The 258,555-nt window shown below is 40.6% G+C and overlaps 3 protein-coding genes, 2 long non-coding RNA genes and 1 other non-coding gene across 7 annotated transcripts; 4 read left to right on the plus strand and 2 right to left on the minus strand.

Annotated features, from left to right (window-relative positions):
• The first annotated feature begins 2,457 nt into the window (after positions 1-2,457).
• Positions 2,458-122,327, plus strand: RAD54B (RAD54 homolog B). The gene is given in 16 exon segments (XM_021089101.2): positions 2,458-2,545; positions 19,531-19,646; positions 19,649-19,680; positions 39,557-39,725; positions 80,844-81,038; positions 83,927-84,202; positions 86,935-87,097; positions 89,060-89,285; positions 89,554-89,761; positions 95,498-95,637; positions 97,712-98,002; positions 102,288-102,463; positions 111,810-112,071; positions 113,845-113,911; positions 114,570-114,767; positions 121,893-122,327. Coding segments are annotated over 15 exon segments (2,721 nt in total). The 5' UTR covers positions 2,458-2,545; positions 19,531-19,546; the 3' UTR covers positions 122,111-122,327.
• Positions 28,135-39,273, minus strand: LOC146403788 (uncharacterized). Its single transcript, XR_014844987.1, has 2 exons — positions 38,378-39,273; positions 28,135-30,574 (listed from the first exon to the last, which is right to left on the minus strand). It is a non-coding gene; the product is annotated as an uncharacterized LOC146403788 (long non-coding RNA).
• Positions 58,596-69,173, plus strand: FSBP (fibrinogen silencer binding protein). Its single transcript, XM_003355021.5, has 2 exons — positions 58,596-59,039; positions 63,707-69,173. Exons 1-2 carry the CDS (start codon positions 58,666-58,668, stop codon positions 64,230-64,232), a joined length of 900 nt encoding a protein of 299 aa, XP_003355069.1. The 5' UTR covers positions 58,596-58,665; the 3' UTR covers positions 64,233-69,173.
• Positions 122,328-194,395: 72,068 nt separating the features above from the next.
• Positions 194,396-194,502, minus strand: LOC146403789 (U6 spliceosomal RNA). Its single transcript, XR_014845026.1, has one exon. It is a non-coding gene; the product is annotated as a U6 spliceosomal RNA (small nuclear RNA).
• A 17,060-nt stretch (positions 194,503-211,562) lies between these two features.
• On the plus strand, positions 211,563-224,879 carry GEM (GTP binding protein overexpressed in skeletal muscle). Of its 2 annotated transcripts, none has more exons than XM_001926976.8 (5): positions 211,563-211,666; positions 213,098-213,437; positions 220,401-220,477; positions 221,259-221,463; positions 223,525-224,879. In XM_001926976.8, the coding sequence occupies exons 2-5, from the start codon at positions 213,107-213,109 to the stop codon at positions 223,800-223,802; spliced, it is 891 nt and encodes a 296-aa protein (XP_001927011.3). In that variant the 5' UTR covers positions 211,563-211,666; positions 213,098-213,106; the 3' UTR covers positions 223,803-224,879. The 2 variants fall into 2 exon arrangements, with proteins under 2 accessions (XP_001927011.3, XP_005663022.1); XM_005662965.4 differs by lacking the exon at positions 211,563-211,666 and adding an exon at positions 212,671-212,858.
• On the plus strand, positions 214,421-215,804 carry LOC106510023 (uncharacterized). The gene is made up of 2 exons (XR_001308124.3): positions 214,421-214,558; positions 214,921-215,804. It is a non-coding gene; the product is annotated as an uncharacterized LOC106510023 (long non-coding RNA).
• Positions 224,880-258,555: the final 33,676 nt, after the last annotated feature.

Below are 258,555 nucleotides of genomic sequence, written 5' to 3' on the forward strand. Positions count from 1 at the left end.
CATATGCCTTGGGTGCAGCTCTGAAAAGAAACACACACACACACAAAATAGGTTCCAGGGGCCTACAAATCTATTTTTAAAAAGCTTTCCAGGAGTTACCACTGTGGAATAGTCAGTTAAGAATCCAACTGCAGCAGCTTGGGTCCTTGTGGGGGTTCAATCCCCCACCCAGCACAGTGGGTTAAAGGATCCCATGTTGCTGCAGCTGTGATGCAGCTGGTGGCTCAGCTCAGATTCAATTCCTAGCCCACGAACTTCCATATGCCATGAGTGCGGCATATGGAAGAAATAAAATAAATAAAATAAAATATAGTAAAGCAAAATAAAATAAAATAAAATACAAAGCTTCTCAGGAGATTCTCTTGATCAGCCAGGTTTGGATTCCATTAAATCCTAGATGAAAAGTAATGTCCTGAGCTAAGACAGTGAAATGGAAATGGAGGGATCAAACAGAGAAGATATTTCTCAGACACTGTAGTCCTCTAGAATTATATTAGGCCATGATGGCATAAAATTATACAAAGCAGTTACTGATTTGAAAATACTTTCTGCTGTGGTGCAACAGATTCCGTGGCATCTTGGGAGTGCTAGGACATAGGTTCCCTCGCTGGTCCAGTACAGTGGCAGCTTAGGCACATCCAGCATAGCTGCAGCTTAGTTGAAATTTCATCTTGGATCTGATCCTTGGCCTGGAAGCTCTGTATGCTGTGGGGCGGCCAAAAAGAAAAAAAAGAACATATAGTGGGAAAGGGCAGGTGCTTGAGCAGAATGAGGGAAAAGCACGTCACTAAAGCAGAGTTGAAGCAGCACAAGACACCTGAGGTTTTGCGATGGTAAGCAGTAACACATGCCCCAAATGATTACTAAAGATGAAGTTTAAAAGATGCCTAGATTTGCAGTTTGAAAAATTTTATAACTTTTGTGATGGCAATTTCATTGGCGTGTGAACTTGGGAGAAGATAAGCAGAATCCCTAATGCTATTTGTAGCATGACTGAGAAGTGAGAAAATATATAGATTCAATTTGTGGGGAACTTGAGAGGAGATTGCTAAAAGCTATGTGGGCCAATGCCATCCTCTTGCCAACAGTTTTACAAATTGCCTTTGGTTTTGTGGTCCTAGACTGTATCTGCATAATCTAGTTGTGCATTTTGTGTGAACACATTTTTTTATTTTGTTTTTGGGGTTATTTTTGGCCACACCTGGGGCATGCAGAAGTTCCCAGACCAAGAATGATTCCCAGCCATAGCTGTAACCAGAGCCACAGCAGTGACAAGACTGGATTCTTAACCTGTTGAACCATGAGGGAACTCTGCTAACACACATTTAACTACAGACTCTTTGGAAATTCCATTTCTGATCATTGTTTTCTAAGTTCTTAAATCTGCTTCTTTCTTAGCTTCTTTCATATCTAAATATCTAAGATGTTCTTAATTATGCTGCATTGTCTCATGCTGCGTAAGTATCCTCCAAGTGTAATTTTTTTTTTTTGTCTTTTTTTAAGGGCCACACACCTGGCATCTGGAGGTTCCCAGGCTAGGGGTCAAATAGGAGCTGTAGCTGCAGTCCTATGCCACAGCAACGCGGGATCCAAGCCACGTCTGCGACCTACACCACAGCTCACGGCAACTCCAGATCCTTAACCCACTGAGTGAGGCCGGGGATTGCACCTACGTCCTCGTGGATACAAGTCGCCTTTGCTAAGCACTGAGTCATGATGGGAACTCCTGGACTATTTTTAAAACGTGTTTGCTTATTTTGGCTAGGTACCTTAAAGAAATATATTAACAGTTCTGGAGATTTAATGCATAGCATAGTGATTATAGTCAACAAAATTATGATATATAAACTGTATTAAATACTTCAAAGTTGCTAAGAGACTAGATCTTAAATGTTCGCACCACACACACAATAATAACTATATGACGTGGCAGAGGTGTTAGCTAAAGCTGTAGTGGTCATCACAAGGTAATACATGTATCATACACTTAAATTTACATAATGTTACATGTCAATTGTATCTCAATAATAAAAGTGAACATAAGCAGGCTATTAAAAATGTATTAACAAAGTTGCTGAAATCATCTCATCCCTAAAATGAGATATAGGGTAAAAATCTATTATATTTGTATACTATTTTTCAAAGCAAATATTGCCATACAGACCATCAAACTGCATGAACATATTCGTATAGATATTCTCAGATTTAAGAAGTATATCTCTCTGCTCTAGGGTGTGGTCTGCACCCTCAGCATCTACATCACGCCTGACAGTAGGCACCAAATAAATATTTTCCGAATCCAGCCGTAAACCTGAAGCACCCTTGGAGAAACACAAAGGCACTTGCGCGGTGCTGCGATGAGGTCGTCCAATCAGAGTTGAGCTGGATGAGACGCTGCGGCCGGAAAGTAGTGCGCACGCGCAGTGGGCTCGTTTGCAATTGGCTGCGCTGAGGCGGGAGCTTTGAGATCCTCTGGCGTTGAGGGGATCGCTGTGAACTCCGGTTTCTCCTACCTGGCAGCGCCGCTTCCTCTGGACCCTCGCTGGTGCGTTCCCGGAGGGGAAGGCTTGTGGGGGACAAAGAGAGGAAAGGCGGCGTAGTAGCCTTAGACGGAGGAGGGAAGGCGGCGGAGTGGTTGAGGCCGCCTCCTGCGGGTTTGGGAGCGCGGTCTCAAGTATGAGAGAAGCACTCGCTGCGGGCCCGGCGGTGGCTGGTGGTGGAGGGCGGGCGGTGGGGGTGCGTTCGTGGTGGGGAGGCCTCCGGGAGAGGCGACTCTGAGTAGAGGTGCCTCCGCCTCTGCTCGGCGGTCCTCCAGCCCTGTTCCTGTGGCGCTTGGGTTTCTATCCCCCAGGATTAATCCTGCGTTAATTAACTCGTGAAAGATTTTTGTAGGCCTGTGTAGCGGGGCCCCAAAGTCGAAGGAGCGGCTTAAGCCACGAAGTGAAAAAACTACTACCTAGTGTAGTTGGAAGGCGAAAAGCGGAAACAGCAGGGGAGATCTGCTGCAGGCTCTTGGCTGTTTTATTTACATCTTTCCTAGAGGTTTGATGGTTGCACCCCATCCCTCCCTTCAGAGTCAAACCGAATCCGTAGATTCTGGTCATAATCCTCTTTGACGAACTTCATCCTCCACTAGCCCCCTCACAGCACCTTCATTATCTCCACCCTCCTAGGGCCTTATGTATTAATTGTTATAGATAGTAATATTACAGAGAACATTGAGTGCTTACTCTGTGTTGAACTTGGTTCTTAGTACTTTAAGTATTTCATTTAATCCTTCCAATGGTCTTGGGTAATTATTACACCCCCTGTTAGAGATGAGGAAAGGGAGACACAAAGAGGTTATGTAAACTCTGCAAGATCACTTGTTAGCAAGTGTCAGTCCAGATTTATATTCAGGCATTTGCCTCCAAAACTGTGTTCTTAATTATTACACAGTACACTGTATTAAATTGCCAAGTAATGTAGGCCTTCTGATGTGTTGTCAGCCTCAGTTTGCCATTTTATTTGGGAAGAGAGAAGCAGGTGGGTGTTATGTAGCAAAAGTGAGAGCATTCACAGCAGGGCTGCCAAGTGGGCTTTATTTTTAGGGCCTGGGAGAAGGGCTAATTTAAGAATAAGGATCCACATATTTAGGGGGAAATATATTAATTTTTGTAGTTTACTTTGAAATGCCTCAACAAGTTGGATGGCTTGATGGTTATATGTAAATGGCAGAGCTAGAAATCAAGCCAAGGTAGGCTGGCTCCAGAGTCGATTTTTTTTTTTTTTTTGCTATTTCTTGGGCCGCTCCCGCGGCATATGGAGGTTCCCAGGCTAGGGGTTGAATCGGAGCTGTAGCCACCGGCCTACGCCAGAGCCACAGCAACCCGGGATCCGAGCCGCGTCTGCAACCTACACCACAGCTCACGGCAAGGCCGGATCGTTAACCCACTGAGCAAGGGCAGGGATCGAACCCGCAAGCTCATGGTTCCTAGTCGGATTCGTTAACCACTGCCGAATTCGTTAACCACTGCGCCACGACAGGAACTCCCGATTTTTTTTCTTAACCACCACTCTGTCTGCTTCTCACATGCTTGCATACTCAAATTCATTATTATTTTCTTTAGTTTACAGGATAGATAGAAAGGTTGGGAAATTAGACATCACGTGTTAGGTGTAGAAAAGCTTAGGAGTTCTTTTGTGGTGCAGCAGTTAAGGATCCAATATTGTCACTGCTGCAGCACCCCTGCCCCCCAAAAAAGATAGCCTTCTGGCCGGAGAGGGAGTGGATGGACTGGGAATTTGGGGTTAGTAGATGCAAATTATTACTTTTTTTTTTTTTTTTTTTTTTTTTTTGGCCCTGCCTGCAACTTATGAAAGTTCCTGGGCCAGGGATCCAACTCTTACCGAAGTAACCACCCAAGCTGCTACAGTGACAACACCAGATCCTCAATCTGCTGAGCCACAAGAGAACTCCCAAACTTTTATATTTGGAATGGGTAAACAATAAGGTTCTACTATATAGCATAGGGAACTATATCCAATCTCCTGGGATAGACCATGACGGAAAATAAGAATAAAAATAAATTTAATAGAGAATGTATATATATGTATGATTGAGTCACTTTGCTGTACAGCAGAAATTGGCACAACATTGTAAATCAATTACACTTTAATTAAAAAAGAAAAAAAAAGGAAAAGTTTAAGGGTTTAAGGTGGTGATTCTTAGAATTTAGTATTGGGTTGCTGCTGTGGCTCGGTTTTGATCCCTGACCTGGGAACTTCCACATGCTTTGGGTGTGGCCAAAAAGAAAAAAAAGAATTTAGTGTTGAAAGAAGTTTTAGCATCTAGTCTGTTCTTTTTATTTTGCAAGTGAAAAAGTTGATATCTAGAGAGTTTAATAGCTTGCCCAAAGTTTCTGTGACTATTTATTTTTCTAGTGTTCCTCTTAGAAAGGTATCCCTTAGAATTTTCGCAGTACTGCAGAGTGGTCTGACTAAATGCAGTGAATGGAACCTATTCATTTCATGAGATTTATTTTTATTAATGATATCTAGAATTTGTTACATTAAGTAGGCTTATCATTATTGTGTTATTTCAGTTGAGCTGTAGTTATCTAAAAGTCTTGAGTTTTTCATCTAAATGTCCCATTGTTCTATTTCATTTGATTAACTGGGTCTAAATTCAGGGCCTAACATTTGCCTGTTTTTAAATCATCTTGTAGCAGTTATCTTTTGTCAGTTTCAAGTTTATGTTAATTGCATATCTAGAAACATATACTATTCTGCTGAATAAAAAGGAAGTGAGTTTTTAAAATAATTCAATGAATTATGTTATATTATATTATATTATTATGGCCATAATCACAACCTTATTTTAGAGCATTTCCATCCCAAACCCCCATTCCACCCTTCTCTCCCCTTCATATGTCCCCTTTGGTAACCACAAGTTTTTCGAAGTCTGTCAGTCTGTTTCTTTCTTTCTTTCTTTTTTTTTTTTTTTCTTTTTTTTCCAGGGCTGCACCTGCTGCTTTGCGGAAGTTCCTAGGAAGTTCCCAGAGATTGAATCGGAGCTGTAGCTGCCAGCCTACACCACATCCACAGCAATGCCAGATCTGAGCCTCGTCTGCGACCTGCACCACAGCTCATGGCAATGCTGGATCCTTAACCCACTGAGCAAGGCTGGGGATCAAACCTGCATCCTCATGGATGTTAGTTAGATTCGTTTTCACTGAGCCACGACAGGAACTCCAGTATGATAATTTCTAAGTCCATCCATGCTGCTGCAAATGCCATTATTTCGTTCTTTTTTTATGGCTGAGTAATATTCCATTATATATATGTACTACATCTTCTTTATCCATTTCTCTGTCCATGGACATTTAGGTTACTTTCATGTTTCGGCTATTGTATGTGGTGCTGCAATGAACATTGGGGTACATTTATCTTTTTTGAGTCATGGTTTTCTCCAGATGTCCAGGAGTGGGATTGCTGAATCATTTAGTAATTCTATTTTTAGTTTTCTGAGGAACCTCCATATTGTTTTCCATAGTGGTTGCATCAGTTTAAATTCCTACCAACAGTGTAAGAAGGTGCCCTTTTCTTTGAACCCTGTCCAGCATTTATTTTTTGTATCCTTTTTGATGATGGCCATTCTGGCTGGTGTAAGTTAGTATACCTCATAGTGGTTTTGATTTGCATTTCTCTAATCATGAGTGATGTTGAACATCTTTTCATGTGTTTTTGGCCATCTGTATGTTCCTTTGGAGAAATGTGTATTTAGATCAGCCCATTTTTTGATGGGGTTATTTGGACTTTTTTTATATTGAGCTGCAGGAGGTGTTTGTATATTTTGGAGATTATCCCTTGTCAATCACGTCATTTGCAAATATTTTCTCCCATTCTGTGGGTTGCTTATGGTTTTCTTTGCTCTGCAAAAACTTTTAAGTTTAATTAGGTCTCATGTCTCATTTGTTTATTTTTATTTTATTGTCATCACTCTAGGGGGTGGATCTGAGATATCGCTGTGGTTTTTGTCAGAGGGTGTTCAGCCTATGCTTTCCTCTGAGAGTTTTGTAATATCTGGTCTTACGTTTAGATCTTTAATCCATTTTGAGTTTATTTTTGTATGCGGTATTAGAATGTTCTAATTCCATTCTTTTACCTGTAGCTGCCAAAAAGGAAGTGAGGTTAAAGAGGTTATTTTGGCATGACTTGTTTGGAAAGAATCTGCATTGACAATTGCTATTGGTAAATACTACTTCTAAAGTAACATATAATCATGAGCCATCTGTTTAACAATTTGATGTAAGATTATGCTAATAGAGATCTATTTTGCACTTTATTGATCTTAAACAAGTAGACTGCCAAATAATTCTCTAGCAAAAATGGATTTACTCAGGATCAGCAAAGAATTGCAATTCAGGGTCTCCAACAATGGTGAGCCACATGCATATCCTGCACAAGGAGAGAAGACCTCTTTTGTAGAGAGAGGAAAAGAAAATTAAAAGGGCTGTGGTAAATGAAGAGTCTGCAGGGAGAATCCAGAGTTTGAAGTATCATGGCTTTTATTGGCTGAGTTCTTGCCGGGGAAGAGGAGCTCTGTTATCTCATAAGGCATGAGAGCTCCCTCTTCTGGCCTCCTGACTCTACGATAATTAAATTTCTATTGATTAATTTTTATATTTTCCCCTTTTGCTTAAGATATTTTTCTGAAAGCATCACTTATCAAGAGTCAGTCAGGTTTTTTGGTTTCAGTGGCTCAGTGTCCAGATGGACCTTTCCTGAGTATCCCTTGTTGGAGAGGAAAATGCACAGGTTGGAAAACTATTGGGGTCACATGGGAGTAACAAGAGTAGGAGGAAGAACTCTCAGACACTTTTAATTTAAAGTCCGTATGTTATCAAAATCCTAGACATTGAAGATCACCTGTAGTGTTACATCATCATGAAAGGGACAGCAGATAAACTTCCAACAGGCCTGGTCTGGTTATCTTTGGAAAGCTGTCTCATCAGATGTCATCTGCTTCAGTTCTTGGAAATCTTTACTTTTGGGTCACCAGATGATGTGTAGGTCCAGTCAGTGTTTGGTGCTTTCTTTCGATGCATCACTTGAATCCAGAAGTTGACCCCTCGGGGTTGGGTTGCATACACGTTGGTTAGTAGTACCTGCTAGGGGATTTGACTTCGAGGTTGGAGAGAGTTGTTCTGGAGGTGTCTTTTCCAATAGATGAAATCTCCAGGTTGCGAGGTATGATGCTTAAAGTTTTCATCTTAGAGTGCACTGTGAAAAAATTGCTTTACCAAAACATAGTTATTTTTATAGAAGCAATTTGGCATTTGCAATATTGGACTGTCTATCCTATTATATTGTATTATATTGTGGGTTAAAAGAGCTAAGTGCATTGTGACTATCTCAAAGGGTGAGAATTTATGAGTTTCAAAAAGGGTGGATCTGAAGATTTAGAAGGACCAGTGGCAGTGCTTTTGGCCAAGGTATTTGAAGGGCCTCTGCAAATTTTGTCAGTTGAGGTTTAATAATGCCATTAGTATTTTTGATTAAACCAGAGCATTGGTGTTAAGCACACTGAAAGTGCTGTAAAACTGGCCCAAAAAATCAGACTAATTGAAGTGCCTGACCAGGAAAATTGGTTCCATAAACTTTTTTTTTTTTTTTACTTTTTTGGCCACCCTGCGGCATGTGTAGTTTCCAGGCCAGGGATCAGAGCTGAGCCACAGTTGTGAGCTATACCACACTGAGGCAACACTACATCCTTAACCCACTGCGCCACCCTAGGGATTGAACCTTCGTCCTGGCACTGCAAATATGCCACCAATACCGTTGTGCCACAGTGGGAACTCCATCGAACATTTTGAAGTTTGAGAGGAGTTCTCCAGGTTGGGACAGTCTTTTCCAAAGGGACTTTAGCCACAGAAGAGTTGATATCTTCCAGTAGTTTTTATATGGAGTCCTTAGGGTTTTCTATATATAGTATCCTGTCATCTGCATAGAGTTGATTAGTTCTAGTAGTTTTTGTATAGAGTCCTTAGGGTTTTCTATATATAGTATCCTGTCATCTATATCTCTTCTCTTCCAATTTGGATACATTTTATTTATTTTGTTTGTCTGATTGCTGTGGCTAGAACTTCCAGTACTATGTTGAATAAAAGTGGTGAGAGTAGGCATCCTTTTCTTGTTCCACATTTTAGTGGGAAAGCTTTCAGCTTTTCTCTGTTGAGTATTATATTGGTTGTGGCTTTGTCATAAGTGGCTTTTATTATGTTAAGGTATGTTCCCTCTACACCCACTTTAGTAAGGGTTTTTATCATGAATGGATGTTGGATTTTGTCACATGTGTTTTCTGCATCTACTGAGATGATCACGTGGCTTTTGATTTTCTATTGTTAATGTGGTATATGACATTTTGATTGGTGTATTTATGTTGAAGCATCCTTGTGAACTTGGGATGAATTCCACTTGGTCGTCATGTATGATCTTTTTTATGTGTTGTTGGGTTCATTTGGCTAAAATTTTGTTCAGAGTTTTTGCATCTGTATTCATGAAAGATATTGGCCTATAGTTATCTTCTATGATATTGGCCTATAGTATCTTTGGTTTTGGTATTAGGGTGATGTTGGGTTCATATAATGTCTTTGGGAATGCCCCTTCTTCAGTCTTTTGGAAAAGTGTAAGAATGATGGTTATTCTTTGTATGTTTGGTAGAATTTGTCTGTGAAGCCATCTGGTCCTGGACTTTTGATTGTAGGGATTGTTTTTTGTTTTTTATTTCGTCTTTTTAGGGCCACACCTGTGGCATATGGAGTTTCACGGTATATGGAGTTTCCCAGCCTAGGGGTCAAATCAGCTACAGCTGCTGGCCTGTACCACAGCCACAGCAAGGTGGGGTCTGAGCTGAGTCTGAGACGTACACCACAGCTCATGACAATGCTGGATCCTTAACCCATTGAGCGAGGCCAGGGATTGAACTCTCGTTCTCATGGATATTAGATGAGTTCATTAACCACTGAGCCATGATGGGAATTCTGGGAGTGTTTTTATTACATATTCAATTTCATTTCTAGTGATTGGTCTGTTTAAATGATCTATTTCTTCTTGATTCAGTTTTGGTGGGCTGTATGTCTCTAGAAAGTTGTCCATTTCTTCTAGGTTTTCAAATTTGTTGGCATATAATTTTTTTTTCTTTTTAAAATCAGGCATTTATAAACAAGAAAGCATACATTAATTATATAAAAATAGTTTTTGAACAGTAGAGTAAGTCATATTATCATTAGGCATATAATTTTTCATAGTATTCTCTTATGTTTTTTTTGTATTTCTGAAGTATCCATTGAGATTTCTCCTTTTTCATTTCTTAATTTGTTTATTTATGATCTCTCTCTCTCCTTGGTGAGTCTGGCCAGAGGTTTGTCAATTTTGTTCATGCTTTCAAAGAATGAGTTCTTGGTTTTATTGTTTTTTTCCTATTTTTTTTTAAAGTATCTGTTTTATTGATTTCCTCTCTGATCTTTATGATTTCCTTCTGTTGACTTTAGCTTTTGTTTCTTCTTTTTCTAATTCTTTTAGGTGGGAGGTTAGGTTGTTTATTTGAAATTTTTCTTCTTTTTTGAAGATCTGTATTGCTATGAACTTTCCTCTAAGAACTGCTTTTGTGGCATCCCATAGATTTTGTATGGTTGTGTTTTCATTGTCCTATGTCTCAAGGTAGTTTTAGATTTCCCTTTTGAGCTCCTTGTTGATCCATTTTTTATTTTTTGGTAATGTAATGTTTGGTCTCCATGTTTTTTTCTCATTTCTTTTCCTGTGATTGATTTCTTTTTATTTTATTTTATTTATCTTTTATTTTTTTATCTTTTTTTTTTAAATCACATCAGTAGTTGTATAATGATCATAACAATCTGATTTCACAGGATTTCCATCCCACAGCCCAAGCACACACCCCCCACTCCCCAAACTGTCTCCTCTGGAGACCATAAGTTTTTCAATGTCTGTGAGTCAGAATCTGTTCTGCAAAGAAGTTCAGTCTGTCCTTTTTTTAGCTTCCACATGTCAATGAAAGCATTTGATGTTGGTGACTCACTGTATGGCTGACTTCACTTAGCATGATAGTTTCTAGGTCCATCCATATTTCTAAAAATGCCGGTATTTCATTCCCTTTAATGGCTGAGTAATATTCCATTGTGTATAGGCACCACATCTTCTTGATCCACTCCTCTGTCGATGGACATTTAGGTTGTTTCCACGGCTTAGCTGTTGCAAATAGTGTCGCAATGAACACTGGAGTACATGTGTCTTTGCGAGTCATGGTTTTCTCTGGATAGATGCCCAGGAGGGGGTTTGCTATATCAAATGGTAATTCTATTTTTAGATTTCTGAGGAATCTCCGTACGGGTTTCCACAGTGGTTTCACCAATTTACAATCCCACCAACAGTGTAATAGGGTTCCTTTTTCTCCACACCCTCTCCAGCACTTATTGTTTGTAGACTTTTTGAGGATGGCCATTCTGGCTGGTGTAAGGTGGTACCTCATCGTGGTTTTGATTTGCATTTCTCTAATCATGAGTGATGCTGAACGTCTTTTCATGTGTTTTTTAGGCCATCCGTATGTCTTCTTTGGAGAACTGTCTGTTTAGATCTTCTGCCCATTTTTTGATGGGGTTGTTTGTTTCTTTGGTATTGAGCAGTAGGAGGTGTTTATAAATTTTGGAGATTGATCCCTTGTCCGTCGATTCACTTGCAAAGATTTTCTCCCATTCTGTGGCTTGTCTTTTCGTTTTGTTTAGGGTTTCCTTTGCTGTGCAGCAAACCTTTTAAGTTTCATTAAGTTCCATTTGTTAATTTTTGTTTTTACTGTCATTACTCTAAGAGGTGGATCTGAGAAGGTGCTGCTGTCGTTTATGTCAGAGAGTGTTTGGCCTATGTTTTCCTGGAAGAGTTTTATAGTGTCTGGTCTTATATCTAGGTCTTCAATCCATTTGGAGTTTATTTTTGTGTATGGTGTTAGGGAGTGTTCTCATTTCATTCTTTTCCATGTGGCTGTCCAGTTTCCCAGCACCACTTAACTGGACAGGCTGCCTCTTCTCCAGTGTATGTTCTTGTCTCCTTTGTCATAGATTAGTTGGCTGTAGGTGCATGGGTTTAATTCTGGGCTTTCTATCCTGTTCCACTGAGCTGTATGTCTGTCTTTGTGCCAGTACCATACGGTTTTGATGATTGTTGCTTTGTAGTGTGGTCTGAAGTCCAGGAGCCTGATTCCTCCAGCTCCATTTTTCTTTTTCAGGATGTCTTTGGTTATTCCGGGTCTTTTGTGCTTCCGAACAAACTTTAAAATAGCGAGTTCTGTGAAAAATGTCCTTGGTAATTAGATAAGGATTGCATTGAATCTGTAGATTGCCTTGGGTAGTATGGTCATTTTGATAATATTGACTCTTCCAATCCAAGAGCATGGAAATTATGTCTTTCCATCTCTTTGCGTCATCTTTGATTTCTTTCATCGGGGTCTTATAGTTTTCAGAGTGCACGTCTTTTGTCTCTTTAGGTAGGTTTACTCCTAGCTGTTTTATTCTTTTGGATGCAATGGTAAACGGGATTGCTTCCCTAATTTCTCTTTCTGATCTTTCATTGTTAGTATATAGAAATGACGTCGATTTCTGTGTACTGATTTTGTATCCTGCGACTTTGCCAAATTCACGGATGAGCTCTAACAGTACTCTGGTAGAGTCTTTAGGGCTGTCTAGGTATAGTATCATGTCATCCGCAAATAGTGACAGTTTTACTTCTTCCTTTCCAATTTGGATTCCTTTTACCTCTTTTACTTCTCTGATTGCCGTGGCTAGGACTTCCAAAACTATGTTGAAGAGTAGAGGCGAGAGCAGACATCCTCGTCTGGTTCCTGATCTCAGCGGGAATTCTTTCAGCTTTTCACCACTGAGAATGATGTCTGCTGTGGGTTTTTCCTATACGGCTTTTATTATGTTGAGGTAGGTTCCCGCTATGCCCACTTTCTGAAGGTTTTTTTTTTTTTTTTAATCAGAAATGTGTGTTGGATTTTGTCAAAGGCTTTTTCTGCGTCTATTGAGAGGATCATGTGGTTTTTATTCTTCAGTTTGTTAATGTGGTGTATCACACTGATGGATTTGTGGATATTGAAGAACCCTTGCCTCCCTGGGATAAATCCCACTTGATCATGATGTACAGTCCTTTTAATGTATTGTTGGATGCAGTCTGCTAGTATTTTGTTGAGGATTTTTGCATCTATGTTCATCAGTGAAACTGGCCTGTGGTTTTCCTTTTTGTGCGGCGTCCTTGTCTGGTGTTGGTATCGGGGTGATGGTGGCCTCATAGAATGAGTTTGGGAGTATCCCTTCCACTGCAATTTTTTGAAATAGATTCAGAAGGAGAGGTGTTAGCGCTTCTCTAAATGTTTGATAGAATTCACCTGTGAAGCCATCTGGTCGCGGACTTTTGTTTGTCGGAAGTTTTTTAATCACACTTTCAATTTCAGTACTTGTGATTGGTCTGTTCATCTTCTCTCCATCATCTTGGTTTAGTTTTGGAAGATTGTACCTTCCTAAGAATTTGCCCATTTCTTCTAGGTTTTTCGTTTTATTGGCGTACAGTTGCACATAGTAGTCTCTTATGATCCTTTGTATTTCTGTGATGTCCGTTGTTACTTCTCCTTTTTTGTTTCTAACTTTATTGATTTGAGTCCTCTCTCTTTTTTGCTTGACAAGTCTGGCTAAGGGTTTATCAATTTTGTTGATCTTTTCAAAGAACCAGCTTTTCGTTTCATTGATCTTTTTTCTGTGGTTTTCTTCGTTTCTAGTTCATTGATTTCTGCTCTGATCTTTATGATTTGATTTCTTTCTTTCTACTAACTTTTGGTCTTGTCTGTTCTCTCTAGAGCTGCTTTAGATGTAAAGTTAGCTTGTTTATTTGAGCTTTTTCTTGTTTCCTGAGGTGGGCTTGTATTGCTATGAACTTTCTTCTTAGGACGGCTTTTGCTGCATCCCATAGGTTTGGGAGTGTTGTATCTTTGGTGTCATTTGCTGTTAGATATTTTTTAATTTCCTCTTTGATTTCTTCAGTGATCCATTGGTTGTTTAGTAGCATGTTGTTGAGTCTCCACGTGTTTGTGTTTTTTGCAGGTTTTTTTCTTGTTGTTGATTTCCAGTCATATAGCGTTGTGGTCGGAAAAGATGCTTGATATGATTTCAATTTTCTTAAAGTTACTGAGGTTGGATTTGTAGCCCAGGATGTGACCAGTCCTAGAGACTGATCCATGTGCATTTGAGAAGAATGTGTATTCTGTTGCTATTGGATGGGATGTCCTATAAATACCTATTAGGTCCGTCTGGTTTAATGTGTCATTCAGGGCCTGTGTTTCCTTATTGATTTTCTGTCTGGATGATCTGCCCATTGCTGTAAGTGGGGTGTTAAAGCCCCCCGCTATGATTGTGTTATTGTCGATTTGTCCTTTGAAGGTTGTTAGCAGTTGCCTTATATATTGTGGTGAACCTATGTTGGGTGTGTAGATATTTAAAATTGTTATATCTTCTTCTTGGATGGATCCTTTGATCATCAGGTAGTGACCTTCCTTGTCCCTTAAAATATTCTTCATTTTAGGGTCTATTTTGTCTGATATGAGTATTGTCGCTCCAGCTTTCTTTTGATTCCCGTTTGCATGGAATATTTTCTTCCATCCTCTCACTTTCAAGTTGAATGTGTCCCTAGAAGTGAAGTGGGTCTCCTGAAGACAGCATATCTATGGGTCTTGTTTTTGTATCCATTCAGCCAGTCTATGTCTTTTGGTTGGGGCGTTTAGTCCATTAACATTTCAGGTAATTACTGATATGTATGTTATTATTGCCATTTTATTAATTGCTTTGGATTTGTTTTTGCTGCTCTTTTGTCTTCCCTTCTCCTCTTGTTCTCTCCTCTTGAGGTTTGATGACTATTTTCAGTGTTGTATTTGAGTTGGCTTTTCTTATTTGTTTGTGTATCAATTGTAGATTTTTGGTTTGCTGTTATTTTGAAATTTTGGTGTAGAGTCTGTACACACACACACACACACACACACACATATATGGGATTGTTTTAAGTTGTTGGTCTCTTAATTGCAAGTGCATCTCCAGTGTCCTGCATTTGTACCCACCTCTTCTCACGATTTCTGATTTTGGTGGCATAATTGTGCGTGGATGACTTCGTATCTTTACTGTATCTATACCTTTACTGGTGAGCCTTGTCATTTGTGGTATTTTTGTTTCTGGTTGCGGCCTTTTCTTTTCTGCCTGGAGACGTTCTTTTAGTATTTGTTGTAAGGCTGGTTTAGTGTTGCTGCATTCTCTCAGCTTTTGCTTATCTGTGAAGCTTTTGATTTTTCCTTCAAATCTGAATGAGAGCCTCGCTGGGTAAAGTAGTCTTGCTTGGAGGTTTTTTCCTTTCATCATGTTAAGTATATCCTGCCACTCCCTTCTGGCCTGCAGAGTTTCTGCTGAAAAATCTGCCAGTGACCTTATTGGGGTTCCCTTGTATGTTATTTGTTTCTTTTCCCTAGCTGCTTTCAAGATTTTCTCTTTGTCTTTAATTTTGGTCCGTTTGATTAATAGGTGTCTCGGGGTGTTCCTCCTTGGGTTTATTTTATATGGTACTCGTTGTGCTTCCTGGATTTGAGTGAGTGGTTCCTTTCCCATGTTAGGGAACTTTTCGGCTCTTATCTCTTCAAATATTTTGTCTGTCCCCTTCTCTCTCTCTTCTCCTTCTGGCACCCCTATAATATGGATGTTGGTGCGTTTAATGTTGTCCCAGAGTTCTCTGAGACTCTCTTCATTTGTTTTCAATCTCTTTTCTCTTTTCTGTTCCGCATCCATGATTTCCACAATCTGTCCTCCACCTTGCTTACTCTTTCTTCTGCCTCCTGTATTCTGCTGTTGGCTGCTTCTAGCGAATTTTTTATTTCAGTTATTTGTATTTTGCATCTCTTCTTGCTTAAGTTTTATATCTTGCATCTCTTTGCTCAGCATTTCCTGTAAGTTATCCTTTTTTTTTTTTTTTTTTTTTGTCTTTTTGCCATTTCTTGGGCCACTCCCACGGCATAGGGAGGTTCCCAGGCTAGGGGTTGAATCGGAGCTGTAGCCACCGGCCTACGCCATAGCAACGCGGGATCCGAGCCGCGTCTGCAAACTACACCACAGCTCATGGCAACGCCGGATCGTTAACCCACTGAGCAAGGGCAGGGATCGAACCCACAACCTCATGGTTCCTAGTCGGATTCGTTAACCACTGCGCCACGACGGGAACTCCAAGTCATCCATCTTTGCCTCTAGTTTATTTCCAATGTCTTCCATTATCTTCAGCATCAACAGTCTAAAGTCTTTTTCCTGGAGGCTAAGCATCTCCTGATCACTTTTCTGGGGTTTTTTCCTTTCTCCCTTATCTGAGTTATAGTTCTCTGTCCTTTCATTTTGATAGGTTTTTGGTGTGGTGACCTTTTTATAGATAGTAGAGTTGTAGCCTCTCTTACTTCTGGTCTCCGCCCCCCTTGTGGCTGAAGCTGGTATGGGGGCTTGCTGTAGGCTTCCTGATGGGGGGACTGAGGCCTGCCCACTGGTAGGTGGAGCTGATTCTTATCCCTCTGGTAGGTGGGGCTTTGTCTCTGGATGGGATTAGAGGCGGCTGTGTGCCTTGGGGGGGGGGGGGTCTTTAGGCAGCCTGTTTACTAATGGTTGAGGCCGTGAGCCCACCTGGATGGTTGTTTGGCCTGGGCCTTCTCAGCAGCTGACTGATGGGTGGGGCCAGATTTTCCCAAAATGGCCACCTCCAGAGAAAGGCACACTGATGACTATTCCCAAGAGCTTTGCTTCCAATGCCCTTCCCCCACAACAAGCCACACTCACCCCTGGTTTCCCAGGAGATCCTCCAAGAATGGCAGTCAGGTCCGACCCAGATTCCTATGGAGATTTTGCTTTGCCCTGGGACGCGTGCACATGAAAGCCTGTGTGCGCCTTTTAAGAATGGGGTCTCCGTTTCCCCCAGTCCCATGGAGCTCCTGTGCACAAGCCCCACTGGCCTTCAATGCCAGATGCTCCGGGGGCTCTTCCTCCCAGTGCCAAATCCCCAAGCATGAGGACTCGACGTGGGGCTTAAAACTCTCACTCCTGTAGGTGCGTCTCTGTGAACCAGTTACTTTCTGGTCTGTGGGGCTTCCCACCTGGGAGGTATGGGGTTGCTTATATCTCGCAATCTACCCTCCTACCTCTTGATGTGGCCTCCTCTTTGTCTTTGGGAGTAGGATATCTTTTTGAGATTTTCCAATCCATTTGGTTGAAGATTGCTCAGCCTTTGGTTGTAATTTTGTTGTTTTTAGGAGAGAAGTTGAGCTCCGGTCCTTCTATTCCACCATCTTAATCCCCCACACCAAACATTCTTTTAAAATGTGATTTTCTGGGAGTTCCCGTCGTGGCGCAGTGGTTATCGAATCCGACTAGGAACCATGAGGTTGCGGGTTCGGTCCCTGCCCTTGCTCAGTGGGTTAACGATCCGGCGTTGCCGTGAGCTGTGGTGTAGGTTGCAGATGCGGCTCGGATCCCGCGTTGCTGTGGCTCTAGTGTAGGCCGGTGGCTACAGCTCCGATTCAACCCCTAGCCTGGGAACCTCCATATGCCGAGGAACCGGCCCATGAAATAGCAACAACAACAACAAAAGACAAAAAGACAAAAGAAAAAAAAATGTTATTTTCTTTCCCATTAATGCCTGAAGAATTATTGATTAACAAACAAATTGTTGAGTTTGATTCTGGGAAAACAGTGATGAATGGATTGTACGACTTCCTGCCTGGTCTAGGAGTTACAGCTTGAGGGAATTAATAGGCAGTTTCATTACAGTGTGAAAAGTGCTTGTGTAGTCCACACATAGGAAGATTCTCTGATGTAATCTTTGAGGGGATTTAATTTGAAATTTTCAGACCAGGAAAAAATGGGTAAAGGCATTCCCAACACTGTATAGGGGAAGGTTAGTGCATTGGCCTAGAGGAAGAGTACATGTCTTCCTTGGGACACTGCAGTACTACTCATTGTTTTAGTGGTGTGTAAAGAGAGTGTATTCTGTTGTGTGGGTGTGACATATGATATAACTTATTTATCTACTACCTTGTTCTGGACATTTACATTTCCTCTTTACCTCTACTATAAGTAATATTGGCATTATTACATTTATACATAATTCTTTGAAGGTATCTTTGATAATTCCTTAGGGTAAATTCCAAGAAGTGGAATTTCTGTGTTAAACAAGTAATTTTGGTACATCCTTGGTGATGGCCTTTTGGGTAGTGTTTTGCGAAATTGCCTTGAATAGGAGTGTTTGCTAATGTCCATTGCAGAGGCCTGATGTATGCGTGTAAGTTTGTTGTCTTTTATTTCTCTCACCTGTGTCCTTCTGGTGGAAGTAATACTGAAAGTTAAGAATCCTGGGATTTCCCATTGTGGCACAGCAGAAACAAACCTGACTAGTAACCATGAGGTTGCTAGTTTGATCCCTGGCCTCGCTCAGTGGGTTAAGGATCCGGCATTGCTCTGAGCTGTGGTGTGGGTTGCAGATGCAACTCAGATCCTGCATTGCCGTGGCTGTGGTGTTGGCTGGCAGCTGTAGCTCCAATTCAACTCCTATCCTGAGAATCTTCGTATGCCGCAGGTGCAGCCCTAGAACGCAAAAAAAAAAAAAGAAAAAAAAAAAGTTAAGAAACCTGGTTCTTCTGGTTTTCTTTTTGTCTGTACCCATGGCGTATGGAAGTTCCTGGGCCAGAGATTGAACCTGCAACACAGCAGTGACCCAATTCACAGCAGATCCTTAACCCACTGAGCCACAAGGGAATGAATGCCCAAGAAACCTGGTTCTTATTTCCTGATTTATATATTTAAAATATTCCACTGTTTTATTATTTTTAAAAATTTTTAATGTTTTTTGTCTTTTTAGGGCCATGCCCAGTGGCATGTGGAGGTTCCCAGGCTAGGGGTCACATTGGAGCTGTAGCCTTCGGCCTATGCCACAGCCACAGCAATTCCAGATCTGAACCACCTCTGTGACCTACACCACAGCTCATGGCAATGCCAGATCCTTAACCTACTGAGTGAGGCCAGGGATCGAACTTGGGTCCTCATGGCTACTAGTCAGATTCGTTTCAGCTGAGCCATGTTGGGAACTCCAATATTCCATCGTTTTAAAAGTAAATAAGATGATAATAAATTGAACTGTAAATTTCTTCTTTTAATTGCCAAGATTGTATTCACTCATTTAAAAATATTTGTTAGTGATGGTAATATATCTGGCATTGTGGTCGATGCTCCCCTCTGAGTGATGCAGAAAACAAGCATGATGCAACCCTCATGCATTTATGGATTAGTAGAATAGAAAAAAAGCAACACACTTGATATATATATGTGAATAATTATATTTCCTTTGATTTTGAAACTGTTATATAAATTGCATTAATGTCTGTATCATCATTATCTAGTCTATATTTTTATCAAAAGTGATACAATGTATGCTCAGATTTGCAGCATGTAATTTAAATCTTACATACTTTTCTAGAGCTCTTTGTCATGAAAAATAAAATGTTACTAGCTGTTGAACTTATTTTCTAAGACTTTTTTTTTTTTTTTTTTTTTTTTTTTTTTTTGGCTTTTTCGGACTGCACCCAGGGCATATGGAGGTTCCCAGACTAGAGGTTGAATTGGAGCTGCAGTGGCCAGCCTGTGCCACAGTAATGCCAGTTCAGAGTCATGTCTGTGATCTACACCACAGTTCATGGCAACACCAGATCCTTAACCCAGTGACTGAGGCCAGGGATCGAACCTACATCCTCACGGATATTAGTTGGGTTCCTTACCACTGAGCCACAACAGGAACTCCTCTAAGGCTTCTTACAGGCTTATTCTTTTAAGATTTTAAAGATGTCATGATTGTAGTGATGATATATTTGGAGGTGATTCTAATCAGACTTCTGATTAGGTGGTTTTTGTTTTGTGTGTTTTTCAGGTTGATACTGCTCAATATGAGACGATCTGCAGCACCAAGTCAGTTGCAAGGGAATCCTTTAAAAAAACCAAGATTTATACCACCAGCAAGAAGTGATCCAGGTCTGAATGAAGAGGTAAAAAGCTGAATTCAGATGTAAAATTATTTGAGGTAAAAACCAAAAAAATTGAAAAGGAAGCATAGTATGGAGAAGCATGTATTTTTTACAAAATGCCGTTTAAACAGTTAACAATACTTACTGCCTGTAGGAATTTTCAGTATCTCTGACAAAGTCTTCTAAAAACTTTAGAAATAATGAGTAAATACATATACATATTTTAAAGGAATGGCCTATAATTAACTTGGGTTAGGTCTATAAAGTGAACTTTTGGTAACAATGAAAGGTAACCTCTGCAAGGGTAGGGGTGGAGATTTTTGTAAAAAAAGAATTACTCTGATTAGTGTTCTTCTTAAAGGTATCAAATAAGTGAACTCTTTAGATAAGGCAATTTAAAGACAAAGCATATATAAATAATGATTTATATCACTGTACTGGACATTTCCTTTCATTTTTACTTATAAAAAGTAAGTGCTCAAAATAGTCATAATATGTATTCTTTATTGCTATGAGAAAGGATTGTTTTGGTCCTAGGTATATTAATGTATATCAGGGTTATAGAAAGCATATAAAATAGGCAATCTTCTCTATAATTTTCTGATTCATTTGTGTTACAGAGATTAAAGTCTACTAGTCTTTTTTCTCTTTTTTTATTGTAAAATATAGATAACATAAAATTGGCCATTTTACCATTTTTAGGCTTGCAGGTCTGTGGTTGTTAATTATAGTCTCAGTGTTGTGCAATGATCACCACTATCTATCTTCAAAACTTTTTCATTACTTTAAACAGAAACTTTGTAATCATCAGGTAATACCACTATTCCACTGTCTCTGTGAATTTGACAACTCTAGGCACCTCATATAAATAGGATCATGAATATTTGCCCTGTTGTGTCTGGCTTGTTTCATTTAGTGTACTGTCATCCATGTAGCAGGTATCAGAACTTTAGTGCTTTGTGTGGTTGAATAAATGGTATACCATTTTTTATTCATTTATTCATTTATTGATAGATACTTGGATTGTTTCCAATTTTTGGCTACTGTGAATAATACTGCTGTGAATATTGGCATGCAGATTTCTCTTTGAGGACCCATTTTCAGTCTTTTATCTATGAGTGGAATTGCTCAATCATATAGGAATTCTATGCTTAGCTTTTGAGGAACTATCAAATGGTTTTCCGTAACTACTGCACCATTTTACATTCCCACCAGTAGTGTGTTAGAGTTCCAGTTTCTCCACATCCTCAGCAATATTGGTTAATTTGTTTTTGTTGCCTTTTTTTCTTTTTAAATTATTGTCATCCTCGTTGGTGTGAAGTGGTATTTCACTGGGATTTTGATTTTCATTTTCTTAATGACTAGTGATGCTAAACACCTTTTTGTATATTTATTGGATATTTGTCCTTTACAGCTTTTGTTTTTATTTATGTTCTTTTTTGGCCACACCTATGGCATGCATAATTCCCCAGGCCAGAGATCAAACTCAAGGCACAGCAATGACAATGCCAAATTCTATTTTTAAATTTTTTTTATTTTTTTGCTTTTCTTAAGGGCTGCACCTGCAGCCTATGGAGGTTCCCAGGCTAAGGGGTCTATTGTAGCTACAGCTGCTAGCCTACACCAGAGCCACAACAGTGCAGGATCTGAGCCATGTCTGTGACCTGCACCACAGCTCATGGCAACGCTGGATCCTTAACCCACTGAGCGAGGCCAGTTATCGAACCCGAAACCTCATGGTTCCTAGTCGTTTTCGTTTCTGCTACACCACAATGGGAACTCCGACAATGCCAAATTCTAAACCACTAGGCCATCAGGGTACTCCTTAACCCACTGAGCTTTAATTGATTAAAGGCTTTTAATTAATTGTCTTTTTGTTTTGTTTTGTTTTGTTTGTCTTTTTAGGGCCACACACTCAGCATATGGAAGTTCCAGGCTAGGGCTCGAATCAGAGCTATAGCTGCAGGCCTGTGCCTTAGCCAGATACGAGCCATGTCTGCAACCTACACCACAGTTCATGGTAATGCCAGATCCTTAACCCACTGAGCGAGGCCAAGGATCAAACCCATGTCCTCATGGATACTAGTTGGGTTCTTTACCACTGAGCCACAATGGGAACTCCTGATTTTTTGTCTTTGTGTTGAAAACATCTACTAATTTTTGACTCTGTGTTTTTTGGTATGCATCTGTTTATTTTTATCCTACATTCTTTTAGAATCCTGGCCATAATGTAAAGTGAAAACAGTTTTTCACTTCAAATAAGGTGGTTTTTTTTTTTTTTTTTGGTAAAAGTAGCATTGTTTAAATACAGTTCACATACCATCTAATCTACCGACTATAATTTAGTGGTCTTTAGTATGTTCAGAGTATGCAGTGATCACCAAAATCAATTTTAGAACATTTTAATCATTCCAGAAAGAAATAGCATATGTCAGCGCATCCCAATTCCCCAGCCCTTAACAACCACTAATCTATTTTCTATTACTATAGACTTGCCTGTTATGTAAATGGAATCATACTTATAACCTTTTGTGACTTTTTTTCAATTAAGCTAGTGCTTTTAGGGTTCATTCATGTTATAGCATGTGTCAGTAATTTATTCCTTTTTATTGCTGAATGTATATTCTCTTGCTTCTGTAATAGATTGCCACAAATTTAGTGGTTTAAAACTATGCAGGTGTTTTTTCTTATAGGTCTGTAGGTCAGAAGTTTAACTCAGGTCTCACTGGTCTAAGATCAAGGTGTTAGCAGTGTTGCTTTAATTTTTGTAGGTTTTAAGAATGTTTCCTTTGCCTTTTCTAGGTTCTGTAGGCCACCTGCATTGCTTTGTTCATGGTCCTCTTCTTACATTTCAAAACAAATGTTAGCAGTTTGAGTCCTTATATTGCCATCTCCTTGGTTCTTTGAAACTGGAACTTATTTGGTTAGATTGGGCCTGTCTGGGGTAATTCAGGACAATCTCTCTGTTTCAAGGTCCTTAACCACATCTGGAGAGTTCCTTTTGCCGCATAAAATAACATATCCACAGGCATTATTCTGCTTACCACACTGAATAATATTTCATTATATTAATATACCATGTTTTATTTATGCATCTATTGGTCGATGGGTGTTTGGGTTGTTTCTATTTTTTAAATTTATGAGGTATTATGACTAATACTGATGAACACTGGTTTATAAATTATTGTGTGAACATATGTTTTCATTTTTTTTGGGTACTTTCCTAGGAGTAGAATTGCTGGATCATATGAGAATTCTATGGTTAACTTTTTTTTTTTTTTTAAAGATTTCTAAGTGTGTTTTAAAAATTTTTTTGTCTTTTTAGGGTCACACCCATAACATACGGAGATGCCCAGGCTAGGGGTCAAATCAGAGCTGTAGCCAGTGGCCTATACCGCAGTCACAGCAACTTCAGATCTGCAACCTACACCACAGCTCACAACAACGGCAGATCCTTAACCCACTGAGGGAGGCCAGGGATTGAACCTGCATCCTCATGGATACTAGTCAGATTCATTTCCACTGAGCAACAATGGGAACTCCAAAAATATTTTTTTTTTCTTATAGTTGATTTACAGTGCTCTATCTGTAACGGTTAATTTCTGCTGTACAGCAAAGCGACCCAGTTATACATATATATATATACATTTTTCCTCACATTATCCTCCATCATGTTCCATCACACGTGATTAGATATAGTTCACCGTGCTGTATAGGAGGATCTCATTGCTTATCCACTCCAAAAGTAATAGTTTGCATCTATTAAACCCAGACTCCCAGTTCATCCCACTCCCTCCCCCTCCCCCTTGACAAGAGCACAAGTCTTTTTTCTATGTCCATGAGTTTGTTTCTTTTCTGTAGATAGGTTCATTTGTGCCATATATTAGATTCCAGATATGTGATATCATTAATCCTATGGTATTTGTCTCTCTGACTCCACTTAGTATGAGAGTCTCTAGTTCCATCAATGTTGCTGCAGCTGGCATTATTTTTTTCTTTTTATGGTTGAGTTGTATTCCATTCTGTATATGTACCACATCTACTTTTTTTTTGTCTTTTTAGGGCCACACATCCCAGGCGAGGGGTTGAATCAGAGCTGTAGTCGCTGGCCTATGCCACAGCCGCAGCAACTCCAGATCTGAGCCATGTCTGTGACCTATACCACAGCTCACGGCAATGCCAGATCCTTAACCCACTGAACAAGGCCAGGGATCGAACCTGTTTCCTCATGGATACTGATCAGATTCGTTTCCTCTGAGCCACGATAAGAACTCCCTGTACCACATCTTCTTAATCCATTCATCTGTCGATGGACATTTAGGTTTCCATGTCTTGGCTATTGTGAATAGTGCTAGTATGAACATAGGGGTGCATGTGTCTTTTTCATTGAAAGTTTTGTCCAAATATATGCAAGGTGTGGGATTGCTGGATCATATGGTAGTTCTATATTTAGTTTTCCGAAGTACCTCCATACTGTTTTCCATAGTGGTTGTACCAATTTACATTCTTTCCAACAGTGTAGGAGGGTTCCCTTTTCTCCACACCCTCTCCAGCATTTATCATTTGTAGACTTATTAATGGTGGCCATTCTGACTAGTGTGAGGTAGTTTTGATTTGCGTTTCTCTAATAGTGATGTTGAGCATTTTTTCATGTGCCTGTAGGCCATTTGTATGTCTTCTTTGGAGAAATGTCTCTTTTGGTCTTCTGTCCATTTTTCATTTTTGCTTTTGAGTTGTAAGAGTTATTTGTATATTTTGGAAATTATGCCCTTGTCGTTTGCATCATTTGAAACTGTTTTCTCTCATTCCGTAGGTTGTCTATTTTTTAATGTTTTCCTTTGCTGTGCAAAAACTTGTCAGTTTGATTCGGTCCCATTGGTTTATTTTTGTTTTTATTTCTACTGCTTTGGGAGACTTACCTAAGAATATATTTGTATGGTTGATGCCTATGTTCTCTTCTAGGAGTTTTATGGTGTCTTGTCTTATGTTTAAGTCTTTAAGCCATTTTGGGAGTTCCTGTTGTGGTGCAGAGGAAACAAATCCAATTAGTATCCATGAGGATGTGAGTTTGATCCCTGGCTTTACTCAGTGGGTCTTGTAGCTGATGTTGCCCTGAGCTGTGGTGTAGGTCGCAGATGTGGCTTGGATCCCGAGTTACTGTGGCTGTGGCATATGCTGGTAACTGTGGCTCCAATTCGACCCCTAGCCTGGGAACTTCTATGTGCTCTGGGTACAGCCCTAACAAGCAAAAAAAAAAAAAAAGCCATTTGAGTTTATTTTTGTACATGGTGTGAGGGTGTGTTCTAGTTCTGTTGATTTACATGCAGCTGTCCAGTTTTGCCAGCACCACTGTCTGAAGAGACTGTAATTTTCTCATTTTATATTCTTGCCTCTTTTGTTAAAGATTGTTTGACAGTAAGTGTCTGGGTTTATTTTTGGGCTCTCTATTCTGTTCCATTGGTCTGTTTGTCTGATTTTGTACCAGTATCACACTATTTGATTACTGTAGCTTTGTAATAGTGCCTGAAGTCTGGGAGAATTTTGCCTCCTCCTTGTTTTTTTTTTTTTTTTTCCGCTTAGGACTACTTTGGCAATTCTGGGTCTTTTATGGTTCCATATAAAATTTTGGATTGTTTGTTTTGGTGTGGTTAACTTTTTAATGAACTGCCAGACGTATTGTTTCATTCCCACCATTACTGTTTGATGAATACTATGTTCCACATCCAGGTCGACAGGCATTGTTGTTGTCTTTAGATTATAACCATGCTATGGGTGAGGTAATCTCTCTCTCTCTTTTTCCCCCCTCTTTCAGCCACCTCTGTGGCATATGGAAGTTCCCAGGCTAGGGGCTGAATTGGAGCTGCAGCTGCAGGCCTATGTCATAGCCATAGCAATACGGGATTGAAGCTTCCTCTGTGACCTACACCACAGCTTGAGGCAATGGTGGATCCTTAACACACCTAGTGAGGCCAGGGATCAAACCCGAATCCTCACAGGCACTGTATTGGATTCTTATCCAGCTGAGCCACAATTGGAACTCCTCATTTGGGGTTTTGACTTCTATCTCCCTGATGGGTAATGTTGTTCAACATCTTTATATGTGCTTATTGGCCATTTTTGTATCTTTGGAGAATTGTCTTATTCATATCCTTTGTCTTTTTTTAAGTTGAATTGTTTACTTTTTTTTAAATTTTTTAAAGAGTTGTAAGTGTTCCTTTTTTTTTTTTTTTTTTTTTTTTTGGTCTCTTTAGGGTTGCACCTGCGGCATATGAAGGTTCCCAGGTGAGGGGTCAAATTGGAGCTATAGACGGTGGCCTATACCACAGTCATAGTAATGCCAGATCGGAGCCATGTCTGCGACCTACATCACAGCTCTCAGCAACGCCAGATTCTTAACCCACTGAGCAAGGCCAGGGATCAAACCTGTGTCCTTGTGGATACTAGTCAGATTCATTTCCACTGAGCAGAACAGTCTATAAGTATTCTTTATATACTCTGTACAGACATTTCTTATCACATATATGATTTGCAAATATTTCTTTTGCTTGTCTTTTCTTTTTTTTTTTTTTTATTTTTTTTATTTTCCCACTGTACAGCAAGGGGGTCAGGTTATCCTTACATGTATACATTGCAATTACAGTTTTTCCCCCACTCTTTCTTCTGTTGCAACATGAGTATCTAGACATAGTTCTCAATGCTATTCAGCAGGATCTCCTTGTAAATCTATTCTAGGTTGTGTCTGATAAGCCCAAGCTCCCGATCCCTCCCACTCCCTCCCCCTCCCATCAGGCAACCACAAGTCTCTTCTCCAAGTCCATGTTTTTCTTTTCTGAGGAGATGTTCATTTGTGCTGGATATTAGATTCCAGTTATAAGTGATATCATATGGTATTTGTCTTTGTCTTTCTGGCTCATTTCACTCAGGATGAGATTCTCTAGTTCCATCTATGTTGCTGCAAATGGCATTATGTCATTCTTTTTTATGGCTGAGTAGTATTCCATTGTGTATATATACCACCTCTTCCGAATCCAATCATCTGTTGATGGACATTTGGATTGTTTCCATGTCCTGGCTATTGTGAATAGTGCTGCAATGAAAATGCGGGTGCATGTGTCTCTTTTAAGTAGAGCTTTGTCCGGATAGATGCCCAAGAGTGGGATTGCAGGGTCATATGGAAGTTCTATGTATAGATTTCTAAGGTATCTCCAAACTGTTCTCCATAGTGGCTGTACCAGTTTCCATTCCCACCAGCAGTGCAGGAGGGTTTCCTTTTCTCCACAGCCCCTCCAGCACTTGTTATTTGTGGATTTATTAATGATGGCCATTCTGACTGGTGTGAGGTGGTATCTCATGGTAGTTTTGATTTGCATTTCTCTTATAGTCAGCGATGTTGAGCATTTTTTCATGTGTTTGTTGGCCATCTGTATATCTTCTTTGGAGAAATGTCTATTCAGGTCTTTTGCCCATTTTTCCATTGATTGATTGGTTTTTTTGCTGTTGAGTTGTATAAGTTGCTTATATATTCTAGAGATTAAGCCCTTGTCAGTTGCATCATTTGAAACTATTTTCTCCCATTCTGTAAGTTGTCTTTTTGTTTTCTTTTTGGTTTCCTTTGCTGTGCAAAAGCTTTTCAGTTTGATGAGGTCCCATGGGTTTATTTTTGCTCTAGTTTCTATTGCTTTGGGAGACTGACCTGAGAAAATATTCATGATGTTGATGTCAGAGAGTGTTTTGCCTATGTTTTCTTCTAGGAGTTTGATGGTGTCCTGTCGTATATTTAAGTCTTTCAGCCATTTGGAGTTTATTTTTGTGCATGGTGTGAGGGTGTGTTCTAGTTTCATTGCTTTGCATGCAGCTGTCCAGGTTTCCCAGCAATGCTTGCTGAATAGACTTTCTTTTTCCCATTTTATGTTCTTGCCTCCCTTGTCAAAGATTAATTGACCATAGGTGTCAGGGTTTATTTCCGGATTCTCTCTTCTGTTCCATTGGTCTGTCTGTCTGTTTTTGTACCAGTACCACACTGTTTTGATGACTGTGGCTTTGTAGTATTTCTTGAAGTCTGGGAGAGTTATGCCTCCTGCTTGGTTTTTGTTTCTCAGGATTGCTTTGGCGATTCTGGGTCTTTTGTTGTTCCATATAAATGTTTGGATTATTTGTTCTAGTTCTATGACAAATGTCATGGGTAATTTGATAGGGATTGCATTGAATCTGTAGATTGCTTTGGGTAGTATGGCCATTTTTACAATATTGATTTTCCCAATCCAGGAACATGGAATATCTTTCCATTTCTTTACATCTTCTTTGATTTCTTTGATTAAAGTTTTATAGTTCTCGGCATATACGTCCTTTACCTCCTTGGTCAGGTGTATTCCGAGGTATTTGATTTTGTGAGGTACAATTTTAAAAGGTATCGTATTTTTGTATTCCTTTTCTAATGTTTCATTGCTGGTATACAGAAATGCAACTGACTTCTGAATGTTAATCTTACATCCTGCCACTTTGCTGAATTTATTAATCAGTTCAAGTAGTTTTGGGGTTGAGTCCTTAGGGTTTTCTACGTATAGTATCATGTCATCTGCATACAGTGACAGTTTTATCTCTTCTCTTCCTATATGGATGCCTTTTATTTCTTTTGTTTGTCTAATTGCTGTGGCCAGGACTTCCAAAACTATGTTGAAGAGCAGTGGTGAGAGTGGGCATCCCTGTCTTGTTCCAGATTTGAGTGAGAAGGCTTTCAGTTTTTCCCCATTGAGGATTATATTTGCTGTGGGTTTATCATAAATGGCTTTGATTATATTCAGGAATGTTCCCTCTATACCCACTTTGGAGAGGTGTCTTTTATTTTCTTGATGATATTGGCAGCACAAAATTACACATTTTAATGAACTCCCTTTCATTTAATTTTTTCCTGGTATACTTGTGGTTTTAGTGTTATATCTAATGAAGTTATGAAAATTTACTGTATTTTCTACTAAGAATAGTATAGTTTTAGCTCTTATATTTCAGCCTGTGATTCATTTTGAGTTAGTTTTTGTGTACGGTGTGAGGTAGGAGTCTGATTTCATCCATCCTTCATATCCTTTCATGGGGATATCTAGTTGTTCCAGGAATATTTTTCAAAAAGACTGTTCTGGCCCCCACTGAATCATCTTGACACTCTTGTCCGTAGGTTTATTTTCTGATTCATTCATTTCTTCTTATAAATTAATAGCAAGAAACTAAATAATCTTTAAAAAGAAATGAAATAGACTTTTTTGAAATTATACGGCTGTTTTAAGCAGGGCAACATGCAGACCTTTGTCAACTTTATTGTTGCTTTGCTTTGTCTACTCCATTCTTAAATTCTTGTTTTAAAGTTATTTCTCATCTTAGATTGAATTAATTCATACTAAGAAAGTATTATTTTGGTGACTGAGTTTGTTTTTTTTTGTTTTTTTTACTTAACTGGTCTGATAAATACAAAATCTGGGACAAATCGAGCATCAAAATAAATATACTAATGAATAGTCCCCCGGATCAGAGGTTCCAGAACAGTTGTACCAAGGTGGCGGGAGAGAAAGCGTGGTCCCCTGTACAAGGAGGGTCTCAGGGATCAGTGACCTTTGAGAGTGTGGCCATGACTTTAACCTCAAGTTCCCGGCCAAGAAGATCTAGCCCAAAGGACCCTATACCAGGAGGTGATGCCACAGAGCTGGAAGACCTGCTTTGCTGGGGCTTGGCTTTTCACTGAGTGCTCCATGTGTGTTTCAGTGGGGGATAATTCTCAGCTCTCCTGCCTCCACTCAATCATTGAGGTCCACACTAGTGATCTTATAGCAGGCCCATGGGAAAGAGTAGGCAGAGATGGGATTAAGATGGTGGAATAGAAGGACCGGAGCTCAACTTCTCTCCTAAAAACAACAAAATTACAACCAAAGGCTGAGCAATCTTCAACCAAATGGATTGGAAAATCTCAAAAAGATATCCTACTCCCAAAGACAAAGAGGAGGCCACATCAAGAGGTAGGAGGGTAGATTGCGAGATATAAGCAACCCCATACCTCCCAGGTGGGAAGCCCCACAGACCAGAAAGTAACTGGTTCACAGAGACGCACCTACAGGAGTGAGAGTTTTAAGCCCCACGTCGAGTCCTCATGCTTGGGGATTTGGCACTGGGAGGAAGAGCCCCCGGAGCATCTGGCATTGAAGGCCAGTGGGGCTTGTGCACAGGAGCTCCATGGGACTGGGGGAAACGGAGACCCCATTCTTAAAAGGCGCACACAGGCTTTCATGTGCACGCGTCCCAGGGCAAAGCAAAATCTCCATAGGAATCTGGGTCGGACCTGACTGCCATTCTTGGAGGATCTCCTGGGAAACCAGGGGTGAGTGTGGCTTGTTGTGGGGGAAGGGCATTGGAAGCAAAGCTCTTGGGAATAGTCATCAGTGTGCCTTTCTCTGGAGGTGGCCATTTTGGGAAAATCTGGCCCCACCCATCAGTCAGCTGCTGAGAAGGCCCAGGCCAAACAACCATCCAGGTGGGCTCACGGCCTCAACCATTAGTAAACAGGCTGCCTAAAGACCCCCCCCCCCCCAAGGCACACAGCCGCCTCTAATCCCATCCAGAGACAAAGCCCCACCTACCAGAGGGATAAGAATCAGCTCCACCTACCAGTGGGCAGGCCTCAGTCCCCCCATCAGGAAGCCTACAGCAAGCCCCCATACCAGCTTCAGCCACAAGGGGGGCGGAGACCAGAAGTAAGAGAGGCTACAACTCTACTATCTATAAAAAGGTCACCACACCAAAAACCTATCAAAATGAAAGGACAGAGAACTATAACTCAGATAAGGGAGAAAGGAAAAAACCCCAGAAAAGTGATCAGGAGATGCTTAGCCTCCAGGAAAAAGACTTTAGACTGTTGATGCTGAAGATAATGGAAGACATTGGAAATAAACTAGAGGCAAAGATGGATGACTTGGAGTTCCCGTCGTGGCGCAGTGGTTAACGAATCCGACTAGGAACCATGAGGTTGTGGGTTCGATCCCTGCCCTTGCTCAGTGGGTTAACGATCCGGCGTTGCCATGAGCTGTGGTGTAGTTTGCAGACGCGGCTCGGATCCCACGTTGCTATGGCGTAGGCCGGTGGCTACAGCTCCGATTCAACCCCTAGCCTGGGAACCTCCCTATGCCGTGGGAGTGGCCCAAGAAATGGCAAAAAGACAAAAAAAAAAAAAAAAAAAAAGGATAACTTACAGGAAATGCTGAGCAAAGAGATGCAAGATATAAAACTTAAGCAAGAAGAGATGCAAAATACAAATAACTGAAATAAAAAATTCGCTAGAAGCAGCCAACAGCAGAATACAGGAGGCAGAAGAAAGAGTAAGCAAGGTGGAGGACAGATTGTGGAAATCATGGATGCGGAACAGAAAAGAGAAAAGAGATTGAAAACAAATGAAGAGAGTCTCAGAGAACTCTGGGACAACATTAAACGCACCAACATCCATATTATAGGGGTGCCAGAAGGAGAAGAGAGAGAGAAGGGGACAGACAAAATATTTGAAGAGATAAGAGCCGAAAAGTTCCCTAACATGGGAAAGGAACCACTCACTCAAATCCAGGAAGCACAACGAGTACCATATAAAATAAACCCAAGGAGGAACACCCCGAGACACCTATTAATCAAACGGACCAAAATTAAAGACAAAGAGAAAATCTTGAAAGCAGCTAGGGAAAAGAAACAAATAACATACAAGGGAACCCCAATAAGGTCACTGGCAGATTTTTCAGCAGAAACTCTGCAGGCCAGAAGGGAGTGGCAGGATATACTTAACATGATGAAAGGAAAAAACCTCCAAGCAAGACTACTTTACCCAGCGAGGCTCTCATTCAGATTTGAAGGAAAAATCAAAAGCTTCACAGATAAGCAAAAGCTGAGAGAATGCAGCAACACTAAACCAGCCTTACAACAAATACTAAAAGAACGTCTCCAGGCAGAAAAGAAAAGGCCGCAACCAGAAACAAAAATACCACAAATGACAAGGCTCACCAGTAAAGGTATAGATACAGTAAAGATACGAAGTCATCCACGCACAATTATGCCACCAAAATCAGAAATCGTGAGAAGAGGTGGGTACAAATGCAGGACACTGGAGATGCACTTGCAATTAAGAGACCAACAACTTAAAACAATCCCATATATGTGTGTGTGTGTGTGTGTGTGTGTGTACAGACTCTACACCAAAATTTCAAAATAACAGCAAACCAAAAATCTACAATTGATACACAAACAAATAAGAAAAGCCAACTCAAATACAACACTGAAAATAGTCATCAAACCTCAAGAGGAGAGAACAAGAGGAGAAGGGAAGACAAAAGAGCAGCAAAAACAAATCCAAAGCAATTAATAAAATGGCAATAATAACATACATATCAGTAATTACCTGAAATGTTAATGGACTAAACGCCCCAACCAAAAGACATAGACTGGCTGAATGGATACAAAAACAAGACCCATAGATATGCTGTCTTCAGGAGACCCACTTCACTTCTAGGGACACATTCAACTTGAAAGTGAGAGGATGGAAGAAAATATTCCATGCAAACGGGAATCAAAAGAAAGCTGGAGCGACAATACTCATATCAGACAAAATAGACCCTAAAATGAAGAATATTTTAAGGGACAAGGAAGGTCACTACCTGATGATCAAAGGATCCATCCAAGAAGAAGATATAACAATTTTAAATATCTACACACCCAACATAGGTTCACCACAATATATAAGGCAACTGCTAACAACCTTCAAAGGACAAATCGACAATAACACAATCATAGCGGGGGGCTTTAACACCCCACTTACAGCAATGGGCAGATCATCCAGACAGAAAATCAATAAGGAAACACAGGCCCTGAATGACACATTAAACCAGACGGACCTAATAGGTATTTATAGGACATCCCATCCAATAGCAACAGAATACACATTCTTCTCAAATGCACATGGATCAGTCTCTAGGACTGGTCACATCCTGGGCTACAAATCCAACCTCAGTAACTTTAAGAAAATTGAAATCATATCAAGCATCTTTTCCGACCACAACGCTATATGACTGGAAATCAACAACAAGAAAAAAACCTGCAAAAAACACAAACACGTGGAGACTCAACAACATGCTACTAAACAACCAATGGATCACTGAAGAAATCAAAGAGGAAATTAAAAAATATCTAACAGCAAATGACACCAAAGATACAACACTCCCAAACCTATGGGATGCAGCAAAAGCCGTCCTAAGAAGAAAGTTCATAGCAATACAAGCCCACCTCAGGAAACAAGAAAAAGCTCAAATAAACAAGCTAACTTTACATCTAAAGCAGCTCTAGAGAGAACAGACAAGACCAAAAGTTAGTAGAAAGAAAGAAATCAAATCATAAAGATCAGAGCAGAAATCAATGAACTAGAAACGAAGAAAACCACAGAAAAAAGATCAATGAAACGAAAAGCTGGTTCTTTGAAAAGATCAACAAAATTGATAAACCCTTAGCCAGACTTGTCAAGCAAAAAAGAGAGAGGACTCAAATCAATAAAGTTAGAAACAAAAAAGGAGAAGTAACAACGGACATCACAGAAATACAAAGGATCATAAGAGACTACTATGTGCAACTGTACGCCAATAAAACGAAAAACCTAGAAGAAATGGGCAAATTCTTAGGAAGGTACAATCTTCCAAAACTAAACCAAGATGATGGAGAGAAGATGAACAGACCAATCACAAGTACTGAAATTGAAAGTGTGATTAAAAAACTTCCGACAAACAAAAGTCCGCGACCAGATGGCTTCACAGGTGAATTCTATCAAACATTTAGAGAAGCGCTAACACCTCTCCTTCTGAATCTATTTCAAAAAATTGCAGTGGAAGGGATACTCCCAAACTCATTCTATGAGGCCACCATCACCCCGATACCAACACCAGACAAGGACGCCGCACAAAAAGGAAAACCACAGGCCAGTTTCACTGATGAACATAGATGCAAAAATCCTCAACAAAATACTAGCAGACTGCATCCAACAATACATTAAAAGGACTGTACATCATGATCAAGTGGGATTTATCCCAGGGAGGCAAGGGTTCTTCAATATCCACAAATCCATCAGTGTGATACACCACATTAACAAACTGAAGAATAAAAACCACATGATCCTCTCAATAGACGCAGAAAAAGCCTTTGACAAAATCCAACACACATTTCTGATTAAAAAAAAAAAAAAAACCTTCAGAAAGTGGGCATAGCGGGAACCTACCTCAACATAATAAAAGCCGTATAGGAAAAACCCACAGCAGACATCATTCTCAGTGGTGAAAAGCTGAAAGAATTCCCGCTGAGATCAGGAACCAGACGAGGATGTCTGCTCTCGCCTCTACTCTTCAACATAGTTTTGGAAGTCCTAGCCACGGCAATCAGAGAAGTAAAAGAGGTAAAAGGAATCCAAATTGGAAAGGAAGAAGTAAAACTGTCACTATTTGCGGATGACATGATACTATACCTAGACAGCCCTAAAGACTCTACCAGAGTACTGTTAGAGCTCATCCGTGAATTTGGCAAAGTCGCAGGATACAAAATCAGTACACAGAAATCGACGTCATTTCTATATACTAACAATGAAAGATCAGAAAGAGAAATTAGGGAAGCAATCCCGTTTACCATTGCATCCAAAAGAATAAAACAGCTAGGAGTAAACCTACCTAAAGAGACAAAAGACGTGCACTCTGAAAACTATAAGATCCCGATGAAAGAAATCAAAGATGACGCAAAGAGATGGAAAGACATAATTTCCATGCTCTTGGATTGGAAGAGTCAATATTATCAAAATGACCATACTACCCAAGGCAATCTACAGATTCAATGCAATCCTTATCTAATTACCAAGGACATTTTTCACGGAACTCGCTATTTTAAAGTTTGTTCGGAAGCACAAAAGACCCGGAATAACCAAAGACATCCTGAAAAAGAAAAATGGAGCTGGAGGAATCAGGCTCCTGGACTTCAGACCACACTACAAAGCAACAATCATCAAAACCGTATGGTACTGGCACAAAGACAGACATACAGCTCAGTGGAACAGGATAGAAAGCCCAGAATTAAACCCATGCACCTACAGCCAACTAATCTATGACAAAGGAGACAAGAACATACACTGGAGAAGAGGCAGCCTGTCCAGTTAAGTGGTGCTGGGAAACTGGACAGCCACATGGAAAAGAATGAAATGAGAACACTCCCTAACACCATACACAAAAATAAACTCCAAATGGATTGAAGACCTAGATATAAGACCAGACACTATAAAACTCTTCCAGGAAAACATAGGCCAAACACTCTCTGACATAAACGACAGCAGCACCTTCTCAGATCCACCTCTTAGAGTAATGACAGTAAAAACAAAAATTAACAAATGGAACTTAATGAAACTTAAAAGGTTTGCTGCACAGCAAAGGAAACCCTAAACAAAACGAAAAGACAAGCCACAGAATGGGAGAAAATCTTTGCAAGTGAATCGACGGACAAGGGATCAATCTCCAAAATTTATAAACACCTCCTACTGCTCAATACCAAAGAAACAAACAACCCCATCAAAAAATGGGCAGAAGATCTAAACAGACAGTTCTCCAAAGAAGACATACGGATGGCCTAAAAAACACATGAAAAGACGTTCAGCATCACTCATGATTAGAGAAATGCAAATCAAAACCACGATGAGGTACCACCTTACACCAGCCAGAATGGCCATCCTCAAAAAGTCTACAAACAATAAGTGCTGGAGAGGGTGTGGAGAAAAAGGAACCCTATTACACTGTTGGTGGGATTGTAAATTGGTGAAACCACTGTGGAAACCCATACGGAGATTCCTCAGAAATCTAAAAATAGAATTACCATTTGATATAGCAAACCCCCTCCTGGGCATCTATCCAGAGAAAACCATGACTCGCAAAGACACATGTACTCCAGTGTTCATTGCGACACTATTTGCAACAGCTAAGCCGTGGAAACAACCTAAATGTCCATCGACAGAGGAGTGGATCAAGAAGATGTGGTGCCTATACACAATGGAATATTACTCAGCCATTAAAGGGAATGAAATACCGGCATTTTTAGAAACATGGATGGACCTAGAAACTATCATGCTAAGTGAAGTCAGCCATACAGTGAGTCACCAACATCAAATGCTTTCATTGACATGTGGAAGCTAAAAAAAGCACACAATGAACTTCTTTGCAGAACAGATTCTGACTCACAGACTTTGAAAAAGTTACACTTTATAAATGATACAGGGTGGCGGTGGGGGATATGCTGGGGATTTGGGATGGAAATGGTATAAAATTGGGTTGTGATAATCAGTGTACAATTATAAATGTAATAAATTCAGTGAGTAATTAAAATATGTATACTAATGAATAATAGCCTATGGAATATCATGGAAGTCAGAATCCATGCCAATATAGGTGAATATATAAATGAGGAGAAAAATAAGCTCTGTCTTAGAGAGTTTTGGTAAATGATAAAAATAGAAGTAATGATTGTGTTGCAAAGTATCACTGGCTTTCAAAACTAGCGGGTGAATGTTTGCTCGGGAAATAGGATATATATATATATATATATATTTATTTTTTTTGCTTTTTAGTTCACACGTGCGGCATATGGTTGTTTCCAGGCTAGAGGTTGAATCTGAGCTGTAGCTGCTTGCCTACACCACAGGCACAGCAAAATGGGATCCGAACTGTGTCTGCAACCTGCACCATATCGTCAACCCACTAGAGAGGCCAGGGATTGAACTTGTGTCCTCATGGATACTAGTCATGGTAACTACTACTGAGCCATGATGGAACCTCCAGGAAACAGGGTATTTGAATAGACTCAACCATCTCCTTACAATATACTTTTAAAAATTACAAATAGATGGGAGGCCCCTTGTGGTACAGTGGGTTAAAAAGATCCAGTGTTGTCACTGTGCAGTGTTTGACTGTTGTGTCACAGGTTCAGTTCCTGGCCTTAGGATCTTCCACATGCTGTGGGCATGGCCAAACAAAAATTACAAATGGAAAAATCTAACTTTGCAGGGATACCTAGCAGATACCACTTTAATCAAGTGAATTGCCTCCTTTAATGGTACAGATTGATATGTGCCTCCTGATATGATGAACTGTGATATTCCTGTCTAAAATGCATAACCTAAAACTAATCATAAGGAAACATCAGAGAGTTCAAATAGAGGGACATTCTACAAAATAATTGGACTGTATTCTTAAAAAATGTCAAAGTACAAAAGATGAATAGAGGTTAAGGAACTAGTCTAGAAACATGCTGACTAAATACATATATGCTGCGGCCAGTGCTGCAGGGCAACAGGAGATCTTGGAAGAGGTACAGCGCAGCATGATAAAACACACAGACTCTTTTACATCTAGAAGGTAGGGGATCAGGAGGCATTCTGTTCTGCAGAACAAAGGCGTCTAGGTTTTAGCCCACACGGCTTTTATTAGGGAAGGTGACATAGGTTAATGAGCAAAATCAGGTGCAGGTAATGATAAAGCTATCTCTTAGTGGTTGTGCTTTTGCACGTGTGCCAAATTTGTTTACTGCATCATTTCAACAGTTTAATGATCTCTAATACATGTATGATCTGGGATTGCATCCTGACTCAGAGAAAAAACTATAAAAAGACATTATTGGTGTAATTGACTACATTTGAATATGGGCTATAGGTTAGGTAATAGTTTTATACTATCAATGTTAAATACTTGGTTTTGATAATCCTGTGATTATGTAAGAGAGTATTTTTGCTGTTTGAAAATACACTTTGCAGTATTTAGAGGTAAAAGAGCACAGTGTTTCCAGCTTATTCTCAAATACGTAGAGACGCGCACGCACACACACACACGCATGGAGGAGTAAAGAATATATGAGACTTCCTTGTGTTATTTCTGGAATGTTTCTGCAAGTTTGAAGTTATATCAAAATAAAATGTTGCAAAAAATTTATTAGCTTCATTAGTTTATTGCCAAGATTTACTTCTAAAATCTTATCAGATAAGTGTTTGAATGTCTCTGAAATTTATTATAATGAACATTTATAGGGATGTGACAACTATGTCTGTTACTAAGTGTTGTTATTTACAAAACATTTCAAACATACTATGGTAGGCAGAAAAATGGCCCTCCAGAGATGTCCGTGTCCTAATCCCTGGTACCTGTGACTATGTTAACTCCTATGGCAGAAGGGACTTTGACTAAGTGACGAATGTTAAGGACCTTAAGATAGGGGAGTTAACCTGGCTTATCCATGTGGGCTCAAGAGAATCACAAAGGACCTTAAAAGTAGAAAAGGGAGATAGAAGAGAGAGTTAGAGAAAGCAATGCGATTATCGAAGGAGGGTCATAGTAATGAAAAAGATTGATTCTGAAGTGGCGAAATGGAGCCACAAACCAAGGAATGTGGGTGGCTTTTAGAAATTTGAGAAATCAAGAAAATGTATTCTCCTTTAGAGTCTCCAGAAAGAAATACAGCCCTGCTGATAACCTTGATTTTATTTTTATTTCTTTTTGTCTTTTCTAGGGCTGCACTCGTAGCATATGGAGGTTCCCAGGCTAGGGGTCTAAACAGACCTGTAGCCGCCAGCCTATGCCAGAGCCACAGGATCTGAGCCACGTCTTTGACCTACACCACAGCTCACGGCAACGCCGGATCCTTAACCCACTGAGCAAGGCCGGGGATCTAACCTGCAACCTCATTGTTCCTAGTCGGATTCGTTAACGACTGAGCAACAACGGAAACTCCTGATAACCTTGATTTTAGACCAGTGAGACCCAAGTCAGAGTTCTAACTTAGAGAATTATAAAACAATAAATCTACAATGTTTTAAGCTACTAATTCAGTGGTTATTTGTTACATCAGCAACAGAAAACTAATGAATATACAAAAATAGAGAAAATAGGATATGAAGAATCCCATTATTCAGCCTTAGCAATTGTCAGGTTATGACCTATCTTGCTTCACCTCTCCACTTCCCTTCCCAGTTCTTCCCCACTTATTTTGATGCAAGTCCCAGTAATATTTTTTCATTTGTAAATATTTTAGTATTTCTCTCTCAAATGTAAGGACTCTTAAAAAATAACAACACACTGATGGTATCATTATCACACCTACAAAATTAACTATATTAAAGTGTTGCTTTTTGTTTTGTTTGTTTTGGGTATGCCTTTGGCACATGGAAGTTCCTGGGCCAGGGATCAAACCTGTGCCATAGCAATGACCAGAGCTGATTTAGTGACAAGGACATATCCTTAACCTGCTATGCCACAAGAGAACTCTGAAGTGTTGCCTTTAATATTGAGAAATTTAGTGAAAAAAAAACCTAATTGACTATGAAAATGGCATATTCTGACTTGTTTAAAAACTCATTTCATACATTGCTTAAAATACAGTGTAATTATAATCATAATTTTCATTCTGTGATATCTTTCAGCCTTTATAAAATAATAAAAGTAGTTTAAAAAGCAAACAGTAGAATTCCCTGATGGCTCAGTGGGTTAAGGATCTGTTATTGTCCCCGCTGTGGTGCAGGTTAGATCCCTGGCCCAGGAACTTTGGCATGCCAAAGAAAAAAAAAAAAAAAAAAAAAATCACTTCGCTTTTGACGCAGCAGGTTAAGGGTCCGCCATTGTCATTGCAGCAGTCTTGGTTGAATTCCTGGCCAGGGAACTTCTGTATGATGCCAGTGCCACCAAAAAGCAAAGCAAAACAAAACAAACAATAAAAATTAGAATTTTAATTTATTTAAAAATATCTATTCCCTATTTAGATATGAGAAACTAGTACATCATATTTTAAATTAGGAATCTATTATATAGAAATGTGGGAAATTAGATTTAATTTCAGCATAAAATACATGTTTTGTTCTTTTAGGTTCCTGCAAATAAGAATGCATTTCTCCAGTCACAAAATGATCCCAGAATATGCAGTTTTAATCTGCCTCCTGAAGAAAGCGCTAGAGAAATTAATCGTGAGGATAATTACAGGGAAAAATATCATTTGGAAGCTTCTGCAAAGACAACATTAGATCCACATCATACAGGTAAGACTGTACTTTTTGTTTTTGGTTTTGTTTTTTTGTCTCTTTAGGGCCACATCTATGGCATATGGAAATTCCCAGGCTAGGGGTCGAATTGGAGCTGCAGCTGCTGGCCTGTGCAACGCCAGATCTGAGCCATGACTGTGACCCCCACCACAGCTCACAGCAATGCTGTATCCTTAACCCACTGAGTGAAGCTAGGGATTGAACTCAAGTCCTCATGGATACTAGTCAGATTAGTTACCGCTGAGCCACAATGGGAACTCCAAGACTATACTTTTTGTTAATCAGGTTTACACTTCACTAGTCTTACTACAATATGATTTAAATTGATATACAAGGATGAATATGTTATATTTGAAAATAGCTAATATAATACCACTAGATTGTTGACAATTCAGATTTTTTGTAGTCATAATTTATCTTTAATGATTAGATTAATCATATAATTCAGATTTTATACTTTGCAATAGGCGTATGTCTAAGATTGTTCATCGTAAACTTATTGTTCAAATAATGGTCTTTTTCTCAAGTATGAAAATAAATTGTGTTAAAGATTTGGTTTAACAAAAGTCTGAAGACATTAACTACTGATATTGGAGAAGTGAACTTGAGTAAAAATTTTTTTTTTTTTTTCTTTTTAAGCACCACATTTGCGGCATATGGAGGTTCCCAGGCTAGGGGTTGAATTGGAGCTACAGCTGCAGGCCGACACCACAGCCACAGCAATGTGGGATCCAAGCCGTGTCTGCGACCTACACCACAGCTTACGGCAACACTGGATCCTTAACCCACTGAGCAAGGCCAGGGATCTTACCCAAAATCTCATGGTTCCTAGTCGGATTCGTTTCCACTGTGCCACGACGGGAATTCCCCAGAGTAAAATTGTTAATTCATTCCAGATACCAGTGCAAATTAATAAAGATACAAACCCAAATCAACAAAGTGTTTAAACCTTCTAAAGGAAGTTTTTGCGTATGAATGGGTTTATTTCTTAATGGCGAAGAAAGGACTTTCCCAACTGGCCGGGATCCTTGGTCCATTTAGTTCTCCTCATGACTTTTCAGATCGGTAACTTGGGTCAGCACAAAGTTGGGAAAGACTTTTGGAGCTGGTATCAATTTAAAGAGATACCTAGAGACAGCTCTGGGCATAGCAGTTGAGCTTCTGCCTTGGTTCACTGATTTGCCCTTGTCACCTTTCTTTACCTCTTTCCCTTTCTCTTCTTTCCATCTTTGTGAGGTGAATATTGCATTTTCTTCTCTATTGTTAAGCTGTGGCAGATAATGATCTAACTATGCCAACTTCATTTTTATTGTGGTGGCTAATCTCTTTACCAGAGAATGATATTTAGACTTTATAATACATTTCATGTTACTGATTTGGGGCTTTATTTGTGTTCTTCTATAGTTTCTCATTCTCTTCTCTGCTGAATGTGAGAAGGGAGTTAAGAGTTAAGATAAATTGAAGAAGGAGTTAATTTACTCAACGGTTAATCCCTTAATCCCCTTCTCTGATTTAGTACATTCACTGGACTGGGGAACCTGTGCCAACCTCCTGATACCCTCTGCCTCTCATTTAGAGAGAGAGGTTAACTGGGGAAAAGAGCATTGTGAGAAATATCTTGCTTTCTGTGGTGATTGCAGTAGAAGAAGGCTGTATATAGAAAAGTAGGGAGATGAAAGACCTGTATAGCATATATTCACCATTTGACATTCTTTTAATGCTATATGTGATCCACCTTGAAGTCAGTTCCAAGTCTGTATGTACTAATTAAAATATGTGCTTGTTCCCCATTGCCTTTTTATTTTGAAAAATCTTCTACTTATAGAAAAATTGAAAGAATAATACAATTATCATAGTAAATTCAGTGGTTGTTAACATTTGATCTCATTTGTGGGTCTCCCTGTGTATGCAGTTTGTTTTTTTCTGGACCATTTGAAAATAAATTGCAGATGTTGTGTCACTTCACCTCTAAACACTTCAGCATGTGTATCTAAAAATAAATGCTTTCTCTTAAATAACCACATTATTAAACCAAATAAGATTAACTGTAATTCATAATATTTATTCATTTATTGAAATGTGAAAACATTTATTCATAATACCATCCTCTTAGCCAAATTTGTTGCATTTTCAATTTTTTAATTTGATTCTTTGTAATATTTTTCCCATTTTTTTGTTAAAATTTTTTTTTGTATTTCTTATAATTTCTTTTTCTTTTTTGGGCCACACTCGTGGCATATGGAGGTTCCCAGGCTAGGGGTCTAATTGAGCTGTAGCCACCAGCCTACGCCAGAGCCACAGCAGCACCAGATCTGAGCCTTGCCTGTGACCTACACCACAGCTCACGGCAACACCGGGTCCTTAACCCACTGAATGAGGCCAGGGATCAAACCTGCAACCTCATGGTTCCTAGTCGGATTCGTTTCTGCTGTGCCACAATGGGAACTCCTCGTTTCTTTTTCAACTGAAAGAGTCCTAATAAAGTATATTTTCACTCTGTTGCACTTCACTGGGTACTTCAAATCTTTTCTTTTCAAATCTGTTGTGGTCATGCTGGATTAGGATGGACCCTAAGTCCAATGGCTAGTATCATTATGAAGAACAGACACAGAAATACAGAGGGTAAAAGGCCTGTGACCATGGAGACAGAGATGGGAATTTTACAGCCACAAGCTTAGGATCACCAAGGATTGCTGGCAATCACCAAAAGCAAGAAAGTGCCGTGGAAGGATTCTTCCCTAGATCCTTGAGAAAGAGAAAGGCCCTGCTGCATCTTTTTTTTTTTTGGAGGGGGGGCCGAATTCAAGGCATATGGAAGCTCCCAGGCTAGGGGTCGAATCAGAGCTACAGCTGCCAGCCTACATCACAGCTACCGCAACAGAGGATCCAAGCTGCATCTGCAACTCACACCACAGACCACGGCAACTCTGGATCCTGAACCTACTGAGGGAGGCCAGGGATTGAACCTGCACTGTCATGGATCTCAATCAGGTTTGTTAACCCACTGAGCCACAATGGGAACTCCAGCCCTGCTGACCTCTTGATTATAAACTTCTGGTCCTCAGACTGTGAGGCAATAAAGTTGTTTTAAGTGTTTGTGATACTTTGTTACAGCAGCCCTTGGAAATTAATAATTAATGAATAATTAATAAAGGAAGCCTTAGACTGCCTGTACTCATGGCTATACTTACATTCTTTAGAGCAACAGAAATTCTTTCATTTTTTCTTGATTCCTTTTCATTGTGATGAAGTATGGGACCATTAATTCACCCTCAAGCTGTTCAACTGTACTCTCAATTTTATCTGTTTATCTGCCTCTTCTTTGCTAAACTGTGGCATGCAAAGGCAGGAACTTTCTCTTGTTCAGGTTTTAAATCAGATAGAAGGAATTCAAAAGTATTTTATGACTGAATGAAGGGCTCTTGAAAAATTTGTACTTAAGTCCCTTGGTTAAGCCCTTTGACTCTGAAGTGCTTCAGAGAACTGAGTCATCATTAAGAAGATACTGGTACATTACAGCTTGGAGGTATTGGTAATGTTTGAGAAAATTCAGAAAGTGTTTAGAACAAAAGTCATATTGTAATGGAAATGTGATGAGTGGAAACAGGCAAATGAAGGCAGTAGATGTAAATCAATAATGTGTATAAATCAATAAAGAAATTTGGTTTTAAGGGGGAGAGTAGTATCTTGAGGAGTAGCAGGCAACCAGAGAGGCTTTTTGGTTGTTTTTAAAAGGCAATATGTTATAGGTTGAGAGGAAAGAGCTAATGAAGAGGGGAAGGTTAAGAATATAAAAAGGGAGTGATGAGTTCCCACTGTGGTGTAAAAGGATCACCAGTGTCTCTGCAGCACCAGGACTCAGGTTTGATCCCTGGCCTGGCAGGGTGGGTTAAAGGATCTGGTGTTGCCAAAGCTGCAATTGTGGCTCACATCTGATTCCTGGTCTGGGAACTCCATGTGCCACAGGTAAGCCAAAAATAGGGGGGGAAAAAAGGGAGTGATAAAATATCTCTCTGGTGGAGAGTTGAGTGTTTTTCAAATGGGTTTTAGGTCCCTGGAGATGTACAGACATATTCTCAAGGGTTTATAAATTCTCAGAGAAACTTAGAATTTTGGGTTTTATTTTAAATGATATGAATAAAAGTATATAAGCATATGCTGGATCTTTTGGATAGTCACCATAAAATTGAGTATTATTACAGGATCTCATGATTGCAGGTGAGAACAGAGGTAGGTAGAATGGGGTATACTCCTACCACATAAAGGTTTCATATATTCATATTAGGAATGGTCAAAGTATTGAGCCTTCATATGCCATATTGGAAAAGTTTGTTGAACACTAAATACTTTTATGTACCATATCTGTTGGTACCATATTTGTATTGTGATTAGCAATTTAATTTCAGTAAAATATCACTATCATATTAAATTAATGTGATTTTTCAATTTTAGTGGTTTATAATTAATTTATAAATATTTGATTTTTTATTGTGATGTAACATACATAACATAAAGTTCACCACTTTAACCTTTTTAAAATATACAATTCAGTGATACCTAACACATTTACAGTGTTGTGCAACTATCACCACAAATCTAGAACATTTGCATCACACTGAAAGGAAACCCTGGACCATGAAGCAGTCAAACACCCCTTTCTTCATTCTATTCCCAGCCCTTGGTAACCATGTATCTGCTTTCTGTTGCTATGGATTTGCCTATTCTGGAAATTTCATAGAAATAGAATCATATAATAAATTCCTTTGTCACTTAAAAAAATGGGTAATGCATGCACATGGTCAAAAATTCAGAAGTCGTGAATAATATAGCAAAAAGTCTTTCTTTCCTGATCTCTAGCCATTTAGTTCCCTTCCCCAGAGGCAACCATTTGCCAGTTTTTATTGGCATCTCAGAGATACTCTGTACATCTGGAAACATATTTGTGTGTATTTTCCCCATAAAAGTGAATGTTCATAATCGCTGTCGTACACCTGTAACTTAAACAATATTATACATCAACTATATATCAATTTTAAAAAAGTTCACTAGCTTCATTGTTCTCGACATTGAATTTTTCCTGTAACATTGTATCTTTGAAATCTTTTCATCAGTGCATTTAGAACTACCTCATACTTTTTTTTTTTTTTTTTTTTTGCTTTTTAGGGCTACACTGCGGCATATGTAAGTTTTCAGGCTAGGGGTCTAATCAGAGCTACAGTTGTCGGCCTAGGCCACAGCCACAGCCACAGCTACAGCCACAGCAATGCCAGATCTTTGAACCCGCAACCTCATGGTTCCTAGTTGGATTTGTTTCCGCTGCACTACGACGGGAACTCCTAGAATTACCTCATACTTTAAAAAAAGTTCATAATATTCCATTGTGCAGATATGTCACATGTTCTTAACCAGTGCCTTAGATTGCTTGGCATCTTATTATAAATGAAGCTACAATGAATATCTATATATTATAAACATATGTGAGAATATAATCATAGGGTAAATACCCTGGGGTAGGGTCCCAAGGTATGTGCATTTATCATTTTGATGGATAAGGATGAATTCCCTGGAGTTCCCGTCGTGGCTTAGTGGTTAACAAATCCGACTAGGAACCATGAGGTTGCGGGTTAGATCCCTGGCCTTGCTGAGTGGGTTAAGGATCCGGCGTTGCCGTGAGCTGTGGTGTAGGTTGCAGACTTGGCTTGGATCCCGAGTTGCTGTGGCTCTGGTGTAGGCCGGTGGCTATAGCTCTGATTCGACCCCTAGCTTGGGAACCTCCATATGCTGCAGGTGCAGCCCAAGAAATGACAAAAAGACAAAAAAAAAAAAAAAAAAAAGAAAAAAAAAGAATGAATTCCCTTTGCAGAGGTTAGTACAAGTTTATATTCACACCAGCAATGTATAAACAATGTATATATCATTTATTGTGATGCTCCATCTTTATGTAAGTATATACTTATATTTTATGATATTTGATGATCTAATCATTAAAATGTTTTGTTGTGCTTTTTCTTTTTTTTCTTTATTTCTTTTTTTTTTTTTTTTGTCTTTTCTAGGGCCACACCCACAGCATATGGTGATTCCCAGGCTAGGGGTCCCATCGGAGCTGTAGCCTCCGGCCTATGTTACAGGCACAACAACTGGAGATCAGAGCCACGTCTGCAACCCATACCACAGCTCATGGCAATGCCAGATCCTTAACCCACTGAGCGAGGCCAGGGATCGAACCCTCAACCTCATGGTTCCTAGTCAGCTTCGTTAACCACTGAGCCATGATGGGAACTCCCCTGTTGTGCTTTTTAAGTTAAACTTTTTAACGTTATATTTTGAGATTATTTCACGGTAAAATTCAAGAATGTTATTTTACAGGAAAATTCAAGAATAGTACAAAGAACTTTCACACATTTTACCACATTTGTGTGTGTGTAATTTTTCTGAACCAAATGAGAATAAGTAGCTGACATGATGCTTCATTACTCTCAGTATGTATTTACTGAAGTATGCTTTATAGGACAGGCTTCTATATAGTAAAGTACAAAAGTGTATCAAAATTAGGAAATTAAACTTGATACAGTGATATCATCTGATCCACAGAGACCATTCAACTTTTTTCACTTGATCCAATGATGCCCTTTATGGCAAAAATAAATTTGAAAAAATGAATGAGTAAACATTTTTCCTGCTAGTCCAGGATTACGTATTGTATTTAGTTGTGTCCCTTTAATGTCCTTTAATCTTGAACAATTTCTTAGCCTTTGTCTTTGGTGTAGCATTTTAATATTCTTAAGAGGTATAGGCCAGTCATTTATAGTATTCCTCAGTTTGGGTTTGTCTGATGTTTCCTCATGAGTAGATTTATGTTATATATTTTTGTCAGGAATATCACAGAAGTAATTCTTAGTGTGTCATCAGAAGGGATATGATATCAATTTAGCCTGTTATTGGTGATACTAAGTTTGATTGTTTGAATAAATTGGTGTTTGCTGGGTTTTTTTATAATAAAATTATTGTTTTTGCCTTTGTACTTAATATCTATAGGGAGATACTTTGTATAGATATCTTGTATTTAATCAAACTTTCACTCAGTAGTTTTAGCTTTCATTGATTCTTTCCTAAATATGATTACTATGATTGCTGCCAGATGGTGATTTACTAATTCCACCTATATTCATTAGTTGGCATTTTGAGGTAAGCAAGAGATTTTCCTTCTCCCACTTATTTGTTAATCTTTATAGAGTCATAGTGTTTATTTTACTGATTGGTTTATAAACTGTTATTGTTATTTATTGTGATGTTCAGATTGGCTCTAGTTTGACCAATGCCATCACAAGGGCTCCTGTGTCCTTTTGGCAGCCCCCTTCAATTTTTGAGCAGCTTTCTGCTTTCTGGTATAAGATCTTCCTTGCCCTAGTTATTGAAATTAACCAAGGGTTCTGATTCCTTTCTAATGAAAAATGGTATTTAAAAACCAAGATCTGGGGACTAGATATGCTCGTCATTACTGCAGTGTTACTGCTTTTAACCCTTCCAATGATCAATGTTAGGATATATATTTACATCTGTATTTTTTTTTGTCTCCATGTTATAAACCATGATTTTATACCAATACTCTAATTCCAATTTAGTGCCGCAGGATTCAGTCTAGTCTTTACTCTTTACATACTTAACAGTACCTTCTTTGATGGTCAAAAAATTGGTTGTTCCAAATATATTTACTTGTTTATTCATTTCACTTGTATGTAACCAGTCTGTCTACCAAAAAGGGACTAAAATTAGTAGTAAATGTTGTGAAGAAAAGGAGTTTGGATTTTATAGCCTTATGAAAAATGGTTATTTGAACAAAATTTAGATTTTCCTCATGAAAATTATGATGGCATGGTAAAGCATCTTTTGTTTCTGTATGACTTTATTGGCTTTCTTAGCACCATCATAAAAATGATTATTTTTGCAAAATATTTGTGGATTTCTTAACTCTTCCCAAGGACCTAAAATCCTTTGATATTCAAATCAGTCTGTTTTTAAGCACCTATTTTGTCAGCTTTTTACAGTTGATTTTCATTGTATTGTAATGTGGTCTTCAAAGAGACTTTGGTATTATAATTAAGCTTTAAAGGATATTTAAATGGGAACTATGTTTTTTAAATTTATGATCAATTGATAGGTGAATATTTTTTTCTCTTACAGTGACTTTTTTTTTTATATAACTGTAAGGAATCAGATACTGAATGCTCAAACCCATCATCTCCTTTTTCTCCCATAGAAAAATATTAAGAATTTAAGATGCCATCCTTTGTCCTTTAAGACTCTTTTATTGAAGATTTGGGTCAGGGAATAAGTAGGTCTTATGAATTTGGGGGTATATAAAATTATTTCCCAGTCCAGATTACTTAACAATGTCAGGAGCCCAATCTGCTGAAGAGGGAGAACATGATAGTCTTTTAAAAACTCTAGTGAAGATAAGTCTCCCCCCAAATATTTGCCTTTAGCTCTCAGGAAAAAGAATGGCTTTTGAGGCAACCTGCAAACTGAGACTATTATTTCGAATTCCTGCATTGAACATAATTGAATACATTTGCTCAGCTTTATCCTGGAATCAGTCCAGTAAAAAACAATCCTGGTCATTTGAGTATTGTTTGTCCCGTATGCATCTCTTCAAGTCATCTTGAAGCATGTTTGAAACTACTTAGGTGTTATTCAGGACTCAATTTTCTAGGAGATTGAGTTATCAAATTCTCTCCTAAGTATAGAGCATTGCTTGCTTCTTTCCTAAGATGGGGCACTCATGGGAAAAGGCAACAATCAGATAATATACATATTGAGCAGTGGAGTTGTAGAGGTGTGTGTGTGTGTGTGTGTGTGTGTATTTGTGTTTGTGTATGTGTTTCTATAGGGGAGGGTGTGGTGTAAGACCTAAAATTAAGGCTCAATATTATGTGTTGCTTTGACATCTGGTTGTTAAGTTCATCCCGGGAAAAACAAGACTTCGCTCTAGGCTCTTGCCCGGCTCCTGGAGACACATGACTAAGACATGACTAAGTCTTCCCCGAAATCATGTGACCCAATCTTAAAGACTACCCTGCTACCCAGGAGAATGTCTAAACTTCTGTTCATATCCTACTAACAACTCCCCCAAACTGATTGGTCTGTTCTTTTTCACCCTATTTACATAAGAAATGGCCAATCAGCTTCTGCACAGAAACCCTCTTTCTTGGCACCCACATATAACCTCCTTCTTCAAATGGCTAACTGCTGACCTCCCCTTGTGAGTCAGCCCGGCAGTATACCCTGCTAATAAAGTCTTTTATGCCTGAATTCAGGTCTTGTCCTTTTGGCCGACCTTTCACTGGTAAAATCAGGAGGGTATTGAATGGCCTAACTGCAAGTACCCCTCCTCTGCTCTCCTCCTGAGGATAAAACCCCCTCTTTATTTAATGAATCAGGTGCAGTTTCTGCTTATCCATGAGCTGCAGATTTCAGTTCCCCACCAGTCACAGAATTATTTAAAGAATCCAGTCACGTCCTCTGGCAGGAGCCAGGGTGCACTCTGCACTCTTGGTATTACAAAGCCTGCTTTCTCACAGCCCCTGGTGGTTCACTCTGTTCCAGAAGGCAATCCCCATGTGGTCCTGGATGAGTGTGGTGTCCTCTTCCCCAGGGCTGTGGGTATATGTGACTGCTGTTGGTCGCACCTGTGTAGTGTCAGGTGTTTTGTGACATGCCATTCCTATGACACTAGAGCAGGAATCCCTTCCTCACAACTGGGTGAATAGGAGGAAATTAAAACAGAAGGGGACATATACATGTGCATTTTTTTAAGGAGTTTTAGAGTTTTGCAACCTCAGTAAATTCATTTTTTAAAAGTGAGATAGATGGATGAATAGACTTGCCATCTCTCAAGTCAAGAAAAAAAAAATCTACTGCTGAATAAACTTTGTGAGATATATTCCCTGAGCTGTTTCTGGGAAAATTTCTTTATTCCCTAGCTTGTAATTTGGTCTAACATTTCTTTATTTACTTGGATTGGGTGCCGACAGGACTGTTCCTGTTGAGCAGACCTTCAGTCTAGGAATCTGCTTTACACCTTTGGGAGCGCAGTATAGAATAAGTGAAATCATGGGGGGAGTTCAACCTCTATTTTTTAGGGAACGAACTGCCTCTTACTGGAATCCTCATTTAAAAACAAAATGTAGAGAAGTGATTTAAGCAAGTTAAAATAGACAATCAGGATAAGCACAATGGAAAGAAAGACACCCCTCCCTCCCATTTATATCAGTTAATATGCTTTTGGTTCAAGTATTTGATAAAAATACCGCTGATAAAATTTTATTGGCATGTGTAACTGGAAATTGCAGACTTTAGGATCAACTGGTCTAGTGGTTTAAAAGATGTTATCACGAGCCCAGTTTCTATCTCTTACGTCATCCACAGGATTTAGCTTCATTCTCTGAGTGGCTCCTCTCATCACATGTTAAATAATAGATCCTAGCAACCATTAGGGCCACATACCTTCTTTTTCTCATCTATCAGATGACATGTTCCTACTCATAACCACTAAATAAGGTTTCTTAACTTTAGGCTGATATTGGGCCACTTTCTTGTGACTAGAGGAATTCCTAACCTTAGACCTAGAGTACCTCAGTGAAGAAGCAGCCTTACTGACTTCTGAGAATCATCAGTGTGTTCATTTGCTGTATACTTTCCATCTCTTTCCTTGGATGTGGGAGCTATCTCACCCAAATTTCCTGGCTGCTGCACACTGGGGGAATATCCATAATGTTAACTGCAGTGAAAGAGTGATTAAGTGAAAAAAGGGATAAAATAAAGATTGTTGTCGTCTCTGCGTGCAGGTAAAAAAAGAATTCTCCAGATTTAAACCTAGGTGTAGAAAAGACAAGTTTATTGAGGCAAGAGACGTTATTAACACAGTGGGCCGACATCCTGATAATCAGGGAGAGCCAACTCTAGTATGATCTTGTCCGTTTTTTATAGGCCAAAGACAAAGGAGTGTGAGGAGTAGTCTTGCCATACACCTGTTGACCTGTTGATTGGTTGGGAAAGAATAGCATCTTCTGATACACTTACTGGTTGGTTGGGGAAGGGAGGGGGTTTTCTGATACACTTACTAGTTGGTTGGGGTATATGTTGACCCTATAGGGGTGGGGTAAGGAGTGGGCTACGTACCTTTTCTAGTGGGGGGCAGGAAGGAATTGGCCAAGTTGCTGGATGGGGGAGGTCCTTAGGAGCATTGTAACAATTACAGTGAGACAGATGGAGTGATAAGGGTCTGGCAGTTCTTACCTTGGCCGGAGACTTTTTTGAGTTTTATCTCCTTAGAGAGGTTTTGAAGTCCCACAAAGATGAGTAGCTTTAGTAACATTTTTAGTGTACAAAATTTGACTAAAGACTAGATTCCTGCCAGCCAGCTTCTGGGGCAGAGGCTCCTTTAGCTCACCATACTTTTACTTCAAAGATAAGACTTGGCCAGAGTTTCCTCATGGCTCAGTAGGTTAAGGATCTGGCATTGTCATCACTGTGGCTCTGGTTACAGCTGTGGTATATGTTCAATCCCTGGCTTAGGAACTTCTGCATGCCATGGGCTCAGTCAAAAAAAAAAAGACAACACTTGGCCAAACTGATTGCCTTCGTAGGTGGCTGGGAGCTATTTGATGAAAATGTGTGTTAAATTTAGAATAGTTTAAGTAGTTTAGAGTTTCACCCTCCTTGGCTGGAGTAAATTTTTATAAATTCACTCTGAGGTAATTGAAAATGTCTGTATTGGTTTCTATCCCCAATTCCTGAAATAGAGTTGCTAAAACTCTTGTAATTTCTTCAGTGATAAGAGCACTAGGAGCATCTTTTTATTCTAATATTTGGTCTTTGACCCCAGTTCCTGACTCAGAGCTCCTAAATCCCTTGGAATTTCCTGGGTGTTGGGAATGTCTTTTGTTCTAATGAGGTGACTCTGGATGGGCTCCTGGATGGGGGCTGGTCACCAGAAAGACTAAGCCATGATTAGAAGCTTGAAATTTATAGCCCCATACCCATTCTCCAGAGAGAGGAGAGCTGGAAATGGTGTTAAATGATGGGTCATGCCTATGTGATGAAGCCTCCACTAAAAATCCCAAAAGTATGGGGTTCGGAGAGCTTCTGGGTTGGTGAACATGTGGAGGTGTTGAGAGAATGGTGGGGCCCAGAGAGGTTATGGAGGCTCCAGGCCTTTGCCCCATACCTTGCTCACTGATGTCTCTATTGGAATGTTCATCCTTTTTTTTTTTTTTTTTTTTTGTCTTTTCTAGGGCTGTACTCATGGCACATGGAGGTTCCCAGGCAGGCTAGGGGTTGAATTGGAGCTGCAGCTGCCAGGCTACACCAGAGCCATAGCACCACCACATCCGAGCCCTGTTTACGACCTACACCACAGCTCACAGCAATGCTGGATCCTTAAGCCACTGATCTAGACCATGGATCAAACCCGAAACCTCATGGTTCCTAGTCGGATTCGTTAACCACTGAGCCATGACGGGAACTCCAGAATGTTCATCCTTTATCTATCCTTTTATGATAAACTTGAGAACAGTAAGGAAACTGTTTTCCTGAGTTCTATGAGCTGCTTTAGCAATTTTTTTTTTTTTTTTTCTTATCCTTTTTTGGCCCTCCTGCAGCAAGCATATGGAGTTCCGGGACCAGGGAGCAAATCAGATCTGAGCCATAGCTGCAGCAATGCCAGATCCTTACCCACTGTGCTGCCCGGGATTGAACCTGTGTCCCTGAACTCCAGAGATGCCGATGATCCCGTTGTGCCACAGTGGGAATTCCTCTCCTCCCACTCCTCTTTTTTTGGCCGGTCCTTGGTGTGCAGAAGTTCACAGGCCAGGAATCGAATCCACACCACAGCACCAACTTGAGCCGCTGCGCTGACAGCACTGGATCCTTAACCTGCTGAATCGCACGGGAACTCCTAGCAAATTAATTGAACATGAGGAGGAGGTCATGGGAACCTCTGATTTATAGATGATTGGTTAAAATCACAGCTGGCAACCTGGACTTGTGATTGTCATCTGAAGTGGCATGAGGGCAGACTTGTGGGACAGAGCCTGTAACTGTGGGATCTGACACTATTTCCAGGTAGAGAAAAAAAAAAATTTAGGACACCTAGTTGGTGTCAGAGAATTGCTTGGTGCAAGGAAAGCTTACACATCTGGTAGTAGAAGTGTCATTTGTGTGAGAGCAAAGGAGAAACATTGGAGGAGCACTGAGGTTTTCCTTCTTAGACGCCTTCAGTTTTTTAAGGGTTTTCAGGATCCCTGTAACCTAGCTTTTTGACTGTCTTGAGTTCTTAACATTACAGACTGTCTTCAAAGCACAGTGGTGATGTATGAAATGTAAATGCTATAACTGAGAGTGATTCTTTTAAACCCTATTTCTTCTTTTTTTTTTGCTTTGTAGGGCCAAACCCAAGGCATATGGGGGTTCCTAGGCTAGGGGTAGAATTGGAGCTGTAGCTGCTGGCCACAGACAGAGCAACGCAGGATCTGAGCCCCATCTGCGATCTATATCACAGCTCCCGGCAACACTGGATCCTTAACTCATGAACAAGGTCAGGGATCAAACCCTCATTTTCTTCGTTGCTGCTGAGCCACAGTGGAAATCGTTTAAACCCTATTTTTATGTGGCAGATTTTTTTTCAAATTTTCTGAATAGTTTATATTTTGTCTTTTTAAAAAAATATAAAAATTCTCCTTGAAATTATATATATATGTGAATTTTCAGTGTAAAGTTTAGTTTATTTGAACCAAACTCTTTAATCCACATTAAACCACTGGGCTTATTAACAAATGATAGGGAGTTCCTGTTGTGGTGCAGCAGAAACAAATTTGACCAGGAACCATGAGGTTTCGGGTTCGATCCCTAGCCTCACTCAGTGGGTTAAGGATCTAGCATTGCCATGAGCTGTGGTATAGGTCACAGATGTGGCTTGGATCCTGCATTGCTGTGGCTGTGACGTAGGCCAGTAGCTGTAGCTCTGATTCCACCCCTAGCTTGGGAACCTCCATACGCCAAGGGTGCAGCCCTAAAAAAAGCAAAAAAAAAAAAAAAAAAACCCCACAAAAAACAACTCCCCCTCCAAAAACAAATGACAGTATACTTGCTTATTCTTTTTTTTTTTTTAACCTTTTTTTTTTTTTTCTTTTTCTTTTTCTTTTTTTTTTTTTTTTTTTTCTGGCTGCACCTGCAGCACTTAGAGGTTTCTGGGCCAAGGATCAAACCCAAGCCATAGCTGTAACCAGAGCCACAGCAGTTACAATGACAAATCCTTAACCTGCTGCACCATAAGGTAACTCTAAATGACAGTATATTTGAATTGTGTTAGTGTATTTAGATTTCATACAGCTTTCATGTCTTAATAGGAACTCATTTTAAAAGTATCATTTTCACAGTAAAATTATATTTTTACAAAGATCTTTCTCAAAACTATCATCTACTCTTTGACACTACTGTAGACTGCCACATTCATTAATTTATAGTGGATATTGAGTGCTCTCAGGTCACAGAAGGAAATGAAGACAGAATTTGTTTTGGTCTTTTTAAGACCGCACCCCCAGCATATGGAAGTTCCTAGGCCTAAGGTCAAATTGGAGCTGCAGCTGTGGCCTATGCCACAGCCATGGCAACACTGGATCCAAGCTGCATATGTGACCTAAGCCACACCTTGTGGCAATGATGGGTCTTTAACTCACTGAGCAAGGCCAGGAATTGAATCTGCATCCTCCAGGAGATAATATTGAGTCCTTAACCTGCTGAGCAACAACAGGAACTCCAGTTTTCTTTTTTATGCAAGAAACTAAGCTATTTTATGGCTGGCTAAAGTTACAAGATCAGACTTTGTTATATATAATTTCAAAATATTTCTGGGGAGTTCCTTGGTGGCCTAGCAGTTAAAGGATCCGGTGTTATCAGGTGTTGTCACTGTTATGGCTTGGGCCACTGCTGTGGTGAGAGTTCCATGTCTGGTCCAGGAATTTCATGCTGTGGGCATGGCCAGAAAAAAAAAGGACACTTTAAAAATATATATATGGAGTTCCTGTCGTGGCGCAGTGGTTAACGAATCCGACTAGGAACCATGAGGTTGCGGGTTTGATCCCTGCCCTTGCTCAGTGGGTTAAGGATCCGGCGTTGCCGTGAGCTGTGGTGTAGGTTGCAGACGTGGCTCGGATCCCACGTTGCTGTGGCTCTGGCATAGGCCAGTGGCTACAGCTCCGATTTGACCCCTAGCCTGGGAACCTCCATATGCCGCAGGAGCGGCCCAAAGAAATAGCAAAAAAAAAAAAAAAGAATATATATATATATATATTTCTGGAGGCTGGCAGCTATAGTTCCGATTCAACCCCTAGGGTGGAAACTTCTATATGCCATGGGTGTGGCCTAAAAGAAAAAAAAATTCTGGATGTTTAATTCTGATTTGAGGTGACTAAATATTAATTTTTATTTGTTTAGGGAACTGCCTGTCATATTTACTATGTATTTGTTGATAGTGTCTCTGAGTATCGTCTAGTTTATTTTCTTTATTTTCATTAAATATCTTGTTCCTGTGGTTCTGCTGTAGCAGATTGCATTCGGTGTCCAGTGTAACATTTGCCATATGCTTTATTCCATTCTCTTTTTCTTTATTGTTCCAATAAGAGTAGTAACTTTGGCCTCTGCATTTGATTCTGTATAAATGGTATACTTTTTATATTACAAAATTCTTATTTTTTCAGCTAGAAAAATAACATATGATTAAGACAGAATAATTCAGTTAGTAATCAATTAAAATTGATGAAGAGTAGCCTATAATATGTGCTGTCTGAATAAAATATTCAGAGTGATCCATTTAAGTTACATCAGTGCATAGGAAAAAATAATTTAAACAGGTGATGGTGATGTGACTATGTGTAATGTCAAAGAAAAATTGTACCAGGTAAGTTAAACAGGCAAGAAGACTTAATCAAGACTATTACAATAAAGGAGAGAGATTGAAGTCAACTCCTAATACAACAGGGATTTATAGCCAACAGGCAGGGTAAGGGAGTCAGTGGGTGGAAAATTACTAAGTGGAGCTTGGTTAGGTGTTAAGGATAAGTGTATGAAGAATTTGGTTAGGGGTCAAGAGTAGGAGGATTCTACATAAGCAAACAAGTTGTGGGTAATGGAAAAATATGCTGCTTCAGTTAAAAAATGTTGTTTAATTAAAATTGAATAAAATTAAAAATTTAATCTCTCAGTCCCAGTAACCACATTTAAAATGCTCGATAGGCACATGTGACTCATGACTCCTATAATTGGTGGAGTTTTAGATCTTTTTGGAGTGCATTTTCATACATATGTACCTGAATTCTGTAGCTACATACGTATTTTCCGTACCTACAGAAATATTTGGCCTTGGGTGTTTTTTGGTAAGCGTAATGGGATTGTATGTATTTTTGTTTTACTTGTTTTTCACTTATGTATTTTGGATCTTGTCAATACATAGAAATCTGCTTTAATTTTTAAATTTTTATTTATTTTACTTAAGTATAGTTGATCTGCAATGTCTTTTTCATATTCTTTTCCATTATGGTTTATCACAGGATATTGAATATAGTTCCCTCTGCTATACAGTAGGACCTTGTTTATCCACTCTCTCTGTAATAGTTAGCATCTTCTAACCCTAAACAACCAGACCATCCCACTCCCTTCCCCCTCCCTCTTGGCAACCACAAGTCTGTTCTCTATGTCTGTGAGTCTGTTTCTGTATCATAGATAAATTCATTTGTGTCATATTTTAGATTCCACATATAAGCAATATATGGTATTTGTCTTTCTCTTTCTGACTTACTTCATTTAGTATGATAATCTCTCCATCCATCCATGATGCTGCAAATCTGCCTCTTTATTTTAATGCTGCCCACAGTAGACCATAGTGTGGATATACTCTAGTGACTTTAACTTGTCCCAACTGATGTGCAACTGCTAAGAAGGCTTTGTTGGTGTTTGGTGTGTATTTTTCAAGGTAGATTCTGAAAAGTAAAATTACTGCAATTTCAGAAGCTTTTACACATGTAAACTATTAATATATACTCTTAAATTGCCATCCCAAATGCCATTTTACACTCCTGTGAGCGGTACACAAGAGTATTTTTTGCTCTGCATCTTCATCCACTCCAGACATTTTCAGTCTTTAAGAATTTTGCTGATCTTAAGGGTGTGTACATTTCCTTGACAGTGAGATTGAACTTTTTTCATATTTCTATTAGTATTTCATTCTTAACACAATGCCCATATTTCTTCCAAAAATAAAATGTTATTTAAAGACAGGATATATTCTGTGTTCTTGTTTTCCTTTGAGTAACTGGTTAGGTTGTTGGAGCAGGTCAGTTTTCAGTTTGCATCTCTATGACAGGAATCATTTACAGTACTATTTTGTACAGTTTTACTCAACAAAAACTGCTCAAAAACAATGAAAGGCTAGGACTACTAAAGAATGAGATTACTTAGTAGGGTATGTCAGAAAACACCTAGCATTCCATAGAGCTCCCAGCAACCTTTCACTTTTTTTTTCCCTGACAGATAACACGTTTAAAGCTCTTAACCGTATTGTCTGGCTTATAGTGAGAATTCAGTAAATTTAATTCTCTTCCATTAAAAGAACGAAAAAGAAGGCAATTGAAAATTTATGGCATTTCTGTAGAACTGTAGTTCTCTGGATAGGGCTGTATCTAGATTCACTTGTTTTCCTTGGACCTTGCTCAGTACTTGGGAACATTTTTAATGGGGGTTCAGTAATTGTTTGATTGAATGGAACTGTGTTCAAGTATGTTCTAATTCATTCTCCTATCGGACAAACACGTATATCAGGAGAAAATAAGCTTATTTCTTTACATTGTTATTTATCACTTTTTCAGACAGGGATTAGAACATATACTCTAAGCACATAAATTGGTGGCCTTGCAAATGACTACAACTAGCTGTTTCCTTTCATAGTCCAAATTGCGTGAATATAGCTAAATAAAAATCCTCCTCTACAACAATAGCAAATGCGATTTTGTTGTATTCAGTCTTAAGGCATTATTATGCTGTTCTCACTGTGAATGGTGTTTTTTTATACATGGTAAAGCAGGCTAGCATATTTATGTACGTTACAGCTGGAATAATCCATTGCTTTAAAACCCTAATTTTTATCTGTTTTTTAGATTTAGTGTTCAACAAAAATTTCTTAAGTAACTGAAGAAAACAACGCGGTGGCTACTGTAGACTGTAAAATGAAGGAGAAGCTTAGCTTTACTGTGGAGTCTGAGCTGGGTGTAACCTAACTAGCTAGAGGATATGTAATTCCTGATTGACAGCAGGACCAGCATTATGCAGATTTTGTAAGAGAGAACAGCAGCTCAGAAACAGTGATTAGGGGCTCTGTTAGGAATCACTAACATTCACCACTCACATCTTTAGTTTTTCATTTTTCTGTCTACTGGATTTATAAACAAATAGCACAAAACAGTTCCTCTTTTGTTTTTATTAAAGTGATACTGCACTGCAGTTTCAGTCAATCAGCTAGGCAAACGTGTTGAAATTCGATATTCTCACTAAATTAGCTAATTTTTAGCTGTGCTCCATGCTTATCTCTAGACCTTTGTGTATTGAATCCTATCTCGAGCTGTTCTCTTTATACACAAGTGTGTTTTGCTTGTGCCTTCCTGTCTTCTTCAGTGAGAAGCTTTATGTAGGTCAGGCTTGGCTTAAGCAGATTTCCTGAACCTGCGTCAGCTTAAGCTGGAGGAATTTTAATAAACCCTCCCCTGTAGGCGTGGGCCTAAATGAGGCTAGCCTAGTTAAGCCTGATCTTTTTCTGTTTGTGAAAAGAGCTGAGCATAGCTGAAGGCTGCATGGTGGTTTCAGAAACTGCCTACTTAATTTGAAAAGAACAATGGTAGGAAAAGCTAGATCTTCCAATTTTACCTTACCTGAAAAGCTTGATTTGCTAAAGCTTGTGAAGCCATATGTTAAAATTCTGGAAGAACACACTAACAAACATTCAGTAATAGTGGAAAAGAATAGATGTTGGGATATCATAGCAGTTAACTATAATGCAATTGGAGTAGACCGCCCTCCTCGAACAGCGCAGGGCCTACGCACTCTTTACAAAAGGCTCAAAGAATATGCCAAACAGGAGCTATTGCAGCAAAAAGAGACCCAATCAGATTTTAAAAGCAATATTTCTGAGCCAACCAAGAAAGTTATGGAGATGATTCCCCAGATTTCCAGTTTTTGCCTGGTAAGAGACAGGAACCACATACAAAGGTAAGCTTTATTTTATTTTGTTGTGGAAAATTATGGCGCCTCCTATCTATTGGGTTCTGGCTTAGATGTGATAGAGGTATGCATAGTAAGCATCCCCACTAGGGGAGAGTGAATAGTGTCTTTGTTTTGCATTCTTAGAAAAGTGAGGCTATAAGGAGTTTTTCTGCTGCATTTGATTTAAGCCACTTTTTATTGTCTTCCCCTCCCCCTTCCCTTTCTCTGTAGTTTTTAAAAAGTAGAGGTTAGGAAGGAATAAATGGGATGCAGTTTTTGACATCACCTAATGAACTTTTTAAGCTTTAAAATTAAATTGTTTAATTAGCTTCTGAGAGATACCTTTTTCTTATTTCATTAAAGATTACATTTCATTGGAATTTTCAATTTTGTATGAAGTTAGCAGTTTCAGGAGAAAGGAAACCTTTGCTTTTTTAGGAATTATCACTGTCTACCCTTACTGAATATTCATTGAGCTAGAAAACCTAAAATCACCAATAAGTAAACTCGTTAATGGCATCATAGTATGTATTAAGATAGTTTAAATCATTTTTCTAACTTATATTTAAAGTTAGAAACACAAGAAAAAGAATTAATGCCTAATTAGGGATACAGATTACTTAATAAAATTAAAATTTTTCGTTGTTTTTACTTGTTAATGGTCTAGTTTCACTTTGATTTTAGGCCATACAGGAAAGGATAATCTGTCCCATACTGTTTTGCAAGGGTAGCAAACTATGAATTTTAAAATATCAATGAGAGCAAGTGGATTAGAAAGTTTTTTGGTTGAATTAGTGCTCTACTTAATTACTTGCCTGGAAATCTTCAAAAACTATTATCTTACTACTAATTCAGATTTTGACCCCTGGCAAAAAATATGAACAGCAGCTGCATGCTTCTGAATCATTTAGGATAATTTAAACAAATTGCGAACTCCTTGTTAGTTGAGGAACCTTTCAAACAAAACTTTACAGGGTACTTTCTTATTGGTGGAAGAGTCATTATATAAGCAAAATTATTAATTACCTGTGAAATCCCTTTGAAGTTAGGAAAGAAATGGGAAAAACCTTTTTGAGCCAAACATATTTGTCATTTGATAATTTACTAGGATAATATATTTGAGCCCAGCTTCTTACTGTGTACTTCCTATTTCTAGTTGATAGCACAGTAAAAAATAGCACCAGTGGGAATCCAAGACATGGATATGCAATATATTAATTCATGGGGTCACTGCTAAAACTGTTCACTGTGATGACAGATGATTAAATCATAATATGTTGAAGGTCCAAAAAAACTCCACAGTAAGACTTTTTGCTTAAGAAAAAAATTTTTTTCCCCTCTTTGAACCATAAACAACAGTGGTTTTGCATTTCAGGTATAAAGCTACCTTTTGGAGATAGGCTTGTATAATTTGAAAACTACACACAGAAACTAGTTTAATTAAGTCATGTATTTTAAAAATAGAGTAATATAGAAGATAAATAATATATAAGATACAAGTATCTGTTTACAATTTTGACCATTTGTGTGTGTGTGTTATATATACACATACATACGTATAACATATATACCTACCTACACATTCAGTCTTTAGGATACCAACATTTTTCTGATAAAATGAGTTGACTTATTTACACATTTCCTATTGTTTAGACAATCAGTTTTTTAGACTTTAAAGGTAAGAATATCAGAAATATGCCACTTAAATTCTTACTTATGTTAGTGTGTCTGTACTGCCATTTTCTATACTGGCATTTTCATTTAATGTATTTGTATATTTAATATATTAATTGACATCATCTTGAATCTGAATTATCTTGGAAGTTATACTATCAACTTAATTATTCTTCTGTATAAATGTGCCTGTTAATCTCATCAAACTCTATATACTTAATAAACTATTACTACTTATTTAATATGTTTAAGGATATACAACTATTTGTAAGGCTAGTTCTACAACTCACATTGATTTATGTCTTTATTTTTTACTTCTTGCTAACATCATATTATATTATTGCATTTTTGTAATCTATGGCTCCTCAAAGTTCATGTTCATACATTTTAGAAGTCCTTTTCTGTTTTATCATTTTTGTGACCTTCTCTAGATCATTTTTAAACTTTGTTATGTCTTATTTGTAATGTTTTAGCTAAAATGGAATGTCAGGATTTCCTGTTGTGGCTCAGTGGTTATCGAATCCAACTAGGAACCAAGAGGTTGGGGGTTCGATTCCTGGCGTCGCTCAGTGGGTTAAGGATCCGGCATTGCAGTGTGCTGTGGTGTAGGTGGAAGACGCCACTCGGATCTTGTGTTGCTCTGGGCTCTGGCGTAGGCTGGCGGCTATAGCTCCGATTCGACTCCTAGCCTGGGAACCTCCATATGCTGCAGATGTGGTCCTAAAAAGGACTAAAAGACCAAAAAAAAAAAAAAAAAAAAGGAATGACATATTCCAGATATAAGATATATTTTTAATTTACATTGAAGTATACTGTTTGTTTAACTGTGTTTCATACTCATATATACTAATTAGGAATAGCTATTATGTGAATTTTTTAAATTTAATTTTCATCTATTAAGTTTTTCCCATTCTAGGATTTAGAGATGTAAATAAAAGCAAATCCTACTAATCTGAATTACATTCATTTACTTTGTCTTTTTAGGGCCACATCCGCGGCACATGGAGTTTCCCAGGCTAGGGGTCAAATTGCTGCTGTAGCCACTGGCCTATGCCACAGCCACAGCAATGCCAGATCTGAGCAGCATCTGTGACCTACAGCACAGCTGATAGCAGTGCTGGATCCCACTGAGCGAGGCCAAGGATCAAATCTGCATCCTCATGGATGCTTGTCAGATTTGTTTCCGCTGAGCCACTACAGGAACTCCTGAATTACATTTGTATTCCATTGTTTTACTTTTGAAAATCATAAAATGACAAAAAAGGGACAAGAATGAAAATGAAGGAATTTATATAATCTACAAATAGATTTTTCATAACATACTATATATCTTATTATTTAATTTGTACCCCTTAGACATATATCTAATATTTCTGAACATTAAATATTTTGTAAGTTTATATTTTTTTGCTTATGTTCTACTTGAACTTGTCCCAGCATTTTAATCATCCATGTAGAATTCATTCTTAACTATATTATTTATAGTTTATAAAATGTTCTTTTAATAATATTAAGTATAGCATTTTTCTTAATCCAATAAACTCTTGGATTAAGAGTTTAGGCAGAAGTGTAAGTTAAAAAACAAAAAAACTAAAGCCTCAGAGTTCACTGATAGCCTAGTGGTTAAGGATCTGGTGTTGTCTGGCTTGGGTCACTTGCTGTGGTGCAAGTTTGCTTACTGGCTGGGAAACTTCTGCATGCTGTAAGCATGGCCCAAATCCCCTTAGCCTCCCTCAAGAAATTTATTCTTTTTTTTTTTTTTTTTTCTTTTTAGGGCTGCATCCCGTGGCATGTGGAGGCCCCCAGGCTAGGGGTCCAATTGGAACCATAGCCACTGGCCTACACCACAGCCACAGCAACATGGGATCCGAGCCACGTCTGCGATCTACACCACAGCTCACAGCAATGCCGGATCCTTAACCCACTGAGTGAGGCCAGTGACCCTCATCCTCATGGATGCTAGTCGGATTCGCTAACTGCTGAGCCACGGCGGGAACTCCCAAGAAATGTATTCTTAATTCACAGCTTCATGTTATACATGAAATTATTTAAAAAACTGACAGAATTTTAAGATACATTGTGTTTGTCATAACAAATACTGTTATGTCAGAGTTTAAATTATGCTAAAACTGTAGTTGCCTCTGAAAGGAATGTATATTTTATGGAAATTTCATGTAAATTTAATAAACTTTGAAAATATCATATAAAGGCCATTTAAAAACATTCCATTAAAAAATTTCATTTATTAATTATTCAACATATGATGAATACCTACTAGGTTCCTAGTACACTGTTATGCTGGGTGCTGAGGAAACAGTGGTGGCTATAAACCCTTGCCCTTGTGTGCTTCACCTGACCACTGGTTGAAAGACTTAATAATTAAGAGCGCCTGAGACATGTGGTTTAGGCTAGCTAAAGGGGAAATACTATTGCATCTGAAATGGAGAACTCCCTGATGGTTGGGTATACCCAAAGTCATAGACAATCTTGATTTTTTTTTTTTTTTTTTTGGTGACAAATACAGAAATCAGTACCTTTCAGAGATTGCCTTCCATTGTCCTCATGGATTTCATGGACCTTGGTGATTTTTAGATCAGTCAGTACAGAAGAGAAGAAGCAGGAGGTCTAGGAGTGTGGGGATAGCAAGACCTGTAATGAATTAAATGACACTTTACAGCATTTAAGGACCTCAGGCTTGTAGGGACAACTAGTATTTCTTTGAGAGTGTCAGAAATGCCTTTTCTTTGTAACATCATGTCCTTTTAAGAGCCCAGTTTTAAAGTTAAGGGTAGGAGAGAGCTATATATACATATATCTATAACCAAAATTCTAATCTTAGTAATCACTTTATTGTTTGAAGGGTTAAAATTTTTTTGTTTTATAATTTTCTTATAGCTTTAAAGCTTGATAATTAATATATATTAAATGTGAAATTATGCTCTAAAATGCTCTTGGCTTCATTTGATTTACATTTTATAATGCTTTTTTGTGTGCTGTAGTGCAAACTTGGATGAGGAAGCACAGGCTGGTACCAGTTCACTACAGGTAATGTTGGACCAACATCCAGTTGCTATTACAGTGGAGGTGAAGCAAGAAGAAGACATTAAGCCCCCTCCTCCACTGGTTTTAAATTCTCAACAGAGTGATACTTTAGAGCAAAGAGAAGAACATGAATTAGTACATGTTATGGAAAGATCTTTGTCACCATCACTTTCCTCTGTTGATATGAGAATGACATCGTCTCCATCTTCTTTCCCAAGGAGAGATGATTTTTTTCGGCATGAGAGTGCAGAACATTTTAGGTCACAATTAGGGTATGATCCTCAGATTCTGCAAATGCTGAAGGAGGAGCATCAGATAATTTTAGAAAATCAAAAAAATTTTGGATTATATGTTCAGGAGAAGAGGGATGGATTGAAAAGAAGGCAGCAGCTAGAGGAAGAGCTGCTAAGAGCAAAAATTGAAGTGGAGAAGCTGAAAGCAATTCGCTTACGGCATGATCTACCTGAATTTAATAGTCTTTAAGATTTTTTTTTCAATATTGTAATTTGATGATTTTTATTTTGGCCAAATTACTTTTGTTTGAGAATATCCTGAAGCAGAGTACCTACTCTTAAAAAATATTGTGAATCTCTGTTATAAAAAAGCTTTTTTGACATGATTTTCTAATTAATTTTCTTTTGTGATATATTAAAACGCTGGATTGACATGGTTATAAGTTTTTGTCTTCCAATTTTTTCTAAGATACTTAATTGTTGGCCTTACAAAAGATGTTTTACTGTGATCATTATATAATGTGCACAAATACATATGTGAACACGTAAATATTCCTTCAAAGTTGTGAATCCTTAACATTTTGAATTGGCACTTTCAAAGCTGTAGTTCAGGGCTTTTTAAGTCAGTCTAATTTAAGAGCAATACTAGCCTAATAGAAGCTTGTCGATATGACATTGATTTTTATGCTTTCATTCTTGGAAAGGAGTAAGTCCTAGGATTTTAGGGATGGACAGTATTTGGAGAAAACTTTTTCCCATCTCTGCTTAAAAGTAATGAAACTGAGGTCCAGGGAGAACCCAGTGAGTTACTTGGTGTAACAAAGCTCTTTATGGCAGAACAAGGACAAGCACTCAGTTTTTGTTTTTCTGTAACGTCCTCCCCCTGTTAGCCCATAGAAGTTAAAATCCACAAAAATACCTACATGTTAAAAAATTAGAAACATCTATTTCACAAAAAAAGTTTAGAGTTATGAAATCAGGGGAATTGTGTCAATTATCCCCATTCTTTTTTTTTTTTTTTTTTTTTTGGTCAGGCAAAATAAACTATTGTATTGGAGCTGTTATATATTTTGACTGTAAGATTTAATATGTCAATTCATTTTAAGTGACTTATTCTGAAAAAGATTTCTTTCATGTAAAATCACAGAAAAACTTTAATGAACAAAGTTAAAATCTTCTTTGGGATAAAAATAGCAAAAAAGTATATGTTTATGATTTATGATATCTGTAGTCTTATGTTTTTGTAAATATTGCTATTTTAGTATTTGTGGAAATAAAACCTTGATTATTAGAGCACGCATATAACTTTTATGTTAAATCTTTAATATGTATATTACTTAAGGATTTCTATTTTTGCCAGGCTTCATTGAGGAAGAGTATTTAAGCCAAGCTTTAGACAGGGTAGGTAAGATTTCAGCAGTGTAGGGGAGAAAGGATGTTTATGTCAGAGTGAGCAGCATGAAAACAGGCATGGAGATTGGGAAAAAGTGGGTCAGTGTGTATAATTAGAGTGCTAACCAGGTGATTTAAATGAGTATAGAGTTGGAGTTCTCTTTGTGGCTTAGTGGGTTAGGAACCAGACTAGTATCCGATCCCTGGCCTTTCTCAGTTGGCTAAGAATCCCAAACTGCGTCTTAGGTCCCAGATTTGGCTCAGATCTGGCGTTACTGTGGCTGTGGTGTAGGCTGGCAGCTGCAGCTTCAATTTGGCCACTAGCCTGGGACCCTCCATATGCCGTGGTTTTGGCCTCAAAAGACAAAAAAAAAAAAAGCATAGAGTTGACCAATTTAAGGCTGTGATAATCTAGAAGAGGACATGTACCTTGACTGATTAGAGTAGCTACTGTTTATCTCTAGCAGAATTTTTAGATGCAGAAATAAGCCAAAAATCTGCATTTTTATGAGAATTTTTTTTTTGTTTGCAAATAATTGAAAATGTTTAAAATAGTAAATAGACAAAACATGTGGGTGGACCTCATTCAGCCAGTGGGCTTCTGGCTTGTGGGCTTTGGTGTAGAGTAATTGTTCACCAAAAGTAGATCTTAACCAGCAGCATCAGCATCACTTGAGAATTTGTGAGAAATGTAAATTCATTCCTTTTTTTCTGGCTGCACTTTCGACATGTGGAAGTTCCCAGGTCAGGGACTGAACCTGTGCCACAGCAGCGACAACAAGCCACAGCAGTGACAATGTGGGATCCTTAACTCGTTGAGCCATGAGGGAACTCCTCCATTCCTTGTGGATCCTCAACTCAGTGGGTAGAGTCTAGCGATCTATTTTAATAAGTTCTCTAGAGATTCTGATGAAAGCTAAAAAACCACTCAAGGAGCCACTGGAATGGAGTATTTTGGAGCCTAACATGGTGCCTAAATCATACTAGATTCTCAAAAATTTTTGTTGAAGAGTGGATGAAGGCAAATTGAGGGATATCAGTTTGGAAGTTGGAAGCTGATTGGTGCCAGATTATGGATTATATTAAATGCTGTTTTTAAGAAATCAAATGTGTATATATAGTGGGAAGCCATGGAAGGCTTTTGACTAGGGGCATATGATTCAAGTTTTGATTTAATGTCATAATAGCATTATTTCAGGGTAGACATTGTAGTGAGAGGAAATTAAATTTGAAATTTAGGTTATGGCTATAGGAATAGAAAGAATAAAAGTAAAATGGACTCTTAAATGGTACTATTTTAGCTTGTTGACTGCTTAATTTCAGTGGCATTTTATATCTGCTATTAGAGTTAAATATTTTATTATAAAATGCCTTGAATGTAAAAAATGATATATCTTTTTGACAATTTCATCTCATTTAATCTGTGCTGTGACTTTTCTTTCAGTCTAATGAATCTTATAACTCTTATTTGAAGTAATATTTTTACACGTAATTCTAGTAAATCTTTACAGTAGTAAGCTTTAACTTTTTGAAATTATAGAGAGCAAATTGCCATACAGAATGTAATTCATATTATAATCTTAGTTGATACTACTCAGAATTGTTAATGAATATTCAATTTGAATGCAGCTAAATCAGTTTTCCAAGTGTGTTCTTTGGAACATTAATTTTATGAGATTGTTTCAGCAAAGAGTTATGTGTTCAAAAAATGCCACATACATGTTTTTTGGTTAGATTCTAAAAAAAGTGAGGAAGGTAAAATGTATACTGTACAAAATGGCCCTTGAAATTTTTTTGTTGCCCAGGAAATAGTGCAAACATAGTCTGCTACAGTTATATTTTTCTCCAGCAGTGTTCAAAATTATTGTTTTGTTGCTTATGTCAGGTGACAAATTTGTTAGCATTTAGGGACCAAATAAAAAGCCTTATTTTTACCTATTTTAAACACCAGAATTACACTTATTGGAGTGAGGTTACTGCAGCAGTTTTTCCAAGTCAATCTTGTTTATTTTTAATCTGCAAAAATTAAAATGCATGTGATTCTGTTCCATTTTCATTGCTCTACCTCCATGCAACTATAATTAGCACAGTTTATGAGAATTCCTGAATAAAGAAGACTTATTTGACCCTTGAACTTTTTTGGAGGCTGTTTATTGTTATCTTGCAGAGTATCTTAGGGAAATTCTGAGCTAAAGCTTTTTACTTTTCATATTGAGACTTTTTTGAGTTTTTGGCTCCTTCCCAACTTACATTAGCAGCTTTTGCTGAGGACAGGTTTCACTAAGGGGAATGTATAGGGGCAAATTCTATTAGTACCAGTGGAATACAGCTGAAACCACCAGACATCCTACATTCTATAGAGAAGTGTTTCGGGCCATGAGCTTTATTTATGAAACGTTATGCTGGGAAATAGGCTAGAGTGATTTTATTTTTAAAATGCAGACTTGGTTCTGTAGAAACACATTACATTTGAAAAATATACTAAGTCAAAAGACTTTCCTCTAATATATTAATGTTATATAGTATTAGTAATATATTAGTAATTTAGATAGTGGATTGGTTATTCTTGCCACCTTGTTGTCTTTTCTTGTTCATGTGCACTTAAATGGATACATTATGTGTCTGTTTTACAACCTATGGTTTTCTAAACCTAGGGATGTTTTATAATGGCATCCGGAAAAAGTTAATGAAGCGCTTTCATTTCTAACAAATGCCACACTTCTTAAGATATTCAAATTAAATACTTCTTTTTTTGTATAATGAGACATTAACTTGGTGTTATTTTATTTTTGAAAGATTAACTCTACCCTATTGCATATTTACTTATGTAAAAATGTTTAACATATGAATTATTTTCCATGTGCCTTCTTTGAGAGTAATGTGAAATTTTAAATAGCTATGTTTAAATAATTGAGTGTGGTAAACTGTAATTAATATATACTATAGATGATACTGGTTAAATGCTTTGTTAATACACTGTCTTTTAAATACAAGGTAATACATTGTACTGATTTGTGTGTGTGCCATAAGACAAAGAATTCAGTACTATAGAGGTTAAATTTTTGATGGGGCATTAATTGAAATCAGTTTCTTTAGGTGATTGTGCTGTAATAGATGCTAAATATACTGTGTCTAAATTTCATAATATATATATTTTTTGAAATGTTAAGATCTAATAATCTCAAAATCAATTAAATATTTGATGGTGACTTTGATTGTAAATAGTTAAAAATAATTGGATGAAATATGGTTGCAATACTTACAAATACAAAAGAAGTAAATCCTTAAAATATGCAATCTAAACTTTAATAGTCATGCTGGATCTTTGTATATGATTTTGAGAAATTGGCTTAATATTTTTATATGTCTTAAGTAGTTTATTTGAAAATAATAGCTATAATTTGAATTTGTATTATTTATTTTTTTGTTTTCACTTCTGTTCTAATGGAAAACAAAGTAAATAAAAATAAAAATACCACCCAAGTTATCCCAAACAATTTAAACTAAAATGGATGTATCATTAGATTTACACTTTTACTTTTATTTTGGCTGTGCCCACAGCATACGGAAATTCCTGGGCCAGGGATCAAACCCATGCCATAGGAGCCTCTGAGCCACTGCAGTGGCATGCTGGATCCTTAACCCGGAAAAAAATTCCTAGACTTCCACTTTGTTAGTTGCTCTCTCATCACTTAAAATTATTTGTGAATTCACTTCTGTTACAAAGATTAAGAAACCCTTTATATATGCTGAAAAAGTTGAAAGAATTTTATAGTAAATATTGTATGCTTACCACCTACGTTCTATAATTGTTTTGTTGTATTTGCTTCTTGGCATATTTATCCACCCATAAATTTCATTTTTTTAGAAGAAAACTATTATTTTAAAACAAGTTGTGGAATTAGAATACTTTATTCATAAACACTTAAGCATGAGTATTGTGAACTGGATTTCAATATTTATTTGGGTGTGGGGTTTTTTAGGTAAGAATTACAAACAGTGAAATGTGCAAATCTTAAATGTATCATTTGATGAGTTTGACAAGTGATTATATCTGTGTAGCTTAAACCCACATCAAGATTTAGAATGTTATTGTTACCCCTCAGAAAGTTCTCTCCTGCCCCTTTCTTTTTTTTTTTTGATATTTATAACTTGTATCTTCTCTATTTTTTTTTTTTTTTGTCTTTTGTTGTTGTTGTTGTTGCTATTTCTTGGGCCGCTCCTGCGGCATATGGAGGTTCCCAGGCTAGGGGTTGAATCGGAGCTATAGCCACCGGCCTACGTCAGAGCCACAGCAATGCGGGATCCGAGCCGCGTCTGCAACCTACACCACAGCTCACGGCAACGCCGGATCATTAACCCACTGAGCAAGGTCTCCTGCCCCTTTCTAACCAATCCCCTGGCACCTCAGGCAACCAGTTTTAATTTTTAAAATCCATGCATAAGTTTTGCTTGTTTTAGAACTTAATTTAATTGAAATCATATAGGTTTTTTTTTTTTTTTGTCTTTTTGCCATTTCTTGGGCCGCTCCTGCCGCATATGGAGATTCTTAGGCTAGGGGTCTAATCGGAGCTGTAGCCGCTGGCCTACACCAGAGCCACAGCAACTCGGGATCCGAGTCGCATCTGAGTCTACACCACAGCTCACGGCAACGCTGGATGCTTAACCCACTGAGTAAGGCCAGGGATCGAACCCACAACGTTATGGTTCCTAGTCGGTTTCGTTAACCACTGCGCCACGAAGGGAACTACCCATACCGTATTTTTTTTTTCTGCACCTATGGCATATGGAAGTTCCTGGGTGGGATTGAATCTGAGCCACAGCTGCAATTTCCTTTAACTCACTGCGCCAGGCTGGGGATTGAACCCACACCCCTGCAGTGACCTGAGTTGCTGCAGACAGATTCTTAATTCACTGCACCACAGCAGGAACTCCAAAAATCACACAGTATTTACCTTTGCTTCTGTTTTCTTTCATCCATCTGAATGTTCTTAACATTTATATATCCACTTATCAGTAGTTCATTGCTTTTTGTTGCTGAGTAATATTCCATTTTATAAATAAACCACAGTTTGTTTATCCCTTATCTTTAGATGGGCTTCTGGGCTATTTCTGATTTTGGCTATTATATATATTCTTGTATAAATTTGTTATGGACTTAATGGTGGATTGGGGAAGATACATATTTTAAGTTTTTAAGAAACTGCCAGATCTTTTCTCAAAGCAATTATACCATTTTATACTTCTCTCAATAGTATATGAATTATTATTTTTTAAAATAAAACTTTGCATGTACATTGATTAGAATGTCAGAAATGAAATCAATGAAAAGCTTTTCTGATATTTAAATGAATTAAAAATGCTGGGCAGATAGCTTAGATATCTGGAAATATTGTAGTTTTATGGATTGTTTTCTATTTTAGCACTTATTGCACATATGCTTTGACAAGAGGTATTGAGAAATATGATGAAATATATAGACTCTGCTATGCTTATAAAGTATTCTGAAAACTAATGCAAAGAAATATCTTCTATGTTTGTTTTACACATGATACTTGTACTTAGTTGATATTCATTCTTTTTTGTTAGGTAAACAAAACTATAGATGATTACCAGTTAGAAGGAATTTGTATATTAATGTTTGTGTATTTTTTAGTGTAATAAAAATTTTATGTTTCAAATCTTAAATTTATATTACAGTTATATGTTAATGCATATTAAAAGTTCTGGCCGCTTTTGGTAATTTTGAAACTCAAAAAATACAGTCTGTAAGAGGATTTGCATTTTTTTAAATTGGATTTGATTATATGAGACATTTTATGTTTTATATGCACCATTGAAAACAGAGTATGTGTTTAGAATCGTTAAGAGGGAAAAAGAAAAGGAATATTAAAGCTTTGGGTTTATGGAATATATAATTAAGCCACCTAACTCTAGTGTTAGAACTCATTCATTATGATGATAAGGTCCACTATTAATATTAAAATGGCAGTCTCCTCCTTCCTCTTTTATCAAAGCATGGTTTTAAGCTTTCTTGTGCATCTTGCTGTAGCCATTCAACTCTTCTTTTTTTTTTTTTGTCTTTTTTTGTCTTTTTTTGCCATTTCTTTGGCCGCTTCCGCGGCATATGGAGGTTCCCAGGCTAGGGGTCTAGTCGGAGCTGTAGCTGCCAGCCCACGCCAGAGCCACAGCAATGCAGGATCCGAGCCGAGTCTGCAATCTACACCACAACTCATGGCAACGCCGGATTGTTAACCCACTGAGCAAGGGCAGGGATCGAACCCTCAACCTCATGGTTCCTAGTCGGATTCGTTAACCACTGCGCCACGATGGGAATTCCTCAACTCTTGTTTATGAAGACTATTTTTTTTCTTTTAAAAAAAATGATTGAAGTGTAGTTGATTTACAGAGTTGTGTTAACTTTTGCTGTACAGCAAAGTGATTCACTTATACACACACACACGCATATATATATATATACACACACATTCTTGTTCGTATTCTTTTCCATTATGGTTTATCACAGGATATTAAATATAGTTCCCTGTGCTGTACAGTAGCAGCCTGTTGTTTGTCCAGCCTCTGTATCATAGAGTTTACATCTACTAATCCCAAACTCTGAATCTGTTCCTTGCTCCTTGGCAACCACAGCATGTAAACCATTTTTGGTATTGATTTGGGAAGTACATTATAGGGTTAAGAGAAAAATAGGTCAGAACCAACGTTAGCAATTAAAATTGCAGGTTGAGTGGAATTGTTAGGGGTGATCAGTCTGAGGTTTAGCAAATTGGTCAATATTTTATGCATCACAAGTAGTCTATATATAAGAAGTTATGTTCCATATATGTTTAATTCCTAGTTATCTTCATTCTACTTTTTTTGTACTTATTCACCCTGTCCCTTCCCTGCCCTATGGCCTACATTTAAAGTGGGACTGAATGGGAAAGGGACAAGGGCAAGATGATGCTGATGGTAGTTGACATTCGGAGACCACTTATTGCATGACAACCACTCTTCTCAGTGTTTTACAAATGAATATAATAGGTATTAGTATTATATTCATTTGGCAATTTATAAACTGGCAGAGGGGTAAGTAATTTGTCCAAGGTCACATAGCTAGTAAGGAGCAGACTCAAGATTCAGATTCAGCCTGTCTGGCTCCAGAGTTCATGCTTTTGTCCTCCTTTTGCGATTCTGTAAAAGAAAGGATACAAGTCTGAACATCTTATGTTATTTCAAAGTTATTATAAGAAATTCTCAATTCTCTCACAGTAGCTACTGTCTTTTGTTCTAGTCAGCTTTTTTTTGGGGGGGAAGTATTTGACTCTAGAATGTTTTCCCCAGCCATTTTGATGAAGAGACTGTTTTTATTCCCTCTTTACAGCGATCCTAAGGAATTGCATTTTTCTCTTGGATAACCAAATAAAAAACAGGAACAAATTTTAAAAATGCAGAAAGATATTGTCATTCTTTCATTCAGTGCACAGTGACTACCTCTGGTAGAAATAGTGCAAAAAGAAAACTAATTAAAATTAGCTAAAATTGCACACTACAAAATTTTTTAGAATTCAAAAAATTACCAAAATATCTTGTCTTTTTCGTTAATGCTAAAAACCTCAAAACTTCGTTTGAAAAAATCAGGGTTGGTAAAACAACAAGAATAACACATGACGACTAACATCTAAAAATTGGTAACTTTTTGACTAAAAAGTAATGGATTAATACAGTTTTGATTATATTTGTGCAAAATCTGACCTAGCAAAACTGCATTTGGTAGAAATTATGGTTATAAAAGAAAATTCTTATCGGCAAGAGCTAGTCACTAAAATAGCATACACGGAGAAGTGACGAAGCAAATCTTTGTTATAAGGTTCCTTGAAAATATCCAGAATGTACAATATGTACAATAATGTAGATGAGTTCAAAGTTAATTTATAAGGCTACTTTCTGAATGGAAATTACTTTTAAGGTAATTCTGTTTTAATTTAATATTTTTATAAACACGAATTAAAAATGTGCCTAGAATCAAAATGGCAGTTTTGAAAACTACCTGTTGTTATGGAAATATGGTGGTGAAGAAGATTAAAACAGACCCTCCTCTCAACACTGTATAGTTTAGTGGGAAAGGCTGACATTAAATAATTTATTGCATAATTAGTATCTGAGTTAATACTAAGATGATAAGGCAGATTGATATAATTTAGCAGTCAGGGAAATAATGATTATATATTAAAAAGTCTCACCACTAATAATAAAATTCAAATTAAAATGTTAAGTAAATGCCATTTCTTCCTACTAAATTGGTAAAGATGAATGCTCACACAAAAATCTGTGTATAAATGTCCACAGCAGATTTATTTGTCATAGTCAAGAGCTAGGAACACCTCAACTGTCTTTCAGTATTCCCAACAATAGGAACAAACTTTACAACTTGGGATGGATCTTAGAGATACTCTTGAGGGGGAGAAGCCAGCTTGAAAGGTTATTTACTGTATGATTTCCATTTATTTGACATTCTCAAAAAGACAAAACTATATCGGTGGAAAACAGATAAGTAATTGAATAGGGTAGGGGTGTGACTATAAAGGAATAGCATGAGGGAGTCTCTTGGAGCGATGGAACTCCTCAATATCCTGATTGTGGTGGTGGTGAAATGAATTTATATGTGTAAAATTTATAAAACTGTACACCAAGAGAAAAGGTCAGTACTGTATGATTACTTTAATAATAAAAAATACAGAAAGAAATTTGATAAGGTGATGCTAATATATGGTAGTGGATTGGAGTCTTGGTTATTAGGAATATCATTGGTAATATCGTGCTGCTGTTAAACATTTTTTTAAATTTAGTGATATGGGAAATATATTCATAATAATATATGAAAAGAATGGAAAAATATATAATGTTTCCTAGTATATTAAAGGCACATTTACCCCCAAAGAAAGATATAAAAATTACCCTTTGTTCATACAGCCTCATTAGGGGAGGAAGGCCCAGAAACTGGTGCCATGGCATGGCACTTAAGCCCTTTGCCTACTTGGATTCTGTTCAGGATTTCAGCAGCCTGAATTTTTTCAGGGACTGATGAGTTCATTGGGCCATGCATTCTGGCCACAACTGACTCAGTTGCATATCAATCATAGGATTTCTCAGAAAAAAACCTTGATGGTTCTGAGGATAATTTATTGTTTAAAAATAGTAAAAATTCACTTTCTAAATCCATAATGCCAATGATGAACATAGGAATTATCTGAATTCTAGTAGTGACAATGGGTTTTGGGCTTTTAGGAGATTGGTTTACCTGGCTTGAAGTTGTACAAGTTTTTTTTTAGACGCATGTTTTCTTTATGTTTAACTTTTAAAAACTATTGAGTTGTAATTCACATACCATATAATTCACCCATATAAATTGTATAGTTCATAATTTTTAGTAGTATATTCAGTTATGTGCAACTATTACCATAGTCAATTTTAAAACATTTTAAATACTTCAAAAAAAACCAAAACCCTGTACTCTTTTTAAAAAAAGTATTTTTATTGAAGTGTAATTGATTTCTAATGTTGTGTTTTTGTGTATAGGAAAGTGATTCAGATATATACATATATACATTCTTTTTTGTTATGGTTATAGGATATTGACTATAGTTCCATATGCTATAGAGTAAGTTCTCATTGTTTATCCATTCTTTACATAATAGTTGCATCTACTAATCCCATACTCCCATTCAATCTTTTCCCCCCAACCCCTTGGCAACCACAGGTCTGTTCTCTCTGTCTGTGAGTCTGAGGAAACTTGCACTCTTGAGCTTTCAGCCCCACTTACCCCAAATTTCACCCTTACCTCCCAGCCCTAAACAACCACTAATCTACTTCCTGCCTCTATAGATTTCCCTGTTCTGGACATTTCATATGAGTGGAGTCACGTGATATGTGATTTTGTGATTGGCTTCTTCCATTTAGCATAATGTTTTCAAGGTTCATACTGTTGTAACGTATCAGTATTTTCCTTCTTGTAGCATCAGTTTAATGGACATTTGGGTTATTTCTACCTTTGGGCTTTTGTGAATAATCCTGATTTAAATATTTATGTGTAAATTTTTGTGTGGACATTTTTTCATTTTGCACTTGGGCATATACCTAGGAATGGGACTTGCTAGGTCATATGGTAACTCTAGTCTTTTGGGGAATTGCAAAACTGTTTTCTAAAGTGGCTGCAATATTTTATATTCCCACCGGCAGTGTCTGAAGATTCTAATTTCTCCACTTCGACACCACACATTATTATCTATTTGATACAAATCATCCAAGTGGATGAAGTATAGCTTGTGTTTTTTGCATTTCCAAGATGACTAATGATGTTAAACATCTTTTTATGTGTTTATGGTATATAGTTTTACTAAATTATCTGTTCATGTCTTTTGCTCACTTTCTATTCATTTTTGTCTTATTTTTTAGATGTAAGACTTCTTTATTTTTTTATTTTTATTTTTTGCTTTTTAGGGCTGCACTTGCGGCATGTGGTTCCCAGGCTAGGGGTTGAAGCAGAGCTGCAAATGCCAGTCTACACCACAGCCATAGCAACACAGGATCTGAGCTGTCTCTCTGACCTACACCACAGCTTGGGGCAACACTGGGTCCTTAACCCACTGAGCGAGGCTAGGGATTGAATCCATATCCTCATGGATGCTAGTTGGGTTCGTTACCACTGAACCACAATGGGGACTCCAACATAAGAATTCTTTAGAAAAAATTTTTTTAGAGTTTCCATTGTGGCTCAGTGGGTTAAGAAACTGACATAGTGTCTGTGAGGATGCGTATTGAAACCCTGGCCTCTCTCAGTGGGTTAAAGATCCCGTGTTGCCACAAGCTGCAGCACAGGTTGCAGATACTGAAGATGCAGCTCAGATCTGGTGTTGCTATGGCTGTGGTGTATAGGCTGTCAGCTGTAAGAAAAAGAAAGCAAGAAAAAAAGGGAAAAAATTTTATGTAAAATATAGTTGATTTACACTGTTGTGCCAATTTCTGCTGTACAGCAAAGTGACCCAGTCACACACACACTCATATATATATATATATATACACACATGCACCCATACACATTCTTTTTCTCATATTTTATTATGTTCTATCCCAAGAGACTTGATATAGTTCCCTGTGCTATACAGTAGAATTTCTCATTGCTCATCCATTGTAAATATAATAGTTTGCATCTGCTAAGCCCAAACTCTTGAGTCCATCCCATTCCCTCTCGGCAACCACAGGTATGTTCTCTTTGTCTCTGAATCTGTTTGTGTGTTGAAGATAGGTTCATTTGTGCCATATTTTAGGTTCCGCATATAAATGGTATCGTATGGTTTTGAGACATAAGAATTCTTTATATATTTTGGAGACAAGTCCTTTGTCTTATGTAGGTGTTGTGGTTATTTTTATCCTTCTATTGCTTACCTTTTTATTTTCCTAATAGCATCTTTCAAAAAGCAAAATTTACAAATTCTGATGAAATTGAATATATAATTTTTTTTTGTATTTATTTATTTATTTTTGTCTTTTTGCCTTTTCTAGGGCTGCTCCCTTGGCATATGGAGGTTCCCAGGCTAGGGGTCTAATTGGAGCTCTAGCCACCAGTCTACACCACAGCCACGGCAACACAGGATCCAAGCCGCGTCTGCGACCTACACCGCAGCTCCGCAGCTCACGGCATTGCTGGATCGTTAACGCACTGAGATAGTTAGTTAGGCCAGGGATCTAACCTGCAACCTCATGGTTCCTAGTCGGATTCGTTAACCACTGCACCATGACGGGAACTCCAATTTTTTGTGTTTTTTAATGCATTTGTTTTATAACAAACTTTTGCCTACTTCAAGATTACAAATATTTTTTCCTACAACTTTCTCGTACAAATCTGTAGTTTCAGGTTTTATGTTTAGGCCTGGGATCCTTTTTGAGTTAAATTTTGTGTACAGGATGAGTTGATGGTTAATGTTCATCTTTTTCCATGTAGATATCCAGGTGACTTAACAACATTTGTTGAAAAGACTGTCCTGGAGTTCCTGTTGTGGCTCAGTGATAACGAACCCCACTAGTATCCATGAGGACATACATGAGGACATAAGTTTGATCCCTGGCCTCAATCAATGGGTTAAAGTATCTGGCATTGCCGTGAGCTGTGGTATAGGATGCAGAAAGCTTGGATCTGGCGTTGCTATGGTTGTGGTGTAGGCTGTCGGCTGCAGCTCTGATTTGACCCCTAGCCTAGGAACTTCCATATGCCGTAGGTGTGGCCCTAAAAAAAGACAAAAAAAAAAAAAGACAAAAAAAAAAAAGAAAAAAGACTTTCCCTTTCCCACTGAATTCATTTCATCAGTTTTGTTGAAAATCAATTGGCTGTATCCATGACTGTCTATTTCTGGCCACTATTTTGTTGCATTGATCTGTATGTCTTTTTATTTTTTCAGTACCAAAGTATCTTTGTTATCATTGCGTGATAGTAAATGTTGAAATCAGTAAGTCCTCCTACTTTGTTCTTTTTAAAAAAGCCACTTGATTATTCATGTTCTTGTGTTTTCATATAAATTTTATTTATTTATTTATTTATTTAGTCTTTTTGCCTTTTTTCTTGAGCCGCTCCCACAGCATATGGAGGTTCCCAGGCTAGGGGTCGAATCCGAGCTGCAGCCACTGGCCTACGCCATAGCCACAGCAACGCGGGATATGAGTCATGTCTGCGACCCACACCACAGCTCACGGCAATGCCGGATCCTTAACCCACTGAGCAAGGCCAGGGAACGAACCCGCAACCTCATGGTTCCTAGTCGGATTTGTTAACCACTGCGCCACAATGGGAACTCCTCATATAAATTTTAGAATCGACTTATTTTCTACCAAAATATCTTGATGTTTGATTGGTATTGTGTTGTACATAGAAATTATTTTGGGGAGAATTGCTGTCTTAAAATTTATATATCCAATCTGTGAAATAGGAGCTTTTAAAATTTAGATTGTTGTTAATGTCTTTAATTTTCACTGTAGAGGTCTAGATTTTTTTTTTAGATATATTCCGAAGTATTTCATACTTTTTTTGGGGGGGGAAGGGGCTATTGTGAATGGAGTATTAAAAATTTTATTTTCCAATTATTTATTGTTAGTCTATTATGAATACAGTTGATTTTTACATAGGAACCTGGCGTCCTGTGAGCTTGCTAAATTTGTTTCATTAGTTCTAGTCATTCGTTTTTAGGTTCCATGCGTATCTCTATGCAAATAACTTTATTATCTGAACATAGGTATATTTTTACTTCTTCCTTTGTTTCTTTTTTCATGTTTTTATGGCTGCACCCATGGCATATGGAAGTTCTCAGGCTAAGGGTCAAATTGAAGCTGCAGCTTGCGGCAATGCTGGATCCTTAACCCACTGAGCAAGGCCAGGGATCAAACTCTGTGTCCGCATGGATACTAAATGGGTTCTTAACCACTGAGCCGCAGCAGTAACTCTCTTAATTCTTCCTTTCTGATCTTCATGCTTTTTGTTTTTATTGCTTTATTGTATTGGCTAGGACTTCCAGGAAAACATTGAATAGAAGTTGTGAAAAATGGGTTTTCTTCCCCCCACCCCCAATCTCAAGGTTTTTTTTTTTTTTTTCATTTTCTTTCCCTGTTTAAGTAGATAGTATATTTTAAAAGGTAAAGTAAATTTTTTTTTTTTGAAAATTCTGTTGTTTTGATAGCATTGCGGGGTCAAGGGTGGATTTAGTAAAAGATATAGTGAGTATCTCTTCAGTAATGTGGGAATGAGATTTTGTTCTCTTCAGCTAGAGTAACTTTAATCTAGTCATTGAAAATATAGTATACAAGTTAGGTGAGAAAAAGGAGCTAGGGCTCAGTATGAGGGTGGTCTGTCTTTCTCATAGAGGTGCTGGTATTCTAACGGCCAAGGGAAAAAGAAGAAATAAGCAGAGAAATAAGGGGGGAATTTTGTTTCTAGTGCTAAGTGTACTTTGAATTAATAGATAACTTTAGAGTGTTTTTGCTCCAAAATACTAAAAGATACCATCATTTAGAATATCATATACATACCTTTCAAGCTATTCTGCTGTTACTCTTTGTTTTATTATGTTTTAAGTTGAAGCATAATTTGCCTGCAATAAATTATATAGCTCTTAATTGAGCAGTGATGATTCTTATTAATTGTATATACCCATGTACATACACCAGTCAGAACAAGTTCCTTTCTCCTGTCACTTTCCAGTCAATTTCCCAACTACAGAGGCAGCAACCACTTCCTGGTTTCTATCACCATAAATTAGTTTCCCCATTGCCGGAGAATTTTCTGTGTTAGGCTGTTTGGATATATATATAATGATTTTTATTTTTTCCATTATAGCTGATTTACAGTGTTCTGTCAATTTTCTACTGCACAGCAAGGTGACCTCGTCACATATAGATGTATACATTCTTTTTTCTCACATTATCATGCTCCATCACAAGTGACCGGACATAGTTCTCAGTGCTATACAATAGGATCCCATTGCTTACCCAATCCAAAGGGAACAGTTTGCATCGATTAGCCCCAAATTCCCAGTCCCTCCCTGTCCCTCCCCACCCCAACTCTCGGCAACCACAAGTCTTCTCCATGTCCATGATTTTCTTTTTGGTGGAAAGGTTGATTTGTGTCATATATTAGATTCCAGATATAAGTGAAATCATATGGTATTTGTCTTTCTCTTTCTGACTTACTTCACTTAGTATGGGAGTTTCTAGTTTCTAGTTTCTAGTTCCATCCATGTTGCTGCAAATGGCATTATTTTGTTCTTTTTTGGATATGTTTTTATAAGGTATTACTAGAAATGATTTCAAGACAAGTATAGACCTTTGCAAAAAGAAACTTTTTGTTTCCTGATATGATACTGAATTCTAACATTCAGTGGCCCAAACTAATTGTTCTCTAACTAGGAGAGAGTATTTTAGTGAAATTTAGTCTGATTGCTAATTTGTTGTTTTACCTTTGTCTTTATTTAAGAAAACCACAGGTTCTTCTTTCAGAGAACTTTGTGATCTTAAATTCCTTTCCCTTGATTTATCATGTCACTGTTAATTAAATTGGTTGTTTATTCAAAATGTGATTTTAAGTATTTTTTCATGGATACTGAAATTTTAACTACTAAAGGTTAAAATTTTGAAGTAGTTAGAGAACTACTAGATCTTTACTAGAGTTTTAAAAAGTTGGCAGTGATTATTATGTTATTCTACTTCAACTGAGTTTATACAACTTTGGGATGATAGGAAATTTACATTCATTGTACTCATGGTAGTACTAGTACCTGACATTTGAATTTCTATGTTTATAAATTGCTAACATGAGTATGAGAAAAGTATTCTTTCCTACGTAATCTGACTTGTGTTTTTATGTTGTTGAATGATCTTACTACTTAAAGTCATCTTTAATAATGTGGCTTTTATTTTTTTATTCTAGCTCATTCAGCCCCTAAAGAAGTAATAGTGTCTAATGGACAAGAAGAGGAACCTGATAGCCTGGTTAAATATTTCAGTGTTGTTTGGTGTAAGGCTTCAAAGAAAAAACACAAAAAGTGGGAAGGTGATGCTGTTCTTATTGTAAAAGGAAAGTCATTTGCATTAAAGGATTTGGAAGGCAAAGACATTGGAAGAGGTATTGTGATATTACCTGATGTTGATTTGGTCTAATATTACTATCTTATCTCTGGCTATGAATTGAAAGATAATTGGGTTTTACAAAGGAGTTCTTTAATTGACTTTCATGTCTAAATATCTCATAAACAAAATTTTCTCATAATAGTCAGTCTGACAATCTGCGTTTACTGGCTCAGTGAGGTGAGTCTCATCCCATGATTTCATTTTCTCCAAAAACAAAGTGGCCAGACAGGTACATATATAGTTATTTTGGAATTTTTCAGAGATGAAACAGTTTGTCTTGGTGTGGTTTTCATCTCTCTCTTTCTCTCTTTTTTTTTTCCCCAGAATGCTGAGTGAGTAAAAGTTAAAAAGATTGATATCAGGAGTGGAATGATATTTAACTTCAATGATACCTAATAAAAGTTTGAAAATAGCAAGGAGATAATGGCTAGGCATAACCTAGATTATCACATCTAAACTGGAGTTTACCATTGTTTCCATTATAAAATCTTGCCAGCATGATTTGTACAAGTTAGCCCATAAATCCAGAGTACTAAACACCAACCATGGTTTTTTTGCATTGTCTCTTACTGTTCAGTTCTGAGCATGGTGCATAATTATAGAATCTATTCTCCCTGCTCACCCATTCATTTGAAAATATCACAGTTTTTAGTTTTCAGTAACTGTCACATGCTAAGCACTATGCTAGGAGTAAACATTCAAAGATAGATGTAGTTTATATTTAGTGGGGAAGGGACAATGTAATTGACTATTAGGAAGCACTAAGATAATTGTTTCAGTGAGAATTTCTGCCAAGCACAATAAGAGCATGCATAGAAAGACCATTTAAGTCTGCCTAGGAGGCTAGGGGAAAACTTCATAGGTGTTACTGTTTAAGATAATATTTGAAGTATGAATAGTGTTGTAGGGTATGAGAAAGGGGAATAACATACGCACAGGCATAAAGGTAGGAGAAAGTTAAAATTACTTCAGTGTTTCAGGGGTGTAGTACGTGAAGGGCAGTGACGGAGGGGCAAGAGTTGAAGCTGAATGGAATTATCAGCAATAGAATTTTTTATTGAAGTAGAATTGATTTACAATATTGTATGCAGTAGAATCTTTTATCATAAAAATATTGAACAAATATTATATACGTAGTGTTATGCTTAGTGTCTAGAGAAAATAAAAAGAAAAATTACGGTATACATTCCATGTTGTTGCTTAAGGTAGATTGAGCCTAAATTTTGGGAGAACTTATGTATATGTATTAGGTGAATTTATATTTTAAAGTAAAAATTATCAAATTATCCTGTAATATCTCTTACCCATAAGATGTAGTATATATGGTTAGTATATATGTATAGTTTGTGGTAAAATAAACTTTCCATTGCAAGTAGCCAAAAATGCAAATTATTTTTTTTAATTTTTTATTTATTTATTTATTTTTTGTCTTTTTGTTGTTGTTGTTGTTATTTTTGCTATTTTTTCGGCCGCTCCCGCGGCATATGGAAGTTCCCAGGCTAGGGGTTGAATCAGAGCTGTAGCCACCGGCCTACGCCAGAGCCACAGCAACGTGGGATCCGAGCCACGTCTGCAACCTACACCACAGCTCATGGCAACGCCGGATAGTTTAACCCACTGAGCAAGGGCAGGGACCGACCCCGCAACCTCATGGTTCCTAGTCGGATTCGTTAACCACTGCGCCACGACGGGAACTCCCAAAAATGCAATTTAAATTATAAACAGTTTGTTTTTGCTCTGAGTACATACGTAGTATCACTTACGGTGCTTTTAAAACAATGCCAGTGCTTAGTCCTTGACCTTGGAGGCTGTGATTATTTGGTCTGGTTGGTGGGGATGGAGACTGGACATAAATATATTTTAGGTTTCCAGGTGGCTCTCATACCCAGCAGTTGAAAAACACTGGTTTAAACACTGAATGAAGTTTTATTGGCTTTCAAAGTGAAAACATCCAAACATAAGACTTGGTTGCTTAATTATAGGAATAAATATATCAACCTGGAGATAATCTTGCAAGTTATTGCCTATAATGCAAGCAATTTTTCTTTTAAATAAATTGGATAAATAGCATTTAAATACATTTTCCTACATGGAAAAGACACTAGGAAAACTGCAGACTGGAGGGAGGGCTGGAATTGCAAACATTTTGTGATAATGTAGTCAGATTCATTTGACTCCATCATTACACAATACCCAGAAAAGAACAAGTGTGGGAAACAAAGTTCAGGAGTTTTAAGAAAGCCTTGCGGAGATTTAGAGATGTTTGAGACAATCATATGATTCAAAATGAAATGAGAGATCTTGGAGTGACAGAGGCTGCTGAAGATACCTCAAAATTAAGTTTATTCCTGTTGCTCATTTTCAGGTCATTAATAGTAATTGGATCAATAGTGTTGGATTCTACGTGAAGATAAAACTATAATTGTCATTAATGTGGAGAGATCAACACTGTTGTTGAATTGAGCTCTTTTGGGGAATGGAGGAATCAGTCTTTGGCATTTAGGAACGCCAGCCAAATAACTTCTTATATCAGAGGTTTATCATAAGTGATTGAAGGATATATATTGTGTGGTTACCAGTTGGCACAGATTGTAAATATTAGCTCATATGCCGTGGGTGTGGCCCTAAAAAAAAAAAAAAGCCTTGCCTCTTTAAAGCTTGGCTAATTTTTATACATGTATAATTATTTGTTCTTTCTGATTTGTGTGTACGTGTTTAAACTAAAATGATAAATTATGTTTTTATTCTGGCTAATGGGTTATACAAGGCTATTTATGTTCAAAGTACAGTTTTCATTCTGTACAATTATAGGAAGAGACTATGGTTAACACTTAGTCATCTTAGAGTTTCAATAAATTAATTTTCTTTCTTCTCAATTTAAAGGCATTGGATATAAATTTAAAGAACTTGAAAAGATTGAAGAGGGTCAAACAATGATGATTGGTGGAAAAGAAATAGAAGTCATGGGTGTAATCTCTCCAGATGATTTCAGCAGTGGCAGATGTTTTCAGCTTGGACTTTCTGGGGCCTTAAATTCTTCTCAAACTCCCAAGAAGTGTACCTCTAACCCTTTTAAAAGTGTCTGTAAACTAAGTTCAAAGGAAAATAGACAGAATGGCTTCCAGAATTGCAAACCACGTCATGATCCATATGCACCAAGTAAGATTTAACAGCTAATTTGAATATTCTGTTTATACTGTCTAAAGATTTTTTTGGTATGTGAATTTAAGGTTTAAGTTTTTCTTTCAAGTTTTTTCGGGGGAGCTCCCACTATGGCGCAATGGGATTGGCAGCGTCCTGGGGGTGTTGGGATGCAGGTTCGATCCCTGGCCCCGCACAGTGGGTTAAGAATCCGGCACTGCCACAGCTGTGGCTTAGGTTGCAACTGAGGCTTGTATCTGATCCTGGCCCAGGAACTCCATATGCCACTGGGTGGCCACAAAAAAATTTTTTTCAGGTGAAAGTATATATATTCTTCATGTAAATCTAACATAAGGGATAATGTTGAAGTTGAATGACAATGTGGTTTGAGAATTATTTCATAAGTAAATGTACAGTTCCAAGAATATAGTAATCAAGATGCTATACATGTGTTGAAGGAAGATTATACAACTTGTAGATGTATACACACATACGTACATATGTATGATTTTGAAAAGAATCTTAATATCTTTAGTAGGGAGAAAAATTAGTAAATTCATGAATTAGGAATATTTTTAAACTTCCATTTTGAAGACCATGTGCTTTGATCACATGTATTAGTGAGTAGCAGTTTAATTCAGCATTAAAGTGTTGAAAGGTGAGATGTCATATAAAGAATTAAAATTTTATTCATGAGAATTCAATCAAGTCACTTTTTACATTAATACGTTTTTTTTGTCTTTTTTTTTGGTCTTTTCTAGGGCTGCCCCCGTGGCATATGGAGGTTCCCAGGCTAGGGGTCTAATTGGAGCTGTAGCCGCCGGCCTACACCACAGCTACAGCAACTCAGGATCAAGCCAAGTCTGTGACCTACACCACAGTTCACGGCAACACTGGATCCTTAACCTACTGATTGAGGCCAGGGATCGAACCTGCAACCTCATGGTTCCTAGTGGGATTTGTTAACCACTGAGCCACGACGGGAACTCCTGTCTTTTGTCTTTTTAGGGCTTCACCTGTGGCATATGGAGGTTCCCAGGCTAGGGGTCTAATCGGAGCTATTGCTGCTGGCCTACACCAGAGCCACAGCAATGCCAGATCCGAGCCCTATCTGTGACCTACACCACAGCTCACTGCAACGCTGAATCCTTAACCCACTGAGCGAGGCCAGGGATCGAACCCACAACCTCATGGTTCCTAGTGGAATTTGTTTCCTCTGTGACACCAAGGGAACTCTACACATTAATTAATTTAATTTAAAAGTTACATTAAAAATGAAACCTAGTCTGTTTACGACTTTAAAATTTGATTGTTCAGTCAACAAGTATTTCTTTCTTTCTTTTTTTTTTTTTTGTCTTTTTGCCATTTCTTGGGCCGCTCCCGTGGCATATGGAGGTTCCCAGGCTAGGAGTCGAATCGGAGCTGTAGCCGCCGGCCTACACCAGAGCCACAGCAACGCGGGATCCGAGCCGCGTCTGTGACCTGCACCACAGCTCACGGCAACACTGGATCCTTAACCCACTGAGCAAGGGCAGGGATTGAACCTACAACCTCATGGTTCCTAGTTGGATTTGTTAACCACTGAGCCACGACGGGAACTCCTGGGGCCATTTCTTGATTAGAAATCCACAAAGCATGTCTTATTTTGCTCCTGGGATATAGGGTAAAACCCAAGGGTTATGTGTTCTATTTTTACTCCTTAGTCCCCTACTTGCTAGGAAATGACCTCAAAAATGAGAGCTCCTTTTGGTTGCTCAGAAACCTAGGAAGATCCACAGAAAACTTTCCTCCAGGTGATTGCTATGGGTAAACATGACCAGACTCTCATTCCTATGACTTTATATTTCTGCACTGATGGATATTTATTTAATCTCCTGGAACCTATTTTTTTAAATTTCCTTTTCTCATATTTATTCTTCTCTTTTTGTTTGTCTGTTTTTTACAATCTATTTTATTTTTTTAACCGTGATGTACATTTAACCAAATGTATCCAAAAAATAATTTTGATGAGTTTATTATCTCATTTCAGATTTATAAATTGTGACCGGCTCTCTAGTTATATTTAATTTTGGTTTTCGAGTGATTTTTAAAATAAATCTTTTAAATCGTATTAGCATATTTCTAAAGAATTACATTATTTGATGGTTACTTCATGCTGCTTTGCAAAGACTCATGAATGAAGTAATTAACTTTAAGCAAATAATGTTGGTGAAGTCAATGGAAAATTTGTCATTCTTTTCAGTTCTTCCGATTAATAAGAGTAATGGTCATTGTTAGTGGGTACAGGACTGAAAATAAAGAGACCCTTTATATTAAATTTGGAGAGCCTTTCCAGAATAAGAAGCTGTGAGCGTTAGCAGGAACATCTTGGCAAAATTCCAGCCTGTGCTTTCAGTTGGAAATAGTTCTTTTTGTTCTGAATACTGAACTGTTAAGTGTTGTGGCTTACTAAATTCTTTATTAGACAATAGTGAATTTCAGTTGTTTCATAAAGTTTGGAAAGCTCCTTGCATTTAAGTTTGGAAAGCTCTTTGTAATTCTTTGCATGAAATCTTACATCCATAAGTCATGAGATTTTTCTTTTTTAATTTTGTACCTTTGCTTAGCATTGATGTACTGAATTTCAAATTTTTTTTTGTCACAAATGATGGCAAACAGTTCTACCTTCTGAGTAACTGAAGCAAGATGATTTAATTACTGACAAAGTGAATTGGAATATGTTTATAATTATACTTTACTTTTTTCTTAAGATTCCCTTGTTATGCTACGACCAGATAATAATCACCAGTGGATGTTCAATAAGAACCATTTTCCTATTGTGGATGTAGTAATAGATCCTCACCTTGTGTATCACCTTCGACCACATCAGAGAGAAGGAATCATATTCCTTTATGAATGTGTGATGGGAATGAGGTAGGAAAATAATTTGTTTAGTCTAATCTGAACTTTACCTTGTAACATAATGGTTTTTTAGGAAGAGCCTGATATATAATGCATCTCAGTGGGTACATCATGAATTCTATTTTGGTAGGCATGGCAAATGGTAATTAATGTGTGCATTTTTTCCACAAGTGGTTCTTGATGCTGTGTGCCAGACATCTTGCTAGGAGCTAGGCATATAGCTTATGAGGATTTTGGAAAAGGTTTTCTTCTTGTCTCAGCTCTACTTAAAAAAAAAAAAAAAAAAAAAGAGTCCCTCCTCCCCTTTTACTTTGTTTGTTTGTTTGTCTTTTTAGGGCCACCCTGCTACATATGGAAGTTTCCAGGCTAGGGGTCGAATCAGAGCTGTAGCCGGTGACCCACACCACACCCCCAGCCACAGCAACGCCAGATTTGAGCCGAGTCTGCGACCTATACCACAGCTCACAGCAACGCTGGATCCTTAACCCACTGAGCGAGGCCAGGGATTGAATCTACATGCTCATGGTTACTAGTCAGATTCATTTCCGCTGAGCCAGATGAAAACTCCCCTCCTCCCCTTTTAAAATTGAATTTTCTTAGAGAATTGTAGTTGAAGTACCAGTGAAGTAGAAGACACACACACACACACACACACACACACACACACACATACATACATTCCAGACAAACGAGGTAGAAAAGAATCAAAGGTCTCTGCTAACATCTTAGTAGATTTCCTTCCAGTCCTTTTCCGCTTTGTTCTTAAAGCATAGGACCTTGATTTTTATATTGGTCTTAGAGTTGGGATTGTAAATTGCCTTAGACTCAAAGAAGCCTTTGAATGGTGACAAATTCAGGGAAAACTATGTCCTAGAAAACTTTCTAGATTCATGTTCTCTCTCAAATCTGCTCTTCTTTGTGGAGATCTATCTCAGCTGGCTTGAGAATTCATCTTTGATTTCTTCTCTCTCATCTTCTCTATCTAATCAAACCTGAACTTTTAATTATTTTGACCTCCCAAGTATCATTTGGTTTCTAATAGTTCCTGGCACCTCACTGTAGCAGCCCTAGTAATGGATGCCATAAAATTATATTTTATATGGATTATGCAATGGCTTCTAACTTGTGCATCTTCTTCTGATGCTCCTCAAATTCATTCATTTATTGCCACCAGCTAGCTTTTTCTGAAAACAGTTCTGAACATGGCATTTCCTTGCTTAAAATTATTACAGCTGAGAGCAGTGTTTCCTATTCTGCGATATGCACTCCACTGGGTGGTGTGTGGCATCATTTTAGGTGTACATGACAATGCCAGATCTGTAACCTGCTCGAACCACCAGGGAACTCCCTATTTTTAACTTTCTTTTTTGGGGGGGGCGGTGCACCTGCAGCATGTGGAAGTTCCCAGGCTAGGGATCAAACCTGCACCACAGCTGCCATCCAAGCTGCTAGAGTGACAATGCCAGATCCTTAACCTACTGTACCACAAGAAAACTCCTGTAGTGAATTTCTATTTACCTTTAAAACTCTGCCCAAGGTTCATTTTCTTCCAGCGAAGCCTTCTTGCTCCCTTCCCTCCACTGTGAAAGGGTGGATCACTATTTTCTTTCTGCCACTCACTATGTTTCAGTTAACTGGCATCTTGCAGTGGCAAATTGTTGAACTAAAATAATAATAATAGTGGCTATAATTCATGTTTGTAATTTTTTGGTCTACACTTTGAAATGGAAAACATAAAATTGTTAATTTCAATTTGTTTTAGTAATTTAGTTGACAATAAGTACATCATAAATATAATTACCAGAGATGCAAAAGAGGGGTATGTCATAAATTAGCTGTAAAAGTCTTTAGTGGGGCTAGTATTCATCCTAGTTACAAAATACTAGCTTCTGGTTCTTGACTAATAGGTAATGATATTAGGGACATAAAATATATTCACTTCTTGATTAAAGGAAGTGTAATTATTTCTAACAGGGTGAACGGCAGATGTGGAGCTATTCTTGCTGATGAAATGGGTTTAGGGAAAACATTGCAATGTATTTCACTCATCTGGACTCTACAGTGTCAGGGACCCTATGGCGGGAAGCCAGTAATAAAGAAGACACTTATTGTTACACCTGGAAGCTTGGTGAATAATTGGAGGAAAGAATTTCAAAAATGGTTAGGAAGTGAAAGAATCAAGATATTTACTGTTGATCCGGTAAGAAACTTTTAAAAGTTTAGCCTTGGTCATTTTCTAAATCTCTAGCTTTTCAAATCAATTCTGCAGTTTCATTCTCTATGTGGTGGCAGTTTTTAAGTATATGTAACTCTCCCACTCCTTTGCAGGTAAATGGAATCTTGCCCTGTAATTTGGTTATGAGTTAACATATTCTAATACTTAGTTAATGGTTGTCAGGCATATGCTGCTTAAGTTTGATCTGACAGTTTCTACCCGTGATTTTTAAGTATTACCTTTTTGTTTTTAGGACCACAAAGTAGAAGAATTCACCAAATCACCTTTGTATTCTGTTCTTATCATCAGTTATGAAATGTTACTTCGATCCCTGGATCAAATTAAGAATATAAAATTTGATCTTCTAATTTGTGACGAAGGGCATCGTTTGAAGAACAGTGCCATTAAGACAACTACAGCCCTCTTTAGCCTCCCTTGTGAGAAAAGGATAATTCTAACTGGTCTGTATTTACTTTTGGGAAGACATGATAGAATTTTTGCCTAGCAAATACACAACACTTTTAATATAATGTTTGGCATCCAAAGAATTGATGGTGTTGGATTGAATTCATACTAATAAGCCTGAGTTAGCTGAGTCTTGATAGGATTCTGAATTATCACATCCCTCTGTAATGTTCTGCAACCCAGATTTTGGAGGTTTTTGTTTTTTTGGTTTGTTTGTTTTTTGTTTTTGTCTTTTGGCCATTTCTAGGGCCACTCCCGCGGCATATGGAGGTTCCGAGGCTAAGGGTCCAATCGGAGCTGTAGCCGCCAGGCTACGCCACAGCAATGCCAGATCTGAGCCGCTTCTGCGACCTACACCACAGCTCACGGCAACGCTGGATCCTTAACCCCCTGAGCAAGGCCAGGGATTGAACCTGAAACCTCATGGTGCCTAGTCAGAGTCATTAACCACTGGGCCACGACGGGAACTCCAGATTTTGGAGTTTTTTGAGGAATAAATGCAATGGTATCATGGTATAGAAAGGAGGAGATGCGGCTGGATGGCCTATGCTTGGTTTTCAAGTATGGCATTTATAGTTAGGCAACTTTGGGCAATTTATACTTTTCTGTACATCAGTTTCCTAATGTATGAAATAGGGATGGTTATTCCCTCTATTTCCTGGAGTTGTGTGGGTCAAATGAGTCAATCCACATAAAGTTCTTGGAAAACTCCCCTATACATGATAGATGTTTAATATAAATACCTGTTATTTTTCTATCTTTGTGCTCTATGTATATAGTTTATTGCTGGCCAAAACTTCTGGTCCAGACTCTCTGCTCTGGAAAGGTGAGATAGACTGTGTGTAAATACAAGAGTCCTTTTGTACTCATTCCTATTAAGCTTAACGCCTAGACTCAAATTAGACATGAGTAGCTCAATATAGCTTTTCTCCCACACCTCACTGTGGGCTTGTGTGGCCCTTGCAATTTGCCATTCTGGTAGCAGAAGAAAGAAGGGAATTGTATTCATTACTAATGTTTATACACCCCCCCCCCCATTTTCTGTTCAAGGCACTCCTTGAGTAGCTACGGAGTTAAAAAGATTAACATTCAAAGGGGAAAGAAAAAGAAATAAAAGAGTGATAACTAATATTACTTTTAGGTAATAATAATAATAGATAATAGAATAATAGATAATGTCCTTTAGCAAAAAATGGACAGTTTTAATATTCTCAATAATAAGCAAATACCAATTCAACTAGTATTATGAATTAAATTTAATATTTTCAGTAGAAAATGATGCTGGGGCTTTATTTGAAGGATTGGCCTAATAGTGACCACTGAGATAATTTCCTTTGAGGAATTGGCTTTGCCCCCTTATTTGTACTTTGCCTTCTTCAGCTTGTTTCTGCTTTCCTGTCCTTGTCCCTGTTGCTCTTGAGCTGTGAATTTATGTGAAAACTAGCACTAATAAATCTTTTACATTTAGAAATACTTACAGTTGGTTTTTATCGCCTTGGAATTGCCCAAATAAATTCTTCTTTTTCATAGTGGCAGGATATCTCACCACCAAGGTGATTTGTGTCTTACTCTGGTAGTAACATTTGTGTATGAGTATGTTCAGTGCTACGTACATAATAGATGCTCAAAAACTAAGAATCAAATGAAAGTAATTTTGAGTTTGTTTCCTGGTATTGTCTAGCCCAGTGCTATGGAGAATATTTAGTTACCATTTACTGGAATGTGTAGTGGTTAAGATTCATTTTGCTTAATAGAGGTGCGTTAGACTTCTGGGGCTGCCATAACAAAACACCATGGCACAGACATACACACAGAGATATGTATATATATTGTTGTGTTATAACATTCTTAGAAACTAGAGCATGGAAATCATCCTCTAATCTCAACTTCTTAATAAATGTTAGCACTTTGTTATGTTTCATTATTCACATACACACACATGCAGAAAACATGAGTCATATTTCTTTATTTTTATGTATACATATGAAATACATCTTTATAGGCATATATATGCACATAAAAATATACTTAATGGGAACATTTTCCTATGGCTGCTGCATAATTTGAAATGTGGTGGTGAATATCTATTACAAGCATATGCTTTTTCTATATAGATGCCAAAAGTGGAATTATAGAACCTAAAGGGAAAGTAGTATGAATATGTATAAAGAGCTTTTAGAGCTTTTTTTTTTTTTTTTTTTTTTTTTTCCACACCTTTGGCATATGGCCAGGGATCAAATCTGAGCTGCAGCTGCAACCTATGCTACAGCTGTGGCAATACTAGATTCTTAACCTGTTGCACCAGGTCAGGAATTTAACCCTTGCCATGGAGACAACGCCAGCTCCTTGGCCTGCTGTGTCACAGCAGGAATTCCTGTTAGAACTTCTTATGGAGATAATAAATGAGAATATAGGTGTAGGTTATTGGTAATCTTCCAGTTCTTGGGTTGGATGGTAGATTTATGCCTCCTTAAAAAATAAGCAATTGAAAAAAAAAGCTTTTATTGCTGGGATGGCGGTAGGTTAGGAATTTTCTGTTTCCCTAGAAGTTTTACTTCTATAGCTCTGCCAGTAGTTTTAGTAAACAAAATAGTTTTAGTAAATGAAATAGTTTTAGTAAACAAACTTTACTTGAAAATCTTCAGTGTTTCTTTTTTTCCTTTCACAGGATATCGCTGCTTAACTTTACCTTTTTCCTATAGGTTCTGCCTAGTCTAGAATTAGAAAAGAATACTAAAAGCAGTGAACTGGGGACTAAACTACTTCTAGGCAACATTTGTGACAATTTCTTTTTTTCTGTCTTTTGACCTCTTAGGGCCGCACCCTTGGCATGTGGAGGTTCCCAGGCTAGGGGTCTAATCGGAGCTGTTGCCGCTGGCCTACATCAGAGCCACAGCAACGCCAGATCTGAACCACTCCTGCAACCTACACCATAGCTCATCATTTGTGACAGTTTCTTAGAATGGTACTATGCTAGTGTATTGACTCCCTTGTAGCCCCTTCTTTCCCCTTCTTTTCTTTAAAAAAAAAAAAAAAACGAATGAATGAATAAATGAATTAGGCCATGCCCATGGCATGTGGAAGTTACCTGGCCAGGGATCAAATCTGTGCCACAGCAGTCACCCAAGCTGCTACGTTGTTAACACTGGATCCTTAACCTGCTGTGCCATAAGGGAATTCCCCCTTTCTCTTCTTTTCTTTTTTTCTTTTTTTGGCTGCAGTGGGCAGGTGCTTGATGTGGGGTCTTAGTTCCCAGACCAGGGTTTGAACCTGGGCTGCAGTGGAGAAAGCACTGGACCACCAGGGAACTCTTCTTTTTTTTTTTTTTTTTTTTTTTTTGGCTGTCTTGAGACATATGGAATTCCTGGGCCAGGGATCAGATCCAAGACACAGCCATGACCTAAGCTGTAGCTGCAGTAATGCCGGATCCTTAACCCACTGTGCTGGGCTGGGGATCAAACCTGAGTCCCAGTACTCCCAAGATGCTGTAGCTGATCCTGTTGCAACACAGGGGGAATTCTGGGAACTGCCTCTTCCTTTCTTCTTTATTGTCCTTTGGCCAGATCCTAGACACATGGAAGTTCCCAGGCCAGGGATGGCGCCCACACCGCAGTTGTGACCTGTGCCACAGCTGTGGCAACCCCAGCTGTGGCACAGGGGAACTTCCTCCCCCTCCCCTTTAAATCATCCATTGTATTTTCTGCTCTAAATGCTTCTTCTGATGCCCTCCTGTGTTCTGCCTTTTTTTTTTTTTCCTTATAATTTCGCTTTTGCCTCTTTCCCTTGTGTATCAGTTGAGGTAATTTCAGGTGCAGGTAACAGATATCTGAACCAAAGGTGCTTATTCCCCCACATAACTTCAGGTCTAGAGCTAGGAGAGCTTCCAGGAGTGGTGATACAGCAGCTCCACAGTGTTGTCAGGGATTCTGGTTCTTTTTGTTTTCTGCTGTGCCATGTTTGTGTTTTTGACTTCATCCCCATGCTTGTAGCAGGTGACCAGAGCAGTTCCAGACATCACATTTAGCTGTGGTGATATTTAAAGGAGAGCAGGGGCTGGCGCTACCTTTTTCTCTATCTTTAAGAATAAGGAGACTTTCCCAGGCTCCTCTCTGACTTACTCTTATATCTCATTGGACAGGATGAGTCACTTACTCTTGGTGGAAACTGTTGGTGCCCTCTCTAATTCGCCTTTTCTGGGTTGTTACACCCATTCCATAGCTGCTGGGACTACTGCTTAAACAACTCAAATCCCCTGCTTTTCCTCGAGAATTCTCATTGGTTGAATGAGAGCTTCGTTTTCCCCCTGCATCTTGGTCAATGATTGACTCGTATAGAAGATAAGTAAAAAATGCAAGTTCCTTTGCCTCAGGGTAATTTCAGGACTGAGTTTACAGTGCAATTTATGCTTTAAGGCTCCCTGTAATTTAGCTTGAGCGAAATTGTTAGTTTCTTCCTCTACATTTTCTGATTCCTCCATTCCCTTTCTCCTGAGAGTTCTCCCTCATTAATTATGTGTAGCTTAATCCTTATCTTAGGCTCAGCTTCTGAGAACTCAGTCTAAGACAAACCCTTTCCTCTCTTTTCCTTCCTGCTTTTCCCACTCCCCCATCTTTATTAATTATTGTCATGGATATTCTTTTAAAGGCTTAATAAAATGCATACTTATATAATTAGAGTTATTTTCTCTAACTCTGATGCAGCTAAACAATTTAGAACAAATTAGATGTTTTAAAAAATTAGTAAGCATTGGTCCAACATTGGGTCTACCCATTTAATTTTGAATTCTTTTTTTTTTTTTCTCCTTTTTAGGGCTACACCCAAGGCATATGGGAGTTCCCAGGCTAGGGATCAAATTGGAGCTACAGCTGCTTGCCTACACCACAGCTACAGCAATGTTGGATCCTTAACTCACTGAGCAAGGCCAGGGATCTAGCCTGCATCCTCATGGATACTAGTTGGGTTCTTACCCCACCATAGTGTGAATTCCTATCCATTTAATTTTGAAGGAAGTAATTTTGAAATTCCATAATTGCTTTTTTACAATTCTATTTTCTGTTACTGAAATAAGTGTATTTTTCCAGTCCATGTCAACCTTTAAGATTAGTGAAGATCCCAATTTTATTCAATAACTTCATGAAGCGATAATAATAGATGCCATTCACTATTGCTACTAAATGTCAGGCACTTCATATCCACTGTCTCTACTTTTCATTGTAATACCACTGGAAAATTGTCTTCCCACTTTTATAAGTGAAAAAATCTTTAACTTAAAAGAGCTTAAGCAGCTTGTCCAGAGTCGTACATTGATGATAATAATAACAGCAGTTATGGGCCATTTCTTGTGCTCCAGGCGCAATATGAATTGTATATGAAATAACTCATTCGATCCTCACAACCTTAGGAGCTGCTATTATTATCCCTATTTTACAGCTAATAAAATTCAGGTAAGTAGCTTTCTCAGGGTTACTCAGAGAGTAAATGATGCAGGTAGGATTCATTCCCACACAGTCAGCCTCTAAAGCCTGTACTCAGCCACAGTGGATGATACTTTAGTTCACTGTTAAAACCAGGAAAATTAATATGATTATTATTTAAAAAAAAACTTGATTTAGCTGCTCTTTCTTAGACACTTTGCTTGTATTTAGTCGTCTTGGGGGGAGAGTACAAATTTCTATAAAGACCTGACATTGTAAAACACAAACTTGACTTTCTCATCACTTTTCTCTCTTTAGGTACTCCAGTTCAGAATGATCTCCAAGAATTTTTTTCATTAATTGATTTTGTAAATCCAGGAATATTAGGTTCTTTGTCATGTTATAGAAAAATATATGAAGAACCCATCATTACATCAAGACAACCTTCTGCTTCTCAGGTATAACTTACTTTTTAATAAATAGGTTAGAAAAGAGCAGTACATCTGGGAATATTATCCATAACTTGGGTATTTTAATTTTGGAAAAATTAAATTAATAGAGTGATTGTTTTATTTTTGCCACAATCTTTCAATTCCTCTTACTTAAATGACAGTAAATATATAAAAATGTTCATCCTTACTGGTATTTAAAAAGGTAAGCCAAGCCATGAAGTATCTATGGATGTTTTTGTTAGTTGGATTTACATAGTAATAGCAAGTGTACCTGAGAGTACTCTCCTCTACTGGTTGGTATATAAATTGGTACAACTGGAGGATAATTTGGTAATATGCATCAAAAGCCTTAAAATTGGGTATATCTTATGGCCTGGCAATACCACCTTTAGGAATTTATTATAAAGAAATTATCATAGGAGTTCCCGTCATGGCTCAGTGGTTAACGAATCTGACTAGGAACCATGAGGTTGCGGGTTCGATCCCTGGCCTAGCTCAGTGGGTTAAGGATCCGGCATTGCTGTGAGCTGTGGTGTAGGTTGCAGATGCGGCTCGGATCCCACATTGCTGGCTCTGGCCTAGGCCGGCAGCTAGAGCTCTGTTTTGACCCCTGGCCTGGGAATGGCCTTAGAAAAGGCAAAAACACACACACACACAAAAAGAAAGAAATTATCATAGATATTTGAAAAGATTTAGCTGTATGGGTAAAAAATTAGAAACAAACTGAAGAAAAAAAACTAATTGGAAATAAACATTTCCAAAGGCAGGAAAATGTAACTTAGACTCTGCATTATCTGTAGGTACTATATTTCACTGAGCCTAAGATACTGTTAATTCTAGGATGCATCATTACTTTCTATACCAGTAAGGAGAACATGCTATCAGTTATAATTGTAAGAGGTCATTGATTATAAAAGCATCCTATTTCAGAGAAGTTAAAGTAAAATATACCTTTAAGTCTGAGAATTAACAAAATGCTATAATTAGTTAATAAACATTTACTGAGCAATTCTCCATGAACCAGGAACTATGTACAAAAAATGGCTTATGCATATATTTAATAGCATAGAAAATGTTTATGATACATTATTTAAAAGTAAAATAACGTTATTTTTTTTACTCCACACTTATGTATTAAATACCTAAAGTGGGCAAAATGCTAAATGCCAGACACTGGGGAATATGATAAGCCAAACTGGTTTCTTGTTCCCATGAAGCTTTATGGTTTGAGATCCTGTTACAAATATAAATAAAAATAAGACACCAGATACATTTGCATATCTGTGCAAACAAAACAATTTGAATTTACGCATAAAAGGTCTTGATATCCTTGGTTGTTTCTGGTTGGTGAAAGCCGGTTTTGGTTTTCTTATTTTTTCATAACTGTATTTTCTAACCTTTCTTCAGTGAACCAGTTTCTTTGTAATAAAAATGAAAAATAATTTTAAAATATAAGGGACATTTTCTTTGATTTATATAGAAACAAATATGTACCTATAAGGTTTGTTTTAAGGTTCACTGTAAAATTCTATATACTCAAAAGATTCTGTATGGAGAATTTAAACATATATTTCAACCATACTGTATATTGACTTTAAAAATGTACTGTAATGAACAATGTGTATTGATTATGAAAGTGTCAACTGTGCTTCGTGCCGGTAATTCTTATAGGCTTAGTTTTAGGATCAATAATTTGTCAAAATATTTTCTTCCAAGCATTTGTTGTATGATTGCTTAGCTAAGGATTTTAAGAGTATGTACCATTAGTCTTCACATAATAGCTTACTTTCAGAATAATTCAATTTGTAGGTTATTGACTTCCAGTGACTCTCAATGACAGCAATAGCCAAACAAAGATTAGGAGATTGTAGCTTCATTTAATTAAATGATAATGCTAAACGTATAAAGAGACAATGGCTAGTTTTTCTATTCTAAACTTGTAGTTCATTTCTTTTGTTAAAAAAATGTGAAGGGAAGCAATTAGTAAATGCTGATCATTATAAACTGTTTAATGTTCATTTTAACTCTGTGTATTTTTTTGGTCTAAAGCACTTTTATTTTTAAGTCTATTTTTCCATAGGAAGAAAAGGAGTTAGGAGAGAGAAGAGCATGTGAACTTACGTGCCTCACTGGGCTCTTTATCCTCAGAAGAACCCAAGAAGTCATAAATAAATATCTTCCACCTAAAATAGAGAATGTTGTCTTTTGCCGACCAGGAGCACTACAGATTGAACTGTATCGAAAGCTGTTGAATTCTCAGGCTGTCAGATTCTGTCTTCAAGGACTGATGGAAAATAGTTCTCATCTAATATGTATTGGAGCTCTTAAAAAACTGTGCAATCACCCCTGCCTTTTGTTCAGCTCAGTAAAAGTAAGTGGAGTCTGAGACTGTGACAGGGATATGAGCCGAGGGTCTCTTCTGTATGAACCTAAGAAGGCAGATTGGACAGATTCCCTATGGTTGTGTTTGTGGGTTTTCCAAAAGCTGTGCAGTGCCTGCAGTATGGTTCTGCCCCAGAGCCTGTCCAGCCTTCTTCTTGGTCCTCTGAGCAGGCCCATGTTCACAGAGCTAAACTAGGGATGGCATGGGTGTCAGGCTCTGCCTTCCACAGTTTGCACCCCTTGCCCTTTGGAGCCTGGTCCTTCTTTCCCTTCCTATTTTATTTTATTTAAAAAATTTTTATGTATCTTTTTAGGGCTGCACCCACAGCATATGGAAGTTCCAGGGCTAGGGGTCAAATCAAAGGTGGAGCTGCTGGCTTACGCCAGAGCCACAGTAGCGGGATCCAAGTCCTATCTGACCTTCACCACAGTTCACGGCAACAATGGATCCTTAACCCACTGAGTGAGGCCAGGGATTCAACGTGCATCCTCATGGATACTAGTTGGGTTCATTACTGCTGAGCCATGATGGGGACTCCTGCTTCCTGTTTTATATGAATAAACCTAGACAGTTTTGTCTGCTTGGTGCTAACAAATATAAACTTTACGATGAAAAAATAGTCTATTTTTTCATCTTTATAAAAGAAATACATGATTATTTATGAAATTTATAAAATTCAGAAAACTGCAAGGAAAGAACATAAAGATCACCTACTGGTTTGAATGTAAATTGGTACAATTGAGAGAGAGCTTGGCAATGTGTATCAAAAATCTTAAAGTTTTATATACCTTGTGGCCTGGCAATACCACTTTGAGGAGTTTATTATAAAGAGCCAAAGCTGTCCAGCCAGGTAAAACCATGTTTTGGCATTAATAATCTTGGCTAATGACACTTATTAAGCACTTACCATGTACCAAACACTAAGTACTTTTCTACTACTATTTTATTTATTCTTCAAAAAGTTCTCTGGAGTAAGTATCTTTTTTTTTTTGATGAGGAAACAGGGACTCAGAGACTGCATATATAATTTTTTTCTGGAGAAACTTAATTTTTTTTTTTTTTTTTTGTCTTTTGTCCTTTTAGGGCCACACGAGCAGCATATGGAGGTTCCCAGGCTAGGGATCTAATTGGAGCGTTGCTGCCAGCCTACGCCAGAGCCACAGCAACATCAGACCTGAGCAACATCTGTGATCTATACCACAGCTCACGACAATACCAGATCCTTAACTCACTGAGTGAGGCCAGAGATTAAACCTCATGGTCCCTAGTCGGGTTCATTTCCGCTGCGCCACGACCAGAACTCTGAGAAACTTAATTTTAATGATGCTATGCTTATTACTTAAAAATTTAATTTTTGCTAAATCAATGTGAATGTTTCACCAGATTAGATGTCTTCCACAAGTTTGAGGTTTTTTTGTTTTTTTTTTTTCTTTTTAGGGCCACATCCGTGGCATGTGGAGGTTTCCAGTCTAGGGTCTGAATCAGAGTTATGGCTGCTGGCCACAGCCACAGCCACAGCAATGTGGGATCTGAGCTGCGTCTGCAACCCACAGCACAGCTCACGGCAGTGCCGGATCCCCAACACACTGAATAAGGCCAGGGATTGGACCTGCATCCTCATGGATGCTAGTCAGATTCGTTACCAGTGAGCTACCATGGGAACTCCTGTTAAGCAGCTTTTAAAGAAATTGATTCTATACACAATGATAAAAATTAAACTGTTTTAGCATATCATGCTTAGCAAAAATAGAAGCCAAAATTCTCCCTTAATAGGAAGACTTTATGGGAGTTCCCGTCGTGGTGCAGTGGTTAACGAATCCGACTAGAAACCATAAGGTTGTGGGTTTGATCCCTGGCCTTGCTCAGTGGGTTAAGGATTTGGCATTGCTGTGAGCTGTGGTGTAGGTCACACACGTGGCTCGGATCCCGCGTTGCTATGGCTTTGGCGTAGGCTGGCAGCTACAGCTCTGATTAGACCCCTGGCCTGGGAACCTCCATATGCCGTGGGAGTGGCCCAAGAAATGGCAAAAAGACCAAAAAAAAAAAAAAAAAAAAAAAGGAAGATTTTATGATGGCCCAGAGTGTACCACTTAATGAAGAATAGGCGTAGGATACTCACACATATGGTACATAATTTATAATCTGAGACTTATTCAGTAAAGCCTTTTTTCTAACATAGCAAATAAGGATCAATATAAAATGGCCGAAGTGAGCCTTTAAGTAATGGTTTATAGATTTGTTCCAATTGAAATTTGACTCTTTCCCAAGTTCAATCAAGATATGCATTTTTCGGGAGTTCCCGTCGTGGAGCAGTGGTTAACGAATCCGACTAGGAACCATGAGGTTGCGGGTTTGGTCCCTGGCCTTGCTCAGTGGGTTAAGGATCCGGCGTTGCCGTGAGCTGTGGTGTAGGTTGCAGACGCGGCTCGGATCCCGCGTTGCTGTGGCTCTGGCCTAGGCCAGTGGCTACAGCTCCGATTCGACCCCTAGCCTGGGAACCTCCATATGCCGCGGGAGCGGCCCAAGAAATGGCAAAAAAAAAAGACAAAAAAAATAAATAAATAAAAAAAAAATAAAAAAAAATAAAAAATTAAAAAAAAAAAAGATATGCATTTCTCGGAGTTCCCGTCATGGCTTAGCAGAAACGAATCTGACTAGTATTCATGAGGACTTGGGTTTGATCCCTGGCCTTGCTCAATGGGTTAAGGATCCAGCACTGCCGTGAGCTGTGGTGTAGGTCACAGACACGCCTCGGATCTGGCATTGCTGTGGCACTGGCGTAGGCCATCGGCTACAGCTCCAATTTGACCCGTAGCATGGGAACGTCCATATGCTGTGGCTACAGCCCTAAAAAGACAGAAAAAAAAAATATGCATTTTTCTGTAGAAAATGTGAATGGGATGTAAATAGTAAAAATATAACAACTCATAACTGGAAGGCTCTTGAGTTGCATGGAGTCAGGGAAGAGATTGCTATGTCTAGCTGATATGAAAAGTCTAGCTGATAATCTGCATAGTGCACCTCCATACATCAGGCTGTCACGGCATAAAGATATCTGTTAGTTGATTCTTTTTTGGGGATGGGGGTGGTGCGCCTGTGGCATGTGGAAGTTCCCTGGCAGGGATCAAACTTGCTCCACAGCAGTGACCCAAACTGTTGCAGTGATAGTGCTGGATCCTTAACTTGCTGTGCCGCCAGGGAAATCCTGTTAGTTGATTCTTTTTTGGTCTTTTTGCCTTTTCTAGGGCTGATCCTGTGGCATATGGAGGTTCCCAGGCTAGGGGTGGAATCAGAGCTGTAGCTGCTGGCCTACACCACAGCCACAGCAACTCGGGATCTGAGCAGCATCTGCAACCTACACCACAGCTCACGGCAACGCTGGATCGTTAACCCACTGTTCGAGGCCAGGGATTGAACCCGAAACCTCATGGTTCCTAGTCGGATTTGTTAACCACTGAGCCACGACAGGAACACTGAATTTTTTTTTTTTTTTTTTTTTGCTTTTTAGGGCTGCAACAGTGGCATACGGAAGTTCTCAGGCTAGGGGTCTAATGGGAGCTACAGCTGCTGGCCTATACCACAGCCGCAGCAATGCCAGATCTGAGCCATGTCTGTGACCTACACCACAGCTCCTGGGAATGTCGGATCCTTAACCCACTGAGTGGGGCCAGGGTTCAAACCTGCATCCTCATGGATATTAGTCGGGTTCATTACCCTTGAGCCATGATGGGAAATCCCTCGGGTAGCGATTTTTATTTAAATAATTCAGCGAATTTTACTGTATTTCTAGTTGTACAACCGTTATCACAACCTAATTTTAGGACGTTTCCATCCCAAACTCCCAGTTCACCCCTCCCTCTCCTCTGCCTGTCCCCTTTGGTAACTGTAGATCAAATAGCTTTACTTATTTATTTAGTCTTTTTGCCATTTCTAGGACTGCTCCTGAGGCATATGGAGGTTCTCAGGCTAGGTGTCTAATTGGAGCTGTAGCCGCCGGCCTACACCAGAGCCACAGCAATGTGGGATCCGAGCTGCGTCTGCAACCTACGCCATAGCTCATGGCAACGCCAGATCCTTAACCCACTGAGCAAGGCCAGGGATTGAACCCGCAACCTCATGGTTTCTAGTCGGATTTGTTAACCACTGAGCCAGGCCGGGGACTCCCTCAGATAGCTTTTAATCTTCAGGTTTTTTCCCCCATAATTTTAGCATTTTTTTCCCTCTCCATTTAAAAAAAAGATGAACCAGTGTTGACAGTCATCCTTTTGAATAGGAAAAAGAGTGCAGTTCAGCTTGGGATGAGAATGAAGAAAGAAGACTGTATGAAGACTTGCTAAAGGTGTTCCCCCCTGATTACAACCCGCTCATGTTTGCTGAGGAAGAGTCAGGAAAACTGCAGGTGCTGTCCAAGCTCTTAGCTGTTATCCATGAACTTCGTCCTGCCGAAAAGTAAGATTAATTTAATAGACCTCTTATATGTGCTCATGGCTTAGACATGTTTTTATTCCTTGAGGAAAACATTAAAAACAAGTTGTTTTCTTCTTTGCAGACATGGTCAGCTCCCAGTCTTTTGTAAACTTACATTAATAATGAGTCTATGAGTTTTTATTTAAGAAAAACTAAATGTGAAGTAAATAGGGATATTAAAAAAAGCCCTAGAGATATCTTCTGATCTATGACACCTAACATGTTTCTTTATCTCACTCAGAATCCTTTCTTCTTTTCCTGCCCCTAAATATTGATACTCCAGAGGGTTTTCCCTTTAGCCTCCTTCTCCCTCTAAACACCCTCCCTGGCTTGGATCTACTCCCCTAAGTTTCAGCTGTCATCCATGTAGTACTGACTCCAAATCTCTAGACCAAGCCTCTCTTCTAGTTTCCCCATCCTTTCTGTTTGATGAACATCTAAATCTGTCTGGATATCCTGTTGGACCTCAACCTTCTCATGAACCAAACTGGATTCATCATTTTGCCTCTGCAAGCCTGATCCTTTTCTTTATTCCTTGGCTTGAAGAATGGTACCGTTATGCAAGCAAAAAACCCTTGTCATTCTAGACTCACTTTTCTCCCTCACTCTCCTAATGTCATCAGTCTCTACAGCCTGTTGATTTTATTTCTTAATTTCAGGAATCCATGTACTTTCTGGTACCAGAAAATTTTTTTTATTCTTGTAATTCCTGATTGCGTTATGATGGTCGCATATGAACTGTGCCCCATTGCATATCAATATTGTCCTAAATTGTATTTCTTAAATACAGATGTGAACATGTTATTCCTTTTCTTCAAAATTATCCAGAGGAGTTCCTGTTGTGGCACAGTGGAAACGAATCCATATGAGGATGCGGGTTCGATCCCTGGCCTCGCTCAGTGGGTTAAGGATCTGGCGTTGCCATGAGCTGTGGTGTAGGTCATAGATCTGGCGATGCTATGGTGTAGGCCAGTGACTACAGCTCTGATTCGACCCCTTGCCTGGGACCCTCCATGTGCCATGGGTGTGGCCTTAAAAAGCAAAAAAAAAAAAAAAAAAGAGAAAGATTCCCAGCAGTCTTCCAGAAATTCCCAAACTCTGTAACACACTAGACAAGACTGTTTCTGACATGAGTGGTGCCTCCTTTTCCTCATCTCTCTGGATTCCTTCACATGTCCACTCATACTAGACTATATGCAGAACCTAGTTTCTCTGCTTCTTACTCTTACATCTTGCAGGCTCCAAGGCCTGGTATACCTCCACTTCTCATTCTTCTGGCCAACTTTCTCTTCATTAAGACTCAGCTCAGATACTTTTTCCTCTTGGAAGCCTCTGGCCTCATATTGAGTTAGATGCCCCTCTTCAGTTCTCCCTTCCCATCTTGTACCTCCCTCCAATGGACCTCTTCTCACACTGTATGGTAATCATTCATTCTCTTCCATGTCAGCACCTATGGTGCAGGGATTGTTGTTTTATCTTTGTAGGAAGTATTCAAAATAATTTTTTAAAAAAATATGTATTATAACCACACCTGAGGCATATGAAAGTTCCCAGGCTAGGGGTTGAATCAGAGCTGAAGCTGCCGGCCTACACCACAGCCACAGCAAATCTGAGTCCAATCTGTGACCTACACCACAGCTCATGGCAACGCCAGATCTTTAATCCACTGATCAGGGCCAGGGATTGTACCTGCAACCTCATGGATACTAGTTGGGCTTCTTATTGCTGAGCCACAACAGGAACGCCAAACTGTTTTTGAATTAAGGTGAAAATGTATCTTATTGTACAGCACAGGGAATTATATCCAGTCTCTTGTGATAGAGCATGATGGAAGATAATATGTGAAAAAAGAATGTGTATATGTGTGTGTGTGTGACTAGGTCACTTTGCTGTACATCAGAAAATGGCACATTATAAATCAACTATAATTTAAAAAATACATAGAAAAGATCACAACATAGTAATTATATTTAATTGTTAGGGAATCAAACTTAACCTCTTTGGAGCATTAATCGTATCATTTGACTTGTGCAAATTTTTAGACATTTTTCATAATTCGTTACTAAAACAAGGAAACTTTCCATGAACTGTTTTTTTTTTTTTTTTTTTTTTTGTCTTTTTGTCTTTTTTGTTGTTGTTGTTGTTGCTATTTCTTGGGCCGCTCCCGCGGCATATGGAGGTTCCCAGGCTAGGGGTTGAATCGGAGCTGTAGCCACCGGCCTACGCCAGAGCCACAGCAACCCGGGATCCGAGCCGCGTCTGCAACCTACACCACAGCTCACGGCAACGCCGGATCGTTAACCCACTGAGCAAGTGCAGGGATCGAACCCGCAACCTCATGGTTCCTAGTCGGATTCGTTAACCACTGCGCCACGACGGGAACTCCTCCATGAACTCTTTAATTCAGTTTGATTGAAATTTTTTACTAGATAATATTTTATCTATACAAAAGAGTGTGTATGTATGTGGATCGTGACCCACATCCAGTTTGAACTTAGAGTGTAAACTTTTACTTAGACTGTTTTCATCTTCTTTTTGCTGGTTTTTCCCCCTTCTCCGAATGGGGGATAGGTGGTTGTTTTTTTGTTTGTTTGTTTTTTGGTTTTTGGTTTTTTTATGGACAAGGAATATGAGTGAACAGAATTTTAGAGGAAATGAGAAGAGATAAGTTGTGAATGTAGGTATGAGAATTTATCCTTGGTGATTTTCTAGGGGACAGTTTCCCTCTAGTGGTGGGAAGGAAAGAATGAGGGGGAAAAACAATTTGGGGGTAGAGTTTGAAATGGAGTCATTTTGACTGCTTGTGGACCCTAAGAAAACTGAATCTTGTCTTGTCCCATGAAAGAAGAAACAGCACTTCTGTCAGTGGCACAGCTGGGATTTTATTCTGTTACTTCACATTATCTGAAGAGATGGACTTTTCTGGTTTTATTTTGTTTTAAATTGTGTAAGTTTTACATACTCATAAATTTAGCCTCTTAATTATTTCTAAGTGTATTGTTAGTTACATTTGTATTGCTAGTTGTTGCATTTGCATTGTTGTGCAACCAAGCTCCGGTACTTTTTTTATCTTGCAAAACTGAGCTGTACCCATTAAATAACGACTCCCCACTCTTGCTTTTTCCCAGCCCCTGGCAACCATGAAGACAGAAACCTGTCTATTATTGTAGGTACCTTATATAAATGGAATCATAGAAGGTTTTGTTGTTGTTGTTGTTGTTGTTTTCTTTTTTGTCTTTTTAGGGCTATACCCGCTGCATATGGAAGTTCCCAGGCTAGGGGTTTAACAGCAGCTGTAGTTGTTGGCCTATGCCACAGCCACAGCACTGCAGGATTCGAGCTGCATCAGCAAGCTACACCACAGCTCATAACAATGCTGGATCCTTAACCCACTGAGCAAGGCCAGGGATCGAACCTGTGTCCTCATGGATACTAGTTAGGTTCATTACTGCTAAGCCACAGTGGGAACTCCAGGTTTTGTCTTTTATGACTAGCATACTCTATTTAGCATACTGCCTTCAGGATTCATCCATGTTGTAGCATGTGTCAGAATTTCTTTCCTTTTATTTTTTTAAATTTTTTAGTCTTTTGTCTTTTTAGGGCCACACCCTAGGCATATGGAGGTTCCCAGGCTAGGGGTCTAAATGGAGCTATAGCTGCCGGCCTACTCCAGAGCTACAGCAACGCCAGATCTGAGCCGTGTCTGTGACCTACACCACAGCTCGTGGCAATGCCGGATCCATAACCCACTGAGCGAGGCCAGGGATCGAATTTGCAACTTCATGGTTCCTAGCCGGATTCGTTTCCCCTGTGCCAGGACGGGAACTCCAGAATTTCTTTCCTTTTAAAGGCTGAATGATATTCCATTGTATGTATTTAACATTTTGTTTACCTATTCATTTGTGGACAGACGATTGGGTTGCTTCCACCTTTTGACAGTTGTGAATAATGCTGCTGTGAACATGGTTGTACGTTGGTACCTTTCTGAGACCCTGTTTTCAATTCTTTTGGGAATATATCCGGAAGTATAATTATTGGATCATATGATAATTCTCTTTTTGATTTTTTTGAGGAACCTCCATACTGTTTTTCACACCATTTTACATTCTCACCAACAGTGCACAAGGGTTCCAATTTCGTAACATCATCACCAACATTGCTATTTTCTGTTTTGTTTTGTTTTTTGATAATGGCCATCTTAATGGATATGAGGTACTGTGGTTTTGATTTGCATTTCCCTAGTAAGTAGTGATGTTGGGCATCTGTTCCTCTTCATGTTGGCCATTTATCTATTTTCTTTGGAAAATGTCTGTTCAAGTCCTTTGCCCATTTTAAAAATTGGGTTTTTTTTTGTTGTTACTGAGCTGTGGCCCTTTTTTGATGTGGCCAATTGGGAATAGAGGCCAGGTTTTCCAGGGCTGAGCTGCCTATGCACAAACATCTCCTAAACCTTTAAAATATGTAGCTAAAAATTAGCTCACAGTGTTTGATTTCAGGGATAGTACTCCTGTGTACCCTGATCTGCTGTGTTATCATAATTAGAACCAGATAGTTCTATTTTAGGTATGCAGGCTGAGCTCTTCTACAGTGCTTTTGTGCATGATTTAAGATGAATTAGAACTGGGCGGAGGCATATCTGATAATTCCTGGCTTGTCTAGCTGGTGGACCTTTTATGGAATTTTATAAGGATACTTCAAAGTTTAAAAAGTCCCTCCTCTGTACTGGTTGTTGCATTCATGCCCTAGGCTTCCTGGCGAGGAGAGTTCATGCTGAGTTACAGCTCCCATGTGTCTCTTGTTGGGACACTCTTGTGCTGGGTGCATCTTGCACTCTACCATACAGGGCAGCCTTGCCTATAGATTTCAGCTGCTTTAGGGGACAGTATAGTGACCATTAAACTAATAGCCTTGTTTGAAAGTATGTACGTGAGTGGGCTCTAGACCTCTGAAAGGGGATTGTCCAAGCCTCCTTACTAAGATTGTCGCCTGTCCCATCAAGTCTACATCTAGCCTTCTAAGAACTTGTCAAGGAAGATATTCTAAAGCCAGATTTCCTTCTGTCCATTAAAGTTGTATCAGAAAAAGTATGTTAAAATATGTTACTCATCCCTGTAATAATATAGAAAAGGAAGGAAAAAATGATTGAAATATTAGTATAGGAATTTTGGTAGGTTGCAAAAGTGATCTTAAGTTGTTCCCCTCGCTATATCCATGTTCCTTCCTGGATATCCGTGGGTCATCTCCCATTCTGACTCTGAGCTCAGCCACGTAACTTAGGTTGGCCCATGAGACACTGACAAATGTGGCACAAAAGTGAGCTTGAAAAGCTCTTGTGCAGTGGGACTTCTCCTCACTTGTGGCTTCTTGGACCTTTTTGTCACCATGTGAATAAGCCTGGGCTAGCCTGCTAGAGGATGAGAGACATGAGGAGTTGAAAGGAGGCTTCTCAGCTGAGCCCCTTCAAGAACCAGCTAGTCCCCAGTCCACATGGCTGCTGACTGCAGATGCTCAAGTCAGCAGACATGACCAGCAGAGGAGCCTCCTAGCTGAACCCAGCCCAAATGACCAACCTACAGAATTGTGAGCTAAGTATGAGATAAATGGCTGTTGTTTTAAGCCACTGAGTTTTGGGATAGTCTGTTATATAGCGAAAAGTAACTGATACAGGAATGCAAATATAAATTATTGTTCGATTATCTCTACCTTGTTAGCATAGGTAATTGAGAAAATTGTACCTGTTTAAAAAATGTGCTTTATTTAAAAAATTTCTAGTGTAAATAATTATCCTACCACTTATAAAATTGATAGGAAAAAGTCTCGATCTATTTTTTATTTTTGCTTAATATATCAAACTTTAGCTATTATGTAAATTTTGGTTTACATTTTTCCTTATTTTTTTAAACAATTTTATTTTGTCCAAGTGTTAAAAGGCTTATTATAAAAAAATCCAGAAGTTCATAATTCTGTTTTTCCCCTTTGCATCCTGTTTCTCAGAGGAAATCACCAGCTCCCCTAGGTATTGCCAGATCATGTGCTTATACAGCTATCTCTTGTCTCCTCTGTATTTTCTTTATAAAAACTAGCAGTTTTTTTTTCAGTCTTTATACTTTGAGTTATAATCATGATGTGACTTACTATGGATCATTTTTTCATTTATTGAGCTGGAAATTTGTAGTAGGTCTTTTTAATCTGAAGATTCTGTGTCTGGGAAACAGTCTCTTTCTCAAAACAATTTCTTTTTGTTTTCTTTAGAATTCCTGCCCATCATATATTGAACCTCATGGATTGATTCTCTAATTCTTATCTTTTCTCTCCTATTAGTTATCACTTTTCCTTTTTAATCTATTTCCTGGAAGACTCTCTTCCTATTTCCTGCCTCCCTCCCTCTGTCCCTCCTTCCCTCTCTCCTTCCTTCCATCCTTCTTTCCTTCCTTGCTTTTTTGGTTTCTTTTTGGCTGTGCCCTCAGCCAGGGATCAAACCTGTGCCACAGCAGTGACCCAGGCCACTGCAGTGATAATGCTGGATCCTTAACCTACTGCGCCAAAAGAGAACTCTCTTCTTATTTTTTTTCCAGATATCCTCCTGTTAAATTTTTATTTTGGCTCTCATTTTATTTTATTTATTTTTAGTCTTTTGTCTTTTTAAAAAAAATTTTGTATATATATTTTTTGTCTTTTTTTTGCCATTCTTGGGCCACTCTCACGGCATATGGAGATTCCCAGGCTAGGAGTCGAATTGGAGCTGTAGCTGCCGGCCTAGGCCAGAGCCACAGCAACGCGGGATCCGAGCCGCGTCTGCAACCTACACCACAGCTCACAGCAACGCCGGATCCTTAACCCACTGAGCAAGGCCAGGGATCGAACCCGCAACCTCATGATTCCTAGTTGGATTTGTTAACCACTGAGTCACGACGGGAACTCCTCTTTTGTCTTTTTTTCGAGAGCTGCACCCGCTTCATGTGGAGGTTCCCAAGCTAGGGGTCTAATCGGTGCTGTAGCTGCCAGCCTATGCCATAGCCACAGCAACACCAGATCCTTAACCCACTGAACGAGGCCAGGGATTGAACCCGAGACCTCATGGTTCCTAGTTGGATTTGTTTCCTCTGCGCTATGACAGGAACTTCTTGGCTCTTGTCTTAAATTTCCAAGAAAATTTTCTTCTTTTTTTTTTTTGCTTTTTAGGACTGCACCTGCAGCATATGGAGGTAGGCTAGGGGTTGAATCGCAGCTACAGCTGTCGGCCTACACTACAGCTATAGCAACACAGGATCTGAGAGACATCTGTGAACTCCACCACAGCTCATGGCAAAGCCAGATCCTTAACCCACTGAGCGAGGCCAGGGATTGAACCTACACCTCATGGTTCCCCATTCGTTTCCACTGTGCCATAGTGGGAACTCCCAATTTTCTTATTCTTGATTGTTCTTTTTTATTGCCTCCTCTTCTTGTGCTGTCTCTTTTTTGAAGATATTATTTCCTTAAAGTTGTCTTCTGTTTCCACCATTGCTGTGTTTTTTTCATATTTCTTTTTTTTTTTTTTCTGTTTATTTGTTTTGGTTTCTATTTTTTTTTGTGTTGGAGGCGTGCCTCAAATTCCTTCCTTCCAGAGGTGGCCTTTGTTATCCATATTTGAGAGAGAGACAGTAAAACATTGACTGAATTGAAGGCTCTGTGCACAGGCAGGGCTTGTGTGCTGGTGGCCTGCATTGGGTAATCAAGTAGTGAGCTGGCTTTTTTATTTGAGGATTCCACCTATCTGTGGACCTTTTCTCTGGGGTCATTCAAGTAATTCCTTCCACAGATGAATCTTCCAATAATCTTTTTCTTGGGGTGAAGTGTGAGAGGGATGCCTGGTTGCTGGTATTCTGGGAGCTTGCAGAAAAAGGGGACTAGGATCCTACCATCCAGCATGCAGACCTTCCTTTTGATTTGTCAATATATCCTTGTCTTCTAGAGTTTCCCAGTCTAAGTTTCTTTGGTTTACTTTCTCCAGAGAATAAGCATTCTAGTTGAAAAGGAAAAGTCAGCTGGCTACATGGGAGTAGGACCTGGGTTCAATTTATCAGTACTCCTTTTTTTTTAAAATTGAAGTATAGTTAATTTACGGTGTTGTGTTAGTTTCAAATGTACAGCAAAATGACTTAAGTTTTATATTTATATATATATACACACACACATATATGCATATATGTATATATTCTTTTTCAGATTCTTTTCCATTATAGATTATTACAAGATATTGAGTATAGTTACCAGTGTTCTTGCAGTAGCCCAAGTCTAAACTCCTTCCTTCTGAGGTGCCTTTACAAGAGTCTGTGGTGCGAATGAACTTGTTTCTTATTTTATTTTATTTTTATTTTTTTCATTTCTTTATTACTCAAATGAATTTATCACATCTGTAGTTGTGTAATGATCATAACAATCTGATTTCACAGGAGTTCCATCCCACAGCCTAAGCACATCCCCCCACCACCCAAACTGTCTCCTCTGGAGACCATAAGTTTTTCATTGTCTGTGAGTCAGCATCTGTTCTGCAAAGAAGTTCCGTCTGTCCTTTTTTCAGATTCCACATGTCAGTGAAAGCATTTGATGTTGGTGTTTCATTGTATGACTGACTTCACTTAGCTTGATATGAACTTGTTTGTTATTGAAATCTCCCTCTTTGGGTACTTAGGCTTCACTTTTTCTGTTCTCCTAGCAGATCACCATTCCACTATTCTCTGTTTTAATATACAAATGTTTCCTTGTTTCATCAAAGATAGATTTTGTATTTCTGTTTCTTAATCTCCTGCTGTTCTTAAGGTGACATAAGAGAAGTAAAGAAAGCAGAAAGGTCTTTACTCCACTATGTTTTTTTTTTTTTTTTTTTTTTTAATTCTCTTTTACGGGCACACCAGCAGCACATGGAAGTTCCCAGGTTAGGGATGGAATTGGAGTTGCAGCTGCTGGGCTATGTCACAGCTGCAGCAATACTGGATCCGAGCTGCATCTGCAACCTGTGCGGCAGCTTGCAGCAGCCCTGGATCCTTAACCCACTGAGTGAGGCCAGGGATCGAACCTGCATCCTCATGGATACTAGTTGGATTCTTAACCTGCTGACCCATGATGGGAACTCCTTTACTCCACTGTCTTAATAGTTGAAGTCTCTTAGACATTGACTTACTCTAAAATTAAATTTTAAGGAGAATCTGTATTTTAATTGTACAAGGTCATTGTTGGACATTCGATAAATATCAGTGATAATGTTATTGTGGTATTTTCCTTCAATTAAAAAAAATCTAACATTTCTTTTAAATTGTATAAAAAATTCTCTCTTTTTGATTGACAGGGTGGTGTTGGTATCCAACTATACACAAACCTTGAATATTTTACAAGAAGTGTGCAGGCGTCATGGATATGGCTGTACAAGACTCGATGGACAAACACCGATCTCTCAAAGGCAGCAGATTGTTGATGGCTTTAATAGTAAATACTCTTCTGATTTTATTTTTTTGTTAAGTTCCAAAGCTGGTGGTGTGGGACTTAACCTTATTGGAGGATCTCACTTAATTCTCTATGACATTGATTGGAATCCAGCCACTGATATCCAGGTAAGATGATTTATGCATTAAAGAAACATTGTAGAATGCTTACTGGGGATGCAATACCTGCTGAAGATATGAAGATGATGATGATGATGATCATGGTGATGGTGGTAGGTGCTGCATACTGAGCCCTTATTTTGCATCGGGCACTCCGTTAAGTGCCCTACATTCCATTAATCTTCACATTAGTCCTGCAAGTGTGGATATTACAAGCCCTACTTTACAGATGAAGATTTGGAAGCTTGTTCTTGGCCACATGGCTTATAAGATGCAGAGCCAGGATTCAAACCCAAACCTGTATGTCTCCCAGGCTCTACTTCACTGTGTAGTTGGGCCTTCAGGATGCTCACGGCCAGCAGGGGAAGACAGGAAGTGTTATAGGTGCCATGATCAATGTCTGTGCAGGGTATAGTAAAGATATAAAATGAACTTATTTAGGGGAATGTTTCAGAAGAAACCTTTGGTTTTCTTCAGAGTACAGTCCATCTTCATGTATTTTGAGATTTCTACCTATAGATTTGCACCTTATTTGGTATCTGAGTTGGGGCACCTGGAGACAATCCTCAGGTTTGATGCACTAGAGGGACTCACAGAACCAAGAAAAATAGCTATATTCATAGTTAAGTTTTATTATAGTGAAGGATACAGACTAAAATCAGCACAGGTGAGAGGTACACTGGGCAGAGTCCAGCAGAGACCAGGCACAAGCTTCCAGTTGTCCCCTGAAGGTATATGGACAACACTTCAATTTTCTCAGCATTGATGTGTGACAACACACATGGAATATTGGCAACAAGTTCCCTTGAGCTTTGGTGTTCAGAGTTTTTGTTGGAGGTTGATCATGTAGGCACGGATACCCATGTGACTGACCTTAGTTGCTCAGTCTTCAATCCCCACAGAAGTCAAGCTGGCTTACGGCCCCACCCAGATTACATTGTTAGCATGAACTACATGGCAGGGCCGAAGGCCCCAGGTAAACTGAGATGCTCTTATCAGGCAGGATATTCCAGGGGCTTAGAGTTTATCTTACAAGAGCTGGTTGAAGATCAGACTGTTCTTTGGAAGATGCAGGGTTTGAACATCAACCTTTTACTTTACGGTATCATTGCTAAAAATCCTGAAACCACAGGGATCCATCTAGAGCCAGAGCTGATTGCAGGTATCCTGGGATTCCTTATGGGTGAATCATTAGCTACTTGGACTGAGAATAAACCCTCCATGCCCAAGCTCTGCTTGGTTCTTTGTATTCTTGCTGTCCAAGTGCACTGTGCCAGTTTTTGATTCAGACAGACCCTCTCACTGTTGCTTGGCACCTATGGTTACTTTCCACACAGGGAGTGTTCATCCATCCCTTTCTTTATCCCAGGGGAAAAAAAATGAAGTGGAGAATGCCTGGGCTTTGTTTTTCTAAGCTATAAGTGAAATGTGGAATTCCTAATATCTTTTTTTTTCACTTTTTAGGGCCGTACCCACGGCACATGGAGGACCCCAGGCTAGGGGTCAAATGGGAGCTGTAACCGCTGGCCTATGCCACAGACACAGCCACGCAGGATCCGAGTCGGGTCTGTGACCTACACCAAAGCTCACAGCAACACGGGATCCTTAACCTGCTGAGCGAGGCCAGGGATTGAACATGCAGCCTCATGGTTCCTGGTCGGATTCATTTACACTGCACCACAACGGGAATTCCTAATCTTAAACATATTCATGCAAGTTGCTTATGTGGGAAGGGTTATTAATTTCTACTGTACTCTCAGAATTCTCATTTCTTTTCTATAGGCAATGTCTAGAGTATGGAGAGATGGTCAGAAACATCCCGTACATATTTATAGACTCCTAACCACAGGTAATAACCCTTTAGTATGACCAAAAAAAATGTATTTCCTTTGAATAATTAAAAAAAATTTTGTGGCACAGTGGGATAATGCTCTGGCTTGTCTCTGTGGCATTACCAATTCCATCCCTTACCTGGAGCAGTGGGGCTGTGGCCTAGGTCATAGGTCACATCCACCAGATGTGGCTTGGATTCGTCCCTGGCCTGGGAACTTCCATATGCCATGGGTGTGGCTGAAAAAAAAACTTGTTTTTGTTAATCTGTGCTTTGGCATCAAGAATGTTATTATTGGAGTTCCCGTCGTGGAGCAGTGGTTAACGAATCCGACTAGGAACCATGAGGTTGCGGGTTCGGTCCCTGCCCTTGCTCAGTGGGTTAAGGGTCCGGCGTTGCCGTGAGCTGTGGTGTAGGTCTCAGACGAGGCTCGGATCCCTCGTTGCTGTGGGTCTGGCGTAGGCCAGTGGCTACAGCTCTGATTCAACCCCTAGCCTGGGAACCTCCATATGCCGTGGGAGCGGCCCAAGAAATAGCAAAAAAAAGACAAAAAAAAAAAAAAAAAAAAAAAGAATGTTATTATTTTGTTGAGTAGTATGCTAATAAACATGCTTTACCCTACAAAAATAACAGATGTAAATATCTGGAGGAAATCTAATAAATGTTTTCTCTTCAGGAACAATAGAAGAAAAGATCTATCAAAGGCAGATCAGTAAGCAAGATCTTTCTGGGGCAGTTGTGGACCTAACCAAGACATCGGATCATATTCAGTTTTCAGTTGAGGAACTTAAAAATTTGTTCACATTACACGAAAATTCACATTGTGTTACTCACGACCTGCTTGACTGTGAATGTACAGGAGAAAACCATCCAGGTTAGTTGTATTTTAATTCTGTTATGATGGTAAAGTTAATTTGTCTCTCTCTCGTAGTTAAAGATATTTAAATATGGTATAATTATATTTACCATTTGTATATGTTAGTTTTCTTTTTTCCTTAGGTCATGGAGCAGCTGCTCCATGGGTATTGGAGAAAATTTTAATTAGAACCTTCTTACTTTTCTTTTTTTGTTTGTTTTTTTTTTTTTTTTTTTGTCTTTTTGCCTTTTCTAGGGCCACTTCCACGGCATATGGAGGTTCCCAGGCTAGGGGTCTAATCAGAGCTGTAGCCGCTGGCCTATACCACAACCACACAACTCGGGATCCGAGCCACGTCTGCAACCTACACCACAGCTCACGGCAATGCCAGATCCTTAACCCACTGACCGAGGCCATGGATCGAACCCGCAACCTCATGGTTCCTAGTTGGATTCGTTAACCATTGCGCCACGACAGGAACTCCAGAACCTTCTTACTTTTCATACTTTAGCTTCTTATATCCAAATCAGTTGTGAAAAAATTGACTTATTTAGTAAAATCTTTCAAATCCTGACAATAATGACTTTAGAATTAGAAAAATTTTTGGTAAAAACCACCACACTTGTGGTTCCCAGGCTAGGGGTCAAATCAGAGCTGTGGCTGCTGGCCTGCACCACAACCATAGCTACGCCAGATCCAAGCAGAGTCTGCAACCTACACCACAGCTCATGGCAACGTAGGATCCTTGACCCACTAAGTGAGGCCAGGGATCGAACCTGTGTCATGGATTCTACTCAAATTTGTTTCTGCTGAGCCATGACAGGAACTCCTTTTTTTTTGAGAAATGTTTTTAATCCTTATTTTTGTTTCATAAAAAGGATACACTTGACAGAATAATCCTACTCTTTGTTTATATTGTATAGAACTTAGAAGGGGTTATACTTTCTGTGGTGGTGACACAGGACGCCATACTTCTTAGTACTTCACACCGTTCAGCTAGGAACCGGGTCAGGAGTAGAACTTGAGCAGGCATTGCCCAGTAGTTGAAAGTCACTTGGTAAGTTAAATTGAGATAGGTTTAAGAAGTGAAACTGGGAGTTCCTGCTGTGGTACAACATGAGTAACATCTCTGTAGCACCAGGATGCAGGTTTGATCTCTGGCCTGGCACAGTGGGTTAAAGGAGCCGGTGTTGCTGCAACTGCAGTATAGGTGCCAACTGCAGCTGGGGTCTGATCCCTGGCCCAGGAACTCCATATGTGGTGGAGCAGTCAAAAGAGGGAAAAAAAAAAAAAAAAAAGAGAAGAAGTGAAACTGTGCAAGACTAACATGAGAGAATTTATATTTTATGTGAGCCACATTGATTTCCTCTGTTGTATGTTTTTTCCATTTTAGTAATTTCTGCTCTTATTATTTCTTTTCTTCCTTGTATTTATCTGATGTTCTTTTTCTTATTTTTTTCAAGTTGCAACCTTAGCTTAATGGTTTTCGTTCTTTTCCAAAATGGGTATTTAAGGCTGTATATTTTCCTCTAAGATGAATCTCATAATTTTGATATGCAGTCTTTTTATTATTCAGTTCTAAGTATTTTTTATTTTCCACTAGGAGTTCTTCTTTGGCTCATGAGGTATTTAAAATGTATTTTAGTTTTTGTTATTGAAAACTAACAAAAAGTTTTTGTTATTTGTGTAGCCACAAATATAGTCTGCGTGATACTGATCCTTCGGTAACTATAAAGACTTGGTGCAGTGGCCCAGTATGTGGTCATTGTAAATGTTTCTCTTGTGCATGAAAACCATGTGTATTCTCTTAATTACTTAGTTTAGAGTTCTGCCGTATTAGTCATATTTTCTGTTACCAAATTAGTTTATTTTCTTATCTTAAAAATTTACATAAATTGGTAATATATTTACATTTCTGAACTATTTAAAAATATAAAATGTATAGGGTGAAAACTCTTTCTCCCATAATGCCCTCATCTGCCTACTTTCTAGCCCTGCTACTCCATTAGAAGCCATTATTAGTTTTTTTTGTATCCTTTCAGGTATGTTTTTATGCATATGCAAGGAACTCTGAATAAAGAATCTTGCCCGGTTCCCTCCTCCCCCTCATAAAGGGTAGTGTAGTTTGTGTATAGTTGTGTACCTTTTTCATTTAATAGTGTATCTTGAGATCTTTCCATATCATGAGAGAATTTCTTCATTCTTCTTTTTCCTCTTCACCTCTGTAATCCTCCATTGTGTGACTAGACCATAATTTATTCATCTGACCCCACAGGTGTATAATTAGGTTCTGTCCAGTCAGTATATATCTTTATTCATACATCTTTTTCATATATTTAAATATGTCTATAAGGTAAATTGTCAGTGTTGCTGGGTCAGAGAGTAAGTGCCTTTGTAATTGTGCTAGATCTTGCTAGGTGCTCTCCATTGGAAGTCATTTATACCCCAGCAACAATATACAGCTTTTCCAATTTAGGAATCCCAAATGTTTGGAACCTGACAGTAAAAAAAGTGTTATGTTGGTCTAGTTTTATTTATTTATTTATTTATTTATTATGGCTGCAGACACGGCATATGGAAGTTCCTAGTCCAGGGATTGAATTTGAGCCACAGCTGTTACCTATTCTGCAGCTGTGTCAACAGTGCTCAATCCTTTAACCCACTGTGCTGGGCCAGGGATGGAACCTGTGCCTCCAGCAGAGACCCAAACCACTGCAGTCAGATTCTTGACCCATTGTACCACAGTGGGAACTCCATGGTCTAGTTTTAATGTAATTTTCCTTTATTATGAGTGAAGTTGAGTATATTTTCCTACGGTTAAGATCTGTATTTCCTTTATGTGAATCATCTGCTCTTATTATTTGCCCATTTTTCTATTAATAACCTAATTCTTTGTTAGACATATCTGTTATTGAAAGAAATGTGTTAATGTCTTACAGTATGATAGTGGATTTTTCAGTTTTTTGTTATTCTATCAATTTTTGCTTTACACATTTTATATCTTTGTGAAAATTTTTATTATTGTTTATTTATTTTATTATTATTAGTGTTGCTTTATCCCTAATGTCTTTTGCTTTCATTTGTCTTAATATATTACACTGACTTTATTATTGTTAGTATTTGCCTGTTAACACCTTTCCCCATTCTTTTACCTTAAATTTTTCTGTGTCCTTATGTTCTAGATATCTCTTATGTGAATAGCATGAGGCTGAATTTTCTTTTTTATCCAGTCTGATGTTCTTTTTTTAACTAGAACATTTGTTCTGTTTATGTTAATTATAATTATTGATATATTTTGATTCGTTGCTACTGTCCTTTCCTGTTCTGGTTTCCACCCCCCCAAAAGGGCCTATTAGTGGTTAAGTCAGTCTTTGATTTTTCAGTGTATTTGTTTTTTCTTTCTCTCAAATACTGTCTTTGTTGGCTATGCGATTCTAGTTGAAAGAGTACTTACTGGTCAGTACTTTCGAGGTATTCTGCTATCTTCCAGATTCTCAAAACAATCCGGCCATCTCATTACATTTTATGATCATTACCTTGAACTTTTTTTTTTTTTTTTTTAGAGCAGCAGTTGTGGCCTATGAGAGTTCTCAGGCTAGGGGTTGAATCGGAACTGCAGCTGCAGGCCTACACCACAGCCACAGCAATGCCAGATCCAAGCTACATCTATGACCTACACCACAGATTATAGCAATGCTGGATCCTTAACCCACTGAGCATGGCCAGGGATCAACTTGCATTCCTCATGGATACTAATTGGGTTCCTTTCTGCTGAGCCACAATGGGAACTCCAGAACTCTTTATTGGGTAAACTGCTTATCTATCTCTGCTTCTCTTAGTATGTCTCCTGGAGTTTTGTCTTATTCCTTTGTTTGGAACATATTCCTCTGTCTCCTCATTTTGCCTGATTATCTGTGTTTATTGGAGAAGCAGCCTCATGTGGGAGACATCCAGTGGGGCCAGGCATAGCTGTATGCTCCTAAGGGTGCTCCCATGTGGGCTGCGTGGTCCCTTCTGCTGTGGTGGAGCAGACCAACGTGGGTACCCTGACCGGTGGGGTTGGCCCCTGGCCTTGTTGGCTGCCAGGTTTGCTTCTTGCGGTGGTGATTGGTGGTGCTGGGTCCTGGTGCAGCTGACTATGTGGCCCAGTAGATCCTAGAGCTGGTGGGTGGGACCAGGTTCCTGCTTGTCCAGTTGCTCAGCACATGGTTCCTGGGATTGATATTGGTCTTCTGGTGGGCAGTTAAGCCCCTGGTTCTAACTGGCTAGAGGGTGGACTCCAGAATAGTGCCCACTAGCACCAGTGTCCTTGTGGAAGATGTAGCTCCCCCAGATGGCTGCCATCAGCATCTTTGTTTGTATGGGGAATCCAGTTACTTCCTGCTTCTCCAGGAGGCTTTTCAAGATTAGCAAGTGGGTCTGACCTAGGTTCTTTTGTTTAAAAATTTTTTTTAATTTAATTTGATTTTGTAATTTGGGAAATTTATAGTTCATTTGCAATGTTGTGTTAATTTCTTTTGTATAGCAAAGTGACTCAGTCATACACACACACACACACACACATATACGTTCCCTTTCTTATATTATTTTCCATCATGGGCTATCCCAGGATATTGGATATAGTTCCCTCGACTATACAGTAGGACCTTATTTATCTGTTCTAAATGTAATCATTTGCATCTAATAAGCCCAAACTCCTGGTCCATCCTACCCTCCTCCCCCTTGGCAAACATAAGTCTGTTTACTATGTCTGTGAGTCTGTTTCTGATTTGTGGATGGGTTCATTTGTGCTATATTTTAGATTCCACATATAAGAGGTATTATACAGTATTTGTTTTTTCTCCTTCTGGCTTACTTCACTTGGTATGAGAATCTCTACAAAGCATCCATGTTGCTGCAAATGGCATTATTTCATTCTTTTTTATGACTGAGTAGCATTCCATTTCATACATGTAACATATCTTCTTAATCCATTCATCTGTTGATGGACATTTAGGTTGTTTCCAGGTCTTGGCTATTGTGAGTAGTGCTGTTATGATACAGGGGGTGCACATATCTTTTTGAATTATAGTTTTGTTCGGATATATGCCCAGGAGTGGGATTGCTGGAGCATATGATAATTCTTTTTTTTTTTTTTTTTTTTTTTGTCTTGTTGTTGTTGTTGTTGTTGTTGCTATTTCTTGGGCCGCTCCCACGGCATATGGAGGTTCCCAGGCTAGGGGTTGAATCGGAGCTGTAGCCACCGGCCTATGCCAGAGCCACAGCAACGCGGGATCCGAGCCGCGTCTGCAACCTACACCACAGCTCACGGCAACGCCGGATCGTTAACCCACTGAGCAAGGGCAGGGATCAAACCCGCAACCTCATGGTTCCTAGTCGGATTCGTTAACCACTGCGCCACGACGGGAACTCCTGATAATTCTATTTTTAGTTTTCTGAGGAACCTCCATACTATTCTATATACTATATACTATATACCATTCTATAGTGGTTGTACCAATTTACATTCCCACCAACAGTGTAGGAGGGTTCCCTTTTCTCCACACTCTTTCCAGCATTTGCTATTTGTGGACTTATTAAGGATGGTCATTTTGACTGGTGTGAGGTGGTACCTCAGTCCAGGTTCTTTTCAAATTACTGCTTCTGCCCTGGGACTTGGAGCTTGTGATTTTGCATGAGCCCTTCAAGTGTGGAGTATCTTTTTCCTACAGTCCTCTGGTTTTCCTATGCAAGTCCCCCTGGCTCCTTGGGGAGAACCTCTGCAATTGTGATTGTCTTCCCATTTGTGTGTTACCTGCACAGGGATGTGGGTCTTGACTGAATCTCTGCCACTCCTACTCACATCGTTTCTGGTCTTTCTTTTTATTGTTAGTTGCAGAAAATCTTTTCTGTTAGTCTTCACGTCATTCTCATAGAAAATTGCTCTGTAAATGGTTGTAATTTTGGTGCCCGTGGAGGTGAGCTCAGGGTCTTCCTATTTTGCCAATGTGGCCACACTCTCCTCCTTCAGACCTTAATAAAACAGGTCACCTTCTCTTGTTATACATGCTCGTAGTCCCCTGTGTCTTAGCTTCATACCCTTAGCTCTATTTGTAATATAGCTTCATAATTCCTTAGCTTCAATTTTTTTTTTTTTGCTTTTTTTTTTAGGGTCACACCTGTGGCATATGGGGGTTCCCAGGCCAGGGGTCCAATCAGAGCTACAGATGCTGGCCTACACCACAGCCACAGACACATCAGATCTGAGTGGCGTCTGCAACCTACACCACAGCCCATAGCAATGACAGATCCTTAACCCACTGAGTGAGGCCAGGGATCGAACATGCAGCCTCATGGTTCCTAGTTGGATTTGTTTCTGCTGTGTCACAACGGGAACTCCCTTAGCTTCAATTTTGAAATCTAGAATGCTTGAAAGACCACAGATATTTTTTCCTTTGTAAGTTTACAACAATCTTATTTGGTGGCAGAAACCTTAGCTAAAATTTTGTGAATTTATCAGTTGTCTTTAATCTATTTCATAGAACGATTCTTGCTGCAGAATATTAATGAGTTTGATTGTAGAATGTTATCCCACAATGTTCCAGTTATATTCTGAATTTGGAAATGTATCTGACCTCAAAGACTTTAGATAAGGAATTGTGAACCTGTAATACATCTCTTTGGAAGATTGTTTTGTTTTGTTTTAGGGCTTCACTTGAGGCATATGGAGGTTCCCAGGCTAGGGGTCCAAACGGCAATGCCACAGCTCACGGCAATGCCAGATCCTTAACCCACTGAGCGAGGCCAGGGATCAAACCTGCGTCCTCATGGATACTAGTTGGGTTCATTAGCCACTGAGCCACAACAGGAACTCCTGATTATTTTGTTTAATGTGTATTTCTCCCGATAGGCCATAAGGTCCTTGAAATTGGAAATTGTATCTATTTTTGTTCAGCATTTTGTTACCCATTACTTATACACACTTAGTAAATAATTTGTAAATATTTATAGAAAGAATGAATTAATTGAATTTATTTATTTGAACATGAACCATGGTGATCAAATGTAATAAGTCATATAAACTCATTATATAATAAAACAAGTGTTTTACATAATAGGATATTGATTGGCCTAAGCATTTTCTCATTGCTTTACTTATTTCAGGTGATTCATTGGAAAAATTCCCTCTCTCTAGAACTTGTCAACTTGGTCCACATCAACAGAAGTCTAACTCCCTGAAACCTCTCTCCATGTCACAGCTGAAGCAGTGGAAACATTTTTCTGGAGATCATTTAAATCTTTCAGATCCTTTTCTTGAAAGAATAAGAGGGAATATGTCATTCTTTTTTCAGAATATAACCAATCAAACAACTGCTACATAATGAAATATTACTTTATGATATTACTATTCTCCTCCCTTAAAAAAAAAATCTTCTAAGCAAATGTAATTTTGGGAAACAAAAGAATTATTTTAATAATAACATATTTTGTTGCAAAATATGTCATAGTTTTGATACAATAGTCAAAGCTATTGAGTTGTTTAATTTTTTGTATATATTCTTAAATATTAAGCATTAAAGATATACTTCTGTCATCCTATAATTTTTTATTAATAATTCCATAATTAATGTACTTTTATTAATATTTTCTAAGGACTTTTCTTAAGGACCATTAAAAGGTAAAATATCTTTGGAAAATCTAATCTGATAAGGATTAGAGATGTGTGAGACAATTAAAAAACTTGGTAAATTTAAACTGTAGCTCAAGGGAGAGAGAGAATCAGAGACTAGGATTGCAAATGCTGAAGATGTTGGATGTAATAGTTGCTGCAGGGTAGTCTGAGTGAGAATGGTCTGTAGGTTCTGGCAGGACAGAGACAAGTACTGGACACTTCAAAGCACTGGTTTCCAGTCTGGGACCTCAGACTCCTGGGGGAGTGACATGCATTCTATAAAGCTGTGTCTACCAAGCACCAAGCATTGTTTGTGGTTCAACTACTATCGTGTTGAAGGTTTCTGTAGTAATTTTTTTTTTTTGTCTTTTAGGGCTGCACCCGTGGCACATGGACATTCCTAGGCTGGGGTCGAATTGGAGCTGCAGCTTCTGGCCTACACCACAGCCGGATCCTTAACCTACTGAGTGAGGCCAGGGATTTTTAGGATGTACTGCTCAGATTGTACCTTTTGGGACCAAGGTGCTCTTTTACACAGCTATTGGGAGTGTCACCTATGACCACTTATAGCCAACTCTCTCCCTGAGAATAGCCCACAGCTGAAAGGAGCTGCTTCAGCCAAGGTTACCCCTCTCCCCTGGGGGGCTGGCATCCACTGATTTCTTGATACAGGGTGGAAAGGCCCAGCCTGACTGCCTCGATTTGGGACAACCCTTCAGGACCATTCCTGCTCCAGAGCTCCTCAGTTGGGGTTATGTTTTAGCTTCATTGCAGTTCAGCTTGTGTCTCTGTCCAGGCCTGCTTCCCTCACTGCCCTATAGATGTCATTCCCAAGAGCATTGCCAGCAAACTCCCTGGTACAAATCTGCTTCAGTCTATTTTCCAGGAAACCTGACCTAAGGCATTACCTGCAGGGATGATGTCACCGAGGAATAGCATTTTAATAGTTATAATCACTGGCATCTGATTGGAAACATTTGTTGTCAGAATAATCATTGAATGGAATGAGGTGATAATATGAAAAATTTTTTTTTCTTTGTCTTTTTAGGGCTGCACCTGTGGCATATGGAGGTTCCCAGGCTAAGGATCAATTTGGAGTTGTAGCTGCTGGCCTATACCACAGCTCACAGCAACACTGGATCCTTAACCCACTGAGCGAGGCTAGGGATCAAACCTGCGTCCTCATGGGTCCTAGTCAGATTCATTTTCACTGAGCCATGATTGCAACTCCTGAAAAAAATTTTTTTCAAGTATTATAAGCCTTGCTTTATACGACATTTAAAAAATAGATCATGTCAAAGTGAATTACTGTTTGTACGTTCCCAGTGTTTTACAATCATCAAATCAGAGCTGCAGCTGCTGGCCTATGCCACAGCCACAGGGGTTAAGGAGTAGTTGGATTCTGGATATTTTTGAGGGTGGAGCCAACAAGATATCTGAATGGATTGAATGTAAAGTATAAGAAACGGAGAAAAATCAAGAATGACTTTGGTGCATTTCCCATTGTGTTCCGCGGTAATGAACCTGACCAGTGTCCATGATGATGCGGGTTCAATCCCTGGCCTTAAAAAGACAGGAAAAAAAAAAGTCTTTGGAATCATTTGGAATAATCCAAGTCTTTTTGGCCTGAGCCGAAGGAGAAATGGGGTTGCCAATAACTGAGATGGGCAGTACTGTGAGAGGAGAGGTTTGTGTGGAAAAAGCCACAGGTTGAGATTTGCTTCTGTCAAGTTTGGTACGCCTGTTAGATATCCAGTGGAGATATCAATAAGCAGTATTATATATGAGTTGAATTCAGAAGCACTGGTGAAGGCTGGAGATAAATTTGGGTTTTGTCAGCATATAGATGGTATTTAATAAAGTCATGAGAGTGGATGATATTACTAGGTAGTAAATGTAGCTGCAAAAGAGATAAAATAAATATTATAGCGATAAAAGAATAATGACTACCATTTATTAAATGTTTATTACTGTGTTCTAAATGCAAATTCTTTGCATGTATTAGCGATCTATGGGATAGGGTTAGTATTGTCTTAGATGAACTGAGTTTTCCAATCTGTTCAATAATATGTCCAAAGGTAGTTATGAAACTTAAATGAAGTTTCATGGCCAGAGAGGTATAGAAATCTTTTTCATTTTTTATTTTTTGTTGAAATGTAGTTGATTCAAAGGGTTATGTTAGTTTTAGTTGTACATACACACATATATATTCTTTTTCAGATTCTTTTACAAGATTTTGAATATAGTCCCCCATGCTATACAGTAAATCCTTGTTGTTTATCTGTTTGTTTTATATATAGTTGTGTGTATCTGTTAATCCCAAACTCTTAATTTATCCCTTCCCCCCTTCCTCTTTGGTAACCTTAAGATTGTTTTCTGTGTCTGTGGAGAAATATTATCTTGACTGCTTGCATGAGAATTCCTTTTAGGAATTCCTGTCATGGCTCAGTGGTAACCAACCCAACTAGTATCCATGAGGACGCAGGTTCGATCTCTGGCCTCACTCAGTGGGTTATAAGCTGTGGAGTAGGTCGCAGATGCAGCTCAGATCTGGCATTCCTGTGACTGTGGTTTAGGCCAGCAGCCGAAGCTCCAATTTGACCCCTAGCCTGGGAACTTCCATATACTGCAGGTGCAGCCCTAAAGAGAAAAGAAGAAGAAGAAAAAAAGAATTTTAGTCTTTATTTTGAAAAACACCTATTAAAACTTGGGTGAGACTTTTAAGACCTTGGGTATCTGTTACTGTCAAAGTATAATAGAGGAAGAAAATTTTGGAATTTTAGAGACAGTCCAAGAGGAAAGAGTGAGGAGAGAGAAAAATGAGAATATAGAGGGAAGCTGAGTCTAGGTTAGATAAGAGAAACTCCCCTTGATGGGAAGCAGGGAGGATGTTTGAATTATAATTGTTCTCCATTTGGTTGTTTGCTAAGTAGTGTAAAAATTTATGCTGGTGTCATCTTTGCCTCACCCTGAAATCTTGCCAGAATTTCAGAAGAAAGGCTGAGTTTGGTGACATGGGACAAAGATAGTGTGCATAACACTGGAGCCCAGAGGCTGAGAAGTACAGATGATGGTCGGCCCTTGGGAATCCAGGAAGGGTTTTAAACTCTTGACAGGCCAGGCTTTTGTGGGGGTTCACACTCTCTGAATACACATGTTAAAGGGTAGCCACTTAACATCTGGGTTGCACATACAAAGCACCTTTTCTGCGGTAGATGCTCAATAATATACATATATATATATATTCTTATTATATATAAGAATCTGTCTATTGCTTATGCTCCTAGTCCATAGCTCTGCTCTGTAGCACTTAACATCGTTTGTAATTGTTTATTTACCTGGCTCCCTCTCACCTTAGGCGGAATTCTTTGAGGATAGGGATTTTATTTCATCCTAGTATCTCAGGAGCTTGTATGATCTCTGGCACAAAAAAAGCTATTTTTAAGTAAGAAATGAATTAATGAATGAGATTTTTTTCCCCTTTAACCGTTATGATCGGGTTCCTTGCTCAGAGTTTCAAGGTATTTTTTAAGCCAACTGCTGAGTGTGGAGCTGTGCTGGACACTGAAGAAAGCAGAGCCAGTGGTTTTTCCTTACCTTTCTGGCAGCATAGTGACTTACTTTTTTGCTTCCATGATTTCTATCAGTCTGCTGCACAAGCTGACAAAAGCTGTCAGTGAGATGGGTACTGTTTGAGTCACATACATAATTTATTTCTGATAACATGGATACACCTTTGACACGTCTTCATGTAAAAATCTTTCTCTAAATGATAGCATAAATACATTTTAATCACGTTCTCATTAGGACTAAATCACTAATGACGAATTAAAATGTGGGCAGCTCTAATCTACAGAATTCAATTTCCTGACAGCCTATCCATCCATTTAACAGGGTGTTTGATAAAGGAACAAGTCAAAAAACCCTCCTGTCATTTAGTTTGAGTGGTGCAATCATGGCCTGTGTCCCACTGCCTGGCAACTTCAGTGTCTTGTAACATTAATGTGGCAAGATTGAAATTCTATGGTGCACAGCAAACAATATGCATAACCAGCAGATGGCACTGTTTCTCTGAATTGGTTCCAAATTAGTACATTGGATCCTAGAGGGGTTTGTAGACCTGTTATTTTTGTAGGAAAGAAGGACTCAACAAAGGGATATTATTTTCTCTTCTCTTACCCTGTGTGACACAAGTTGTTGTTTTTGTTGTTGTTGTTTGTTTTGGTTTAGAATAGTTTCCTCTGACCCACTTCTAGAACTGACCTGGGTTCTTTTCCTCAAGTCATTGCAAACTTCCATCCCTAATAGCCTTTGTAATCCACAAAATCAACACCAGCTCAGCATACAGCTTTTATAATAATAATAAAAAAAAAACGGTGGGAAAGAAATCCTTATTGATGCAGACAGAATGGTTTATGGGAGTTTATTACACTTACCTGAACACCTGAAGGGTTAAATGTTACATTCCTTTATTTTTATTTTTGGAAGAAATGTCAGCAAATACTGAAGATATTTTTGAGTAGTTTTAAATATGTATGTCACAGGTAAGGACATAGCCTGGGGTGGGAGAGAAACTCATTTCAACATCTTATCCCTCATCTTTGCCGTTGTCTTTATCTTAATGGAAATATTTGGTCCACGTGGATGTTCATACTGTCACAGAATAGTATAGAGATGATGCTCTACAACTGATGCAGTCGATGTGATTGCACTGCTCAGTCTGCTCAGGTTGCTCAGTTTGACAAACTCACAAGACACAGGAGGCTGCATCCAGCTTTAGGTTTGCTTATCAATGTGATGGGTAACGAGAATGCATGTATTGCAAAATCAGAGCAGAGGTTTCCTGACTCCAGGCAAGGCTTCCAAATGTCCCTGTCACTCTGCACTTGGGGTACACAGGGTCATGGGAGATAAGACTGAAGGTGTGGACAAACCTCAGTTACTGGGAGCCATCAGTGCTGGGTCCTTCAGCCTTTATACCTTGTGAAATATCTCTTTCACTAACAACAACAGCTGAGTTGATGGACTTGGCTTGAGGTCTGTTACTCAAGTGAGCTTAATTCAGAACTCTATCCTGACTGGGAGGAAATGTTCCCCTGGAAAAGCTTTGTGGTTTTTTTTTTTTTTTTTTTTTTTTTTTTTGGTCTTTTTGCCATTTCTTGAGCCGCTCCCGTGGCATATGGAGGTTCCCAGGCTAGGGGTCTAATTGGAGCTGCAGCCACTGGCCTACACCAGAACCACAGCAATGCGGGATCCGAGCCATGTCTGCAACCCACACCACAGCTCATGGCAATGCCAGATCCTTAACCCATCAAGCAAGGCCAGGGATTGAACCAGCATCCTCATAGTTCCTAGTTGGACTCGTTAACCACTGTGCCACGACGGGAACTCCAAGAGCTTGTGTTTTTATAAGCAGGTGCAAGGCTCTTTTCAAGGAGGAAGAATGTGGGACATGTGAAATAATATTCACATAACATAAAATTCACCATTAAAAATAATTTATTGGGTTGAAGCTCACATAACATAAAATGAATCCTTTTAAAGTGAATAATTCATGGCATTTATTAAAAACATCTTGCCACCACCACTCTCTTATTCTAGAATATGTTCGTCACCCAAGAAAAGAAATACCGTGCCTATAAGGATTATTCCCAGTGCTAGACCATTCTGGTCTCTTCTCATGCTCTGAATCAGTAGAAAGGGAAGGAGAGGGGTTGAACATTTGTGGTCCGAAGGGCTGGCAGTGGGAGGAGAGGAGGAATGGGGAGTGGTGTGCTGAGCAAGGCCTCCTGTTTGACTACTCTGGTCCCTCAACCCACCTTCCAGCCATCGACAAACAAGCTCTAGTGGTTTTTAGTGCAGGTTTATTTTATCTTTACATTTGCATTAGCATTCTCTAGAGAAACAAAGTCAACAGGGGATCAGTTTGTCTGTTATCTATTTATCTATCTATCTGTCTGTCTGTCTATCTATCTATCTATCTTTCCATCTATCCATCCATTTTAAGGAGTTGAGTCATGTGATTGTGAGGGCTGGCAGGGCAGGCCAAAATCTGCAGGGCAGGCTAGAAGCCTAGAAAAGCAGAGTTTTGAGGCAGAATTCCTTCTTTAGGAACTTTAGTATTTGCTCTTAATGCCATCAGTTTTCCCACCTTCCATAGGTCGTCTACATTGCTTACAGTCAACTAATTGCAAATCTTTTTTTTTTTTTTTTGCTTTTTAGGGCCGCACCCTCAACATATGGAAGTTCCCAGGCTAGGGATCAAATTGGAGCTACAGCTGCTGGCCTAGACCACAGCCACAGCAATGTTGGATCTAAGTCACATTTGTGACCTACATCACAGCTCAAAGCAAAGCAATGCCTAATCCCTGACCCACTGAGCCAGGCCAGGGATTGAACCTGCATCCTCATAGATACTATTTGGATTTGTTTCCACTACACCGCAGTGGGAGCTTCCAGGAGTTATATTAATTGAACTCTCTTCACTGGAGTGTTGGCAAAGAAGTGCATTCCCCTAATAATGGTCAGTCCACCCAATCTTTTTTTTTTAATAAGTGATTTTTATTTTTTCCATTATAGCTGGTTTCAGTGTTCTGTCAATTTTCTACTCTACAGCAAATGACTTAGTCACACACATATGTATACATTCTTTTTCTCTCATTATCATGCTCCATCATAAGTGACTAGATATAGTTCTCAGTGGTATGCAGCAGGATCTCATTGCTTATTCATTTCAAAGGCAATAGTTTGCATCTATTAACCCCAAATTCCCAGTCCATTTCCAACCCCCCCCCCCCCCACCGGCAACCACAAGTCTGTTCTCCAAGTCCATGGGTTGCTTTTCTGTGGAAAGGTTCATTTGTGCCATATATTAGATTCCAGATATAAGTGATATCATGTGGTATTTGTTTTTCTCTTTCTGACTTTCTTCACTTAGTATGAGAGTCTCTAGCTCCATCCATATTGCTACAAATAGTCTGCACAATCTTAATGAGCATCAATACATGGAGATCCATTCACTAGACAAGTGGGGATGATGGGGTGTGTGGTACCCAGTGAGATTTGAAAAAGTAGATTGTAAGAGTGTTTTGTAAAGAAGACTGATGTACATATAGGCTAAGATCTTTTTTTAAGGCATTGTTGAATTTATTTTCAAGTTTTGGGTGGAGCATGATTATTTATATGATTGCTATTTAATCTGTCATAACAAGAACAGCAGTGATGCTCATAGCCTGTGGCTTATATCAGCCCTTGGAAATGTTAACACAGTAATGACTATGTTTTACTGTTGGCAATAACCATCACAGAAGGGTGTCACATTAACCTTTATTCTCTGAATCCTGTTTATATTTTAAAATTCGATCACTGGCAAAGCAGACATTGCCGGCTTTATTATACAAAATCAGTAGCTCTTATCTTTTTCCCTTCATTCGTTTATGCCCTCTCAACCATAGGAAGAAAGCATCAAGGAGCAAACCCTTGTTTTCTTCTTGAGGCTTCATTAAACATGGTCAGGTTGGAAATGTAGCTGTATTTTCTCCCAGGGTTGGCTTTGGAAATCAATTTCTTTTTTAAATTAAATTTTATTAAAAAATTTTGTTTTCCTTTTTATGGTTGCACCTGTTGCATATGGAAGTTCCTGTGCTAGGGGTTGAATTGGAGCTGCAGCAGCTGGTCTGCACCACAGCCATGGCAACACTGGATCCGAGCTGCATCTGCAACCTACGCCACAGCTTGTGGCAATGATGAATCCTTAACCAACTGGGTAGGCCAGAACTGCATCCTAGTGGAGACAATGTTGGGTCCTTAATTCACCGAGCCACAAGGGGAACTCTCTGGAAATCAGTTTCTAACTCAGGGGCCAGCAAAAAATGTAGCACTACTGCCATTGTGGGTGACATTTTTTTTCTCCCGACCTTTATGCTCTCTTCTGCTCAAGAGTAAAGCTAAGATGCTAATGGTACACGAGGGGCCCACAGGCTATAAGGAGGGACCTGTGGCTCTGGCATATCAGCTGGAATAAGGGACTTTGCTTATCCAATAGAGCAGCCACTATTGTGCTCACTCTTATGGTTGATGAGTTCCTGGGGAGGAGATTAGGGAAAGGAGGAAGGTTGGGCTAGCGTAAGAAAGCAAGAAAGGAGTTCCCATCATGATTCAGTAGTAATGGACCCAACTAGGATCCATGAGGTTGCAGGTTCGATCCCTGGCCTCGTTCAGTGGGTTAAGGATCCAGCGTTGCTGTAAACTTTGGTGTAGGTCATAGATGCGGCCCAGATCCAGTGTGGCTGTGGCTGTGGTGTAGGCTGACAGTTGCAGTTCTGATTCAACCCCTAGCCTGGAAACCTGCATATGCTTCAGCTGTGGCCCTTAAAAAAAAAAAAAAAAAAAGCAAGAAGGAGGTGACTGGTGTGGGGCCAAAGCCCTTGTTTAGATCCCAGTCTGTAAGCTACTCTATAATACCAGGATATGGTCCACTCGGAACATTTGGTTCAATCCTTCGGTGCTTGGGGGTGTTCGTGGAAGCCCCTGTGACAAGGCCCAGGCTGATGGAGACTTCATCCCTGACACTGGGGCATCCATTTTTAACCATTTGGTAATTTTGCTCTTAACACTAAAGGAAAAAAATGACAACTTTTTCCCCTCCAAACCTCATTTTTCTCTCATTGAGAGTATATGTCAAAGTCCTGACCATGGCCTTGGCCAGACACGATCTGGCCGCATTATCCATATTTTGACCTCATCTCCCTTCACTACCTGCTCCCCGCCCACCTTGCTATTCTTTGAAGGCCCAGCAGGCTCCTGTCCAGGTCCATGGGAGTAGATTCTCAGCAACTGATTGGGAACTTGAGTTGAAGGAAGGCGTATCCAATGGTGTCTAACATTTTCTATGAGAACGAGAAATGTGGGACAGGAAAAAGCCATTGGATGACTTTCTTTGTAGTGAAGGCACTAAAAAAAACGGCAGAGTTCCCGTCGTGGTTCAGTGGTTAATGAATCTGACTAGGAACCAGGAGGTTGGGGGTTCGATCCCTGGCCTTGCTCAGTGGGTTAAGGATCCGGCATTGCTGTGAGCTGTGGTGTAGGTCGCAGACGTGGCTTGGATCCTGTGTTGCTGTGGCTCTGGCGTAGGCTGGCGGCTACAGCTCCGATTGGACCCCTAGCCTGGGAACCTCCATATGCTGCAGGAGCAGCCCAAGAAATGACAAAAAAAAAAAAAAGGCTTTTGTGGTCAGTTATACATGTTGTCATATTGTTGTTAGAAACAAAATTCTTAGTGTGGCTATACCCTTGAAAGGTAACTAAGAAAGCACTGCATGGTTGAGAAGCTTGACCAGATGCCAAAGAGCATTGGTGTTTATTTTTTTCTCATGCACTAGGACCCATTGTTAATTGTGGAGAACTAGCTCCTTAAAACATACAGTAAGTGATAAAAAAGGCTCTTGTGCTTATGTACTGAGCTGAGACTAAGATCAACGGCCAGAGTTTTCTATCACTTGCTAATGATGATCCACAACCCTTTATAAAAACTTTCTAGTCTACTAAAGTTCGTTTAAGAAGCAAACCCTGTAAATTTCCTCCCTAGTCCTGGAGTTCACTCACCTCCAACATTTAGTTTCTACGTAGCATGTTAATCTCCAAAGTTTGGAAAAGCCTTTGGAGATCCTTGGTTAGAAAGCATTTGCGGACAGGAAAAATGAACATGTAATTTAACATTTGATGAGACAGCACATCCAGAGTGATAACTGTTCAAAGAGAAAGGAAGATATAATGAGAATCTAATTACAGGTTACTATTTTGTCTATGTGAGACTTATCATTGAGGCATGAAGGCTTCGCTCACTTTCTGTAGCCAAGTAGACCTTTCTTTGACATCTCTGGTCTTCCCTAGCTCCTGATTCCACCGTACTTTGGAGCAAGGCTACATGGGAATTTGCATTGTCCCATCTTGTACTGCACGGAAGGTCTTCGGTGAGACATCCAAGGAATCAGTCTCAACCAGTGTCAAGCAAGGAGGCTCTGTGGCTTTGGTTACTGTCTTGGCTTAGATTAAAAAAATCATTTCTATTAATTGCACTGGGGAGCAACCCTCCTGGCTATGTTCTACCATGAATATATTTAATGGTGTTGCCTGACAGAAGCAAAAGAAGGACAGCTGCTTTATTTCTCTAAAGCTCATCAAAAGAAGAAAATTTCAAAGCTTAGAGAGAAATCACAGGTACTTGCATCTTATAAGAAATATCACCATGGAAACAACACCTCTGTCATTCACTGGGAAGGAAGCTATTATCAGGTGTTAGCGGGATGTCCAGTAGACTTAATATTTATATAATTCTGGGCCTCTCAAGGACTTTCCCTTTTTTTTTTGCCATTTCTTGGGCTGCTCCTGCCACATATGGAGGTTCCTAGGCTAGGGTTCTAATTGGAGCTGTAGCCGCCAGCCTACGCTAGAGCCGCAGCAACTCGGGATCCAAGCCGCGTCTGCAACCTCACGGCAACGCTGGATCCTCAACCCACTGAGCAAGGCCAGGGATCGAACCCGCAACCTCCTGGTTCCTAGTCGGATTCTTTAACCACTGAGCCACGACGGGAACTCCTCAAGGACTTCACTTTTTAAAAAACGATGCTTGCAGCACTTTTGTACCTATCCCAGGGGAACCAGAGCCATAAATTAATTGGACGAATATAAAGTCAACATCCAAGTGGTGTGTTGGTCAGAGCTCTGGGTTGGGAGTCTGTGATCTGGAGGTTCTAGTCAGAACTTCCCCATTGACCTGGTTTCTGATGGTATGGAATTCACTTAATTTTTGTCCTTTCTGGTAGTAATAATAACAAATGATTTATTGATTACTTACTGTGGGCTAGACATTTTGCTAAATGCTTTATAGTCATTATTTCATTTATTTACCTTGACTGTCCTGAGATAGACATATCATTCATTACCTTTGCTTTATGGGGGAAGAAAATTAGACCTAGAAAAATTAAATACTTCCCTAGAGCACAATGCTAGTTAGTGGAAGAAGCTGGATCTAATTCCAGGATGATGTGGCTTTGGAACTCATATGCACCAGGCTTAAACTTGCAAGCTAAATGAAAGTGTGAGGAATATCTTGGAGCACCCATCCAGTGTGATGGCCTGTTGGCCTCTACCTTATATACCAGGATTACTTGTTCTCAAATGAAGATAGATGACCAGAAAGATGACCCCCAGAAAGTAAGAATTTGGGAACTTACAAAGAAAAACAAAAGTAGGAATAGAAGACAAGGGAAAAGATTAGACCTATTTCTTTTTCCTTTTTCTTTTATTTTAATGGCTGCATCCACAGGATATGGAAGTTCCTGGGCCAAGGATTGAGTCCAAGCTGCAGAAGTGACCTACACTGCAGCTATAGCAATAATGCCAGATCCTTTAACCCACTGTGCCAGGCGTGTGATCAAACCTGTGCCTCCTCAGCAACCCGAGCCACTGCAGTTAGATTCTTAACCCATTGTTCCACAGTGGAACTCCTAGACTTATTTCTAAAAGAAAAAAAAGGTTATATAGAATAGATTTTTAAAAAATGCATTGTTACTGAGGATACCTATGAAAGAGATTTGTTATTAGGTAGTAGTTATTTATCCTGATTAAAGAACCTGATGTTCAAGAAATATCTGCAGGTAGAGTTCCCTGGTGGCTTAGTGGGTTAAGTGTCTGGGTTGTCACTGCAATGACTCAGGTCACTGCTGTGGTCTGGGTTCTAACCTTTGCCTGGGAACTTCTTCATGCCATGGGTGTGGGCAAAAAAAAAAAGGAAGAAGAAGAAGAAAAGAAATATCTGTAGGTGAGTTGGAAACAAAGCCAGGAGCAAAGGGAAAATACCGTTTTGTGAAAATGATCTCTTGGTGGCAGCAACAGATCACGATCGTCCCTCATTGCATTAGGAATTCCAGGCACGTCTTAAAGCGAGAGCTTCCTGTTTTTATAAGATTTCAAACCACAGGCTGCTGTTATGATAGCTATAAAAATTGGCACCTTGTTCTTGCTATCAATATGACTGATAGGATTATTTTCCAGAACACTTTCTATTACCAGCGTTTACATTCATTTTTTTCCTGGTAGGTTGTGGGGATAGAAGGGGGTGAGTATTATTAATTAAGTGAAAACTGTGCCAACGTTTTAGAAATTGATGGACTGGACCATTGAAATCAGTAACACCTTAGTTATTAACCTCTGATTTTGTTGTACGATGAGTAAAGGTTTACTAAATCGACTTTTGCACAGAATGGAAGATTTGTTGTTTTATTGAGACTGTTTTGAGAGGTCTCCAGGAATGATTTTTTAGTTCTCTTTCATAAAAATCATTAAGGAATTCTTTGTCAGATGGCTTTGAAAACATGGAAACATTAATGTTTATTCCATAAATAGAAGATAAATGAATGTTTGGGGTGTTCTATTTATGCCCGAGGAAGTGCTCATAAAGAGAAATTGAAAACACCTGCCGTTTCTGGGCTTTGATGAAGGCCGGCTCTGGGTCCCATTCCCATCAGTGTCCTTGGAGGCCCAGGATCACATGGTCAGACAGTGAAGCTTTGATCCAGACTTTGCATTTTCTCTGAGTAGCTTAGCCATTGGCTTTGCTACCTCTGAGCCTGGTTTCTGATTCTATAGTACTGCTGAGGAGGAGGCGATAGAAGAGGCAAGCTTAAATTTTTTTTTTTTTTTTTTCTGTGCCCACAGCATACAGAAATTCCCAGTCCAGGGATCGAACCCATGCCACAACAGTGACCATGCAGAATCCTTAACTGCTAGGCCACCAGGGAGCTCCTTTGCAAGGTTTTTTTGTTTGTTTGTTTTTTTCAAGTGGTGCTTTTTATGAGTAAAGTATCAGCAGATCACATCCAGACTCCTCTAAAGGAAGGAACAAATACTGAAGCATAGAGGATGCTGAGTACCCTGTAGGTAAAAAGAGGTGTGCCCATAAGTTGGATCTGGGTGGAGCCCTTTAACAGGAGAAATACAATTGATGTGGACGGACATACTGAGCTTTCTATCATTCCTATACCCTGAGGTATGGATGGCACGGAGGAAGTGCTCAATGTATGAGTTAAATGAAGACATGAGTGGCTAAGACAATATAAAGCAAGAGAATTCATTATTTCAGTAAGGAGCTCTAGGTCTGTCTCATTTATTTTGTCTGCCGTACATTATTGGAGCCCATATGATATTCCAGGCCTTTTGTTAAACACCTGGATTCAGAGATGCTTATTTTCATTTCTCTAGGTTCTGTCACCTGTCAGTTTGGTGTGAGGAGTGAGTCAGGAGTCTAAGTTTTAGGTAAAACTTAGATTTTTCTTAGTTGGCTAACTGTAACAACACTTTAATCAATTTTTCCCCCATTGATATGCTATGTCACAGATGTCCTACGGGTTTATCTCTGGACTTTTAACATTTTCTATTGATTTGTCTGCTCTGGCACCCACAGCATTTTAATTACTATGGATTTACAAGGTTTATTAATATTTAGTAGGTCAGGGAGTTCCTGTCGTGGTGCAGTGGTTAACGAATCCGACTAGGAACCATGAGGTTGCGGGTTCGGTCCCTGCCCTTGCTCAGTGGGTTAACGATCCGGCGTTGCCGTGAGCTGTGGTGTAGGTCACAGACACGGCTCGGATCCCGCGTTGCTGTGGCTCTGGTGTAGGCTGGCAGCTACAGCTCCGATTCGACCCCTAGCCTGGGAACCTCCATATGCCGCGAGCGGCCCAAGAAGTGGCAAAAAGACAAAAAACAAACAAACAAACAAACAAAAAAACAACAAAAAAATTTAGTAGATCAAACTCCCCTATAGTACCTTTCTTTTTTAATATTTCTTTGATTAGTCTATATCAATTATTTTTCTGGATGTGTCTTAAAATTATTTTGCCATTCGATTTTGGGGAAAAATGATTTTTTTTCTCCCATAGAAGATATTTGCAATATTCTAGGGATATGGCATGTGCCTCTAGGTAGTCATGTCTTCTTTTATGTCCCCAGGGAATATTGTGTTGTTTTCATTATGTGGAAGGAAGCGTTTGATATGGCTGGCTACCTTAATTTACCTCTCTGCTCAAAACTCACCTCCTCAGAGTGGCTTTCCTAACCTCATTTTTAAAATGGTATCCCACACCCATAACTTTTAATTTTGCTTTATTTTTTCTTTATAGCACTTACTGACATAAATATTTATTTATTTATTTACTTATTTATTTTTGCTTTTTAGGGCTGCACCTGTAGCATATGGACTTTCCCAGGCTAGGGGTCGAACAGGAGCTACAGCTGCTGGCCTACACCACAGCCACAGCAACGTGGGATCCCTGACCCACTGAGCAAGGCCAGGGATCGAACCTGAGTCCTCATGGATACTAGTCTGGTTTGTTACCACTGAGCCATGACGGGAACTCCTATTTTATATTTTTGTGGTCTGTTTCCTGGGATAGATTGTAAATTTGGTGTGGGGAGAGACGTGGCTGTCCCATTCACTGCTGTTCCCTAGCCAGTGGCAGTGCCTCACACATTCCACATGAATATTTATTGCCTGTATTGTACCCACTCCCCATCTCTTCCAGATCTTCACATTTTGCCATATTTGTTACAGATTTCTTTTTAAAAAAGAGAGACAACAGTACAGATATCATTGAAGCCTCCTCTGTCTCTAATCTTTCCTCTTCTCTCTGAGTCAAAATTTGAATTTCAACATTTTTATAAACATTCATATGCTTTTATTTCATATTTATGTAACATACACTATATAAAACTATTTAAACCTTATGGTAAGTGTGTACGTAAGAATGAGTAAATGTGTGTGTGTGTGTGTGTATGTATATATACATACATACATATATGTGAGTGTATACATGTTTGCAAAATTGTCTTTCACTCAAAAAATATGTTTAAGAGATTTACCCATGCTGGCATGTATCTCTAGTTCTTTTATTTTATTTTTTAAATTTTTTGCTTTTTAGGGCCTCACCCATGGCATATGGAGGTTCCCAGGCTAGGAGTCGAATCAGAGCTGCATCTGCCTACACCACGGCCACAGCAACACCAGATCTGAGCCACATCTGTGACCTGCACCACAGCTCATGGCAACGCCGGATCCTTAACCCACTGAGCAAGGCCAGGGATCGAACCCGCAACCTCATGGTTCCTAGTCGGATTTGTTTCCTGCTACACCACAACAGGAACTCTTAGAGTATGTGGGTTTTTTTGTTTGCTTATTTGTTCATTTGTTGAAGAAATTCTTTCTTGCCCTGAAGTCATAAGAGATTCTATGATTTCTCCTAAAGTTTTAAGGTTTATGTTTTACATTTAGATCTTTAAATCGTCTGGAAATTTATTTGGCAAATGATGTGAAATGGGAATCTGTGTTTTTGTTCTGATTGCAAACAATTGTCCTAATAATATTTGTTGAACGAATTTATCCTTTCAATACTGGAACATAATGTCACCTCGGTCATAGTTCCGGTTCCCACAGTTGCATGGGTAAGTTCTACACTTTGTATTCTTTTATATTGGTTTGTTAGCCTAACTCTGAAGAAATACTACATTCTGTTAATTAACATAACTTTGTAGTAAATCTTAACATGTGAATGAAAAGCTCACGCATTTGGTTTAAAATTTGTACTGACTTGTTTTTGATCTTTTGCCTTTTCCCATTAATCTTAGTTTCAGTTTGTAAAGCTACAAAGGGCCATTGATATTGTTTTTTGGTTACTCATTCTCTGTTTAGTCCATTTTAATAGTAATACAAGTGTATTAAGAAAAATTTGAAAAGATCTTATTACTCCAAAAAACCACTTTATGTTTGTGTTTTTTCTTGGATTCTGTTTTCTACACTAAATCTTAATTTTTTAATAACAAGCCCGATTATTTCTTCTCAGCAAGGCCAGTTTCTCATTTTATCCCTCCCTTTGTACTCTTGTTTGTGATCCTTTTCCTTTCTTTTCTTTCTATTCCAGTCAATCTTTGAGCATCTTCTAATAGTTTGGCCCCTTTCTAAATTAAGAAATCCCAGTTTGCAGCTACTTAAATACAATCTTTCTAAAAATGGCCCACATTCATCTGCATTCTCAAATCTTAGTTGTAAGGTTTTGTTCCTTTGAGCTGACATAATCTTTAGGCTTGGTGTTGTGCCTAAGTCTTTCCCAAATCTCAAGTAAAACAACATCAGTAGTTCTGCGATTCCTTACATCTTGGATGAATGTTTATTCTTTTTCTCTGGATAGTAAGGTAAGCTTCTCCTTATCTGAGATGCTCTAATTCTGCTGTTTCTTTGGCTGTTAGTAGGCCTACTAGCTGAACACATGCACAAAACACCCATAAAAAGCTTAAAATTTCTGCTTTGCTTAAAGTGTCAGTTAAGGCCATTTTGTGTTCTAGAATTTTCTGTACAGGTCACTGTTAGTGTTCTCTACCTCCAGTAAGTAAAACGTGCAGTTTTAACCAAAGTTTAGAGTACAGTTTATAATGTAGACAAAATCCTTGGAAACTTGGAAACAAATCCTGGCCAGGTGTTTATTTTTAAAAAATATTTTATTTTATTTTATTATTAAATTGTAGTTGATTTACAATGTTCCATCAATTTCCATTGTACAGCAAAGTGACCCAGCCACCTATACACACCCTCCCCCCCCTTTTTTTTTTTTGTCTTTCTGGCCATGTTTTTTAGACAATACCAAATTCAAATTCTGTGGGAGGGAAGGGGGTGCTCTTTACAGGAGATGAGCCCTTCTCCTGGGATTCAGAGCTTCACTTGCTTCTACTGAGAACTCTAAGTGCTTCAGTAATTAGATTGTCTCAGGTTCACCCTGTCTCAGGGAGGATTTCGGTGTCTCCCTTGGAACGAATCCCCTAATAGCCAGAACAGAATCCAATTTTCTCCTTCTTGCAGCGTTGCCGCAGTATATTCCTCCACCAGTGGAAATTTCAGAGTGCTATGCCATCAACCATGGTTTGAGAAGCACGGCCATGCCCCATGGCCAGGAGCAGAAAGCTTGGTCAACACAGAGCTTTTTATTTGAGCCCAGAGCTGGCAAGTTTGATTAAAGACCTTCAATGGTTCCTAGACTAGAGAAACCTCTCCTGTGAATAAAAAGAATGGGATTGAAATTTAAGGTTGTTATATAGGCTGCTTACTTTTTCTTCCATCCCAGACCCTGTGAAAGACATGCCATTAGACCGTGGTGCCCCATAGCCCTTTCTGTTGCTTTCACCCGCCCCTTCTAATTACATGTATGCTTTCACATGTCTTCATTCATTAATGACTTGATCACCAGCTCAGTATTACTTCTGTCACCAGCATCTCTTTATATCACTTTTTCTTTTTAAAATTATGAAATACTTTAATCATGAAAAAGTACCCTATTGTGATAACTACCTCTCTCCATCATACAACTTTACACTATCATAACATCTTGCTGTGTATGCTTTAAGTGTTTTTTCATTAAGAAATAAAACCTGGGAGTTCCCATGGTGGCTCAGGGGAAACGAATCTGACTAGTATCCATGAGGATGCAGGTTTGATCCCTGGCCTTGCTCAGTGGGTTAAGGATCTGGCGTTGCCATGAGCTGTGGTGTAGGTGGCAGATGCAACTAGGATCCTGTATTGCTGTGGCTGTGGTGTAGGCCAGCAGCTACAGCTCCGATTTAACCCCTATCCTGGGAACCTCCATATGCTGAAGATGCAGCCCTAAAAAAATGAAACAAAACAAAAAGAAATAAAATCTAACCAATACATGGTGAGCCCTACTATGATCTCATTCTTCTTCTCAGAAATAATTAATATCCCAAATTTGTCCATAAAATTTTTATAGTATTGTTTTGTAGGCTGTAAAATTTTACATAAGTGTTATAGTCCTGTCAGTATTCTTTCAGCCTACTCTTTCTACTCCACATGTTTAAAAAAATTATTCATGCTGATACAAGTAGCTCTTTTTTTTTTTTTTTTTTTTTTTTGTCTTTTGTCTTTTTTTTGTTGTTGTTGTTGTTGCTGCTATTTCTTGGGCCGCTCCCGCGGCATATGGAGGTTCCCAGGCTAGGGGTTGAATCGGAGCTGTAGCCACCGGCCTACGCCAGAGCCACAGCAACCCGGGATCCGAGCCGCGTCTGCAACCTACACCACAGCTCACGGCAAGGCCGGATCGTTAACCCACTGAGCAAGGGCAGGGATCGAACCCGCAACCTCATGGTTCCTAGTCGGATTCGTTAACCACTGCGCCACGACGGGAACTCCACAAGTAGCTCTTGTTTTTTATTTTAACCGCTGAATACTACTCATGGAATGAACATACTACAATTCATTTTTTTCTCCTATTGATGAATATTAAATTTGTTTCCAATTTTTTTTGCTCTATAAATAGTGCTCCTAAATTTATTCTTGTGCATGTGAGCAAGACTTTGTCTAGAAGTGGAATTGCTCAATTATAAACTATTCCATCCTTAAGAGAAAATTACTCTCCAAAGTGGTTTTTGTCACTCTCTTTGGGTGTGAAATGGTATTTTATTGAAATTGTATTTACAAGCAGAACTGAGTATATTGTCATGTTTTTATTGACTCATTGAACTTTTTCTTCTGAGAATTGTCAACTTTAAACATTGGACTTTCTGCTTTTCTAATTTTTTTGTATGAATTCTTTACATAGTCTAAACACTAATCTTTTGCTGCCTGCATAGCAGGTATCTTCTTTGAAGTAGTTTGTATTGTCATTTTGTTACTAGTGTGTTTTAAAGTACAGAGGTTTTTTTTTTAATTATTTTTATTTTTTTCCATTATAGTTGGTTTACAGTGTTCTGTCAATTTTCTACTGTACAGCAAAGTGACCTAGTCACACATACATATAAACATTCTTTTTCTCACATTATCCTCCATCATAAGTGACTAGATATAGTTTCCAGTGCTATACAGCAGGATCTCATCGCTTATCCATTCCAAATGCAATAGTTTGCATCAATTAACCCCAGATTCCCAGTCCATCCCACCCCCTCCCCCCCCACAGCCCCCGGCGACCACAAGTCTGTTCTTCAAGAGGTTTTTAAAATCAGTCTTTCTAGGAGTTCTCTTGTGGTGCAGTGGGTTAGGGATCTGGAATTGTTACTGAAGTGGCCTGGTTCACTGCCATGGTGCAGGTTTGATCCCTGACCTGGGAACTTCCACATGCTATGGGTGTAGCCAAAAAAAAAATTCAGTCTTTATGGTTTTACTTCCTGTGTATTTATTTATAGTTGCTCTACAATGTTGTGTTAGTTTCAGGTGTACAGCAAAGTGAATCAGTTATGTGTATATCCATTCTTTTTCAGCTTATTTTCCCATATAGGTTATTATAGAATATTGAGTAGATTTCCCTGTGTTATACAGTGGGTCCTTGTTGGTTATCTATTTTATGTATAGTAGTGCGTATATGTTAATCTCAAACTCCAATTTATCCTTTCTCCCCATACTTCTTTTGTTTTGGTTAAAAAATGCTTCCTTCCCTAAAGTCATAAGTCCATTTTCTTGTATTTTAGTTTAAAAACTTTAATATTTTTCACATTTAAGTATTTAATCTACCTGAAATTTATTTTTGTATATGTTGCTTAATAGGCATCTAATTTTACTTTTTTCCCCCTTATTTATCACTACTTATTCCAACACTATTTACTGGCTGGTTGATACTTTCCCTATGATTTTTGAGTTGTCTTGGAAAACATCAAGTTTAAAAAAATTTTTATTGTATTTGATTTACAATGTTCTGTCAATTTCTGCTCTACAGCAAAGTGACCCCATTTACATACACACACACACACACACATTCACCACACACACACATTCTTTTTTTTTTTTTACATTATCCTCCATCATGTTCTGTCATAAGTGATTAGGTATAGTTCCCTGTGCTATATAGCAGGATCTCATTACTTTTCCACTCAAAATGCAATACTTTGTATCTATTAACCCGAGACTCCCAGTCCAGCAACCACAAGTCTATTCTCCATGCCCATGAGTTTGTTTCTTTTCTGTAGATAGGTTCATTGGTGCCCATATATTAGATTCCAGATATAAGTGATATCTTTCTCTTTCTGACTTACCTCACTTAGTAAAAGAATTTCTAGTTGCATCCATGTTGCTACAAATGGCATTATTTTGTTCTTTTATTATGGCTGAGTAGTATTCCATTGTACCACATCTTAATCCATTCATCAGTTGATGGACATTTAAGTTGTTTCCATATCTTGGCTATTGTGAATAGCACTGCAATGAATGTTCAGGTGCATGTATCTTTTTCAGTGGAAGTTTTGTCTGGATATATGCCGAGGTGTGAGATTGCTGGATCGTATAGTAGTTCTATATTTAGTTTTCTGAGGTACCTCCATACTGTTTTCTATGGTGGTTGTACCAATTTACATTCCCAGCAACAGTGTAGGAGGGTTCCCTTTTCTCCACACCCTCTTCAGCATTTGTTATTTGTAGACTTACTAATGATGGCCATTCTGACTAGTATCAAGTGGTACCTCATTGTGATTTTGATTTGCATTTCTCTAATAGTGATGTTGAGCATTTTTTTCATGTACCTATTGGCCATCCATATGTCTTCTTGGGAGAAATGTCTATTCAGGTCTTCTGCCCATTTTTCATTTGGGTTGTTTGATTTTTTTGCTGTTGAGGAGATTAGGCTCTTGTTGGTTGCATCATTTGAAACTATTTTCTTCCATTCCGTAGGTTTTTTTTTTTTTTTTATTTCCTTTGCTGTGCAAAAGCTTGTCAGTTTGATTAGGTCCCACTGGTTTATTTTTGTTTTTATTTATATTGCTTTGGGAGACTGACCTAAGAAAACATTTGTATGGTTGACATCAGAGAATGTTTTGCTTATGTTCTCTTCTAGGAGTTTGATGGTGTCTTATCTTATGTTTAAGTCTTTAAGCCATTTTGAGTTTATTTTTGTGCATGGTGTGAAGGTGTGTTCTAGTTTCATTGATTTACATGCAGCTGTCCAGTTTTCCCAGCACCACTTGCTGAAGAGACTATTTTTCCATTTTATGTTCTTGCCTTTGTTGAAGATTAATTGGCCATAGACATCTATGAAAATATCAAGTTTTTGTATTTATGATTCTGTTTCTGGGCTCTCTGCGATTTCTCATGGATATGCTCGCCTGTCCCTGCACCAGTCCTAAGCTGTATTAATCACTATAGCTTAATACCCAAATGTGTTCTTCAAAATGCTTTGGCTATTTTTGGCTGTTTGCTTTTCCTATTAATTTCAGAATTAGCTTATCAAGATGCACAAAGAGGAGTTCTCTTGTGGTGCAGGGCTTTAAGGAGCTGGTGTCACTGCAGAAGCTCGGATTGCTGCAGTGGTGCAGGTTTGACCCCTGGTCCAGAAACTTCCATATGCCACAGGTGTGGAAAAAAAAAGATGCACAAGAACACTCTTGGAATTTTGATTGGATTTGCACTGACTCTTCAGATTCATTTTTGGGAGACGTGCTCTCTTGAAGATATGAGGGGTTCTCATCTATGAATATCACATCCTCTTCCATTTAATCCCTCCTCCCCTTCTCTGCCTCATCCCATTGCCCCATCCTCAAGCCACCACTGATCTCCCTTCTATCACGGAAAACTCATTTGTACTTTCTAGAGTTTTATACAGATGAAAGGATGAAAGTATTTACTCTTTTGGGTCTGTATTCTTTCACTCAGCATAGTTATCGTAAGATTTATCCTTGTTGCACATACCAGTCATCCACTCCTTTTAAAAACTGAATAGTTCATTGCGTATATAGGCCCACAATTTGTTTATCCATTCACCTGTTGACACAATTTGGATTGTCTCCAGTTTTTGACTTTTGCAAAGAAAACTGCTCTGAACATTCATATAAAAGTCTTTGTGTGGACATATACTTTTTTTTTAGGGCCGCACCCATGGCATGGGAAGTTCCCAGGGTAGGGGTCAAATGGGAGCTGCAGCTGCCAGCCTATGCCACAGCCACAGCCACACCAGATCCAAGCCCATCTGCGACCTACACCAAAGCTCATGACACCAGATCCTTAATCTACTGAGCGAAACCAGGGATCAAACCCATGCCCTTGTGAGTACTAGTTGGGTTCACTACCGCTGAGCCATGGTGGGAACTCCTGGACATATACTTTGATTCCTCTTTAGCAAATATCTAGGAGTGGAATAGTTGTATCCTATGGTAAGTATTTGCTTCAAAATATTTCGTCTTAGTGTTCCTGTTGTGGTTCAGCAGAAATGAATCTGACTAGGATCCATGAGGACCCAGGTTCAATCCCTGGCCCTGCTCAGTGGGTTAAGGATCTGGCGTTGCTGTGAGCTGTGGTGTAAGTTGCAGACACAGCTTGTGTTCTGAGTTGCTGTGATGTAGGCTGGTGGCTACAGCTCTGTTTTGACCCGTAACCTGGGAACCTCCATATGCCATGGGTGCAGCCCTAAAAAGACACACAAAAAAATTTGTCTTATTGTTCTAAACAAGAGGGTCGGTTGAATTACCTAAGTTACTGTTACAAGAAGTATAAGTTCCCTCTATTTTTTCCTTGTACTTTTGTGGTTTCTTTTCTTCTTTTTTTTTCTATTGAAATGTCTGATCCATTGGAATTTATTTACTATAAGGAGTGAGGTATCCAATTAATTAATTTTTTTCCAGATAGTCAAAGTCTCAAGACATGCATTTGACAGCAATATAAATAAATTGATACTGGAATTATACTATTTATTTATTTATTTATTTATTTTTTGGGGGCTATCTCCAAGGCATTTGGAAGTTCCCAGGCAGGGATCGAACCACACCACAGCAGCAAACCTGAGCCACAGCAGTGTCAACGTAGGATACTTAACGCACTGCACCACCAGAGGACTCCTGGAAATATGCTCTTAAAACTCATCACAATACTGGGCTAAAGACCTGGAAATCTTGTTAACCAGAATAAATGGAAACAGAGGCTTGTGGGATGCTTGGAAAGTCAACAAGCAAGTGAACCATTCCCAAATTAAACATTAATTATTGTTATTTAAGGTTCATTTTTTGCCGTACTTAATAGAACAGAAAACAAAAGATAGTTTAACCTCAAATTTTATCTCAGACAATAACTTCATGTAGTCTGTCTTTTTCTTTCTCAATCACAATTATGTAATTTAAGAAAACAAAGTTGTTATTTTGAATTTTAATCGTATTAGTTAAATGTGAAATGAGAATAAAAAGTGAAATATTCTTTCAAGTAGACCAGTGTGAAAAAATGTAAAACACAGAGATTCTGCAGTTCTCTCCTATGAGTCATAGTCTAGAAATGAACATTTCTCCTTATTTTGATTTCCTGATGATTTCTTAAGATAAAGCATCTATGAAGGGCTCATTTTTACATTTCTCCATTGGAAAAAGAAGCCACTACTGTTAGTTTTTTTAGATGTCTGTTGATTCCCAGAATATAGGTAGTGACTTTGATTACCATGTTAATAATGATAATTCTCAAATATTATTACTTTTTTATTTAAAAAAATTTTTTTTGTCTTTTGTCTTTTTAGGGCTGCACCCGTGGCATGTGGAGGTTCCCAGGCTAGGGGTCTAAATGGACCTGTTCTGCCAGATCCAAGCTGTGCCTGTAACCTACACCTACAGCTCACAGCAACGCCAGATCCCATATCCCACTGAGCAAGGCCAGGGATACTCATAGTTCCTAGTCGGATTCATTTCCGCTGCTCCAAGACAGAAACTCCCAAATATATTACTTTAGATTGAGACCTTATTATAATTATTATAGAGAAAGGATTATAACTCTTGCTCAATGACTGTGGTTTGTACCTGGGATTTGAAATACTGAACATTTTGACAGAAAATAAGCTTAATATAATGCATGATTTGTGCAAAATATAAATGTGCTTTGAAGAAGATTAAATGAACTCACTGTTTTAAAAACTGCAAACAGTTATAAACCTTTTTCTGTGTGACTTCCCTAAGCTTTGAGCTATTGTTATCCAAAAGTATTTTGATGTATCTATTTCAGATAGTGTTTATTTACTCATTTATTTGACAGATGTTTATTGATACTCCAAATGAGGTTTAGATACTATTCTAGATGTTGAGGATACAGTGTGGAAGAAAGATGGACAAAGTCCCTGATCTTATGAACTTTATGTTCTAATAGGACAAACAGACAATAAATATACCAGAACACAGTATGATATTGTAGGTTACAATAGATATATGAAGAAAATCATGAGGTTGTGTGAGGATTAAATGAAATTAAATAGTATTTCAAATGTTTTGCACAGTACTTGGTGCATAATAAGAACTTAGTAGGTTGCAGCTATTATTAGTATTTTGTAATTATAAACCCTCAAAAAATGTATTATTTATTTCTGTCTTTTTAGGGCTGCTCCTGTGGTATATGGAAATTCCCAGGCTAGGGGTTGAGTTGGAGCCACAGCTGCCGGCCTGCCCCACAGCCACATCAATGCCAGATCCAAGCCACATCTGCAACCGACACCATAGCTCACAGCAACACTGGATCCTTACCCACTGAGTTGAGGCCGGGGTTCGAAACTGCGTTTTCATGGATACTAGTCACATTCATTTCTGCTGAGCCACAATGGGAACTCCAATTTGTAATTCTGATGGAGAAATAAAATCAACAGATATAGATCCATAGGGCATTTATATACAGAACAGTATAGAGGTTGAGAATGTAGGCTCTGGAGTCAGATAAACATATTTAATCCTAGTTCTGTAATTTATTTGCTCTGTGACCTTAAGCCAGTTACTTAACTTTTCTGGGCCTCAGATTCCTCATTTGTAAAAAGGATAATATTTGTTCCCTAAAAGATATGTTTTAGTAATACAATGCCCACTGCATGGAAAATATTTGATAACAAGTATTTAAACTACAGAAATTCTCAAACATAAGCACAAGGAGACCTGCATAAGAATGTCTATTACTTTGTTTGCAATAGAGAAAAACTGGAAACAACTCAATTTTTAAAACAAGTTGTGTTGCTCATAAAATGGAATGGACAGCAATTAAAATAAATGAACTAGATCTATGGACTAAATATTAGTAAACCTCAAAACATAATATTGACTAAGAAAAAGCAAATCTGGGGGGTTCCTGCTGTGGTTCAGTGGAAACAAATCTGACTAGCATCCATGAGGATGCAGGTTCGATCCCTGGCCTCACTCAGTGGGTTCAGGATTCGGTGTTGCCGTGACCTGTGGTGTAGGTCACAGATGTGGCTCAGATCTGGTGTTGCTGTGGCTGTGGTATAGGCCGGCAGCTGTAGCTCTGATTCGACCTGTAGCCTGGGAACCTCAATATGTTGCAGGTGTGGCCCTAAAAAGACAAAAATAAAGCAAATTTTAGAATGTTATATATACTGATAACACTCATGTTAAAATACCCCCACATAAAATAATACCATATATTGTTTATGAACACATATGTTTTTTGTTTTTGGGGGGTGGGGGTTGGGCCATGTCATGAAAATGGCTTGATGTGGGATCTCAGTTCCCAGACCAAGGATTGAACCCGGGCCACGGTTGTGAGAGTACCGACTCCTAACTACTAGACCACCAGGGAATTTCCTGAACATATATGTTCTGATTATCTTTGTTCATAACAAACCACCCTAAAACTTGGTAACTTAAATCAATGAATGCTTTATTTGGCTACAATTCTGCAGTCTGGGCTCCACAACCTGCCTTCCTGCTGGGTCAGCCATTTGGTGGCTGGCAGGTCTGCTGGCGATGTAGTGAGCAGGATCTTGGAACAGCTGGAGAGGAACATCAGGAGCTTGGAACAGCCGGGCTTTCTCTTTCTGTGTCACTTTGAGGCTTCTTGTTCTCCATGTAGCCACTGCGCCTGGTATCTAGATGCAGTCTCTCACATAGGCCGGATTTCTTATGTGGTGGGTTAGGGCTCCCAAAAGTGCAAAAGTGAAGCAGTTGGACAGTTGGGCATTCAAACTTAAACACGAGACTGGCCCAGAGTCATTTTTACCACTTACAGGCCAGCTCAGACTCAAGGGAGGAGGTCTTCTGCGTGGTATAACTTCTGGAAGGCGTTTTTCATTAGCAGCAACCAATGTAACAGAACCATTGTGTGTGTGTGTGTGTGTGTGTAAAATGAACATAAACAACATGGTCAGGTTACACACAAATTCATGATTTTAGTTGCCAATGGCTAGGGAGGGAACGTAATGGGACTGGGGAAAAAGAGCATTTCATTCTTTTTTTTGTCTTTTCTAGGGCCGAACCCGCAGCATATGGAGGTTCCCAGGCTAAGGGTCAAATCGGAGCTGTAGCTGCTGGCCTACGCCACAGCCACAGCAACGCGGGATCTGAGCCGCGTCTGCAACCTACACCACAGCTCACGGCAACGCCAGCTCCTTAACCCACTGAGCAAGGCTAGGGATCAAACCCGCAACCTCATGGTTCCTAGTCAGATTCGTTGACCCCTGAGCCACAACAGGAACTCCGAAAAAGAGTATTTCTGATAACATCTGTAACATTATTTTCTCCAAAAACTTGATCTGATATAAATATAAGTATTATACAATTTTCCTTTATCCTTTTCTTTTTTAAATGAAAAAAGTTCAATAAACAATAACTATTATTAACATGTAGGGATGTTTAGGGTAATAACCCAATAATCTGGAATGTGGCACATATCCTGTGATTAACCAAGAAACAAGCAGCCTCAAGGTCAAAGTTCTAATTAGCTGATTGTAGCTTTATAAATACATTGTATGATATTGAATGTTGAGCTTGGTGGTGTGGTGAGAGCAAATATGCTCATTATTAAACTCAAGCAAGAATTCCCTGCATCATTGGAGAAGAGCGGGAAGTAGCATAAATTGACTGACACTGCTGCAAATATGGGAAGAAAGGGGAGATCAGTTGTGGGCTGCAAACATCAGCAAATGCTCTAGGAGCATGTGTGACGTGACTTAGACCTTGATGATGGGCTAGACCTAGATAGGACAGGTGGATCAGATGGCTCAGGATTCAAGGTGTCGGAGGGGAAGGGAAATTTTCCGGAAGAGTGAACTCCAAGTCTAAGAGCTTGGGTGGGGGAAACCTAGAGGCCCTTAAAAAGAGCTTGGGGCATTCCCTTTGTGGCTCAATGGGTTAAGAACCTGGCTAGTATCCATGAGGATGTGGGTTTGATCCCTGGCCTCACTCAGTGGGTTAAGGATCTGGTGTTGCCCTGAGCTGTGGTGTAGGCTGGCAGCTGTAGCTACGATTTGACCGGCAGCCTGGGAATTTCCATATGCCACAGGTGTAGCCCTAAAAATAAATAAATTAGTAAATAAATAAAGAGCCTTAACAAAGTGTTGAAGAGTCATAAAAGCATTTTAATAGTAACCCCATATTTGAAATTTCCTTTAAATGAAAAACCTTGATTTATATTGAAAAATTACTTAAAATTATGTCTCTGTTACTAGTTCATTTTGAATTCCAGCTGGTTGAGTTTTTGGCTCTAAGTCCACGAAGAAGAGAAAGCAACTCCTCTACATTGGCACTGAACCCTTGTGTCACAAGTCTGAGAATGACTTAGTCAGTGATGACTTGTCCAAACAAGACCAGGACTGACTCATTAGTGGCCTTGTTATTAACAATGGTTATTCAGCTAGCAGAAAGGAAATACTTCCCAGATGATGAGCATGCTCAGAAACAAGGTTTAATGGGTCTTGGGTAGCCTTGAGTGTGGGGCTGTGAACTGCACATGGAAGTAGAGGTGTCTACCACATTCTAGGCACTTGCAGGCAATCGACACTGAACCTAAATTTGTGCCTGGATGGCTAGACAGGTGAGTGAGAAGCTTCAATAATGAAGTGAAGGAGAATTTTAAAATATAAAATATTTACCAAAAACATTCCTCTTAGGAGATCTCATGTAACTGCTCTGTTTAGGCAAATTCAATCAGTGACCTACAACTCAACACAAGCCTAGGGCATCCTTGGGCCCCTGGTTATGACTTAACACCTTTTTAAGGAGTGGACAAGCCATTTGCAGCAACATAGATGGACCTAGAGAATATTGTGTTTAGTGAAATAAGTGAGACAGAAAAAGACAGTGTGATATTTACATGCGGAATCTAAAAAATAATACAGATGAATTTATATGCAAAACAGAAACAGACTCACAGACAGAAAACAAACTAGTGGTTACCAGAGGTGAAAGGAAGAGGGTGGGGACAAAATTGGAATATGGGATTAAGAGATACAAATTACTATGTATAAAATAGATAAGCAGCAAGAACAAATATATAGGAAAGGAGTTCCTGTCATGTCTCAGCCATTAACAAACCCGACTAGCATCCATGAGGATGAGGGTTCAATTTCAGGTTAAGGATCCGGTGTTGCCCTGGGCTGTGGTGTAGGTCGCAGATGTGGCCTGGATCCTGCATTGCTGTGGCTTTGGTGTGGGCTGGCGGCTACAGCTCTGATTGGACCCCTGGCCTCGGAACCTCTGTGTGCCATGGGTGCAGCCCTAGAAAGACAAAAAAAAAAAAAAAAAAAAAAAAAAGAGAGAGAATAAATATATATATAGCACAGTAATTCTGTACTATACTTATAGTATAGCCCAGGGAATTATAGTCATTATCTGCAATAATTTTTAAACTTTTAATGGAATAAAATCTGTGAAAATACTGAATCACTGTGCTGTATACCTAAAACTAATGTAATATGTCAACTATACTTAAATTTAAAAAATTTTTTTATTAAAGTATAGTTGACTTACAATGTTTCTTCAAGTTCTGTTGTATAACAAAGTGACCCAATCACACACAGTTCCTTGTGCTGTACAGTATGGCCCATTGTGCATCCATTCCAAATATAACAGTTGCATCCAAAAAACCCCCCAAATTCCCATCCATCCCACTCACTCCCTCTTCTCTCATGGGAACCCCAAGTCTGCTCTGCTTGGCCATGATCTGTTTCTGTTTTTGTTTTAGATAGGATCATCTATTCCATATTTTAGATCCCACAAATAAATTATATAGTAATTGTCTTTTTCTTTCTGGATTACTTCACTTAGTATGAAGTAAGTACTAGTACTAGTTTCATCCATGTTGCTGCAAATGGCATCAGTTTGTCTTTTTATGGCTGAGTAATATTCCACTGTATATATGTACCACATCTTAATTCATTCATCTGTTGATGGACATTTGGGTTGTTTCCATGTCTTGGCTATTGTGAATAGTGCATAATGAACATAGGGGTGCTTGTATCTTTTTCAATGAAAGTTTTGTCCAGATATATGCCCAGGAGTGAGATTGCTGGATCATATGGTAGTTCTATATTTAGTTTTCTGAGGTACCTCCATACTGTTTTCCACAGTGGTTGTACCAATTTACATTCCCACCAACAGTGTAAGAGGGGTACCTTTTTCTCCACACCCTCTTCAGCATTTGCTATTTGTAGACTTACTAATGATGGCTGTTCTGACTGGTGTGAGGTGGCACCTCATTGTAGTTTTCATTTGCATTCTTTTATTCTTTTACATGTAGCTGTCCAGTTTTCCCAGCACCATTTATTGAAGAGACTGTCTTTCTTCCACTGTATGTACTTGCCTCATTTGTTATAGATTAGTTGACCATGGTGCTTAGGTTTATTTCTGGGCTTTCTATCCTGTTCCATTGATCTATATTTCTGTTTTTGTGCCGGTACCATATTGTTTTGATGACCATAAATTTTTAGTGTTGTCTAAAGTCAGAAAGCTTGATTCTCCCATTTTCATTTTTCTTTTTCAATATTGCTTTGGCTAGTCAGGGTCTCTTGCATTTCTGTATAAATTTTAAAATATTCTGTTCTAGTTCTACGAAGAATGTCCTTTTTAATTTGTTAGAGATTGCATTGAATCTGTAGATTTCCTGGGGCAGTATAGTCATTTTGACAATATTGATTATTCCAATCCAAGAGCATCGTATATCTTTCCAAATGTTTGTGTTGTCTTTGATTTCTTTCATCACATCTTATAGTTTTCAGAGTATAGGTCTTTTGTCTCTTTAGGTAATATACTTTATTTTTTTAAAAACTGGACAAGCAAAGGGCAGCAGAACAGATAATTACAAACAAACTCTAGGAGCCAAGAGTCAATGACCATGCACAGGTCAGCGTCCAGGAGGAGCCAGCAGGCAAAGAGAGCAGAGCCTTTTGTTACCCTGGGAGAAAGCTGGTCTCTGTAGACTCAGGTTGGACTTAGTGTTTGTGTATAGTTCTACATTGGCTGACAAAACTCATGTTTTCACAAGTTTTCATCTACTTTGGCTAATATTGGGGTGCTAGTCATAGAAATGTTAGCAGACATGAGATGATGAAGTTATTTTCTGGAGATTTAAACAATTTTAATCCTCTAGTCCCTTCCCTTCCACTTCTATCCTCTCCATAAGTGTAATAAAGTTAACAGACCTGCTAAAACTGTGTATGTAGCTTTTATGTGAGTAATTCTGATTACAGACCCAAAGTAATGAAGTTGAAATGTCATGGTAAGTTTTGGATTTAAGAATAATGGGAAACTTATGACAATAAATACACAATTTAAGTCAATGATCTCCAAACATTTTTTATTATGAAAATTGTAATTCCATCACAGTTTTGGGGTTTGCCTTCCAATATATAGAATTTATTTCTATTCTATGTACATTTGCTTTTGTGCTAATTGAATTGAAATTCTATTTTTTCCCCCCCAGTACCCCAATGGATCAACTTGGGGTAAAATTTAAAAAAAATTTACAATGTCATGCCAGTTTCTGTTATATAGCAAAGTGACTCAGTCATATATATATATACATATATATATATATATATGTATATATATATATACTTTTAATATCTTTCCCATCATGATCTGTCCCAGGACATATTTCCCTGTGCTATACAGTAGGACCTTGTTTGTTATCCATTCTAAATGTAATACTTTGCATCTACTAATCCCAAACTCTCCTTCAATCCCACTCCCTCCCTCTCCCCCTTGGCTACTACCAGTCTGTTTTCCATGTCTGTGAGTCTGTTTCTGTTCTGTAGACAGGTTCATTTGTGTCATATTTTAGATTCTACATATGATATCATATGGTATTTGTCTTTCTCTTTCTGACTTCACTTTGTATGAGAATCTATAGCTACATCTTGTGTACTTTCTGAGATGCATGAATCTCCAGCCTCCCACCCCAACTCCTATAATTACATCAATGTCACATAATGGTTTAAATAGTTACTTCACTTGTTTAAAGAAAGAGGTTTAAAAAATATTCTCTTGGAGTTCCCATCATGGCTCAGCATTTAATGAACCCGAGGACATGGGTTCAATCCCTGGCCTGGCTCAGTGGTTTAAAGATCTGGTGTTGCTGTGAGCTGTGGTGTAGGTCGCAGATGTGGCTCAGATCCAGTGTTGCTGTGGCTATGGCGTAGGCCAGCAGCTGTAGCTCTGATTGACCCCTAGCCTGGGAATCTCTATATGCTGCGGATGTGGCCCTAAAAAGACATACACACAAAGAATTTAAATTCTCTTAATTCTAGTCACAAGGGAGGAAATGATCTATACTTTTCAGAATTTAAACTTTGTTGGCAGTATTGTGCTTTCTGAACCTACCTTTATTTAATCAAACCAATAAATAAGGTCTCGGGAAACAGCATGAATGGAATAGGGAGCTTTTGGGAGGTGGCGCAGGACAAGAAGTCAGGGACAAAGGGGAAATTCTTTTTTAATTTAATTTTTTTATTGTGTATGTTGGTGTGCCAGGAACAAGGGACACCAAATTATCCAAATTTTAGCAGAAATTGTCTCACTTCTTAAATTGTTTATAAAACTCTTAGTAACTTAAGAGAGATTTTTCTTTTTGTAAGAAAGAACAAGATAGCCCCAACTATGCAAAAATTAGCTTAATCCATAGGAGAGGGAACAATTGGTAGAAACAGAATTACTATCTCCAATCTGATCAATGAATATTAATTGAATACCCATTCTGGGCTAGGCTTTCTTTAAAAATTTTTTTATGGCCGAACCCATAGCATATGGAAATTCCCAGGCTAGGGGGTCGAATCAAAGCTGAGCCACAACAGGAACTCCCAGGCTTTTTTATATATGTGATCTCATTCAGTGTTCTCAGGAATTCTGTAAGATAGACATTGTTATCACTCTTTTACATGGCTCCCATGTTGCTGTGGCTGTGCCGTAGGCGGGCAGCTACGGCTCTGATTTGACCCCCTAGCCTGGGGACTTCCATATACCACAGGTGTAGCCATAAAAAACTTAATTAAAAAAATTACTTGCTGGAGTTCCCATCGTGGCTCAGTAGTTAACGAATCCGACTAGGAACCAGGAGGTTGCGGGTTCGATCCCTGGCCTCGCTCAGTGGGTTAAGGATCCGGCGTTGCCATGAGCTGTGGTGTAGATTGCAGGCGCGGCTCGGATCCCGAGTTGCTGTGGCTCTGGTGTAGGCCGGCCGCTACAGCTCCAATTCGACCCCTAGCCTGGGAATCTCCATATGCCGTGGGAGCGGCCCAAGAAATGGCAAAAAGCCAAAAAAAAAAAAAAATTACTTGTTTAGAGTCTTATTTATAGCCATAACAATATAGGATATATCTAAATATTTGGGTATGCTTTAGCTAATTGTTCAGTAAATTTGGTTTTAGTCTTATCCATAGGTCATGAATATTATACCTTTCCTGTAATAAACTCCTAGGTATAAAAGCCCAATTTAAGAACGGTGGTGAGAGACTTGATTATATCTGGCATAAATCCTACTGACTGTCTCAGCCCTGATGCCCTCATCATAGGTGCCATTGGCTGACAGAGACCCCCAGATTGGAGCTTGTCTTTCTCCTTAGAAGGAGGATGATAATAGATTTTTTTCCCCAGCCTGTTCTTGAAACTTGCCATCAGTTCATCCTCATTATCCTCCAACACTCTTCTGAGTCATCTCACCTGAAGGTCTTAGAGCTCTGCTTTATTTCAGGAGCTGCAGGCAACCACGTAGCTAAAGAATGGTTTTATTCTTCCCTGATCTCATAAACGTAGAGTTGTGACTCAGTTACATTCTCCAGAGAACCAAAGTTATAGTCATATGTGTCCAGACAAGGAGTTAGACACACAAACAGTGTGGGGTTGCTAAGCAATATAATATACACTACATTAGTTGCGGCAATGGCGCTATTTGCTCTCAGGGCCATGATATGTAGGGGATTCCGGCTAAAGGCCCGAGAACTTAGGTACAGTGAGGTTGGAAGGGTCAAACATGGTATCATTTGGTTGAATCCCATATTCTTTCTCTTCAAATCCCTTTGGATTGATTTCATATTTTGGGATCAGAAGTAGAATAAGACATCAGAGTGGGAGAGGGGGCTGATGAACTATTTAGTGAATCCACATACCTGGGCTTTACGTGTGTGTGTGTATGAGAGAGAGAGAGAGAGAAATACTTCAACTCTATAAACACCCACAGCTAACTTCTACTTGTTCTTTAGGTTTCGGCTTAAATATCACTTTTCCCCAAAAGCCACCCAAGACTGGGTTAGGTGTCTCCTAGTGTGGGTATTTGCTGTTGTTTCTGGTGACTAACATCCAAAACCCCTACTGAATTTGGGGAAGAATTGTCTTATGTGCAGTATTTGTGAGAACTCAACTCCTCTTCCCATCGAGGAATCTGAATGGGGGGAGATTTCTCTCCTACCCAATGGCAGTCCAAGGATCATCCAGTCAGATTCTACTATATGAACATTTGGATCATGAGTGAGTAATAGACGTAAAGATAAAAGAGATAGCTAGATTTCATTTTCCGTTTCCAATGGCAAGGCCTCCTAGGAGGACTGTTCCTTCCACTTGGGATTTGAAACCTTCTGGGGTCCTCCTCATTTTCTGAGCTTGCTCCTCCTAGATCCTGTAAGTCTCCTATAAAAGCCTCTCCCCCACCCCCATAGCCTTCAAGGAAACTTTTTGCCTAAACTAGCCTGAATTATTTACCAAGCTTGACCTGAATGACCTTGAATGAGTCACTCTTCCTTGAGATCATAGAGTGTATGTATTTGTTTCTTATGGCTGGCCTAACAAATTATAAATATTGAGGATCATAGCAACAAATTTATTCTCTCATAGTTCTAGAAGCCCAAAGTCCAGAATCAGTATCACTGGAGAGTTCCCACTGTGGTGCAGTGGAAACAAATCCAACTAGTATCCATGAGGATGTGGGTTCAATCCCTGGCCTCACTCACTAGGTCAAGGATCTGGCGTTGCCATGAGCTGTGGTGTAGGTCACAGACATGGGTTAGAATCCAAATTGCTGTGGCTGTGGTGTAGGCTGGCAGCTGTAGCTCTGCTTTGACCCCTAGCCTGGAAACTTTCATATGCTGTGGGTGTGGCCCTTCAAAAAAAAAAACAAAATCAAAATCAGTATCACTGGCCTGAAATCAAAGTGTTGGTGGGGCTGTGTTCCCTCCAAAGGCTGTAAGGGAGAATCTGCATCTTGCTTCTTCCAGCTTCTGCTGATTCCCACCATCACTTGGCTTGTGATTTGTGGCCGCATCACAAATCTCCCTGTCTCCCTTTTATAAGGTACATGTGGTTGCAATTAGGGCCCACCCAGATAATCTAAAATAATCTCCCCATCTCAAGAGTCTTAATTTAATCATATGTGCAAAGAGCCTCTTTTGCCATATGCGTTAACATTCATAGTTTCCAGGAACTGGGTTGTGGATGTCTTCGGGCCATTTTCAGCCAATTCCAGTGTCCCCAGGTTACTCCTCTAGTGTCAGTTTACTTGTCCATTTCCCTTAGACTGTGGACTTCTATAGCTCAGGAGCATGTGTCTTGCCTATTGTTTTTTTCCTGGTGCCAAGCTTCTGGTAGGCACACAAATACATTCATTGAATGAATCAATAAACATGTCAAATCCAAGATACAGTCATTACTCCATCTTTTCAGCACAAGGTTTGAAATTTAAAAATGTAGTGGCAAGTTTTCTCTCTTAATAGGCTTGAGGTTAGCACTATCTCTCTGTTTACTCGAGTTAGTTTTGCTTTCCAACCTCTAACGGTGCTCCTGACTCTAGGACTGAGCCAGCAGACAAGAAACATGTGCACCCCACTTCAACTCCCAGGGCAGACATTGCTAATCGATCACAGTTCTTTTCTCAAAAGTCCGAACACTGCCTTAGAATCGTGGACACAGTGTTCCAGGCAGCTGCTCCCTACTGAGTAAAGTTGGCCTGCAAGATAAAATTTTTCACATCATCATAATCAGAAGATAAGAAATCTGCCTCCTCATTCTGGTCCCTGTCTCATTATTTCTAACGTTAATGCTCTACTTCAACCAGATCAAATACACCACATTCATTCTCAAGTTCATTATGTTCTTCTCTCTCTCCTACCCAGGTAGTAACCCCCATTCAGGTTCCAAGGCAAGTTTCTACTTTAAACTGAAGAGATTTTTCTTTCACCTTGACACATATAATCATTTCTTTTCATGTTGCCAAATGCAATTTGTTTTCTCCAATTATAATTAACACCTACTTACCCCAGTAAGTAAGTTTCCTTTACTTACTCCATCAAACTGATATTTAATTTATTAACTCTCTCCAAAATACAATATGTTAAACACTTCACTTCTTTTCTGGGTTTCTCAGAGGAGACTCATGACCCACCAAAAGTCTCTATCAGTTGTCAGGTGATGCTGATAGGGCCCCCAGCTACATTCTGTCTGGTTAGAGGACTGTTCCAGGTGTGGGGGTTTCTGACCAACTGGAACCCAAACTCAGTATCTGGGCCAAGATGGGAAGGTCTACAAGCCTTTACCTTCCAGACTCAGGAGATTTCAATGGCCAAGTGACTGATAATACTTTCTATATACTATAATCATTAATCAGTATGCTCCTTCCTTGCCCTCAGCATGGAGAATACAACAGACTTCTCCCCATAATATTTTCTGTTACATTTTGTGCCACCCAATCCACTTAACCTTGTGAGGAACAACCTTGTGTTCTTATCAAGCTGTTGTTTTCTTCAGAGTTATGGGTTCAGAGTTATGGGAAAATTATCAAGCTGTTGTCTTTGTTTAGAGTTATGGGTTCTAGTTGTCAGATATATAATATTAAATAGCCAGAGATTTTAATGAACTGTCTTTCATACAGGAAAATAAACCTAAAGTGGGACACATCATCCTAAACCTTTTTTATGAAACAAGCACATTTTTATGGTACATGGTTAAACACTTTTTCTAAAATCATCCAGAGCTGCTCTGATTTGGATGTGTTTATTCTTTTTTTTTTTTTTAAACTGAAATATAGTTGATTTACAGTATTTTGTTAGTTTCAGGTATAAAGCACAGCGATTATTTACATACATATGTATGTGTATATATATATGGCAACCTATAACGGAAGATAATCTGAAAAAGAACATAGCATATATACATTATTACAAAATTTTGTGTATAGTTCCTAGTTATTCTTTTCTTTTTGGTGATTGTTGGGATCTTTGAGATCAATTCTGATAGGTTAATATGTCTCTTCATAATGACACATAGATGACAGTTGAGTCAGACTTTTGTTGGAAGTGGTTCTTGTGGCTGGTAATGGAATCTAGGCTGTAAGAACTCTCCCTCATCCAGTGGCACAGCTTGAGTGTGTATTTCTTCAAATCTTGGGAAGTAAAACTGGGGCCATGAGAGGCACATCTTGTCCTTTTTATGTGTGTGTCTGTGTAAGACATCACAAGGGCCTTATATCATTGAGCTGTTTGTTCTCTGGCTGCTATATTTGGAGAAGTCTCATCTGATGTCCACAGATGGTCAGCCATGGCCAACCTCTCCCGGCTCCAGACCATCTCCTCCCTTTCATCCCCACTCCAGCTTTTCTCTCTACCTCTTTGGCTTGAGAGCCCTAGCAGTCATGAATTCAGTCTTCTTTCTCCTCCCACATCAACCATAAGAAAGGCAATGTATGAAAAAAGCTTTTTACATTTTTTGCAGAGTTTAGAATATTCTGTACACTTCTCACTGTTGGAGAGAATGAATGAATGTACTTTTGCATCAATTTCCAAAGTGTTTTGTTTTTTTTTTAGCTTGGCTCAAAGTTTATCTGCCATCTTATATTGCATGCTCTTGTGAGTTTGACTTCCATGCCTCAAGGAGGAGCATCGCATGAAAGAAGGCAACATTGTCCACTATTGTCCCCAGACCTCCAAAGGAATAGAGACTTAGCTAACTGAGTTTTGGTAACCTTTCCTTTCTCTTGCTCCTCTTTTGGAAGCAGTGTTCATGAAGGAAAAAATAATCAAAATGAAGATACCCATGGACCCAAAGAAAGGCAGGTGTGAATTTGGGCTAGATTATCACCTTGAGCAAGAGAGCAGAACAGGACTCATTAAATGCCTTGCCTAATACAGCAGCATCGTGTTAAGAGAATATAGTGCTTCCTTGGAGTTCCCGTCGTGGCGCAGTGGTTAACGAATCCGACTAGGAACCATGAGGTTGCGGGTTCGGTCCCTGCCCTTGCTCAGTGGGTTAACGATCCGGCCTTGCCGTGAGCTGTGGTGTAGGTTGCAGACGCGGCTCGGATCCCGCGTTGCTGTGGCTCTGGCGTAGGCCGGTGGCTACAGCTCCAATGCAACCCCTAGCCTGGGAACCTCCATATGCCGCAGGAGCGGCCCAAGAAATAGCAACAACAACAGCAGCAGCAAAAAGACAAAAAAAGACAAAAAGACAAAAAAAAAAAAAAAAAAAAAAAAAAAAGAATATAGTGCTTCCTGAATAGTTTTGTTATTTAGAGATGGTCAAAATCTCTAACACAATTGAGGTAATGTCACTTAAGAGTAAAGTAAGAATTTTAGACTAAAAATTGCAAGGAACAAGCGCAACATTGTAAATCAACTATACTCCAGTATAAAATAAAAATTTTTAAAAATCCAAGGATAAGCCTCTGCTATGAAGATATTTGAGGTGAGTGTTCGATGCCAGTATTTTTTAGGGGGATGGGACGACCTTAAGCTCCCGCAACTAACAGTCCCCAAAGCAGCTTCCAGGATCCCATTTCTGCCTGTCCTCCAGGCCAGAAGCAGAGCAATTAGAAATCAGGCCCTTGCTGTATCCTTCACTTGGCAGCGTCAAAATATGGAAGTGTTGCTCCTGTTTAGGTTATCTAACGTACAATGCCAGCCATCTGATATTAGTGCTAAGTGGGATTCCTGAGAGAAGTATCAGTGAGGGCAGCTGACCAGGACAGTTGGGAGGGAGGCCTCTCAACTACAGTAAATGGGCCACATTCCTCGGGTGCCTGGTATTTCACTCTTGGTTGCAGCCTCACGTAAACATCTCCAGTCAAGGCTGTGAGGCAGGCAGGCGCCACTGATTCGTGTTTATAACCAATTGGGGGCTATTTGGTGCCCCCAATCCCCCCTTATTACCTAGTTTCAGAAAGGCAAGGATGTTCTTAGGGAAAGGACTTTTCCTAGCAAATGTTGGAATGAAGGCACGGCAAGAGATTAGACCTTGAGAGGCCCAGAGACTCTCCCTCTTTGCAAAGTGCTTCTCAAGCTTTGGTATTCTCACTAATTTCAATAATAATAAATTTGATAACAATATGCTAATTTCAGACCACAGTGATAGTATCAGATGCTAAGCTTTCAATCAGTTTTCAGGAAATGGCTGATGCTGCTGGCCCCATGGACAGCTTTTCTTTTTTTCTTTTTTCTTTTTTTTCTTTTTTTGTATTTTTAGGGTCACACCCACAGCATATGGAAGTTCCCAGGCTAGGGGTCAAATTGGAGCTACAGCTGCCAGCCTACACCACAGCCACAACAATGCCAGATCCGATCCTTGTCTTTGACCTACGCCACAGCTCACTGCAATGCCAGATCCTTAACCATGGAGTAAGGCCAAGGATTGAACCCGTGTCCTCATGGATACTTGTTGGGTTCGTTGCTGCTGAGCCACAACGCAAGTCCCCATGGACCGCTTTTTGAGGAGCAAAGGCTTGGATCAGTGATTTTCATGGAGAGGCAGGGAAGATGTGTATAAAAACCCCCTGGAGGAAATTCTTTCAGAATACACATTCCTCTCTTTTACCCACAAGGACTTTCAAGGGGCATCTATATTTAAAGCATTATTGAGATATAATTCACATGCCATAAATACTCATACATTTTGAGTGTACAACTCAAAAGTTATCAGTATCAGTTGTGCAACCATCACCACAATCTGATTTTAAATAATTTCCATCACCCCCAAAAAGAAACCTCAGCCCCATTTGCCATCATTCCCCAGACCCACCTCCCTGCTCTAGGCAATTACTAATCTACTCCTTGTCTCTATAGATTTGCCTTTTCTCTACCTTTCATGTAAATGGAATCATCCAACATGTGGTCTTTTGTGTCTGGATTCTTTCCCTTGGCGTAATGTTTTTGATTTTCATCCATGTTGTTGCTTGTATCAGTGCTTTTTTTCTTCTAAGGGCCACACCCATGGTTTATGGAAGTTCCCAGGCTAGGGGTCTAATTGGAGCTGTAGCTGCTGGCCTACACCACAGCTCACAGCAATGCCAGATCCTTAACCCCCTAAGCAAGGCCAGGGATCGAACCTGCGTCCTCATAGATGCTAGTCAGATTTGTTTCTGCTGTGCCACGATGGGAACTCCAGTGCGTTGTTTCTTTTAATGGGCACGTGTGCTTGCAAAGAGCTCAGGGTGATTCTATGGCCTCCTGGTTGATGACCGCATACATATACACTATACTTCTTCAAAAATTATCTATTTTTCAAAATAAGGAAGTGGAGAAGCCAGACAAAGCCAAACATCTCCTCTATGCAATTAATAATTGATTTTTTTTTTTTTTTTTTTTTTTGGCCAAACCCACGGCATGTTCCTGGACCAAGGCTCCAACTTGCACCACAGCAGTGACCGAAGCCATAGCAGTGACAACACCGAATGTTTAACCACTAGCCTACCAGGGAACTCCTGAAGCCAGTATCTTTTGACTTGCAACTCAAGTTCCTTCTCCCTCAGACTCCAGCTCCTGGTGGCTGGCTTGCCTTCTGCTTCCTCCTCCAGGAAGGAGTTATTTTCTTTGGTTCGTAATCCTTGCCCTTTTTAATGCAAGTCAACTTAGTCATTCTAGGCTATTCTGTTCCTTCTCCATTTGTATCTTTTTCCGTTTTTCTTGGCGTGGCCCTAAGAATATATGAGGGTGAAGAAGGCCATGACTAGTTTGGAATAGGTTCTGTCCCACTCTGTAAGTGTGGGGGGTGGTTGTGTTCTGGGCTTCCCAGCTTACCTTTCTAGAGGCTGCTGGGGGGCCAGGCATCATTGCTGCCTGGTTGATGTTCACTCAAAGGAGGAATAAAAAGCCGTCCTCTTCTTGCCGGCTCTGCCCTAATTTGCTGCCATCCCAGGCTCCTATTCCCAGTTTCAGACCAGAATCAATTCTTCTTGGTAAAGACCTAGCGACAGAAGAGCTCCCCAAAGAACCTTGAGCCTTTTATCCTTTAATGGTTCCTCCTTTACTCCAGTCTGATAGTTTTCCTCCTGTTCTTGGCATGTGTAGGATGTCTCTTGGAATCCAGGCTGTTGCATGCTGGGCATGGAACAGACAACTCCTCAACTTTGACAGTTTTAGCATCTCTGACCTCTACTTTGCTTGTAACCTGAGTGCTTCTCCCTGCCTTGAGTTATTTAAAAATGAAGACTTTCCTACCTATAACCTCAGGGTCTCAGAAAGACAGAATTGGAAGGGTCTTTAGATCTTCCTTTCCTTCTTTCTTTTCTCTTTCTTCCTTCCTTCCTTTCCCTCCTTCTTTCTTTCTTTTTCCCTCCCTCCTTCTTTCTTTCCTTCCTTCCTCCTTCCCTCCCTCCCTCCCTCCTTCTCTCTCTCTCTTTCTTTCTTTCTTTCTTTCTTTCTTTCTTTCTTTCTTTCCCTTCCTTCCTTCCTTCCTTCCTTCCTTCCTTCCTTCCTTCCTTCCTTCCTTCCTTCCTTCCTTCCTTCCTTCTTTCCTTCTTTCATATTTAGGGCCACACCCGAAGCATATGGCAGTTCCCAGGCTAAGGGTCAAATTGGAGCTGTAGCTGCCAGCTTATACCACAGACACAGCAATGCCAGATCTGAGCTCTGTCTGCGACCTACACCGTAGCTCATGGCAATGCTGGATCCTTAACCCACTGGGTGAGGCCAGGGATCGAACCTGCATCCTCGTGGATACTAGTCAGATTCATTTCCATTGAGTCATAACTCCGAACTCTGAACGTACCTTTTCTAACACCCTCATTTTTCAGGTGAGGAAACAGAATATCTTGAAATCGTCAGCATTTTAGCTCTGTGTGTGTGTGTGTGTGTGTGTGTGTGTGTGTATGTGTGTGTAGTCTGTGTGAGAAGCAGAAGGGAAGAAGTACAAGAGAAGAGATTCTATTGAGAGCTGAGAGCAGACAAAGATATATCAGAAACTGGGAAAACAATGGCATTTGAAATGGAGGTAGATTCCTTAATGTCTCTGTCACCCTCGACTCTGGGATCAAAGCAGTGGTGAGAATATGAATGAGCAGTGCTGGTTTGGTGAGTAATGTGTTAGAATGCTAAGAGGGGGAAAGATTCTGGATAGCTTCTGGAAACCATTTGTCCCTCACAGTCCTGGTACAGAGCAGGTGCTGAATAAATATTTGTTGATTGATTCAAGTAGGGTTATAACAAGTAGCCACGCTCCAGAGTGTACTTTTACAGATACTTTTCAACCTTGAAAAATTTCAGGCTGCGATTTCTCCCTTTGGTTTGCAGGTCTCAAAGGGTGCCAGCCCCAGGGATAAATGTCACCCTTCCTGCTCCTGTCCCCTCATACTAGTCGTTGAAACTTTCCACTAGCTAAGAGATTGTAAGTGTCCATCTGCAACAAATCTGGTTGAATTTAACTCCACAATTATGACATTCTGAGAGCACCCTTCATATTCTTTCCTGTAAAATGGAGCTCAAAGGGAATAGAAAGGGAACATTATGTCTTGTGGATCTGATGGCTAGTTTTTGTTTAGCCCCAGCAACTAGTAGTCACAGTACTTTACAGCTTGCAGAACAATCTCACATACATTTTCTCATTCAATTACCTCAATAACTCTGTCAAGCCCAGGCTCTTCAGAACAAACATCAGGCTGGCCAAGCCCAGGGCAGTGCCTGGTTTTCTGCCTGCTCTTGAGTTCTTTCAGCCTTGGCCACCCAGTGAGGTTTCCATGGCATCTTTCATGATTTATACCAGCATCTCCAACAGGGCCTTTGCTGGGTGCTGCTTCTGGGTCAGCGCACCCTTGGTCAGAGCTGCCCTCAGGGCCGGGGGCCCCCACAGCCCTCACTTTCCTTGGGAGATGTTCTGTGCTCAAAGCCCATGACTCATAAGTGACAGGAAGTTCTTGGCATAATCCCTGCATGCTGAAGGAAAATTAATGGCTCAGAAGTTGTGTTTGGTGAAAGAGAAGGACCCGGGCAATGACAGCAGAATTCATAGCTGGAAAACACCTACTGGTGCCTGTGGAGATGGGGTGCCAGTTTTCCAAAACTGGTGAGCCCTGAACGGCACCAGGGACTAGGCAGAGTTGGCATGGAAGTTCCAGGTGCTCCTCCCTCTCACGGGCTCACTTCTCTCCATCCGCAGCAGGCGCTCTGGACTTTTTACTGCATCCCATGAGCATTTCACCTCAGCAGCCTCCTCAAATTGCTACTGTGGCTTTGTTTTCTCTCCTCCTCATTTCATTAATAGTCCTCTTTCCTCCACAACAAGCCTTGTCTCAGCAGTGTGGTGGGGGGGGGGAGTAGCTGGTTACACTAAGCCTCATGTAGCCTTATAAAATCCATTCTCTTAGGAAGTGGTTTTCATTCATTCATTCATTCATTCATTCATTCATTTTCTCAAGCAATGGATATTTATTAAGAACCCGAGTGTGCTAGATCCTGGGATAGAATGACAAGCATTTTACCCTGATGGAGCTTACGAGAGGGTCTATCCAAGGGGGCAGGGCAGACAATCAAATAAACAATAATGACAATAAATAAAGACAATAAATAAGCAGCATGAAAGGGGAGGGCGTGTGCCTTAGAGCATATGGCAGGAACATCTAATTACTTGTAAGTGGAGTTGGGGAAGGGAAATTCAGAAGGGGAAATTCTGATAATGGGACCTTAGGCAATACAGCAGACCATGGGGGAGGGAGTGGGGGGGTGGGTAGAGCTCTAAGCTCTGGGTTCTGGTCCCAGCCTTGTTCCACCCTAGCCGAGTGACTTCAAAATCACTTTGCTTCTTGATTTATTTTCCTTCACAGTACAAGGGCAGTGGCCTTAGTGGTCTCTAAGATCCTTTTGAACACTAAAATAATTTGGTGGGGTCTGGCTGATGTTTCTTTAGGAGGCCAATTTGTAAAAAACATCTCATTTTTTAAACTTTATTGAGGAATAATTGATAATATAACTGTCTGTATTTCAAGTGTGCATCATGATGATTTGATGTACAATATTCATTGTGGAATGATTATTAAGCTCAAGAAATTAACACATCCATCACCTCCCATAGTTAACCTCTTTTTTTTTTTTTTTTCCTTTTTGGCTGCCCCTCGGCATATGGAGCTCCCAGTCCAGAGATCAGATTCAAGCCACAGTTTTGACCTCAGCCACAGCTGTGGCAACACTGTATTCTTAACCTGCTGTGCCGGGTTGGGAATCGAACCTACATCCCAGCACTCCCAAGACACCATGGATCCCATTGTGTCACAGCAGGAACTCCTATAGTTAACTTTGTGTGTGTGTATATGTGGTGAGAATGCCTACGATCTGCTCTCAGCAACTTTCAACTATATAATACTCTATTATATTAACTGTAATCACTGTGCTTTACATTAGATCCTCAGAACGTCCTCTTTTTATAACTGAAAATCTGTATCCTTTGATCTATATCACACAATTTTCCCTTCTTCCCAGCCCCTGGCTATAACACACATTCTCTGTATCTATGAAATTAGTTGGATTTTTTTTTCTTTTAGATTCTACATATAGTTGATACCATATGTTCTTTCCCTGTCTGACTTATTTCACTGAGAATAATGCCCCTCCACTTTCATCCATATTGTAACAAATGGCAGGAGTTCCTTCTTTTTTATGGCTGAATAATATTCTATTTTATATGTATATAATATTTTCTTTATCCATTCATCTGTCCAAAGACATTTATGTTGTTTCCATATCTTGGCTGTTGTGAATAATGTTGAAATGAACATGAGTATAAACAGGATGATTCTTAAACTTTTTATGGATAGCAGATCTCTTAGAAAACTATTGAAAAGAAATGGGAAGATATTCCATGTTCCTGGATTGGAAGGATTAATATTGTTAAAATGGCCATACTACCCAAAGCAATCTACAGATTCAATGCAATTCCTATCAAATTACCCATGACATTTTCACAGAAGAACAAATAGTTTGTTCTAAAAAATAATCCAAAAATTTATATGAAACCACGAAAGAGGCAGAATTGCCACAGCAATCCTGAAGAAAAAAAACAAGCAGGAGGCATAACTCTCCCAGACTTTGGACAATATTACAAAGCTACAGTAATCAAACAGTGTGGTACTGGTACCAAAACGAACATATTGACCAATGGAACAGAGTGGAGAATCCAGAAATAAACCCAGACACCTATGGTCAATTAATCTTTGACAAAGGAGGCAAGAACTTAAAATGGGAAAAAGTCTCTTTAACAAGTGGTGCTGGGAAAACTGGACAGCTGCATGTAAATCAATGAAACTGGAACACACCCTCACACGATGCACAAAAATAAACTAATGGGGGCTTAAAGACTTAAACATAAGGCAAGACGCCATCAAACTCCTAGAAGCGAACACAGACAAAACATTCTCTGACATTAACTTGCAAATATTTTCTTAGGTCAGTCTCCCAAAGCAATAGAAATAAAAGCAGAAATAAACCAATGGGACCTAATCAAACTGACAAGCTTTTGCACGTCAAGGAAACCATAAAAAAGAAAAACAAACAGACAACCTACAATGGGAGAAAATAGTTTCAAACGTAACCAACAAGGGCTTAATCTCCAAAATATACAAACAGCTTAACACAACTCAACAGCAAAAAAATTAAAAAAACCCAGTTGAGAAAAGAGCAGAAGACCTGAAAAGACGTTTCTTCAAATAAGACATATGTATGGCCAACAGGCACATGAAAAAATGTTCAATATCACTAATTATTAGAGAAATACAAATCAGAACTATAGTGAGATACCACCTCACACCTGTCAGAATGGCCATCATTAGTAAGTCTACAAATAACAAATGCTGGAGAGGGTGTGGAGAAAAGGGAACCCTCCTACGCTATTGGTGGGAATGTAAATTAATATAACCACTATGGAAAATAGTATGGAAGTACTTTAGAAAACTAAACATAGAACTATTATATGATCCTACCTAGACCAATTGGTGGCATTAATTATGATCAGTAGTTTACAGATGGGGAAACTGAAGCACAGATATGTTAAGTAATTTGCTCAGAATCGCTCAGCCAGTTCATATGCAACAGAGGTAGACTTTACACTCCAAAGCATAACACCAGAGCCCATGCTTTAGTGACAGCTCTGCACTGCCAGACAAAGCTTTCATTGAATAAGGTACAAGCACCTGTATGTTCATTGCAGCACTATTCCCAGTAGCCAAGACATGGAAACAACCTAAATGTCCATCAACCGATGAATGGATTAAGAAGATGTGGTACATATGCACAATGGAATACTACTCAGCCATAATAAAATAACAAAATAATGTCATTTGTAGCAACATGGATGCAACTAGAGACTTGTACTAAGTGAAATAAATGAGAAGGAGAAAGACAAATACCATATGATATCACTTATATCTGGAATCTAATATATTGCACAAATGAATATCCTCAGAAAAGAAACAAACTCATGGACATGGAGAACAGACTTGTGGTTGCCAAGAGAGAGGAAGAGGGAGTGGGATGGACTGGAAGTTTGGGGTTAATAGATGCGAACTATTGCCTTTGGAGTGGATAAACAATGAGGTCCTGCTGTGTAGCACAGGGAACTATATGATCAATTGGGATGGAACATGATGGAGGATAATGTGAAAAAAAGTGTATATATGTATAATGGGGTCACTTTGCTGTAGAGCAGAAATTGACAGGACATTGTAAATCAAGTATAATAGAAAAATTAAAAAAAAAAACCTATTGAGTTTCTTCCAAGGGAAAAGTATTTAAGCCACACAACATTTTGCATATCATTTTAGGGAATTCTTTCAGCTTTGGGCAATCCCTGGTTAATTTCTAGGGACTTTGCCACAGGACAGTGAAAGCCACTAAATTTGACTGTGTTTGTGGAATGTTGACACAACTGTTGAAGCAGAGAAAGGGCATAGAAACCTCTTGAAATATTACCTGCTGGGAAATGTTTTTCCCAGTAGGAAGCAGAGTCCTTCCTACTTTTGTTTTTGGGGAGCTGCTTTCTCTCAGGACTCTTGTAAATCTCTGAGGAGTTGAATGGCAGTGCAGAGCTGTTGCTGAAGTGTTGACTCTGGTGTTATGCTTTGGGGTGCAAAGTCTACCTCTGTTACATATGAACTGGCTGAACGATTTTGGTGCTTCAGTTTCCCCATCTGTAAACTACTGAGCATAATTAATGCCACCAATAAGTCTCTCTATTTTTTGGGGGTCTTTTTAGGGCTGCACCCATGGCAAATGGAGGTTCCCAGGCTAGCGGTCAAATTGGAGCTGTAGATGCTGGCCCATGCCACAGCCACAGCAACTCGGGATCCGAGCCACGTCTGTGACCTACACCACTGCTCACAATAGTTCTTAGGTTGTTAGGATAATTAAATATGGTGAAACCCAGGGCTTGGCATGTAGTAAGAGCTCAATAAATGAGAGTGACCCTCTCTGATCAACATTAAAGCAACCCTTGCACATCGCTCTTCTGCCTCCTAGACCCGGGAAAGACTCCTGTACCTTGAGGGAAACATGAAGAATGGATCTAAAATTGCCACCTTTATAACAATGTTTTCAGCTGTGGGTTGAAGGATCCAATATGATAAGGACATTTAATATCTCACAGAACAAGGTGTCTAGAGTTGGTGGTTCTAGGACTGGTTAGCCATGACCTGGTCTTCTCTATCTACCTTCTCAGGAATCTCTGGATATTGGCTTTTCAGGGTCAGAAGATGGTTGCTACTGCCTTAGGCACCAAGTGTGAAGGGCTACCTGGCTGAAGAAAAGGGCATTTCTTCCCATAGAAGGAAACACCATCTCCTGAAGCCCCTGGTTGCTTGCCTCCCCAAGAAGACTTCCTCTTAGGACTCTCTGGCCAGAAATGGCCTGGTGCTTGCTCTCCAAGGGAGGTGGTGGTGGTATCTGGAAACTTCAGCTTCAGCCCTGGGGTAGGAGCAGGGTTTTCTGGGAACTATCTGCGTCATCCAGCACATGAACATCCATGGCTTGGGCCCAGACTTCTCTCATATCAGCATCCTGTCTCCATCCTTCCACGTCTCTTCTACAAGTCTGTTTCTTTAGGGGGTAAAATGTGTTAAATTAATATCACCCAGTGAGGTTGATGCTTTGGGAAGACATGCCTGGTGTCCCCTGTCACTTCCATGTCAGTGTGCCCCAGTTTGAGAGACTCAGAGATCCTAAATATATTGCAGCATTCACTGAAAAGCTTTTTGAAAAAGAGAGGGACTCCAACAAAAACCTGTGAGCCCCCAGATTTGGGGGTTCCAAGCTCCTTAGATAGAGATGATGGTGGAGGGCATGGAATGGTGGTGGGGCAAGACTTTATCAGGATGGAGAGAGTGATGAGCTTGGTCAGTCCTGGAATGGGACGGGATTTGCAGTGAAGCACCACCCCTGCCCCGGTTCCCTGCCCCAAGTGATGAGCCGAGATGATTCCTCCACATAATCTCTGGGGAAGGAGACTGTGCCTTGAAGCCAACTTGGCAGCATCTGGTGATGATCAGCTGAGACAGCTTTAAAAATCACTGTTATTATGCCTGCACCATTCCCCAAGCTCTGTACCAAGCACTTGTCATGCACTTGGACTTCACAGCAGCCCTGTGAGATAATATTAGTATGCTCTCCTCATTTCATGTAAGGAGGAAATTTGAAGCTAACTGAAGTAAGCAACCTGACCCGGGTCATTTAGCTTGTAAGTGGCAGAGCTAGAACTGGACCTAGAGTCTGAGTCGAGGCCTCCCCGCCCCCCACCGCAGTGAGGTGCCTCATTAGCTGTGTGAAGTGGGCCACATGCCCCCACCCTCACAACCTCCCACCTCTTCCTCCGCCACCTCGGGGTTGTGGCCTCCATGTTGGAAAGGCCGCTTTGTGGTCTCTTCTGATTTGGTTGTATTTTGCTTCTGTTCCTACCACACCCAACACATACACAGTAGGACAGCCTGCTTTCACACCCGTTTTGGCGGTTTCACACTGGTTTCTCCCTCAGGTTTCACAGAGGTGGGACTAGGCCTTGCACAAGGTCTTCTCCATTCAGGCGTGTAGGAGGGGCGCTGCACCCCTCCTTCCCCACCCCCGACTCCTGCTGTGGCAGCCACCAGTGCCTGTGTGCACCGCCCCCACACCCCCACTCACTGGGGAAGCTCCAACCCCGCAGCTCTTCACGTGCAAAACCACAGGCCAGGGCGGCTCACCGCCCCCATCAATAAATTTTGCAGCATCTATTACTCCTGGTTTTCAGCACCTTGACTTTTAAAACAGAGGGCACTTTCTAGGTAGGTGAGAGGTGAAGATTTGGCAGAGTTTGGAGTTCCCGTCTTGGCTCAGTGGTAACAATCGAACCGGAATAGTTAGTGTCCGTGAGGACTCAGGTTCGATCCCTGGCCTCACTCAGTGGATGGGCAATCCGTCATTGCCATGAGCTGTGGTGTAGGTTGCAGATGCGGCTTGGATCTGGCATTGATGTGCCTGAGGTGTAGACTGGCAGCTGCAGCTCTGATTTGACCCCTAGCCTTGGGAACTTCCATAGGCCACACGTGTGGCCCTACAAAGACTGAAAAGAAAAAAAAAAAAAAAGATTTGTCAGAGTTTTGCCCTTCTCAGAAGTGCCCATGGCTGGCATGGGCAAGATGAGAGCCTGGGATGCAGCTCCCAGCTCCTGCTGGAGCCTGAGGGTGGCCCCTTAGCGGGGCAGCCCTGGGAGTGGGGGTGGGGATGGGCATGGCTGGGAAGGCCTGTTTGTTCTCTGCTGACCAGAGAAGGCTGCAGTCACATCTGGATTGAATCAGCTGTCAGGAGGCTCCTAAATCCTAAAATGCCCACAGAAGGTGTCATTGACTTGGCAGTTCATAACCAAGTCATAGGGGCATGTGTTTTGCCACCCTGGGGCATGGCGTTTAATCAGAGGGGGTTTGCTTTTCATTCTAGAGAGTGACTGGAAGTTGGCTTTCCAGGGGATAACATTATTTTGACTTTGAATCACCTGGTTCTTTTCAAACAAGTTCCTCCTTGTGGCCTGGATTTCTCTCCCTTTGCCAAGGGCAAAACTCCTCCCAAGGTTCCTGACAGGCCCCTCCTGTAAGTGCTGGAGTTGAGTCATGGGGTGGGGAGGTCTGGGCTCCAGGGCTGAGAATTGGGGGATGTGGTGCCAGAGGTGAGTTGGAAATTCTAAGGCAACAGGCCACACTTCACTCTCTGTGCTGCCGACAAGGGCCTCTTGTCTTATTTTTCTCAGATACACTTTTGTGTAGCTGAGAGGGGCCTATTGCCCAAGAATGTGACATTTTTCAGTTGCCTGGGGCTGGATAATTTTCCTGTCAGTGTCTCCTGAGTGTGGACCACGTAGGAATGCTGCCTGCTGTGGGGATACTGACAGATAGAAGATAGATTCCTTGCCCTCTAGAATGGCATATTCCAGTTGGGAAGACAAGATTTAGACACCTACAATGAAATGACAACACAGCAAGAGTCAGCCCCAGTTGGGATACGCCTGACTGAGGAGCAGCCAGTGACTTTAGAAGAGAGGCTGAGCTTCTGGTAGTTGGTGAGAAGTAGGAAGGGGAAATGGGAAAGGGCAGGAGGGCTTCCACAAAGCAGTCAACCACACTGGGCTTCAAAGACAGCTGGTCAGAAAAATGATGGCAGACACTTAGTGGTTCTGATCAGGTATAAGCGCTCTGCTGCTAAGCATTATGCAGATGGTCTTAGTTCAGCCTAAACAATTTTGTGGTGGATGCTACCATATCTCTTTTATTTTTATTTTTTTTCTTTTTAAGGCCATACCCGTGCTATATGGAAGTTCCCAGGATAGAGGCTGAATTGGAGCTGCAGCTGCCAGCCTACATCACAGCCACGGCAATATCTGATCCAAGCTGCATCTGTGACCTATGCCACAGCTTGTGACAATGCCAGATCCTTAACCCACAGAGCAAGGCCAGGGGTGGAACCTGCATCTTCATGAATACTAGTGGGGTTCTTAACCTGCTGAGCCACAATGAGAACTCCTACTGTGTCTCTTTTACAGATGAGAAGACTAGTTCAGAGAAATGAAGAAACGTGTCCAAAGTCACATGGCTAGTAAGATGGGGATCTAGAATTTGAACAGGAGCGAGTCTAGCTCTGAAGTCTTTGATTTTATCTTCTGGTGGCTCTTCAGAGACGACTGTCCATGTGTCTCTTGTGCTCCTGCTTGTCTTGTGAGTGGACTGGCTGTTCTTTGTTTGCTTTTGCCTTTTCCAAGATGTTTGTACAATGAGCCGTCTTGGAGGATAGCAGTGAGGTCTTCTATCAGAACAAGGGATAGGCATGCTCCCTGCTCTTTATAACAGATGCAGGTTGCTTAAGCCCTGGGCTCCTCCTCGGTGGTGGGACCCACTGTGTGAGTAAGTGTTCACTGGCCCTCTTCATGCTATGCTGTGGGAGCTGGAGCTTGGGAGCCAGTGCTGAGTGTGCTGACGCTCAGGCTGCTTGCTGCTTTCTGAGTAATAAGCCCTTTGCCTCTGACCCAGGAGTCTTGTGGCTTCTGCCAGCAGCCACAAAACTGTGGGTGACTCAGTTATTAGCTTGCAAATGGGGCAAAATCCCAGACCCTTCTTGGTGTTGGTATGTGTGCATACTCAGTTATTAGTTTGCAAATGGGGCAAATCCCAGACCCTCCTTGGCAATGGTATATGTGCATGTGTGTTCCTGCCTGTGGGAGCCTGATGTGTGGGGATAAGGGCAGGCCCTGGGTGAGGGGTGGAACTTTGCAGGTCAGGCTGTGGAGGCAGGAAACGGCAGCCTTTTTGAGGATCAGTGTATATATGGGTTTGCCCAACCTGGCGGGTTTGTGTGAGGGAGGAGAGGAAGACAAAGCTGAAGGAATGAATTATAGATAGTTTGTGAACTTTCTACAAACTGAAAACACGAGGAAAAAATGCTGGAGACATGGTTGGTGCCTTGGAATGTTTCTTCAGTATTGTCCAGGAATACATTTTAATGTGGCCCAACCACAGTCACTGACACATACTCACAGCACTTGGCTACAAGGATGCCAGTGGTCCACTCCCAATCTTGCCATGCTTGGCTGCTGCATGGTTTGTGGACCAGCTGTGGCCCTGATTTTCTTCTTTTCCCATTTCTCTCCTCCCAGACAGATCTGGACTTCAGTGGAAAATACAGAAGCAGCCTCAGCTCACCAGTGTCTGGTGCAGAGCTGGTTTTGAAATGCAGTTCTTGGCTTTATCTGGACTGCTGGTTTGCCTGAACTGTGGCTGAGGATGGGGGCCTACTTGGAACCCTTTTCCTTGTCTGCCAGACTGCACCTTGCCCATCTGACTCCTGCTTTAGCCTTCTCTACCCTAGTTCACAGACCCAATCAGGCCCCAGCTGTTCTCCTTGCCTGCCCAGTTTGGGCTGTGACCTGCCAGCCTTTGCCAACCAATACTGGGATGGACAGTGACAAAGATGGTGAATGGCCATCCAGTAGGAGTGGAAGACATTGAGGGCTGTTTGTACAGCCTTCTGCACGGCAGAGCTTATCCTTAGGAATATGTCTTCTCTTTCCCTTTTTTCCTGGTTTGTGGATACATTCTTTCCTTCCTGCCTGCCCCATCCAAGCCATACATCCTCACCTGTGGTAGGACCTGGACCTGTGGAAGGGCCAGGTTGAGACCAGAGCAGCGGTCGGAGCACTGCCTGCATCTCCTTGTTCCCCAACATTTCCATTCAGACCTGTCCTATTGCCAAATGCCACTGCTGCTTTTCTTTACATGAGGCTTTGCTTTGACTGCCAAAGCCCTCTTTTCCCATGTGCCAGGCAGGCTAGAAATGCCATGCCAGGGCATGAACGCCCTCAGGAAACAGAAAAGAATGAAAAAAAAAAAAAAAAAAAGAACCGAGTATAAGTGAATTATGGTGCAACTCAAATGGTCTCATAATGAACCTGTAACTGGAGTGTCCGAAAGAGGATTGGCAGAAAAATAGTCAAAGCAATGAGTGCATCCTATCTCATTGTATTAATGAACTATAATTTATTTAATCATTCCTTATTGTTGTCATTTAAGTTACTTCCAATTTTAGAAATAACATTGAATGCTCTTGAACATGAACCTGTTTGTGCCTTTCAGTTTCCTGGGAATAAATGCCTGCAAGTGTGTATGTTGGGCCAAAGGATATAAATATTTTAGAGACTTAAGATTTTTTTTTTTTGAACGGTTCCTCAGAAACACTGACCCCATACAGCCTGCATGGTGCCTGTGACTCTGTACCCATATACACATTGGCTAAACTGTGGTCATTTGATAGGCAGAGTGGTGTTTTTACTGTTGCAAAGTTGCATTTCTTTATTACTTGCTTTTATTTTCCATTTACAGAGCTGTCTGCTCTTGTTCGTGCCCACCTGAATGTTCGTTATCCATCTTGTTCTCACCGATGTAGGATTTTTCTTTGTATGGTAACTTTCATCTGTCCTATATTTGCAAGTATTTCTCTCAATTTTTCATATTTGTCTTTGGCATTTTGGATCAGTTCCCATCGTGTTTCATTTCCAATCATCTTTTTGACTGGTAATGCCAAAATATATTGATGTTTTCCATCCCACGGTTCACCTGTCTATTGTCATATGCTATTACTCATTATTAAAGGTAATGAGGACAAAAGACCTTGTATTCAGTAATGATTGGGGCAAGAAGCATGCATGCATGGCTGGTGTCTAGAGTGGTGCAAGGTGTGCTTGCCCAAGAATGCCAGGAGTCCCCCTGCTCCCCTCCCCCAGTGGGGACTGGCATCCACCTTGGGATACCTTCCTGTAATTCTCAGAAGGATGCTGAATTAGTTAGGGTTCTCCAGAGAAATAGAACCAGTAAGATTTATTCTGGGTGTGTCTGTGAGGGATTGAATCTGAAACCTCATGGTTCCTAGTCGGATTTGTTTCCGCTGCACCACGATGGGAACTCCCTGTTTTAGTGTTTCAATTATTTAATTTAAAAGTTTTTTAGGGAGTTCCCTTCATGGCTCATTGGTCAACCCAACTACAATCCATTAGCATTCGGCTTCAGTCCCTGGCCTCGCTCAGTGGGTTAAGGATCAGGGGTTGCCATGAGCTGTGGTGTAGGTCACAGATGCAGCTTGGATCTGACATTGCTGTGGCTGTGGTGTAGGCCAAGGGCTACAGCTCCAATTTGACCCCCAGCCTGGAAACTTCCACATGCCACGGGTGAGGCCCTAAAAAAAAAAAAAAAAAGAAAAAAAAAAAGTTTTTTAAATGTGTTTTTTACTTGATTGATAAAAAGAGAATGTGGATACCATGTTACATTTCCTGCTTTGAGGACTGGGTAAGAAATAAACATTTTGGAGGGCAGTCTGCTTAACTGTAGTGATTAAATTTTTTTTTTTTTTTTTGTCTTTTTGCTATTTCTTTGGGCCGCCCCCCACAGCATATGGAGGTTCCTAGGCTAAGGGTCGAATCAGAGCTGTAGCCACCAGCCTACACCAGAGCCACAGCAACTCAGGATCCGAGCCGTGTCTGCGACCTACACCACATCTCACAGCAATGCCGGATCCTTAACCCACTGAGCAAGGCCAGGGATCGAACCCGCAACCTCATGGTTCCTAGTTGGATTCGTTAACCACTGAGCCTGGTGATTAAAATTGTAATCTAATCTACTGTTAAAGTCTACCCATTTAAATGTTAATCTCATCCAAAAAACACACTCACAGACACACCCTGAGTAATGTTTGACTAAATATCTAAGTACCCCATGACCCAGTTAAACTGAGGCATAGGATTGACCAAAACAGACACGTGGTTGATCAGCAGTCCCAGTGATGTAAGAACATGCATTTGAGCTTGACTCTTAAATAAACAACTTACCATAAAAGTACTTATCTTTAAGAGCCTCAAAGTGAAATCATTTGGGTAGAGTTATGTTTGTGCGACAATGGGCACAGATTTGTTTCGAATAAAGTCTCCACTGTTATGAAGAAACATCCCAAATAAGGGGAAGGATATAATGCAGATATCAACACGAAGTAGAAGTAGGGAAAGATTTTGTTCTCTTTATTTCTGATTAATGCCGTTGTTAACATCTGAGTTGGTATCTGAATTTTCCTGAGTACCCTAGACTGAGTGGTTTTGAGTCTCCTCTCAAGGCACATTCACATTTCTTCTCACATCTAATCCTTGTAGCATCAGCTTGTCTTCCAAACCCCAGTCACTTGCTAACCACCTTCAAGGCTGTTGCTTTACCCTCTACTGCTCCTGTGCTATTATTTACTTTAAATCTATTGCCATTTTTTATTTAAATTCATTTAATATATCTATATATCTTTTTTTTTTTTTTTGGCTTGTTTGTTGTTAGGGCCACACCTATGGATATGGATGTTCCCGGGCTAGGGGTTGAATCAGAGCTGCAGCTGCTAGCCTACACCACAGCCATGGCAACGCCAGATCCGAGCCATGTCCTTGACCTACACCTCAGCTCACAGCAGATCCTTAACCCCCTGAGCGAGGCCAGGGATAGAACCTGCATCCTCCTGTATACGAGTCAGGTTCATTACCACTGAGCGACAATGGGTTTAATATATCTTAAAACTGATGTATTATTCATTTGTAAATGGAGAGCCAGCATTACTTGCTGTAAATGATACCTACCAGTAGATAGTAATAAACACAATAGAGAATGAAACATTTTAAACTGTTAGCTACTGTTGTCCTCACAAAACTCTGAGCTCAAAGCCTGCTCTTTATTGGTTGAAAAAGAAGATTAGCAAGGGTTAGAGGCTTGTTTAAGGTTGGCACCAAACAGAAACTTTGTTCTTGACATAATCAGAAGACTTGAAGGAGATCCGAAAAGAAACTCTCCTCCTTTTCCTCTGATTGGGTGTCATTTAATCATGTGAGTTGCGAAGCTTAAATGACATTTAGTACCACTTAAGATTTTTTTTTTTTTAAACACCCTGGGGAATGCAACCATCTATATCTCTAAAATCTCTATCTATCGGGTAGAGATAACTTTTTATTCATCCCTATATTTCCAGTACTTAGCAATGGTGAGCATCAGATATCAAATGAATGAATGAATGAAGATTCACTGAAGATGCTGACAACTGTGGTGCCAGAATTAGCACTGGAATTTACATCCTCTGGAGTTCAAGCCCTATGTGTTCTCTTCCCAATTCACTAACATCTGGGCTTACAGAGGTGATTATTAAGCTTGGTTCTTCTGGAAATCTCCCCAGCCCCAGAGCTGATTCCTTCCTGAACTGGCTCCTCATACCAGCCAGACACTGCATCTACTGTCTCAGGGCTCTTTACAAAGCCAAGCAGAATTATCCCTTAAACAATCTCTTCCTTAAAACCCCCAGAGTCACTGACAATGGAGAGGCCACTGCTGGGTTTCCTCTGGAGGCGATCAAGACTCCTGGAAGGCTGTGCTTCAACTTGCCTGTCCTGAATCCTTGTGGATTTGAGGATGCCAGAAGGATATTGCCAAGGCCTGGGACCCAAATCAAGGTGATTAAATAAAATCTCAGAATCTCTCTAAGGGACAAAGTTTCTCATAGGGGCTAATTGTTAGGGCATCTGTAGGTATTTTGCAAATCTTAGAGGCTGGTTCATATTAGGCAGGGGTTATTTTCCTTAAATGCTTCCCTGTAAACATGTTGGCAGTTTTTACTTAGATGTCCTTTGTCTCCCACCTTTTTCTTCTCCATGGAAGCTACAGCTGATTATTCACTAAGATTTTACCGAGAATGAATAGTAGGCCCTTTGTGGGAACGTGAGATGTTAAGTTGTGGTCTCACCCTCAACATAATTAGGAGGATAATAGCAAATAACTTAAAAATGTTCCAGGCAGTGTGTTAAATATTTTATGTGCATTGTCTAATTTCCTTCTCACAATGGCCCTAGGAAGTAGCAATCTTATTGTTTATTATTTCCACTTTACAGATGGGAAAACTGGAAACAGAGTTCCAATAATTTGCCTTGGTCAAACAGCTAGGATTCAAACCCACATTCATCTGGACTCAAAACCTGAGGTTTTGGCTGCCACATTTGTTCTCTGTCATCATCTACTTGGTGATTTATACAAAGGAACTCATAGCTATGAAATCTTAGAACACAAGGAAACCATATAATAAATTGTTAAATTAATACTTCGAGGTAAAACTATTAACCATAGACAAATCTCTACGATCATGCTTAGGTATGGGTATGGAAAGTTTTCATTTTTTATTGTCAATTATTAGTATTTTTGGAGTAATTCAGGCCCATTATAACTTTTTCTTTTCAAATAGTCTCAAAGGGTACAAGATGAAAAATGAGTCTTCCACCTCTATTGTGTATTTTCTTTATTATTTGAAGATTAAATTCTTCAACAGAATTCTGCAATAGAAGCAGAGAAAACAAATAGAATGGATAAAACTTAGAGGGAGGGTTAGGTATAGATAGTGAGTAGGCAAGAGGCTTGTGAGATTCCCCAGAAGGTATTCCTATTACAGTTGGAAGTTGGTTTGCTTTGACTAGCATCTCTAGCTCCCTCATTTCTGAATCTTTGATCTGCCTAGAATTAATTTTAGTGTAGGGGGCAAAAACAGTTCTAGCTTTGTTTTCTTCCAAATGGTAAGCCCATGTTCCCAACTTGATTGAATAATCTACCTTCCTTTATTTTTTTGAAATACTAACTTTATCATATATAAGATTTCTTTAAGGAAATGAATCTCTTTTGCGTTGATCTGTCTCTGTTCCAGCATTGGTCCAAAACATTCAGTTACTGTAGTTCTACATCATTTAAAAAAATAATACATACATATGTATGTATGTATGTATAGGGCAATCCTTCCCACTTCACTATAGTTTCTTTTAGAAATATTTTTCATGGCATATCTTGCATATTTATATTTCATATGAAACCTATACCTTTTCTCCCTTAGAATCGATTTGTCTAGTCCCCCTAATAATCCTGTTGGCTTTTTTTTTTTTTAAGAGCTGCACCTGCAACATATGGAAGTTCTCAGGCTAGGGGTCGAATCGAGCTGCAGCTGCCAGCCTACACCACAGCCACAGCAACACCAGAGCCAAGCTGCCCTCTGCGACCTACGATGCAGCTTGTAGCAACATTGGATCTTTAACCCACTGAATGAGGCCAGGGATGGAACCCGCATCGTCATGGTCACTATGTTGGGTTCTTAGCCCACTGAGCCACAATGGGAACTCCCTGTTGTTTTTAAAAAATTGAGATCAGATTAAATTTAGAGATAATAGAACAATTATGAGATAATTTAAATGCAAGTTTAGAGATAATTAAGTTGGTACTTCATTACTACTGTTTTGCTGTGCTAAATATTAAAGTATATAATTCTATTTATTTGAACCTTATTTTATGTTTCTTCATAGAAACTTAAAGTGTTTTTCATGTAAGTCTGCACATATCTTATGTAAGTCCCAAACATTTTGTTTATTTTGTTCTTTGATTAACAAGATAGTCTGTTATATTTTTGAACTGGTGGTGGTTTCTTTTTGAAGTGGTGGTATAAATAGCAGAGCTGCCAGAACCTAGGCCTTGGTGCCTTCCTGCCTGATTTAAATCTGATCTTTGGCTTTGTGAATTAGATCCAGTTATGGAATCTCTGTGTGTGCCCTTGTTTCTTTTCCGTAGAATAAAGGTAATAGCGCCTGCCTCAGGGAACTCTTTAGAAGATTAAGCAAATTATTTCTGAAGAGTTCTTTGAAAAGTGCCTGATGCATCGTAAGCTCTTGAGATGTTAATTATGTTGCAGAGCTATTGATTTCTATCAGTTAATTTCACAATTCACCTCTTTACTGAATTTTCTTATTTTCTTCTAACAGTTCTTCAGAGAATCCTCTGGCTAATCAAGGTGTATTGTTGTTTTATCCATCAACTTTAGAAGGTATCTCTTAGTTCCCCCGCAGAATAAGATGAGGAAATTAGAGTTCAATTCACTTCCCTCCATTTCTTCTTCCTCTCCCCCTCTCAGCTGCATTAGTCAGAACTTTCATCATTATAGTGTGTTCTATAAATGAAATGAATCTGCTTTGGTACATTCTTTGGTATATACATGTAAATGATTCTTAACCTGGGGCCTTGGGGAAGATGGTATTGGCAGGGGTAGTGGCTGTGAGAGCTTTTCATTTTTTCTGAATCCTCACCTAAAAGCAGACTGAACAACTGGATAATAAAATAAATAACTATGGACAACATTTACCACACAACTAGGTGACAGGGTATCTCTAGGGACTCCCAGACATAAGCAGGTGAGGACAAACCTCTACCAACCTCAGAAGCTGTATTCTATCAGTGACTGTGCAGAATAAACCACAGGGAAGTGACAGGCCACCTTACATACCTGAGACTAGGAGAAGCCCAAAAGATATTCGCTGGCAGGCATGGAAAGCCAATTTGAGAAAAGAACCAAATGTGAGAAAACTTTTTCTTTTTTTGTCCACAGGATGCAGCAGCTTGATGTCAGATCTCAGTTCTCAGACCAGGGACTGAACCTGGGCCACATTAGTGAAAGCACCAAAGCTTAACCACTGGCCCTCCAGGGAACCACCCTGGAGAAGACCTTTGCCCTCCACTCCTGGATGAATTGAAAGGGGCTCATGGTAAGATCTGAAGGGGTGTATCCTTTCTTCTTCTTTTGCTGTCTTCCCTTGTATTTGACAACTATCTTTGGTATTATGTTTGGATTCCTTTATCTTTTGTATGTGTTATCTCAGAGATTTTTGATTTGGTTCCAGCAGTTTGAGGGTAAAGATCAAATGCGATTGCCGTCTCACTTTCCCAGTGGCTCGAAATCATCCTGCATTTTATTTTATATTATATTATATTATATTATATTATATTATATTATATTTATTTATTTATTTAGTCTTTTTGCCTTTCCTAGGGCTGCTGCTGCAGCATATGGAGGTTCCCAGGCTAGGGGTCTAATCAGAGCTGTTGCTGCCGCCCTACGCCACAGCCACAGCAACACCAGATCTGAGCCGTGTCTGTGACCTACACCACAGCTCATGGCAATGCCAGATCCTTAACCCACTAAGCCAGGCCGGAGATCAAACCCACAACCTCGTGGTTCCTAGTCGGATTCGTTTCTGCTGTGCCACGACGGGAACTCCTTATACTCTTTTTAAAAAGAATGAAACAATGCCACCCACAGCAACATGGATGGCATCCTGTATTTTAGTTAGCTTTGCATTTGAATTGTGGTTTTCTTATTTTCTTCCTCCTTACCCCTGAATTTCTGTTTGCCTTTTTTTTCCCTCCTGGGCCATGAGCGTATAACTTCTTGTTATCATCAAGACCAGCTGCTTTTTTTTTTGGCCACACCTGCAGCATATGCAGGTTCCCTGTCTCCTGAAGAGTAATGGATAAAGCAACCCATTAGAAGTAACAGCTGGGTTCCTGGAGTTCCTATCATGGCTCAGCGGAAACAAACCCAACTAGTAGCCATGAGGACACGGGTTTGATCCTGGCCCCGCTCATTGGGTTAAGGATCTGGCATTGCTGTGAGCTGTGGTGTAGGTTGAAGAAGTGGCTCAGATCTGGTGTTGCTGTGGCTGTGGTGTAGGCCGGCAGCTGTAGCTCTGATTCGACCCCTAGCCTGAGAACTTCTGTAAGCCTCGGGTGCAGCCCTAAAAAAGGAGAAATAACAGCGGGTTCCCAAGTGGACTTTGCTGCTTACTAGTTGTATGAACTTGAAGGAATCATTTACCCTACCTGAATCTCACTTGTCTCATCTGCAAAATGAATACTTGCCGTAGACTTTTTCTTTTTGATAGATTTGAGTATCAAACAGAATAGTACCTGCAAAATCCTTGAATACTGCATAGCTCTTTTCTATTTAGATGAAAGAGTCTTCTCACACATTCACTAGAGCCTGGTTTTTTCTTTTCTATTTCATTTGGCCTCACCCATGGCATGCAGAAGTCACTGGGCCAGGGATTGAACACATGCCACAGCAGTGATGGTCCTTAACACCAGATCCTTAACTGCTAGGGTACCAGGGAACTCCAACTAGAGCCTGATTTTTTTTTCTTTTTCTTTTTAGGGCCACACATGCAGCATATGGAGGTTCCCAGGCTAAGGGTCAAATTGGAGCTATAGCTGCTGGCCTACGCCACAGGCACAGCAACGCCAGATCCAAGCCATACCTGCGATCCACACCACAGCTCATGGCATCGCTGGATCTTTAACCCACTGAGTGAGGCCAGGGATCTAATCCACAACCTCATGGATGCTAATCAGATTCGTTTCCGATGCACCACAATGGGAATTCCCCAACCAGCTGCTTAATCAGACTACCAATGTGAATCCATGCATTCCTTCTTGAAGACTAGTTCTCAGAGCTCTCGGATTTCTTGTTTTAATTTGGACAGATTACTTCCTAAGCTGTTGCATGACTGTTATCCTGGGCTTTAAAAAAAAAAAAAATTGGGGCTGCTGATTTAGATCCCCTGTTTACTGGGCCTCATCCTTTTTTCTTGGATTCCTTTATTTTTTATTTGCTTGTTATTATTATTTTTTTTTCTTATTTTTCTTCTTTTTAGGGCTGCACCTGTGGTATATGGAGGTTCCCAGGCTAGGGGTGGAATTGGAGCTGTAACTGCCCGCCTATGCCACAGCAACGCATGATCCGAGCCGCATCTGATACGTACACCACAGCTCATGGCAACGCTGGATCCTTAACCCACTGAGTGAGGCCAAGGATTGAACCCGTATCCTAATGATACTAGTCAGATTCATTTCCGCTGAGCCACGTCAGGAACTCCTGCTTGTTACTTTTAAAAGAATTTATTTTCCAAAAAGATTGTGTGAGACATCTTTTTTTTTTTTTTTTTTTTTAGTTCTTGAATAGGAAACAATGATGTTATTTTTATCTCACACTTCATTGAGAGTTTGATTATGTACAGAACATTAGGTTCAAAATAATTTTTCCTTTAGAACTTTGAGAACTATTTTCTAACATCTACTGTTGCTGATGCATATGACACCAATCTAATTCTTGCTCCTTTATAGTTTATCTTTTTTTTTTTTTTTTTGGTTTCAGGACAAAAGGATCTTTCTTTTGCCCTCGAGTGCTCAGAAATCCCACAATGATGTATTCTAGTGTGGGTCCTTTTTCTTTTCCTGCTCTGTATTTGCTGAGCACTTATAATCTGAAGCCATATATCTTTCTTCAGCTCTGAAATTTTTTCTTCTTTTATTTCCAATTTTCATCTCCTGAGTTTTCACTATTTTCTCTTTCTAAAACTCATGCGGGGGGTACTTCCTGGACAAGTCCTCTATATGACTCAACATTTTGCAAACACTTTCTATTTCTTTGACTTTTGCTCTGTATTCCAAGAGATCCCTGTGACTTTTTCTTATAGCCTCTTCAATAACTTAAAAATATTGAGTTATTTTTTATTGTTTCTCTTTTACGGAAGCCTCCAGGTTTTCTAGGCATTGTTGTCTTAAATCTCCCTAGGTATACTGATAAAAATTAGTTTTATATTGTCTTGTCACTTAATTAGCTGTTTCCTTGAGGTCAGATGTTTGGTCATCTTGGTGCTTCTGTTTCATACCGTGGTTTTCCACTGTTGTGTAGGTCTGCAGATCCTTTGAATGGAAGTTGTCATTGTCAGCTTGGGACCAGTGTGTGTGGACTGGCAGCCTTTGCTCTATATAGAGTGAATTGCTATGAATTGTGTCAGAGAATATTTTGCCTATGTTCTCTACTTGGAGTTTTATTGTGTCACATCTTACATTTAAGTCTTTAAACCATTTTGAATTTATTTTTGTATATGGTAAGAGAGTGTTCTAATTTCATTGATTTACATATAGCTGTTCAGCTTTCCCAGCACCACTTGTTGCAGAGATTGTTTTTTCTCCATTGTACATTCTTGCTTCCTTTATTGTAGATTGGTTGACTGTAGGTGTCTGGATTTATTTCTGGGCTCTGTATTCTGTTCCATTATCCATATGTCTGTTTTTTTGTACCAATACTATGCTGTTTTGATAACAGTAGCTTTGAAGTATAGTCTGAAGTCTGGAAATGTTATGTCTCCAGCTTTGGTCTTTTCCTTAGGATTTTTTGGGCAATTCTGGGACTTTTGTGGTTCCATATTAATTTTAGGATTATTTGTCTAGTACTGTGAAAAATGTCATGGGTATTTTGTTAGGGATTGCTTTAAATCTGTAAATTGCTTTGGGTACTATGCATTTTAACAGTATTAATTGTTCCAATCCAAGAGCCTGGGCTATCTTTTCATTTCTTTGAATTATCTTCAATTTCTTTTACCAGTGTTTTATGGTTTTCAGTATATAGATCCTTCACTTCCTTGGTTAAGTTTCTTTCTTTCTTTCTTTCTTTTTTTTTTTTTTTTTGGTGTGATTTTAAATGTTTTTTTAACTTTCTTTTTCTGGTATTTCATTGTTCGTGTAAAGAAATGCAACAGATTTTTGTGTGTTAATCTTGCACCCTGTTACCTTCCTGAATTCATTTACTAGTTCCAACAGTAAGAGACTTTAGGAGACTTTAGGATTCTCTATATAGAGTATCATGTCACCTACAAATAGTAACCATTTTATCTTTTCCCTTTCAGTTTAGATACATTTTATTTCTTTATCTTATCTGATTGCTGTAGCTAGAACTTCTAATACTATGGTGAAAAGAAGTGTTGAGAGTGGGCATCCTTGTCTTGTTCCTGAATTTAGTGGAAAGCTTTCACCTTTAATTGTTGACTATTAAATTGTCTGTGGGTTTGTCATAAATGGCCTTTATTGAGATATGTTCCCTCTATAGCCACTTTGATGAGAGTTTTTTTGTTTGGCCAGGGATTGAATCTGAATTGCAGCTGTGCAGCTGTGGCAATGCTGGACCCTTTAATCCACTGTGCTGGGGCCAGGAATTGAAACCGCACATCCACAGCAACTTGAACTGCTACAGTTGGATTCTTAACTCACTGCGCCACAGCAGGAACTCCTGGTGAGAGTTTTTATCATGAATGGTTGTTGGATTTTGTCAAATGCTTTCTGTGCACCTATTGAGATGATCATGTGGTTTTTTTCTTTTTGTTAATGCAGTATATCATATTGATTGATTTGCATATGTTGAATCATCCTTGCAATCCTGGAATGATACAATTTGAGCATGGTTATGATCTTTTTTATGTATTGTTGGACTTCGTTCACTGATATTTTGTTGAGGTTTTTGCATCTACATTCATCAAAGATATTTGCCTGTATGGGAATTCTCACTGTGGCTCAGTGTGTTAAGAACATGACATAGTGTCCATGAGGATGTGGCTTTGATCCTTGGCTTTTTTTTTTTTTTTTTTTTTTTTTTTTGGTCTTTTTAGGGCTGTACCTATGGCATATGGAAGTTCAGGCTACGGGTTGAATGGGAGCTATTGCTGCTGGCCTATGTCACTGCTACAGCAATGCTAGATCCGAGCTGCATTGGGGACCTACACCACAGCTCACAGCAATGCCAGATCCTTAACCCACTGAGCAAGGCCAGTGTTGGAACCTTCGTCCTCATGGATGCTAGTCAGATTTGTTTCCTCTGAGCCAAGACAGGAACTCCTGATACCTGGCCTTGTTCAGTGGGATAAGGATCTGGCATTGCTATAAGTTGCAGCATAGGACACAGATGTGGCTCGGATCCAGTTTTGCTGTGGATGTGGTGTAGGCCTGCAGCTGCAGCTCCAATTTGACCCCTAGCTTCCACATGCTACATGTATAGCCATTAAAAAAAAAAAGACATTGGCTTGTAATTTTTTTATAGTATCCTTGTCAGTTTTGGTAACAGGGGGATGGTGGCTTCATAGAAGAAATTGGGAGTGTTCCTCCATCTTCAGTTTTTTTAGAAGAGTTTGAGAAGGATCAGGATAAGTTCTTCTTGCCCAGTAAAGCCATCCAGTTCTAGACTGGTTTGCAGGAGCTTTTTTTTTTTTTTTTAAATTACAGATTCAATTTTGTGTCTAGTTATGGGTCTGTTCAAATTATCTGTTTCTTCTTGATTCAGTTTTGGCAGGCTATATGTTTCTAGAAACTTGTCCATTTCTTCTAGGTTGTCCAGTTTTGGGCATGTGATTGTTCATGGCATTCTCTCTCTCTCTCTCTCTTTTTTTGTATTTCTGTGCTATAAGTTGCTATTTTTTCTTTTTCATTTATTATTTTATTTGAGTCCTCTCTATTTTCTTCTTGGTGAACCTGGCTAGAAATTCGTCAACTTTGTTTATCTTTTCAAAAAACTAACTCTTGGTTTTATTGATTTTTTTTCTATTTTTTTATCTCTATTTTATTTATTTCCTCTCTGATCTTTATTATTTCCTTTCTCATGCTGACTTTGGGTTTTGTTTCTTCTTTTTCCAGTTATTTTAGGTGGTAGATTAGGTTGTTTATTTGAGATTTTCCTTGTTTCTTGAGGAAGGCCTGTATCACTATGAACTTCCTTCTTAGAACTGCTTTTGCTATATGCCATAGATTTCATAAGATTATGTTTTCGTTTATGTTTGTCTTGAGGTATTTTCTGATTTCTGCTTTGATTTCATCATTGATCCATTTGTTTTTTAGTAGCATGTTATTTAATCTCCATGTGTTTGTTTTTTTCCTGTTTTTCTTTTTGTGGATGATTTCTAGTTTTATACTGTTGTGGTGAGAAAACATACTTGAAATAATTTCTAGCCTCTTAAATTCGTTGAGGCTGGTTTTGTGACCTAGTATCTGGTATATGCTAGAGGATGTTCATATGCACTTTAAAAGAATGTGTATTCTGTTTTTTTTTTTTTTTTTTTTTTTTGTAGGGTCCTATAAATTTCAATTAAGTCCATCTAGTCTATTGTGTCATTTAGGACCTCTGTCACCTTATTAATTTTCTGTCTGACTGATCTGTCCACTGATGTCAGTGGAGTGTCAAAGTCTCCTACTATTATTTCATTCTTGTCAATTTCTCTCTTTTTGTCTGTTAGTATTTGTTTTATTTATTTGTTTATTTTGTCTTTTTGCCTTTTCTAGGGCCACTTCCTGAGGCTTACAGAAGTTCCCAGGCTAGGGGTCCAATCAGAGCTGCAGCTGCCAGCCTATGCCAGAGCCACAGCAACGTGGGATCTGAGCCACATCTGCAACCTACACCACAGCTCACAGCAGTGCTGGATCCTTAACCCACTGAGCAAGGCCAGGGGTCGAACCCACAATGTCATCGTTCCTAGTAGGGTTCGTTAACCACTGCGCCACAACGGGAACTCCTGTTTTATATATTTAGGTGCTCCTATATTGGGTTCATATATGTTAATGACTATAATATCCTCTTCTTTTATCGATCTCTTTATCATTATATGATGTTCTTTGTCTTTTTTATGGTTTTTGTTTTAAAGTCTATTTTGTCTGATATAAGTATTGCTTATAATAAATAATATAATGTCCACTTTCTTGTCATTTCTACTTGTACGAAACATCTTTTTCCACCCCTCACTTTCAGTCTGTGTGTGTCTTTCACCCTAAATGAGTCTCTTATAGACAGCAAGTTGTAGGTTCTTCTTTTTCTATGCAATCTGCAATTCTAGGTCTTTTGATCAAACCATTTACTCCATTGGCATTTGAAATAATTATTAATAATTAGGAGTTCCCGTCGTGGCGCAGTGGTTAACGAATCCGACTAGGAACCATGAGGTTGCGGGTTTGATCCCTGGCCTTGCTCAGTGGGTTAACGATCCGGCCTTGCCGTGAGCTGTGGTGTAGGTTGCAGATGCGGCTCGGATCCCGCGTTGCTGTGGCTCTGGCGTAGGCCAGTGACTACAGCTCCGATTCAACCCCTAGCCTGGGAACCTCCATATGCCGTGGAAGCGGCCCAAGAGATAGCAACAAAAAAGACAAAAAAAAAAATTATTATATGTTTAGATATATAATAGCCCTTGTTTTCCAGTTGTTTTTGTAGTTCATTTTCCTTCCCTCATCTCCCAAAAGAAACAACTGAGGATCTGTTAAATTCTCAAAGGTTTAAGTTCTCTCTATTCTAATAACTTATCAGTGGGAAAAGATTTTAACTTTAAGAAAGGGGGAAGCTTAGAAGAATTAAAAAAAATAGAAATCAAAAGAGTTAAGATTTTGGCCCTGGTCTTGTCACTTACTAGTGTGTGACCTTCGGGAAGTCTCTGAGCCTTAGTTTTAACATCTGAAAAATGAGGCTGGGTACTGTCTTTGCCTTCTTCACCTGACTATCATGAAGATAATATTAACACTTTGTAAACTACTGTATAAATGAAAGCTGATTTTCAGAAGGGTCAGCACTGCTGAAGCAACATTTAAAATTACCTTAAGCCCTTGTGTACTAGAGAAAGTATGAATCTGGAGCAGAAACTAGATTTTAGTGATGAGATATGATCTGTACTATAGGGAGTGTTGCCCGTAAGGGTGTACTTATTTCTTCAACAAATATTCACTAAGCACCTTCTCTGTGTTTAGCGCAGTGCAAGGCACTGGGGATATAATGGTGAATAAGTCAGTGTGGTGCCTGCCTACACGGAGGTCATAGATTAGAGGGGGATATGGCCATCATCCAACTAACCACATAAGTTAACATAGTAGAATGGATACTGTATGAGAGCAGAGATTTTGTTTTCATTACTGCTGTGTCCACAGTGCCTAGAATGCTCAATTAATCCTTAATAAATATTCATTGAACTTGTGGTAATCCCTGAGAAGGAAAAGTCTAGCAAGTTCTGAGAGTAAACCTTAGGGGATCTAGCGCTGCCCTGAGGGTTAAGTGATGTTTGAGTCAGGATCTTATGGATGAATAAGAATGAATTTAGAAGAGGTAGGAAAGGATTCAAGCCTAGGGATTGAGGGAGGAGGAACTTGGTGCATTCTGGCAAATGAGAGGAGGACAGAATATTGAAATAGCATAGAAAGAGGAGCAGCAGGAGCATGGAGGGATTCAGGAGTGGGGAGGGAGCCAGGGACTGTGTCCCACAGAGACTTTTGGAACCTTAAAAATATTGTGGGAGCCAGGGAAGTGCTCTGAGCAGGGGAAGGTCAAGTTAAGATTTGTCTTTTAAAGCAATAACTCTGCAGTCCGTGAATTCAGAGAAACCTTTTAAGTGGCAGCTGCTGAAGTTTGGATAAGAGAAAGGGAAAAATGGAGAAAAGTGCATGAAATCGGGAACTATTTTGGAGTTATATCAAGAGGAGTTTGTGATGGATTAAATGTGAGGAAGGAGAGGGATGAAATAGTGATCTCTGAGTTCCTATTTGTAGCTGGATAGGTTGGGGTACATCCACTGACAGAGGGAATTCAGTGAGGTGTTGACTTAGGGTAAAAAGGGCCTTCTGACAGCTTGAGTCCTTGGATGCAGTTCAGGAATCTGTCTTAAGATTCTCCCTGTTAGTCTTCTCTTCCTTCCACTCCTTTTATCTTCTATCTGATTTTATTCTGATGTGTAATGGTTGCCTCTAAGAACAACACCAAACAAGGTATCCCAGAAACTAGAAAGGCTCATGGAACCAATTAAGATGCTCAAATCACAAAGATTATCATATCAACTTAAAACATATGGCAAGAAGCAAAGGGAAAGAGATGGGGCTGGTCACACACTTAGGGAGCAAGGACCGTACTGCCTGAGTCCTGGGCTATGCAATGTTTGCATATCCTGTTTCTCTTCACTACATTAGTATTCCCTGCTGATGGTGTGGTTACAAGGACCAAGTTAAAGTTTGAGTATCAATAGATGGAAAGTACCTGGGGCTAACACATATCCTTGTTCCATCAGCAAGATTACAGGGGCAAGTCCTGCAGGCCACAGCTGTAGCTGACCAATCACTATGGATTTTATCTGTACAAGTATGGGGCCAGGATGGGAACATTAAGTGTGCTATCAATGGTTGGCCAGTTTAGGGGTACTGTCGCTGTCAGCTCAACGGTGGCATAATGGTACCTTATGACTTGGTCCTTCCATCCTTTTTTTAAAAAAATTAAATTAACTTTATTCTTTCAAGTCTTCCATCCTTTTTTAATCCTATAAGAAAGACTTTTGCTTGTTCTATCATATATTCCATTTATTTTATCTATTTTTAATAGACATGACAGTTTTCTGATTCATGTACTCTTCATATTTAACATAGCTTGAGAATTCTGTCTAATTCTCACAAGCTACTTGTTGACTCATTAGCTGTGTTACATCCCCCCTAAATTTAACTTAAATCTCATGTAACTTACTAATATTTTGTGGGTTTCATCCATCCACTTATTTCTAGTGTCTTTTCAGGCAGAATTAAATATTCTCAGTAATAAAACAGACATCACATTAAAAATTAAAAATCATTTGAGTTCTTTAAAACACCTAGCATAGACTAGTACCTTATAGGCTTTCAAAAATAAAAAGTAGCCATGTAACATGGTCACATATGTAGGTAAGTCCTACTCTAGTCAAACAAAATATGTAAAAATTTGGTTAAAAATGTGTATTAGGTAATGTTTATTCACTTTACAAAGTATAATTCCACTTTATAAATGATTCTCCTTAGTAAGTTCTCCTATTGTCTCTAAAATATGATTCAGTTTACAACAATCATAATTACGCATATATCTCAGGTAACTCTTACATGAAGTGAGATATATTTAGATTATATGGGGCACTGTTTTTTATCTTTCCTTCTCAGTAAGTAGACTGTTACTTTATCCTGCGTTATAGACCGCACCTGGAAAAGACAGGAAATTTAATGACTCAAAACCTTGAAATTGGACTGGAGGGTTATATCAGAGAGGATACCAGTTTGATTGCTTTGCAAAGGTCAGAATAATAGTGGCTTAGACAAGAGAGAAGTTTCTTTCTGTGGTAGATGGAGCAATGACCTCCCCAAAATATCTATGTCCTAATATCTAGAACTTGTGAATGTTACCTTATATGAAAAAAGGAACTTCGCAGATGTGATTACGGTCACCGGCCTTGAAATCGGGGGATTATCCTGTGTCTTCTGGATGAGCTCTACAAAGCAGACAACTTTTCCTGGCTGTGGTCACAGAGGGATGTGATAATGAAGGGGGGTCAGAGAGGATGACATGAAAAAGATTCGCCCCACCATGCCTGGCTTTGAAGATGGAGGAAGGGAAGGAACCACAAGCCAAGGAATCCTCAGTACCCTCCAGGGACTGGAAAAGGCAAGAAAACATATTCTCCCCACAGACATTCAGGAAAGAACTTAACCTTGCCAACACATCTGTATTAGGTAGCTCTGTGAGACCTTGTCCCTCTTCTGACCTATAGAATTGTAAAACAATAAAGGTGTGTTTTGAGCTACTTAATTTGTGTTGATATGTTATAGCAGCAATAGAAAACTAATAAAGATTTTGGTACCTGAAAGTAGGGTGCTGCTGTCACCAATACCTAAAAATATTAAAATAGTTTTGGAATTGAGCAGTGGGGAAAAGCTAGAAGAATTTTTTTTTCTTTTTAGGGCAGCACCCATGGCACATGGAATTTCCCAGGCTAGGGCTCAGATCAGAGCTACACCACAGCCTACACCACAGCCACAGCAATGCCAGATCCGAGCTGCATCTGTGACCTACACCACAGCTCATGGCAATGCTGGATCCTTAATCCACTGAGTGAGGCCAGGGATTGAACCTGCATCCTCATGGATACTAGTTGGGTTCTTTACCACTGCACCACAATGGGAACTCCCATGGCTGGAAGAATTTTGAGGAGGCTAGACTGATGGTGGAAATATGGATGTGAAAATCTCTCTCTGCTGATGACGGCTCAGAAGAATCATTTTAGAGAATATCTAAATGGTGGCAAACAGGCTATTAATAGAAATCTGGGCTTTAAGGATACTTCTGAGGAGGATGTAGAAGGAAATGAGGAACGTGTTATTGGAAGCTTGAGGAAAGAGGATCTTTGTTATATAATGTCAAGAAGGATAGATGAGTTGTAACTTGCATTTATGTGAAAAGCAGAGCCCGTAAATGATGAACTTGGATATTTAGCTGAGGAGATTTTCATGCAAAGTGTTGAAGGTGCAGTGTGCTTGCTGCTTATAGTAAAATGCAAGAGACGAGAGAGCATGATTAAACCAAAAACACCCAAGAACTGATGTTTTGGAAAACGCTCAACCTATCCAGATTGTAAAAGATGCAGAAATTGAGAGATTTATTGTTAGGAAAGTATGCTCTAAAGAAGAAACTGAGGGTGTGCCTGTACAATCTTTTGCTAACACTTTAGAGAGATCAAAAGCTGAGAGTATTTAGTCACACAAAAAGCCTTTTGAAGGATGTGACTCACAGATCCTCTCAATCAAACCAGAGAGGACAGACAATGCTTAAAGTCATTGTTGCTTACCCATTTCAATATAGGCAAAACCACAAATGGGGTTATCTAGCAGAGATCTGTGGACAAGCCTCTTGCCTAATGGAATGAATCCTTGTGATATACACTGGAAACACAATATTCTTCATGATTTTTTTTTTTTTTACCAGCAAAAGCCTTTCAGCTTGGAGTAAAAAGGATAGAATGAAGTGAGAGAATGCTATTGGATCCCCCAAATGCTAGAGCGGAGAAGCAGTTTGACAGAACTACTCAGCTGTAAATATATATCAGTTTTCATGAGAGGAAAAGGGTATGTAGATAGAAAAGAAAAAAGGAAGACTTTATTTTTTTCTTTCTTTTAATGATTTTAATTTTTTTCCATTATAGCTAGTTTACTATAATGTCAATTTTCTGTCAATTTTCTGCTGTACAGCAAGGTGACCCAGTCACACATCCATATATACATTCTTTTTTCTCACATTATCATGCTCCATCATAAGTGACTAGATATAGTCCCCAATGCTATACAGCAGGATCTTATTGCTTATCCATTCCAAAGGCAATAGTTTGCATCTATTAACCCCAAAGTCCCAGTCCATCCCGCTCCCTCCCCCTCTCCCTTGGCAACCACAAGTCTGTTCCCCAAGTCCATGATTTTCTTTTCTGTAGAAAGGTTCGTTTGTACTGTATATTAGATTCCAGATATAAGTGATATCATATGGTATTTGTTTTTAGAGAAACAAGAGTTCTGACTTAACTTCACTTAGTATGAGAGCCTCTAGTTCCACCCAGGGTGCTGGAAATGGCATTATTTTGTTCTCTTTTATGGCTGAGTAGTATTCTGTTGTGTGTATATATACCACATCTTCTTAATCCATTCATCTGTGCATGGACATTTAGGTTGTTTCCATGTCTTGGCTATTGTGAATAGTACTGCAGTGAACATGTGGGTGCATGTGTCTTTTTCAAGGAAAGTTTTGTGTGGATATATGCCCAAGAGTGGGATTGTTGGATCATATTGTAGTTCTTTTTTTTTTTTTTTTATTTTCCCACTGTACAGCAAGGGGGTCAGGTTATCCTTACATGTATACATTACAATTACATTTTTTCCCCCACCCTTTCTTCTGTTGCAACATGAGTATCTAGACATAGTTCTCAATGCTATTCAGCAGGATCTCCTTGTAAATCTATTCTAAGTTGTGTCTGATAAGCCCAAGCTCCCGATCCCTCCCACAAAAATGTGGAACGCTTCACGAATTTGCGTGTCATCCTTGCTCAGGGGCCATGCTAATCTTCTCTGTATCGTTCCAATTTTAGTATATGTGCTGCCGAAGCGAGCACATATTGTAGTTCTATATTTAGTTTTCTCAGGTGCCTCCATACTGTTTTCCCTAGTTCTTGTACCAATTTACATTCCCACCAACAGTGCCGGGGGGGTTCCCTTTTCTCCACACCCTCTCCAGCATTTGTTATTTGTGGACTTATTAATGACGGCCATTCTGACTGGTGTGAGGTGGTATCTTGTGGTAGTTTTGATTTGCATTTCTCTAATAATCAGGGATGTTGAGCATTTTTTCATGTGCTTGTTGACCATCTGTATATCTTCCTTGGAGAAATGTCTATTCAGGCCTTTTGCCCATTTTTCAATTGGGTTGTTGGGTTTTTTTTCTGTTGAGTTGTATGAGTTGTCTGTATATTTTAGAGATTAAGCCCATGTCAGCTGCATCATTTGAAACTATCTTCTCCCATTCTGTAAGCTGTCTTTTTTTTTTTTTGCCATTTCTTGGGCCGCTCCCGCGGCATATGGAGGTTCCCAGGCTAGGGGTCTAATTGGAGCTGTAGCTGCCGGCCTACGCCAGAGCCACAGCAACTCGGGATCTGGGCCGCATCTGCAACCTACACCACAGCTCTTGGCAACGCTGTATCCTTAACCCACTGAGCAAGGCCAGGGATCTAACCCGCAAGCTCATGGTTCCTAGTCGGATTTGTTAACCACTGCGCCATGACGGGAACTCCTCTTTTTGGTTTTTTTAATGGTTCCCTTTGCTGTGCAAAGGCTTGTCAGTTTGATGAGGTCTCATTGGTTTATTTTTCCTTTTATTTCTATTGCTTTGGGAGACTGACTTGAGAAAACATTTGTAAGGCTGATGTCAGAAAATGTTTTGCTTATTCTCTTCTAGGAGTTTGATGGTATCTTGTCTTAGATTCAAGTCTTTAAGCTATTATGAGTTTATTTTTGTGCATGGTGTAAGGGTGTGTTCCAGTTTCATTGATTTACATGTAGCTGTCCAGTTTTCCCAGCACCACTTGCTGAAAAGACTTTTTCCCATTTTATATTCTTGCCTCCTTTGTCAAAGATTAATTGACTGTAGGTGTCTGGGCTTATTTCTGGGTTCTCTATTCCGTTCCATTGGTCTGTATGTCTGTTTTGGTGCCAGTCCCACACTGTTATGATTATTGTGGCTTTGTCATATTGTCTGAAGTCTGGGAGAGTTACGCCTTCTGCTTGGTTTTTATTCCTCAGGATTGCTTTGGCAATTCTGGGTCTTTTGTGGTTCCATATAAATTTTTGGATTGTTCTGTGAAAATTGTCATGGGTGTTTTGATAGGGATTGTATTGAATCTGTAGATTGCTTTGGGTAGTGTGGCCATTTTTATAACACTAATTTTTCCCACCCAGGAGCATGGAATATCTTTCCATTTCTTTGAATCCTCTTTTAATTTCCTTGATTAATGTTTTTTTTTGTTTTTTTTTTTTTTAGTAAGGAGAGAATTTATTTATTTATTTATTTGTCTTTTTTTTGCCATTTCTTGAGCCGCTCCCGCAGCATATGGAGGTTCCCAGGCTAGGGGTCTAGTCAGAGCTATAGCCACCGGCCTACGCCAGAGCCACAGCAACATGGGATCCGAGCCGCGTCTGTGACCTACACCACAGCTCACGGCAACGCCGGATCATTAACCCACTGAACAAGGGCAGGGATCAAACCCGCAACCTCATGGTTCCTAGTCGGATTCGTTAACCACTGCGCCACAGTGGAAACTCCTGATTAATGTTTTATAGTTCTCAGCATATAAGTCTTTCACCTCCCTGGTCAAGAAAACTTTATTTATTTTATTTTATTATTTATTTATTTATTTTTGTCTTTTTGCCTTTTCTAGGGCCACTCCTGTGGCATATGGAGGTTCCCAGTCTAGGGGTCTAATCAAAGCTGTAGCCACCGGCCTACACCAGAGCCACAGCAACACCAGATCTGAGCTGCTTCTGTGACCTATGCCACAGCTCTTGGCAATGCTGGATCCTTAATCCGCTGAGCAAGGCCAGGGATCGAACCCACAACCTCCTGGTTCCTAGTTGGATTCGTTAACCACTGAGCCACGACAGGAACTCCAGGAAGACTTTAAAAGGAAGATATTTCTGGGTTCCTTTCCTAGATAGACTCTGTGTGAAATGGTTTGTTTGTGATGAGCTACAATTAAACCTGCCTTCTTTTTGCTAATGGATTGTGGTTGTGTTTCCAGATGTTAGTGGAGCAGAACATCAGAGTTATATATAGAAGCAGTTTATACAGTTATTTATCTAGAATATTCCATGCTATTTGATGATACCAGGAGTTGGTAGGGAGAACTAGCACAATTTTTCAAGGAGATGTCAAAAGTAGCCTCAGCCAAGCTTAGTTATTTGGAGAAAACAAGCTTTCTTGCCAATAGATGTAGAAAAAAGTGGAAATACAGTGACATAAGAATAGATTGATTAAGATGTTAGTACCATAGTTTTAAAAAGTGCTGGCAATTTTAATTTTGAAATTCATCTTTCACTTAGCTGGCAACTTATTGGCTATATTTCCAAAGATGTTGTGTATTCATTTAACAACAGACCTGAAATATCTTCTATATATGCCAAACTTTACACTAGGTTCTAGGGAGAATAGAGCTCATTAAAAGGTATCCTCAGAGTTCCCGTCATGGTGCAGTGGTTAACGAATCCAACTAGGAACCAGGAGGTTGTGGGTTCGATCCCTGGCCTTGCTCAGTGGGTTAAGGATCCAGCGTTGCCAAGAGCTGTGGTGTAGGCTGCGGACACGGCTCAGATCCCATGTTGCTGTGGCTCTGGCGTAGGCCGATGGCTACAGCTCCAATTCAACCGCTAGCCTGGGAACCTCCATATGCTGTGGGAGTGGCCCTAAAAAAGGCAAAAAGACAAAAAAATAAAAAATAAAAAAAAAAGTTATCCTCGCTGGTACAGACTGAGATAAATGGCTACAAATTCCTCCCATCCCTATGTCCTCTTCACTTAGCAGTGTGACTCTGCCTCTTGTCCCATAAATTGGTGAAGACTTTTTTTTTCACCATCTTAGCTATGGGCTGATCTTGTGACTTGTTTTCTTCAGTAGACTATGGCAAGGGAGACCTCTGTCTGTGGGGGTTCTCAGCTGTGGGAGTTCCAGGTCTTGCAGCCTTTAATCTTGCTTTCCTGGAATTCTGCTGCTGCTAGGGGAGAAGGCAGCCTCCTTAGCAGTGAGAGATCATATGGAGAGAGCGCGAAGCCCAGCTGAGATGCGGCCCCAATTTTTAATCACAAGAGTGAGGTCCCTGGTGAATTGCTAACTGATAGCTATGAAATGAGTAAGCCTAGGTGAGACAGTAGGGGGTGGAAATCCATCTGGGTCTTGCCCAAACCAATGACCCATGGTATCATGAGCTAATAAATTATACTTGTTTTAAGCCACTAAAGTTTGGGCTTGTTTGTAACACCACAGTAATTGCTATGGAGGGGTTCACTATTGAATGAGTATACTTCCACAGGTTTTTCATTCTAAAAGATTTACCTTTGCAACAGAAGAAAGGGTGGGGGAAAAATGTAATTGTAATGTATACATGTAAGGATAACCTGACCCCCTTACTGTACAGTGGGAAAAAAAAAAAAAGATTTACCTAGGAATTCTCTAAGTTTTTGATAATTCACCTCACTGGGTTTCTCACATTCACATATGTATTCTCTTATGCCCTTTAGTCCAGATTTTTCTCGTTATCATGTGCTACTTTTGAACTTTGCTGATAAGGATTTATTCACTTTTAGATCCAGCATCTCGAGAGAAATTACCCTTGGGTTTATGTTGAACTCATACTTGGCAGAAGCTGTTTTATCCCACAAGATGGGAAGGAGGTGCTGTAAACTGGATTTGGGTTCATTGTGAGAAGTGGGGCTATGGTTCTTCTTTGACAGGTTTTTTTCTCCTGACTTCCGACCCTGAGTGTTCTAGACTCCTTTTGCTCTACTCTCATTTAGAACAGGATTTACAGGAGTTCCCATCATGGCTCAGTGGAAACAAATCTGACTAGCATCCACAAAGTCTCAGATTCGATCTCTGACCTCAAACAGTGGGTTAAGGGTTCTGGCGTTGCGGTGAGTTGTGGTGTAGGTCGCAGACATAGCTTGGATCCCACGTTGCCATGGCTGTAGGCTGGCAACTATACCTCTGATTCAACCCCTAGCCTGAGAACCTCCATATATCCTGGGGGTGGCCCTAAAAATAAAATAAAATAGGATTTACATTTCAGGGATGCAGATGAAGCCCCCCAAGGAATCATTCTTGAGTGGCATGTAGGAGAGATTGCCTGTCTATGGCTATCAATCAGATAAAATTCATCTAACCCTAATAGTGTTCTCCCTAGTGGGAAGCCCCATCTGGGCTGGCACCAAATGGGAGTTTGTCTACACACATGGAGGAGAAAACTTCCTGATGGCAGGGTACCTACTTCTTTGGTACAGGGACATGCTCATCAGTGACTGGATGCTTTAGGTTATAAATGAATGAAGCCAGGCTTGTATCTAGGAGATCAAAATATTTAGGATCTTTTGTGTAAGATGATGTGTCTTTTTCTAAAACTCCCATTGGTTCTCAGTGATATATTCTTTTGTTCTCAGTGATATATTCTTTCCTCTTACTTTGTGTTTGTGTGTAATATTTCTCCTTAATTGATGGCGAGAATCAAGGCATTGTAATGTTTAGTATTAATTAGCTTATATTTCTCAGTGAAGAGCTGGAGAGAGAGTATACTGCCTGTCTCTACTTATTTAAATAAGCAATCTACAGAGGATTTTATAAGAAGAATCGCAATTTTACCACCAACTTGCAAGGTCTTAGTCACAAGGGAGTTATGTAGCAGTTTTAATGATTTTGCAATATGTGAAGAGTTTTTCTTTAATGTGTCAATTGCTTTAAGATTTTCTGAAGTAATTCTTCAGATTCTTGGCCCTTGAACAACATGAGGGTAAGGAGCACCCACTTTCTGCAGAGTCAAAAATAGGCATATAACTTATAGCTGGCCATCTGTATCCTTGGTTCCTCCAAATCCACAAATTTAACCAATTGCCAGTTCTTTTTTCTATTTTTTTTTGGTGCTGCGCCCATGGCATATGGAGGTTCCCAGGCTAGGGGTCAAATCGGAGCTACAGCTGCCAGCCTACACCACAGCCACAGCAATTCAGGGTTCGAGCCGCATCTGGGACCTACACGACAGCTCATGGCAATGCCAGATCCTTAACCCACTGAGCAAGGCCAGGGATTGAACCTGCAACCCCATGGTTCCTAGTCAGATTCGTTTCCACTGTGCCACAATGGGAACTCCAATTACGAGTTTTGGATCTCGAAGTACTGTAGTGTTTACTATTGAAAAAAAAAATCTGTGTGTAAGTAGACTTGCACAGTTCAAACCTGTGTTGTTAAAGGATCAACTGTATTTGAAAAGAATAACATTTATTCAAATACCAATTGAGGGTACAATAGTACACTGAATAGCACAGTAGTAATTTTATTAAATGTGTGTGAAATTCTAAAATAGTTATTGTGGGAGTTCCCGTTGTGGCTCAGTGGTTAATGAATCCGACTAGGAACCAGGTTCGATCCCTGGGTCTTGCTCAGTGGGTTAAGGATCTGGTGTTGCCGTGAGCTGTGGTGTAGGTCGCAGACGCAGCTCGGATCCCGAGTTGCTGTGGCTGTGGTGTAGGCCGGCGGCTACAGCTCTAATTAGACCCCTAGCCTGGGAACCTCCATATGCCATGGGTGCGGCCCTAGAAAAAAAAAAAGAAAAAAAAAAGTTATTGTTTGAAAGTTTTAATGCTTGTAGAGATTCTTGAGGAGCTCATTTTATGTCTAAAGAGGATTTGGAGACAGGATGGGTCTTTTATGATCTAAAAAGCTCATATTACTTTTGAGGGAAACTTTCAAGCTTATAGTTCTTTTCCAGGAAAAGCAAGAGCAGACTGTTCTTAATTCTTGGTTCCTATTCTGTAGTCTTGTCTCCCCACTACCTTGTCCACCTTTGATGGGAATAGGGATTGATAGGCTGATGAACTGATAACTGGCCTAGAGAGACCTACAGGTCAGTTGAAGTTGGATGGCCAATCCAATCCAATCTTCTTTAGGGGAGAGTGAATTCCATTCACTCAGACAGATGTTGGAAATAAAGTGGCACAGAGGCCAAGAGGAATGGAGGTAGGAGGTAAACAGAAAGCATGACACATTAGTAGTTATAAATAAGAAGCCACAAGATATAAAATAAGAGAGAGGAGAAACTTAGCGAATGTAGTAGAGATTATCAATTCCTGGGTCATCATAAAGCAGTGCCCAGGACAGGGAGCAAGAGAAGCTCTCTGTGGAGAGATGACAAAATACTCAAAAGACTAGTAACACCTTTGTGATACTACTCAGTTCACAGTAACATCTTGCATCTGAGAATGCCCTTTCACACTCTGAAGGCTCCTCAGTGGCAGCCAGGTTTGTGGTACTTAGCCCTGCCTTCCAGGTCTCCATTGATTGGATCGAGAGTGAACATGTCATCCTACCTGAGCCAATCAGATGCTCTCTCTTGGGGCTTTGGCACTGGCACTGAGAGATAGTCTATCTCTCTCTCTGGCTGGAGCAAAGGGACATGGAGCTATGGGTTAAGAAGAAGACAAACCTAGTATATGGAGAGAAAGGAAAGAAACAGATGTGCAGCAAGAAGCAACCTTGGAGGGAGACAGTGTGCGAGCCCTGGCTTCTGATAGCTTTTCCATTTCCTGACTGTGATTCCCTCAAAGAAATCCCTCAGGGCCTCAAGATACCTGTAATTTTTATAATATCTACCACCATTAAAAAAATTAACATGACTCAAGGTAATGCCCAGATTTTGCAATAAGAAGTTTCAGTGAGAACATAGAGCTAAAGTAGTAACCTACACAAAGTTTGGGTTCTCCATGCAGCTCACCAAGGCAGCTGTCAAGATGGTTTCTGCCTCTGTTGCAATAAGTTCCCAGGAGGCTAGGTCTCATTTTGCAACCTAGAGGGGACTAGCAAACATAGCTGGAGAATGTGGTATAATGGAACTGATGGAATTAGAGCTTCAAACACCAAATACCAATTCCTAGATGAGGATACTTTTGCTATTATCTCTTCTCACTGCCCTTTGCTTAGTATGTATGTGCTCTTGGAGGGCAGAGGCTGTCTCAGTGCAGTAGGAATGGGGGAGCCTATGCCCAGTTTCTCAAGTTTGGGGTCGCCCTTTTCCTATTTGAAGTCTCACTATGATCCTGCCCATCCATGCTGATGGGGCTTGGTCTTCTTAGTGAACAGACACTTGAGTACTAAATATGAGTTCAATGATTGTGGCTTTATCGAGGGTGAGGGTTGTGTTGCTCTCATCTGTGTATCATAGGGCCTCAGGCCCAACACCTAAGAGACCCTTCATCAAAGTGTATTGAGTAAAAGACTAAATATATTATTTTTCTCATGGCAATTTGAAGGTACCAAAAACAGGATACAAAACCTGAAACCAAACCACATAGTAAATTCTATAATCTGAGCATGCAAATGGACAGATGCCTGATACAATTCATTGGCGTATTAATTATGATGATGGTATCTACGCCATACAATTTCTTAACCCTCTAGGTGTGAAATCCCTAGTGTGGGAAACAGATAAGACTATTGGGTCTATGTGTTGTCTGCAGGGATCTTGCTTTTTTTTTTTCTACTTCTGATTATGCTTTAGCATTGAGAGAAAAATGACAATCCCAGTTGCCATTGGGTCATGCATCATTCCTGCTGAATTTCCCAGGAGGGATGACATCACAGTTTCTTGGAGGCTTCTACTTATTTCACTTATTTATAAACATTCGCATCAGAGGAATGTTTATAGTTTTCATGTAAATTTTAATGGGCAGAAACATCTGTTCCTTATCCAACCATGATGTTTTGTGTATAGATGAGAATTCCTGGCCAAGCACCAACCATGTTTGCTGTGTATTGGATGCCCAGAAAATTAATGGAGACCAAGGATAAAGAAGAAGGGCATGAAGAGAGGGTGGGAAGGAGAAAGTGGAAGTGGTGAATGGGTGGGTGTTTGGGCAGGAAACCTTTCCCTGTGCCAGCTGGTGGTGCTGTGTGTGGCCTGTGCCTCCTGGGTGGTCTGGCTGGTCCTGGTGGATTCCAGGCCTCCCCTTTCCTCCAGGAGCGCAGCCAGTTGGTCTGGGGAACCACTCAGTTCCATTTAATGGAGCTGCTTTCTCATAATCATCCCTCTCGCCCCTTGGATGGGAAAGGGTAAATATGCACTGGTGTGACACCATCCCACACCCATTTGTCTCTCAAGGCTGGCAGAGCCGGCCGCTCCTTGTTTGCTCCTGTACTTCTAGAAATTCTTCCCTGTACTTCTAGAAATTGTTACCATCACCCGAGCCCCTGCTGGAACTTTGAATTCTTGGATAGGACTAAATGGAGAGTTGGGCTTATCCCACCACAGCTTGGAATTTGCAAAGGACCCCTGACTACCTTTTTGGCCTTGCCTCTCATTGCCCCACATGTTCTCTAGCCACCAGAAATTACTTGTGAGTCTCCAAATGCCCATGCTTCTGAGTCTTTGCTAATTTCTTTTTCTTTTTTAGGGCTACACCTGCAGCATATGGAAGTTCCCAGGCTAGGGGCTGAACCGGAGCTGCAGCTACAGGCCTATGCCACAGCCACAGCAATGCTTATCCGAGCCACATCTGTGATCCATGCTGCAGCTTGTGGAAATGCTGGATGTTTAACTCACGGATCGAACTCACATCCCCATGGAGACTATATTGGCTTACTAACCCACTGAGCCACAATGGGAACTCCTGTTATTTTTTTAAAATCTGGGAATGCTTCCTCTTTGCCAGCCCCTGTCCATGTGGTGATGTGTGCACACGCACTGAACACATGCCTACCCCAGCCTGCTCATTGCTCTCTGGAATTCAAAACCCACACTGATGTTTCTTTGTGAGGTGCTCTCGGACCCCCTCAAGCATAGTTTATCACCCCCGTTTGTTGCCCCACTCTTTTGCACACATGCTCTGTGACATTGTCATGTCATTTTGCAGTAACGGATTTGGATATGAAGACTCTGTTGCTGAAGTCAAGTTGCTGGGCCGCAAATTACAGCTCCATCACTGGGCAATTTGCTTAATATCTCCATGCCTCAGTTTCCTAATTTGTAGAATGGGGACACTGTCAATAATGACCATATATGGTTGTTGGGAAAATTAAGTGAGATGATACATGTAAATCACATAGCAAAATACCCAGCTCAATAAAGGGTGGCTATTACTATTAACTCCCCAGTTTTTCTTCTCAACCATCTTGTGTAGACACTGTCTGTTATGTACCCTGTATTCCTAGAGGCTGGTGTATAATAGATCTTTCACATTTGTTTGTTGAATTGAATTGTTGAATTGATGGCTCCTACTGGCCTACTCAATCAAGTTCATGTTCTCTGGAATCAGAAGTTGTGGTTCCAGTCTTAACTTTACCACTTTGTTGCTGTGGAACCAACCGTGGGTGAATTAATTAAACTTTCCATGTTTCAGTTTCATCAAATGTAAGATATTAATTATGATTGTACCTAGCTCACAGGATAGAGATAATCTACATTCACAGTGCCTAGAAAGAATATGGAAAGATCTCAATAAATGTTTGTTGATATTATTTTCATTAATGTATGAGTATTATTACATTTAAAGGCTCATCTTAAATATCACTATTATAGGATTTCCCACGTGGCTCAGTGGGTTAAGGATCTGGTATTATCACTGCGGTGGATTGAGCCGCTTCTGTGGCACAGGTTCGATTCATGGCCTGGGAACTTGCACATGCAATGGGCATGGCCAAAAAAAAAAAAAAAAAAAATCGCTATTATAAAGTCTCAATCACTCTATCTGGAAGTAATATCATTCTTTATTCAATCATCCAGTATAATTATTAAATGTCAACTATAAGCCTGGCACCGTGCTAGACACTGCCTGAACAGTGGTAAATAAATCATATATGTTGGAGTTTGAGAACTGACAAATCTCAACATGTTTTAAAAGTTTCAAATCCACTGAAATACAGACTGAGCTCAAAATATCGGATTACTTATAACCACGTATCAATGGTGTTAACAGCCCATGTCCTCAGCCCATGTTCATGCTTTTGGCTTTCTAGATTTATCATAGAGGAGTTCTTGGGTCACTATAATTGGCTAAATCAAGGCTTTAGCCTTAGGCTGGTTTGACTCCTTGGGTTAAATAGTGTCATTGGTTTTTCTGTTGCTGAACGAAGGAACCTAAGGGGAAAATCCTGTTGGTTGGGAAACCAAATATACATTGGGCCAAAGCTTTTAATGCAGCTCTTGGATGATCTCATGGATCTGGTAATTTCTGGGGAAGGGAACACCAGACCTTATGTTCCTTGAGGACAGGAACTTGGTCCTACATAATTCTGTGTCTCTGGGGATTAGGATATTGCTTAGTAATAACAAATATTCCATAAAAATTTGTTTTGCTCACATTGTTGAAAAGCAGTTTCATTGACCATAAAATTCCAGTTTGATGGTCTTTTCACTAAGCCCTTTGATTTTATTATATGACTACTTACTTATTTCTTGGTGGTTTTTGAGAAGCCTGGTATTCCTCCATTTGATTGTGATTTCCCTGTTCCCAGGTGGTAATCTCTATTTTGAAGTTGGTATGTATTTTATATATTTACTAAATGTATTTAACTATAAAATATTAGTGTGGGGTTTTAAAAATTATGTAAATGATTACCCTTATAGATATCCTATACTTTTCTTTTTCAAGTCACCATTATGGTCTCAACATTCATCCAAGTTGATACAACTTGGTCTACTTCATTCATTTTTCTCTGCTGTGTAATATTTCATTGCAAAAATATAGCACCATGTATATATTCATTGACGGTCATTAGGTGGTTTCTGATTGTTGCTATTACAAGCAGTGCTTTAGTGAGCATCCTTGTATCTGCCTACTGTGTAATGTAGAGGATGCACATTAAGAAGTAGAATTGCTGGGTCACCAGGAAATGCACATCTTGGATGTTGATGGTTGACCTCCAAAGCTGTCTCTCAATTTACACTCCCACCAGCAAGGCACAAGAATTCCCCTTCTTCAAGTTTTCATCAACCATGCTGCTGTTAGACTTCTGAATGGATATGTACTTGACACCTACTTTATTCATCGTCTCTAATATTTTTTTCGTCTCTCTCTCTCTCTCTTTTTTTTTTTCAGACCTGCAACTGCAGCATATGGAGGTTCCCAGGCTAGGGGTCCAATTGGAGCTGTAGCTACCAGCCTATACCGCAGTCACAGCAATGCAGGATCCGAGCTGTGTCTGCAACCTATGCAACAGCTCACAGCAATGCCAGATCCTTAACCCACTGAACAAGGCCAGGGATGGAACCCACATCCTCATGGATACTAGTCAGGTTCGTTAACTGCTAAGCCACAATGGGAACTCCATCACCTCTAGTATTATCATTCTTTTTTTACAGATGAGAAGACAGAAGCTAAAGCCCAGATAATAAATGAGTGAATGAATGAATGAGTGAGTATGGCGATACTTTATTTGTTATTTATTATTTCTAACCTAGAATATAAGTTCCATGCATGAAAGTACTTTACCCTTAGGCCTTAGAACAGGATCTGATAAAAGGTACAAGCTCAGTAGTTATTGTAATGAATGAAGGAACCTGGACAGACAACGTCCATTTCCTTCAGGACATTCCTCTTGGCCTTCTGAGATATAGTTGCACTTACCCTGCAGGGTTTTAGAAGGAGTGGCAAAGGCCCACAGCAGGCTGGGCTAATGGAGCAGAGGAAGGGTGACAGGTAAGAATTTTGCAATGGAAAATTAAACCTGCTCAGCAGGAGTCTGATGAGAAGCTGGGGCCAGCCTGAAGGAGGATGCAGCTGGAGAGAGTGTCCATCTGGATCCCATAGGCCTCTGGATGTTAGGAGATTATTCTTAGCTGTCTCTTCTACAGGCTTTATTTTCTCTTAATCAAGCCTCTCTTGATTTTGCAATTGAAGTCTTTTTTCCCCTTCTGTAAAGCAATGATTTTCCATATAGTAATTCTTTCCTTCTTTAGCCTTCCCAGAGGGGTTGGGAAGTTCTTTTTGTCTCAGACACTTTGCACATTGCCTCCCACCCAGCTCCTCCCAGTGCTTTTGTGGCTGGTGTAGACCTATTCTGTGTGCTGGATTTGACCCCAGATCCTTGTTTGTTTACAAAGGACTTAACCACACCACTCTCCTTGCTAATTATTTTTTCCTAGTAACATCAATAGGAGTACATTTCCCGCCCTGCCTCCCTCTGCCTCATGTGTCCTGAATTCTGCTGGATTAATTTAACTTGCGCCTTAAGGGGCAGCAAAACCAAAGGCACATGGCCAAGTTCCAGTCCTTGGTTCCTGCGTCATCATCATAATCACTTGCATTGACTTGGTGCTGTGTGGTTAACAAAGTGCACCACACTCAGTAGCTCTCTCGTCCTCAGGGCAGCAGAAACCAAGGCCTCTGGCATTTGGTGACATCCTCAGGATCATGTGGCTAGGAAGAGGAAAGGCTGAAGTCTGAACTTGCTTTTCTAATGCTAAATCCCCTGTCTTTTCTTTCAGCCCTTGTGAGAGTCAAAAAGTCAAGTACATTTGGGGGCCAGGTAGATCATCTTAATGAGAGAAACTGGCTGGGGTAGACGGCACTAGGGAGTAATGAGGACTGTGGGGAATTAGAGAACGTGCTTTGCCTGAAGACATTAAAATGCAAAGCATTTAAAAAGCTGTAAAAACAAAACCCATTTATTTTATCACCTATTCAATGCCTGGTCTATAACTTCCCTTTGTTGGTGGTGAAGGTGGATGGTGTCACCTTTGCCATTGAGTAGCACTGACTTGGTAGCATGAGTAAGCATGACCGTGGTTGCAGCAAGTCTCCGGTATGGACAGTATAGATAGTATATTAAAGATCTAGTGACTCTATGGCTTTTAGAATAGTATTACATTAAGCAAGGAGGTCCTACTGTACAGCACAGGGAACTAAATTCAATCTCTTGGAGTAGAACATGATGGACGATAGTATGAAAAAAGAATGTGTGTGTATACGTGTGTGTGTGTGTATACACGCACACACATATACATATAAGAATGTATATTATATACACTTATGTATATGAGTCACTATGCTGTACAACACTGAAAACCAACTATAATTATAAAATTAAAAAACAACAAAACAGGAGTTCCCATTGTGGCTCAGCAGTAATGAACCCGATTAGTAACCACGAGGACATGGGTTCAATTCCTGGCCTCGCTCAGTGGGTTAAGGATCCTATGTCGCTGTGGCATAGGTTGGTAGCTGCAGCTCTGATTCGACCCCTAGCCTGGGAGCTTCCATATGCCACAGGTGCAGCCCTAAAAAGACAAAAAAAACAAAACAAAACAAAAACAGTATTACAGACCCCGGGATGTACAGATCCTCACCTAATTTCACTTTCCTATCATCTCACTTTCCCTAGACTTTTCAAGGGATGAGATTCGAAATCATGTGACATTAATGTTTGTATAAGTCCCTGATGCCCCAGCCCCGGCTCTGGTCAAAAGTTCTCCCCCTCCTTTTCCACCCTCTTTCCTCCCCGCCTTTTTTTTTTCCAACTTAATTTTTATTTTGTATTGGAGTAGAGTCGATTTACTAAGTTCTCATTCCTTTTTGAAATCTCAGAGCTTGGTCGCTCAGGTCTCTGAGATAAAGGGTGACAGTGACAGAGACAGAGAGGTAGTCAGGCCCCCAAAGGAACCCTAAGTTCACCTTCTCACCCAGGGCCTAGGACTCAGAAAGGAGAGAGAAGAGCATGGTTCATGATTTTAAGTAGAGAGACCTTCTCTATGAGTAAAATATGGCCCAATGAAGATCATGGACTTTGGCCAGTCAAATTAAAAACTCCTTCTCTTTTGAAGGGAGTTAGGAAGGGGGTGGGCTAAGGTGGGGCTAGCCTGGGAACAGGGCTGAAGAGTGATCCTTATTCTAAAAAACAGTGGTTAAGACTGTGGCCCCGGAGAGGGCTGCTCTGCTACCTACTAGTTCTGTGACCTTGAACGAGTTATTTCACCTCATCTATCAGCATCTTCATCCATGAAACATAGGTAGATGCAGTAGTGATGAGGATTAATTGGGATGTTATGTGTATTGTCAGTAGCTGTTAGTTACCTTTGTTTGGAGTTCTGCCTCCTAACCTCACTCTTTTCCATGTTAGCTAAAACCCAAGGAAGCCTTCAAACACAAGCAGAAGGAATATAGACAGAACAATTCGTAGAACAAGAAACTACAATATTCTGCCAATGTTTCCTCTTCCCAACTTGCCACTTGCTCAGATGCCCTGATTCTACCTTTTTTCTCCAGCTCGGGATTCTGCTGGATAAGGGTTGGCTTTTTTTTTTTTTTTTTTTTTTTTTTGTCTTTTTGCCTTTTCTACGGCCGCTCTGCGGCATATGGAGGTTCCCAGGCTAGGGGTCGAATCAGAGCTGTAGCCACCACCGGCCCACACCAGAGCCACAGCAACGTGGAATCCGAGCCTTGTCTGCAACCTACACCACAGCTCATGGCAACGTCAGAGCCTTAACCCACTGAGCAAGGCCAGGGATCGAACCCACAACCTCATGGTTCCTAATCAGGTTTGTTAACTACTGAGCCACGACGGGAAATCCAAGGGTTGGCTCTTGAATGTGCTTTTTGGGAGGTGTAACTGTGACTTTTGTCTAAATGGTCACTCCAACTTAACTGCTGTTCAGTTGAAACTTGTCCTAAATAGTTGTTTTCTCATCTGGCTTCTTGTAGGACAGGAAATTTACCAAGCAGATTCTATTATTCAAACACAACATTGTTGTACTTACCTAATCAGTAGTGGACTGAATCCCCACTCCCAATCTTTAGAGTTTGTTTTCTTTGGTGTGCCTCATATACTCCAATGAAAAACAGTTCATAGTAGATATTGCCTAGGCATAGAATTAGGTTCTTATTAATGAGAAGAACTAGGTTTTTTTTTTTTTTTAAATCATAGCTTATTTTCTTTAAAGTTCTTTTTAAAAAAGGTTTGTTTTTGTTTTGTTTTGTTTTTGGCCGTGCCCATGACCTGCAAAAGTTCCTGGGCCAGGGTTGGAACCCAAGCCAGGGATTGAACCCAAGCCATAGCAGTGACAATAGCAAATCCTTAACTGTTAGACTGCCAGGGAACTCTGGGAAGAATTAGGCTCATATCAATGGGAAAAAGTAGATCTGAGAGGCTAGATGCTATGCTTATATACCTTGATTTATTTGTTTTTACCACACATAATGTTTTGGTTGAGACCAGTTGGCAGAGTAGGAGACTCAGCATGGAAAAAGCATGGATGATTCTGACATGAGGATAATTCACAAATGCCATGTATTTTAGCATGGATTCAGGCACATACTTCTGGATAATTTCCTTTTCTCTCTGTCCCTCCCCAACCCAATCCACACATCTGTAGCTGTCCCCTCCCAAGCCCAGAAGGAAAACAGGATGGAAATGGAAGGGCACCATTCAGGAAATTATGACACCCAGGGTCTGCTTCCAGCTCTGCCAATGACTAACGGAGTGGTAGCTACCCCTCTGGGTATCCACTTCCTCATGCATAAAATAAATCGGAGGCTGGGGTCAGGGCACCTGAGATTAAAAGAGCTCTAAGTGTTCATTCCTCTGTGGATTCCACTGTTGCCAGCTTGGGGTCTGGCATGTCTCCGCAGCTGGTCATTTGGATTAGCCCCAGAGCAGATAAGTGCTGCAGGAGAATGGAGAATGGACCCTATTCACAGCAGAGTCCAGCCACTCAAATAGATGCTGGTACCTCTGGCTCTCTTCCAGAGCCACCAGCCAACCCAGAGATGAAGCTGGCTGGAAAGGTGGATGGATGGGTTGGAAAGACCAGTGTCATCGCCAAACACAGCATCTGGGAAATGCCCACGTCCCCAGAAAGAGGTCATTGAAACCCTTCTGCTGGTGGTGCAGTGCCAAGAGCCGGGCACGCCAAGCTTTGAATCCTGATGCTGCTACTTTTATGAGCTGTGTGACCTTGGGCAAGCTCACTGGTTTTTTGGTCCTTTTGCTCCTCCCTAGAGTGGGAATAGCAGTATATTCACCTTGCAGAATTGTAGTAAAGTTCAAGGTACTGCAGATGCCTAACAGTACCTGCTGAGTATAGGAACACAGAGGTACTCAGTAAATGGTAGTAGAAGTGGCTGTTATTATTATTATCTGGAGTCATTTGGGGGACTTGGGCCCCAAAGTTTGGCTCAAGACTCCTCCCATGACCCGAGGCACTGGCTCCATGCCCAGGGCCAGGCATGCCAGGCAGCCTCGAACAGAGATGTTGCCAATTGGGATGCTGATTAAATTCCCTGATCGAGGAGTCTCAGCATCCCCGCCCAGAGCAGGAGGGCCAGCAACATTTAGCACAATCTGCTTGGATCCATAATGAAGTTATTTTTCAAGACCTGTTCTTTCCTCATCTCCCTCTGGCTCCTTCTCTCTGAATCCCTGTCAGAGAAGGGAAACAAAGCAGTATGGGGCTCTCCCTCCTCCCTCTTCCAGAGAGAAGGTGACAGGAGCAGGCAGAAGGCTGTTTTCCTTGCAAAAGATGCAGCTAACACAAGCCCTGGCCACTCAGCGCTGCTGCAGCCTCACCCTGATCCCTGCTTTATTTTTGTTTTTCCTGAAACTGGGCATCCAATTCAAACCTGCCTCTTTCTCCATCCTTTATCCGGACAGTTCGCAAGTGTTTTGCTGGGCGGCGCGATTAAGTGGCACTTGGTGTATTTTCCCATCTTCCTGTGCCCAGCTGGTAAAAAGAAAATAAAATAAAGGCGCCCGGGATTGAACTGTCGTTATTTTTTAAAAGGGGTCATATGACTGCGAGTTACTGATTTAGTGAAGTGGCTGCAACTCGGGGTTTGCTGCAGAGCCGCCCCCTCCCAGCGGGGGCGCTGACGTCACGGAAAAGCCCCGGCGCGGGTTGGCGGGGCTGGTTATAAACCGCGGGGCCGCGGCGACTGCGAGCGGCGGGCACCGGCGGAGGCACGGAACGTGGTAGCGCGCGAGCATCCCGCGCGGCGCCAGGGCATCACAGCGCACATCGACCCTCCGACGACTCCCACCAAGTAAGTCAGGTGGTCGGGGCGGGGGGGTTGTTGATGGGGGTGGTGGTGGGTGCTCCCGACTTCGGAGTGAGGCGGGTGGTTGGGAAAGGGGTGGGCGTTCCCAGCCCGCAGAACTTTCTAACTTGAGAAAAGAGACTTTGGAACCTGCTGTCTGCGCTGTGGTTTTCCGGTCAGGGCCAGAGTTTCAGGTGCAAAGGATGCCATTTGTCATTAGCGGGTTTCTTAGTTCAGTTCAGTAGGAGCTGACTGAGGTCACCTCCTCCGACCGTCTGTGGCCAGAGGGCGCCCACAGTGATACTTCGGCTCCTGTGGTTTGAATTCAAGCCGGCCAACGGAGGCGCTGCTTGTAAGATTAAAAAACCGACCGGTCATGGTCATCGTGGTTAGATCATCGACGCCTTGGGGTGTGGAGAGTGGGGGCGAGTGTGAGAAAGGGGCTGTCTGTGCATGTCTCCCCCTTGTTAGTAGATCTTGCTGGTTAAAATGAGAATGCTTCCACTTTATCTCAGGGAACCTGGTACTACAGACCTCCCTGCAGGGAGGGAGGGAGTCTTGAGAAGGGAAAGTTGTAGCAAAGTTGTTGAATGTCTTTTGGGAGAGTCTTTGACCTTCTCATTTGCTTCCAGAAGGAGGAAATCTGAGTTGAGTTAAAGAACTCTCTGAGTGGATGTGGTTTAATAAGAGTGAAACATTTTCTCTGCAATTTTGACAGGTCTGAACGTGAGCAGGTCATTTCTCTGCCAGAAGGACAAGGCACAGGGCTGGGGCTGGGATGTTTTGAACGTAATATCTGTGGGCAGGAGGGCAGAGCTGAGGCACAAACCTCAAACAGAAATTCTCTCCCTCTCAAATAGTAGCTTATTCAGGGAGCTAGGGAGCATCAGGGCAACTTTACTAAACATGGAAGTTCCAATGAGTGCTTGTCCAGTCCAGCCAGGGGGGGTGATGTCATTGTCACGTGTTTTCCACTGAGGCATAAAAGCCGTCTGGATGCTAGTACAGTTAAGAGCCATGTTTAGACAAGAGCAGCTAACCTGGCCAGCTGGTCCCCAGCTGCATTAACTTGTTGCTTTTCAAGCCATCTCTGGAGGCCATTGGTTCCTTCTGGCTGCCTCTGTGCCAGCTCGGAGTGGGAAATCCCAAGGCTTCCTTGAGGATGGAGGAAGCCTCAGGGCAGTGGGCAATGATCACGGTACTGTTTTCTCTTTGCAAATGACAATCTGCCTGAGGAGCTGGTAACTGACTGTGTGTGTGTGCGCGTGTGTTCAGTTGAAAGCCTTTTGGCTTTGGGGACTGCTTCATTGGTGTCCCTTGTGTTAGGGTTACTTGGGTCTCACCTCACTCACTAAAATAGCGCTGATGACTCTTGGAGCCTCCTGAGCTCTCACTTGTGCTTACAAATGCTACCATCTTGGCTGCTTTGCTCTCCAGGACCCAACGATGACTCTGAATAATGTCACCATGCGCCAGGGCACTGTGGGCATGCAGCCCCAGCAGCAGCGCTGGAGCATCCCAGCTGATGGCAGGCACCTGATGGTCCAGAAGGAGCCCTACCAGTACAGCCAGCGCAACCGTCACTCAGCTGCCCCCGAGGACCACTGCCGCCAGAGCTGGTCCTCCGACTCCACGGACTCAGTCATCTCCTCCGAGTCCGGGAACACTTACTACCGGGTGGTTCTCATAGGGGAGCAGGGGGTGGGCAAGTCCACTCTGGCCAACATCTTTGCGGGCGTGCATGACAGCCTGGACAGCGACTGTGAAGTGCTGGGAGGTAGGTGGCTCGGCCCTGGTGGGCTTCTGTAGTCAGCAGTGGTCCAGGAGGAAGAGTGAGTGGGTGGGTGATTTGTCTGCAGATTTGGAAACTGAGACTGTTCTTGGCTCTGGCTGGGGAGCTAAGGCCAGAGAAGCCCTGGCATAAGCCCTCGGGACAAGAAAATGAAAATGCTTGTAGATAGAAGCTGGTCCAAGAAGGGAATTTCTTAGGTTCCAATTCTAAAGGGACTGGGGAGACTGATCACAGAGGACCGAACTGGAGGGTCAGGATGCCACCTCTGGCTTTTGCAGGCTCTCACCTGAACCTTGCAAGAGCTCAGTGCAGACACAGCCTTTTTCCATGGTGATACCTAAAACCAAACCAATTTGAAAAACTGTTAGGATGAATTCAGTAGTTTGTTTATACCAGTATTAGAGGCTTTGGATGGTATACAGCTGTTTAAAATCTGTGTTTTAAATAGCACAATATTTTTTAACAATTGAAGTATAACAATGATGATACATACATTTGTAGAGTCTTACAGCTTTTCATGACAAATTTTCATGGTCAGTCTCATCTAAAATATTTATTATTTAAGCCTCAATTCCCCACCTGATTTGAGGTGACATAATCTCAAAAATGCACACATTCCTCAAATACATATAAAGGATAACACTGTATTCTGGGAAGTCATAAGAGGATGCTAATAGTTAATGGTTTTCATACAATGTCTTTCAACCATCACTCCTGTCTTAGACAAGGCCAGGGTCACTGTGTGTCCATATTTGCAGCTGTAGAAATGAAGGAAGAGCCTTCCAGCGCCTGCCCCAGTGGCATGGTCTGTCTGGACGCTCAGTTGCAACTCTCAGCTGAAGCACAGGCTTGCAGAGTAGGAAGATGCCTTAGTGTGACTTGGTTCTGCTCTCCACTTGATGCATCGGAACCCCACTCCTTACACACCATTGTCAGCTCATATCTCTACTCAACGTTTATTCTTCCAGTGTTGGAGGAGTTCACTGCTTCATGAGGCAGCTCCCGAACTGGCTTTAAATGATGACTCATTGAGAGAACATTGATTTCTTTCCTCCCTTCTGAAGCCTCGGGGATGATGGCTAAACAAGAATTAAGGGAGAAATAAGGTCAGCGTCTCTTTCTTTGGAAAGGCTAGGAGAAAGGGAGGAGGAACTGCCATCTAGAATGTGTATTTGCAGCGGGAGAGGCACTTTATTGGGTGCCTTATGTTTGCTACTGTTAATTTTGGTCCTTGCGTTAGAACTGTACTCATATGAGTAAGCTGAGCCTTAGGGACTTACCTGGAATCACCCTGGGGCAGGTGGGGTTTGAAGTTGGGATTTTATAAGCCTAGTTTGGTTGTGGTCTCCTTCTGCCATTAATAGGCTTGCTATATGCCAGGCACTGTGCTAGGTACTCCCCATAAGTATTTTGATAATAGCTATAAAAAGTGAACCAATTTGGTATTAATAACATCTCTATTTTACAGGCGAAGAAGTGGAAGCTTTTGAAGTCAAGTGACTTTCCCTGGGTGGAAACCTAGTTCATAGTCTGGTCAGGAGTCAAAACTAGTTATAGTTGCACCTAAATCCTACGTTCTTTCACCGTACTCGGCAGCCCCTGGCTTTAGCATCCAAGTGCTGTTAAATACTATAGCATTGGGCTGGGTGCCGGCCACATGCCTGCCTCTGTGCTAGTCTCTGGGGTCCCCAGTGATGAATGAGGTGCACTGTTTATATCCTCTAAGGAAGGATCTAAGTGTCAGTGGCTGTAATTCTGGGCAGGGGGAAATTAATGGATACCTTAAGAAGTAGCAACAAAGTACTTTGGGGATTGATAGAAAGAAGAGATCCATTGAGAATTTTTGTTTGTTTCTGTAAGAGGAAGGAATTAAAAAAGTTAGTGAATAGCAGACTTTCAAAAATCTTTGTCCATCTATCACAGGCATAGATATGGGTGGTATCCCCATAGGCATAGAGTACTAAGAAGATCGACCCAGCCCTGAAATTTGGGAAGGCAGGCTTCTATATTTGGCAAGCCTCTTCGTTTAATAGGGAGGTGAAGCGGTTGGTATGGAGAACCCTTTCCTTATCTTTTCAAACAGAGACTCTTGACAACAAGAAGTTTCTGGGGTGACTCATCCTACCTTATGTGGCCTATTTGAGTAACTTAATTTATGCTGTCTAGGATTATACCCCTACTTTAGGTGGCCATTGGAATCACTAGTTGGCTTTAGGTTTTCCAAGAGGAGAGTTTTTCAAGGCACTTCCCTGCATTGTTTTGTTTTTGTTTTTTCCCAGCATTAACCGTAAAAAAACTACCCATAACTCTCACCATTATTTCTTGAAATAAAGATGGATGTTGTTAAGATTATGTGGCAATAATCTTATGACTCTCTGTACACATTTAATGTTGTTCATTTATTCATTCATCCATCCATCCGTCAATCCATCCATCCATCCATCCATCCATTCCTCAACAGTTACTGAACACATACTATGGAGCTTAATGAGATATTATGAGGATACACAAAGAGTCATGGGGCTTCTTCCTTAAAGGTACTTACAGTATATGCAATAGAGATCAGCTGTACCCAACTGTAAATCAAGACAGGGTGTGACAAATGTCTTCACAGAGGTACAATGGCAGTGCTGTGGGAATTCACAGGAGAAAATGAATATTACTTCTGGCTGTGGAAATCAGAAAAGGGTTCATGGAAGAGGTGGTCTCTGAGTGGAACCCTAAAGATAGCTAGGATTTGGAATCCCTGAGGTAGGTGGGAAGGCACCACATATGTGCACGGAAAGTTCTGGAGAGAACACTGGTGATGTGGGTTTGGACCCTGGCTTTGACAATGACTTAGTGGGCTGTTCTTGGATAAGATACCTATAGCTTGTCCTAAGGTACCCCCTCCAGCTTCCTCATTAGTAAAAGAGGGACAGTCCCTACTTTCTGGGGTAGAGGAGGATTAGAGGAAATAGCATAGTGCCTGACACAGAGTAAGTGGCCAATGAGCAAACGTTAGAGCTCATTGTGAATCTGTTGTTTCCTTTCCTTGGGCTTATCTTCCACAGTGGGCCCTTTCATTGCTTGAAATCCTCATCCACTTTGGTCCTTCTTGGCTGGGGCCCTCTGAGACATGCAGAGGAGATGGGAGCCACTGGAGGAGAGGTCAGTCTTCCTGAGCAAGGCTTTCCTTCCAGGGTTCCTTGGGATCCCTTGGGCTCTGAAGGCTGAAAGCAGTTGAGTTTCAGGGGAGAGGAATGCCAGGACCTCTCAAGGTGGGGGTCACTTGAGGAAAGCCACCTCAAGGTGCGAGAGTCCAGGGAAAGTGGCTTCTGATCACAATCACCCAGTTCTAGAAAAACCATCCCATGCCATCAGGATGATCCATCTTGTGAGACAGAGGGTGAGTTCTCACCCCATGCTTTCCTGGAAAGCACTGGAAAAAAAAAAAAAAAGGAAAAGAATACTTCCCCAGATCAGGTTACTCAACAGCTTTACAAGCCAATAGGCCTGAACCCTTCTCCACATGTCATAGCCCAGGGAAGTTTCAAAGGGCTCTTCTCAAATTCCTCGTTCTTCCATTTTCCCTCTTTGTACTGGATTAGCACTGGAAAAGCCTGAAAGGTGAGTGACTAAGGGAGGAAGAGAAACTAGAACTTTGGTTACTAGCAGGTGCCGTCCTGGTGGCAGAAGATGGTCAGGCCGGAGGCTTTGTATATTTGAGGAATCCTTTGGGCCTGTAGCCAGAGGTGATGTATAAAGCCAGGTGCAGGGCAGAGGCACAAAGCAGGGCGGAGATGTATTGTTTTAGGCTCTTGGGTTTCCAACACTAACTTTCAGGCAGAGGTGAGTCCAGACAGTGTGATCCTGTCAGGAACCTTCCAGAACCGCAAGGCAGTTTGGCTCTGCTTTTGCAGCTAGAATCTTTAGTCCACTTTTTCTCTAGACTTCTTCTGATACCTCTTGATCCAAGAGAAAATTTGAGTTTGCATTTTCCCTAAGCTGTTGAAATATGGTATATTCCTATGGGAACTCCTGGGGACTCAAGTGAATCCCTAGTGCCTGCTTTAGGGTGGTAGGCGATGGGCTGAGGGCTGAGAAAGTGCTTTTTTGAGGTTTCTGAATGCAGGAAGGGAGAGAAGGGAAAAACTCTGAAGCAGTAAGCGGCAGTCAACCCCCCACCCCTGTTGTGCTGCTCAGGCTTTGGTGGTTTACGTTTGGTCCTGTCAATTTATCTGTTGAGGTCTTCCTTTACTCTTCAGGAAGACAAATTATGCATCTTCCGCTCTGAGCCCATCCACGATGCATGCCCTCATGGCAAACACCGTGGAATAACAGATTTTAAATCCCTAAGCAGAAAACAGTTACTATTGTTTAGAAGAATGGTACCTAAAGAGGTGGGTAAACTGACAGAAAGACAGAGCAACCCCTGGCTGATTGTCTTCCCATTTGTCCGTGTTTAACTCTCCTGATCCAAATTCTTAGATGAGCAAACGTTAAACCAGGAGCATTTTTTTTTTTTTAAATAAACCTGTCACTGTTTTAAAACAGAAATGTTCTGGTTCCTCCAAAATAGTGCTCTTAAGCTAACATTTATCTATAATAGTTTCATCTGAAAAAGTGATGATAACGACTGACATTGATTGCATTTCTACTTTGTGCCCAAGCTTAATATATATAATGGTCACACAGCCCTAAGGCATGGGTACTGTCATCAGTCTCGTTTCACAGATGAAGAAGGTGGGGCCAGAGACCTTACGTAATCAGTCCAGAGCCCAATAGTTAATAAGAACTGACCCCTGGATTTGAATCCTGGCTTGCTTGTGCTCACAGCCACAATGCTGTATTTATCATTCATTCATTTGATAAGTGTTTACGGAGCACCCGCATTCTATCAGGCATTGGCTCGGGTGCTGGAGATACGGTAGTAAATATTACAGATGCAGATGTCTGTCCTAACAGTCAGGGGGAGGGGGCGAGAGGGACAGACAATAATAAAATAAGTAAGTTAAATGATTCATGTTCTTTTGGCACTCAGCACGATGAAGAAAAATAAAACAGGGAAGGGAGGAAAGAGTATTGATAGGGGAGGGTGATGGAATTTAAATAGATGGTCAGAGAACACATTCTTCAGAAAGAGGTAAGGGAATAAGCTTTTGGGTGTTAGAACAGATTCTAGGTGAAAGGAACAGCAAGAAAAGTGATTTAAAAAAAAAAAAATCTCTGGGAATTCCTGTTGTGGCTCAGTGGTAATGAACCCCTGTAGTATCCATGAGGATGCAGGTTCCATCCCTGGCCTCACTCAGGGGGTTAATGATCCAGCATTGCCGTGAGCTGTGGTGTAGGTTGCAGACGAAGCTCAGATCTGGTGTTGCTGTGGCTGTGGTCTAGGCCAGCAGCTAGAGCTCTGATTTGATCCCTAGCCTGGGAACGTCCATATGCCTCAAGTGCAGCCCTAAAATGCCAAGAAAAAAAAATCATTATGAAGATCATAATTTTCAAATGATGAAATTCAAAATAGGAAACCTCATTGTGAAAACAGAGCGGGTATGAGCTCAGTTGTGTGGAGTTAGTGGGAATTCCTCTTGCAAAAATCCCAGTTAACTCACTTAATCCTCTCTCTTCCCCTCTCCCACCGATTTTTCTGGCCTGGAGCTACCCTGGCCCATTTTACTGCATTACCCTTTCACTATACTCAATCTGGGCTCCAGTGCAAGGAGGAAAGTTTCTATTACCGAGTAGAGCTGGAGGCTGCACTTCTGGTCTACTTGAGATGGGAAAACAAGCCCATTTATTCCTATGGAACTGGTTTTTTTTTTTTTTTTTTTTTTTTTTTTTAATGAAGAGAACTCCAAGATAGGAGTAACCTCAAGATTTTTTCCCTTACACATCTCAAAAGAGGAGAAATGTCTCTGAGCTGAAAACTCCTGAAATTGCCAGTGAATGTTTGGCAGTCACCCCCCTGAAAGGCGCAGTGGCTTTCGATGTAAGGCTTCTGAGTGGGGCTTACAGTTCTGCTGGGCAGTCAGTGTTTTCTGATGACAGCAGCCCTGGAATCTGAGTCAAAAACGCTGAAGTGGGAGTTCCCATCGTGGCGCAGGGGTTAACGAATCCGACTAGGAACCATGAGGTTGTGGGTTCGATCCCTGCCCTTGCTCAGTGGGTTAACGATCCGGTGTTGCCATGAGCTGTGGTGTAGGTTGCAGACACGGCTCAGATCCTGCATTGCTGTGGCTCTGGCATAAGCCGGCAGCTATAGCTCCGATTTGACCTGGGAACCTCCATATGCCGTGGAAGCGGCCCAAGAAATAGCTTAAAGACATAAAAAAAAAAAAAAAAAAAAAAAGGCGCTACAGTGAGTTTATCCTCCATATGCCGTGGGAACCTCCATATGCCGTGGAAGCGGCCCAAGAAATAGCTTAAAGACATAAAAAAAAAAAAAAAAAAAAAAAAAAAGGCGCTACAGTGAGTTTATCCTCCTAAATAGTTTTCCTATATGAAAGATATAGGAATGATGAAAAAGGAATCCTTTCATTTCAGGTGTTTAATGATACATGTTCCAAAGATGAAGTTCTTCTGCTTAGTAGATATTGGAGGAATATATGTAGAATGTTGTTGAAGGTGACTCAAAAATAATTTGTCTTAGAGGTCCCACTGTGGGCCAGTGGATTAAGAATCTGACTGCAGTGGCTTGGGTCACTGCAGAGGCACAGGTTTGATTCCTGGCCTAGCACAGGTGGGTTAAAGGATCTGGCATTGGATTCAGTCCCTGGCCTGGGAACTTCCATATGCCAAGAGTTCGGCCATTAAAAAAAAATTGCCTTTGTGAACTTTTACATATTTTACTTTGTATATGTACATAATTAATTGCATATTTAGAAAGTTTATAGCATCAATTTCTACATGGCCGTCTTATATAAAAGTGTTTAGCTGACCTTAATATTACTGTTCTTTCTTTTCCAGAAGATACATATGAACGAACACTGATTGTTGATGGGGAAAGTGCAACAATTATACTCCTGGACATGTGGGAAAATAAGGTATGCAGAACCTGTAAGTTCCTTCAAGGCTTGCCTTCCACCAGGCGGTTTGGTGCAAGGGTGACATTGTCCTTTGTGGGCAGTTCCAGATGAGTTGAACTCATTTTCTTGATTAAAAGCATTGACTTCTAAAGAATGAAACTGTTCTAAGGAACAAGTTGTTCATAAATGAGCTTTGAATACCAAGCAAGTTGCAGTGATTTGCCCTTCTATTCAGAAATACCAAAAAGTCAATTTGTTGTAGGGAAAGTGCCAATAAGTATGGATGATCATTTTAAACTGTGTAAAACCGTATTATACGACCTTGATACTCTCCATCCTAGTTTTCAGCATGTGCTTTGTAGAGATCTGGGGCTTTTGAGCATATACGTTAGATTTTCTGTTTATCGAGAACCTTCTGATGCTGATGAAGGAATTCTTGATTTCATCGGTTGGAAGAGGCGAAAGAGTTTTTTGAAAGCCAGGAAAGGCTCATTTGGGGTAGTTTAAATAAAGTTGGAAATACTGTTTGGCAGAGTCATTGTATAATTTATCAACTCAAGCTGTGAAAGGAGTCAGAAAGTAAAACTTCTTGGCATCCGTACCCCATGAGCCAGCAGTCTTTGTAGCCACAGACATCTTGTAGGCATGGAAGACCAATGCCTTTTGGGGAGTCGGAATGAATTTTCTTTCTTTCTCATATCAGCAAGGATACTTTAGGATACACGCATGGTTTCTTTCAAACGGACACCTCATTTACCAGCTCATCTGAACTCAATGGGAGTTCTTCTCATTTCATTAGGGGGAGAACGAGTGGCTCCAAGACCACTGCATGCAAGTCGGGGATGCCTACCTGATTGTCTACTCCATCACGGACCGCGCCAGCTTCGAGAAGGCGTCTGAGCTGCGAATCCAGCTCCGCAGGGCCCGGCAGACAGAGGACATTCCTATAATCTTGGTTGGCAACAAAAGTGACCTGGTACGGTGCCGGGAAGTGTCTGTATCAGGTGAGAGGAGTGGTGCCAGTTACCACAGACACTATCTCTGGGTCTCGGGTATTTTCCTTTAAACAGTTGCTCTTCCCTTCCTCTTACACAAAGCTGGAACCAGGGACTCTTAAGATGCCACGTGGAGTTTTACGCACACTCGAAGACACCCACATTCCCAATAGATCATCTGGTCTACCTGCAGGATTTCAGTCTCTCCATCCCCAAGCTTTCCCTGGAATTCTTTTAGAGAAGAGGTCATACTCGGGTTTACTGGCAGTTCCCAGCCCTTTTTTCTCATCCTCTCTATTCTCCAGGGACATCTCTCAAGAGTCCCAGGAAGTGAAAGTAGCACCTTCATGCAAGAAGGATGGGAACTTTGATTTCAAGAAACTATTGAGATTAAGAATTCTACTCTGGCTGCCTCTGATTCCTGTAGACCCTAGAAACACCCTTCCAGCCCCTACCCTTTGCTTCCTGAATAACCTTAACCTTAACTTTCCAGTTAAGGTGCCAGTCCAATGGCATCACATATACTTTGTCGTATTTAGTTCAGGCATGATTCCTATTTGTTGAGTTGGCACCCAGTGCCTTTGGGGCCCTTAAAATCTTAATTTTTTTTTTTGTCTTTTCGTCTTTTCTGGGGCCACACTCACTGCACATGGAGGTTCCCAGGCTAGGAGTCGAATCAGAGCTGTAGCCGCCGGCCTACACCAGAGCCACAGCAACGTGAGATCTGAGTAGAGTCTGGAACCTACACCACAGCTCACGGCAACGCTGTATCCTTAACCCACTGAGCGGAGCCAGGGATCAAACCCGCAACCTCGTCGTGGTTCCTAGTCAGATTCGTTAACCACTGAGCCATGACAGGAACTCCCTAGGGGCTCTTAAAATTTTATTGGCCTAATTCAAATTTGGTACAAGGGTGAAAAAATAAAATACTGCATTGCCAGGCTCCGCCCAGGAGAAAAGAATGCTGTTAAAGACTAAACAGACCCAGCCAGCTTGGGAATGTCTTACTCTTAGGAAATGACTGTCTGCAGGAGTCATTTTTTCCAAAACCAAACTTGGACACCTGGTCATTGAACACAATGGAGCATTTGAAATTGAGACTGTTTCAGAAAAGCTTTTTTTTGTATCATTCGCCATAATTACACTGTACATGTGTGAAGATCCTCAAAATTTTTCAAAATAACTCATGAAAGCTTAAATAGTTTTTTTTTTAAGTAGGATTCTTTTTGTTTCTTTATTCATTTTTTAAACTTCTATTGAAGTAGAGTTGATTTACAATACTGTGATCATTTCTGCTGTACAGCAAAGTGACTCAGTTATATGTGTACACACATCCTTATTTTCAATTCAGAAAACTGAGTCAAGAGAAAGTTCTCTTAACTTGAGAGTGAAGCGGGTCTGGACTCAGATCCTCCACTTACAGGTTATATGAACTCCCTCAAGTTTTTAAAGGACCCCCCCCCCATCATCTACTGGAAAGGGATAATGTGTTTTTAAAGATAGTTGGGAATGTCTAAAAAATGTTTATACAAGATCCTTCTGTATAGCACAGGGAACTATATTCAATATCCTCTGATAAACCATAATGTATATATTCTTTTTCATATTCGTTTCCATATGTATATATAGGTATGAATCACTTTGCTCTACGGCAGAAATCAACACATTGTAAATCAACTACATTTCAGTAACGCTACAAAAAAATGTTTATGAAGTATTTAACCCAGTTCCTGGCACATAGTAAGCGCAATAAATTAAGGCTATGGCTTTTAGTATTGGATGGAATTTGACAATATTTGATGTAATTGGACCTTCACACAGGGTTTGGCAGGCCAGATCTAAAGCCCATCTCTCCTGCTTCTGGCAATCTTCCTGTGAGATTCTGCTGTTTAAGCTCCAGGAGGACACGGGTCCCAGGGGCCTCCGTATCCATTGCATGTGTGATGGACTTAGCATTACCTTGAGGACCATTTAAAAAGAGGATTCATCCAGCTTGGCTGTGTGTGTGTGGGGGGGGATGCTATTCTGCAGCCCCTCTGACTTTCTCCTCCCCACCCCACCCCCAACCAGAAGGCAGAGCGTGTGCTGTGGTGTTCGACTGCAAGTTCATTGAGACCTCAGCGGCTGTCCAGCACAACGTCAAGGAGCTGTTTGAGGGCATCGTGCGGCAGGTCCGACTCCGGCGGGACAGCAAGGAGAAAAACGAGCGGCGACTGGCCTATCAGAAGAGGAGGGAGAGCATCCCCAGGAAAGCCAGACGCTTCTGGGGCAAGATCGTGGCCAAAAACAACAAGAACATGGCCTTCAAGCTCAAGTCCAAATCCTGCCATGACCTCTCTGTGCTCTAGGTACCCAGAGTCACCCAGATGTCCCCCGATGGACGTCACTGAAGGCCATTGGGACCCATAATCTATATTAGATTGGATTCTTAAGTAGTGTAAGATGTGGCTTCCCCTGTTGTAGCTGGGAACTAACATGTTCGCTGGTGGGCAACATTAATGCATGGGAAATGAAAGATCTTTGTAAAGAGTCAGTATTTATTTACATGAAAAGCCTGACCTTTGCTACATGGACACCCGAGACTCGAGAGAGCGTGGTTGGTGTTCACATGTGTTTCCTCTCTCCTTTGGTTTGTAGAGGATGAGTGCCTAGGCAAGAACTTTTTCTTATTAAGATGTTGCCCGGTGTTCTGATATGTGACTCTGAGGCCAATCAGTGGGTCATAGATATAGGAAGGCTGTCAAAGGAATTTTTCAAAGGAGGGAGAACTTCTTTCTCTGTACCTTGTATTCGTGGAGCTAGGATTGCCCGACGGGGCTCATCACAATCATGACTATGATGCTCCATGAAGCTGTGAAAAGAAATGATGGACTTGCTGGAAACTAAAGCTTAGCAAACAGTTTTTTGTTCAATGCCCACAGTGGGGGATCCAGAAATTTGTAGAATTGGGAACTGATACCTGTACCACTAATGGGTTCAAAAATTCTCTCTTTACGACTGTGTCTTATAATTTTTTATTTAGGGGAAAATTATTTTAGCCAAATTCTATTGCATCAAACCACCTTTTGTGTTTCATTATTTTTCAAATCATAAGGGCATCATAAAAATATTTTTAAAATCTGAATTATTGAGAACCTGGAGCGCACAATGCAAAGTTTTTGAATATAATCGAAGGTCTGAATTTTTATAAAACATGAGACATAATACTTCCAATACTTTGGGTTGACCCTTGTATACCACAGCTTTGCTCTATTTATTATTATTTTGCAAAATAACAACCATTTTAACATTTGATAAAGCATATTTATGAACATATTTCTTAATGAGAAAAATGCTCATTTTATTACCATTTTCTATCTTTTTCAGAATATGCAAGTTTTTATCTATATGTCTTCTAATAAAAGAAATAAAATATTTGAAAAAAAGGCATTTCTAAATGTTTTTTCCTTCCCTACAAGGTGATTATGAATATTTTGCTATAGCTTCTAGAGAAAGCACATTATAAAGAAACACACTTATTGTATTTCTTCACTTCACTGGTGGAAGCCCAGTTATTATCTGGTGGGTTTTTTTTTTTTTTTTTCGCTCTTTATGGCTGCACCCGCAGCATGTGGAGGTTCCCAGGCTAGGGGTCAAATCAGAGCTGTAGCTGCCAGCCTAAACCACAGCTGTAGCAACGCCAGATCTGAGCTGTGTCTGCCAACTTCATCACAGCTCATGGCAATGCCGGATCCTTAACCCACTGAGTGAGGCCAGGGATTGAACCCGCAACCTCATGGTTCCTGGTCAGATTCATTTCCACTGCGCCATGATGGGAATGCCAGTGATTGTCTGTTTTAAAGAGTATCCCTGACATCTCTCTTTTGGAATGCAATTCGCAATAATGCAAAGTGATTTTTGGCTGATATAATTTGGAAGTATTTGGGATCCTGTAAATGCTATGTTACAGTAAAAGTGAGTTTGACTTTCATTTTGGTCTTGCAAATACCTGGCTCAGCAGATGGGCCTTGCTTTGCTCCCCAGAGGCTCTTGGTCCTAAGTACTAGAGGAAATTATAAAGGATTAGGGGTGGGGGGAAAGGAAACAGGTGATTTTCAGCCTGAGATCTAGCCAGGCAAGGCCTTAACTGCATTCTGTCCCTGACATAATTCAGCTGGACATTAATCACGTGGCTGCCATCCAATGGTCACATGTCATCTTTCTGCTGGAGTGAGACTTCGTGGTGCTCCTCATTCACCTCTCTGACCCCCACACGCACCCTCTTTCACTCTCGCTGCTAACGGTGACAGTCATGGGACCTTGCATGGTGTCCGGAGCGTCACAGTTTTACAGGATGTCTCTGCTCAGTGTTATTGGCCCTTTCTCCTGCCTTTTCCAAGTTGAGAGCAAAGGTTCCTGTCTCTGCACTTTGCATCTTTGAATTGCTCAAGGAAACAGTACAGGGAAGTGATCAGAGTATAAAGATTCAGGTAGCCCAGGCCCAGGCTGAATCTTGGCTGAGCCATTTAACATCAGTGTGACTTTGGAGACGTTAAAGGGTAAAGCTTCTAAACCATGACTATTTTTTTTTTTTTTATCTGTAAGTGAGATTGCTAATAATACCCACCTTGTAAGATTGTGAGATGAACATCTTTCAGTCTGTCATACTGTAAAGAGCTCAGGAGATGGCACTTTTCATTGTCACACATCTTCCACTTTCCATAAATAAGTTTTCTGTGTCTGTCTCCCCCAACTGGAATGGAAAATCCTTAAAATCAGAGACCATTACTGCTTTTCTTTTTCATCTCTTTACTCTCATCAGTGACGTGCCCTGCATATGTTAAAGCTTTTTATATTCTTTCTTCTTGAATAGATACTCCCAGTGGCCCCATGAGACTGACAGTCCATTTTATAGGCAAAAAGGGCTGGGGGTGGGGGGTTAAGTGACTTGTCCCAGTTCGTTCAGATGTGCAGTGTCTGGGCTAGAACTGGTGTCCAGATAGGATTCATTTGTATCTTCTAGAATCCCAGCCCGTTTCCTATACACTCAGCTCATGGACCATCACCCCTCCCTCCTCATACACCACATACACCACACCACGTCCCCCCCACGCACACTGCACACCATGCACACACATCCCGCATATACCACACTAAAAACACACACAGCACATACGAACACAGCACACACATATCCCACTCCACACATACCACATATATCCCTTACACACCTCACACACAGACATATATTCTTTTTTTTTTCTTTGCTTTTTAGGGCCACACTTGTGGCATGTGGAGATTCTCAGACTAGGGGTCAAATTGGAGGTGTACCTGCCGGTCTGTGCCACAGCCACAGCCACAGCCACAGCCATGTAGGATCCAAGCCACATCTGCAACCTACACCACAGGTCGCAGCAATGCCGGATCCTTAACTCACTGAACGAGGCCAGGCATCAAACCCACAACCTCATGGTTCCTCGTGGGATTCGTTAACCACTGAGCCATGAAGGAAATGCCCACATATTCTTTATTTACCCTTTTCTTTGTTCTCCCAGATTCAACCTTCTTCCTCACTTATTTCAGACCTTCCCAGACAAATGGCCAACAGCTCCCAAGCCTCCTAACTGTTGGGGCCTGCTCAGATTGTCACCCCAGGCCTCCCTCAGCTTGATCCAGGCAGATGGTGCAAGTTGCCTTTCCGTCTGAGTGGTATCTTGGTTCAGGGCTGCAGCTTGAGTTAGACAGATCTGGGTTTCACTCTGTTTTCATCACTTGCAGATGCGTGATCAGGGGAACTTTCTTATCCTCTCAGCCTCAGTTTTCCCATCTGTGACATGGTAACAGTAACATCTACTTCATAGGGTGGTGAGGTCTGCAAAAGTTTTCACCCTAAGAGAACTCAGACTACCTCTGCTCCAACACAATGTTCACATCTTCATTCACTCACACCTTCTTCAGACCTTACTGGACACACAGGCACCATTGGGTGCTGGGAATAAAATGATGACTAGGACATTATCCTGTTCCTCTGAAGCTTTGAGAGAGTAAATCTGACTCTCTGGAAAAGTCAAAGAAGGTGTCATTAGAGAGAGGAAGAAAATGAACAAACCGGGAGGATTATACTTGGAAGGTGCTGGATTTGCTGCCATTAGGTAAAATGCAAATGAAGGAAAAATGTCATTAAAGTGACTGGGTTTGATGTGGAAAAATAATTTGGGTTATCTAAAAACATTCCATTTGGGGGATGTGGGAACATTGGAGAAAAGTCGGCTTTTACGCGTCCTACTTTTTTTTTTTTTTTTTTTTTTTGGCTGCACCCACAGCACATGGAAGTTCCTGGGCCAGGGATTGAACCCACGCCACAGCAGTGACCTGAGCTGCTGCAATGACAAGGCTGGATCACCAATCTGTTGCGTCACAAGGGAACTCCCAAGCATCCTACATTTTTTGCTCAATAATACATGATCTACTCAATGCAGGGAATGAGGTAGACAATTATGAATTTACTTGGCCAAATCCATGGAGGTCCTGTTTGTGAGCGTGCTGTGGAGAATACACTGCGGGAAAAAGTAGTCTTGCCTTTAAGAAGCTTATGATATATTTTCAACATATAGGTGGGAATGAGGACAACTGCCCAAAACCCTGGAATATGATGTAGAAGATAGAAAGGGCTCACAGAGACATGTGAAGTGAGGCTATTGGAGATGCGATGAGGGAAAGAATTCCTTGCTTGGCTGGTGCTAGCATGGAATGCTTCTCGGAGAAAGTGGCATCAAACTTGATCTTGAAGACTACTTAAGATTTTCACAAGCAGGGTCCGTTAAAGGAAAGAAAAAGGGAAAGGTTGATCTATGTAAAGAAAGTAACATGAGCAAGGGCAGAGAAAAAATCTGCTGAGAAAAATGAGAAATCCTAGAGTTCCCACTGGGGCTCAGTGGGTTAAGAACACAACTGCTACCCATGAAGATGCAGGTTGGATCCCTGGTCTCACTCAGTGGGTTGAGGATCTTGTTTTGCTGTGAGCTGCAGCGTAGGTCAGTTGCAGACATGGCTTAGATCTAGCCTTGCTTTGGCTCTGGTGAAGGCAGGCAGCTGCAGCTCCAACATGACCCCTAGCCTGGGAACTTCCATATGCCTCAGGTGTGGCAGCAAAAAGAAAAAAAAAAATTAAGAAAAAGAAGAGAAGTCCAATTTGGCCAGGAGATTTCTAGAAGGTGGTTAAGTGACAGGTTGGATTTTGTTCCCTCCAAATCCATGTCTACCTCAAAATATAACCTTATTGGATATAGAGTCTTTGGGGGTGCACTTAGTTAAGGATCCTGAGATGAAATCATTCTGGATTTATGGTGGGTCTTCAATCCAATGACTGATGCCTGACTTATTTATTTGTTTATTTGCTTTTTAGAGCCACCGTTGCAGCATGTGGAAGTTCCACCACCACAGCCACCGCAATGCCAGATCCAAGCCACATCTGCCACCTATGTATTTTTATTTTCTTTTCTTTTTCAGCCACCCCTGTGGCATATGGAAATTCCTGGGCCAGGGATCAACTTTGAGCAGCAGTTGTGCCCTGCGCTGCAGTTGCAGCCAACGCTGGATCCTTAGCCCACTGCACAGGCATGGGGATGGAACCCTTGTTGCCACAGAGACAACACCAGGTCCTTAAACCGCTGCACCACAGCGGGAACTCTGAATGACCCATGCCTTTACAGGAGAAAACAGAGGGAGAGAGATCTGACTCAGTGGGTTAAGAACCCAACCACTATCCATGAAGTAGCAACATAGCACTTCAGAGTAGGAAGTGTCGCAGAGATACGTAGGGAGGGAGCAATGTGAAGATGGAGACAGAGATAGAGGGATGCAGCTGCCAGAGAGGGATACCTAGGAAGATCTGGGACCCCCAGAAGCTGCAGAGGGAAGAAAGAATTCTCCCCTAAAACCCTCTGAGGGAGTATGGCTCTGTCGACCTCATGATTTTAGATTTTTAGCCTCCGGAATGGCAATAGAACACATTTCCATTGTTTTAAGCCCCCAAGTAGATGGTAACATCAGCAACCCCAGGAAATGAAATACTTCAGGTTATTTGGGGTCAACTTAGCCTCCATAAGCCTCAATTTCTTCATCTGAAAAACAAGGATAATACCCATCTCAAAGGATTATCAAGAGGATTAAATTTAAAGCACTTAATTTATTGTTTGTCCAAGAGGCAGAGGGTGAGCAAGCAGGAAGCTGAGAAGGACAGCGGGGTGGAATGCATCAATGCCCCAGCTGCCAAGTTTGGACTTGGTTCAAAAGGCAAAGCAGGCTCTAAATATCACCAAACAGGGGTGTGACCCGTCAAGTGGTACCTCTTCAGGACATGGTCCGGGGGAGCCGACCTGGCAGAAACCAGAAGGCACAAGATCACCCACCTTCTTGCAAGGAGACGAGTGAGGAAGCTTCCAGAACCCCTGGCCTAAGCACCGGGTACTCTGCTCTGGGCAGAGGGAAGGAGGCTGTCCAGCAGGAGAAGCATCATGTCTTCCTTGGATTTAGAGTGTATCTGGCAGGGTTCAAGGTTTTGCTTAAGGAGTGCTCCCAATGCGATCACCCCTGATGCCTACAACAGCCAGACAGCAGGGCAAATAACACAAAGAGAGAAAGGCAGCAGAGTGAGGCAGACCCTGGTTATAAGATTATATCGGAGTAAGTGTGCAGATTCCGCATTTGTGACTGCCTAGAAAAATAGCCACAAAACCAGGGGCCCCAAACCATCCGTAACTGTCCAGTTTAACTCCTGAAGCTATGAGGAAGCAGACCTTATATATCTGATTGTCCTGTCACGTGACCAGGAAAAAGGCTGCAAAGCAAGGACTTGAGGTTCTTAGCAAAGGAGCACTGCTGTATGCACACGTGACTCTGCATAAGTGTGCCTGCATGTGCACATACGGGTGCCTCTGTGTGAGGGGTCGGGTGGGGTGGGTGGAAGTGAGAAAGAGAGGCCCACAGGTAAAGGAGAAGTGGAGAACTGCCATGAGAATGACTTTAAATGTCAACCAGGCTCTCATCTTCTCCACTTTTCTATATATTCCAAAAAAGGGGTGCTGTCAGTGGTCTTATTTATTTCCGTATCTGCCAAGGAAACTGAGCATCCACGAGGTGCGTGCCCCTTCTGAAACTCAAGATGAGGTGTAATTTAAGTTTGCTGAAATTGTGGTCAAATAGAAAAAAACGAGCCCTCATCTTCTGTGGTGCTGAAGCTTTTAACCACTCAGGCTTTTAGAAACATGGGAATTCAGGTGGCCTAAGATGTATTCTCACTCAAGGTCCCCGGGGCTGTGGTTTGACTTGCCGAAATCTGGCTGCCTTGTGGCTAAGCTGAAACAGCTTTGGAGGACATTGTTCTGAAGGATATTTGCAATTTTAGCTACATGCGCTTACAAATCCCTTCATATACCTACCTATATATTCATGTATATGTTCACACACACACATTTGCACCAACCTCATTTAAAGGCAAACAATAATGGTAATACTGATGGCAGATATCTTATTTTATTTTATTTTGTCTTTTTGCCATTTCTTGGGCCGCTCCCATAGCATGTGGAGGTTCCCAGGCTAGGGGTCTAATTGGTGTTGTAGCTGCCAGAGCCACAGCACCGTGGAATCCAAGCCGTGTCTGGAACCAACACCACAGCTCATGGCAATGCCGGATCCTTAGCACACTGAGCAAGGCCAGGGACCGAACCCACAACCTCATGGTTCCTAGTCAGATTCGTTAGCCACTGAGCCATGATGGGAGCTCCTGATGGCAGGTATTTTAAAATAAATATCTGATGAGGGAACTATAGCCGTCACTTGAATGTTGGCAAAATGTACTTTATCAGCAGTACCACACAGACACAAAGAAAGGGCAAGTTGTGTATATTAGAAAATGGGCAGGAGTTCCCGTTGTGGCTCAGTGGTTAACGAACCCAACTAGGCACCATGAGGTTGTGGGTTCGATCCCTGGCCTTGCTCAGTGGGTTAAGGATCCAGCATTGCAGTGAGCTGTGGTGTAGGTCGCAGACGTGGCTCAGATCCTGCATTGCTGTGGCTCTGGTATAGGCTGGCAGCTACAGCTCTGATTAGACCCTTAGCCTGGAAACCTCCATATGCTGTGGGTGTGGCCCTAGAAAAGACAAAAAAAAAAAAAAAAAAAAAAAAAAGACTAAATAAATAAATAAAAGAAAGTAGGCAAAGTACAGATCTATAAGAAGTGCAACGCAATAGTTGGTCAGCTTTGATTTGATTTAAAAAATGCAATGAGATATACTTGAAAGCAGTACTTACTTTTTTTTTTTTTTTTGTAAACATCAGACCGGACAAGGCAATGAGCTCGGAGTGGAAATCCTATTAAAAAAATCTAGAGGAAATTGCCTGTGATTCATCTATTTGATTATAAGATGGAGCTGGTGGCTGGCCATAATGTGTTTCAATATTTGGAAACAGCAGTGTGAGGAGCTGGGATTATTTGAGGAATGATTGGGCAAAAGTAGTCCTGAGCTGAAGTGGAAAAAAAAAAAATCAGTGAAAACAGGACCTCTGGATGTCTTTCCGACAAAGACCTGCAACATCATGAATGTGTAACCTGGCTGAGGGGGAGGTGGGGAGGCAGGAAGCTAGCAGTGGGGGATGCTGAGTGGTCACCCCGTGTCTACCTGTTCCCAGTGCTGGGAGGGGGGCACCTTTTAACTGTCCTGAGTGCATAATCTGAGTCATGGCCAAGGCGGTGTTGTCCACAAGGATGGTGGTAGCTAACTGTTATGAGTTTGCTAACTTCACATTTGTTAATGGAGCACAGAGTCCTGGATGATGAACCCCAGTCAACAACGGACCATAAGATGAACTGAAATAGAGAAGTTTGTGACTCACAGGTCCTGGAGGGAGCATACAGGGAGGTCCAAGGAGGATGCAGACAGAGTGGCAGGACCCTGGGCACATGCCTTTATTAGGGTCCGAGGATGGAGGGCTTTGAGGTTCCTGGGTAAGGCAGGATGGATCAATTCAAACAAATGAGCCAGGGTTTTGGTGCCCTCCATGGGGTCTTATCTTAGGGGTGAAGGGGGGAGACCGTGCTTGCATGAGTAAGTTACATGGGGAACTTGTGGGCCATTAACCAGAGCATGTGCTTGCGTGAGGGGGCTGGTATCAGTTTAAGGCCTCCCGAGGTCACTTGGCCAAATAAAATAGGAAGCAGGGGCAGCAATACCCTGAAGTAGCTTAGCTAAACTCTAGGCACTAATGTTTATTGAACTCTCTTGGTCCCAAAGCCTTACCTGCTGACCTATGGACTCCCAGAGTTGACCCCAGGTTGGAGCTCGAGAGGGCCTCAGATGGCAGAGACCTCCTCCTCCTTTTTTTTTTTTTTTTTTTTTGCTCAGGAAGTAACTGAGGGAGTTCTCGTTGTGGCTCAGTGGTTAATGAACCTAACTAGTATTCATGAGGATGTGGGTTCGATCCTTGGCCCTGCTCATTGGGTTAAGGATCTGGCATTGCCGTGAGCTGTAGTGTAGGTCCCAGACATGGCTCAGTCCCACATTGCTGTGGCTGTGGTGTAGACTGGCAGCTGTATCTCCGTGGGGACCCCTAGCCTGGGAACTTCCATATGCTCATGTACGGCTTTAAAAAAGCGAAAGAGAAAAGAAAGAAAGTAACTGGGACCCTGACAAGTGTGAGTTGCTCAAGGGACTCAAGAATCTGGTTGGGCCAGAACCCGGGGCTCCAGGTCCCAGTTCAGCGCTCTTTCCACAGGAGTAGCTGCTCTGCCAGGTGGGTGCGCATGGTGGTCAGGCACTGCCTCCACTTCTAGCTCCTTCCAAAGGCCTGAGCCTTTCCTTCTCCTCCTGCAACACCCTATACTGGGCTCCTCTTCTGCCAGGCAAAGAGATTGTGTAAGAGGAGTTGATATGTGCTAGTATCTCACATCCATAAAACACTGGTCCTGGAGTTAAAAACCTCCGATGCAAGTCCTGGCTTTGCTAATTATTTGTGAGCCTTAAAGCCCTCATATGTAAAATAAGAAAAATGATACCAACCTCACAGTGTTTTATTTATTTATTTATTTATTTATTTATTTATTTACTTTTTAGGGCCACACCCTCAGCTCATGGAGGTTCCCAGGCTAGGAGTCAAATTGGAGCTACAGCTGTCGGCTTACACCGCAGCCAAGGCAACATCAGATCCGAGCCATGTCTGCGACCTACACCACAGCTCATGGCAACGCCAGATCCTTAACCCACTAAGCGAGGCCAGGGATCGAACCCCCAACCTTACGGTTCCTAGTGGGATTTGTTTCCGCTGCACCATGATGGGGACTCCTGACAGTGTTTTTCAGGTGATAGAATGAGATAAGTAAAAGGGCTTTGTAATCTCCAAAGATCACGAGAGGGTTATTAAAGTGCTGCATACATAGGAGGTGGCACTAGGGTTTATTTGCACATCGTTTGAGGGAGAAGGATGGTGTAAGTCTGATGGAAAGGGGAAGAAGATCTTCTGGAGTAGGTGGGTCTCTCAGTACCCACCCCCAGCAGATTCCACCCCCATCCCCAGTCCCCCGGTGTAGACGCTCACCTGCTTTGCTGACACATTGGACCGGCCTCAATCACTGTCCCTTGGAATGTCTATGGCCAGTTTAAAAACATTAGCAGTTGGGGAAAGGCCAATGCTATCTCTTCTGGCAGTAAAAGGAGGAGACCTATAATTCGATTTTCTTTATTGTGTCTTTGAGAGTCTCTGTACAGACTGGGCCATGAGAAATGCTATTTTAGGTGTTGAAGACGAGGACATTTGACTCATAAAAAAATCAGATTGATAGTGACCTTGCCCATCCCTCTGCTTTTAAGCGGAACAGTGCTCCACCTGACAGATAAATGGGACCCTAGGGTTTTCCACGTACTTTGGGTTACAGTTGTGAATATAGGAAAGAAGCCAGACATACAGAATCCCCTCCTTTACAACTGAGAAGGAGGATGCAGGCTGTGCCGCTGTGGAGAGGGTGGCTGAAAAGATGAGATGAAGTGGTCACGAGGAGGATGGGTTCTGGAGTTCAGCTACCTGGGTTTGAATCGTGGCTCCACCTGTTCCCCAGCTGGATAACTGAGGCGAGTTAACAATCTTCCTCAGGCTCGGTTTTGTCGTCTGAAGGAAGAAACTGAATAAACGAATTAAAGATATCCACTTTTTAGGTTTCTACGGGGAATAATGGAAACGTGCTTTAAAAGTGCAGCCCCTGGCACCTGATGAAAGCTCAGAAATGTTTTTAGCGATGCTTAATTCTTTTCTTTATTTAAATGAAAACCAAGAGCCTCCCGAGACCCAGCAGGAGGGAAGCTTGGAAGTGGGGAGGGGCCATCTAACAAGTGACTGTCCTACTCTTGTTATCCTAAATTATCATTTGGCATATGCACACTGGGGCATATAGGACGACTGACCAAGGGGGACTTGCTGTACAGCATAGGGAACTCTGCCCGATAGTCTGTGATCATCTATATAGGAAAAGAATCTGAAAAATAATGGATGTATGTACAGTAGAAATTATCATGACATTGTAAATCAACTATACTTCAATAAAACTTTAAAAAATGAAAAAAAAAAGGAGTTCCCATTGTGGCTCCATGGTTAATGAACCCGACTAACATCCATGAGGATGAGGGTTTGATCCCCAGTGTCGCTCGGTGGGTTAAGGAACCAGCGTTGCTGTGAGCTGTGGTGTAGGTCAAAGATGCGGCTCGGATCCTGAGTTGCTGTGGCTGTAGTGTAGGCTGGTGGCTACAGCTCCAATACGACCCCTAGCCTGGGAACCTCCATATGCTATGGGTGCGGCCCTAAAAAGACAAATGAAATACAATAAAAAATTTTTAAATAAAAATAAAAAGATGAAAAAAATTACAATTGAAGTTATTAATTTGTAAAAAAAAATTATCATCTTCCCCCTGGGCAGTCAGTATCAATCTGGTGGGCAATCCAACCTGAATGCCTTGGCAAAGGGTGGACCCAAACTCTCTGCCAAAAGAGTTCCCCTTAGCTGGCTATGAACAAGCTAAAAATATCCAAAAGCCTTTCTTAAGTTCTGAGGTTGCTAAGCAACCTTCCTTCTGCATGTAAACAGTGTGATCTATAATGGCAGAGAATTAGCCCCTAGTCCCTGGGGAGGTATGTTGGGGGCATATTGTCTCAGCTCTCTTGCCTGGATTTCTTGTTTCCAAGTTTCCAAGCCTGCCTTGGAAAGAGGATTTTCTAAGTTTTCCAACTCAGGAACTGGCTCCTGAGTGCCTTACCGTGAAAAGAAGCCCGAGAGAAGCAGATGCCTCCTCTGCTCTTTGCAGTTTAATGTTTTCCCTCTTGTGTCCTCGTTTACTGAGTGGGGTACAAGCTTCTTCCTTCCCTGTGCCTGGCCCAGTGTGTTTCTTCCCTGTGTTAAGTGAGATCCTTGTCCATCTGCAACATGAGGATTTATCCTTGAAGTTTCAGCCTCAAGGCCTCATGCCAACCTTTCCCAAAGTGTGTTCTCTGGATCTCTTGCTCTCTGCGGCATTCTCTGTGGTGAAAAGGGAGAATTCCATGGTCAAATGCATTCAGGGAAAATTAGGTTTTAGAAAGTGAAATAGGCTTCTTTCTTAAAACGTCATAATAAAGTATATATAACATAAATTTACCATTCTAACCATTTTAAACCATAGAGTTCAGTAGCATTAAGCAAATTCACATTGTTGTATAACCATCACTGCTATTCATCTCCAGAATTTTTTTTTTTTTTTGATTTTTAGGGCCACACCTGCGGCCTATGGAGGTTCCCAAGCTAGGGGTCAAATGGGAGCTACAGCAGCCGGCCAACGCCACAACCACAGCAACGCCAGATCCAAGCCACATCTGTGACCTACATCACGGCTCACTACAACGCCAGATTCTTGACCCACTGAGCGAGGCCAGGGATCAAACCCGCAACCTCATGCTTCCTAGTCAGATTTGTTTCTTCTGCGCCACGATGGGAACTTTGGAAACTTTTTTTTTTTTTAATAATCTCTCCCAACTATCCATTACACACTAATACCCATTTCCCTTCCCCTATACTCCTGGTAACCACCTTTCTACTTTCCGACTCTATGAATCTGACTTTCTCCAGGTACCTCAGATAAGTAGAATCATATGCAATATTCGTCCTTTTGTGATTAGCTTGTTTCACTTTGCATAACATTTTCAGGATTCATCCAAGATGTAGCAGGAGTCAGTATTTCATTCGTTTTTAAGGCTGAAAAATGTTCCACTGGATGTATCCACAGGGTATTCCACGTTTTGTTTATTCATTCATCTAGCAATAGACACTTGAATTGTTTGCCCTTTTTGATTATTTTGAAAAATACTGTCATGAACATGGGTGTACACGTTTCTGTTAGCATCCCTGTCTTTAATTCTTTTGCAAGTATATCCAGAAGGGGAATTGCTGGGTCTCTTAGTTATCCCCCCTTTTTTGACATTTTTAGGGCTGTACCCATGACATACGGAGGTGCCCAGGATAGGGGTTGAATCAGAGCTGTAGCCGCTGGCCTACACCACAGCCACAGTGACACCAGATCCAAGCTGCGTCTGAGACCTACACCACAGCTCATGGCAATGCCGGATCCCCAACCCACTGAGTGAGGCCGGGGGTCGAACCCACACCCTCATGGATGCTAGTTGGGTTCATTAGCCACTGAGCCACAATGGAACCTCCCCTTTGCTGATTTTTTAGTAGTGTTTTTGTTGTTGTTTTTTTGTAGAAGTTTTTTATATTTTCTGGATATTAATCTGTCCTTAGAAATATGGTTTGCAAATGTTTTCTCCCATTCTATGGGTTGTCTTTTCACTTTGTTCATGGTATACTTTAATGCACAAACATTTAAAATTTTGATGAATTCCAATTTATCTATTTTCGTTTTTTGTTGCCTGTGGCGTTGGCATCATATCCAAGAGATTGTTACTGTACCAGTTGCATTTGCCTGGCACACAGCAAGACAAATGCTGAGATGGAGAGGTTTGCAGGAGAGAAAAGGGTTTATTCACAAGGTAGCCGAGGGAGGAGATGGGAGGACAAGTCTCAGATCCACCTCCGAAAAGGTGAAAGCCTTGGGATATTTATGGGATAAGGACGTGAGGTGGTCCGAAGCATGAGAAAAGATGATTGGAGGCAAGAAAAAGGTAAAGGAATTGATGTTCTGTGCAGACATATCTGAGTTACATGCTTCTTCATGGGATGCATGTTCAGAAAATGGCAGCATTAGCATGATCTAAGGGTGAGGTGTTTGGCTCTCTAATGTCCAAAGGTCATCTACTGCATCCAATGGACATTCTCACAGGCCCAGTTGGATGGTTGGTCATCTTGATAGGTTTGATCTAGGCAAGACTAGCTCTGTGTTCCTGGAAACCAACTTAGGCAATTGTTCATTGTTAGCCACACATCAGAGGTGTTATCTATGGGGGGCAGTTAAAGGAGTCTTGGGATATATTGTCTAAGCTCCGTGAAGCTTGGAGGGTATGCAGTTTGCAGAAACAGTTAAGGCATGTTTGATTGGTAAAGGCAGATTATAGGATATTAGTTATTAAGCAAGTTATGGTTTAAGAGATCAAACTGATGACCGGCCTCGGTTTCAAAATCATCGCTAAATTCAATGGCATGAAGCCTTTCATCTGTGTTTTCTTCTAAGCGTTTTATAGTTCTAACTCTTATGTTTGGGTCTTCGATCTATTTTGAGTTAATTTTTTTTGTACGTGGTATAAGATAAGGGCACAACTTCTTTTTTTTGCATGCAGGAAATAGATTTCTTGCATCATCTAGAGTTCTTTGGTTGCAAGCAACAGAGACTGAGATAGGCTAATTATTGAAATAATTCTAGATAGTTCACAGGACTTAAGGGAAGCTCTGAATGGTAAAATCTCTAGAAGCTCAGAATATGCCAATGATTTAGGAATCTTAGTAACAGGTACTCATGAACTGTTTCTAACAATGCTGTCATCGGAGAGATTTAGCTCCAATAATCTCGTGCAGGTGTGCCGTGTTGGGAGCCTTTTTCCATGCATCACATGAATCGAGCTGAAGTGGGTCTGGACTGCTCAAATTTGTGCTGGGAAACGAGGGGTCAGATTCAAGTAATCCTGTCTCATAAACTCATAGCCTTAATGGTGACCTCACATAAGCCAGGCAGAAATGTAGTTTGTGAATTTTTTTTTTTTTTTGGTGCATATATTATCTAAGTGATGAGAGTAAATTTCTGTGACACCCAAATGTGAGAAAGGAGTGTTTACTTTTTGAGATAAAATGAAATGTTAGCCTAGTTCTTCCTGAGCAGGGCTGGTCTTGTGGGGAGACCTCCACTCCCTTGGGTTATTCATGACACCATGAGCCTTATTCAAGGCCCAAACAGTGGGTCTGTAGGGAATGGCTAGCTTCATCACTATTGTGTTTGCTGTTATGGAGTACCCCTACTGGGTGCTGGTCCCCCATGTTGGGCACTGATGCTCTCAGTGGGCTCCTGAGATACCTTCCGCAGTGCTCTTCTCCCCCGACTTCATGCCCATCATGGAGCTCTTAGTGTGGTTTCCCAGACAGATCTCTTGGAGGCCACCTCTGCAGACATCCATGAAACTAAATCCAAACTCAAGTCCTCTCACTTTCTAGGTGGCACAGTGGAAACTTGGGGTAGTCCTGTAGGAGTCCCACCCCCTCCCCAGGCTCTAGGATTCCAGTCTCCCCACCCATTTTATTCTTTTGTATTTATTTAGGACTGCACCCATGGCGTATGGAAGTTCCCAGGCGAGGGGTCAAATTGGAGCTGGTGCTGCCAGCTTATACCACAGCCACAGTACTGTGGGATCGAGCTGCATCTGTGACTTACACCATATTTCAAGGCAATGCCGGATCCATAACCCACTGAGCGAGGCCAGGGATCAAACCTGCATCTTCATGGAGACTAGTTGGGTTCTTAACATGCTGAGCCATGACGGGAACTTCCTCCATCCTCACTGACATTGAATCATTTCTCTTTCTGGCTTCAAAGCATCAACATCTTCATCTCCTCCTCCTCTGGCACTTAGTGGTCCAGCACTTGGGGTGAGGGGAGTGCAGCCCAGGAATCCAACTTCAGTTCCCTGAGGGCTTTGAAGATCCCAGGGCCCAGTCCCCAGAGATTCTGATTCAATTCCAGAGCAGAGCTCAGAATAAGCTCCAGGGAGAGTCTGATTCAGCAGGTCTTCTGACCATACTTTATGAGCACTGGCCTAGATCTTGGGACAAAGGCCAATGTGTGTGTGTATGTGTGTGTGTGTGTGTGTGTGTGTGTGTGTGTGTGTGTGTGAAAGAGCTCATAGCTGGTCTCCCAGCTTCAGACAAATTTGTTTCATGGACAGTTCTAAAGTGGCAACAACATACAACCAATATGGTTCCATTTCCACGTCCTCATTAAATTCACCATGACTCAAGCTCTGTTGAGCTGTATTTCGGAAATCCCTGTAAACACAGAGAAAAGAGTCTGGCTATTGTGGCCTGGCAGGGATCAGCAAGACCTTGGCCAAGGGCCTCATTCTCTATCTCTTGAGGTTTGACAGGCTGCTGGCTTGAAGCAAAAGGGAGCAGATAGACAAGGGGGCTGGGCTCAGGCTTGTGTTCACGGGGGTGGCTTGTCTGCCCCAGGGCATCGTTGGGCATGGTCACTGATTTGGGCATCTTATGTGACTTTTGGAGAGCGGGTCAGTACCCCCTCTTCCTGCTTCTTCAAATTCCATGCTGGCATCCATATTTCTATTGTTTCACAGATCTTGGTGTTGGAGAAATGATTGGCTGTCCACCAGGACAGCAACAACCCTGTCAGTCTGTCATTTCAGAGAAGGCAGGAGTGATCATTTTTAAACTCCAAAACTGAGGGCTGGGTGGCAGGCTGATTTGGGACCCTCTGAGGACCGGTTTTAGCAGGGAGCCACCAGGGCTTTGACCAGTCTTGCTTGCTGGGGAGTTAGGTTTGAGTATGAATGTCATACGCACTGTGTGCAATAAGCTGGACCACTGAGAATGTGCAGTGGGAGTCCTCCTGGTACCAAGGATGGTGTTTCCTAGAAGTGAACCAGGAGGCAAAACATTTGGAAGCCTGGGATCAGCCTTACCTCTTGCAGGAATGTCCCGTGCCCTCTGTGCTTCAGGATGCTTTCCACTAGAAAGTGAGGAGGGTTGGGCTAAATCTCTTAATTCAAAAATAAACATTTACTGAGCTTTGATTATGCACTAGGCTGTGTGCTGTCGGGATGTGACATTAAATAAAGCCCGATGCATGCCCTTGTGATGACACTTTCCAAGGTCTCCCGAGGCTCTACACAACACCTACTTAAAAGCCCTTGAACCCTGCGCTTTCGCCTGCATCATCACCACTGCGCATGAGATGTGTTGCGCTTCCCACCACTGCGTGGGGGGTCAACTGACTTGTCCACGGACCCACGGCTATGAAGCAGCAGAACTGGATTTGAATCCTGATTTTCTGGCTCCCAGTCCTGTGCTCTCTGCTCTGTAGCTTGCTGTCTGTGACTCTGCTCCCTCCTTCTAGATGTTTCTGCCCAGAGAAATCATAGCTGTCATTTGCCAAGCGCCTACTTTGGGTCCTGCTACATGCATTAGCTCATGGGAATCTCACAGCAAGGTCACGAGGCACTGCTCTTACCACCATTTTATAGAATAGGAAACCAGGAGTTCTCGTCATGGTTCAGTGGTTAATGAATCTGACTAAGAATCATGAGGTTGCGGGTTCCATCCCTGGCCTCGCTCAGTGGGTTGGGGATCTGGCGTTGCTGTGAGCTGTGATCACTGATGGGCTCTGATCTGGTGTTGCTGTGGTTGTGGTGGAGGCTGGCTGCTACAGCTCTGATTAGACCCCCTAGCCTGGGAATCTCCATATGCCACGGGTGTGGCCCTAAAAAGACAAAAAAAAAAAAAAAAAAAAGAAGAGGAAACCAAGGCTCAGAGAGGTTGAGTGCCTAGCCCAGGGTGACACAGTTTGTCAGTGGCTTGTGATCCCAGGTCTGTCTGGGGCTACTACACTGCCCTGCTTTCTGGGATCATCGTGAGAGACAACTGGAAGGACACTGGGCCCTGTTCTCACCTGCAGGGCTGAAGGCCATGCCATTGGCAGGGTCCCCCTCTCTTCCCTCTGGATAGAAGCAAGAGAGTCGAGGGAATGGAGGGAGCTGGAGGTGAAGAGGCCTGGGTCAATGCCTCCTCCTGGGTGAAGGCCCTTAGGCTGGGGCCTTCCTGGGGAAATAGGGCCGACTTCCAAGGCCCCAGAGACATCCTAGGCCTTGGGCCCAGAGGCTTTAGGAGGAGTCAGCTGAAAGGCAGCATCCTGTCATTTTCTGGAAGAAATGAGCTGAACTGGCTGGGGGTTGAGGCCCTCCCTTTCCCCTGGGTCTACCATCCTGGGCTCCTTCCTCGCACCCTCAGCCCCTCCCTCCCCAAAGGCCTTCCTCTTCCTGAAGGCTACCTGCAGGGCTCCCTTCTCCCAACGCTTGGAGGCTCTGAGGACAAATTAACCTCCGGCTGGGCACTGCCCCCACCTCAGGGCTCCTGCTTAGCCTCATGCCATCATGGGGAGGCTGAAAATAGTGAGGTGCCCTGCACCTTGCAGCTGGGGAGTGTAGGTTTAAGGGGACAGAACTAGCTGCCCCCCCTAACCTCCAGCGGAGGGAGCTGGGCCTGAGTCCCCGACCTGGCTCTCAGCTCCCGGGGGCAGGATGCAAAGCTGGCCTCTCAGCCCAAGGTGACAGGCTCTCATCTTTGTTTGTAGGCACTTTATCTCATGTACAGTGACCCCGGGAGCAGGTAGTCTGTGTCTCCACTCTGCAAATGAGGCGCCTCCAGCTTGAAGTGTTTCGGTAACTTGACACAGAGGAGGATTCAAACTCATGATCTTCTGGATCCCTCCAGGGTGTCCCACTGTCCTCTCTCCCCTTACTGCCACCCTGTGATGTTCCTTACTTGTAAGTTTCAAAGTAAGGTGGAGAAGTTCCGGTTGTGGCTCAGTAGGTTAACCAACTAGTATCCATGAGGATGCAGGTTCGATCCTGGGCCTGGCTCAGTGGCTTAAGGATCTGGTACTGCCGTAAGCTGTGGCGTAGGTCGCAGATGCAGTTCAGATCCCGTGTTGCAGGCCGGCAGCTGCTGCTCCAATTCAACCCCCAGCCTGGGAACTTCCACATGCAGCAGGTGCGGCCCTAAAAAAGCAAAAAACTGAAAAAACAAAAAACCCCCCAAAGTTCACTGGATGTGAGTGAAGTCTGGAAGGATCCTTAGGGTGGGGGGCTGGTAACTGGAGTCCTGATTGCCATTGGATAACTGACCCCCAGGCCCTGGACTTTAATTATCATGCAAGCAGCCACCAGAAGCTTAGACTCATTTGTTAGCAACAGGAAGTGTGTGGGCTATGCAGAGCCTCCGGAAGGACCTTTTAAGGGAGCCAGCAGCTCTGTGGAGTTAAGCAGAGCAGCCTGGAGATGAATGGCAAGCGGCGGGGCCCCAGGAGTAAGGGCTCTGACGGCTGGTGAAGTCACCCTGGGGTGTTGGATGCTAATGGACAAAGGTCTCAGCCTCCACGGAAATGCAAGTGACTCATGCATCTGTGAGTCATGGGGGGAAGAGACTCACAGGCTTGCCCTAAACCCAGGGACCCGAACCAAGCTGTCACCAAATCCGCCCTCCCCTAAAATACATGATTAATTATGATAAAAGCTGCTTACAGATGTGGGACTCCAAGCTGGGTTTGCAATTAGCATGAAGAGAAGGTGCTTCACATTCAATTAATTTTTATCTGACCTTCCTGATCTCCTGCAGCAGAGCTGTGCTCCCTCTGTAAGGATTAGATTTTCTGCCAGGGCCGGAGGGAGCTGTGGCTCCAGGTCCTTCCAGACTGGAGAGTGTATTTGTGAGCTGTGCAAACCGAACAGATGAGGGAATAATGAGCTTAATTGTCCTCCAGCCTACCCCCTGGAGACCTGGGGAGGCACAGTCAAACCTGTTCTTTTGCAATATGAAAGGCCAATCAGGTGGCAGTTTTTTCCTTAAGAAAGCATAATTTTTTTAGCAGAAAATTTCCAGCGTATAGAGATGATGTTGACACTGCAGTGGCAGAGGGACAGAGGCAGGAACACGAGCTGTGGGTCCCTGCGACCCCTGGCTTTAATATGCACCTGTCTAGACGTCCCCCTCCCCTGCACCAGCACACATGGGGAACATGTGAGGCTGGCTCTGGGCACAGCCAAGAATGGGCTCTGGAAGAAGCCCACACCTTGGAGAGTGATTGGACCACCAGAGTGAACAAGGGATGCTAGGGTGAGCCCAGGCAGGTCTCCTGGTCTGAGAGCCCCGTCCCCACCAGGTGGGGGAGGGCAGGGTGGTCACAGGAATCCTGAAGTCCTGGCTTTTGTTGAAAGCAGGGATGGGAAAAGCCAGTGGGAATTGTCACTAAAGAGGAAAGTCCCAGGTGGCTGGTGGGGATGACATTTGAATGGATTGGGAGGATTTGGCTCTGGGGATTTGGGGTCACTTTATTCAACCTTCCAAGAAGGCCAGGGAACAGTGAAATGCCACATCCAGGGAAGCCCTGGAGTCTGGAGTTTCAGGAAGAAGGATTCAGACTTCTTACCTCCTAATCAGATTTACTCAGAAAGCTTGAGTCACACAGACCCAGTTCCACCTCTTCCCTGTTGAGTCATCTTGGGGAGGTTATTTAACCTTCTAATCCTTACCCTATAATGTAAAGGTAATAAATATCTCCTTATTGGGGTTGATGAGAGGGTCAAGTGAAATAATACCATCATACCTGGGGTTCTGTTACAGGGGTGTCCTGAGCCCTCCAGCCTGAGACTCACCTTTTCCTCGATATCCTGAAAGACTTGCCCGAGGCCCAGCCCACACACTGTGGCTTGTCCCACCTCCCTTCCTTCAGGGCTCTCCGAATTCATGGGGGGGATTTTGTTTCCCTCCTGTTGATCTCTCATTCTGATTTCCTGCCTCGGCAGAATTTTCAAGCTCTTTCTGCATCTTTCCTGCTATAGTTGCCCTCCTGTTACTCACTGCCCTCCATCCCCTCTCTTCACCTGGAAAGGTATCATTCACTAAAGAGGTCGAGTTTACTGAAGATCTGGGCCTAGTCAGGGGGTGGGGTGTGGGTGGTTCAAGAGTGCTTATAGTATAGCCAAGAAAACAACCCAAAGCTGAGTGTTACCCTTCTAATGTTTCTTAGCTATTCCACAGGCCATTTCACTGTATCAGGTTTCTGTATCAGTTAGCTATTGCCGCATAACAAATTACCCCCCCAAACATAGTGGTCATACTTCTGTACATTAGTAATTGAAGATCAGTGATGTGGCTCTTCTGGTTTCAGCTGGACTCTCCTATGGATCATTAGTGTGCTGACCTTGACTGTGGTCAATTTGCTGATCTTGGCTGAACTCTCACACATCCAGGGACTTGGCTGGGACACATAGGCTCTCTTTCATGTGGTTTCTCAACTTGTAGCAGATAAGCCCAGGCTTGTTCATAAGGCAAGTGAGTGGAAGCGTACAAGGTCTCTGAGATGTAGGCTTAGAATGGGCATTCTACTATTTTTGCCACATTTTATAGGTCAAAGGAACTCACAGGATCAGCCCAGATTCAAGAGGAGGGGAAAAGGAATCTAATTTTGGATGTGAGGAGCTACAAAGCCACATGGCAAAAGGTGTGGATACAGAGCAGAGTGAAGTACTGCATTCATGTTTGGAATTCACCACCCCATCTTTTCCCCTCAGGGTCTCTCCTATTGTATCATTGTTGGACCTTCAGTCTCTCCTCCTGGACTGTCTGGACTCTTTGCAAATAGTCTCTTCTCCTCTTTCTAATTTCCCCAACTCTTCTTCCTATTTGAAGAAGACTCCAATTTCTTGTAAATTTATTATGCAAAATGTTTACTTTTCTTTGCCAACAAAGTTTTCCTTTCCCATTATGTTCTCACCAAAAATGGTCTGTTGATTAAAGTATACTAGTGGTTCTCAACCCGGGCATCTGTCATCTGTAACAGTCACCTGCAAAGCTTTAAAAAATGACTGATGTCTGGGTTCCGTGCCCTGGTCTAAGGTAAGCTTTGGATGTTAGTTAGTTAGTTTATTTATTTACTTATTTAATGCTGCATCCATGGCATATGGAAGTCCCTGGGCTAGAGGTCGAATGATCTGCAGCTGCAGGCCTACCCCAGAGCCATGACAATGCTGGATCTGAGCTGCATCTAAGACCTATGGCACAGCTTGTGGCAATGCCAAATCCTTAGTCCACTGAGTGAGTTCAGGGATCAAAACTGCATCCTCATGGATACAAGGTGGGGTCTTAACTTGCTGAGCCACAATGGGAACTCTGGATGTCGGCGTTTAAAAAAAAATCTCTCCAGGTGGTTCTAATTCATAGCTAGGCTTGAAAACCAATGGAATATACAAAAGCATCCTGTATCTCTGAGATGAATTTTGCCCCCTTTTTAAAGTATGGACATCTTAGAAGCTGGCTTTTATTTTTAATGAGCAAATCCCCCCTTCATATTACATGTGTATAGTATCCAGAGCATTGCAGGTACTCACAAAATGCAAGCTCTCATCGCTGTTGCTATTGCCATCTCTTGCCATCGTGGATAATACAGTGTGGTGGTTAGGAATGTGGGCTCTGAAGTCAGACCATTTCACATTTCTCTGCCTCAGTTTCCTGATGTGTAAACGGGAATAATTAAAATTGCTGTTTCATAAATATCTACTTACCTCGTAAGGTTTAATGTGGAGATTAAATGTCATAATCAATGAACTTAGACACAGAGTAAGTATTCAATAAAGGGTGTGTAGTAAGTAATTATTGTCTTATTCTTTCAGCACCCCATTGTTTACAGAGCTCACCCTCAGTTTGCTTTCTCTTTGGTCCTGATTTCAGATCAAATACGGTGATAATGGATGGGGAGAGGTGGTGGTGAGGTTATACTGGAGCGTGCTTGTGTCCAGGTTGCAGAAGAGGGACTTTTCCATTGCTTGGGGGAGCCCTCAGCTCTGCCAAGGCTAGATTAATCACAGCAATAAGAAAATTCTCTGGAAAACTTGGGAATCTTCTTTCTTTGCCAAGGTGAAATTCTCTACAGCCCAAACCTTCATTTTAATAGAGGCAGCTTCAAACTTGTGCAATGACTTGCATAGTGCATAACTGGCACATTAAGCTCAGTTCAGATGTCCCGAGATAATAGATGTGAGCAAGGATGCAAAGATCTGCCAGGAGCCTGGACCGGGTCTGAGTGCCAGGCTGGGTGGTGGGGTGCAGTCAGCACACAAAGGGAATGGTGGGCGGGGACAGGGGACATGTTCGAATCACAGAATCTGTGGGAACCTTTGATGTCCAGACCCACATACATGGGAAGAGAATCCTAGAAGAATTAAGCATAACCAAATCCACATAACTGGTGATGGGCTGAGCTCACACCAGGAAGACTCATGAGATTTTTCACTGTCATTGTGTCCTTCCTTATACCAGGCTTGTGTTGGGTCTTTCTCTTTACTACCTCAGTAATACCCACAGTTCCAAGAAGTAAGGATTATTGGCTCCTTCTTGTAGTTCAGAAAACTGAGGCTTTAAGAAGTTACCATGTCACAGGAACTCAATGAAGCGTTAGGTCACCATACAGCCTGTGACATCACAAAAATGGTTTAAGGTGTTGGAATGACCTAAAAAAAACCCTCCTATAAAATTCCCATTCACCTGAACACTGCTCGCCTATCTGCAAATGCAGAATGAGATTATCTCCATGGTATGATTTTAGGAAGACCCTAGGAAAAGACAAAATGCTTTCCAAAAACTTCGGCAGCTCAGTACACGTCACAAATATGGAGAATTCAGAAGGGAAGGGCACGAATAAGATCTCTGTTGTATGTATAACTGATTCACTTTGCTGTACATCTGCAGGTAATACAACATTGTAAATTGGTGGTACTCTATTAAAAGCTTTTAAAAAGATCTTTGTTGGAAAAAAGTCCAGATTCTAAAATATTTAGAAAATATACAATTTTATTATTGTCTCTGTTATAAACCAACATATGTAATATTGTTATGCAGAATAAGATGGAATAAAAAAGATACATCCCAACAGCTTTATTAATGCTTCATACTCATAAAAAAAAAAAAACCTACAAAATTAGGGTGCCGTGTAGTAGAGTAATTAAGTTTTTAGACTTGAGAATCACACTTCCTGGTTTCATATCCTGGTGGTATCGCTTTACTGGTTGTGTTATTTTGTGCAGGTTTACTTAAATTCTCTGGGCCTGTTTCCATCTAGAAAATAGTGATAATGATAGTGTGTAGTGTTGTTTTGAGATCTCAATGCGTTCATGCATTATTATCTTCTTTCCAGTGCAAGATTCTCTTAATAGGAATCCTCTCTGAATTACTGCCTTATTGCTAGTAATATGTTTTTTGAAGCAAGGCAACCACTTTCCTGGTTTCAGGTTGTTATCTTTGCATCAGACTGTCTGGGATTACCTTTTGTCAACTTTAATTTACCACTTACCCATGGTTGCCTTGGCTTAGAATGATGCTTTTGCATTACTTTTTATATTAGTTATAATAATTTGCATTGGCCTACTGTTTGTAGCAAGACGCGCCATGGAGGGGAAGGCTGGTTCTCCCGAGTCATGCTCACCAAAAGATGGTCGTGAAGGATCTGGCTTGTGTTGAGTGTACCTGCTGGGTCACACCTCACGGATGGGTGTGTTGTTTTCTGGTCTGCATCCAGCATGCCCGTGGCTCTGCTAAGCACTCAGGCTCTTACCTACTCCTGGTCCCCCTGGAGATCAGGCACTGGACTAAAGCAGGGATAGGGTTATTTGGCGGGCATGGAGAAAAGAAAGACACAGATTGCTTTCTTTCTTTCTTTTTTTAGAAAAATTTTGTTTCTATTTTTTTTTTAATTTTTAATTTTTGTCTTTTTAGGGCCACACCTTCAGCATATGGAAGTTCCCAGGCTAGGGGTTGAATGGGAGCTATAGCTGCTGGCCTACACCGCAGCCACAGCAACACAGGAGCAGAGCCACATCTTCAACCTACACCACAGCTCACGGCAATGCCAGTCCTTAAACCACTGAGCAAGGTCAGGGATCAAACCCGTGTCCTCATGAATGCTAGTCAGTTTTGTTTCCACTGAGCCACAACGGAAACTCCAGGCTCAGACTGCTTTCTTGGCCCAAATAACAACACAAACTTTAAAAGCAAACAGCACAAGTGATTCTCTGACCATCCTCCTGTTATGCATCTCCGCCTCAATGCTTCTGCCAGCAAAACACTCAGCCACTAACAAGGGTGATTCTGAGCATAAGCCAAAGACACGGTTTCCCAAAGGGAGCCCTGATACGGGTCACATGGCTTTAGAAGGGACCAGCCAGAGATCAAAGAGCAGCCTTGCCTCTGGCTGCCTGCCTCTCAGTGAGCAGCTCTTTGGAATAGCTCTGCCACAAAATGCCAGCAACCGTTAGTCTAAATTTGGGCTGGCAGAGATAAGACGCCAGGGAGATGGTCTGGGTGACAGTTTTTCCAGGGCATCTGTAAGATTCTGCAACAATTGACAGTTATCAAGAAGGTGTGATGCAGAGTTCCTGTTGTGGCTCAGTAGGTTAAGAACCTGACTAGTATCCACGGGGAAACAAGTTCAATCCCTGGCCCTGCTCGGTGGGTTTAGGGTTCGTCGTTGCCATGAGCTGTGGTATAGGTTGCAGACATGGCTCATACTGGCATTGCTGTGGCTGTTGCAAAGGCCGGCTGCTGCAGCTCCGATTCGACCCCTAGCCTGAGAACTTCCATATGCCGCAGATTCGGTCCTAAAGCAAAAAAACAAAAACAAAAACAAAAACAAAAAAAAAAAGAGTGTGTGGGGCGTTCTCTTTGTGGCTCAGCAGTTAATGAACCTGAGAGTCATGAAGATGCAGGTTTGAGCCCCAGCCATGCTGACTGTGTTGCCGTGAGCTGTGGCGTAGGTCGCAGACGCAGCTTGGAACCTGCATTGCTGTGGCTGTGATGTAGGCTGGCAGCTGCAGCTCTGATTAGACCCCTAGCCTGGGAACTTCCATGTGCCACAGTTGTGGCCCTAAAAGGCAAAAAAAAAGAAAAAAGAGGGTGTAATGGGTTGGAACATACAGGCATATCTTGCTACCAAAAGCATCCCGGAATCTTTTTAGAAGAGGAGGTATGGTTTGTAGTCTACAGGCTTAGATGTTTATCTATGTATTTCTTAACCCGCCCCCCACCAGGTCCCCTAACCAGAGATGAAATCGTGGAACAACAGGTAATAGTACATATTTTCCATCCCTGGTTTCTTCTGTTGGAGGTATTTTTCTGACTTTCTTGTTTCCCTTATCTCCAGGGCAGCATGCAAAGAAATCATAGGTCATATGGAAGCTGAAGACAAGTGTTCAAAATTTAGATTCTTCTCTCTATTAGTGGATGGATGCTGGGGCCAGTCACTTAAATGAAGAGTTTCTTCATCTGTGAAATGGGGATGATATAACAATATTTACCTGAGAGGTCCTACATATAGCATCTTAAATAAATAATGCCTGTTTTCGGAATCAATGGATTATTTTGTCTCCTTAAAGAAAGAAATAAAATTGTACTTTTGAATTGAGGAGATCATCAGGCATGTGGCCTCTTTGGAGGGTCCCAGAAGACTCCTGGTGTTTGGTGTTATGATCTGGAGACTTCCTTAGTCACTTTTTCTTTCTTTCTTTCTTTCTTTCTTTTCTTTCTTTCTTTCTTTCTTTCTTTCTTTCTTTCTTTCTTTCTTTCTTTCTTTCTTTCTTTCTTTCTTTCTTTCTTTCTTTTTTTTTTTTAGGGCCGTACTCACGGCATATGGAAGTTCCAGAGCTAGGAGTCAAATTGGAGCTACAGCTACCAGCCTATTCCACAGCCACAGCAATGCCAGATCTGAGTCGCATCTGTGACCTACGCCAAAGCTTATGGCAATGCCAGATCCTTAATCCACTGAGCGAGGCCAGGGATCAAACTTGAATCCTCAGGGATCCTAGTCAGGTTCTTAACCTGCTGAGCTACAACAGGAACTCTTTAGATGTGATTAAAATTTAAATTGGTGGGCTTGAGTAGAGCAGACTGCTCTCCCTAATGTGGTGGGCATTACCCAATCAGTTGAAGGCATGAATAGTGCAAGACTGATCTCCCCTGAATGCGACTGAATTCTGTCAGTTGATGACCTTTGGACTTAAACTGGTACATTGGCTCTTCCTGGCTCTCCAGCCTGTAAGCCCACCCTGCACATTTTGGACTTGCTGGCCTCTGTTATTGCATGAGTCAGTTCCTTAAAGAAATGTTTTTCTTTTTCTTTTTTGTCTTTTTGCCATTTCTTGGGCTGCTCCCACGGCATATGGAGGTTCCCAGGCTAGGGGTCGAATCAGAGCTGTAGCCGCCGGCCTACGCCAGAGCCACAGCAACGCAGGATCTGAGCCATGTCTGCAACCTACACCACAGCTCACGGCAACGCCAGATTGTTAACCCACTGAGCAAGGGCAGGGATTGAACCTGCAACCTCATGGTTCCTAGTCGGATTCGTTAACCACTGTACCACGACGGGAACTCCCATAGAAATGTTTTTCTTTTGATTCTGCTTCTCTGCAGAACCTCAACTAATTCTTGGTGAGACAATGAGAACATCAGCATTTTCTGCTGCCTCTTATTAGCTGAGGGACTTCCCTTGACAATGCTGCTCTTTTTCCATAAAGTTTCTGCATTTTAGAAATACTGTAGTCTTTTCATTATTTGCTTTTTTGGGGGGATAAGTTAAAAGCATAAAACAGGAGTTCCCTGATGGTCTAGCGATTAAGGATATGGCATCGTCACTCCTGTGGTTCATGTTTATGTTGGCCAGAATGCTTTTGCATGCTGCAGGCATGGCCGCAAAAAAAAAAAAAAAGGAAGAAGAAGATAAAAGCATAAAACAGGGGACAGCATGGTCATTATTAGATTGTAATATGTTCATGGGAATCTTAAACTAAGGCTGAAGACACAGCTCATGCCTCTTTTGAAGACAAAATGAGACCATACAGCCAGTTTCTGTCAACATACTTCATAATAAGGGCCTACAAGGCAAGGATCATTTTAATAATTATAATAAGATAATAATAACCATAGCTGCTACTTAGGAGTCCTACCAATTATTAGGCACATATAGGACTTTACATATATTATTTCCTCAAACACGATGGTAGATTTGGGAAGCCTCCCCAAATTCCTGGGCAATCTCAGCAGGCTCCCAAGATATGGTGATTAATTTCTATATCAGTGGCAATGATACATTTTGAGAGAGCGCTCTTCAGATCATTTTCTACTAGATTCTTCCCAGCTCAATTTTATCTTCTCCAAATTTCCCATGTGATGGAGAAAATATGTATGGTGAAGGTCATGTTTATCTAGAGCCAGTGGCAGAAAAGCCAGCGTGTTATTCTGGGTCGTCAAGTATTCTGGTTTAGAGATATCATATAACCATATGCAGCTGAACAGTTGTCAGATATATTTAATTCAATAAGATTCATTTAACACTATGCCTCTGGAATAGAATTGCATTTTGATGAGTCACCAGCCTCTTTAGGATATCTCGCTGCCTTTGGGTCATCTTTACGGTCATCAGTTCTCGTTGTACTGTGTCATTCCTTTCTAAATCAATAGGATGCTAAATAAATGAGCCCTTAGTGCATTACTTGCTGCAGGGGGTAAGGGGTTGTGTTTGTCTATAGAAGTATCACTTGCGATCTATTTAAAAGTGATATAAGGTGAGGGAGGAAAAAGAGCTATGAAATATTCTTTCTCTTCACTCATTGTCTACCAGCCCCTACTGGGCTTTCTCGTTTTTGTCCTGGATTTGTTGCCTTGATTAGTGACAGAGGCATAAGTTGTCTTCTGAACTCACCTGCCTTCTACAACAGGAATTCCTCCCTCCCTTGCCTTTATTTCGGTGGTTGGATCTTCACCCAGGAATTGCTCTGCGCGTGACGTCTGGAGTGACACCAACCCCTGGTGTCTACACAGTGCTGCTGTGGCCTGCCAAACACAGACAAGGGAGAAAGGGTTTTGCAGGCAGACGTCCCAAGGTGAGAGGACAAATGAAGTCACTTACTGGCTGTGTGACCCTGAGAGGATAACTCAACCTCTCTGAACCCTTTTCTTATCTCTAAGAAATAGGGGGTGATAAAGCCTATGCCATGGGGGAGGAGGAGGACCATGAAGATTCAATGAGATAATTAGTATAAAATGCTTAGTACATGGTGTGGAATGAGAAGTCAGGAAAGGCAGTGAGTATAATTGTTTGTAACCCTGCCATCAGCTCGGATTTCTCTGACCATTGGAGACAGAGAAGCCCAAATTGTGCCGCAAAAGGCTAAAGACATCCCCACGAGGTCTGCAAATTCCTGAGGCTTAATCTCAAGTGGACAATCTGCCCCTGCCTGCTACAACCTCCTTTGCTTCCAGGTCACCGGCTCCTGTGTCTACAAGCGCGATTTCTGTTTCGCTCTGCATCCACTGGCCATGGGGTAACTCAGGGAAACTCTTTACGTCATTTAGACGCTAAGGAGAACAGTTCTTATGTTTCAATACTACTATTTTAGTACTTTGACCTCCACATTTGCCTTCCAATTCAGGAGTTTTCATTTAAATTTTCGGAAAGGACAGATCCATAGTGTGGAATGAGAGGATCAGCACATGGGGTGATGGGGGAACAGCCTCTTCTTTGGCAGCTTTCCAATGAGAATATGCTCATCACTGTCTCTAAAGAAGTAAATGGCCTTGATTGTTTGAGCAAAAAAAAAAAAAATCAGAAATCACTCATTGCTGACCCAGATCCTTTGCTCAAAATAAAAACAAGAAGGTAGGGATGTCGGGGTGTGTTCGTGTGTGCGTGGGTGTGTGTAACTTAAATTTTCTCATTTTAGGAGTTCCCATCATAGCTCAGTGGTTAACGAATCCGACTAGGAACTATGAGGTTGCAGGTTCGATCCCTGGCCTTGCTCAGTGGGTTAAGGATCCGGTGTTGCCGTGAGCTGTGGTGTGGGTTGCAGACGCGGCTCGGATCCCGCATTGTTGTGGCTCAGGCGTAGGCCTGCGGCTACAGCTGTGATCAGACCCCTATTCTGGAAACTTCCATATGCCACGGGTGTGGCCCTAGAAAAGACAAAAAAAAATTTTTTTTTCTCATTTTAAAGTTTTGTAATGTAACAGTTCAAAATAAACAAAAGTGGAGAGAATAATGTAATAAACTCCTATGTACCATCATCCCCCAGTGGCTTTGGCAATTACCAGCTCATGGCTAATCTTGTTTCATCTCTGCTCTCTCTCACAGCCCAAATAGATTCCTCTGAAGCACACCTCATACAGCAAACTACTTCATTCACAACTCTTTTCATACATACTGCTAAATGAGAACTCTTTAAGAACTGAAACCATGTAATCATTTCACCCCTGAAAATGGACAACGATGGAATTCCCATATTTATATAATTTTTAAAGAAGAATTGATTTGTTTCAGTCAGGTCCAAATAAGGTTAAATTTCTTTTAATCTATAGTCCATTAATCTTTTTTTTTTCTTTTCAATTTATATCTGAGAAGAACAGAGTCATCTCTTCTGTAGTTTTTGTTTTGGATTTTGCAACCTCGAGTATCATTTATTGGTAAGCTGTTCCTCTGACCAGCATCTCCTGTAGACTAATGGTTTAGATCTATAAGCTGGAATTGAAGATTTGATCCAATTTAGGTATCATTTTTTAATAAAGAATTCTTCATAAGTGGTATATTGCATTTTTCTCAGGAGGCACGTGTTGTGACCAGTTGTCTGTCTGTTGCAGTTTATAAATCTTTGATTAGGTCCTTTTTTTTTTTTTTTTTTTTTTTGCTATTTCTTTGGGCCACTCCCACGGCATATGGAGGTTCCCGGGCTAGGGGTCGAATCGGAGCTGTAGCCACCAGCCTATGCCAGAGCCACAGCAACGCGGGATCCGAGCCGCGTCTGCAACCTACACCACAGCTCACGGCAACACCGGATCGTTAACCCACTGAGCAAGGGCAGGAATCGAACCCGCAACCTCATAGTTCCTAGTCGGATTCGTTAACCACTGCGCCACGACGGGAACTCCAGGTCCATTTTTATTAGGGGCTGCAAAATGGTAATATTCTAATTCTAGTATTTATTTATTTATGTATTTATTTTAGGGCTGCACCTGTGGCATATGCAAGTTCCCAGGCTAGGGGTCCAAATGGAGCTACAGCTGCCAGCCTACGCCGCAGCCACAGCAACTCAGGATCCAAGCCATGTCTGCGACCTACACCACAGCTCATGGCAACACTGGATCCCTGACCCACTGAGTGAGGCCAGGGATTGAACCTGCATCCTCATGGATACTAGTTGGATTCATCTCCTCTGAGCCACAACAGGAAGTCCCAATTCCTTCATTTATTTACTGGAAGACTTCAATAAAGAGAAACTTTTACTTAAAATTACTTGGTTACGCTAAGATAGAGTTTGTATAGCAAGGGCAGGTGAAATCCTTGATTCTGACATGTTTGGAGAATAATGAATTTGTTCTCAGGCATCCTCTAGAGGTGATCAATGAATTTTTGTTGTTGAATATAACTAAAACCGCATGGATTTTTTATGCTGTGAGCCACACAGGAAGTCCCCACATGGATTTTTTTTTTTAACATATTTGATGTGCTTCAGATTATTGCAGTCATTATTATTATTTTTTTTCTTTTAGGGTTGTGGCTGTGGCATATGGAAATTGCCGGGCTAGGGGGTCGAATCAGGGCTGCAGCTGCTGGCCTACCCTACAGGCACAGCAATGCCAGATCTGAGTTGCATTTGTGATCTATGCTGAAGCTTACCATGAAGCCAGATCCTTAACCTACCGACTGAAGCCAGGGATTGAACCTGCATCCTTGCAGACATTATGTTGTGTTCTTAACCTAATGAGCCATGATGGGAACTGCAGGAGTCATTACTCTTGTTGGGTCTCAAAAATTTCCATCTTTTGCTTCCAAGGGCCTCTTCCTATTTGCTTCTGAAAACTTTGATACAACCCCAATAGTTTTTCCTTGCTGTCCATTATGACAAATGTTCTAGGCACATTTTGTACATTTTCTGCTCCAGACTTAGAATCAGCAATTTCTCCAAGGAGGCTTAGTTCCTTTAGGGCTGCTCATTTCTTACGAGTTGGTCATCCTTTCAGTGGACAGAATGATAAAAAATATTTAGGCAAAAATGCATCATGAATTTCTGCTAATATTTTGAATTTGAATTTAGTATTGCAGGTTTTTTTTCATTTAACTTCTTTGATTTTGTATTTCTATATTCTCCCTCTTCTGCCTAAAATATTGGATCCAAACAATATTAATATAATTACTTGTGGCTTTACTATCTATATTTACTTATTTTTTAATTTATAATGGTTTTTATTTTTTCCATCATAGCTGGTTATAGTGTTCCATCAATTTTCTACTGTACAACACATCACATGTATACATTCTTTTTTCTCACATTATCATGTTCCATCGTAAGTGACTAGATAATAGTTCCCAGTGCTATACAGCAGGATCTCAAAATAATGATAAGATCATTGCTAGCAGACAGATTTCTGAAAACACTTAAATAATTTTTTTTTTGTTTGGTTTTTAGGGTTGCACCCATGACATATGGAGGTTCCAGGCTAGGGGTCAAATTGGAGCTGTAGCTGCCAGCTTATGCCACAGCGGCAACAATGTGGGATCTAAGCCACGTCTGCAACCTACACCACAACTCATGGCAATGCTGGATCCCCGACCCACTGAGCAAGGCCAGGGATCAAACCCATATCCTCATGGATTGTAGTCAGATCCGTTTCCACTGAGCCACAACAGCAACTCCTGAAAACAAAGATTTTTACAAAGTGATTTTTGTTCTAACAATCTATCCCACTGGGGTTCACAGTCATATTACGGTTTTAAAATTACTTGGATTAATTCCTCTCAGGTTATGCTTCCAACTCAATACAGGGTGAACTTCATTTGTTTCACTTGTTTTATGTCTTTAGGAATTGCTTTCTTTTCATTTTGATTTAATGTTGCTTTATAGTTAGTTAGGTGAAAGTAGTTACATGATTTCAATGTCAATTCTATACAATCAGTTACATTCAGAGAAGTTCTAGCTTATGTTCTCTTTCCACTTTGATCTCTCTCTTTCCTTATGGCAACTATTAAACGAATGTGATTTATCCATTTTCGGAAGTATAACAAAGTGCACACATATTTGTGCTTATGTATGAACATAACTTTTACACATACAAATATATGCACGTGTATATAGTTCAATATTAGATAAATGGTGGCATACTATATATACTTTTTCCTGTCTTGCTTATTTTGCTTAATAGTTAACCTAGAGATTGCTCCATAATTCCTCCTCATTTCTTTTGACTGCAAGCTATTCATTCTGTGGATGTACTGCATTTTATTCAACCAGAACCTTATGTGGGTATTTTGGTTGCTTCCAGTTCTTGTTTTTATTTTTGTTGGCTTTATTTTGTTTTGTTTTGGTAGTAACAAGAGCTGCAATGGGAGTTCCCATTGTGGCTCAGCGGGTTAAGAACCCAACTAGTACCCATGAAGATGGGTTCCATCTCTGGCCTTGCTTAGTGGGTTAAGCATCTGATGTTGCTGCAAACTATGGTGGAGGTGGCAGATGAGGCTGGGATCCTGAGTTATTGTGGCTGTGGTGCAGTCCTGCAGCCGAAGCTCCAGTTTGACCCTTAGCCTGGGTACTTCCATATGCTGCAGGTGGAGCCCTAAAAAGAAAATTAAAAAAACCCAAAACAAGTGCTGCAATGAATAACCTTGTCCATACATGTTGGGATAATTTTTCCAGTGTATCTGTGGGGTAAATTTCTAGCAGTGCGATTTCTAAGACAAAGGGTAAATGTAACTTTGCCAGTACTGTCATCAACCCCATCCACGGGGTTGTATCATTTTGCATATTCCCACTAGCAATGCATGAGAGTAACTTTCCTTATAGCCTCTCTAACAGGACATGTATTTTAGGTTTTTATTAATCTGTTAAGAAAGTGTCTTCAATTTCAATTTTTCTTACTTTTTGTGACGTGCAGTATTTTTTCACATGTTTTAGGGCCATTGGTATTTCTCTCCTATAAACTATTATTGTTCATTTTGCTTGTCCTTTAATCTACTTTTTTGGGGTCTTTTTTCTTTTTCTTTTTAGAAACTCTTAGATGCTAAATATTTCAAACCTTTCTATGTTATATGTTGCATGTGTTTTTTTTCTTCCAGTTTATCATTTATTTTTTCTTTCCTCTTAGTGTTCGTTTCCATGCAAAATTAAAAAAATAATTTTAATGAGCTTATTAATCTTTTCATTGTTGCTTCTGGATTTTGAGTTATGGAAGTTTTCCATTTCCTGATTGTAGAAGAATTCACCCCAATTTTATTCAGGTTTTGTTGTTGTTGTTGTTTGTTTTGTTTTTTTAAACCAGGCAAAGACTCAGATGTTTGGTTAAAGCCTGGAAGGCAGTTATTCTGAGTCGTTGATTGAAGGCAGCCTTATATAGTTTGTTCAACTTATGAATTTCTGTGGTTCAGAGTCAAAACTCATGAACTTCTGTGGTTAAGAGTCAGAACTCAGCAGATTTCCAGTTGTGGCTCAGCGGTAAAAAACCCAACTAGTCTCCATGAGGACATGTATTCAGTCCCTGCCTTGCTCAGTGGGTTAGGGATCCGGTGTTGCTCCGAGCTGTGGTGTAGGCTGCAGACACAGTTCAGATCCCGAGTTACTGTGGCTGTCGGGTAGGCCGGTAGCTATAGCTCTGATTCAACCCCTAGCCTTGGAACTTCCTTATGCCATGGGTGTGGCCCTAAAAAGACCCCCCCCCCAAAAAAAAAGAGTCAGAACTTATCCACTTCTGTGACTGAAAGAGCAAAATTTCCTCAAAAGTGTCTACCATACATGGATGATACTAAGAGTAACTTGCATGATAGCCCTTCAGCCTTGAGGACAAATAGAATTGGA

Source organism: Sus scrofa, chromosome 4, assembly GCF_054392235.1.
Source record: "Sus scrofa isolate SSC_HxYL_T2T_F1_AM1 chromosome 4, Sscrofa_HxYL_maternal_Yorkshire_Landrace_v2.0, whole genome shotgun sequence".
Taxonomy (NCBI): domain Eukaryota; kingdom Metazoa; phylum Chordata; class Mammalia; order Artiodactyla; family Suidae; genus Sus; species Sus scrofa.

What these genes read in the sequence shown, in the direction of transcription:
- FSBP (XM_003355021.5), top strand. Translation starts at nt 58,666, where the DNA reads ATGGTAGGAAAAGCTAGATCTTCCAATTTTACCTTACCTGAAAAGCTT. An exon ending in GACAGGAACCACATACAAAG is followed by an intron (nt 59,040 to 63,706) that starts GTAAGCTTTATT and finishes TGTGTGCTGTAG; the next exon opens with TGCAAACTTGGATGAGGAAG.
- GEM (XM_005662965.4), top strand. Translation starts at nt 212,823, where the DNA reads ATGGAGGAAGCCTCAGGGCAGTGGGCAATGATCACG. An exon ending in GGCAGTGGGCAATGATCACG is followed by an intron (nt 212,859 to 213,097) that starts GTACTGTTTTCT and finishes TTTGCTCTCCAG; the next exon opens with GACCCAACGATGACTCTGAA. An exon ending in CGACTGTGAAGTGCTGGGAG is followed by an intron (nt 213,438 to 220,400) that starts GTAGGTGGCTCG and finishes TTTCTTTTCCAG; the next exon opens with AAGATACATATGAACGAACA.